This window comes from Anser brachyrhynchus, assembly GCF_964034855.1.
Source record: "Anser brachyrhynchus genome assembly, chromosome: 6".
NCBI lineage: Eukaryota > Metazoa > Chordata > Aves > Anseriformes > Anatidae > Anser > Anser brachyrhynchus.
The window spans coordinates 24,383,468-24,665,094 of NC_137700.1; the positions used below are offsets into that span (position 1 = coordinate 24,383,468).

Below are 281,627 nucleotides of genomic sequence, written 5' to 3' on the forward strand. Positions count from 1 at the left end.
CCCCAAAAGAAACAAAACACAAATCCATCAAGCCAAGCGGCTCTTAAATCTGTCACAAACACACTCAGGATTTTTCTAGCTAATACAGTGCATATTTAACAGTCATCTTAGAAAGACTTAACTTTATTTGCCCATTTATTTCAGTCTGTGCTTACCCCCTTTTTTCTCAGTACACTAGCTGGATCACAAAACATATTTCTCCACAAAGAATTCAGCCAAGAAGAATCTTTTTGGGCTGGTCATCCACTTTGGAGCTGTATTGTACAATACAGTTGCAAGCAAATTCTGAATTCAAAGTGTGGGACTTGGATATTTGAAAACCATAATAATATCATATGCAGAAATTGGCATTCAGCGGTATTGCCTTTTCAAACACTTTCAACTGCAAACTCATCTGTTTCCACAATCAAAATATTTTTGTCTGAAAAGTTTATTTTAGTTTTCTGAACACTCTAAAGCATCTGTGCTTTTGATGTTACAAGTGTCCAGATAGGATTAACAAAAATTAAAATGTTCTAAATTACAAATTTAAGTCCTGTAAGAGCTTCAGAAAGGAAAAGGAACAGAAAAGCATGACATACACACATTGTGAAGAAACCCCAACTTTTCATGCAATGGCAGGCAAGATGTAAAAAGCCACCCAAATTCACACATTTTTTACACCGAATCATCAGAAAAGTACTCTGTAGTAAATCTGTACATCCAAATACATTTGGGATCTACACCTAAGTTACATTATTTAATGTTATATACACTTATTACCCCTTGTATGTCTAAAGGAAAATTCTCATTCAAACCCAAACCAAAAAAAAATATGCAAGACTAACTTGGAAAGAAAAGGAGAATCACTTTAGACATTCAGTTAAAATGTTGGTTTTGTTTTAATCTAGACCTCAGAGTGTTTATTAAAAAACAAACAATCCTCTTCATTTAACATTTTGCTTTCTAACTGTACAGTAAATTGCATTGCAGAGAACATACCCCGTCTTCAAACTGTATTTTCTTTGGATGGATTTAAGATGTTGCTGGATATTACTTTAAAGATAAATAAAGGGAAGTTGGTCCAACTAGAACAATAGCTGATATATTACATGCAGGTGGGTTTTTTATATATTTTTAAATTATTTTTTAAACAAATGTGTAGGGTATAGTTGATACTGCAAATAACCCAAAAGCACCTGGATTCAAAATATAAAACATACCTCCTATCCTGGCAATGGCAGTAAAAATCAGAAAAGTAATCTTTCTGGAACAGCATTTTTACATAATTTAGAAATGTTAAGTACCAGGAAGACTACTAATCAAGTAGTTTTAGCAGCCAAGTTTCCCTCTTTTTATTGAATGGAACAAATGCTTTAAATAAACTGTTTGTCCTCTTCACTGAAGAGAGCTAGTCTATTCATCTTTAACGAGCTAGGTTTTTTTTCCTTATTTTTTTTTTTGGGAAGATTAGCCACGTACTGTAGTAATGCCTACTGCATATAATCCAAGCATTTGCTGTGAACAGTTGGAGAAAGCAGTCAGTAAGAACCTAGGATCAATGAAATAGATGTTACTTTAAGCCATCCACAAAATGGAGACCCATATAGTGCCCAGTGTTAAAACCCAAATCTCTTCTCGCGCTTTTTGTTGTGCAAGTTCATCCCCCTGAAAACAGGAACTGATCCATAGTTCAATTTTCTTATTTCCTTAGTCAATTTTCACATTAGTGTAGATTTTACGAACAAAGGCACTTGTTCCCATGTAACCAATAGCTCCTGCAAAATAAACAGAAGATGTCGAATACATTAGAGCTGATCAAAATAAATCAGAAATAACACACACACACTTCAACAGAGTCACATAAAACCATGCACTCTGCACACAGAAAATTATTTACTTGCAATATTTTTCTCAAATTCCAATTATCCATGCTCCCAGTGAACGTCTGGCAAGAACTCCCCTAGCCTAGCAAACTAAATCTATTAAGCCATCTTACCAAGAGGCCATGCTCACTTGGCCTCGATAAATATAGCGGCTCCCCCACTGCTGCCAATAAGCAGGTCCCTTTTTCTGAACAGAGGGTAAAAAACATACAATCACCCACTCTGCAGGGAAGGTGGATGGGAGGGCGGGTTTTTATTAGAAGTTGCATGCCTTCTGGATGAGTGTTTTATTGGCAGATGGCTTTTTCCTTCCTACAAGGCACGAACAATAATAGATCCCCATCCCAGGAGTCTTAAACTCCAAGGAGGTCTGTACAAAGAGATTAAACTAGTAGCAGTTAGTAGTTAAAGGAAATTGCAACCTGTGGTTTTCAAATTAGTAAGAGTCATGAGCAGATTATGCATTGTCACAGACGTAGTAAAAGAACAGGTCACTGCGTTTTTGATAGGGGCAACAGTTTATGCTAAATCCAAAATACTGCAGGAGTAAGGATACCTGGAAAATTTAAAAAAAAAGTGCACAGGACCAGGACCTCTTCTCAGAAAGAGATTCAGCAGCCTACTGGTGAAACCCAGAACCTGTTTTGCCAGGCTGATTAAGCATCATTGTCATACAATATCTGCAGTGAACTGTCCAGTGCTTTTCTTTCAGCTACCTTTGCTGACCACAGATTTATTTAGAATTGGGACAATTCTTTAAATCCTGGGGACTGCTCAAGTAGTTCATGAGTCCAGCCATTAAACCTGCACAGAATTCTGGTTTTCAGACCCCCAAAGCCCAACATTCATATGAAATCAGGAGATCTGCACAAAGCAAACCTGATGAATGATTCCAGTGCCACTGGAATAATAAAGAGCCTGTAGAGTCAGTCTGTGTTGTTGCATGGCATTTCAAGCAGTGTAAAATATCATGACAATCATTCCACTAGTCAGCAAATGAAGTACTTGTATTACAAACTTGGACAAAGTAGAGTCCAATTAAAATTAATACAGTGCATACAAGATCAGGTTGCTGCTCACAAGCAAGCGTGCTGAGGATGCAGCAGAGGAAGCCTGGCAATGACGTGCAGAGGTGACATAAGCTTGGAGTCAAACAGAAGCACACAGACTGTTCTGTAGACTGTGGAGGAACTCATCTTCTGTTGCAGGCAGCAAACGGACAAAATAAGGGCGCTGGACCCCTGTTTTAAGACATCACTTTTTGCCTATTAAAGCAGCTACTGTGAATGGATCCAAGGTTCATTTCAGATCCTAAACTCAGGTGCATCACAGAACTTGTTCTTTGAGGGTTTCTCTAGTAATGTGATGCCAGATACTACAGACATTTAGGAGAGCAAAGCACTAATTGTGGTTCATTTGGGATCTGTAGAATGTGTGCATGAGATGGAAGTGAGGGGGAAGAGTAGACAGCAGCAGTCACAGGAGACCACAACTCTAAATTCCATAAACAAGTCACAACCCATCCCGAACCACAGCAGCCTTATCCATGAAGTACTAGTCATGGCCACGTCCAAGCCAGCAAATTAATCCTCAAGGCTACTTCACAGGAGTTGAATAAAAGCAGGGGGAGGGTGAGGAACACCAGACAATGATGACAAACAATTAAGGAATGCCCTCCTGAGACAAATGCAGGCTTGTTTAAATAAAAAAGCAATCGCATTAATTCTTTTTTAATCACCTGATAAGGTGTTTAATTTGGTTCTAGCCTACATAGGTTTAGCAGAAATAGACTGTAAGCGTATTTCAGCAGAACAAGCCTTTTAAATGAACAGAACCCAAAATAAGCCAAATAGCAAGGAAGAGCAGCTGCAAAGAAATCATAGATTATTTCCCATCTATTACTTCAAGCCAATTAGCACTTACTACAGCTGTGTCTTTGTAAGCACGTAAGCTTTTCAAACATCCTTCAATCACACTTACAGTATTATCTGGATGCCAAAGCGTGGTATTGCAAAAGACCATTCTATACTACTTAATTCCTAAGCCATACACTGAGTTCATGAATCAATTTTGTTCTCTGGCACTAAGAGGCAAGTATGAGGAGCTCAAAAGATTTGGAAGTTCTCATGGCTCCCTACTGTCCAGTCCCTGGGCTTAGATGCTCTGTAGAGGGCAAAAAACTTTGTATCAAAGCATCCTACTACATGTGGGATTTGAGTTCAGTAAACATAATCAGAAGCGCTGAAAACAAGAGTTGGAAGATACTAGCTTACTGCCTTGGTCCAAACTAGTTTGTTTTATATCCGGCTGTGTGATGCTGAACATGCTAATTTACATGAGCATCCAAAGCACAGCTCTACACGCTTTCACCAGAGATGTAGTCACTATGGCATTGTGCAGCTTGTGTGCTGACATGTTGTTAGATCTCAATGACAGCAAGTTCCCTGGACAAATGCTTTTGATAGGGATTTTTTTTTCTTCCCCCAGCATGCTGAAAATAGGAGTTCTCAGTAAAAAGGAATCTCACAGCTTCTCTTCCAACAAAGTTAAAAATTAAAAAGGAAAAAAAATCTCAATACGGTTGTGGAAATAAGAAAATACTTGTGTGTATGAAATCTGATTCTGAATAGATTTAGAATTTGTTCCAATATTCTATCGGGTAGCGTCCTACCATGACAGGAAAGCATTTTACAATCTTCCTTTTCCATGTTAAAAAGGACACAAAACATTTTAATTACTGGAACTAGTGGGCAAGCTTGGCTTCTGCATCATAGACATTTTAATCAATACCAGCCTGAGCACTTTATAAAGAAAAGATTAGAGCTGAAAAGTATAAGCCTATTAAAGAAAAAAAATGGCTGCAAGACTACCAGAACAGCAGGGAAGTCTTGTAATGTGCCAAGAACCCAATGAGGCAAGATTAGATTTCACAAGAGAAATGGGTAACAGGTACTCGGCGGCTAAGAGCTGATTCCTTCCCTCCCCCCTTCAAAAAGCATAGTAAAATTACCCTTTGGGGATGGGCCTCAAATATCTAACTGAGAGAAAGCCTTCCACTAGAGGCTATAGGACTATTCACTGGTAGGAAGGAAAGTATTAAATAAGAATCATACTTGAAAAGCAGGTAATGTAAAGTGCAAAAGAACAAAGTAGCACTTTCTGAAAGTCATAAAGCAAAGAGTAAAAATAAAGCTAACAGTTAAATAAGCATACATGGCTTCATCAGATGACTTCCATGCCAAGAGATGTTTTCCTCTAAACACCTCTCAAAACAGTATCTTAAAAAGCAATGAAACCCAGCTGCACACAGGAGCACTTTGCATTCTCTTCACCTGTGAGTATTCCAATACTCATTTTTCAAATGCTGTCTTGAGGTTTCATTCTTTTCTGGACTGTCACCCTCACATAAACACGTCACAGGATGCAGAAGGTAGTGCCATCAGCATTGCACCACCGATAGCTAAATGTGTGTACCTAGCTCCTCGTCCCAGAGCAACAGTAAAAACTCAAAACCAAAAAAATTAACATGGATTCAACTTAAATTGGAACTTACTTTGAAGAATTTAGACTGCATTAAAAATGTAACCTATTACTGTATTCTTGCCCAATACGGAGTCTTTCAACCTTGCATGGAGGCTGAAATTCTCTGCACAATACATAAATGCTCTTCCTTAAAATTTAAAACAAATTATCAGAAGACACAATCTATGGGAACCTCCTATATTATGTAGGAACAAAGTATAAACAGAGAACTGTAAGATTAATTAAGGATTGTACACTTTTTTGAGCAGATCTTGCACCACATACATACTCCACCAAAACACAAAGCTAAAACCAGAAACATGACAGTCTGAAAAATTCTGATAGTAAATTTTCAATATATTTGAAACTTACCACACATTATTCCCAAAGCTGTGCTAAATACTGCCATATAACCAAAGTAAAATGATGTTTGAAACAAGCCATACATCCTGAAAAAGAGAGAAGAAATTATGCTAGTTATTTTTCCTCATCTTTCTCAACACATTTTTCTTTGACAATATGGCAATCTGATATTCAAGAAAGAAAACTACCACTTACTTTGTCTTGAAAAAGTAGTAGTAAAAGGAGTACATGTAAACATATATCGCAGTTGATGCAGCAGAAAGAAAGCTTGTCCATTGCCTGAAAGTAAACATGAATGCCCATCATACATCTAAACCAAAAATCTTCCCAAGAAAACGCACAATGCACTAAAAACTTGCCCTAAAAAGGAAGCATCTTTGTTCTACAGATTTAACAAAATCTACATGTTGTCTGCTACAAGTGCTAAAAGCTTCCATTGCAACATCTGTCACTAATACCAGCGATGACCCTTCTTTATATTCCTTCATGCTTCAGCATATTTTTTGTGCATATATACATGCATGGACAGATGTGCACTCACTGAGAAAGCTCCTGGATAGAAAGGGTCCGAGAACTGCTTTTATTCCCTAGAGCTAAAATCTGTTTGTGGGATACTTTGAAAAGACCTGTCTACACTGATGAGACATAGCTTTTCCATAAAACTTCCACAGTCTGTTCAACTAAGCAAGTAACAGAATACTTACCACCTATAATCCTCTGCATTTAGCAGGAAATAGGTACAAACGATAGTCACACAAACTGTCACAATGCAGAGGATAACCAGAACCAACATCATAAAGCCATAAACATAATAGATCTTGTAAGCCCAGAATGAAGTAAAAATGAAATACCTGTAGAGAGCAAACAAAATATGCAGATGATATTGTAATTGTACTTAGATTATTTTTAAATCAAATGGAGAAATCTCTGACAAACTCACATTTCAATAAAAATTGATCCAAAAGGGAGAATTCCACCTAGGCAAACAATAACAGCCGGTTCCATGAACCTGAAAGACATTAAAACTAGTTTAGGGACAACTTTAATCTTTTATTTATAAACATATATTAAGACGTATAACCAGGAAAATAATATGGATTAATTAATAGGATGTCATGTATGGGTAGGAGGAGTCCTTCTTGGGGGAAGTAAGAAACAAACATAAGGCTCACACTTATCCACAGGCCTACGGTCAGGAATCTAACCAGTCTTACCAGCTACAAAAAGGATCTCTTTTGCCTGAAAAGGGCCTAAACAATCAAACCCCATAACATCCACTAGCCTTCAATGAAGACAGTAAAAACTCAGTGCTGTCGATGACCACAGATACTGCAAATACTGCAATGAAAATTTCAGAGTAATGCTTATATAATTAAGAACCAGTGTTCATTTTAATGCTATACTGAGTCATAAGCACATGGCTAAAAATTGATACTCAGCTACCCACAGATGGTCCTGTCACTTACTAAAGGTGATCTCTGCCCAGTACTTGCAATGATGCTGAATCTAGCCAGCAATCTGTGACTTCATTTGCAGCTTCCTTTATCATTTACTTGAAGACTTGTCTAAATTGATGGTGTGCACTTTCATTGTCTTCATGGAAAGCATCTTAGTTCTTTTAATCTGTCATCCTAATCCTGCAAAATCCATCAGATTCCCAAGATACATGCCACAATATAAATCAAATATAAACCAAATCCTAGCATGTGAGCTGCACAACCTGCCACTAACAAGAGACTAAGTGTGCTGCACTTCCTGGTTACTGTGGGTGTACACATTTCAGTGCCCCCTTAACACCGTTCCATTCCTCTTAACAGGAAAAGCAAGAAAAATATATTAAAAAAATCCTCTGAGGATACTTTCATTTCCATAGCTTGCTGCTTCCATCACCGAAATAAATTAGTAGGAAAAAATGACTGCATTCAAATTTGCCAAAAAATGAAGACTACTTTTTGAGAACCGGCACTCCTTTACATAGACTTCAAAAAATAATTAATTCACAATTCAAACTGTATAGTTCAAGTATTTTAGGCTCTGTGCCATCAACAAAAGTGCAGAAGAGCATTGCAAGCTTCTCCCTACCTTCACCCTGCAAATATGTCTCAGCTTGAACATAGAAACCATTAAACAGAACAGGTCTGCCTCTAAGGCACATTCAATCCTAAATCTGTAAGAGGCATTAACGAAAGAGGTGAGGTTTAGTTTCAAGATACCCATATCGGAACTGGCTTGGAATCATCACTTTTATATAAGAGACTGAAGAAAGAGTACTTAAGGCCAAATGTAAACCAGTGATCCAGAACCGCTACAACTATTAACCATTACCCGCTCATGGTGCTTTTATCCAACAGAAGAAAAAATACTAAGAAAATCTCAGTACGGGTGTTCTTCTAGATACAGCTCAAAGCAAATAAAAAAAGTTACTTTAGAAAGGCTTTTAATGATCACACCTGAAAAGTCATTTTAAATGTACTGAAGTGAATACATCTAGTTACGATGCACAGTTGTCTTTACCATTTTTTCTCTGGTATGGGACGAGGCACTGCATTAACACGACATGGAAAATTAGGCTGTCCCGACAGATTTCTGCCAAGAATCGTACCAACGAGGTTCAGTGGAAGAATGACAAAGAAACAAATGCAGCATACTGCCACCTGTAAATGAAAAATAAAATAATAATTAAAAAAAGGTATAAAAAGATGAAAGAAGATAACCAACATATCCTGTATATATTAGTCCTTAGTAGTTATTGCTGTAGAATCATACTCCTGGTTATGAAGAATTAGTCAATATACATCTACTTAATTAAAGTATTTATTTCCTAAGAAACTTTGTAGTAGATGTTATTAAAAAGTTTTAAGGATATTTCTTACATCAATTCAGAGAACAAAACTATTATAGATTTTTTTTTTTTTTTAACTGTTTTTCCTCTAATCATTATATTCAATACATCACAAAGCATCACAAAGGAATGCAACTGAAATTTTCATGGTGCTTTGTCAGTTGGAGCTTTGTCAGCTTCTCTTAACTTTTTGCAGATTTATCCCTCGGACTTAACATCTAGCAGTTAGGCAGTCACATGCATAATTAAGACAAATATGGGTATGAGATTTTTAATCCAAACCAAAAAAAGGAACCCAAACAAGAATAGTGAAGCCATGTCAGAATGCTACCAATCAAAATTTTGGGTTTGATTTTTTTCAACCAACCAGGTAAATAAGAGCTGCCAAAAACACAAATGACCTCTGGTATGCAAAAATACTCAGTTCAGAAGCACAATGGCCCTACTTACATACAAAGATTAGGTTTACACACAACGCAGCAAAGTCAAGCCAATGTTCCTGTGCTATGCAATTGAACATCCTCCTTAGAAGTTTATCATGAGCCTTTTTTTTTTTCCCCTCAACATAAGTATGTAGTTCTGCTATTCCTGGAAGGCAATATATTTTTATCTTCCAAAACAGGATAATTTTAAATTTTTAGCAAGATATAAAATACTCTCAAATCTTTAGCACAAAATGAATTAGCATCAAATATTTTGTTAACTTTTTGAGATGAGGAGTTGTACTACATTAGCTCAACACAAACTCAACATTAAGTCAATCACATGAGTTTAAGGTAACATCTGACAAAATCGAGTGAGTTATCCCTCTGTTACTGATTTGCATACTGTCACTAGCCTGGGCCAGATGTGAATGGAAAACATTGCCTGTGGTCGGATGGAGCAAGATTTTATGCTTCTCAGAAGGGGTACACTAAACAGGTGGTCAATGAGCAGGAACACTCTCCAGACTGCTTTGTACTTCTTTGAGATGTTACTAAAGCATTATATCATCAGCCACTAAAACCTGAAGCCTCAGCAGTAAATAAGGAGAAACTAAGTAGCATTTATACTTGGCAATAATAAAGTAGATTCTATACATTTAATACACATTTAATATCTCCCATTTATCATCTTCCATAACTGGAAAAACACAAGCAAAACAAGCACAATTTATTAGGCAGGACACTGAGGTCACCTAAGAATGAATTACAGAAGCATATAAATCACTTAATGGATGCAGACCCTGCACTTGAAAGCTACTCAATCTAAAAGAATGAGTAGATGAGAATTTTCAGAGAAAAACACCAAAAAAACTACGAAATAAAGAACAACATATTGAGTGCCACATTTACTAAAATCCTTTAAAAGCCCTTCAACATAACAGGAGAAGAGAAGCACTACCACAAAAATAAATAACATTCTGATATCACTACTAAATAAACTTGAACGGATCTTGACTAAAAAATCTCAGCTTGTCTGAGCCGTAGGGGGAAGACAAACATTCAAGAATTAAGGCATGGTCAGGATCCAAAGAATTTTCAAGCTGACCATATTGAAACCATTTCCATTGCAAGAAGAGGTTGCTCTGCGTCCTGCGTGCACAGGGCGTGGTGGGCTGGCTCTGTCCATGGTGCTCCCCACACGTGCTGGCACATAGGCTTCAGGCCTGGCTCAAACACAAAGCTCGGCAGAAGCGGGGCTGGGCATCCATATTACTCATCCAGTTGGAACCGTCTTTTACAGTGCCGTTATCAAGGTGTTCGTAGCTTCATTTCTTGATCTTAGAAATAACCTTTGGCTGGGGATACTGGTAGAGAGCAAATCCACTACTTTAGTGTAGAAAGAAACTATCCAGCAACAGCCTTGAATTCCAAGCTCACCTGGAACAAAACCTACAAGCCTGTAATTGCTTGTCTTGCAAAACTCATCGACCACAGACAATCTGCATGGAAATAATATAACCTCAGGGAAGGAATCATCCAGGTTTAATTGCTTATTTGGCGAACTCAGAGAGGAGGAAAAGCAGTCAGCAGCATCTCACTCCATTGACACTAACTACAGAGCTGAGTGCAATCAAATCAGGTGAGCAAGGAGTAGGCCCAACTTCCTCCTGCTGGGCATGGTGGTTGTGTTGTCTGGGAGACTGACTCACCAGCAGCACTGAAACCTAAAAATGTTTACCTACATAGAACAAGCCAAGACAGACCAATGTTCCTTGAATAACGGCTTCAGTAAGTACTGCCAACCTGTCCCCAGTACATCTGCAGTTGGCATACATCAGAAAAATTGAGTGCTTGTGGTTTCACTATCAGATCAGCCAAGCCATGACTGATAATGTTGTACTATCTTCCATTCTACTTGGTTGAAAAATGAACAGATTTCAGATAGAACAGCTAGAACCTTTGGTGAAATCTAGTAAGAACTAAGATAAACCAGTGCTTTGTTAAACAATGCACCGTCTGTCTTAATGCAATGTTACGTTCTGTTGGATTTGGAATGCATTTTTTACCTAGAGTGACTAAGGAGTTTAGAAATCATCTGAGATGATTTTGCAGTGCAAAGGAAGGCAAACTAAATGAGCAAGGGGAGACCATAGCGTAGGCTCAGCAATGTCTCCCACTTCTACCTGCATCTGACAACCTGTCCAAGCTGATATTCTGTCTTCTGAAATAACCCTGCCCTGGTGAAAGCAACCTGCTAATCTTAGAAGACTGGCCAAAGCAACCGGTGTTGTTTAGTCAACACACGCTGCTGATGTGTGCCTTCTTTCTTGCTTTCAACTCACCGTCTGACCCCCAAGGTAGCCTACCTTCTCAGACTGACGCTTGCTGAAAATTACTTTCTTCATTCTTGGCAGTAACAGTCTTCTCTGGATGTGAGAGATGACTGGAGAAAGACAGCTTTTTTTGCTTCTGCCATTTCAGCCATATTCCTTTAAATTTCAGATCTGAGGTGAACACACTACTCCCTCCTAAATTAAACAAGTATTGCCTGTTGCCACAGATTGCTAGGGCAGTGTGGATGCAGACTGGCAATGCCTAAGCCTAGAGAGTTTAAAGCCAATCTGAAGCAAACACAGGGTAGTGGGGTAAATAAGTATCTGATCTGAAAGAAAAAAAAAAGAAAAAAGAGAGAAAGCTGAAAAAGAGCGATTTCTGCCTCACAGCTTTCAAAGAATGAGATTACAATGGCAAGAGCAGCTCAACTGGCCTCTGGTTCACCATCACAAACGCTAAGAGGAAATGAAGGAAGGATCAACACAGAAGCATGCTCTGCCTTCCCACAGAAACACCTCCCAGCAGAGGGAGGCTAAAGTTTCTTTTTTTTTTTAATTTTTGAAAAGAATCAATAATAGCAGGCAGAGGTGTGAGAATTAGGTCTTAATGAGCCTTTTAAGAGAAGTATTATTGTAACATCATCCAAGAGAAATTCAGAGAATGCTGTTAACTACCACTTCAGAAAACACAAATTATGTGAATAGACAGATCTACTACATCTGAAATCCCAGTTTTTCAGTGAAAAAGCAAGCACACATTCTCCATAATCCATGCAAATGAAGGCAAATTACATGAGTTTTTCTACCAAGTCTGTACATTAAAACGTACTTATTTCATCCACTGCATTTTTTGTTATATAAAATATCTTATTCATAGATCAGTACGTGACTTAGGTTGCACATTTTAGTTGTCATAGGAGAGATCATCAACCTCACTGAGCTTACATTCTTTCTAGTCCCTCTCCCTTTTTTTTTATTTTGAGGGGGAAGAATATTTACTGCCCTTGACTGAATGTGTAGAATTCAGTTTTCCTTATATGAAAGGAAACATTGTTGAGAAGAATATAATTTATGTTTGAGTGCCATGTGTTTCATATTTTCTGACAACTGTAGATTAAACTTCATTCAAAGGTGATAATTAAAATTTTTATGAGCATATCTAATATTAAACAGCTACTGGCAGGCTGCGGTGCCTTGACTGCTTAATGCACAAAGGAGAAAAGCAATAAAAATTAACTGTCAAAGCAGCAGCTTGATCTTTCCTGTCACCTACCAAAAATGCACCCTCAGACAGCATGAAACTCTCCTGCAGTACAGAGGTACAAAATCTGTACAGTGAAACAGTTTTCTACACAGAATCTGCCAAGACAAACGCACAAGAAAAGAAGGCTTCAAAACAGTGTTATTAATTTTATTACAACTATATTGCTAATCTAGGGTGCTACTTTGAGTAAAGAACAGAACTGTAAAAAATGTAGCCAGAAGCATTAAGCTGTATCTATTTCAGCATAAGTGAGGTTTTTGACAAAGATTCCACAGTCATTTTCAAGCAATCTGAAGAATCAGTCCACTAAATGTATATTTTTTTTTCTTTTTTTTTCCTTCTATTTTTAGCCAGGAGTATTTCAGCCAGATCATTTTCTGATCTGGCTCAATGCACTAAAATCTGTGGTGAATATCAGGTCGACCATTTTCAGTGGCAGCCAACACTAAACTTAAAGCTGTCAGAAATGGCTGCAGCCTGGATTAAGCTGTCGGAGGAAACCTTTCTAGTTTAGACGAGGTATAAATGATGCGTACACTAGGGTACTGATCCCAAGAGAAATTCCATGTGAATAACCTTATTTAATTAAATCATTAAGAATGCATACCGGAAATGGTAGCCATACAGGAACCTACTGCTCAAACAAAACAAAAATGGTACAATCTAAATAGTTTAACATAAGCTGTTCGGATTCTGCAATCAGAATATTAGTCATACTAGCCATAATGAGAATCTTGAAATTATGTGTTACACAGAACAACGTACCTAGACACAACTTGTGAAATGCCTGCATTAAGGTGGCCTCTAAATTCTATCGTGGTGTACTCTACAGAAATTCTGCATTACTTAATAAGTAATTTTGAATGAATTTTTACTCAATGAATAATTTTGCCCAGGGAGGTGGTGGAGTCACCATCACTGGGGGGTCTTTAAGAAGAGGCTGGACGTGGTACTGAGGGACATGGTTTAGTGGGCAATATTAGATGGTTGGACCAGACGATCTTGGAAGTCTTTCCCAGCCTTAATGATTCCATGATTCTTTCCTAAGTATTTTCATGTAGGACTACCATCACATTCCTTGTAAAAGTAAAGAGAGCTCACTTCACTTGCCACTATTTAAAATTATTTCAATTGTCCCGTGATCCATTTTCTGTTTACAATTCAAACACAACAAAATAGAAAAATGATCATTACACTGAAAACACTCGCAAAGAATCAACAGAAGGTAAGCCAAGGTGTACAACACCTTCAGAAGTACCTGATGTTCAGCAGTAATGTGATATTTTAAACAAAAAACAATTCCAAAATAACAAATTTGGGCTCCAAAGAATTGAACTGCACTCACTCTATCTATAAGGATGAAGAGATGAAAGAAAACACAGGTTTTCATATCAACTTCATATGCTTAGGGATTTAGAAGCGTTAAACCATTAGGTTTTAAAAAGCTCTCATATTTGAATAAAATCTGTCACATTGTTTACTGTATTTTGAAGAAAAAGGCAACAAAGATATCCCAGGGAAGAAATTAAAGCCTTTGTTCCTGCTCACAGTATATTTCCCAGCATAATGTTTGTAACAGTGCAGCTTGCACGAATATCCAAAGGGGCTACATGCAGAGACAAGACTGACAAATGACTGCACAAACAAACTCTGGATCTTCCCAGTACCTACTACATCTTTCAGTAGATTCCAGACATCAGGAGTAAGATACTCCAGGTGGACAAAGCTCTGATGTACAAAACAGACTGAAATGACAGTGACGTGTATGAAGGTCCTGAAAGGCCCAATCAATTTGAGCATTTAAATACAAAATGCAGAAGAGCATATACCAGGCAGATCGAAGACGTAGCCACTGCATATTAGCTTGGATACCTTGGTTTGACAGCAGTATCAGCTGCTCTTGCCTACCTTCAACAGAAAAATCTGTCTCGAGGGAGGGATTAAGTCACAGAGAAGAGACTGGTCCTGGAGGTTCACTGGCAAATAGCAATACGAAACGGGCAAAGCACAGGATGCCATATTTAAGCATAGACTTTTAGCAACCTTTTAGCTCAGTGATTCTTTTCAAACTCAGTATCTGCTTTTTCCAGTTTCACAGTACCAAAGAAAAAATGGTTAATTCTTGCCAGCAACTAAATCAAGAAGGGTGGCTTCAAGACATCCCAGGGCAAATGAAGTCATTTCTGAGTTTAGTATATTTAGCTGACAGAGATTTTACTTCCCGAAAACAAGAAATCAGCAGCAAGTTTACAGTAGAGAATTGTGGAAGATTCACTACATTAAAAACAAAAGCAGAAAGATACAAAGGTATCTTATCCACGTAGCTAGAAAGCCTCCCGGGGACTTCAGACTGAAGCATAACATGGTAATTTCATACAATTTTCATTGCCTTCTACAAACCAGCTTCATTAGTTAATTCAAAATTATTAGAGCATTATTTATTCTGATGAAGTTTCCAATCCATAACCCACTCCTACTAAAAGTTTGCTAACTCCACTGAAGTTTTATGACCAGTTATAATGATTCAAACGTTCATAAAACCTCGAGATCATTAAAATCACTATGTATAAAGAGTCCTAACATCCCAATTAAGTGACCCTTGAAGATTTATATTCCCATTTGCTTTTACACATACATGTTTCCATGATCTTAAAATACAAGTCAGTTGAACAGATTTACAAGACAAATTTCAACCCAGGTGGAATTCCCTTCCCTCAGCATTTCTGAGCTCCAAATGGGAATACAAGTGAGAAATCTGATATCACAAATGCTTGCTCAGCAGTAAAACAGAGCCTCTTTACACATGTCAGAGATGACTGTTGTAAACCTTTCTGACAGTACTGTACATGGCTGCAAGCTCAGGAAAGATAAACCAATACAATATTCCTTTGGGGCACAGACCAATTAATAAAAACAGACAAAGATAAAATTTTAACTTAACTCCTTGAAGAAAAAAAAACACACAAAAAAACAAACAGTTTATACACATTTAACTTGATTTTGTACTTAATAGTTTTATAACAACTAATTCGATAAATGTATAAATTTTGTATTTAGGCAGGCATTAAAAATACTATTTATAAGGAAGTAACTATAACCAGCACAAACATGAAAAGTAATGACTACTCCATTAAAAAAAAAAAGTTATTTTGTATTTTTTGTATTGCATTTTAGCTTATAGCCAGTTTGCATTGGTCATCCAGAAGAAAAAAAAAATCAAACTACTAACTTTACATGCTGTACTTAAGATTGTTACAGAATGAAGATGGAACAGAAAGCAGAAGTGCCATTTTATGCAGAGGACTGTTGTTGGCACCCAATAGCTGTAGTGATTAAAAGAAATTATACTTGAAGAACTTAAAACCCTCTCAGAATAAATTTCTAACTAGAAAGCTAAAGCTATGACTCACAATTGTATTTTGATTAAAAGGTAGTTTTCTTGTGTCTACAGTGGTGTTTAAATTCTCCACTAAAATGACTCACCATGGTTCCAAATGGTATAGCTCTTGAAGCATGATAATAGATGGCAATGAAGTTAATGAAGAAGGCAGTTCCACACACCATTGCCGGAATAAGGAAAGCTCCAATGAACATCTGTTTTATCCATCGCCTTCCTGTAAGAAGGAACATTCCAATGGAATTGATAACTTCTTCAACAAAATACCAGCAAGCTCTCCAAAATTTAGGTGTTTAGTTCCTTTCCCGCAAAAGATAAATAAGTAACAACATACTACAAGGATACAAGAGCCAAGTCTCAGCTAACAGTTTTATTTGGCTCTTGGAAACTTGCAAGATGCAGCACATTAATCAATTTACTAAGCCAGGTGAAAAGACGAGAGAAAGAGATACAGTGTGATCACTTTCTGGCTGGCAGCATATGCTGACTAAGTTGGCCAAAGAAACTAGGGTATGAAACATAAGAGTGTATTCAGGCTACAGATTAGCAGTGACAGAGACAGCAGAGCTGGCCCTGTTGCAGAGCCTGTTCACACCCCAGTATTACAGCAGCACTGAAGGAGAGCTCTGCACTGCTCTGGGGACAGCTCACTAGTACAGCTGCTTTCAGGTAACACCTGCTCCAGGTTGACTTGACCCAACTATGCTGACTCCATGCATTCAGGATGCATTAAAGAACTGCCTATCCTTGGTATAAAGCAAAATGCCACAGCGCTTAACATACAGCAAAACTGAACTGTGGCATCTTCAATAGTAGAAAAGTTAGAAGGAAAATTATTTCTAAGCCCCAAACATAAAGGAAACAGCAACACTTGTCAGTAGTTATTACCATATCTAGAGCTCCCCGAGGAGCTCAAAACCAAAGCACCTCTTGGGCAATACCTTAAGAATTTTCACTATCTGTATTCCCTTCACCTTCTAAGCTCTTAAATACCATATATATATTTTAATTATGAAGAACATAGATGCACTGAAAACAGCCAGAAAAAACAGCACGCACTTTTCAAGACCATCATATACATTTTCACCACGAGCCAACATAATAGCGTTTCACAGTTTATTACATTTGATCTGGAGACAAAATGCAAATCTGGCTCAACTGTAGAGCAGAGTACAACATTTTAGATCAGTAACTGATTTACTTACAAATCATTAGGTTGATACATACAACACATGAATATAGACATCTAACCTCCAAACTCAGAATAGATTTCAGTACAGTTGACACTGAATACTAACACGACATTTATTAAGGAGGTAAACATCTTTTGCAAACTGACCAGAATTATTTTCCCTAAAGCACCGTAGAAGATAATAGATATTGATTAGTCTCTCATTGCTGCATAGGGAATGGATGAAGCTAGTGGAACTACAAGGATGCCATTAGTCATAACTCAGAGAGGTATGGTAGGAAGCACTTGAATACACACTGTCCAAATCTGTTATGTCAGCTTTGTTGGGTTTCTGTTCTCTACTGATACTCATTTTCAATTTGCTATGTATAAAGCAAAGCACATACTGAAAAGGAGAAGAATCTCCTTCAGAAAGTTGCTATAAACACTTTTCCCTGCCCATAATTCATGTCCTAGTAGGTACTGTACACTCATCCTTTCAGTGTTAGAAAACAAACCCAACAGTACCCACTGAGGAGGGCTATGTAGGAGTCATCTGGAGATGACGTGAGCTGCTTAACAGCATACGTTACAGAAGAGGGAAAGACTGCACTACTCTCGATGTCATGACGCAAGCAGTTATGCTTGAGTCTGAAAAGTTGAGTATGAAAGAGTATAACAAGCAATTCATAAAAGATACAACTGCTAATAGCTCTTATTATCTTTAATATTTCTTATTACCTTTAAATTAACCAAATAGTTCAGCTATCTTTAGTTAGAATACACAGCCAATATGGAATAGAAAGTAACATGAAAGTTATATATTCAAAATATTTTCTGTCTTAATGGATTCCATCTGAATGGCCTAACTCCATGAAGATACTTCTATACCAGTGTAAGTCAGAAAATAACATTTCCATTTAGCAATGTACCAAAAATGCTGAAACATGAAAACAATTTACCTCCTTGTCTAGCATAAAGACTTCCTCCAAAATATCCATTCACTGGGGATGTTGCAGCATAAACAAATATAGCTGTACTAAGCATTGATCCTCTCCTGCAAGAAGTGATTTAATAAATGAAACAGAAAAGCAAACAGTACTAGAGCAAAATGTAAAGTGTGCAAGTTTAGTTTATTATAAGTTAATAAACAAAAAACTAATAGTTTCATGTAATATGAAAATTAAAAGCAAGCGTGTAAGTTGTAGAACCTACTTAAAAATGAGAACTGTTTGTATTCAAAGCTTCTGGACAAATCTAATTCAATCTGGAAAACAGTAGTGCAACATACAACATTCTTTCCTAATCTGCATTTAATTTTCAGTGGAATTAAGTACAAAATCTCAACTCAGACCAAAATACACTTGCATTTTGATTTGTATTAAGAACTATTTAATATTAAGCGTAAGATTCAACTACTGCAGATAGAAGTTACTCTTTGCTTAATATCAAGGCCAATGCTAACAAAAATAGACTGGTTCTGAATGATGTTTCTGCCATCCCTCAGAAATTAACTTGTAAGATTGGAAGTGTTCATCTTACAGAAAATTAGAAAACCTGATTTAGAAACTATAATGAAGCCACAAATCAGCATGGAGTAGTCAAATCAGAAGAGTTTAGATATTTTGAAATTATCACCTCATTAAATGTTGAAGCACTCATTTTGGCATATCTTCTGAAACTTTACAGGCAAAAGCTAATAATTTTAAATTATAAAAACCATCCCAAAACACATTTTTAAAATGACATCTAAGAATAGCTAGACATGTTATTCATGAATAGAGCTACTTCCCCACGTCCCTCTGCTATCCTTTGGTAGCAAAAAGCAGCAAAAGAATTTCAATTTGCTGTATTATCTCCCCATTAGTTGCTCTGAGAGATTCCAGACTATTGGTATCTCGGCTTCTGATGAAAAATTACTGGATGCCTGCCTTACTCAAAGAAGCAATCTTTAGTCAGCTTTCATGACTAGAATAAGCAAACTAAGTAAATATACTGCTGGTCACACACTCTAAAGGGACAGTACAGTAATATTCGTTTGTTAAAAAAAATAAACAATATTTTCATTTAAGAAAAGTGATATTTTTTTGTATTGAAAATGTTTTTTCTGTTTTAAAAAGTTAGACAGAGACCAGCTTTAACAGCTCTCCTGATTTAAGCCACTTTGGAAACATACAGAAAAACCCAGAAGATCAAGCACAGTCTGAAGTGACATGCGGAAACACAGACTACCTGTAATGTGACCAGCAGATGCTCATCTAAAATTATCTCAAAATTTCTTATTCTCAAAGGTTACTCACTTATGTTTTAAATATTCTAATGGCAAAGTTGCTGAAAACACAATCCAGTATTAATAAATTAGTAGCTGACATGATCAAGTTCCATTGAGAAGCTTTTAGCTGGTATCAGGTGCCTGACTTCTAAGAGTTTTAACAGACCCAAAGAACATCGATAGGCAATCATTCTGTAGTTCTGGTTTACAGCATTTTCCAACTTGCACTGCTATTTTCCTCAACATACAAATTCTTTGTACAAGGTTTGGTCAACTGCTCAGTTATACACACAGAATTAAATTCACTAGGAAAATAATAAAAAGACCTATTGCAATAAAAGATTACGTACACATAATTTTTAAAATTGTTGTTCTGATGCCTTTTACAATTGCTATTGCTAACGTACAGCTTCACTACAGTGCACAAACATTCTAAAATGGTTTCAATCCCTCTCTTAAAGGGCCAATATGCTGTACAATTAAAAGTGTGTATATAAGCCTATCCAGAAATATGACAAATGGGACCAAAAAAGGGAGTAACACCCTATGAAAAATGAAAATATGCCAAGATACTGACTACAGAGTAGATCTGTAAACATGCTATTAAAAGGTAGGTAAATTCAAAAACAAGAGTTCTCTCTAGTGGTATATCAGAAGTATTGCAACTTGTTAAACCAACGGTTACAGGTGATATGCAAGGGAAAGGGAAAAAGAACACATACACAAAAAAACCACACAACTTTTCTCCAGTTTCCAAAATCAAAAGCAAGGTAGAGACTGAGGCGAACCACAATTGGTGTGTTAAATGGAAACTGGAGTACAGCTTGTTTTAAGAAAGTTGTCTCCAGTCAGGAACAAAGACCACCTGTTGCTGGAGGCTTTGCATGCAACACTGGTTGAGAAGCATCTGATTCAAAAAATGTAAGAGATTAAATCTCCCATCCTGAGAGCTGTGAATAAAATTGACTTAATGCATTGTCACAGCATGGTAAGCTCATACAACAATCTTTACAGAACGGGAAAAAAAAAAGGTTAAGACAGGAAAATGCTGTCACTCCAGATGAAAACTGGAGTGAAACCATGTACCTTCTAACACTTATTTCCCAAATAATCTACCAGCAATGCTGCAGAGAAATAAACTACAGTTTAATAATGTCATTTCAAAAAGCTTAATGAAGTTAAAGGAGATCAAGTCATGTGACAACAGTACAACAAAATGTCACTAAAAGTTAAAAGAACTCTCCTAAATAATACTACTGATAATTTGCTACAAACTCTTGAACACTTTTTTTTTGAGACCAATTAAGACATTAATTTTTGTAATTATTTTGTCCATTTAATCATTTATATGTGGGAGGCACAGCATAATTACACTTACTCTGTGTATAAATCCTCTATCATTGCAACAACAATGACTATAAGAGACACAGCAAAAATCTGACAACCAGAACCAATAAGCGATGAAAATATTAGAGGATGACTGGATGGTCTAAAAACGTCTCCGTGGACCTGCTTCCACCCATACTCATCACCTAGATCTCTGTCCTAGGAACAACAACAAGAAAAAATTAAGTTTGTCATTGATTATGATGACTAAACACACAAGCTAATTATATATTACAGGTTTGATTTAGTAAAGCAACTTCAAGTGTAAGTATGACTTTTCTCCTAGATTCGATGCATTCAAGTGAGATGTTTACTCTTCAGATGCTTATTAAGATGCTAAAAATTACCATCTAAATGCAGGATGCAATAAATTCTATCAGATTCCCTCCCTGCCTCCAAAATTCCCTGAAGCACTTAGAAGAAAAAGCAGGCTTCTGTTACACACTCAGAATGGACCTCATTTAATCTAAGTTTGAGTATGAACATTAACAGAGTGACTACAGACAGAATTCTGGGTTGCAACCTAGGAGTGTGTTACAAAGAAAACCATTAACACTTCCAAGACACACATCGGGAGTTTTCTGTCTACCCGAAGAAAGCCATTCAATCGCAGCTAACACAACGAACATATGAAGAGAAATCAGTAAGCCTGAAATAAAAATATTAATGCAGATCTTACCATATCATCCATTTCTTCTTCCTTACTGTATCTTGCATAATCTTTTCTCAAAGTTCTCATTAATATCATAGACACTAGGCCAACCAGAAAGATCACCATCATGAAAGAATTGAAAATTGAAAACCAGTGAATCTACAAAAAGAAAACACATCCTGAAGGTTCAGATTCATAAATGTGTTTCAAATTTGTTCCAATACAGATATACCATTGATAACAGAACAGCTTATCAGTACTAGCTAAGTAAGCAACACTAATGTAAGCAACACTAGATTTGCACAGTCTGCTAACGCCCCACTAAAACTGGCCTGTGAAACACCACACAAAGCTTTTCAACAGCCAAACTTCCTCATGACCAAGGTACCACAGTTTAGTTAAGCACCAGCAAAGTCTGAACAACTCCATGCATGCTCCCTTGGGCAAAGTAAAGGCAACACAATGTACTGCTGCCTTCCTAAAGAGGTTTCCGATAGTAAGAGGTATGTTCACGATCAGAAAACCAACAGAACACTTCCTTTGCAGAGGACCAAAGTATGGCCTCTGACAAGTATGCTTTCTATTTTTTTTTTACCAGGCTCCAAACAGAATGTAAAACTTCTAATTTTAGAAAGTGTAGCTCAGTATACAACCCTTAAGAAGATTGTAATAACAGGTTTAAACCATCACAACTGTTACCACCAATTGGTTTACGCTAATCCTTTTTGCTTTGCATTTACTTCAATCAGAATTGTACATACTGTAGTTATTCAACTGACAAGCAGTGGAGTTGTACAGTTGTATCCCTGAAGTTCCACCACTTCTGAGCGTGTGACTGTATCTACTTGAATTGCCTAGTATCTGCTGCACACCTGAAGTTTGCATGCAGACATTTACTGAAGAAGCACTAAAGAAAACTGGAGCCACCCTATTTAAGCAACAGAACTACCACTTAAAACATACAGTCTTAGACCTGCCTGTCTTGTTGTCCCAAAACACCTTACCATTAATACAGCAGTCCAGTAGGCTCCAGTCTGCATCAATATATCAGACTAACAAGAATTAAATTTCTCAACATCAAGTAAATAGAGGAAAATTTCTTTGCCAGCTGCTAAATGGGATGAAAACCTCAAATTTACAGGCCAGAAAGACATGAGGAACAATAAAGAGGGGAAATAACTAACCTGAAGATTTTTTATTTTATTTTATTAAATAACCCTCTATTGCCTAGTAGCTCTATGCCATATCAACTGAGGTTCTTCAGGTCTGTCCAAAAAAGTTGTTGTTGCAGTCCTAGATTCTACATAGAAAGCTTCTACACTGCTTACTGTACTTCAGTTGAAGTACCGGAGTGCTACTTCAATTAAGTTAATTTTGTAATTCTCAAGCAGTTTACAACACAGCAATATTGAGTTTAAGGAGCCTAGCACAATTAAGCTTTTTGTATAACAGAAAAGCACGTTGGATGGCCAATGTTTCAATCAAAGAATTACATTCAAAATGTTTGTGAAAGATTATATTCAGAGAGAGTTCCAACATTCACTTTATGATTAGGTGTGATTGTTTGAACTTATGTTTTTATATAAAAAAGTAGTTTCCCACCTCTGTGCCACCCAAACGCCATTTCACAAATTTGCAAAGGGAAAAGGAGGCAGAAGCCAGCTTGCCAGAGCATACAACAGGCAAGCAATTTAAAGAAAAAGTAACCCCAAACCCAAAAATGCTCCTTTCTAAAAATTGCAAACCACCTTTTGGCCTGAAATTCACAACAGCAACGGGATGGGTGATTTCAGTAAGTTTAACAATACAGTGCATGATGATACCTATCTGCTTCAGTGCAGAAGACAATTCACAAACATAAAATAAGAATAAAAACAAACAAAAAAAAAAACACAACCAAGACACTGAGGGAATAAATGTAAGGTCCAGAAATAAATTCATCACTGGTTGCTTCAAACTGGTCACCCTGACTCATTTTCTCCTTAGAAGAACAGTAATGGGAACAGACAAAAAAATCCATGACATCTTCCGAACTAACACACCCATTTTAGAGCGTTATTTTAGAAGGTTGTCTTAGAACAGTACATACTCTGTGCTGAAAGAAAGATGGGTCAAGGTACTTGTCAAATCTGTCTTCAAATTTCACATCTGACTTCTTCCATTTCACCTACAAAGAGAAAAATTTACACTTGAGAAGCTTGTTATAACATTCAGTTATACCCACATGCAGAAACCCAAAACAAAATTTTTAAATCATCCACTTTAGATGCTTTTCTGAAGATTGCTTTCTGACTGCAGGCTTCCTTTCTCAACATTTCCATGTACTGACTCGTACAGAAAGAGGCTTGTGGAGAACGTTACCAGTGTTGCAATGAGTGATGAAAACTTCCTCTACTTCTGCTCCCCTCATAGCAGCTGAAATCCGTCTTGCTGCCATGCATTGAAACTGGTATTCAATGACATCAGCATCTTGTACTCAAATTCTCTGAGTACAGTGCCAAAGGAAAAAAGAAGCAGTCCAGCAGAAGTGAGGGAGATGAGAAAATATAAGAGATTTAAAACATGCCAAGAAGAAATAAAAGGGCATAAACTGAGACACAAGGAGCCTGGAAGGAAACTGGATAAAAGGGTTCAAGGTAGACCTAAAAAGACAGGCACTAAAATTTTGAAAGCTACAAGCAAAAAGCTGCCACCTAAAATCTTTAAGGCCACATCATTCTGCAACGTAAACACTTCAATCAGCAATAAACAATGCTGAAAACAATTGGAAAAGTATACATTTATGGCCATACTGTCACAGAGTAGCAGCATGTATTACTGCTGTCAACTCCCTAAGCTCTACAGAGCACTGCTTTGGATTTGGAAGTGTTAACTGTACTGATGAAGTTGCTAATATGGTACAAAAAGTATTTGTCAGAATCCTTCACAATATTGTTTTTATTCAAAATTTTAAATGCAATTCCAGAAATTAAATACAAATCTATGCTAATATTTTTTCAAAAGCATGCTGAGATTAAGAAACATCATGATTTTTATTGTTCATGAAACTAATGCAACTCTGTTTTGCATGTTTTAAAATACAAGACAAGCATCTATCTTTTCCAGAAGATGCTTTCTTACTCACTATAGAAGAAAGCTTACAAACATAACTGAATACCCCTATCACTCACCACAGTCCTGTGACATACTAAAACTTAAAGACTTAAAGATTACACTCACTCTTAGGTACGATACTAACGTTATCACTTCAAATTACAGCATGGTTCAAGATGAACAGCTCAAAACTTTGAACACTGTTCAGCACTGCTTTAAGCAGATACATTTCTCATTACAGCACCTGCAATTAAGAACCGTTGTTTAGAGTAAGTCCACCTGATACAATTCAGGAATTAAACACCACACGCCTGCCAGCCCAGCAACTGTCCAGTGGTGCCAAAAGACATGGTAAGATAAGCCTTTAGCTCTGTACACCAAAAGTATTTAAAAGAAACATCTAATGTTACTTTAATTACTGACAGCTACTCAGCACTGTCCAGCTCCAAATTAAGAGAGCACATGGACTTCATAATGCTGGTGGTATTTGAAATAGAAAATTGCAAAAATTCTACTGTCAATTTTGCATCAGGAACTTAACTGGAGAAAGCACAGATAAAAACAATTACCTGCACTTCAAACAGTACAGCTTATTCAAAATAAGGCAAATATAATAGCGGCAAGAATATTCTCTGAAATAAAATCTTATGCTGACACCTACTGCTATCATTCTGTAGAAAAATGATGCATTAAGAACTAGTTTCTGTATCTGTGTGGTGAACATGAGAGAAGTGATCCATTAGAGATTTAAGTAATGTCAAATAATCAAGGAAGGGAAAACAACAAAAAAAATCATTATCACAGATCAGCAAACACAATTGATTCATTACCTTTTATCATAACAATTCAATACAAAAGCAGAAGGCTTCAAAGAAAACTTTATAAATAAGGCTATGAATTTCTACTGCAACTGCAAAAACAAAGTAAGCATTAATACTAACTGCCAGCAAAATACAAAGGTTTATAGTGGGTTTTGCTCCTAACTCAGAATCCAGCTCAAATTTATATTGCAGATGTTCCATACATTAAGGAATTGTGTCGCTTCTTTAGGGTCCTCTACAGTTCTAGACTCCATATCTTTTTGGACATCTTCCTTTCCTACCAAACCACTTTTCTGCAGATTATAGAAGCTTTGGTAGATTTGAAGTATTTCAAAAATACTCATTTTACATTTACTCTTAATAAACCTACCGAGATTCTTCAGTAATGAAAAAAATATTTGAAATAGTGAAGATGCATCTTCCTCTAATATAACTTTACATCCATACATAGCTGTAGGTACACAAGTAACTATTTTAAACCTCTTTTATCATGTAGAGTTTCTTATTACACAAGCATCACCAGATTACTTACTGAATACGACATCTGGATTTTTGTGTTTGGCACCAGTTTCACCTTTCCTTCACTGGTCAGATTGACATCCACAATTCTATTGCCATTGTAACCAATTTCAAGTTTTTTGTAAGTCCAAAGGTAATAATCTTCCCCATTTTCATCTGCTTCTCCAACAATACCTGTACAGGAAACAAGTTTAAGCATCTATTACAGGTATGCTTTTCAAAAATTATGTAATTATGCTTAGAAATATAGATTACAAAAGTTTTGGCAGCTATAAAATAATATTACTGCAGTAAAAAGAGAACACAGAGACCTTATGTTCCTTCTATGAACTGTGATTGAAGGTGTGGTCCATGTATTAAAGTCACCTGCAAGAAGCATTTTGCAGTGGCATTAAAACACCAAAACATTCAGCTACAAACACTGCACAAGCAACAAAAGAATTAGCAACAATTCCTCTAATTTTATAGACTTCTTTATGGACTTCTCACCTGATGAAGAACTAACTGAACACAGATCTAAATTCTGTGAATATAAGTTAGCCCCAGACTTCTATATTTTCTCATCTCCTTGTTCAGCCTATCCCTTCACTCACTCCCCTTCCTTTTCAGAACTCTGCTTTCATTCTCTGCTCCTTAGTTGATCTCCCAGAACACACTTTTTGCTCTCATTTGCACACAAGTTTCTGCTAGTTCCCCAAAAAACACAGTTCCTGACTACTCTGTTACTTTCACTTAAAAAATTTTAAAAATCATTTACTTGAAGATTTTTGGTCACCTCCAATGTTGACCACTGCTCAGAAGCTCCTGAAGCAGAGCTCCCTCATTGTTAGCTGTGATTAAGTTATTTTTCAATAATCTACTGCAAAATGAATAATCTACTACAGAAAAATTCCAGAGAATGAAGTACACTGAAAGAAAACAAGCAGTCATTATCTTTAAATGTCAAGATCATCATAGAGAAGATGACATACAAGACGGAAACCCACAATAAAAGCACCCAAGACATACAAAGACCAGGAGGGAGGGAGAGAGTAAGTAGGTGAAGGACATGAAACAGGTTACAACAAAGAAGCAAGTGTGAAGGAATGGCACTTACATGTTACATGTGCTTTTAATTTTCAAGGAGGTATTTTCTGTTGTATTTTTTACTTATGCTCATCTGATCTGTCAGAATTGCCTCGTATATGCCACATACGTGAAGCAGTTTGCGCCTTTGCCATACAGCCTAACACCTGGCACACCATCTGTTCCCATGGCATTATCCAAAACAGTGACAATACAGATCTCTAAACCACTTGAAGGACATTCTGATCAATTGCTGCACCTGAAGGAATGAACTAATACTCTGCTCCATATACTTCGGGAGATGTCCTGAAACAGGCAAGCCTAGCTACTCCACTGGGGGATAGCAGCACAGGAGAAAATAGAAAATTGAACAGTTTTATCTGAATGCACTTAAAAAGAGTTAGTTGCCCTTTTCAGGTCAAAACATAAAGTGCAATCCTTCCAAAGCCTTCAAACAGCAGTTTGAAGTCATTACTTTCAGTCTCCAACAGTTAAGAAAGGTATTTCACACCTGGACTTTATTGAAAGCAGAGTACTCCTTACTGGATGTTCTGAGGACTTTCTAAGGATAATGTCAAACGTTAATGGTTGTGCATATGTCACACTGACTTTGACATTGGTAAGCCTTACTAAGGTGGAAGACAATGAAGAACATACAAAATGAATTTAACTCAAGTTTTCAGGAGACAGAAGAGCACTACAAAACTACCTGAATGAGCCCAGAAAAGATGATACCCAGAGCCCACATGTTTGTAAGCTGTAGCATTAGGAATGACTTCTAGTGCATAGGGAGCACGCTACTGAAGAACATTAAGAACACCAGATTCACGTTAAAATGGATTTTTCAGTTCAGAACATAAAATTGTCAGTGTATAGAAAGTTTTGTAAGTATCTTTGTTCTTCAGTATTTGAGCTGACAAAAAAAATCCAAAGACAAAACAAGAAATATTAGTCAAAAAAAGTTTTTGAGACTAGCCACACATGGTTCCGGCCTAGCATCTATCACCCTTGGGCAGTCTAAAGCTGCCACCAATCTAGGCAAATCTGTTGCCTTTTTTTCCCCCCTCCCTCTTCTGAAAGGTCAAAACCAAAAAAAAAAAAAATATTGTAGCAACGACTGTGATTCATGCATACTTTTTAAAAAGCCTCCCGGAAGCTGTACAAGAAGCACAGTAAAGGCTACCAATTAATTAGGACCTACTCCAAGCCTTATCACAGAGCTGTTACACACCCTAGGCAAACCAGCTGAAAAGAACTAAGATGGTATTAGTCCTTCTGTCAGACACTCCAATGTATCTCTTAAAAAGAGATAAAAATAAAAGAGGAAGAGACTTCCTGACTAACAGATAAATAAAGCTCTAGCATATCTGGCTGGGACTCAAGAGTCAGTCACTTTCTAAAAACAACTAAAATTGTAAGTAAGAGCTAAAAAAAGAAAACCAGCTTCTGTCAGAATGGAGAAATGACGGGTAGCATCATTCAGCATACTACCAATCGAAGGACTTCTACCATTAGGTTTAAATTGTATTTTTGTAGGTGTTGTGGGGTTTTGTATCTTTCTCATAACACAGGCAACAAAAACCTTAATGTAACAGTGTTTTGTGGTGCTTTTCCTTTCCCTTCTGTTTACATCAACAACAGAGAGGTTAGAGTTTGGGATGTTTGGTTGATCATTATTACTGTAAAGTACGAAGTGTAATGTGCAGAGCTTTCTTTACTAGGATTGTGACTAGGTACAGGGGAGTGACAAAAACAGAGAGTTTATGAGACAACAGCAGTGACACCACATAAAATTGATGTAACACACAAGCACTTCTAGACCAGAAGCACTGGTCTTAATAGCACTCAGCAAGAACAATTTTAAGAACTGTACAGGAACATATGAAATAAAACTATTCCATATAACCACAGACTGCACATGCAAAGCTGTTACAAGCCACAAAATTACCATAAAAGTAAATCAAACAGACCTTGTGTTATTAACACACTGAGGAACTACCAAAATAACACTGAGACAATGTTTTACGGAAGTTGCGATTCCTGAACACACTAACATGGACCTTATCTTTGACCTATCTAATTACCACTTACTTGAACTTTTAGAAGAATTTAACCCTAAGAATTTAGTATTATTAAATCAGTAGCTGAGAAACAAACCTGGCTTTCGCTGCTTGTGCACTTCGTTAGTACTAGTCACCTATTTCTTCCTTCAAAGCAATAACCCTTTAACTCATTTGTATTACTTGATTACATAAATTATACATACTTGAGAGTTTCTTGTAATGAAGCTTATTCATTGATGACTTCACAAAACCCACTAGCACAGTGGGTTGTAATCCTGTAGCTGCAATCAAGTTGTTAGTGCACATCACTCACCCCATATCGGCAAGTCATCAATATACATCTGGTACCAATAGTGATTTTTGATAGCATACACAAAGGCATCTCTTCTTCCTTTGTCCAAGTCAATTTCACAGTAAGTAGTCTGCATTACATCCTCTGAAAAAAAAATAAATAAAGCACTGTTAATGATTTATTAATGAGCTGGCTCAAAACAAACACAAACCAAGCAGATGGAAGAATGGGCACTGCTGGAGTCTTTTACTCCTCTTGCCTATGTTCAAGTAGGTAACAGAAAAGGACATTTAGAACAGAACCATTAAAGCAATTACATGACTGTTCTTGTAATTCTACCTTTCCATATGAAGAAGCTTCCCACTGACTGGATAAGGAAAGGTTTCAGAGTATCCTTGTGCTATTTTACCTGCACAGGATGAAGATCCATTTGCTGATGGTAGCTTTACCTGGACATATAGATCGTGAGAGCACTTTTACTTCAACAAAAGCTATGAAATTATTAACAAATAGATAAAACTATAGACAATATTCACTCTCCATTTTAGTATTTCCAGGCTCATTGACTGTCCCCATGGGGGCTAGGAATACTGTTCATTATAAAGTGAAAGTATTTTAAAGTTCTGAGCTATTTCAAGAAGATAGCATACAGGAAGAAACAAAGCAATCAGGGTAAAGATAGAAGAAAAAAAAAATACAGAAAACAGAAGTAGGAACAATGCAAAGAATGCACAAGAGGCTGCATTTGGAAATAAAAAAACCCACCCCTTCAAGCCAGAAAGTTATTTTTCAGCATCTACAAATCAGAAGTAGCACAGTTAACAGCCACGTTTTCACACCTCAATTTCCTTTTCAAGAGAAACACAACAAAAGGGCTCATATTTACAAGAACTCAGGCAGCGATGGATTTAGAGATTAAAAAATAACAGCTGTTTCTATGTGAATGTTTTCTCTCTCTAAATAGTAAAAAAATAAAGTGAATGTAAACAAATCCCAGCTTCCTGCTCCCTCCTTTGTTATCACTGAGAACTGGGACCCACTTCTAGTAGACAGTATTAATTTGAGCCCTAAATAAAGCTCTATTTTGTATCAAAATTCAGCTTACTCAAGCTCTCCTACACACTACTACTACAAAGTTTAACAAGAAAACAATCACCTATACAGAAGAAAAAACACTGATAAGCAGAATATTTCCAACGCAAAATACTATCTCTGATAACAATAATTTGTGAAAACAAAAGTACGGACAGTAACTCTGGTCAAGCAAATCTGATATAGAGCTTGGAGAAGCAAGACAGTAAGAAATTAACCAACAGCAGTCCCGCACAGTCGGAGTAATTTCCTGTAGCCCTGGAGAAAATAGTGCCACTGGCACTGGAGTGGATGCAACTCCTTCTCCTATTTCCTATGGAAACATTAACATTTTCCATTTTTAGTTCTTCCAAGATGTAAGGAGTACATTCTAAGCCTCATATGTACACTGAAGAAAAAATCGTTTTTCCAAATTGACATATTAGACAAACATTTTACTGCTCCGAAGTCATTTAGAAGGCTGGGAACAAAGAGAAAAACAAAATCATTCAAGCCAGCATTCTGAAGCATCTGTGGGTTATGCCTTCAAGATCCATACAGGTACGTTCAGGAGAGAAAAGCCACTAAAGCTGGCACTACAATGGGAAAAGACTTAGAAATCCAGGCCTCAATTTGCATTTATGCCTCTGTTGAGCTGCATCCTATACTTTTTGGATGACGTTAACAAAAAAAACCACAACACACAACCAAGCCTGTCTTTGGCATTTTTTCACTTTAACAGGTTTTTGAGTCACCTTGACATTAGTTAAAGAACAAAAAAGGATAATGCCTACTTTCTGGATCTGTTGCTAAGTAGGGATTAATTCTTTCCATAATAGTTGGCATTTTATTTTCCCTCTCTAGCAGTTTCATGCAATATCAAGTAACACATAGCCCCTTTCTAATGTTAGATTTTAATTCTCATAGGATTCTTCAACACAGAGAGGTTCAACACACACGAATTAAAATAGGGGTGAAGTTACTTCAAAAAGATCAACTGGTAGAGCCTGTTAAATGAAGCACTGCAGAGCGCCAGAGCCTGATCTGGGGGAAGTGGTATGGGCCAGGTTATTTTTAAGCAGCTCTCTCTCCTGCCTGTATGTTCACCAAAAAGCCACACAAACAGCTGAACCCGCACACAGGAATGGGAGCAAGTGCTACTACTAAAATAAAATCATATGAACTACACATACATACTCTGTTGAGAGACCTTTCCCATGTTAGCCTGAATACAGCAGCCTTTGTTTGCAGTTATTAACTAAAACAAATCTGGCAGTAGATTATAAGACAATGCCAAGTTCCTCCATGGGCTTTCAGACCCTAGGAATTTGGTTTTTTTGCTAACTGAAATAAGCCATTCGGTGTCTAATCCTGGGGGATGTAAATACTGGCTTTTGCTGCTGTAAAAAAAAGACTTTGAAATATCATTTGAAGGGAAATGATGGCACTGATGCCCGACTTAGGCTGCAGATAGCAGCATGTCACGAAAAAGCTGCCTTCCTCCATTTTTGTGGATTTTTCCTTCCAGCATCCAGAACACCAAGAAGCCCTCACAGTGATAAAACAGTCAGCTGTAGATCAACCATGTTACAAGTTAATCCAGTGCACACATGAAAAGCCAGCAGAATTATTCAAAACAACCTCATTTAATTCTTGCAAAAGACATGCATGATTTTAGCAGCAGACATTTCACTCTCAGCCACACTATGCAGTCCAGTTCCTCCCACCTCCCCCTAAAACAACTCCTCCAGGAAGGCCAGGCAAAGGGAGTGAAGACAACCGCTCCAGCCAGCAGGAACACTGAGCTGTGATTTACAGGATCGCAGAATCACTTCAGTTGGAAAAGATGTCCATGATCATCAAGTCCAACCGTTCACACCTAGCACTGCCTGGTCTACCACTAAACCATGTCCCTAAGCACCACAGACACACCTTCTGAATACCTCCAGGGACAGTGACTAAACTATTTCCCTGCATTTGCCTGCTCCAATGCCTCACAACCCTTTCAATGAAGACATTTTTCCTAATATCCAACCTAAACTTCCCCTGGCACAACTTAAGGGTGTTTCCTTTTATCCCATCACTTGTTGCTCGGGAGAAACCTTTTTATTTTTAATTACAGGACAGAATTAGACAGCTACACTTAAGGCCACGATTAAATAAAAGTAGCTTAGAAGGGCATTCAGTGGCTGTGGAAGCTGGAGACTACTTCATTACAGCTTTACCAGATCTAAAGTTTTGCCTTTGTTAGATACTTTTTAATCTAAGTTATGGTTGTAAGAGGAATGTGAAGTTTGAGACAGGTATTGCATAGTGCCTACCTCATGGATGCCAAAGAGGTAACATTTGCAGGTTCACTAACATCAGTAGCACAATAACAAAGTTTTACAAGAGAATGAAAGCAAAATGTGTTACAAAAGGAGGTACACTTATGCCCGATCTCAAATTTCCCATAAAATCTGATCAATTAGGTTTCATTCAGACCTATGAACTACAGACATATAAACCACATAAAGCCTTCTATGCGACCGTCTCTTAGTACACTGAACATCACCCTGCACACCTGTCACATTCTCTAGAGGTGATATAGAAGAGAAGCTTTGGGAAAGCAGTTCTTATTCAGAAGTACAGTAATTTAATAACATTTCTAAGTAAGTGCAAAATTTCAGTATGTTAAAAAAATCCTTTCCCCTTTAAATTCATCTTCTCTAATTGGGAATGTACTAATGGCAATGTCAAAAATTAATTTTCTAATTGAAGCTGCTATGAAGGCAATGTTCAGTATGTTTAATAATTCACTAGGTCTCAGGTGTAATGTGTAGAACATGTCAATTGAAATGCTTGAATAAAGAACTTGACATATTACATAAAAACATCATTACTCTAGATTTAGCTTGACAAGAGAATTAAGCTGACTAAAACCCTAAAGGTTTATTACAAGGTAAGCGTATGTTAATGATTGACTTTCTTCACAAAAATATTTATACAGATTTGGGACTTAAAAAGACCAACATTGTCCATATTTGTAACAAAAGGGAAATCCAGCTATCCTATATGGCCACAGGTGTCCTTTCACATGACATTTGTAAATGCAACAAGGAACACTACTTCATGGATGCCTGGTTACTCTGTAGATCTGTCCCACCAGTCACCACTGTGAGCATCCAAGTGCAAACCTCCCTTTCTGGCAGGATATATTTCTGCAGAGCCTTGATTTTGCAGCTTCCTATTCTATTTCAGAAATATTGACAAGCTCCACTGATTCAACTGACAGTTTTATTTATCCAGTGTGTAGTACTTCACTTACTGACAGCTGCATCCTAAATAATTCTTTGAATATGATGAACAAGATGCAGTTTCACATTTACCTGTTACTGCAGTCAAGTCAAACTCTGATGACAAGAAAGGAACTCATTTTTATTTGTTTTTAATTTAAAGTTCAGTCACCTTAGTTCAACTTATTTTTGTGTAAGAAAACAGGGGTTATGTACCTTTCTTCCAAGTGTTAAATGAAAACTACTGAAACAAGCACGTTAATTTCTTAATTTTTTTACAGAAGTATTTGAGAGTTATTCACAGAAGAATGGACTTGCCTAATGCTTTCCTTCTGCATATTTCCCTCAGAAATGGCAGAAAACATTCTGGAAAGATAAACTCCATAAAATTTCAGGTTATAAGGTGGTTACAAGAAGAGGCAAAAGATAAACTGAAAATTTCATCTATTGCATCTCTTCTCTCAGGAAGAGCAAGAAGATTGTGCTTTGCAAGCCTAACCCAGCCTCACTGCTGCACGTACTCATGATACAGCAGAGGCTCTACCTTTTTTGCACCTCTGGAGAAGAAACTTCTCCAAGCATTTCAGCCAGCTCCTGCTGTTGAACCAGTCCTTCCCTCAATATCATCTCAGCACTTCCACTATAAAAACAGACTACTAATTACTACTTCCAGATCCATAAGGAAAGAGGCAGGCCCAGGACAGACTTGCCAAGCAGTGAGGAGCAGCACAATCTGCTGCAGTACTCCTCCCAGCCTTGCCCTGGCAAAAAGATAATAATGACAGAGGAATAAATTAGTCGTGGGTAATGATCAGAAAATAAATTGGGGGATAAAACGGTGAAATAAACCTTACTTTGCTTTAGGAATAGGATGGAGAAAGTGCCACCACTCCTAACAGTATTTGTCTTTTCAGTGTGGTGCTGAATCTAGAAAGTACACTTGTCCCTGAAATAACAACCTCTTAGCAGAGATGTAGCAATTAGAGGCAGCAAAAAATTAGACATAACCAGCTGTAAAAATAAATATTTATCGTATTCTGTCAACAGAAGTTTTGCTTAATTTTCACAGACATGTTGAACTGCTGCCAGTTGCCCTCTCTGTTCTTTCCAATTTGTTTCTGAACGTAATCTATGAGCTCTGACATGAAAGCTCTTTCCCTCACATTGATTAAAGTTTTCAGCAGGCTACAAATCTTGCAGATCAGCAACAGGAATATTTTTTGCTGTTTGTGCAGGCACAGTTCAATTCTTAAAGGAAAGATTCAACTCTGAATTCCTTTAATACAGAGATGCAATCACTTATATAACTTAAAACTTTTTGAAGTGTTCATGATTTTAACCAACTTTTACTTTTTTATTTAATTTATCTACCTAATAACACAAGTATAATCAAGTCTCTTATTTTGGAGATGCCAAGTTTTGGATAAAACTTTTGCAACCTACAAAAATTAAGTCCCATCTGACAACAAATGGTCAGACTTGAGACATTATGCTTACATTCCCCATCCAGTTAAGCACTGTTGATGCAATGAAGCATAGCCTTCAAGGTTAAAAAAAAAAAAAGTATCTAACATGCATAGACTCCCAAATTGGATTAAATATATAAATGTTACATTCAATATAAGCAAAGCGAATCTATTGTTACTTATAGCACTACAACTGCCAGTTACAGTATTTGGAAAGACTCTGAGTACCAAAGAACACAGTCCAGAGAAATTCTGCAGTAGAAGTCTCATTCCATAACACCAACAAATATATCTGCAAGAAGTTGGAGCCAATGTGGTACCACAGAAGTATTTGCCAAAGGTATTTTAAACAAGACAGTAAACAGACGGACATAATAATTAACTTATTAGAGAAGAACTTTGAATTCTTGAGTACTTGCTCCTCCTTTCCAATTGCTGAGGGTTTAGAAGTATTCAACATAACAGAAAAAAGTGTTGTCAGAACTGATAATTACAGAATATTAATTCCAGTAAATATGCTTTTAATCGTTCATATGCAGAAAGCTTAATTTTACTCTATAAAATATAATCAGTTATTTCAGAAGCATGCGTCTGCTCTAAGCACCTTCCTTAAGGGGTGTTGTAAACTTTGTAAATTGAAAAGCAAACAGGAGCAGGCAACCTTGCAGGGCATTAGAAGCAACAATGAGAAAGCCACTCAGTTGCTGGCGACAGCAGACTTTCAGTTCTTCTAACTCAAAAATCAAGTTTTACAGGCTCATGTTTTTTTTAAAAGCAACTAAACGCGCTTTCAATTGCTTACCTTTAAATTTGATGTCAAGACCACTAAATTCCAATTCAACTCCTTGAAGTGCTTCTCCTAGGGTTTCATGGTAATGGCTGATGCTTTTTTTTGATCCCACACAGAAAGGAAGAGAGAAGTACTTGTATGTTTCTTGGCGATTGTGGTAGGGTCCTACTGTATTCATCCATAGAACAACTTCCTCTTTATCTTGATACTGAAAAATAAAGTTATTGAGTTAGATGAGAAGCCCAGCAGCATAAAGATATTCTAGAATCTCTCTCATTCATATAACTATCAAGGCGGGACACTTGATCACAAGCAATGGTTTCATTTAAAGACAGCTTGGTGTTTTTATCTTTTGGGTGACAGCAGTTATAGAACAAGATTTTCAGCCTGCTTTCCTTTAAAAGATTTAGCTGAGAGACTATCCCTTAAGTATCAGAAGAGGGGAATTCGTCACACAAATTTGAAAGAGAAGCAGAAGAGTCAGAGAGATGAAGTGGAGAAAAGCAGAAGTCTCAAACATAAATAAACTTTTTACAAGTTTTGGGGCAACATTTATCAGTTAAATGCAAAACTCTACGCATTTCCAGTGAGACAAAGGAAGTATCAAATGATTTGTTAAACAAAATATTAGCAAGCAGATCAGGCAGTCTACCCACAGTGACAAGTATACTTTATTTTCCTAAAATGCAACTCCTTTTCGTTTCTGTACTGGTAGGAATTACATTCAAAACTCCCAGAAGCGCGCGACGCCTTACAGGAAGCTCTAAAACTCAACGGTGGCATACCTACAGGAGCCAAGAGACAAAACGGTCAGACAGAGGGACTGTATCTGGATACATTTCCAGCACACTCACAGTGAAAAACCAGACCAGCAAGGCATCTGGTGGTTGCCATGAAATTCTTTGTGGGAACAACCACCCTTAACTTTCCACAGCTTCTGTCAGCCAGTAAAACATTCCTTGGCTAGGAGCCAGTTTTTTTTTTTTTTTTCCAATTTAAGACCTTAAAAAAAGTCCTTAAATCCATTCATCTATCAGTATTCCAATACTGCCTGTATCCAAGAGAACGAAGTGATTTGCAATCGTTCCTTGCAGTACATCTGACTGCATATGAACGAGGTGCCAGGTTTGCCAAATATTACAAAGCCTCTCAGCCAACACAACTCCTTCACCTACTGTAAATTCAACAGATGAGGAGGCAGTGACCTAACTCCTCAGGCAGAAAGGAAATACTTGTAGCTGTACACACCTCCAAACACATTCACCATACAGATCCCGATTTTTTTTTTTTTAAGTACAGAAGAATAAAGTACTATTTTAAGACCAATTCACAAATGCCAAACACACTGGAAAAGAAAAGAAAGTCAACTGTTAACTAGCCTTAACTATTTCATAGATCACAATTGAAACACTCAAGGCAGTTCTCCATTTCCTTCCAACAAATGAGCGAGGGTTCTTCAACTCCACTTATTCAGAATAACCACTGTCATACCAACAGGTTAACCCAGAAATAATTAGCTGCACTTGGGATGCAATAAATTCTTCAGATGAAGTGTTGAAAGCTACAGTCAAAGATTTATACAAGCATATTTTGTGGAATAATTTTATTCTTTTAAACAGATGTCTCCTCAATTACAAGCCTCATCTTTCTTCACAAAGATGCACTGTCTCATGTGAGTGATCAAGAAGAAATTTTCAAGACCTTCCTAATTTCATTCTGAACAGCAGCCGAGGTAAAGCACTCATCAAACCCAGCCGTGAAAGGCACGCACACGCTGTGGAACAATTCTGAAGGGTAAAGAACATCAGTAAGGAAGAAGAGAAAAAGAGCACAGCAAGAGAAAGTAGACATTCCTCCTCTTTGCCAGCAACCAGAAGGGTTATACTAGTGCAGCGCATTTGTCCAACTTCCAACAGAGGTTGGGAGAGAAGAAAAAAGGAAATTTAGTTCCAGCCCCTCAGCAGCAGATAGTGGAATTGACACCACGGTACTGCCTTTAGCTCTTGTCAGTGCAGCAAGGGACAAGTTGGTCCATACCTCTTTCCTGTTGTTCTGCCTAGACATCTTTTGTTTCTCCCTCTGACAGCTGCAGAACAGATTTACAGCCCTTTCTCAAAATAGTCCTAGCTTGTCAAGCCCCCAGTTTAGCATTATTCCTTGTAATGCAACAGCTTACGTGTAAACTGAACTACGTCTCTGCACATCCCTCAGTAAAGGAATATGACAGCATTCATAGCTCTGTGAGTTCATCTGTGACAGTGCCTGGAAGAAGACAACGCTGACCACTGTTTCACTTGGCTGCTTGCTTCTGGCTTGCTTCAGAGTGAGTTGGGAACCCTCCATCCCAGCACGGCCCAAGAGAAAGTCATGCAGGATGGCTACACCGAAGAACAAGGCATGTCAGCCTTCCCAGGCTGTACCTCACTGATATCAGCTACAGCAATTTGCAGTCCCTCACGTGCCCCAGCGCCCTTCCAAACTAAAAGGGTTCCAGTAAGAAAAACAAGCTTAAGTGACTTCAGTCTGAATTTGGGGGATGGTGGCTAGCAGAAAAATCGAATGCATTTTCTTTTCTCTGTATTTGCTGGATTATGCTCAATTATAATAATGAGCTTTCAGGTTTAAATGCACCTTCCTGTTAGCCATCTGTGACCTCATTTAAACAAAATATGCAAAGGACAGCTAGCAGTGTCTAGTACGGCACGCCTTCCACCCCGGCAGCTGAAGCACCCAGTTGTAGGCAGTGAACTTCCCTCTGAAGAAAAATATAGAGGTGATCAGAGAGACACGAAAGGAAACATCTCTACCATTTTAAGGAAGTCCACAACATCCCACCTTAAAATGCCTAATTAAGCCTAACTTCATCCTGGAGCCCGAAGAACAGAGAAAATAATGACAGACTGCTGAACTATCTTCTGGAGCTCGGTTGCTTTCCCACATCAGGGAGTTGTCCATCCATTTTTCTCTGCAATGTATATTGCCAACCTTCCTCAACCAAGTTCTTCTTTTACTTTATGACTTCCTTTTGTATAAAACACATCTTCCCTTGGCCGCAGAAGCCCTGGCAGTTAAGACACAGGCAGTCACAAAGTCCCAGTGAAGCCTATTATCACTTTCTCACTCTTTAAACATCAGAAGATGCAAGAGGATGTATCCGTGACTAGTTCTACAAAGCTTTTTTTTTTTTTAAAGTGGTAATGTAATTTGCTGGCAAGAAACTCAGGCCTCCCAGAGTTCAAGTATTTTTTTTTTGCGTGTTGCCTTTACAATGTCAAAGTATCTACAACAAGTAATAGTGGCAAAGCACTCACAAGAAAGCAAGTCTTATTTGGATGAGACAAAGAACTAGAGAATCTTCTAGGACTGTTCTGTCACCTCTATATGAGGACTCCTCGGTTTGGAGAAGTACCATCTTTCATCTTGGCAGAAAATACATACTGAAATAACTATTCTCGTTTCACCAGAAACCTACCAGCCAGACACACTAGACAAAATGATCAAACAGAACCCTGAATTTTTCCTTTTTCTATTCTGATATTGACCAATAAACAACTGTTCAGCTGTTCCCTCTGAGCTTTGAGCACACCAGAGCAAATCAAAATCCTATAACCTTTTGTTAAGCTTAACAGGCAAGTCAGCAATAGCACATAGTCCATACTAATATAGAGTAAGATAGGATGAAGAGTCTAATGATATTTTCTTAACAATTGTTACACAGCAATATAAAACCTGTGTAACCAACTGCAAGTGTGATAGATGCCTTCTCTTCTACTACACAAGGAAATACTTCGATTCACTGAGATTCCTCCAGACTCCATAAGGCAAGAAAGCAGCATCAAGAACTCCCTATCAAGACAGGCACAGAACGAACAAAAGAGGAAGTCAACCACAATGTGCGAGAACATCCACATCAAGCATCCACCAAGTTAAATTCACCAAGACTAGACATCTTCTTAGGAGACTTAAATGAAAACTTCTTGCCCCCGTTACACATACAGTAAGTGCTTTTGAGTCACCGCTTGACCCGTCATTGCTACAGGCCTTTTAGAAAAGAAGCAAACATTTTAACAGCCAGGTGGTGGAGGACCAACCTGCGCCTCAAGCACAACCGTGTACCAGCTATAACCATCATCACAGCTGGGGACACCTCTTCCAGGGCAGCATGGGATGGTTATACTGCCTGCGCAGAGATCTTGTACCTGTGCAAGCCAGAAGTGCCCTGAGCCCATCCCACCTGCAACAAGGCAGCACATTCCAGTCCCCTGCTGAATAGTCAACAGGCGTGAAGCTGGCACGCTTTGCACTGCCCGAGCACCAACTTCCATTAGGTGAGAGTACTACTACTGAACGCTCAGGTCTGCATGCCACCTCGAAGCGTACTGCAAAGACTATATCCATACAACTGTACGGTTTCACAACCATTCAAACATGGCAATGCTGAGACCACCTTCAGCACAGGACACATTTCTTTCTCGTTACCCAGCAGGGCACTCGCGATCTGGAACACAATTTAATGTTCTCTTTGCACAACTGTAGAAATGAGCAGAGAAACTCTAGAAATAAACAATTTAGCCCATAAAACAATTAAGGCTAGTTTAAGTCAGTAAATGAAAGGCTGCAGAAAACAGTGTAAGACTGGTAGGTTATAGATGTTTTTAAACCATTAGAAACACCTTATAAAAAATGCTGGAGGCACAGAGAGGATTACAATTACCAAAACTTACGTGATGATTCAGCAAAATGATTCCAAATCAAGACAGTTCCCTTCAGACACACTACAATTTTACCCCTTTTCTCAGATTGAAGTTTGCAGTGAGGCTTCCCAGAAAGCAGTGCCTGAAATACTAGCACTTATTTCAGGGAAAAAAGGACCAACGTTATCTGTTACTGGCAGAGCAAAACTGCGGAGCAAAAAGCAGGGCACGAAATAATAGAGGCAGCAAGTAAGACTCAATCAGCGACTAATATCCTGGGCTTCTAGCACCCGGTACCTTGGATATTCTGTCAGGCATTGTCATAATGTGCAACTGCAGCTCATATCCACAGTCAATTAAGCTGTACATTTCAGCCTCGTGCTCTCCTTCAGATGGAACAATTTATTTCTAGCAACATCTTCATGTTTCTCTCTGAATTTTAGGGCTCACCAAAGCATGGCTACAACGGTAGAGCAGCACAGTCCGAGCTACTGTACAAGCAGTCTTTTCACTGCTACCCTTCCTAGACACACGGGGCTGCTCAGGCACACCTCGTCCTGCTTCTGTGACACTCCTTCCACCTCTTCAAAATGGAACCACAAGAGCTTCAAAAAGGAACCAGGCTGCCTTGCCCGTCTGCATGCAGCTTTGTTTGCAAAGATGTATTTTACCTGCACGGAAGTGTTTCCTACAGTGTTTCTCCAACGGACGGTTTACAGATACTATACAAATTTCGTAACTTTGTGTGTTAATTTTAAGCAAGATTTACAGTCTCAGGGTTTTAATGTAACTCCATCAGGTTGAAAGTTCAAGAGAAATACTTTTCTCAGTTATTACAAATCAACTCTTTTGCTATTCAGTATAGGCTATCTTGTGTTTATTTTTCACTATTTGTCATTTATTTCTGTGCTTACAAAGCATTAGAAACTAAACTGAAGCAATATTAAAATGCTACCTACTCCCTAGACCCTTCCACCAAAAGCCTTAAGGTATTTCAGAGTATTCTTATAGTTTATCATCAGCTCCGCCAGGTCTGGTAACAGAAGCCGTGAAAGCAAAGAGCAAGCAGAAGCCAACAATCCTAAACCAACAACCCTGCTCCTGCAGGATCAGATGGCATTGTGATAAGGCCACTGATAGCTCATCTATACTCTTGCTTCCACAAGTACACGCACAACAGTCAACAAATGGAACAATTATCAGGATACAGGCAAAAAGCAGGAACATAGGCAAAAAGCAGTTCTCCTCAATGTCTTCAAAAATGACTTGGATGTAGGCCTAGAAGGTGTTTTGTTTGCAGATGATACTAAATTGCGAGGAGCTGTTGACTCCCCTGAGGGCAGAGAGGCCTTGCAGAGAAATCCTGACAGACCAGAGGGCTGGGATATCACCAGCTGTATGAAGCTCAACAAGAGCAAGTGCTGGATTCTGCACCTGGGACGGACGAGACAACCCTGGCTGTACGTACAGCCTGGGGGATGAGAGGCTGGAGAGCAGCCCCACAGAGAGGGATCTGGGGGTTCTCACCGACAGCAAGTTGAACAGGAGTCACCAGCGTGCCCCGGCAGCCGAAAGGGCCAGCTCTACCCTGGGGTGCTTCAGGCACAGCGTGGCTAGCCAGCCGCGGGGAGGGATTGTCCTGCTCTGCTTTGAGCTGGTGCAGCCGCACCTCAAGTACAGCATACAGTTTTGAGCACCACAACGTAAGGACATAAAACTATTAGAAAGCGTCCAAAGGAGGGCTACAAAGATGGTGAAGGGTCCAGAGGGCAAGATGTACGAGGAGCAGCTGAGGGCCCTTGGTTTGTTCAGCCCCGAGCAGAGCAGGCCGAGGGGAGGCCTCATGGCGGCCGGCAGCTCCCTCACGGGGAGCAGAGGGGCAGGCGCTGAGCTCTGCTCTCTGGGGACAGCGACAGGACCCGAGGGAACGGCATGGAGCTGGGACGGGGAGGGTCAGGCTGGGTGTTAGGGAAAGGTTCTGCACCCAGAGGTGGTCGGGCACTGGGACAGGCTCCTCAAGGAAGTGGTTATGGCACCGAGCCAAGCAGTGTTTGGACAACGCTCTCAGATAGTTTGGTTTTGGGGTGGTGCTGTGTGGAGACAGGAGTTGGACTCTGTGATCCTTGTGGGTCCCTCCCAGCTCAGGATATTCTCTGACATGACACGCTCCGAAGCATGAATACAAGTTGAAGAATCAGCAGCCAAGTTTTCAGTTTCTGATAAATTGTTCTGTGATGGTCTGAAGTTAAGCTGATGTCTTTTGATAACCAAGATTTTAAATGCTGTGTCAGATTCCGATTTCCTCTTTACTTACTATGGATTTTAAGCAGTTAAGTCTGTATCATATAATTGTATTTACACTATTCTTTCTCTAAAGAAATACATACATCACTTTTAAAGACAGATATATAAGATAAAGCACGCTTTTTCATAGTTTTAGTTATTGATCTAATATAGCTGTGCGCACCCAGTATCTCCAGAAACATCACCACTTATTTGTAAGCAGTAATAGGACACTAAGTCCTAGAGCTTAATGTGGGGTCCTCTATTGCACAACCACCTTTTATAATATTTACTTCTACAGTCCTACAGTTATAAAATAAAGGACGCAGATAAAATATTAATAGCCAATTTGAGTATTATATACAGAAACACATTATAGATATATTATTATAGGAGCAGTAAAAAGAAAAAAATTAACCTGCTAACGCAGAGCATCAAACACTTAAGGTAGTACTTCCAATTAAGCATGCTGCAGATAGGTAAGACACTGCACATCTGCAGGGAAAATTAAAAACTGTGTCAAGATACAATGACACCTCGTGACCCCGACACAGCCAGGTGCTCGGGAGCGCAGAGCCGCACACTGCAGGATTAACAAGGAAGCAGCAGCCTGTAACACTGCGCACTGCGGGCAGGTGGACTGGATCTTTAAGTCAGTGAAAGTTACTCTTTCAAGTTACTAAGTCTGAATCAGCGCGCTACTATTTCCCCTCCACTTCCCAAAGAGCAAGCAGAGCCTCCAAAACATAACCAAGCACTTCAATTACACAAAGACACATCTTCCAAGCACAGTCATTTTCAAACCTGAAAATTCACGGACGTGCAGTATTCAAAGAACGCTTCCTTTAGTTTCTTAATCTAAAAACGCATGTGCTAATAAAACACCACTCTGTGCTTCATTTATGCTATTTATACTTCCACCCCAATCTCCCGTAGAGTATTAAAGTTTCAAAATGACTACCCAACAAGACACTTCCAAAAAAAGATAACTGTCCTCTTCCATCAACTATTTCTGACCTCTCATGTGATGTTACTAAACTGGACATCATGCAAACAAGAACACTAAACTGAAAGACAGAGTTATAGTCTTGGAGATTTAAGTAATTTAGATGAAAAATTGACCGATTTTAAAAGGGAATTTGTAACGTCCATTATTAAATCGTTTAGGTAGTTATTCAGAAAAATAAAACTGTTAAAAGAATTCACTTTTGAAAAGACAGCTCTAAAAATTAAAAAAAAAAAGATGAATTTAATGATGGTTTTGTGAAGCACTTTTCCCCCTGTAAGACTACCAGTATTAAACGAGTTACGAGGAAAGTCCCGAACCGAACAGCCTTTAAGATAAACGCAGTGCCCTGCCGAGAGCTACCCGAGCAAACCCTGCCCCCAGAAGCCAGGTTCAGCCAGAACAGCCGCAGGGCCCTCAGCCCGCTTCAGGCACACCTGCTCCTTGGAAGCGCCCAACGCTGCCTTAACTTTCACGTCGCTTAACGCGGCGCCAGCAAACCCCAACAACTTTCCTAAGACAGAGCCAACCCCGAACAATCCTCCGGCGGCAGAGCGGCACGGACCGGCGTCGCGCTGCCCCGCTCCGGGGAGGAGGCCGCACGGCCCCTGCCCTGCCCTGCCCTGCCCTGCCGCCCCCGCCCGCCCCTCACCGTGTGCTCGTGCTCGTCGGCGCGTGCGCGCGGCGGGCAGAGCAGCAGCAGCAGCAGCGCGGCGGCCGCGCGGAGCAGCAGCAGCGGGCGCGGGAGCGGGCGCGGCCCGGCCGCCGCCATCTCGGGCCTCGGCGTCCCCGCCAGGAAGCAAGGCCCCGCCGCCCGGCCGGCCCCAGCGCCCCGCCGCCAACGCCACTTCCGCTCCGCCCGGCCACGTCATCCGGGCCGCTCGGCGGAAGGAGCGCGGCGCCGACGGGGGGCGGCGGGGGCCAAGCGAGGCGCGGAGGGGCGGGGCGGGGCGGGGCCGCCCTGCGCTGTCATGGCGGAGCTGCGCCGCGCCCGGCGCCCGGCGTCCCAAGCGCGCCTGACGGGGGCTGCGCCGTCTCGGCGCACTGATGGACAAGCGCTGCACCTCGCGTAAACACACGGGCGGCGAGGGGGGCGCTCCCCGGGCTTCGCGGGGTGACCCCAAAGCAATTCCCCTCTCATCCCTACCTCCGTAACCAGAGTGAAGCCTTCCCCCTGTGGTCCTGCACATCCAGCCTATAGCTCAGCACGCTAAACTCACAGGCGCATTTGCAGTCCTGTGTTTCGCTAGAAGCAAGGTCCTCTTAGAAGAAATATTCCTCAAACCCTATTGAAAACCCTTGTTTACATTAAAAAATAAATAAATAGGAGAACCTAGGCGGCTTTGCTAACGCCGTATGTTTCTCTCCAGTCATTGCATCTCAGCCCAAAACTGAGTAGGCCCCCCTTGGGAGGCAGAGAGGGGGCTTCAGCATCTCTGTTTATTCGCCACTTAAGCCTCTCGGTCAACAGCGGGGCCAGCCAGAGCCATCTGCTGCGAGGGCTGCGAGGGACGCTGTGAAGAGCAAACACTCGTCCTGGGCCAGCCAGCTGCCACCTGAGCTCCGTCAATTGCTCGGTGCCCAGACAGGCGGAAAGGCCATTTACTTTTTACCAGCAATTTTATTATCTGCTCGGTCCTTGAGCTCCAATCCTAGATGAAACACTCTTTGTTTCCTCTCCCCAAGCATATTCATGCATAATCAACAATTTGGTCACATGCAGTTTTCTTCTCTGGTCTCTTCTGAGCTTTAATTTCAGTGCATTTCTCACCCTAGGTGGTGGTGATATACACCACACGCTCCTCCAGCACAACTAGAGTCTACAGCTACAAGGACTCTACACACAGAGCCGTAAGAGGGGAAAGCAATTAAATGAAATGAAACCAACTTGGAGACACATTTGGGCAGCTCAGAAGGTGCGTCTTTGCTGATCTGCGAAAGTCATGCTTATATCCCAATCATTTAAGTGCATTTTACAGTGAAGCCATTTGATTGCTGTTCCTTTTCTCCTTGACAGGGTGACAGTTCTGCTGTGACTGCCGGGCAGCGGTTTGCCTAACTAATCCAGGCAGACTTACAGACAGACAGTGAGAAAGTAATGCTCGAGACTACAGCTACATCTCAGATCTTTCCCCTTCCACAGTGCAAAAGGGATGTGAACAGAGCACTGTTTTAAGACTTCTCGGCCTCACTGATCCCAGCTCACCTCTCCTCCAAGCCAGAGCTTGCATTTGTTTTTGTAGCATTTGTTTTTGTATAACAGCTCAGGTCAGACTGAGGAAGGATCTAAGCTGCAACTGGGAGACGGACCAAAAGACTACTTATGAGACACATTTCGGCTATTTGGATGTAAGCTGTCTTGCTGCAGTACTAGAAATACAAATCCAGTTCACGGCCAAGTTAGCAGGATTATGCAAAGGCAAATGCTCAGATACAGTTCAGATAAATCCTTCTCAGAGAAGACATTCGTCTATCGCATGCAGGGGGTGCAGAATTAAAAGTCAGGCAGGGGAAGACAGCCCTGGACTGCTTCCGTCCAACAGCTCTGAAAGGAAATCTTCTGTATGACATTCGTATTTTGCTCTTCACCTCCTGCCTTCTTGCAGTTTTCCCCGCATGCTACATTTCTGTCTTAAGTTGTGCCTGGCAAACGTGGAAGCAAAGTCCTGTCACATCGCAGTTCCCATCTCTGGAGCACAGCTGCAGCCAGAACTACTAAGATGGGGGACCTTTGAACAAAACCGGGGAGCTATGTGCAAACCAAGTACACACGACAGCTGAAGAAAATCAAACTGTTAACTTTCCTCCTTTAATTTATTTCTTATATCCCTGCTTCTTTCACTTATCTGTGGTACCATCTTCCTCATTTCAGCACCAAAACCTCCTTCCCTGCATCCAATTTGACTGAATAGTGCTAGGAATTGTGTTCTGTTTCTAGAAGGGCACAGGAAGGCAGCTCCCACCTCACCGTTCCCCTGGCTACGGTGACCAAAGAGCAAACTGTCAGTAAGAGCTTGAACTGTCAGTGAAGAAGGCACTGAGGTCCTGAAGAAAAAAAAATAAATCCTCTTCATCAACAGGCCTGCAGTACCCAGCCTGCATCCTCACAAAAAGAGAGGCTATGTGAAATGTACTTGGAACACAGCCTGTGGGTTTTAACATGTGGATGACATTTAGCTTACACTTATGCCCATGGGAGCTTCCACCTTCCCTCAGTGGTGCCTGAGTCATGGCTGGCCTCTGTCACTCTCCTGCAGCTCCCCGTGCTGGCTTCACCCCACTGCAAGAGAGCTATGGACCGCATGGAGCTACAACTTTCGTGCCTGCTCTGCTACAGAGCAAGAGAAGCTTACATGACCAGATGGAAACTATGCGTCTCTCAGGGGAAACTGCTTGAAAACCAAGTAGGCAATGTGGCTTAATGCTCTACCCTGAATGCTGTCTTGCAGAATTCCCATTTATGTCACTCATGGACAACCAGAGCCCCAGACTTGTCCCCCAAGGGTCAGGATATGCACAGAAGATTGCAAAGCCTTAAAAAAGCCTACTTTAATGATCCCAGCCTCTTTGGATGAGGAATCAAAATTAATTTCTGCTTTATGTGCTTTCTACACTTGGCACACAGAGCCCAACCAGGAAACTCTCCTTAAGTGTCCAAGTCCTCAGGCAGAAGAGACTGGACACAGCTGTTGCTGATTCACATTGCCAGAGCAGAGCAAGCAAAGCCCAGCCCCAGGCAGGATGCCTGCTTCCACACGAGTATTTGTGAGGTGTGCACATCTATAACTGGAGAGCAGCTATACTATTCCAGGACATGAAGTGAAAGGTCTTCATAATGCTACAATGAACGTGTGCAAGAGATACAGAACAAAGCAGTGCTGCCTCTTCCTTCCCCCTAATTTGAGAGGTCAGTCAGATGATTTCAAGGAACAATAACCCCCACCATGGTCTAAGTACAGCTGTTTTGACACAGCAAATCCCTTACCACCTGCCTTGGGAATTTTCATGGCAAATGTGTCACACGCTGCACCTTGTTAATGTCTGTCCTCTTCAGGGAGGGATAGGGAAAGACATTTTCAAGAGTGTATGAAAAACACATTCTTAAATAAAGATACTTCTCATCCTCCTATGGTTTAATGAATACTGGAAGGAGATTCTAAATTTTCTGGAATTTCACTGTGTCTCCACCCAAAACGTTACACCAAACAGCAATGCATTCATCTGTTCCTGCTGTAACGAGTGTTCTTCAAACAAAGTCTTTAAAATGATTGTCTTTACTTTTTGAAGCATGTTTTCCAGTAAAGCCCTTGCACGTTGTATCGAAGGCTTTGTTGACAATGCTTATCAGGATTTAGTTTCTAAAAGGACAAGCTCTTTCTTGATCAAAAGGAAACTCCATGTTGCTGCAGGGCTGCCAAGACACACAGCAGTGTTCTCTTTTCCAACCGTGACTTTTCCTTGAAGTCTCAAAGCATGAAAATTCTTCTAAATAAAAAGTTGTAGAAGGCCAAAAAGTCTCAATGAAAATCATGGGTAAAGTCACCAGAGCTTTAGAGCGGAAGAAAGGGAAGAAAACATTTGGCTCCCACTTATAAATAATTTAAGACAACCCCAAAAATATCTGTACAAATACACACATACAAACAGAAAAATCTCATATTCCACAGATGTTGAGAGATTCAGCGACCTCTTGGGGGCACAGGTGGAGGATAAAGGCCTTCAGAGCTTATAGGCCTATAAAAAGACAGAAGACAGATACATTAAAAAAGTAACAAAGAACAGGGTTCTGGAACAAACTGCATGCAAGAACATCGTATCTAATAATGCTGTACAAACAAGAATCATACAAGAAGAAAAGCAGGCTATCAGTGACTCAGCAATAGAACTGATGCCAAGGTGCTAGAGCCCTGTTCCTGACCAAGTTACTTCTGCTCCTACTTTGCAATAATTCTACCATTACTTGGAGGAGATGGCATAATGCTTGTTTGGAATAAAACTTCGATATTATAGTAGCTTTTTTTCCCCTGAAGACTAGACAAAGAGCAATAGGAAAAGAGCAAAAGGTTCAAAATAAAAATATGTTTACTCAAACTAAATATAAATTCCAGCTGTATTCTTGAGAAAAACCAAGCCGAAACACAGAACTTACTGTTTCCACACATCATTAATCACTATTTTAACAGTTGAAGCATTTTATTAACATCTACTCTTATATAATCCTCTTGCTTCTGGACTTCATAGACTTGCAGTGGTTGGGCTAAAGGAATGTTTGCAAGTTACTTAAATTTGCGGTGGCCTGACCAAATCAATGCAACACTCCCACCCCTTCCCCAACACTTCTATCAAACCGGTGCGGTTCTTTGAGGCCAATCGTACAGTATGCTTTGGAGAGCTCTGAAATTTAGAAAAATAACAAACCTCCTAAGGAATGGCAAAAGGGAATTCCCCCTGGACCACGTTTAGTATATTGTGAGAGGATCTTCTCAAGAGGATCAGGGACTCAACCTCTGGCACACACAGGATACTACTTGAGATGGGTCAGCCTTACTATGGCACGCGTTGTGTGTGCCTCAGCAGTGTTGCCCACTACTGGGGGTGTGAGAGCCACAGCAGTCGCGCTGCAATAGGCAGGTTACCAACAGGAAACCAATTTCACCAGGTATTACACACGAGAAGGAAGGACCTTACTATTACTTAGCACTGTTTGCTTACACTTAATAGTCTGTCAGACCTTGTTGAGGAGACATTTGCTTCCTGCCTTAATTTCTACCCACTGCTTCCATACTGATTCTCTGAAAGCTTATGTTTGAGCTGCATTTTAGCTTTACCTGCTTGCACCTCGAGGAGGCACTCTAGGAGGCCTTTCAGGCAGTGGGAGAGGCAGCCGCTCTGCTTGGTGGGCAACAGGGCTGCGGCTTCTACTTGCTTCTGTGACTTCATTGTCCTAAAAAAAATAAATAATAAAAATTTTAAAAAGTACATCAGGATCCAAGTGATTCTGAAACACACTTCTTTGTCCCTAAAGCACACATTTTCCTCAGTGTCCAAGTTGGCACGTAGCTTCTGGACTGGATTATTTAGTATATGCAGATACGGGAACAATGCAATGGAGAATAAAGACACGTTATTAGTAACATGTCTGTGTGCTGTACTTTGTGAAGTAAGATAAACTAGGCCTGGCTACAGCTTGTGAGTCACCTTTGGTAGCAAAATTTCGAAGTGCTTGGCACTAATGACATAGAGTGCAGTTCAGAAACATCTGAACTACGAGGACAGAAGCAGCAGAAGAGGACTTTTAGAATAGGTTATAGACCACCAGCAGAATTTGGTTTTTGTTAGCCTCACAACAGAAGTGGCTACATTTAGCCATGTCTCCAAATGCACTGGCATTCCTGAGCTTTTTCTTCTGTATAAAGACAAAACCATGTACTTAAGATCAGCAGGTGTATATAGCTGAGGTGAAAGCTTACCTCACTGTCCCCTTCCATCCCACTGCTGACGCTCAGTATGCTCCGAGTGCTGGAGCGGTTACTTGCACTACCTAGGGTTAGTAAGTGAGAGAAAAAAAGTTTATTAAATCCTGGTGATCTTACTGCAAATCACTAACTCAACTCTTTATAACCTCATGCATATCTCTTGCACACATTATTTAATGCTCGTTTAGATTAAACAGTTTCCACTGATATTTTTCACGTGTTCAGGATCCAAATAACTGCACTTCATACAACACAGCTTTGCTTTCTTTCTAGCAGATTTCTCCCCTGCTTAAGTCCAGGCTTCTGGTAAATACTCAACCATAATCTAACTGAAAGGGTCCAGTGCCAATATCAGGTTGCAAGTCAGGTAAATATTTTCACAAGTGTTACACACTCAACTCATATATATTTAAATTATCAGTCCCCATGTCCCTTAACTTCATGGAGGTGGATGGCTAAGGGCACTGTCACACATGGATTTCTGGAATAACTGACTTCTTTGAGAGGCTCTTTCCCAATAGCTGTTCACCACCTCCTCTCTAAGGATTTCTACTCACCACAGGAATATTTGTTAGTCTATTTCAGAGCTAAAACTGACAAGTTTGATCAAACTACCTTCAGCAAGCATTTATGCCAACCCATTTAACTTGCATAGACTCAAAGCAGGGAATATTTTTGCAGTCAGTCATGCTACTTCTGAAGGGGACAGCAACTCACAAATATATCTAACACTGCTATGGCTGGTTCCAGTCATAAATACGTAATGTTCTATAGGGTTTTACAATACTGAGACATCAATGTTCAGAAACCTACTCACTAAAATCGAGGCTAGAGAGGGTTTCTCATAATATACAGTCCTTCCTCATCCTTGCTGAGGTAACTGTCATTATCAGCTGGTCCAAACAGCATTTAGTGCACTAAATACTGTGTTAGAGTCTGTTCTCACAATCATACCACGGAAAACAGAGCCAAGCTGCACACTGAACTCTGCAGGGTCTTTAACAATTCTCACACAACCACTTTTAGGCGAGGCTCAGCTGCCTCTGGCACCTACTTCAGATGTGTGCCAGCTATATCTTGCCAAGAGCCATAAAGGTGAGTAACCTCACTGGGACTCAGTGTTCCGTTCAGAGGACCAAAATGATCTTAATGATTTCTGTGAAAATTGCTCAGTCTGAAGACACAGTGAGAATGCAAGGATTTAATTTGCACAGATTAAACTTAATAAAAAACAAATAATAAAAATGTCCAGAGCATCCAACTCACTCAAGAGTTCAGGTCCCAAAGCAACCAATGAAAAATGCAGTCCTTTATCTACAACAATTGAGGAAATGACACGTAGAGACACGCAGGTTCCCAGCCTGCAATATGGCTACACCCTTCAGGCCAGAATAGCACACTGCCTGCTGGGAGTCACAGCAAGGGATCATACTTTTTTTCTATGAAAGCAGCTGCCATCTACTTTTAATAACAGGAGATGGGGGATACACTTTGCTTGGGAAGACTCAAGGGAACCTTTTGCCCAGCTTTCACGTTTTCCTCCCGTAGAAATGCAGACAAGTGTCTGCATCCAAACATCCAAACCCCTTGATGAAACTGGAGTTGCTTTTACAGCTTTGAGAATAGTTGGCGTGCAGGGTTCAGGGTGGCGGCGTCAGCACTGAGATTCAGCAACAAAAGTCCTGACCCTGAGGGGTGACAATCAAGGTTTGCTTACTTGTTGTGCTGGATGTGCTTTCTGTTTTCCAGTCTCCTCGCTTTATCTCCTTTTTTGGTGGGAAAACATTTTTCCTAGGGGTGTATTCATATATACCACATTCTGGTTTCCCCAGAGTGTTATGAGAATGTCGAATGGGTACTGTAATTTCCAAATCTGGAAGGGAAAATGAGAATGAACAGCTCAAAATGATCTACGTGAGTCTAACCTCTGTGAGACAGCTTCACATCCCAAAACACACTCAGTTGTATAAGGATGATCATAACTGTACATATACAAATCCAGATTCACTCCACAGATGTGGACTCAGTCTGGGAAACCGAATAAAGCAGCTTCTTAATGTTTTACTCAACAGGCACACAAATGTATTAACATATCACATAATTACAATACAGAGACATTTCTGCCTTAAGAACCTATTAATATTGGTCGCTGCTTCACTACCAGAGAATGTCAGAATCAGAGGCTGTTACCTGTACTTTTGCCTGATTTTTGCTTCTCCATTTGCCTCCTGGTTATGCTGTCTCGTAGCCGTTTCAGATTTTCCTAAAAATTATCACAAGACATTCTTTTCAGACTTTGGATAAAGGAGGATGAACAGCTTTCTGACAATACCAGTAACATATATCAGCTAACTTTGCAACCAAGCTGCAACAAAGGCTGCTAGACCAGGCTGAAGTCCAAACCATGTGAAACTGTCTATTCCCTTCAGAAATCCGTATGTGCCTTTCACAAGGCAAGTTTTTTCAGATGTTTATTGTGTATGTTCAGGTCAAGTTCACAGAATCACTGGTAGTTGCAGATAAGCAGCATATTTGGTTTAGATCTCCCTCTATTTTCTGTCTCCACTGTTACACTGGCACAGAAACAGGACACATGTTCAAGTAACTGCAGTCCTTTCTGTACTAATGAACAGGTAATAATGACTGTGGGACAGAGGAGGCTGCTGCACATCAGAGCATGACAGACAATGACAGAACTGAGGATGCTCCCACTGAAGCAACAGCGGACTCCTGAAAATGTAACTGGAAACAAAATGTGGTAGCATACTGCATCTTACAGTAAGGAAAGGTGGGGAGGTGGAAGGGAAGGGAGACAGCTTGTAAAACGTAAAAATGAAGAAGTCCTTGAATAGGTGGAGAAGCAGAAGGAACAATAGCTGTACCACAAGGCAGGATCTGTAGCAGACCTTGAAAGCTGCTCATGGGATAGGGCTCGGAGCATACAACTTCCTCTCTGCTACAGAGATGTACTAGAGCCTTCCTTATTGAAGAAGGGATTTCCCATGACTGTTTCTGTTTAGAGAGGACCCTTCCAGGTGAAAAGGATTAAAGTCTTGGCTTTGTCCTGACAGCTATGAGAACAGTATCACACACTGGAGACCAGCACCTCGAGCGCTGGGGCAGACTTTGCCACAGCATGAACAAAAGGCTCCAAAAGAAGCAGGCAGTGTTTTTGAAGAGGGAGCTCCAAACTAATGTGAGAATGGAAACTTTAAAATGTGACTGATAGTTCCCAGTCATTATGCTGCTGCTGCCAACGCAATGATGTCCTCATTCAGCTGAGCACCCGAACAGTGCACTTTCACCCATGACTTTTACTTTGCCCAGCTGCAAAGAACAGGCAGTCCTGGAAGGTTTAGGAATGAAAGCAATCAAACATTCTGCCTTTTAAAGAACCTGAAGAAGCATCAGACTATTTACAAGACAGGAGTTTAACAGCAATACATCATCTGGGACACACAGTCTTCACTGAACTGAAATAGATGCAAACTGACAACCCGGATGTTCATTCACAGAAGTCCCTGCCACCAGGTAGGTGCTAGGTGAAAAGAAAGGTAATTTAGCCAACTTGATTTGGGCCTAATTGCTAGTATACAGATCTGCATGTTAGAAAGACTAAAAATATTACTGCAAGATAAACAGACCTGTAAAACAGCTATCTGCTTGCTGCTGCATAGGAACAGAGCTTCCTATGTCAGGAGAGAACTCTACTGGCTGCAGGACTGTGTTAGGAGTCTTCCTGCTCCAACCAGAAAAGAAAGCTGCTCCCACCAAACTGAACTGCTTCGGATACATACGTAAGGAGTGTTGTATTTCTTAAACAGTGGAATAAGTCTGTACCTGCTGGAATCGAAATGATTCTGATCTCTTTTTCTGGTTCAGTTGCCACTCCTTAAAGTGAAGTACAGCTTCATCAACATTGAGTATGCCCATTTTCACTTGTTCCTGTAACGTAATCAGCTGCCGTTGACCTGGGGTTTTCATTCCAGCAAATGGATCGTATATACTTGATTGAGACAGGTCCCTTACAGGCCTGACTATTGTCTCTGAAAAGAGAACAGCAAAAATATCACTGAATTTGTGGCATCTGCCCTTTTCACCGAATACAAAGCAATTCAAGCAGCCTTGATATAGCAGAGATGCCGAAATGTTAATATTAGAGACTGAATGTTTCCCTAATTAGAAGAGTATTTTGTCCATATGCCATCCTGCTGTTTGTCAGGACTAAGAAATCTGAGAGGTAGCATTGTGTGCAAATACATCTTAGTGATAATCTCTGTTCTTAAAAACATAATTTAAGTGAACGGTACCAAAGGTCCTCCTCAAAGTACTCTGCTTCCTCACCTCAAAAGTCTCTCTTCTGCACCCTCTGCAATCCATAAAACAGTACTTCACCTTTGCAATTAGAAAGCCAGACTTCCTAGATAGCATGTAGCATAATTCCAGAAACAGCTGAAAACTCATCCTACTGATGCTGGCTCTTTGCAACTTATTTACAACATAAGGAGTACCCAACTCAGGAGATAAAAGCACAGGTGCGATTCCTAGCACTCTGATAGTGCACAGGGTAAGAAACTAAAAGATAAGGTCACAGTTTTGAAAGTGCAGAGATCCATGGGAAGCAGTTCAATACAGGTTAAATCTCAGGAAATAATGATCAACAGGCAGTGACTCTATTCAGAAGAGGAACATCAACTTCACGAGGCAATGTGGATCAAAACATAAAAAAGGGACTTCAATGATCATTAAAATCCTGACTGAGGATAAACTCTGAGACAGCAGATATGTATCGTATGAGATAAAAGAGTACCCATCATACTCTGCAGATATAAAAAGTTTCCAATGTCACATAAGGTCAGGTCATTCATATGCGACTATTATCCCCAGAGTCTTACAAAACAGCCTATTCTGTCACATACACATCTCACATAAAGCTACCTCAGATTTGGATTATTTGAAAGATTTTCAGGATAAACCTCCAACTTACCTTTCTTCACCTTTCCTCTAGAGACATAGAGATTCTCAGGTCTTTGAGCTTTCTGTGCAAAAACTGGAAAACAAACACTCTTTAGACACTGAACACATCTCAGGAAGACAAATAGCGTGAATGAATATGGGAAGCATATTATCATATTCAATTCTGCACCACATTACAGCTTCTGTTAAGACCTATTGGACCCCATTAAGTCCATAGGAGAACAGGATAATGAGCTGAACAGTAAAACTCCCTTTCTGTTGTCCTCAAAGAATATAGCTCAGCCATCTCTAAGAGAAATCTGGAAATACTTTCCCATAGTAAAGTAATTGGAGGAAGGGGGAGTCACTGAAATTACTTTCCCATACTTGACTGGAGTTCTTGTTAGCGAGATTGTGAAATATGACCAAATTTTCACAAAGTGCCTAGGAAACTAAGAGGCAGTTCTCTTTAAATCCAATTAAACCCTATCTCAGAATGAGGTATTGTCCTACACAAATGCTCCAAATCAGTAATATCGTTACAGAGCAGCAATTTCTCAATTTATTAGCTTGATCATGTCCTTACAATATCAGAATCTTTCCTATTTAGTCAGATTTGTTTATAGTGGCTGGGGGCAATCTGTTATCTTATTGCTTTCATTATGAACTATCACAGGCCAAGACCTCAGGATAAAAAATACAGCATAAACATTTTCAGCATAAACAGAAAATGAAAAGCAGACCTGAAACTAGATCACAAAGGTAATCCAGCTTTTATGGGCTCAGAAAGACTCCAGAGCCAAATAATCAAAGGGTCATGGAAGCCACAAGTAGACTTTCTTGGTGTTTATTTGGCAACTGAAGCCTACATCAGGGCCATTCTACAGTTGACTGTTCTACAGTTCAGGTCATGGTACCCAACTCACTTTTGGAGATGTACAGCTCATTATCTGGCTGTGGAGAGCTGGATTCTGGTCTTGGAACAGGAACTGGAGGTCTGCTGGCCATTTCCTGAGGAAAAGTATCTTGTTCCACTGAATAATAAAGGTCTTCACCACACCGCTGGTAAACTCCTTCCTCTGAATCTGGCACATCCATGCTACCACCTAAAACAGAATGGACTTTGTAAGCAAAACACCTGGCCACTTCACTGAACACCAGATCCCTCCAGATGTACCATGTACCACATTCTTACCAAGCTGACCATTTCTTAGGCAAACATACCCAGTTTTGCAGTGAGTTAACGTGCCAAAGGTCTTCAAAACAGGACTTGATAAAGTCATTAATATCTCGTAGCATTTAAGTGTTTGCTACTAAGCCACTTTACTACTAAGCCAGTTTAAATAAAAAAAAAAAAAGGCAAAAAAACAGTAGAAAGTCTCGTAAGTGTTTTTAAGCACTAACACCAGTAGCTTTCTAAGTTCCAGTTAACTAACATGTCACAGTAGTTAACAAATCAAATAGAGCACTGGCTTCCAAAAGCTACCTGGGTCATCTACAGAGTACAACAGGGACTTCTTCTTTTGTTTGAAACAAGCAATTGCTATCAGCTGACGGTATATTTGATCTCAGAACAATGTCTCAGAAGGAGCTGGATGCATGTATTTGCACTTAACAAGTCCCAGCTACCATTATACCACCTCATCATCTCCATTCTATTCTCACTTCTAAATTCACTGCAAATTCATCAAGTGCTGCCATACCCAATTTAACTGCTAGTTTTCCCTCTGTTTGTATGTTGGCAAATTACTGACTCAAGATCATAGAAAGAATTAAGAGCCCCTGGACTAACTGCCTCCTCTGTTATCAAGTCAGAAGTAAATAACCTAGCCATTGGACTTAGTGTCCTTCAGTAGTTGATGCTGGTACACCTAACTGAGTCAATGCAAAGGAACTGACAGAGCACCAGTGTTGGCACAGGAAACAGAACAAAATGTTAAAGGACAGACTTAATCTTGCTCTGAGTCCAGCTGGGTCACCCATGAGAAGTGAGTCTGGATCCTATGGAACCTGGTGAGTCAGGAAAAGGCTTGGATGACCCAATCATGCACAGTGGGAGTAGCCCAAAGCAGGTCTGGGAGCCAGAAGTTCTTTTCCTCTTTCCAGGCTGCTGTATTCAAGTAGATAGACTTGTGAATAAAGCATCTGCATTAAAATTCATCTCTAGCTTGTGCTGCTCTACTTTATACTTTGCCCTTGTTTATGAGGGGAACCTGCACCAGCATCAGGACACCAGAACTAATTCCCTTCACAAAGATAGGTACCAAAGACAGCCATTCCTGAATAGATATCAACCATGTTTGCACCCATAGGTAAGCAGACACTGGAACAAGAAGTCACTCTTATTTCTTGTTAAGAAATTCACCGCATTTCTGAAGTCACCTCACAAGCTTCACAGGCTGCTTTTACTGTTGTGCCTCATTTGTACCCACTAAAGCAAGGCTGTCCATATCATATGGTGACGATTAGCTCCTATGCTTTTAACAGATCAAGGAGAAACCTCAAGTTCAACTGTGCTGTTCCCCTCCCTTTCCAAATAGGTCTCACCTTCTAAAAACTTGCGGAGCATCGAGTCTTTTGTATTTAGAGAAATTTCATCTCTGGCAGTTGCAGTGTCTGGCTTGGACTGAAGCATCTCTACATCTGAAAAAAAATCAGAAAGGTGAACTTGTTGATTATGCCCTTAAACATGTGGAACAATATCATATGACATATTTCTGACTGCATTTTCATTTTATGGTGAAAATCAAAGACTAAACCAGACAACTGACAAGACAGTTGCCTCAAAAAAGGCTGATAAATTGCTATGTTCAGTTCACCCTGCACAAATCTTTGCCAGCTGCCTGACACTTATGCTTGAGGAAGACAGATGTGACTAACATTACTTGGTGAGAACTTCTGACAAGGCTCCAAGCAGACACTCCTGGGAGGCCAAAATTGATGCAAACTTCATGACTTTCCAAAACCAGACATTATAGACCATCTGTCCATAACACACAAGATACCTTTTGTTTGGTTACTCAATAAAAGTCAAAACAGCTGATGAGTTAACCAGCTGGACTGGAAGGTGTTTCGAGGGTCAAGTGATAACTTAGTACTGAGAAAGTAGTGACAGCAAACAAGATACTTTGTGAGGTCCTCATTTTGCAATGAAGGATTCTGATTTATTTATTTAAAAAAAAATGATCAACCTAACTGCAACTCTAAACCTAATCCTGAAACCCCATGATGATAAGAAGTTAGGTACACATGCTCCTAATGATATTAAAAACAAGACTGATATAAAAGAATTGTTGAGGCATATTGCAAAATATCTATTACCATATAAATTGGACGGTTTGGATTAACTGAGAATAGAAAATAGCATTTTGGATTACATGATAATTCCTGTAAAGCTGAGGAGATCTAAGTAAATGCTAACAATACACTACCAAGATTTTGCTTTGCTAGTATGTTTTGGTTTTCATTTTTTTGTTTGGTTGTGGGTTTCTTGTTTTTGCTTGGTTGTGGTTTTTTTGATTGTTTGGTTTTCCGACTAAAGAACCATTGTCGAAAGACCCTGTTGTGGCTGCATGAACGCGCCCAACCTAGCTTTAACCTCTCAGGTATACCTTCTGTACAGTCACAGCAATACTGCATGCTGTGTGGATTAACCACATCAGCAGTTTCTCAGAGCTCTTCAGTTCATGCCAAATTTCATGCTGCTGAAGTTAATCTGCTCACCACCAACCTAATTTAAAGTTCACTTAATATCGCTACACTACACAAGCCCAGATTTGGCCTTTGAACATGGTAAAGAATCAGCATTACAAACCTGTATTTTTCCTGTAATTTTTCTACCTTGCAGCCAAACATGATTGTTATTTTTAACATAGCTTTTAGAAACAAACCTGGAGCAAATATAGGCCCTGAGCAAAGCCAATACTTGATGGATTTGGGGGCAGAACAGAATCTGACAGATGTGCAAAGTTCCTTTGATTCTCTATGGAATGAGCAGTATCCTCCCAGTTTTGGCTGTGCTCAACATAATTACTAAACCAACAGAGCAACAGGATACTGCAGGTTTTGTTTTCTATTACTGTATTGAACACAGTTAAATTTATGAACCAGTTAGTTTCACTTAATAGATATGATTGCCACCTTTATACTCTCTGGCACATGGGGCTGTCTTGCATACAGATAAGCTCTAACATCTCACTTGTGTACCAAAAATGAAAAGAAATTCTGAACTTCTCCAATGACACCTTCTGTTCCACTTGCTGCAAAACCAGGACAGTGGGACAGAAGCGATAAGAAAGCACGCACAAAACCTGGGTATCACAGCCAGGAAAGATCCCCAGATCTTCCTGAGGCTATTGGGTAACGCTGTTCTGAAGGGCTAGTGGGAAGAGAGGAAAGTTGAGAGTTCCTAGATGTCAGTCTTCAGAATTTAGTAACTAAAATATATTTTTTCAACGAGACTTTTAGTTTCCCTTTGCTGGGTTTAAGACTTCAGAAGGGATCTCAACCAATGTGCAGCAAGACATACAGAAGACATGTTATGGCCTACTGACCCTTCACTAGAGCTAAAATAGGTGTATATGGGCACCCTTTAGAAAGCAATCATATCCTTTCCCCTTTTAAACGTTTGTAAACAATAGAAATTAAGTATTCCGGCACATGAAGAAAATTTACTCTTTACAGAGACCAGTCCTTTATTAACTAAGACAAAGAATTCAATGTGTTGGTATAAATCACACCCCAGATGTTTTTAAGAAGTTATATTTTGCTGTACAATTCCCACAGTTTGTTCAAGGAAAATGAGGCTGCTGTTTCTTGCATTAAGTGAGGAAAAAATGAAAGTCAATGAGGACAGTGTTAAAAACCTGGCCTCAAGAGAATAAAAATATTCGTGTTAGCGTTGGGGAAAACCAAATGGATGTTTTAATGTTTCTTAGGTGATGGGTCATAAAATATAGATAAGCGTTATCAAATGTATTTACATTATCAAATTTATCTATGTATACTGAGATATTTGTTATAGGGAGTATACCGAACAGTCAAACGAATCCTTGAAAGGGACCCCTGAGAGAGAACAGGTACAACCTGACCTTTGATAAGAACCTGAAAATGCTGAAGCAAGTTGAACCAGAACCAAGGAGGGGAGAGAGCATGCGTCGAGTGGGAAAGGTGAAAAGTTTAACAGAGAGGAAGGCTCCTTACTTCATCTGGACGACCACCTGGACGGCACCATGCATGTGCAAATGAGAGGCGAGCTAATTAGAATGGAATGCGAGGCTGATGTTGCAACCTGTAATGAATATGTATACCTTACGTAATGTTGAATGTATAAATAACAATCGGGATGTAACGGGACTTGAAGCCAGATTTAGGCACCTGCCCCGGCTTCCAGCGCTGAATAAAGCACCTTCATATAATCACTTGGTGGTTATGTGGTTGCTACGCTAACACTGGGGGAAGGAGTAGAATAAGGGCATCACAACTACTATGTACTATTTAGGTTTTGAAGATCTGCAAATTATGGGACAATAGGTTTTATTCAGCTGAAACTCTCAAGGATAAAGGATGAAAATCACACTCTCTAGATCTGAATGTCCACACAGTTCATAGCTATGGAAACAGCGCTAGGAGTCAGGACTTGTTTCCACCAGCCCTTTGCCACTGCCAGCGACTGACCTTGGATAGAGGAAATACAACCTGTTTCCCCAGATAAAATGTCAAAACAAACTTCAGCCTTACAGTTGGAAAGTCAGCTTGGAAGGTAAGGCAGTACATGAGAGATACTAGAGAAGGTTATAAGGGGCGGTAACACTCCATACTCTAGAGGATTCCTTTTGTTCAAACTAATCAGGTACTTCAAGCACTTCTGAACACACACAGAAATCTGGCAGTTTAATTTTCACATAAATCAAACAGGTTTTCAGCATTTTCAAGAGTCCTTGCTCCCAGAGCCTTGCCCCTATGCTGAGCTCTAGCATACTCAAAAATACTGTTTTGTAAAATTCAGCAGGTGCTGGTGAGGGGAAAGCAGAAAAAGCGAAGCTCTTCATCTGATGCTGTAGTTCTACCAGATCAATATGATGGAGATAACTTCCCATTCTTGCTATTCAACTGCTGTTTGTTACAGTGTGTGAGTGACCCACCTAAATATTTACTTGCAACCCACACCAACCTAGAACAAATTCCACTCGTACTCAAGAAAATCATGTTTGACATTACAGGTATTTGAAAAGGTAATAAAAGGGAAGTGCTCTTCTGAAGCAGGAATGATTACAGTTGATAATAAGAAATTAAATAAGACAATTCAATCTCACTTAAAAAAAAAAAAGCAAACAAGGTAATAGCAAAACTAGCAAGTTTCCAGTGATTTAGTTAGGAGTACTTTATGATCTGCACTGCTCAGGGCATTAAGACCTATCTGGTAAAGAATACTCCTCTCCAGCAGAAGGGAAGGCAGTATATTACTATAGATGAAGAAAATCTTTTCCATTTTTTTTAAACCCATTATTTATCTCAAAGCTAACAGGGACAATTAGCAACTCAAAACAGCTGCGTGCAACCCTCATACAGCACCACTTTAAGCAAAGTTAGTCCTTGTACAGCTTCTTCACTCTGTGTTTCCCCAGGATCAAAAGCAGATAGGAAAATAAATGCATTAAACAAAGTGGGATGAAGAATACAAGAACTGGCAGAACATTCCAGCATCTAAATATTTGCTACTACTTTTAACTCATTACAATGGCTCCAGTCCTGCACTACCTTGTTTTCAAATCAGTTTCTGCTAGGCTAAATGACTCAGTGGTACCAACCTTCCTTTGATCAGTCTCCAAAAAACTGGTGGAAGCACATTCTGATCACAATAAATGGGCATGCTGCCACAGTATGTCTACATTTAAAAAAAGCCCAGGTATTGTCCTCTAGACCACAACTGTAAGCACTTACACAAGGGCTATTCTGACCTGCAGAAAGTACCTCAGTAAGAGTTGTTTACTATTTCCTAGGAAGCTTTTGTCCTCAGAAAACAGTACAAAAGATTGAAGTTTTTATTTGTGATGTCAGTCCTAAGCCAGCCAGCCCTCCCACTAATTTCAGTGGGAGTTTATTTACAATACCAGCACAGAGGTAATGTTGAAACTCCTTCAGTTTGAGAGAACAAGACCAACTGTGGAACATGGCGCCAGTTTAACCTTTACCTATTATGACACAGGCACCTGTTATGGCATTTTAAGCACCGTTCAGACAAGCTGTAAATATTCATCAGGCAAAGACTAAGAGACTACATAAGAAATACAGATATTTTCTGTAAAAGAGTCCTGAGTGGAAGGTGACAAAGTGTGCACAGGAGCAATAAATTGGGAGATCTTCAGAAAAAGCAGGGAACACTCATTGCCCTTGCTAAGGTGTTACAAATAAGCCATATAGCACATCTATCCAACATTTTAAAACAGACTTATCCAGCCATGCTTTCTAGTACAGAAATCATAAATATCTATCTTCAGAGTCAAGCCTGGGTTTTTACCTCTCCAGTCCTACTAGCCCTGCAGAGCCCGCAACACGTGCATACACCAGAAAAAGTTTCTGGTGTTGACCCTAAAGACCTCTACCACACTACTGATATAGCTTCAGCTGCAGAAGGGTCCCCAAAAGGGCAGTGGCCTGCTGGGCTTTCACTGCTAAGGAAGCCTAAGAAGAGCAGCCTGACTTAGGCTTTGAATGCACAACTTTCCCATCCCTAGGCAGCCAATTCATTAGCTCTCCATTTCCATGCCTGTGAGCGAAGCAGGCTGTTTTCTGTATTCCATCAGCAGCCAAGTTCCTTCCGAAGATCTGCCAGAGTAAGTCGGAGCAGGAAAACGTGTATAGTTAAACCATTAAACTTAGTGTAGTTTGACAGAAACAGGCAAGAATGCACATACATAAGCAATTCAGGTGGCACACAGGTGGTGATCTTCAGCTGGGAAGAAGCAAGTGTCATAAAACAATTAGCTCTCCCACCAACAGTCTACAGAATTAGCAAATAGTTTTCTTAACAGCAAGCAATTCTGATCTAAATCTGAACCAATATGAGGATATTTCAGAGAGGCGTTTCAGAGTCCAGTTGAAAAAGTGGTAAAGTACAGAGAGTTTGACTTGCATTCATGGAAGAGAGGAATATCCCCCTTCATAGAGTCTGGGATTTCTAAATGTTTGAGGAGTGGAAGACAACAGGTTGGTCTCAGTGGTTTTAAACATGTTTTTCCCCCTCTCCAGAATTAGTCTATCAACCCCATTCAGAGATGCACTGACTGCAGGCAGAGCTTCTGAATACCTAGAAACTCGCAACCCCCTTACTGTGGACAACAGCGGCTTTGTTCCATAGGAGTACAACTGCCCTTACTGCTTATTCCCCACCTGAAGGCACAATAATCCTGGTTTTGACAGCAACACAACTAACCCCACAGTAGCCGAACAAAATTTAGCAGAGAAGTATATATGATTTCAGGCAGAGAACTGAGACTTTTCTGGACTCCACAACCAATAAAAGTGTGTTTTATAGCATTGTTTAATCTAAAAGAGAAGAAAAATAACCCAGGACAGATATAGTCTATAAACAAAAGTGTTTCAGCAGGAAAAGCTTTTCTCCCAAGGCAATATACTTAAAGCTGCAGAAACATTGGAAGTCCTTATGTGGGTACTTAAACTATAATAAGCTACACTTTCTGCTTATCATGGGAACCATAAAATGTACCAGCAGGATGAAGCAAGACTAAGAAGGAAGATAAGAACAGCAAATTTACAATTGCTTAACGTAAGTACTTAACTTTATATTTGCAATCAGTCTCACTGAACGTTAAAAAAAAAGTGAAAAAGTTAAACAGCTGCATATTTACCAGAATTAGCTCTACGTTTTCATCAGTAAACAAGGTGGATTAGAATCATGACTTTTCAATTTCTATCGTTTTGGAACACATTTCTAGATGTTCACTTTCTTTTGTTCCTAAGCTGCTGAGGTAGAAACTCAACTCATGTTTGAAATCTTTCAGTGTTTCACAGTTGTAAGTAAAATTACATCTTGCACTTTGTGGTCTTCCACTAAGTCAGTGTCTCTACATCCCTGGATCTCAGGAGGGAGAAATGGGAAACAAAAGAAACTTTCTCTTCCAAATGCTACATCAGTTGCTCAGGATTCAGAGAATCCTCAAAACACTGAGGAAATGGCTCTTGACCATGTACCCTGGCAATCACAGAAATCCTTAGGGCAATTTTATCAGCCAGCCAATGTCAAAACCAGAGCATGGCTTCCTTATGGTGACATCAGAAAAGCTGTAACCAGCCCTCACTCTGAAACTCAACCAGGGCATTATTATTGTATAAGAGAGACAGAGCAGCTGAGGCTTCTAAGCCCAGAAAATCGCAGCGATTATACATACAAAGGTCTTCTGGGGCACCCGGGACAAATCCAGCCATGGATTCATAAAGCTCTTCATCGGAGCCAGGATTCAAGGAACATTTCATTAACAGGTCAGTGGAAAGGTGAGCCATGGACTCATAAACAGACTCATCCTCTTCGCCTTGCATCAGCTCTTCCTTAATGTGACTCTTCAGCATATCTGCTGTTTCCTGGAGAGAAAGGAGTCCAAGAAGAACAAAAAAATAAGCTCATTTAAATAAAGAATCTGGAGAATCAATGCAAAGCAAAACATCTTTCTCCCACCACTGATGGAAAGAAACCTTCCAAGAGTAGCCCCTTCCCAAAGACTAAGGCTTCTTAAAGGAATTTAATCTCCATTACAGCTTTTTGGGGCCAGCCTTCATGATCTATGCTGTAACACTAGGTAACAAAGGTGAAGCAAGGAGATGCTGAAACATTCAGAATAGCCAGTATTGTCTTTCTATCCCTCAATTTCATTTTCTACCTGATGTCTTCAAGTTCCTGGAACATGAGCAAAGTTCATTCTAAAATTACAACAGTTTGTCAAAGGCTATTTTGGTGTAAGCGTAGCTTACATGACCATAAGGGGGAAAACTTGCCGCATGTGGAGCACTTTCAAGAAAGCAAAGTTTTAGCTTCACTGTAGATTCAGTTTCAATTTCTTGGCACTAGCAGCAGCACGTAACACACAGAATGGGAGTCCACAGACCACCTTTTTTGGTGAGACTAACAGGAAACCTCACAGCAGGCAGCTGCTCATGCAATATGGGCAACTTTCGATTCACAGGACAGCAGAACTCTCTCATACATTTGCCACATGAGGGGAGAAAAGAGATGGTGTGGAGGGCAGTGCTGACCTTTACCAAACACCACAAGAGAGCAAAATTAAAATCTTCATCCCAGCTTCCTCACCAAGCTCCTACTAAGTCACAAGCTCAGACATCTTAACTGGTTGCAATACAAGACATTCTTCTATCCACAACCGTCACCTCATTGGCCTTCATCCACAGGGCATGTGTCAACACTGTCTACACATGCTTCTGTTCGCAGCCAAAATGGGTCAGTAGCTCATGTAATGCTTTAGGGAGGTGAAGAGGAACTTTTGCCAGACATAAAATGAGGTGAGTAAAGGGGGTTACTAGGATTTTCAGATATCCGTATTAGTACTCCTCCTAAACCCACAGTGCTCCTAGTCACTACCCTGCTGTGGACACACTGGTGCAGATTATTTCTGTGCTTTGGTGCTAAATTGCACAGATAGTTTGGTGGCTACTAAGCAGGATCTACTCTTAACATAGCTCTGTCACTGTGCTGGTAAAGAAAACATGGGAGGAACACAGTACAGCAATAAAGTTGAAAGGACTTCCTGAGCATCTCTCTTACCCCAATGCAAAGATTTTAATCATAGTTAACAGTTTCTGCAGCCTTCCTGATCTCAGGACAGGATATGACCTTTATTTAGCTCTGATATATAACCCTAAATTTATCCTCTTATCACGAAGCAAGTCCCTAGTCTAAGAACTACCCATGCCACCAAAATAGGGCTTAAATACTGCCATAATAGACTGGCATACTTATCTCCCACTATTCAGGCAACTGCTAGGGACAACTACACACACCATTTCAACAAAAAGCAAAGGCAGATAAAATCTGCTCAATAATTTGGGGTTCTGGACAACCTGATCTAGTGGGTGGCATCCCTGCCTATGGTGGGGAGGAGAGGGGGTGTCCACATCATAATCTGGAAGAAGTCAGGGTGCCGTTTTCTGGGGGTTGCTCAAAGGAGAGCTGAATTGTGAATCGGGCTCCCACAGCAAGAAAAGTGGAGAATGGACAGATATCCCAACAAAAGAAAAAATGCATTTCACGTAGAATAAAGATCAGCTGTGAATGAGCTAATAATCAGACTGTACTATAACTAACCAGAGTATCTCAGACTGTATCTTCCCAAACATATTCAGTTCCCATACTATCCCCTAAAGTAAGTAAGTGGGATGAAGGGGCTGTAGTTTTTCCAAGATCAGAGATTAGAATAATACATCAGACATCATGTGGCTGCAGAAACATCATTAGATGGTTGAACAATAAGGAAACCCAGCGTGGCAGGCTCTGCTTCCATCTTATTTGTTCTGTTGAAAAGCCTTAAGAACTTTCTTGGCTCCAGAGATGAAATCAACCCCCCCACATGGAAGCTTTCATGGTGGCTGGACATCTACTCCCTACCACCACTTTGTACCTCAGCACTCCTGGTCCCACAACACTTTCAATGCCGAGTTTGGTGCCACTGCCCAAACCTGCTGAAAGGACAAAGGACTGCTGCTCCCTCTTACCACATATTCATCAATGAATTGTCGGAGGTCCTTAAAGCCATGCTTTTCTGCGATTGTGTTTGGATAGTGGCCATATTTGTTGGCCACACTATATGCCTGCAGTGCTCCAGGGCATGTCAGCAGCAAAGCGGTGAGGTTTTTCAGCCCGTATCTTGCAGAAAAGTGAAGCAGCGTTGGCAACTCCTCATCCCTCTGATCTGTGAGAAGAGAAGTCTGTTAGAATCTAAACTTCTTTCTATCAGCAACAGAGACAGCAGATGAGAAACAGACTTCCTAGCAAACACACCAACCAAAGCAGGTTTGAAAACCCTGAAAAGTACATACACCATTTCAAAATGGAGCTAGTTCTGCACAAGTGAACCACCTGAGGTATCTAGCCCATCTCCACATTTGATTCCTGTAGTCTTTAATGGGGAATCTGGCACTGTACTAGCCACATGTATGTAGGATCACAGGTTCAGAAGGACCTCTTAAATCATCGTTGCAGTAAGTTCCAGCTGCTGTAAGGAACCCAATCATGGTACCACAACAATCCAACTGCCAAGTGCCCACTGTGCACCTTAGAACAGACTCATGGGGTAGGTGGGGAAAGGACTGTGCTGGGGAAAAATACCACACAGGACTGGGAGAACAAGCGAGAAAATAAGGCAAACATTTCTGGGGGCATCATCTTTTCACTTTGTGGTTGAAGCTGTCTACATAGCTGTATCTGCCACACTACAGTAAAGTGAGACAGACGTACTAAAAAGGGTCACACAACCAAACTACGATCCCCCTTCTACAGACATCATCTGAAATTTAGCTTCCTGGCTGAGATTCAAAACTTGAGACGGCCTGTGCAGGTACCACACACTGCAGTGTTAAGGTGCTCCAAGGAAAAACTACTGATACAGATGAAGTTTCAAAATAAAACAAAAATATTTCAACTTGCTTGTCATCATATCGTTTTCCTCCAGCTGGTTGATTCCAAATAGGTGTAAGCCACTGGCAGGAATGTTCTTCTTCAGTGACTCTGTCAACAATTTGTCCAGTGCTTCTATGCTGTATGGCACAATTTTAAAGGCCTAGAGATAGATGGAAAGTGATTTTGCTTGGTTAAGTCTAGACAGTTATTTAAGATGAGACTTAGAGGATGATGTAGTAAGTTTTATTTATTTAGAATATATCAGGAAAAAGTATGCATAGACACTGATGGTGGCAATGTTTAGATCAAACAAGGAATATGAAGAACTTCTTGGTCCAGAAACAAAGTATGATTAATCTAAACAGATAAGAACTACAAACTCCACAACAAGACAGAGTGCAAGGTGAAAGTCACTCATGTAACTAGAAGCACGGAAGACTTACTTCCTACTTCCTTGACGGGTATAATCTCACTTTTGAAGCTGCTCCAGTGAAGTGTCGCTCATGCTTTAAGTATGAATAGGTCAATTTTGAATTGCCCTGGTGTACACCCTGGCTTTTGGACTGGTGCTTAGCCAAAGACCGTGAAGCACGCCTATACCCCAAGAAGGAGCACAGCCCAGTACCAGCTGCTCCTTAATTTGAATTAAAAAGGAAGTGAAAGACAGTCTCCTCTGCCCCAGGCATGCTGGTGATTAACACTGCTCTCTGTAGGCTTCTGCTACACAGCTAATCAGGGATATGGAGGCAGAAAGCACAGACAACAGATCTGGATAACTTGCTTGTGCATGCTTTACCTCTGTAACAGGGTTCAGGTACCCTAACTGGGCAAAATATGATACGAGAACTGAGGACTGGCTTTAAAGAAATAAATGTATTTGTTTATTCTTAGCACCTATTTTACCCTCCTTCAGTCAGATAGTTTGAATCTGTTACATTTTCACATCTTTTCCAAAAACCCTTTGGTACAAATTTCCAAACATTTTATGTGGTACTTTCTACTGTATCAAGTTCTGTCACCCTAATCTTTTCAAATCAAGGTCTAAACATGGGTGTTGACTGATAGTATTTTCTTTGTTAGTTGGATAGCCTGAATTGCCTTAGCTAACTATTTGCTCCAGATACGGAAAAAGTACCTGTGCTTTTGCTCTAAGGGGATTTTTAGGGACCTTCTCATAGCCCTAACAACTTTGCATTCTGCATTTCAGAAAAGCAAGACCGCTTGCCACAAGATAGCTCATGTCCACCTATCTACTCTTTGAGAAGAGCTGGTTTCCAAAGCAGCTGTTTGCTAGAGTTGTTACCTGGCACATGAACTGTACTGGGTTGGCTGCATTTGCCAGCAGACTGCTGATTTCCTCCATGTCGGTATGATAGGTGACGCTCGTTTCTCCCACCATCAAGTCCCCTGAGTATATCTTCAGAGGCACTGTCCCAGAGGTTAAATCTTTGAAAGAAAAGAGAATAAATCACCTTTAAGAACAAACAATGGGAACAAGTCTTCATCAAATGTTCCGAGAATAGAAGGAATTTTGAGATACTGTCAGCTGGATACCAAAATAGTTTCTGTTGTATAGAGTTCATGAAAAGTCACAAAAAAGAAAAGTGATGATACTGGTCTGAATACCAGGTAGGAAAGTACTTTGGAACTGCCTCCTTCATAGGCATGTCAAAGCATAACACCTGTGACCTTCTAGGTCATCTGCTAACCCTAGTCTGGACCACTAATGATAACGGTACTCCACCTCAAATTACAGAACTTCACTCCTCTCCACATCTGGCTCGGGGTTTTCGCATCCCCTCTCAGTCTCACTACTCTCTGAATGAAATCAGCTTAGAAGAATTTCAGCTTTGCAAGTTTACACAGGCACAGGATTTCTCTCTTATATGCAACTTGGGAGCTTCCTAATATTTTACCCAGTGTGTACTCACAGGTCTGAGCTCTGAAGCACACGTATTTTGAATCCCACTGAAATTAATCTTTCCCTGTCTATATGCCTGGCTGTAACAACTAAACAAACAATGAAATGGTTACTGTCACACCTGAAAGGAACTCAAAATGTATTTGTTAGAAACTGCAGAGCTAAAATATATGTACACTATATCAATGCGAAAGTCAGGCTTATAATCCAAAGTGCATGTTAGTTTCCAGGTTAGTGTTTAAATCAGAAGCCTTGATTTAGGACAGAATAAACTGAACATTTGTATGTGGTTGAGGTAGTCCTCCTTAAACCCGTCCACTTGATTGACTTCTTCAGAGTTGCTATAATGGCTGTTAGCATCTATTCCTAGACCTAATACATTGACTCTTCAAGAACACAGACCACAGTAGGTTAAATAAAATAATCCTGGGAAACTACTATCACTAAAAAGATCAGAAATCTTGCCCCTAAAGTTTACTGAACGAAAAGTTTAGACAACTTAAGCTTTTTTAAGTGTAAATATCTAGAATGACAGAACACATCTGAATTAAAAGACAAGCTAGGATAAACAGCTTCAACTCTAATCACACAGAGATCATCACCCATTAAACATGTACTGTTATAATCATGCAGTTATTTACCAGCACTTATCTTCTCTTCATGCCTGCCAATACTAACATACTGGTAATACTAACATATAATTAAGTTCAAAGTGCTTTACAAGCTGTAATCTTTCCTCAGAACTAAGTTTTTTCCACTTTGCAACCCCACCACCGCTGCAGGGAAAAGAGATCCTGAGCAGCAGTCTCCTCATTTCTACACCACCAAAGTATCACAGATGAGAATGCAAATTCAAGATTTCCTGGTCTCAGTGTTTCCCACATTGCACCCTTCACCCTTACACCCCTGACACTTTTCAGGACAGGTAGGGTGGGATAGAAAGGAAACAATGAGAGGTGGGGAGGTGGGAATTCAAATCTCAGCCCAGCTTACTTGGAGCTTCCACGGAGATTGTGTACTCATTCTCCATCTCAGCCAGCACACACACAGACGATGCATTCTCTGGAGAGAATTCCACTTCAGTTTTCACTTTGCCATCTAGTCTACACTTCATGATAATATAAACAGTGGTCTGCACCTAAGAGAGAAAGGCATTAGAATATATTGTGAAACTACATAAGAACACTTATTTTAAGCCCCTTTTCCAGGGATTTTGTTGTTACTGCGACTAACAAGTTAACATCTGTCATTTCCACAGTCTTGAATGATTTTCAGTAACATCTTCCAGTCACTAAGTTACTAGGTAGGTGGCTTCTGTTACAGCTTGCACCAGCACAAATACAGACATTAAGCTGATAAAAACTCTGTGATGTTATATTTATAATCTGATTTAGTTTCAACCACAGCAGCCTCTTCCCTCAAGCAGCACAGCCCCATTTTGAACAGACACAAACGAAGAAACTTAAAAGTAACATACTCTGGAGATGCAACAACCTTATCCAATTATTTTTTGTTTTATCTACCTGTGTAGCATGGGTCTTTAGCCAGAGCTTTGCTTAAAAGGCAAGAATTTCAGGTCTGCAAAATTTTCACCGGCCCTGCGTTTAACAGTTTAGTTATTACATTACATGTAATGAAATGTATGAGATAGCTGAAGTCTTTCATTTGGCCTAAGACTTGTCTAGCATCTACTTTTGTGAATTATGAAAGTGAATTTCTGGACCAGATTCTCAGTTCTGAAAACTAGGAGATCTCCTGGGTCATACTTTGTGGCAGCCCTTCATACTGCAAATGTCGTACTGCTCAGCTGTCATCCAGTCAGGTTTTCAAAGACCACCAAAGGCCTGACTTGTGGCCACTTACATGGCTATGCTAGATGCTACAATAACTAACCTGAGAGAAACCTGAAGAGACTTTCTTGTCCACAAACTTATGCTGAACATAACGATCCCTACCTGGGCCAATGCAAGCAGCCCAGCAGCAACAGAAAACTTAAATGATTCAAGATGGAGTAAAGTCACCTTCCGCAACTCTCATATAATAAGTTCTTGACTTCGTTCCTAGCTGCTCCTTACCATGATGCAGTTAAGGTATTTATCTTCAACTCAAAACACAGACAAGCCACAGCAAAGGAGTTTTACCTACCTCAACATCATTGCAAAGTAGATTTTATTAATATCATAGAATAATTCGTGTTGGAAAGATCATCTTAAAGATCATTTAGTTCCACACACACACACGCAGACCCCTGCCATGGGCAGGGACACCTCCCACTAGATCAGGTTGCCCAAAGCCCCATCCAACCCAGCCTTGAACAATTCCAGGGATGGGGCATGTCTGTTGCTACCACTGCCACCAGTCACCCGCACTAGAGAAATTCACAGAATCACAAAATCATCTAGGTTGGAAGAGACCTCCAAGATCCCCTAGTCCAACCTCTGACCTAACACTAACAAGTCCTCCACTAAATTCCTCCATCAAGGAAGCAAAAATATTCAGCCAAGTCTTGGAAGTCAAGTCACAGCAGCCAAGTCACATGCAGTGAATTCACTAATAGATGCCCAGTAAATACAAGGGGACAGCACTATTCCCGTGAACAAGCAAGTAAAGCTGATACCAAAAATTCCAGATACAGTTTTCTCTGTGTTAAGTCAACAACTGTGTAAAAGTTTAAAGCATTCCAACAGCCTGCTGACTTCCCAAACCACCCTTGCTGTGAACAAGTCACAAGCCACACACACCACAGAGGGAACAAACTGTTTCACTAAGGATACTTCCTAAAATGACCATTCCTTCCTTTCAGCCTTCCCTCTCCCCCAAGAGAATGCTATTCCAGGTCAAGAGCAGATTATGCCTAAAGTCCGAGGCACATATTCATAGACTACTGAATAATCCAGCACTGAACATCCACGACTCTCGCTGCAGGCTCAGATGTACCTCAAACGCAGCACACTGCAAGGTACACACACTACAAAATCAATCCATCTACCTGAGTACAGGACGTGCTGTTTCACTTTCACACACTGAGCTCCTGCCAAGGCAGAAATGAGGTTCTAATAGCCATTTGCAAACTTGTTACTCCCCCTCCTCTTTCCCTGCCTGTTTACTTCTGCTCTCACTTCAAGGTGTGGTCAACAGCATTTGAGTTCCTTTCCAAACACAGGAGACAGACTGTTTCTACCAAATTTGAGCTATTATGTTTAATTTTTTCATGTTTCTCTGTACAGCACGAAGGTCAGGTTCTAAGTAAAAGCAGAGGATCCCCAAATTACATTGCCTTAACTGGTGCTTTTAGAAAAAGCACAAAGCTCCCAAGAGTTGGCAAAACTGATATGGACAAAAGAAAAAAATAAAACAGTGCTTCATTTCAGTGCACTGAAGCATGAGTCCGCCCCTGGTATGGGGGCAGAGGAGGAAATAATGTAAAGCAGCAGTCACGCTGCAGCAAAGTTTTTCTAAACTGTTAGATGAAGTTTCCTCTGACAACCAGACCCTCCTACACTAGTGCCTCACATCTCAAAACTATGCAATGAAAGCCCAGCCACACTGACTGAAAAGTACATTGCAGAGGAGGTAGAGACAGTGGTGCCATACACTTCTCTCCTGGTGCATGGTATTAGTTTTTTTCCACCTGACAGAACGCTAGGCTAAGAAATGCAATTTTTCAGACAGGAAGCCATGATCCCAGTGCTTTGGAGTCACTTGCAAGACGTGCACCAGAACTGCCATACTAGATTGCATCTGGGCTCTGAAGTTGTCTCATTACCATCACCTTACTCCACTTGGCACCCCTAAATCTCACCAGAATGGAAAATGGGGAGTCAAGAGTGTGAACTTGCCTCATAACACACAAGACAAGCAGCTATATTAGTGAGACTGTCCATCAGTAAGGGACATTGCAGCCTAGATCATAGCAGACACTGCGTATTACCAACCTATTTCTGGGCCTAGGGAACTGAGCTCTTAAAACTGAGACACTGAGGACAGGAGCCTGAGCAGGAAGGGGACAGAAAAAGAATTATGGACTACTTTCCAGGCCTGTAAAGCCGCCCATTACAGAGTAGCGTAATGTGTTGCACGAGCACACAACAAGAACACAGCCCACAGAGTGGCCATACAGTACCCCACAGCGTATGCGGTCAGGCTGCACCACCAGATGGTCCGCAGTGCTCTTGGATGATCCATGCTCCTCATTCATGGCAAGTCTGCAGGAGTAAACTGGGTTCTTCTCGTCTTCTGTTTCTGTGTCAGTCACAGAGTCACAACCCGAGTCTAAAATAAAGCATATGGAGTCCTATTACATCGTTTCCATTTGCTGAACATGCACGGACATGGATACATCAATCCTATGAAAGAACCAAAGAGGTCGGTGGAACTTGCTACACTTCTCAAATTAATGTTTAGAAATGGGGACCTAGTTGAAGAAAGGGGAAACTACAGAGTTTCCTCATTTATTCCCTTAAGGGGACTGCTGGGGAACATTCAGAAAGACACAAAAGTGCTGGAGTAGCACTAAACATGCTTACAAAACAAACAACAAAGCCACCCCCTGCTGAGATGGGTACTCCCTTTCTCACATTACATAGGAAAATAAGTATCTTAATGTCTGGTGTAAATGGACTCATCTGATTCCAGCTGCACTGAGTGCAGTGCAGAATGGGCAACAACCTTTAAAGTCCTCCTATTTCAGCAGTATCTTTAGTTTTCTGGACCCTGCTTGTGCTGCTTACTCCGGCTCTTAAGTTTACTATTACGCTGATAAAATACTACACGAGGCAATAGTCTGAAGGGATCCTACTACGCAAGCAAGAAGTATAAGCTCCTGTAACTATACAAAAGTCGACTTGAAACATACCAGAGCCTTTGTGTGAAAGAATCACAGTATTCTACCCAAACAGGCCCAAGAGAAGTAAACACATGTAACCCTACAATCTGCACGTACAAAACAATGCTCCCCTTCCTGATTCACAGTAACACCATAAATGTTTTATTGATGGAAGAGCAAACACTTGCACACAAAAAGGATAGCAAAAAGTAACATAGATGAGAGTTATCCTACCCTGCCAGGAAATACTTTCCCCAGCTGCAGAAAGGAAATAGACACATTTGCATTTAGTTAGTAGAAAGTTTTTTTTAATCTGGTTTCTACCTCAATTCACACCTTTTCTTCCTCATTTTCCAAAACATAGGGTGAAAGTCACTGACTTACTTCTGTCAGAAGACTAGCATGAATTCTTAAGACTATCTCCAATAGACAAAAATTTCCATTCAAATTTTGGAAAACTGAGGAGCAATGAAATATTTAAGACAGTATTTTGGAAATTTTTATTTTATTTACTACTTACCATAAAACACATCTGTAAAGAGCAATACAAATTATTTACTAGACAACTTCTCAGATTTAGACTGGCCGTTTTTACGTTATTAAGACATTTCTATTTAAAATGCTCAGTCCTGATGAGAAACACTTGAGAGCATCTGCAATGTCTATCCTGTGGCATCTCACAGAAGTTGCCAGCAGTCCAGGTTTTACCCCACTCCCACCGTCCCCGCCCCCAAACCTCCAAGCACATATTTTCCAAAAATGAAGACCGCCAAAAATTTATTAAAGCAGGCTTCTGTTAGGATGTCAGGTCCTGCTAGTCTCAAACAGTGAACAAGAGTCAGTCAGAAATTTAAGTCTTGACTTCTTCCTTATTATAGTAACTAAAGATTGAAACTTAGGATATTTGAAATTGTCACACTTTTTTTTAGTTTTTAAAGTATTTTCTATGTGTTTGAACAAGATTTTATGAATTACACAGATGTGACTGTGCTTTCAATTGACTAGTTTCAAGTCACAAAAGTTTAGCAAATTATTCAGCTGAAGGTTTGGTCACGGAGTCACACACACACTTAACTTTAAGCTTGTGAATCATTCTACATAGCAAGTATAACCACAATGCTGCTTTAATATTTGCTGTAGAAAGAGCAGAGCCAAAAATCTGCAGCTCTAAAGTTCAAGTAAGGCATCACTACCAATATCAGTATTTCTTAAACCTAGAACGGTATATGTCAATAAGGCACGTAGGTTTTAAAACAGCACCAACGCAAGTTTGCAGATTTGACCAAGAAGAAACTACTTCGACAAACTGCTATGTACTGAAGGTCTTATGGAATTTCGGGCTGTATCAATAAGTATTACAGAAAATGGTCTGAGGTTTTAAATTCCTTAACTTGATATATTAATTGACACCGTCCAAAGTTACCAGCTTCAAAAGCCAGACTTCAGTTTTAGGAACCCTTGTCCTGGGAAAAGGTGGGCTGCTCCCATCTGGGAGAGCCAGGCTGCCCAGTTGCACAGGAGGAAATTAAAGCAGTAGTCCCACATCCTTCCCCTGCATGACTGCGATCACTCAAGCTGTTTGGCATATGCAGAGCAAGGCAGCATATTCCTTTAGGAGGAGAAGAGGCAACCATTACTAGAATTGAGTCTCTAATCTCTTGGTTATTTCCAATATGACTAAATCAGAAAGACTAAGCTCATCACAGATAATAGAACCAGCAGTGACCAGACTATAGGAACATGTTAATATTTCTGAACCATAAGCACAAGCTGACACTTGCCAGGATCCTTACCCTACGCGCGTCATCCCCCACTCCTTAATATGGAGCCATCGGTTCCTTGCTAGCCCAACATATGGTCCGTTTCAGAGGAAAGAAAACCTACAGCTGTGGATCTCAGCTGCAACATCTAAAGTAAGCATGCATAAGAGAGAGCAAGCCTCCAGGTCTCTGCTTTACTGACATTATTTAACACTGGTAAATAATTAGCAGGACAACTACAGGAGTCTGCACTTCAGCTGTTAAAGAAGTTCCGGCATTGCTAGATCCCATCTTGCACTTCTGCTTTCCTGTAACAGAGTCGAGTGCCTGGAGGTCATACGTAATAACAGAGCTATTAGGTAATATGGGAAAAAGCACTGTTAATCAGTAATTGGATTAACAGCTGACGGAAGAGGCTCTGGGGTTTCGGGTATGAATTATTCATCTGTTTTCTTCATTCAGAAAATTCTGAAATTGTAAGTCACCAACTTCCCCAATAAGCAGTGAAGTGATTCTATGGTCATCTTGCAAGTTCCATTCACACCCCATCTTATGAACATGCAAGAAAACTGTCCCATTACATTCAGTAATATCTGTGCTCTGAAGCGACATGCTGTTAGATCAGGCCTCCTACTCACTAAGATATTTGGCTAACGACAATCCATTTGCATATAAAGATTCAGCAATTATACCACTGTAACTGCAGCCAGGTTAGACAGGCCATCACTGAGATCAGACACATTAGAAAGTTATGAGAATACCTGAATTGAGCTTCTCCATGAGCAGCTGCTGTAGGTCAACAGCTCGTGGTTATAAAAGGCTCTGCCTTCACTGGAAGCCCTTTCTATTCCCCTTTAAAAGAAGGCTACCTCAGGCCACGCCTGACAGTCTCTGTAATACTCATGAGAATAGCAGCTAGAGGAGGAAATGCGGTCCAAGAAACCCAACCACATTTCCCTTCGAAGAGTGTGCTCCCCACCAGGAAACATCAGTGGCTCAGCTGCAGAGCACAGCCCACGCAGCCCCTTCTGTCCATCCTGCCCAGCTCCTCAAAGAGCTTCCCTGCTGGAACTCACCCCTGGGAAACACAGACATGGCCACATGCTTCACGAGCCTTTTAGCAGCTCTAGAAACCAGTATGAAGCAGCCAGTTATTTTGATATCTTGCTGTACAGAGCACGGAGCTTGCTCTGCCATCCACTTCCTCCTGGCCAAACTGCGCCTGCCTGCGTGGAGCTGACAGCTGTGGTTTCTCAGAAGTCAGCCCTGACACCGCAGGACATGTGAGCGCTTGGATGCAGTCAGCAGTCTGCCCTAGCCGCTTTGCCATCCAGATACGAAGGCAAATGGCATGACCGAGCAACTACTTGCCCTTACAGGTTCTGCATGTGTAGACTACCCCCTCGCCAGCACCTGCCTGTCAACCAGCTCTCCAGCAGAGGAGACTAGTTTTCACAAGACCTCAGACTTTCACCTTGGTATACCTAGAGCAAGATGGAGGACCTTCAGAGAGCTTCTGCTGTCATCCAAGACTTACAGCTGGTCAGCTTCCTCTTCCAAACATGAAGAAGGACATTAAGACTCCAAGTAACGCCAGCTGCATTTGCAAGAAGCAGGCAAAGTCCTGATAAACAAGTTGGAGGAGCAGGGAAAGTTATCTTGCATCATGCTATCCTCAAGGTCCCTGCTTTCCTCAAAAGAAACACATTCAGGCAATATTTTGTGATAATCCCCCACACTGGGTTATACTGTAGCAACATTTCCCTTCTCAACAGAGTGAAGGGAAGCATGTGGAAAAGCAGCAGGCAAGGACAAAAAATCAACACAGGAAATAAGACTTTGTAAAACTGCCTCTACATAATAAATTACGTATGGAACATCTCCCCCTTTTCTCCAAACACCACCCCAAGCAGCTTGTTGTTTAAATCTACAAGCACAGCAACTGAAACCAGATTCTCAGTTCTACAAAGGAAGCGGTCACATTTTATTTGGGATTATAGTTCCAACCCCCCCCATCAAGGAAACAAAGCGTATTTTACTATGCCAAGATTTGCTTAAGCAACTGTGCATACCCACACATGCCCATCTCTTAGGAAAGTTGGTTTCGTACTAAGAACATGACCAGGTTTATCAGAGCCCTGCTGACAGGACCGGTGCTTTAGCAAACTGAGAAGCCAGTAAGTACAGTTGTGTTTACCCTTGTAACCTCCTAAGACAATATACACCCTTAACACTTGAGAACACACATTACTCCACAGTTCCTCTATGAATCACATCTCATTCTAACTTCAAGGAGCACTTTTCCTTTATTATATTTTAAAACTACAAAACATGAAACTGAAAGAGCAAATCTCTTTGCAACAGAGTGCAAGAGCCTTTCATGACCTTCATTAATGTTTAACCCAAGTGAATTAATCTGTTCACTTTTCCTGTCTCGGTCTTCCCAAATGCTGCTCCCAGGTTACTTTTAAAAATTTCTTCTTTGAAATGAACAAGTATTTGGAGAAAGTTGAGTCACCAAAAGAATGCCAAGGGCAATTCCATGTCACTCCAGTAAATGCTGGAAGGTAGGGATGAGAAAGCGACCAGTAAATGCCATACCACGGTTGCATTGTTCTGAGAACAGTAAGGTTAAGAATGGAAAGTCTGAAAAGCCAGGTAAGTGGAAAGGACACAAAAGAGAGCAAGAGAAAAAATACCAGACTAGAAAAGAGTAATAAAATAAAAACCTCAAGCACACTGAGAATCAGCAGAGAACAGGAAGATAACCCACAGGATCAAAGGCATCTTCTGTGGGATTATTCCAGTTTAGGGACAAATGTCAGCAGTAACTTCCAGTTGGCTGTTTGGAGTAGGTTCAGTTTTTAATTATTCACCAACATACAACACTAATTAGAAAATTGTGTGTTTACATTATGGTCCTGACTTTGATCCCATTGTACTGCAGACACAAAGCCCATTGCTTCTCCTTTCCAAACATTACAATCAAATCCCAAGTCCAGATGGACAAGGGCATGAGTATGTCAGACACTGGGACTGACGAAGCACTGTCAGCAACAAAGCAACCGTGACCAGACACGTACATAACCACTGCACCTCACTTGGCATTCCCTGACCTGCAGAGGCACAGACCAGAACCCCTGGTGGGAAGTCCTTCCTGCACTAGTGAAAGATGGAAATGGGAACCGTATTAACAAGCTGCTGGAATTCTTGTCATGGATCCAGTGTCTCAGAAGCAACAGCTGGAAAACTGCTTACCACACGTCATCTGCTCCAGCAATGCTCCTCTGCTCGTTCACTGGATGGACCTGAGATAACAATGGCTCCTACACTGTAACATGCAAGGCCTCAGGGAATGCAGAGCCTGAATCCAGCAAGGGTCTCCCTCCAACCCCACTAACAGAAAAACACTGCCCCAGCATAGACCCCTCAAAATATTGTTTGGAGACAGTGTGCAAAATTCTGCTCTTAGAAACATCAGGTGACCTTTCAGAGTCGTGGAAAGGAACTGTCATCTTCTATTGCCTAATAAAGCATGAGCAAAAACACTGCCCCTGTTACTTGACCAGAAAAGATTGTTTTGGCTCAAATGTATACCTCACTTCAGAGAGTGATCAGTAAACTTGGCTTGGAAAATTTGCCAAACTGCAAAAATAAACTGTGCACTTGTCTGGAGGACAGATGTTCACAACAGAAAAAGCTATAGCAGCTTAAAATACAATTGCACCCATCATGGCCCTCCTCCCCACTCCTGCTTCCCCTTCTTGTCTTTACTTTCACCAGAGGCTGGGGCCCACGCAGCGGAGCCAGTGGAAAAGAACGTGTTTGGCTGCGTCACTGAAACACAAGACCAGGATCTTTGCTTGAGCAGCTGACAACTGGGAGGTTAAGCGAAGTTGCCAGCCCCTGAACTTCAAGACGAGGAGGAACTTTTATACATTTCATTCATACCTCCTGCAAAGATAGTAACCTGTCAGCTCATGGTGAAATGCACATTCATTATTACAACACACAAGATATATCTGCTATAGCTTATCTGACCACGTCTGCCTTGAGCTAAAAGTGTGCCTGGCTATGACAGTTCAGAAATTGCAAGCCAACTCATTGTAATTCTTTGAGCTCTTAGTTAGCCTGAGGGTCTCATAAGCCTAGCGTTCAATTTGTTACAGGATTAAGTACATAAACCTAAAGACCTAACTGGGGTGCAGGGGAACAGGACAGAGACATCTTCTGAAGAAGATGCAGAGTTCTGACCGCCCAGACAACAGGCTCTATGTACCTGACAAAATCTCAAGAAAGAAGGGCTGGGATGGTTCGCTTCAAACACCTGTGCCAGGAGGAGGCCACATGTACTGAAGAAATGTACACATGGAGGAGAATTTTTGAGGACACTGAAATCACATTACATCAGTCACAGACTCAAGTCAGTGTTCCTGAGCTACCACATGTGAGAAACATGAAAATCCAACTTGCTGATTAATTATCCTTGCTTCAATTTAAGCACAATGCATAACACACAACAGAAAAGACTGTCTACGTAGAAGTCCAACAAGGTGACATTCCACCTAAGAGCTGGGTAGCTGCTTTGGAAACATCCCACCAAGAGAACATCGCTTGGCTGGGTTTAGATCTACTGAAGCCACTTGGAGAACCACTCCATCACACTACTACTGACAGAGCAGTCCTGCCCCCTCTCTTTTCTACATACAGTCTCTTGGAATACCACCCGCGCAGCCCACACCAGATCACCCAGCTAGTTAGCCAGATCAAAGGTGGGGAATGGGGCAGACCATGCTGAGGTCATCCTGTAACACTGATGAAACCTCCCCATGAGAAACTCAAGACCCACTGGTATTCTCAAGTCACTTTTGAAAAATGTGTCCAAAGTTTTCTGTGGTAATGATGAATCCATCAAAATCCTACCAAATGCAAACCTAGGAACAAGACAACTGTTCAAGTGCGCAACAAAGGTCTCTGAAACAACCCGAAGTCTGCTCCACACATCTCTTCAGACCTGCTCTGTAAAGCAGGTTTGTTTTGACCACAAACTTCTGCAAAGATTTTGCAGAAATAACTTCAGCTGTTTCAAACTTGGAAGAAGCCATTAGCAATGGTCACCGAGCTCTTATTTTAAGCACATTTTAAAGCCACACAGCTCAAGTTGGCGGATTTTTAAAATTAGCCTTAGTTACCACCTTGAAGCAACCTGTGGGGAGATCATTAAAAATACAGGCTACAGAGAAATAAGGTTTGGCACATTTGTGGTGTGTATGAAGTTTATTACATCCTGATGCTTCCTAACCGTGCCATTTTCTGTACTTGACAAGTTCTGGGCTATTATTTCTTCGCTTCCATCTAGAAAGCCAGTATGCACCTACACTAGCACTGTTTGAACCTCATTCTGTCATGGAAGGCAGGACATGAAGTATTGCTTTTAATGTGCATAAACTGAGAGTTTATGAAGCACCTTGATGACAAACAACACATCCATCCTGTAACTCGGAAGGCTCTTTCGACTGCCTGATCCTGTTTTGTACAGATGGATAAGAACATCTATGCATTTCTCTCAGTATCTCTTGGGGGCTTAGTTGAGGTTTCTGTTTGCTTTAACCAGCTCTCTGATGTGTGTTTCCAGCATCAGTCATTTATAGCTACACTAGCATCTGCAAGGAAGGGTACAAAAACAGTGTGCTCTCTCAACCTTAACTCCTGTGCAAGTGTCACAGTTTCCCCTCCCTGACAGGCGCTGAGAACCAGCCAGGCTGCAGAGCTCCCATATAATGAAGCAGACTCTCATTATGCTCAGTGGGCTGACTAATACATCACCTGTTCCTCTTCAATGAGCAGGGTTAGAGAAGCGTATCTTCTTTTTCAACACAATATAACAGAGGAAAATACAGTTTTAAGTATTCTCTTAATTTTGCCCCTTCGAAGGGAAAAAAAAAAATTCAAGGGAGGGGGTGAGGGCCGCAGTACAACAATCGTGTTACCTTCTGTCTCCAAGGCCACTCTTACAGGCTGACAGAAATAAATGTTGGATGCAATCCTCTGTGTGAGGACTACTCAGAACATGTTCCTCCACAGAGCACCTACAGCCAGAAGTGAACAGCAAGTGGTCCCCAGCTTCACATCTCTGTCCCTTTAGGGTACGTACATTGACTGCTGGCCCTTCCTCACTCCAGCTTGTTTCCTTTAGAGCACTTCAGACATCCAAACAGCCTCTGAAGATGCAAGCAGAGATCACAAAATTGGCACGCACATCCATGTCCAATCTGCAGTTGCTAGAACTTCCCAAGTGCCAAAATGGATCTTGCACAGAACAGCTACTGCATGCTTTGGACTGGAAATTCCTCAGGCACCCTGTGAGGACGTGGGAATCAGCTGCTGAAGACTATACAATGCTAGGATCTTGTACAGACAAGCAATGAGCCTCCAGCAGAGTTTTAAAAGAACACTGCAGTTAAATCTGCAGAAACCGGGGTCTGCTCACAAGTTGGAGCCTCAGAGATAGAGTATTAGATCAAGGGTGTCAAATTAACTCACAGCTCTCTTTTTGGCTGCTTTATATCTAGGATTTGTCCTTTAAGGCGGTCACAAAACTTCTTCATGAAGTACTTGACCTTACCATGCCTCCTCCTACCAGGATTCCCCTCTGCAGTCAGCATTCCTAGGCACGAGGCTCAATGGCCATGTCTTACGAAACACATCAAGCAGCACAGGAAAGAGTTGCTACACAAACTAGGTCTTGCACTGCCTCCACATAAAGCAAGCTACATAAGCAGTGGAAATCACAGGACACAACTTCTTGTAGAAGTATGTTTCCATACAATGGGAACGGGCCTATGAAGAGGGAGTGAGGTTGTATTTCCTAGTTTACAGCATCCCCTTGCCTACTGCCCTACTTGCAAGTCTCAGCGTGAGGCTGACAGAGGGGTCCTGAGTGAAGCACTACTGGCCAGAAGCAGACATGGCACAACAGGTACAATAGTTGCCATAGTCAGAGAAATAATTTACCAACTCCACTGTACAATAGAGAGCACCCCCAATTCAGTGAACTGTTGTAATAGGCACCTGAGAGGAGATCAACGGTGCCCAATGCTAAAGCATGCAGTTCTGTTACTGGCTAGTGGCATTTGTGGTTTCTAGTGAAGAGTTGCCCTTAAAAGTATTCGATGTGAGGTAATATTCTGAAGGGATACACCTTATATAAAAGAGGAGGGAGAAAAAAGGGAAAGGGTGTTCAAATTTACCCACAAAAGCCACAGACTGTTCCTCTAGGTTACGGTATCTGCTTTGTCATTCCTCAGGACATCTGAAGTATAAGGGTAACATATCAGCTAACACTGGATTTCACTGTGCTTGCCATGAAATAAATACAAGGCAAAGCAGGCCACAAGTGCATCCAGGTCTAACATGAAGCTTGTCAGAGCAATCAAAGGAATGAGCCCTGACACTCTTCCACAGAGAGACTACTGGTCAACGAGCTACTCCAGAAAAAGCTGCCTTTGGACAGAAATCAAGACAGGTAACGAGTAGGAATATGTGTCACCACTAGACAGATCACTTGGCGTGACCACCAGAAGTAGTGGGAAGGCAGAACAGTTCCTGCCATGACTCAAAAATTTATTGTGAATGTAAGGCTCTAGCCCTAAACGGTAGCAACGAGCAAAAGCTAACAATCCAGCAATCACAGAAGTGTTGGGCTGAAAGCAGTCTCCCCTGCACAACTACTTCAACCCCGTGGGTTGGGAGGCACTTGACAATATTTAATGCATCTGCCCAACCAGACCTCAAACCCTGAGTATCCTATTCCAAGGTTACTTTATAGCTTGTGTCCAGCACAGGACTACAAAGATGATTAGCGGGCTGGAGCATCTTTCACACATGAAGAAGCTACAAGAACTAGGACTCCCCAGACTGGAGAAAAGGGTTGGAGGGATCTTATCAGTGAACGGGAGGGAATGAAAAAGAAGGAGACAGACTCTGAGGGACTAAACCACATGAAATACTACCTGAACACATGAAAACACTTTCCCCACACACACACACTGTAAAGGTGGTCAAACATCAGAACAGGTTGCCCAGAGAGATTGTAGTCTCCTGCAGCAGCAACATTCAAAACCTGACTGACTGCACACGGTCCTGGGCAACTGCTCTGACTACGCTTGAACATGGAGGTTGGACTAGAAGATCTCAAGAGGTCCCTTCCAACCTCAACAATTCTGTTATATGATCTTAAGTTTCATTCATGGTTTCACCAGTGCAAGAAAAGAAAGCTAGGAAGTTAATTCAATTCCTTGTCATGTACAGGACTGAGAGTGATAACAGCTTGTGTGGTTTCTGTTATGCCATTTCCCTCCCAACAGATAAATTAGGCCATTTATAGCATCTCTTTCTCTTCCCTGCAATGCCAAGCCACACGCCCTTTGGCAGGCAAATAGTTTCTCTGAATTAGGCTTTTCATAGCCCTAATGAAGGGGCAACAAGCCCTCATCGGAAAAAGCTCCTGTTACATGACCACAGGTTGAAAGTATCACAAGCTCCTTCACCCCACTTTTCTGACTGACACAGATGGGGTTCCAGCCCTGAGACTCTCTTCTTTGCATCTCCTTCCAGCTGTATCACGCATTCCTTGTGGTGTTACCAAAGCCTACTGCCTTGGTCCCTGGCATCTCCCAATGAGCCTCTTACTAGGTGGAGCAACATTCCAGCTCTTCTGGATCTAAGGGGCCTCAACAAAAGTTTTCACCTTCCTTCTAGCCTCCCACTGTCCTTCACATTCACCACACACTTCCTAACAGCCACTTCTGATCCTCCTGTTTTGCAATGAGTTTGCTAGTACTGATCTCTCCTTCTCATCCATCTCATTGCACCAGAATTCAGCTCTGCCAAGGCTGTACCTGTCCATTAACAGCATGGTTCACAACTGCTGTTAACACCCAGATATCACCTTAATATTCTCAGGCAGCTGTTAACTTCCCTAGGGTTTTACCTGCAAGAGTTTGCTTAGGCATAGAAAGTTCAAAGCCACTGATTAATTAGTAAACATTTTGGAAACATGGACTTAGAAAGCAGGACATTTCAAAAATTTTAAGACAAAGGCAGGGGTTGAAATAAACTAGATAAATCTAAATGCGTGTAATAAAAAACAGATGTCAGTTGAGTTATCTGAACACACAGGAGGAAGAGAAAGACTCCAACTATGAGGCACAGATTCCCATCTGGTGCTCAATGCACGTGCATTGTACAGCATGGTGTGGTTATCACAAGCCAGACAAAACGGTTTAAGTAGCAGGCGGGTCACTGCACCTTGGCTGGTGATTACACCCTGCCAGAATGAAGCTAGCTTGTGCAGTGCCATCCTGAGCATTTTCACGTCCTTAGCACAGTTAGTGTAGTGCACAGCCTGAAAAACTTCCCCACAAACAATAGGACTTGCAAACAGAAACCTTAGGGCCTCTGTAGTTTGCCACAACTGAGAAACTGAAGTAACAACTGCTCTGTCTACAAGGCAGCAAGAATCAGCATCAGCACACGGTTTGTTCTCAACACGGCTAGATGAATGCTTCCTCATTTCTGACTTTGTACTGAACTAATAAAAATTAAAACAGCTTTCAGCGTGTGATGTCTGCGGGTGGCATGTTCCCATGATGCACTAAATAAGCCACAGCCTCACAGCTGTGCTAGAGGCAATAGCATAGCCTGAACAGGGCCAACGCAGAGGCTATGGAGAAGTATTTGTCCCCGCTGTGTCCTGTGTCATACAGTCCACTTACTCAGGACTGAGCTATCAGGAAGCTGAACTCAGTCCTTTTTGCATTAGTCTTGGTTTTTCACTGTGTGCTGACATTGCCGTTAGAAGCACTGGTGAATGCCTGTGGAAAGAATCACTTTGAGAGGAAGACACAGAGACACGTTATTTCAAACATGGTCATAAACTTTCTTTGCTAAATGCTGTAGGAAGGAAGAGATGTCTTTCTTGGGAAACGTTCAGCCTGCTGTAGAGAATGGACTTAACTGACCTCCTATAAAGCCTTCATCTAAAATCTCAACAGTGAAGCACTGAGAGCAGAGCACAGGCCGTGTTTCTCTATGGGAGAGGGCAGCTACCACAAACACCCGTACTTCATGTCTCTCATGCTGGAGTTGGCTACAGCCAAACTATAATGCAGATGCTAATTTTATTGTACCAGCCAAGAAGAAAGTTTTCACAGTTTCACCCAAAAAGGGATCTATGTACACCTGGGGTTGTCTTCTCTGCAGAGGAAGCATCAGAGCATTTGCATTTGAGGCCATTCACAAAACTTGGTCTGCAGGATCACAGGAGGGGGGAGGTCACCCAGTTCCTTTTTCCTCACCATGGCAGAACTGCATAAATTTATCCAAATGCTTTTGCCATAAAACCAGCCTATCTTAAGTAGGTTTTCCCTTTACAAGAGTCAGTGAGAGGGAACTGCTTGCCTTGGCAATTGCTCTGACGTGCATGATGAAACTGCTTGACATTGCCCAACTTGTGTGCAGCTGACAGCTCGTATCAGGGAGACCTTCTGTAACAGTATGAGAAGTCCAGAAATTCTGACTCTGTGTATACATCTTCCAGATATACTAAAGCCAGTGTAAGATCTTTGTATGTTCCTTCCTTTCTGCACATACAGAAAATAAGCTGAATTATTTGTTATGTAGAAACAACAACAAAAATCCAAATCTCCCTTTAAAAACACTATTTACATGTAGCTAAAGCACTTTTTTTCAGCACATGCTAACTTTCAACAGAGATCACCTCCGCAGAAGGACTCTTCAAACTGAAAAGTCAGACTTTAGTGCTTTACCCCAAAGAAGTTGTACCATAGATGTATGGCAGCCAGACCCACAACACAGTACTTCCTTGGCTGCTCAGACAGGGCAGTGCTGCCAGCAGGACCCACCTCCGCTCCCCTTCCAGGGTAGTCTCTCTAGTGCTGGGAGCTCCAGCACCCAGGTCCCTTGGGTGCAGCTCCCCCATGCCAAGGGGCAGCCAGCTATACAGAGCAAGAGCTAGCTTACCTGTAGAGAGCCACATGTTAAAGTGGAGGAAGACAGCAGGTCAGCTTAATACAATTCATTGACTGCATCAGACGTCAAAAAGAGTGGAGGCTGCTCTCTAGGTGACAAGGCTCTGCATTCAGTGTACCACCACAGACAAATATACGTTCTGGGCACAGAAGTCAGATCATGCATGCTTCCCTTTGACAAACACAGCTTCTCCGTATAGAGTGGTTGCTGATCCAGAGCAGTTTATAGATGATCCATTCCAATGCCTGTCCCCTTCCTTCCACCTCAAGTTCTTTTTGAATTTTAACGCATCCCAAACTAGCAAGAAGGGTGAAAACCTCTCACTAACAGGGATCCAGCTGGCTATGTGAGATCTCCCACTCCAGCCAATCTATCTCATGAAGGACACAGACACTCGTGCTTCCCAGTCCACCTACATCCCAGGAAGCAGGAGGCTGTCTTCGGCCCCCGTGCTGTGCTTTGTGCACTCAGAATGCCATAACCCAGAAAGGAAGAGGCTGGTGAGAGCTGGCTCTGGGAATAGATTTCAGGATCTACATCCCTTTGCGCTCACACATCCTTCAGCTATTAGAATTTACTCTTGCTCTGACTGTACTGTTAATAGTTAGTCCCTAGTAATTACGAGTGATTAACACTCAGTCTAGGAAGATACCGTTTAAACCTCCCTAACTCTGAAAGGCACATATATATATATAAAAATAAAATAAAAAAATAAAATGCTCATGTTGTGTTCTAGGCCAAAGTTTGGAGGAAAACAGCAGAAAACTTTGGCTTTTGCCAGAAAGTGTCAAAAAAGTGATTTTAATCTCTGGTCAGCTTTACTTATTTATAAAGTACAAATCTTCAGGCACTATTTTCTGTCTTCTTTCAGTCCAAAAGGAAGAGAGACAGCCTGCTTGAGGCCTAGGTTATCCATCAGGAAACAAAGGCAGTTGAGGGTTATTTGGAAAGGGGACGCAGACTTTAGTTTACACAGGTTGTTAAATGGTACTAGGAAACATCTGTTGTGGCCTGGTCACCTTATAGTGTCATCTCCCGCACAAACCCTAAGTCGTGTTTTTTCAGGGGGACTGTTTTGGCCAAGATCATGACTTTCAAAATTTATTTTTATTGTGATAATTTTGTCATCACTATCATTCCTCTCATTATCCCAGCATAAAGCCCCTTTGTATGCACAACACCAGATGTACCAAAAGACTGCACTATTTCATTTATGCCACTAACTGCAGATAAATCCTAATCCAAGATGCAGTCACAGGACTTCAATCTTGCTAAGACTGACAAGGAACACTGTAACCCTAAACATGGCAGTATCAGAAAAACATCTTAACCAGCATTAGACTCCCTGGAGCTGTCTGCCTTCATTTCTACACAAGCTATGAGAAAGGAGCAACACACACCCCTCTGGAGTTTACAAAATTTCAGACTCAATTAAAATTCAGTGCATTGGCATCTCTAGTCTCGACTTGTTAATATTTCTGCGCTAGTAACTCCTCCGTGCATATTATGAGGTGATCAGTTTCAGACTGGTTGGGTTATTTTTAAAGCCATCAGTGCAATGCTTCAACTTATCTCTGGCATTTCATCATAGGTAACAAACTCAGCTTTTGCCACAATGGTGCTGTCTCTGACTTCAAACTGAGTGCTGGAGAATACTTGTTGGATAACCTTATTTTGGTTCCGGTATGGCATTTAAGTTTGAAGGAAAAGCTAGTTTTCCCTTGATTGGAGTCAATAAACTCCCAGGCACAATATTTACAGTCAGAATTTCAAAGACACTCAGTTTAAAATTTTCCATTTACATTCAAAACAAAACAGTTATGATACACAAATTCAGAGGTTCTCTGAGAGTCACTGGTGATCTCTCCTGAATTAGGGACCAATTGGCCACGTACACAAAGAACAGATTGAAGGACTTTCTAGTTTACACTGGCTGTGCAATTTACTTTAGTTTTCTATTTCAGAAAAACACATTGCCAGATTTAAAATAAGGATGAATGGTATCGTATGTACCCCTCTTCCAACCCCAGATCACAAAGCCCCGCTCCACAGTTGCTACCTTACCTTCTGAAATAGCCTTCTTAACAGCTTCTAGGTAAGCATCAGGCTCATCGTCATATGTGAGTTCTTGCCACTGATACCAGTCCTCAAAAAGGGTCAAATAGTCATCGGAGTCTGTAACGCCGCAGAACAGCTTGACTACTTTGTGCGGGGGCCATAAAGCTTCCTGAAGGCTTTGCAGGACAGGAGGGAAATAAAACCTCTGCACCAGCTCCACAGATAGCAACACGATGATGCTCCGACTTTTGGCGAACAGGTCCAGCTCCTGGTGGGAGATGGCAGAGTCGCCTTCCAGCTGGTAGCTCAGAATCCGATGCTTTCGGATGTGCCGAGTACAGAGGAAGAGGTCCTGAAGGTACTGACACCATTCGGTGGCGTCACTTGCATACACAATCAGCACATCATATCCTCCATGGGTTCCTGTACAGGTGCAGACCATCATGGAGAACAGGATTAAATACAAAGCACGAATTGACCCTCAGTTTTACAGCAAAAAGTCTGCAGTACTACCTTTGCAATTCGTGTAAGAAGCTCCAGAAGACTATTTTAGAGCGCAGTAGATGCATCCAAAGCGAGCAGGTGTTCACAGCCACAGAGCAACTCTAAGGGTGTCTGAACTCCTACACACACTTAGCCCACTAAATTTGAAGTAGTTTTTTCATTCTCAAAAACCTTTCTTGAAGAAGGGGATTTCCTGTGTAGTTTCAAGTGAAACAAACCACACGTGGAAATTTTCAGATGTAAAGCATATCAATAGGGAAAAGAATGAAGAGGAAAAAAATTAGCATGAAAAGGAGAGTTCACCTTTGGGTGAGAAGTGGAATCGTTTTAGGCAACTACAGATGCTCTGCAACACAACTGTAGACCATTACACGCTCAAGTGGAGCACACACTGAACGCAGTGCACCTAAAATAAGAAAGGCCTTCATTTAAATGAGGTCTCAATGCTCACAGGAAGTCACGATGGCTTCCATGGTGTTAGACATTTTTTTTCTCATTGCAGCAGAAAGCGAACCGACTGCAAGGTAGATGTGCAGCTGAAGGGTATGCCAGCCCCAGTGCTTGTAGCACAACAATCCTATCGTTCAGGCTTCAGACACTTCGCAAGCTTGAATTGAAACTCCAGAATTGCCAAACAAAAGTTTCCTGACCTGTTTGGCATAAAAAAAAATCTCCTTGGAGGGAAATAATACAATAGCAGTAGCTATAACAGCCTGAAATATTCTCAAAGTTGACTTATTCAATGCCTCTCTAGAGGTATCTGCTAACTACACCCTCCTGCATTTCTGTGCTCTGGATTAAAGGCACTTTTAAAACTTCTTCCCGTTTGCTGCAAAAATCGCATGCAGATTGAACCAATATGACATGATGCAGTGCTATCCCCATAAATCCCAAGAAAATTCTGAAGTCTAAGTTTAATTTTTCCCTTCACCTGTGAAGAAGTTTACTCAGATTTGAGGATTATGGCTCTGGTCCCATGGCAAATTTCAATGCTGAGCATTTCAAATGTCATTAGCAAACTGCCTTCTAATTCCAGTTTGACTGAAAGTGCCAACATTTCCAGCCCATCTCCATCCAGAAGCAAGCAAACAAAGACAGATTTTGCTAATTAAAGTAGAAGGCGATGCCTAAAATTTGGCATGCCAAGAAGAGCATCTGCAAAGAGAGAATTTACCAAAATTGAAGATTACATTTTTGCAGTCACCTTATTAAAATTCAATCAAAATTGAACAGCCTCCAAAGACTCCCTTCTGCACCTTCCCCAGAACCTTCAATACAGTTGTAAGAAAGACTGAAATGACGTCTCGACTATGGCACCACAACTCCAAACCATACAGTTACAAACTTAAAACTGTGGTCAGGCAGAAGCGACGCAGTTGAAAAGTACAGCACAGAGATGGGATCTGTGCTCAGAATACAGTGTTATGGGTACCTGGACAAGGGCAAGGCTTTAGAGTGAAAGACTGATGGCTTAGCTATCGAGAATATACGCACTGCAGTTCAGCAGTATTCAGTGGGATTGCTGCATGTTTCTGAATGAATACAGCTCTCAAACCCCAGATGGAATCTTGTAGGAGAAAGCATTCTCAGTGAAGTGGGTCCAGCAAACTCGTAAAACAGACAAACAGACCCAAAGTCTGGGAACCTTTAGGTTAAGAAAACAGAACCACCGAAAATAAATAAAAAAATAAAATAAATAATAAAAAAAAAGATGGCTTTCATGCCAGCAAGAACACCACTATCATCAAAATATTGCTTTTGGCTAAACAATGCCTCACAAGGACAACAGAAACAGCAAAAAAAAAATAGAATTCAGAGATCGATTGTTTTATTCTAAAAAAGGAGAACCACCAGAGACTTCTGCTTCTACAGCCCTGTGCTGATTACCTGCGGTAGTCGGATGGGGAGACCAGCTCTGCTCCTGGGAGCAGGGAGGGGGAGAAGTGAGGTGCTGAGGCATGGGGTGGGGGAACACTGAACAACCCCCAGTACTAGCACCACACTTTTGGGAGATGCACAGCCGCTCTCTGAGGTGTGCCCAGGCCTCCTAAAGTCCTGCCCTCAAGCTCTCTGGAAGGCACCTACCTCCAGGCTCTGGGTGAAGCAGCAGCAGCAGCCTCTGGGGCATTTTAACAGTTTGTAAAATAGAACACCTAATCCTACCCTGCATGTTTAAAAAGAGCACAGCTTTAGCAATTACACTTGTTAGCAAACAGCCCCCTCAGCAGTCTTTCAACAAAAGGAAGCAGCCATGCTGAGGGTGGGTGTGCTCGGGAAGCCAGTCATTTTACACCCTGATTGCACTGCCAGGCACTGCAAGAAGCCTCCCTTCTCCAGCAGGTATGCAGACGATGCAGATCTGACAGACTCCCTGCAAGCTCCCTGCCAGCATTTATATCCCAAGATAACATCACCCAGAGCATGCAGCCTCTACACCCAGGAGCAACAAACTTCACCCAGCGTGTAGGAAAGGTAGCGATCCCCTGGGTAGCGCTGCTCTGGGCACACCGTTCCCCGCAGAGCTGTGCCAGATCTCCTCAAGCTCTCTTGCCTGAAGTCCTACAGCCTTTTGCTCACGCCTCAGATAAACTGAGGAACAACGGTCTTTAAAAGGGGAACTGCAAAACAAAATTACTGACTCCGCTAGTAGAGCCAAGGAAATTATCTTGGTTCATAAGCAAAAACACTGGGTCGTGAAGAGCCAAGTAAGCTTAAGTCAGCAGATGGGACCATTTCAAAGAAAACAAAAATGTTGACTTACTTTCAATTGCAACATACCCCTTAAAAAAAATAATAATAAAAAAAAATTACGTGAGATTCACTTTTCTGGATCATGCTATTTTTTGTCTAATCAAATATCTCCCTTTGCAGCACCAACTAGTGTCTAGTCCTCAGGGAATAGTGTAACAAATGGAGAATGCAGAATGTCTGGGGGAGTCCCCCCAGCTCTTGACACTTCAGTTACAGTAAGAACTTGCAGAGCACACTTCAAAGCATGAAAAATAAAGCACAAATAAACTCTGCCAATTGTACACACAAGGAAATCCCTATGTGAACACCAAGCATATCCTTAACCCTGAACTCAGGTGCTTTGATGATGCACTCAGCAGGCTGATTTTGGAAAAACAAGCACGAGGAAGCCTTCCATTCAAGAACAGCATATGAATTAGCACGACAAAGAAAGATCTGTGCCAGCCAACTGTTTCAAAAATCTTTCACACACAAGTGTTATCTTGTTTGAATATTAGCAATACCTTGTTTCTGCATTCCCAAGCTTAGGGTATGAAAGTGATTTTTGCTTCTGCTTACAAAACGTCAGCAATATTAACAATATTGCAGGGCATGTTTAACTATTTATTTCATAGAAAATCATCTAGGTGTGGTTCTGTTGCAGTTTGCAATGATAAAAACAATCTTTGGACTCCTTTCCAGCTGTAACTCCCTTGTTAGTGCTTAGTTGCACACTCAGTTATACAGCACTGGCATAAGACTGATGTGATTATGAACTAGCACCGCAGAAATGCCTAAGATCTCTAACTGAGGCTGACAGACTAAATAGCATGGAGAAAGAGCAAGATACACAGCTTCCCCTACTTTATGAACTGCTACTGAAGTAGAAAGGAATAAATCACTTCAGTCAAAATCTCTGGAGGCTGATGGCAAGAGAAGAAAAGTATCCTAAAGTGACTGACCGTATCACAGCCTCATAGTCCCTCTGAGAAAGAAATTAATCTTTAAACTGTGGTTAGGAGTAGTGAGGTGACAATCTCTGAGCTTAGGATAAGCATGGGATAGCAGTTTATGGCAATATTGAAAGATTCTGATTACCATGTGGAAGATCCTAAATACTGCTGAAAGAGCGAGAGAACACCGCAGGAAGCTGGTGGATCAGCTCTGGGTAAGACTACATCTTGCCCACTTTACACTTCCCAAGTTTGAATCTGATCCCTCCAGTTGTTACCACCCACTACTTCATTGTGCAAGCCAAAATGTTTCAGCTTTTACAGTGTACAGATCATAAGTAGTTTTCCATTGTATTTCTGTGTCTGATAAAGGAAATTCAAGGCCTCTAACATCACACAGCTTTTCTATGTCACTTTGCTCATCCCCTTCCTACACAGACCATGACTTCTCGTGGTCCAATGACCAACCATGGGTAAAAAAAAAATGGCAGATAAATCCTTTAATCCAACTCAGAAGATCTTATCTAGTGCCATGTTAGTCAATTTTCATCTGCTAAATCAAATCTGCCTCAAATTTTGACTAAATGAAGATGTGCTACACAGCCCGTTATCTACATCATCATCAATTTGCTTTGGCACGCATGTGCATGGAAGGTATAAGAATATACAGAGTCCAAACCCTTGACAGAGGGAGAGGCACTTCTTATCAAAACCAATTTCTTATGGTATAAATTAAACTCAACCCAAGGTGTCTTAAAAATCAAATTCTTAAATGAGAGAGACCTTCCCAAGAGGTACCAGGATCCGCTGGTAGGCCACTCAAAGAAGCCTGCTGTACCTTTCCGATAGCGGTGTCTGAAGTGTGTGTATTTAAGTGATGTAGGAGGAAATGAACGCATTCTTCGCCTAGCTGGAATGCATAACAAAGTCACAATGATCACAGGCAGTAATTATTAACATGCAACCGACTGGAATGGAAAACCTTCACTTCAGACTGCTGCACACAAGAGGAAATAGAAAAACCAGATAAGTTTGGTGAAGACAACTTCTGTGATAGGAACGTGAGATTTGCATTACGATACACGAACGTGAAGTCGTTCTACTTTTGAGCCTCTCTGAAATCACCTTCTGTTTTTAGGGAGAAAAGTAGTTTTGCCCACAAGTCTCCCGAGGTCTCCGTTTAGCTTATTTTACATCACCAGGAGACATGCGTCAGTGAAACCCCACCGTTACTTCACACCCTGCGAATGGCACGCTTTTCCTTTTTTAGATAAAACGCACACGCTTCCCCGCAAAGAGGGGAACTTGCAGAGTGGGCACGAGCGAGATTACACAACAAGGGTCAAACCCCTCTCCCTCCGGAGTTTGCTCTTGTCTTTTAACCCCGCGTGTGCAGGTGAAAACCCTTTCCCTGACACCAACCCAGTGCAGTCTGCTTGCCGCCCCGTGCCACAGAGCAGCAAGCCGTACCCCAAAGAGGGAGCACGCAACGGGAGGGCACGAAGCACTATCTGGGAAGAAACGCGAGCTGAGAAACCTCTCTGCGGAGGCTCCCAGCCGGGGCAGGGCCCTGGGGCTTGGCCGAGCCCTGCGGCACCTGCGGAGCTGCAGCCGAGCGGAGCGCGGCGAGGCGGAGCGCAGCCCGGGCACAGCCGCCAGCCCCCTTCCCCTTCCCCTTCCCGTCCCGGCCGCGCCAGGCGGGACCCCCCGGCCCCGCCACCCCCCCGCCGCGACACCTACCGGGGGCCGTCATGGTGCGGGCCGCCGGGGAAGGGGCCGCTCCCGGTGCCCCGGCGCCGCTCCCGGTGCCCTGGCTCCGCCGGCGGGCGGCAGCGCTCGGGGCCGTCCCTGCCGCGGCCGCTTCCTCGGCCCGGCCGGCGGCTGCCTCCTGCCCGCCCCGCCCCGCCGGCGCCGCCCCGGCCCCGGCCCCGGCCAGGGCTTTCAGGGCCAGGTGCCGCCGGGCCCCGGTTTGCAGAGTCCTGCGTGTCTTCTCCGGGATGCGCTCGGAGCGAGCGCTGCTTGCCGCTCCTCTGGCTCTGCGGGGAGAGCGCTGCCGGAGGGCTGGGAGGGGAAAGTGGAAAGAGCAGGTGAAAGGGGAGCGGTACCGGCAAGGGGACGGTCAGGGAGAGTGGAAAACACGAGGAGAAAGCACAGAAGACAAGCGGTGAGCACAGCTTGGTGCCCGAACTCAGATTTACTCCATTCCACGTGGCTACGCTCATGTCTCAGCACAGAGAAAATCAGCTGCAGAAAGGCTCTGCTGGAGTTCAGAGCACAGGGCTCAGCGCAGTTTGTGCCCCATGACAAACCAACAGGGTCTGCCCCAATGATTATTTCAGACTACTCCCTTGCAAACTCAGAAAAAAAGCCACCTGCACAGCTTGGCATCCAGAAACACTTCTTTGCTGAGAACCGGTGAAGTCTCTCATCATTGCACGTTAGTGAGCAAAACCAGATTCCCTTGCGATCTGGTTTCCCAGGGAAGAAAGTCACATCCAGGCAGGGCACGCGCTGCGTGTAGCTGAATGTCACGAACACTAACGCTACAGCACACCAGTCAGCTACCTGCACACGGTAAGGAACCAAGCCTCTTTCCTACTAATCAACTCAATATTTAAAGTTAGATTAAACTCTCCTGCTACCTCCAAATCCTTCTTCAACCAAAGCCTAATATAAGCTTACACATAACTACATGCCACAGCCTGTCTTCCAAAAACTGGCAGTTTGCTCCTACAGTAAGTACAAGGATAAAATCCCTGATGATACAGCCTTATGAGAAACTTAGGCACACAGAGAAAAAAAAAACACAGGACTTTCCCAAACAAATCCCAAAAATGTACAACAGAATAAAGAACAGCTGGGTGCTGTAGAAATGTGCAACTACAGAATCTACTTCAGATTTACGTAAAGGACAAAAACTTATCAGTTGGAAACTAGATTCTCTATCCGAATTCTTTGAATATTATGGAATAATACTCTATACTAGAAAATAGGTAAAAGTAAAATAGATGGATAAGCATGTATACCCATAATGATTGTTCCATGATATTTCCCTTGTAAAGCTGTGCATCTTTTAACTCCCACCATAAAACATTAAAAGATTATCTCAAAATCATCTCTCTGATATTAGATTAGGATTTCAATATACTCCTTGGTATCAACTTTTAAATTCTTTCTCCCTTTGCTAGCCCTTCGTATGACACTGCCAGGCTTTAGAATCAGCTTCTTGCTCAATGAGAACCCATGGGACTTCTCCATATGGACCAGTGTCGCTTGGGGTGCTGAGTATTTTATTTAATCAATGCAAAGCTCACAGTAAACCTCTTTAGCCACTAAAGTAAAATTAATATGCCTCCCCAAAGGACTTTAGGTGAAGTAACTGTCAGTGCATTGTTTCAGCAACCTTTACAACAGCCTCCACCTGAAAAAAAATCTGATGACAACTAGATGCTTTATACATTAAGAATCCAAAAATGCAGGTCTCACTTCAAGGCATGGATGAATTTGTGGGTTGGGAAAAAGCAACAGAAATGCCTTATTGCTCTACTGATGAAGAGCCTGGTTATCTCTCTGCATTCTCTGGGTCTCAGCCCTCATGCACTGACGGCAGCTCCATGCACAGTAGCATGCTATATCAAATTTCTCCTCCTCTATAAAGAAAAACAAATCAACTTTAATTCAGAGAAAACCTGAGCCCTGCTGAACTACTTTTTTTAGTTAGGAACCTGCATGATCTGCTTCTCCCACGCTGGAACAGCACTACCTCTTAACCCACCCTGCAACGTAAGAGCTGAGATGTCACCCTGGACTTACAGAGCACATCCGACAATTCACCACAGGATGTATGTTATTACCTCCAGTTCCCCTGTGGGTGACAAACCCCTGATCTCGATGCTTCTAATTCTGTGATTTCTGTCTTACCTACCACCACATTTCCACTACAGCACCGACTAAAGCTAGACTTGACAGGAAGATATCTATCACTTGCTTTGTCTTTCCTAAAAGTCTGTCCCACAAAATCCACCATATGGAGGTCAAATCTTGTAGTTGATTGAATTGCTGGAGCTGTTGCTCAAACCCACAGTGCACTGATGTTAGAGGCAATTTCATTTGTGTGCTTGGTAGGGAAACAGGACAGGCTCAGCTGATGATTCTCATGGCAGACAGGTACACATCACTCCCTAACACCTGTAGAATGGGAAAGCTCTTCTCTTGCCTCCCTTGTGTAGTGGGAGATCTGATCTAATCCATCTGCTCTGAGATCCCATAAAGGCAATAGAAAGAAATTTTTGTCTATAAAAAGTTACACCTTATCTTTCAGTGCTGTCCAAATTCTTAATTTTTCAGCCTCACTTTACCATATTAATGGCTTCATGCAAAGTAGAATTCAAACTCATGGACATCCTGGAGCCTTGACCAATAAGAGGCAAAAGCCCCTTCACACTCTAGTATATTAGGCTGGCCTAAGTGAAAAACTTACACAGCTTGTAATTTATTAAGAAGTAAGGAAAGAGAGGTAGCCTCTCATGTTCCCTTGCCCATAGCTGACTGTACAAATCGTAACTTTTTTTCCTTCAGTTTTGAGCAGCATTTGAACACAGTTACATTTGCAGCATTTTTCTCAGCAGCCCTGTGCAAAGAAGAGGACTAGATTGCTCTTTTCAGAGTCATTACTTCTGCAAACCTACACAAATAGCACAGCAACTTTACTATATACTTTTGAAAAATAAGGAGGAAAGGATTCACTAAGTGTTTGAAGACCCATGCCATCTCTCTTCACTGTTTCTTTGCCACAAAAAAAAAATGGGAATAGCAGACACCTCTCACAGGAACGTTCTCTTCTGAGTTGATGGAACGCTCTCTCTGCAATCTAATGAAAGATACACCAGCCAACAGGAAGGTCTGACAAAAGCTATGAGAAATAGGAGAGGGAAACCAAGGAATTTGCATGCAGTTACATAAATCAGTTGAATTTGTTTGCTTTTAAGATCCCAGAACCTCTCACTACTATCTTGGGGAATACAGAACAAGATAGAAGCTTTCCTTGCAGGGCAGTGCCATACCAGGTCACGTGGAAAGTTGCAGGCACCACACAGGGGAACACCTCCAAAGAAAGGAAAAAAAAGCAGTCACAGCACACCTGTAAACAGACCTAACTGTCAAAGGTCTGGCAGGACAGGGTGATGCTTACTAACCACATGAGAAGCAATGGAAGTACACCAATGAAACAAGCATATAATAAATACAGCCAGGACTTTCCCTGACTCCTCACAGCAAAATTGCTGAAGATAACAAAACTTAAACTAAGGACACTTTACTAGCAATGGCTGTGCCTCTTCCTTTCTAACACAAACAAGCACAAAACTTGTGCTGAGTTTCACATGTGAAGCTTCTGGCTGCATCTTACAGTCCCAAATAAGCAGGAACTGCAAAAACTGAGAGGAAAAAGTGGATCCTGGAAAGTTTCCTTTCTGCAACATAAATCTGAGCAACCCATAGAAGGGCATACCATAATGGGAGTGACTGAAAACAAAGTGCACTTACTGAAAAAGCCCTCAGCTGAATAGCATTCCTCTATGCTATGCATAATAGCACCTTAACAGGATGGGAGAGGCTTATAGCACAGCCCACCACTACATAAGGTGTTTTTTCCTCCCTAACGCTACAAGAATAGCGACTTCCAGAGCCACTAATTTAAAGCCACAGCACTATACAGCAGCTGAATTAAATTTCTTCTTTATCAGGGCCCCGAACACGCAAGCGGGCCACCGTTGTCCTGACCAGCCTCACCTGTGACATCCACCCCGCCCCTTTCCCATAAGCCCAGGAGCTCCACTTAAGCTCTCCCCTGGCCCTTTGGTACTTGCTGAGGCTGTTTCTGTGGGTGTATCTGCTGTGAGCTTTATCCCCAACTTTATCTCTTGGTTATCGCTCAAACCTCTGCTGCAGGTTTCCCTAGCGTTACAGTCCTCTTAGACACACAGCGTTACTTTTACTCTCCTGCCTGGGGGCTGCCCCCTGCCGGCGGGCGAGCGTGCGAGGCCGGCCCCCTTCCCCCCTTTCCCCCCCCCCCCATCCCCACACGCACACACAAGATGGCGGCGGGGCTCCTTCCCTCCCCGCCCCGCCCCGCCGCCCTCCTTCCTGCCGCTACGCGGTGACGGCGCTGCGCGCGCAGGCGGCACGTGGCGGCGCAGCATGGCGGCGCGGCGCGCGGTGCCCAGCGACCTGTTCCCGCTGGTGCTCGGCTTCCTGCGCGAGCACCGCTTCGAGGCGGCCGCGCGCGCCTTCGCCAGGGAGGTGGAGGCGGTGAGTGAGGGGCGGGGGGCGGGGGGGGGGGAGGATGAAAAGGGGGGGGGCTGGCGGCCCCGTGAGCGGGGTTGAGCCCTCTCCGTGTGTGTGTGTCCCCGCAGAAGGAGCAGGACCCCAACCACGCCTCGCTGCTGGACATCTTCAGCTACTGGCTGCAGTGAGTGGGGCGCGGTGAGGGGTGGGGGGGCGCCGCCCGGTCCTGTGAGGGATGGGGGCTGCTGGGCGGGGGGGGGGGGGGGGGGCTCGGGGCCGCTGGGAGCGCTGCCTTTCGCCTTCCCGCAGGTCCCCCGCGGCCAAGAAAAGGAAACTCGTCCCCAACGGAGCCCAGGCGAAGGGGAGGCCTTCCTCCAGCAGCGAGGAGAGCTCCAGCGAGGAGGATGAGGCGCCCCCAGCCAAGAAGCCAGGTGAGGTTTGTGGAAGGCGCTGGGGCCGGCCGTGGGTCTGTCTGAAACCTGCTCTTGGCCTGCACGTACCCCTCAGTTCTGTGCCTCACGAAGTCGTTCAGGGTCCTTACCAAGGACTGGGTTTGCATCCTGATCTCGTTTCTGGCAAATTTCTTGCATGTGTTTCCCACTTACATTTGTGGTATATGTTCATCCTAGGTAAGTGTGAGCTCCTTATCCACGTGTAAGTCAATTAGAACCTTAATATGTCATCACACTGGTTCTTTTTGTTTGTCTGTGCTTCTTATATATATATGCGGAAATTGTACAGGGCCAATTAATGTTCCCCCAGTTTGTGGGGATCCATTTTACATGGGGTGTTCTTTTTCTGATAGATGTCTGTATTTAAATGTGTGACTAAGACTGAATGAATCTAGAACTGCTTTTATCTTCTTGCCTACCTGTTTTGGAGTCTCTTGCTGTACGCTGCTTGACAAACAAAAATTGAAGATCAGTGTTACGGAGTTCAGGCATCATCTACTGAACTCAGTATATTCTTTTGACCTGATGTGCAGGATGTGTGTGTGTGAAAGTTGTGAATTAGCTTACCAGTTGGTGTGCTGTCCTTTATTTTCAGCTAATGCAACAGCTGTAACCAAGGCAAAAGCAGTTCCTCCAGCCAAGAAGGCAGAAAGCAGCAGCGAGGACTCCAGTGATGATTCAGACTCAGAGGAGGAGGAGAAGCCAGCAAAGGTCAGCTTCTAGCAGCTTTAATGTGTACTTGATAATGATCAATAATAGAAAACTTGACCAGCAAAATTTTCTCTGAAATGGAGCTCACTTTTCCTGTTCTGTGAAGGGCCTAGACTGCTGCAGATGCAACATAGTAAGATGTTTTTATTTTTCCAGAGGAAGGTTTTTAAAATCGTGAGAACGAGTTAGACTTCTTTGTGTACATTTATAAAAAGAGAATCTTCCTTTTTCTTGCTGCAGTTATGGTTTTGAGAAGTGGGGGCAGGAAAAACGGTGTCATACTTCAGGAGACAAAACAGGGTTACTTAGTCAGTGTTTTCAGTCTTCAAACTAATCATATCCCCAGAGGGGAAGAACACAGCGCCAACCTCAGATCTCCCTCATTTTGAGGAGGCAGAACTAGAGACTGGAGAGCAAAGGAAGCCTCCCATGGACTTCTGGGAGGCTTCCCAGAGCAAAGCCATTATCCAGAGACTTTTTTCAAACACTAACCATTAGGCAGTGAGATTTCCAGCTGTTTGAACTTCCTATACATGTCCCATTTATTAGCCGGTTATTCTTTGCTTTGCTACAAAGGTTAATCAGTTTTCTTCCTTTTCTTTAGAAAGGTGCAAAACCTGCAGCAAAACCTGCAGCAAAACCTGCAGCAAAACCAACTGTAACCAAAACCCAGCCTCAGAAGAAAGCAGAGAGCTCCAGCTCTGACTCGAGCAGCTCAGAAGAAGAAGCAGCAGCACCAAAAAAAGAGCCACTAAAAAAAGAGCCACCAAAACCAGCAACACCTAAAGCAGGTACCTCCTTAGTTACGTATAGTGAGTCTGAGCGCACAAAAAAAGCACGGGAAGGAGCGATGGAGGTTATACCTACATGCTAAGACATGTGTTAACATAGTCTGAAAATCTATTGTCCTAGCCATTTGCACTCCAGCACAGTCTGCTTCCAACGTGGGTCAGGTGTAGAGCTGATTGCAAATAAAACATCAGGTCACAAATGCTGTATTTTTTGCCATAAGTAGCTGCAATCAGCAACCCTAACTGCTAATGCTGTGCTTTTATCTCAGTGTCTTCACATAAAGAGCAGAGCTGAAGAAAGTTTAAAGCGGTATTTAGTCTGTGTTCCTGGAACTTCTAATCGTCTAAAATGGATGTGTTTCTGTAAACTATCTCTAAGCTTACAGAAGGGTAAAGCAAAAGCTTCACAGTACAGCCTTAATTGTTCCTTATTGACTTTTCTTGTGTTTTTCTATCTACGATACTTTATACTGAATGCAATTACTCCTCATCTCCCAGAACTTTTTCTAGTATCCCTTTTTATTTTTCTCAAAAGGAAGTAAAGCTGCTCAGGCAACCACCAAGGTGGTCAATGGAAAAGCACCAAGCAGCAGCAGTAGCAGCAGTAGTGAAGATTCTGATGAGGAAAAAGCTGCACCGAAGAAGGTAAATTAGACTGTCAAAGACTTAATGAAGACTGTAGAAATGTAGTAATACTGGGTATATCTTTGTTTTTCTGGAACTGAAATGAATAGAGTAGGGCAGAGAGTGCATAGATGCTGAGTGCAGCATTTATGGCTGTTACACAGCTTTTTTTTCTTTCTGCAGTGGAATTGTGTTCTCTCTATGCCCTGGCTTTCCTCTGCTACTTTCTACAGGAAGACATCTCCTTATATCTTAACCATATCGTAGTCTCCATTATATGTTCACTTTTGCATGAATCCTTTGTGCTTAGCTACCTGTAACTTTGGGTTTTCTACTAGAGAATGTTCTAAAATATTTTCTGCAACTCTATGTCCAAGATTTTCTGTAATACGATTTTTTAATGTATATTTCTTTTCTTCTTGTGATAAGGCTGTTCCCAAGAAACCTCAGCCCAAACCTGTAGCCACTCAGGCATGTCCAGGAAAAACCAAACCTGCCCCTGCCAAGGAAAGTTCCAGTAGTGAAGACTCTTCTGACAGCTCAGATGGTGAAAAGCCACCTGCAAAAAAAAAGCCGAAGTCTGGTAAGCGCTTAACACCATTACTGCTACGTGGGAGGATACTTCCCGCAGGACAGCAGGACTACCAGCTGCCAGCCACAGGCAAATCTTGCTGCCCACAAGCCTCTAAGCAGTGGTAGTATCATAAAGCAGAAAGAGTAGGTTTTTCATGCGTGCTGTTTAAAACTCAGACCCATCCTCTGTAAGGGACAGGGAATGGGAGAGATTCTGATGCTTCTTGCTTTACTGCATATTTTCGGTCTGGATAGTCTTGGACCATCTTGCAGGTTTCCTATCTGCAAGGATTTGGGAGGTAATTTGTCTGTGGTTTGGTTATTCTGTAACAGCAGCACTTGAAGCCATTTTTATTTTTCCCTGAAGTATCCAGGGCTGTTAGGTTGTAGTCCAGCTGATGGCCTAAATGGGCTTATGTCCAATCTAATACAGCCCTCTTAGGATTTCAGTAGAGAGCTGATTGGAGTGAAGGGTCAAGCACTGAAACTCAAGTCTGGTGCTCTAACCAGAGGACTTGAGAAAGTAGTAAATGAAAACTAGCAACAATTGAAATCTGTATTTTTTCTGAAAGGTTGGTAATGCAAGCTCTCTTTCTTCCAGAAGAGAAGAAAACTTCTCAGAGAAAGTAGGGTCAGCTGCAACCCTAAGAGGGGAATTAACAGTACTTTTAATGTACTAACAGTACATTAACACTTCTACTTCACAGTAGAAGTGGTGTGCAGCATTGGAGAGGGTGTAACCTTTCAAATTATAAGCTAATATCTATAATCAAAGATACGGAAGAGGAGTAGATGGAACCAAATAGCAGAAGTGCTTTATTCTAACTATAACAACTGAACGTGCTGCTTGCATTACCATACAGGCATCTGAATGCTATCTCTCTCTAGGTCAGTACAGTGCTGTACCACCTCCTCAAGCTGCGCAGACAAAGAAAGGCCTTGCCAAGGCTCCAGTGAAGAAGGCTGACAGCAGTGACTCCTCAGACAGTAGCGATGAGGCAGAGCAGGTGCCCCCAAAGGGAGGAACAGGTATGCTGTGAGGAGCGGAGACTGCAAAGGAAGTATTGCGTGATGCAGTCAGTGCTCTTTCAGTCTCTTGGCTTCCTTGAAAAAGCCATATGATGGATCTATGTTGCTATTTGTTTCTCTGAAAGATTGGGTAATTTGAAGCTGTCCCACACACAACTGTGTGAGCTCTGGATATGAGCTGTGCGGATTGGGTTATTTACACACGTTGGTTTGAAAAGTCATTGGGGTCTGGTTTAGCCAGAATGAGCCAGGTCCATTACTGCAGCTGGCCAGGTCCTTGCTTGGCTTCTGATATGCTGTCTGAATGACTGGTGTACTGAATAGGGAGCTTTCTGGAAAGGTTTGGACTTTGGGTCAAAGGTTTGGTGTGGATGTGGCCTATTAATATTAGACTTGCTCTTGCAGGCAAAGCAGCAGTGGCTAAAACAACCCCTGGCCCCCAAAACAAAGCTGTGACTACCAAGAAGGAGGAATCCAGTTCAGACAGTGATTCAGGTAATTCAACAAATAGTTTTGCTTTCTGCTAATGTTTGCATTGGCCAAGTTGGTGTGCAGTGGTGTATCTGGAAAGATCTGTAGCATGTGAGCTTGAAAGCTTTGCAGTCCCCATAGCTAACAAGGTCTGAAATTGAAAAACAGCCTGCATCACAGAGTGGAGCTTGACTGTGAGGCACCAGCTAAGACCACCTTGTTAGCTTGAGAAGGTGGGAACATTGTGTTTAATAAGTTTATCCAGAAAGGTTTGTGGTTACTTTTTGAGGATCCATATCTTAAGCTTTTTCACTTTGTTATCCCATTATGGACTTTGGGGGAAGTTTTGGAAGTTAAAAAATACTATCACAATACCAACTTCAAAACAGACTCAAAAGATTCCTTCTAGTGTTGCCCTAGAAATAAGGGACAGCATGCTTTGTGTTTTCTGTTGATCAGGTTTAGGGTTTGCAACACTGTATTTCACACATGGGCTCCCTATGCAATACACTTTTCCCCCCATGTTTAGGGGTCTCCTGATTCTTGTATCTCAAAATCTGTAATGCCGCAGCAGGGGCTGTGGTTGATAGCAGCCTGTCTATCTGCTGGCAGTAGACTGTATGGCCTTTTAACAAGTAGCAGGAATTCTGTGTGTTCTCTGGTTTTGTTGTCTAGTTTTTTCAGAAGTTAACAGTGATTTGTTTACTGTTGTGAAGAAGGTGTTCAGAAATGTTGGAATAGATCAGGTGTAGTGTTCCAGATTGCTGTGAAAAAAGTATTTGTATGCAGAAATTTCCAGTCCCTTGGAATACTAAGCACATCTGACATAGGAGATAAAAAGCTGAGAAGAGATACTGATCTGTTGCCTCCTCACTGTATCCTCCCTTTTGACAATTGTATCTTCTGATTTCTTGCCTGTTCTCTGATCTTTAGCACTTTTCTCTGTTTCTTCTCCCTGAGCTGGTTTTTGGTGATACCTGTACTTTTCCAGTTCCTAATTCCATACCTGTTCTCTTATGTTATTCTCCAAATATTTGCTGCTTACTGCGTGCATTAATGAAGAACTTAAACTTCTCCTTATTTCCACTTCTCCCAACAAAGAAAGGCAAATGCTTTTCCCAGCCCATTCATCAAATACTGCTTATTGCCAGTTATCTAGTGGCTACAACCAGTTTTGCTTTTTATTTTCCCATGAGTTATGCACATCATTGCTCAAATAACTTGCACCATAAGATTATTAACTGGAGGAATGTCCTTTTGTTTAGATTCTAGCTCTGAAGATGAGAAGAAGGTAGTGAGTAAGCCCCCAGCTAAACAACCTCTGGTAAAGAATGCTTCCAAACCAGCAAAAGCAGCTGTCAAGCCTGGACAGGCAAAGAAGGACTCCAGCTCCTCCTCAGAGAGCTCAGGTATTGGGATAGGAGGAAAAGAATTACTGCCTGCATGTTGTACTTTCCTAAATCTCTGTTTCTATCCTGTATATGAGGCTGCAGTTGGACAGGGAATACCCATTGCGGTGTTGTTTTGAGCAGCTAGAGAAGAGCAGTGTATTGGCATTGAATTTGTTACCTTCATGTTGAATAGGGCTGAGTCTTGAATTTTGATTCCCGTTCTAGATTCCGATAGCTCTCACAAGAAGACCCCTGTGAAGCCCGCAACTAAAGCAGCGACACCTGCGGCAAAGAAGCCACAACCTACTGCAAAGAAAGCGCAAAGTAGCTCTGATTCAGATAGCAGCTCCAGCAGCTCTGAGGATGAGAAAAAGAAGAAAGCCCCTCCAGCTAAATCTGCTGTCAAAGCGAGTAAGCCAGTGTCCAAACCTACCCCAGCACCCAAAGCAAGCAGTTCTGACTCTGAGAGCTCAAGCAGTGAGGAGGAGAAGAAGCCAGCAGTGAAACCAGCCAGCAAATCTCCAGGGGCAGCAAAAGCAACTGTAGGAAAGAAGACGGCTGCTTCTAGCAGTAGTAGCAGCTCATCTGATAGTTCCAGTGAAGAGGATGAGAAACCCAAAAAGGCAGGGAAAGGGGCACCGAACAGTTCTCAGACCACTGCCTCCACAGAAAAAGCAAAAGGATCCACATCAACAGCAAACAACGCGAAGTCTAAGCCAGCAGATGACAGCAGTAGCAGCAGTGAAAGCAGCTCTGAAGAGGAGAAAGGAAAAGCAAATGGAGGTATTATAGTCTGGGAACTGGGTCTGTTGGTCAGTGTGTTACTGAGCTAAACATCAATGGGAGCCATTCTTAAACAGTGTTGTCTGCTTTGTGTATCCTATTATAACTGCCAGTGCAGTACAGAGGGGGAAGGACCAGTTTTTATGTTGTTCCTTGTTGTCTGTATCTCGTATCTGCTGACGATGGAACTTGTGCTAACATGGAGCACGCTTCTGGACAGTTGTTGCTGGTTGCCATCTGTGCATGCAGAGGATTGTTAGTGACAGCAAGGCAGACTACTGGAGGGCCCTTGTCTGTGCTGTGAATGGGGCACCACAGGTGTCCCAGTGCACAATCTTTATCCATTCAGGAGGGAAACCACTTTGAATGCAGTAGAGGTGTGCTTGAGTATATATATGACGACTCCAAGAACTGGCAAATTTTAACTGACAACTTTCTTGAGTTCACTAAGTCATTAATATAAAGGTAATTATTCATTAGGATAAGATGGCAAAATCCTTGCTGCCCCAGGATAGCTGTTGGTGTTTGTTTTCTTGGTGGGATACTGCAGGGACTGACTCACATGTCTCAGCACTGCATTTTGGGGGAGTGATGCTATTACCTTTCCCAACGCTGCAGTTACTCCCTTTTGAAGTTTTACTGCTCTACATCTAACAGGCATGATCAGGAAGAAACAGAAGAGGGAAGATGTTCAGGAGTCAGAGACACCAGACAGTAAAAAGGCAAAGATCAAAACCAAAACACCACACACGGTTCCTAAGGTGAAACGGGTGAGTGAGGGCAGACTGCTGACTGGTAGGAGAGGCGTCTTTGCCTACTGAACCAATAGTGTGTTTTTTTTTTGTGGGATTTTTTCTTTTGGGTGGAGCCCACAGAAATTATTTATATTTTTGTCCCTTCCTCAAGCACTTGAATCTTGTCTGGAGAAGCCTAGGTTAATGCACATATGTGCATAATGTTATTCTGGCAAAGGTTGATTGGATGTGCTTGTCCCTGTGCTGCTTGATCTGAAGAACAGAAAGGATTATGAACCTGAGAAATGGTTAAGGATTGAGGTGACCTGTACAGGGCTCCATATTTGCAGGGCAAGGAGGGAAGGAGGCTGTCACCAAGGGAATAGCACATGCACTTATGCACTTACTGTATCTCATTTTCTTTAACAGCCAGCTTCTCCTTTTCGACGTGTAAGAGAAGAAGAAATTGAGGTGGATGTCCGCGTTGCTGATAACTCATTTGATGCAAAGGTATGGCTGGGTAGTTCTCAGAGTGCTAACACTTGACCTCTGCAAATATAGGTCACCAGAGTAGCCTTGGTGTGCTTGTGGGCAGTCCTCTGGTGGGAACTTTTTCCACCAGGAGGTGCTGTTAGGAAGTGCATGAGCACTGTCAGGAGGTGCATAGGAGTGGTGTCAGCTCTAGTGATCCTGTACTGGCACTTTCTGGGCAGGATGACATGCAAAGCATTGCCTTTACTGTCATGAGTATTGACACGAATTTCTTCTTCTCCCCCTTCATCTCACAGAAAGGAGCAGCTGGTGACTGGGGAGAAAAGGCTAACAATATCCTGAAATTCACTAAGGGCAAATCTTTTCGTCATGAGAAGACTAAGAAAAAACGAGGCAGCTACTGTGGAGGCACTATATCGACCCAAGTCAATTCAGTCAAGTTTGAAAGTGACTGAGAACGTTTGGGTATTTGTAAACCGTTGGCTCACCAGAATCACTTGGATGGGCATGTGGATATTACGGACATCAACGAGCCGTCCTGGAATGCCACCTTCCACAGCCCCTTGCGGAGCAGGAAGTTCCAGTATGGGGATATGGGAGAGTGGTCGGACGTTTCCCCCCTTTATTTCTAATTCTGTTTTAGGCCCCTAATATGGAACCATCATTGAGCTGGTGTTATTGGATGCCACTAGGGTGACTTCCAAGTTTTAATTTTTTTATAGTCTAATTTTATAAGGCTGACAGTGATTTTTTTTTTTCCTTCCAATTTCCTGTCCATCTAAGTAAAGAAAGAATTTATTTCCCTGTAACTTAACCTGTTTCTTTTTTGGGTAGTTTTAATCAGATGTGAAATTGCAAGCACTGGAAAACTTGTTACAGTAAGAATAACTCATTTGAACACTCTGGCTGTAATCCCCATTCCCATCTGACATTTCAAATTTATAGATGCAGTGTGGCAGGATTTCGCTTCTGTTTCCTTCTCCTACAGTTTCACACTGCAACAAATTCTTACCTTCCTCTTCCCTCCATTCCTATTGAGGCTACTAACTAGAGCAGTTAAAGGAGCAGAGTATAGACACACCTGAGTAGCTGAGGAATCACATGGCTTGGAGTTACAAGTTGGGTGCTATTGTCAAAAAGGCCAAGGTCTTTAGTACTGCCTTTGGTACTGCTTATGCTGGGAATGTAGCTGGGGGTTGAAGACAGCAAAAGGTAGGTTATATTTGAAGAAGTATTTTGGTTTAGTGGGAGTTCTTAAGGAGACAGAAGAAACAAGGTCCTTCTTTTTTTAAACCCAGCTCTGCTTATTGCTGTGAGTTTCTTTTCTCTTGGAAGCTTTGACTGCGGTGTGGCACTACTCCGTGTTCTCTCTGAGCATATAATGTGCCAGCTTATGGTTACTCAGCAATGTGCTATACAGCTTGTTAGTGGATGAGATGAATGTAACTGATGCCTTAAATTTCTTTACTGGGTTGGATCACTTACTCTCTGAACTGTTTTTACCTGTTAAGTCCCTTTGAGGAATTAAAATGTCAGTTTCCTATAGCACTGTGGCAAATAAAGTTTATTGTCTTGAAGTGTTAGCTTCAAGCACTAATTCTGTATGGCAAATGAGATCTCAAGTTCAGTAACTTGCAGCCTAAACTGAGATTTCATGTGCAACTGTGATAATTTAAAGGCTTGCTGCTATTGAGAGGTCTTGCTTTCCCTCCAGTTTTATGACTGCCCTCTTTACTATTTCTAGTAAACTCACAGTTGGTTAAAAAAGTATATATATCCCCCAACTATGTTATTTTCGTAAAGTGAGTTAATTTAATTTTAGCTTATGGAGCAGTATGCTGAGCGCATAGCCAGGATAAGTTGAACAGTGGTAAAGCATGTTTGGGAAAAGGGGTAGTGGGATGTGAGATCTCACCCCCATCTTGTGAAATTGCCAGCCACTAAGAGGTTATGTTGGGCCTTATTTCCGTGTTTCCATTCACTCCCAGAAGGGTGCCAGTAAGAAGAGCCCTGTTGTTAGAGGAAGACACATTTGTGTGCAAAGCAGTGGCTCATAATTGAGGGTTGGCTGAGAGTGATGAGACAACCCCATATGCAAACACCGCAACATGTTTCGATGAGCATTTTTCAGGACTTCCCCTCAAGCTTGCACAATCAGTTGGGTTGTTGGATTCTGGGCAGCAATGCAGAGGGACCCAGGAGACCCCGGTTATTACAGAGAGCTCAAAGTTAGAGGCCAAAGGAAGGTGGGAAGAGTACTCTTCTGCCTGTGCTGGGGTTTTGAACAAAATACAGTTTGTAATTTGTCATTTGTCCTCTTTTCTTTTCCAATCTTTTCCTTTGACAGTTACAAAGTTAACTTTTAAACAAAACTTATGTTTTGGGGGTATTTTATGTGTGAGCACAGAAGTGTCTCAAAAAATAAAGATTGCTGCCTTTGTAATCTGTGTGGATCTGACAGTTAAAGGTGTGGAATAGTGGGTGGGAAGAGGGGAGGGATGAATGCTGAGCTGCGTAGCTATGCTCTGTCTCAAAGCTGAATTGGTAAGTCTGACTACATCTGTCTACAACCAGTTCTTGTCTCCTAAGTTTTACACTCACATGGATGTAACAAAAATGAAAGATGGCCTGTGCAAGTAGCTGTCAAGTTGCTGCAAGAAATTTAGAGAAAACAGGAGTAGAAGGATATTTACTTATACCAAGACAAGCTCAGGCTTCTTGAGTCACTTCACACCAGCATAACCAGTCAGCTCTTCTGCAATATTGCTGCCAAAGTAGCGTTATGGTATCTGGCAATACAACATGGGTAGCAACAACCTGTGGGAGTAAGAAACAATAGGCACAACTCAAACTCTATATGTACCTGGTTAAAGATGCAATGTTCCCTTTGATCCTTTCCTGCTCTGTGACTATGTGTGCAGGGTAAGGAAACAACCCTAATAAGATCAGTGGAGGTCTTGAGCACTACAATGCTTGTTTTTCCATTGTGCTATACCTCTAGGGAAAAGCTGGGATGGACAGAAGTGCCAGGTTGATAGGGTGTCAGTCCATAATTAATGGCATCCATCAGTTAATCCCTCTGCCTTAGTGGAGCCGCAGCTCGCCACCTCGCCTGTGCTGTAGGAGAAGGCGTAACGCTGCTGCCTGAGGTCTCAGCAGCACATGCAGAAAGTGTCACTGGTCATGCTGAAAATAAGCACCAGCCTGACCGGGTGCTGGGAGGGGAAATGTGTTGTGAGACGTTCAAAGCTACGTGGTCTGTGACATGTCTGACGCTCCTAAGGAAGGACCGTGCCCTTCACAAGCTTTTCGCAGCTGCTAGGCAGGCTTAACCTACATCTCCCGTGAAGGAAATGCCTCTCGGGGTGCTTAGGGCCAGTTTCCATGTGCCTCACCGGTGCAGTTTCAGCTTGGGCCGAGCTGCGGTTACTGCTGGAACTGGCCGACCAGGACGGCCCCTTCTGGTCGGCGCGGGTGCCCCGGCGCCCTGCCCTCGGCCCCCTCGTTCCTCGGCCCCTCCTGCCGCCCTGGCGGGGGGCTGCTGCTGCTGCTGCGGCCGCCTCGCCCCTCGTCCACCCGCAGGCCCGGGGGCAGCCTCCGCCGGGCGGGCCCGGCCCTGCTCCGCCCCGCTGGGCCTCGCGGGCCTGGCCGGGGCGGGGCGGCCCCGGGGCCGGGGCTGGGGCTGGGGCCGGGGCCGGGTTTGGGGCCGCCCCGCCCGCGCCCGCCGCCGGCCGGCGTGAAAGGGGAAGGGCTCTGCGGCGCCGCTCGGGCCGCGCTGCCGCCGGCTCTCGGTGCAGGTGGGTGCCGGGCCGGGACCGGGCCGGTATCGCTCCGGCTGTGCCCGATCGGGGCTGGCGAGGGGCGCGGGTCTGGGGCCTGCTGGGCTGGGCGGGATCAGCCCTTGGTGCCCGAGCGGAGGTTTTGGGTGCTTCTGCGTTAACTTGCTTCTAGGAGGTTGCGTCCCAGGTGAGCCTTCCCTCCCCTCCTGCCTCCTCTTCCTCTGCATCCCTCCTCGGTTGTGCTCGTGGCAGCTCAGCCGGGTTTCGTTCCTGCTGCCCGCTCGGAGCCCAGCAGGCTCGTGTACGTGAGGGCGTCAGTTCTTGTACAGAAGATGAGCCTTATCTCCTGCTTCTCCGCTCCTGTAACGCTGTTAAATGTGATCAGACTTGTCTGGCAGGGCTTTATCAATCCCTAGTGCTTCCTACACAGGTTTCACAACCTTCTGCGGTGTTTAATGCCATCTTTCTTTTAATGTGGTGCTTCCCTGCAGAAAGAAGCTGAGATGACAGGGCAGTAAGTGGAAGGCTCTCTCCCCCACCCCTCTCGACCGCTTCTCTAAAGTTTGTTTGCTGCTCTTGTATCTCTCTGGTTTTCTCTGCAGTCTCGAGAACTTGTTAAACTTGACTGTCGTATGGACGTAACCCGCTCTTAAGACCGAAATGCATGCTGAGCTGTTGTGTGCGCTCACTTCAAGGTCTGTGGCCCTCATGAATGTTTGGAAATGGCCTCTGGCTTGTCTGTCTCTAGCACCCAGGGATTACAAATAATGCTCATGAATGCTTCCACGCTGCAGACCTGAGACAGTTTGTGAAGAGCACAGCTGCACATCAGCTGCTTCTGTGTCTTGCAACCGTGTTGCAAGCAGGAGGAAAGCCTTCTGGAAGAGCCCGGTGGTGTTGCAAACCATCTCTGACCTTTCCTCGAGACAATCGGGAAGCCTGGGGGTGTGGAGCGGGGGGAATCTGTCTTACCACCCAGCCAGACTCAGTGCACGATGAAAGGTCAGGTGGGGAAGCAGGTATGTGATGTTAGACACCACCCGCCAGCTCGAGTTCTTGAAGGTGTTTGTAGTTTCAAATGCCTGACGAGCTGACATACAGATTTTATTTTCTCAGTTGTTATGGATCAGCTGTTTTCTTTAGTACTATGGCTCCCTGGCTGTGACCAATGGACTGCCAACCTGCTGCTGGCCCACGTATTCCTACCTTGCCTGCAGAGCTTCCTCTATAAAGTTCTGATCATCCAGAAAGGATGTTGAAGGTTGCCCAAGGTCCTACAAATTTCACACTGACTCAGGACTACGTAACTCTCTGTCCGGAATGGACAAGGATAAGCAGAGCACTGCTGATGTGTGGAAGCGGTAGGACTGAGTGTGGTGCAAACACTTCATTTTTTATTTTTTTTTTTCTGGCATTGACCTGATTGCTCGAGTGGTTGCCTCTTCTGGTCTTTTTGGGACCTGGGCTTTGTTCATTCTTCTTGTTTCTTGTGGGCTGCCACGAAGGTATCAAATGAAAAATGCTAGAAAGGAATGCCGTTTTGAGCAGACAAGATGTGCACTGTTCACTATATATATATGCATATGAATGGTAATTTAAAAAAAATCAGGGCTATAAGCTCTGTGGGAAAGCTTATACTTGAAGGGATTTTTTCTCCTTGCTTACTGTTTTAATACTAAAACACTAGTATTAGTATTTCAGTGTTATTTACCCTGCTGACCATGGTGAAGTAGAAGGTTGTGATAACCCCAAAACAGAGCTCAGAGCCCACTAAGCACTGGGTTGTGTTAGATGGTTCGACTTCCCTGCTTCAACATACATTTTTATTGAGTTTGCTTTACATAGCACTGTATCTTCTAGGTTTGTACTAGAGATCCCCCCGAGCAGCTCCTGCTGGTAGTGCGACATCGTCCTGCAGTGGCAGTGTTACTCTCAGAGCTGCATACCTGCCTGCCTGCACAAAGTTTTCATTTCCATAAATTAGCCACAACTGGGTTGGCTGTCATCAACTTGACGGTAGCAGATGGTGCTGTTTTCTCTGGATCACACCCAGCAGAGGAGGCAAACTTTGGTTTCTTGTTCCAGGAAGAGTATTGAGCGTCCTGGTGAAGATGTCTTTTCCTTTTGGCTTGAAATGAATTGTGCTGCTTTGTTAGCTCTTGAGAAGCTTACAGGGAAAACAATTCTTCTTACTGTGTGCAAAAGCTAGATGGAGACTACAAGGCAGGTAAGGAAATAATTTGGCCCCGTGAATATGGGTTTCCAAGTAGTAGGCAGGAACTCGGCAATACAAAATGCTGGAGGAGGAGAGATGTAAAAGGCAGTTTCCTTGCTATGGGGTCTCAGTTTACTGCTTTTTCTTCATTGGCATCTCTGACTAGAATGCTTGTTGTCAGAGATTTTAGTACTTCATCCTAAAAAAAGGCACCTGAGTTCAAGAAACTTAAATCTTTAGAGCTGTGGACGTTCAGTTACTTCACTTTGGTTAAACTGATATAATCATCCATTAATATCAGACACCTTCCTTGTCAAACATGTTAAACAGGGCAAAGCCAAGGGGCAAATTTCTGCCCAGTTAAAAGTTTCTTGGACGGGTCCAGAGGGTTTTCTTCTCTCTTCTCACTAATGCTCCCTTTCCACTGCCTCCCATCTCAGCTTCAGTTCTTTCCGATGGCTTTGAATGCAAGCTCCCAGCAGCTGCTGGGGGCCGTATGTGCTGTGCAGGCAGGGCACTGCTGCTTGCCGTGGCAGTCATGAGAGGGCTTTCTCCCGCAGCAGTCCTGGCTCTTACCGAGATGCTGCCCTGAGCTGCCTGCTGCACCTGGAAACCTAAAGCATCTGTGGCACAGCCACCTTATCAGTGTTCTTGAACCACCTGTGCACAGCCCAAAATGTGTGTAGGCAGCTGTGCCCCCAGCTGGAGGGCTGGGCTGCAGCCAGTACTGCCCTGGCTATGGTACCTGCCGGTGCCTTTCTGGGCACAGGCAGCGCAGGGAGATGCTCTGGTGGTTTTGAGCTGGGGCAGGAAAAAAAGGTCCCTTCCCACAGCCTGACATCCTCCCACCACTTGGGAAGACTTACAGCCTTCTTGTTGTCTGGGCAGGGAGAAGGGATTGCTCTGGGCAGGTCCTCACTTTTCTCGTGGAGCTTCTGTTCCCTTCTCTCCAGGCTCTCACCTGTGCCTCCATCCTCCTGGAGCTCTTGCTCTGTTGGTCCGTATACACCCTTAGCATCTGCTTGCATTTTTGGTGTTTCTCTTCACTCCTGCAGGCACAGCTGCCCAGCTGGCCCTGGATAGTTGTCCAAGCACTGGCAGTAGCTGTCTTTGGGACACGGTAGGGTCCCAGTTAGCAGCTGCTCTGTGTTTCTTTGATGTGGGACTGGAAAGCAGTGAGATATCCAGCTGCTGAAGGGAGTCTGGAGGCAGAATTTTGCAGGATCTTATTTGTGACTTTCTTTCTTGCCTCTTAATTGATCAAGCTATAGTGGAGAAGCTGGCAGAAAATCTTGGTCCACATTCCCGCAGCCCTTTTGGGGCTTAGCATGTGAGGCCATCCAAAATCCACTTATAATTGTTCCCATTATAACTTCTTCCCCGCACCCTTCCCAGCAAGTCTGAACTGGGTCCTCAGGACACAGCTCTGCTTCTGACTGTTCCCAAATAATTATCAAGTAATTCTTCTCCCAAAATAATGTGAGGTGTGGGTGAGGCGAGTTCGCTTCCAGTGATGTAGCAACAGCCCTTACACAACAGAAATGCTGGGTGTTTCACCAAGCTGGGATGGGGTGACAGCTGTAGGAGTGTGACTAAGGGGCGTCGCTGTGCTGCTGGTGTTGCACATTGTCTCCGGGGCTGCTTTCTGGGTTTGCTCTCTTCCACCCCATCAGTCCTAGCACCTTTTCCATCCCTTTCCGCTGATCCTCCCTGCCCTCCCACGGCTGATGTGTCAGCGGTGCAGTGACTGTGGTGGGGCAGCTCTCCATCCAGACCCTTCCTGCGCTCTCTGGGGCTGAGGTTTCTCTCTGAGAGCCCTGCTGTGGTACGGGCTTTCTCCTGCCCTGTCTGCACTGAGCAAAGTGGCTCTCAAGGGCTAAAAGCAGAGGGTGCCTCTCTGCATCCCCTCTGGGCTCTGCAGGCCTCCTGGGGAGCTTGCACAGACAGCAGGGGCTGGGAGGCAGTCAGTCAGCTGTTCTGGGGAGGCAGAAACAGTGATAAAATCCAGCTGTGCTGGTTCTGTAGTGGTACGTGGGGATGGAGCACAGGGGTCCCAGCTGGTGCTCTGACCCAGCAGGGCTCCGCCAGTTGCTCTCCCTCTCTGATTCTCTGCAAGTCAGTCTGCCTGTTTTTGAGCCTTAGAAGTGGATTGACACAGAGAATTGGCTTTGAATTTATGGAAAATGCACCTGACACGCTCTGGTATCTGAGTTGTGTGTGTGTGTGTGGCTTCTTTCTTTTCTTTTTTTCTTTTCTCCCTATGGTGAACTCCATACTGCTCTCCTCTCCCACCTCATAAGCGTCTAGCTTGCTGCTACATTCCCAGTTGCTAGTTGCCCAAGTACGTGACTGAGCCTTTTATATTATATTAATGACATGTTTCTCTCCTTGCAGTGATGAAGATGAAGGTGCTACTGTGCCCTGCTGCTCTTCTCTTTGTGGTGGCTGCCTTGGGTCTGGAGCCATGTCACTGTGCCAAGGTGCTGATTATGCCCACCATAGTCTTTGACAGCCACTTGCGAGTCTTCATGCGGGTGGCAGAGGCACTGGCTGACCGGGGCCACGACCCCGTGCTGCTCCTCCACGAGGGTCGGGACGTGGAAACCTACCTGCCCGCCTTCCGCATCCAGAGGTACTGGGGCATCTTCAGCACGGAGAGCGCAGACGCATGGGTGCAGGAGAAGATAAAGCGTGTCTTCCAAGGGAAGATGACCTCTCTGGAGATGTTCTCCTTTTTGGAAAAGTACCTGGAAAACTGTGACCTGGTGCTGGGAAACAATACCCTCCTGCAGAAACTCCAGCATGAGCACTTTGACCTCCTGTTGGTGGACCCCAATGAGATGTGTGGCTTTATCCTGGCTCACATCCTCCATGTCAAATATGCTGTGATCTCCACTGGTTTCTGGTTCCCAGCGGAGATTGGTGCCACATCCCCCATTGCCTATGTTCCTGAGTTCAACTCCCTGATGACTGACAGGATGGGCTTCTTCGGCAGGACTTGGAACCTCCTGGTCTACGTGATCACTCGCGTGGCCACAAAGCTGGTCATCCTGCCAAAGTTTGAACGTCTCATGGAAAAGCACAGGGTGGAGCCCAAGACATCCATGCTGGACCTTGTCCATGGAACTAGCCTCTTCTTCCTCTGCAATGATGTGGTGCTGGACTTTCCCCGGCCAACGCTCCCCCATGTCATTTTCACAGGGGGGATCCTTGCTGAGCCTGCAAAGCCTCTTCCAGTGGTAAGTGCAGGAAAGCTTTGAGCCATGATCGCATATTAACCTGGGAAGATACTTGGCGCAAATCTTCTTTTGAAGAGCCTTATAAATGCCATGTGAAGCTGCGTTTTGGTGCCTGTGTGTAGCGAGGAGATGGGGAGCACTGAGGACTTGGGGGGGTTGCAGGGAGAATGTAGTTAATTTGTCCACCCTGAAGTAGGAGTCAGCTGCACTGTCTGTGTAAAATGGTGTGGGAAGTCCTGTGATGGCAGTGTTGCCCCTGGGACTTGAACGTGAGTAGATTGTTTGTTTCTACATTTGAAGAGGAAATAGGAAGAACAATTAGTCTTTATTTCTTCATCACTGGTTTAAGTCAATCCAGAATTTCTTCCTTAGTTCAATTTCTTGCAGGGTATTTCTGCCCTCAAGTTTGTAGTCTTAAGGACCCATAGAGGAGAGCTGTGTTTCTTCTCATTGAATTCAGCGTGGAGTGCCAAAGTGTACAAAACTGAAGTGTATTGTCCTCTCTTCCTTAAGTGGCAGCCCTGAGGAAAGCTCTTCAGGCATCCAAGAGGCTTTCTCTGGTCTGTATCTCACTATCCTCAGAAAAGATGAAGAAGGATGAGCCCTTAAAGCCTCCAAATGAAGACAGTGTTGGAATGGAGCAGGACGTGTCTACTATTCCTCCCATTGCTTTAGCACTTTTACAAACGCTGTGGGAAAATAGACTTGGATAATAACCCTGAGGCAGTTGGGTAGTCCTGATGCCCCAACTAAAGGGCTGAAATAGAGATAAGATCCAAGTTTCAAATGATATGGGATCTGTCTAGATCTCCGATGGCAGCTTTAGTCAAGACTGTGGATGCAATTTTTTTGCAGTTAAAAGGAAGAAGGGAGTTTAGGTGCTTTGGAGCAGAAGTTCTCCAGATGCGTATGGCTGCACATTACCCTTTCCCGTGTGGCACAGCATGCAGGTAATGTAACGCATGTAGGGTGCCCCAAAAGCTGTGTCAGAGAGTGTCTGCCTCACAGGTCTTGCAAAACACCAGCTTGGTCCAACCTGGCTGCATACACGCCTGCCTTATAAAGAAGGGAGTTGCTTGCTGTGGCATTACTCATGTGCTTCATGGCTTCAAGGACAGAGCCGAAGGCGCCTAGGGGAAGAACGATGGAGATAAGTCCAGAGCCCTGCAGTAGGCGGTGGCTGTTGTACTAGCAGGCAGGCATGCCTGTGCCCAGGGTACAGGATGCTGACAGAAGAGAGGGCCTTGGTAGGTCTAGGTGTAGCGTAAGGCATCTCCCATCTCCACAGAAGCTGGGTTATATAATTAAGGTATTTATTTCCTCATATTTGAAACGTCGTGGCTGAGAGTTCGTTTAATTAGGGCATGGTGGAATATAGATATGTATTTGAGAGGTGGTGAGAATCTCTGGTGGTCAACCACGCTTCCCTTAGCAACTCTGAAGTTGTTTCTGAAAGCCTGATTATAATGTAATCATCTGCTATATGAGTCATTATAGCTTTATCAAGCAAAGCCAAATGAGTACTTTCTCTTCTTTTTTAAGTTCTAGCAGTTGTATTGCTCGAAAGAAAATCAGAGATTCAAGAGCATGGGGAAACCAAAACCCCTTAGATGAAATCATCTTGATCGTTTTGTTGTTGTGTTGATTTTTGGGCTTCTTAAGCTCTTCTGCAAAGAAAGGCTTGAGTCCCTGAAGCATCTAACAGAGGACAAACATAAAGCACATTTCATTTTTACTCTCTGGGGATACCTCCTCTGTACTGATACTCAACGTTGTAGACGACTACTAATAAAATATTCTAGATTAATCATCTTATTTTTGTCCTTTAAAAACAGAATTAATTTGTTGGTTTTGTTTGGGGATTTTTTTGCCCTTCAAAATCTTCTACAGTGTTCAAAGACATTTTAAGAAACTTCCCTAAAATGCTACTGACTGTGAGCTGATGCATGGGAAGCTTGAAGCAGGACAGAATGCATGGCAAGAGAGGCTCAGCCCAGCCTGGCATAGAAGGGAATACTCTGTGTTTTCTACTCAGCAGGTGTGCTGGCTGATTTCTTCTCCTCCAGCCTCCTCGCTTCCTGCCAGTCAAAAAGAGTGAGGACTTCCTCCTAGATACCCACCTGCTTATGTAGCATCTCAGGAAGCCTCTAGCCTACACTTGGAGATCCTGGCAGGCCTTCTGCCTTAGCATGCTGATGGAAAACAGCCTTAATATTTTCACTCCAGCTCCCTTAGCTGCTCTGGCTGCACCTATGTGGGCCCTGTGTTTTCAGAGGCCTCCTTACCAAGGAGTAACTGTGTCACCTCCAAAGCTGTATTATGAAATGCAACTTCTAGACACCTCTGTGTGGAGGTCAAGCCAAGCTCATCTTGAGTGCTCGAGTAACTCCTGCCTGTCTGGCTGCAGAAATCACATCAGTTTTAGCATCTCCCTGGTCAGAAATGCTTAGCTTTGTGCTCTGTATAGATTTGGCTTCATCCTCTTCGTAGACAGCTTTCTGCTGGCAGAGGCTACGGGGGAAGGGCCTTTCTCCAGCAAGACTTCAAGGCATCTGTGTGTGTTTTGCCCGCAGGGTCTGCGTCTCTGGGTGGAAGCAGCAGATGCAGGTGTTGTTGTTGTCTCCTTTGGCATTGGGATCCGAGCTCTTCCAAACGACCTGGTGGAGAAGATGGCTGGCGCATTTGCCCGCCTCCCGCAGAGGGTGGTGTGGAGGTGAGGAGGGAATGGGATTCCTCTTAACTCCAGTTGGATGAAAATCAGACAGTTTGCTTTCCATCTCTTCATCTGATTGAATTTATAATTGTTATAAATTGTTATAATTACGTTGTATGTGTTTTTCTTTTCCTGTTTTTTTATCTTTATCTCCTCCCACAGATACTTCGGACAGAAGCCAAGAAACCTGGGCGAGAATACACTGATGATGGGGTGGCTGCCCCAGAACGACCTGCTAGGTAAGGCAGGGCTGTGTGTGTGTGTGTGTACCACTAGCAACATCTCTGGAGTTCAGTCCAAACCACAGCAAGATCATACAAGGAAAACAGCACCTGTGTGGGTCTAAGTCTCTTGCTTGTTGTGAGTCTGATCTGTAAATAGTATGGTCCTCACCTAAGGCCTGTTTGAAGTTGTATCTTGGCCCTTACCTCCCTTGTTCTCCAGGTTCTGCCCAGTGAGTTTTGGGCTGCTGTGTTCCTGAAGGATAATGTGAATATTCATCCTCTGTGTTCAGCATGTTTGGTTTTCCCTAAGCATGCATCCACACTGTGTCTTGAAGAAGCCACCAGTAGCCCTGTTTCAGCATGGAAAGCACTGACCTGCTGCTGTTTCTTTGCCTGCAGGCCATCCCAACGTGAAAGCCTTCGTCAGCCACTGCGGGATGAATGGCATATTTGAGGCAATTTATCACGGTGTGCCAGTGGTGGGATTCCCTTTCTATGGGGACCAATTTGACATCATGACCAGAGTGCAGGCGAAGGGCATGGGTATCCTCATGGACTGGAGCAGCGTGAGAGAAGAGGATCTTTACCAGGCTGTCGTCACAGTTATCTCTGACCCCAGGTAAGCCACGCAGGTGCATCAAGCAATTCCTTGGTACAGGTTGCACCTAGAGACTGATGCCTTTGTGTCATCCCCTACACAGCCTCTGGACCAAGCAGAGTTGCAAGTATTGCTCAGCTGGACAGACATGTTAATGCCTTGTAATCCTGAGATGTTTGCAGGAAGATATACTCCAGCATTTGCTGCGAGAGAGCGTGATCTAGCCCTATTTGGCTCTGACTGTAATTTTCTTAGAAAGCTTTCTGAGATGCAGAGGCACAAACCTCTTTCATTTTAATGTCAGCCTTTTATCAGGTAAAATGAGATTGTATCCTTACCTTGTGATTTCCTTGGTCTTTTCCAAAAAGCTTTCTGTAGAAACAGTTAGTGCAGACCATGGGCTGCAGATAATGCTCCGTCCATTGCTTCTCAAAACAAGGCTTTTCCCCTTTCCTAGATTTTGCTGCAGCACAGTAACACAGGGCTCCCACTGTCTAATACAACACATGCAACTGTTAGTGTAGTCCAAGAGCTTGATTTTTTTTATTTTTATTTTTAATCAACTGTTAGGAGCATTCATCTGTTGACCTCAGAGTAAGTTGTTGAGGTGTTCCACTCAGTAGCAAAGTATTTGGCTAGTTACCAAACAAGTGACTGCTGCTTGATGCTGGGTGAGACCTTCTGATGCAAACTCCCCTCAAAAAGCCTTTATCCGTCAGAAGCCACTGAGCAGTCATCTTACCAAGGAACTTGGGAACTGAACTGCCAGCCTTGTTAACAAAACAGTAAAATGTACTCTGGCTTGTGCTGCCATGGCTAATAATTGCCATCAGAGTGGCCTTTAGAGGCAGATGTGAAATGAATCTTGGAGTAAATGTGCCACACTCCTAAGGTATCACCTGGTACTTGAAGGCACTGCGGAATCAGGCCACTTCTTAGCTATGAGGCCCCTGTCAGATTGACAATTTCTTGTCTTCTTTGCAGTTACAGAAAAGCAGCTAAGCTCATCTCGGCTCTGCACCTGGACAAACCGATGCATGCTCTCAACAGGACAGTGTACTGGCTGGAGTACATCCTCCGTCACGATGGGGCACCGTACCTTCGCCCCGCTGTCTACGACCTCTCCTTGTATGAGTACTTCTGCTTGGATATCTTGGCTCTTCTCTTGCTCTGCCTGGCCAGTGTTGGATTTGTGCTCTACAAGTCTGTGGTGTGGTACAGAAGGAAGAGGGCCAGCCCTGTCTATCAGAATGGCAATTGCATGAAAGGCCACTTCACAGAAGAGAAGAAGTTGCAGTAGTGGCTCAGCATGTTCCAGGGCACATCCCTTCACTGTGAAACGAACTACTGCCGTGCCAAGAAATGTACGGCACGCAGGCACAGAGAGAGGCGAAAGATCAGCAGGTCTGGATGAGAAGAGCCGGGGGGAGGGAGGTGTATTGCAAAGGCCTGTGTGCACACCTCTGTGTACAGCACCTGTGGGCGGGGACGCGAATTCAGGCATGGGTGGAAGTACTTGGCCAGGATGCTGGGAATGGGGCATGGGTAGGTAGACTTCCAGGGAGGAGTGCGAGTTGTTCCCTTTTTATTGCACGTTGGTTTAGATGCTGGTGTTGCTCTTCTGGCTTTTTGGATCTCTGGGGAGGCTCTGGAGGTAGGAATAGCGTTTTGTGCGTGGCAGACATTGTTTCTCCTCTGGCTTGTCACCAAGACCCCCGAGAGTCAGGATTCCTTTATGTGCAGGTGAGGACTGGAGGTAGAGCTGTGGACAGGGAAGGTTAATGAAAGTATTGATTGAAAGAAAATGGTCTGTTTAAAGTTCTGTGGGTAAATGTTGTTCTTCCTGCTTCCATCGACCCTCTGCAATCTTGTTTGTGTTTGAGCTAAATTATTATTTTTTTTTTAAATAAAGTTATATTCTTTCCCCTGGGTGGCAGTGCTCTAGTCTCAGTTTAATGTTAACCTCTGGTCCTTCTAACAGGAGGTCGTTCAAGCAGACTCAAGTGGTTTTCCCTTCATGTCACTGCTGCTACAGTCTCCACGTACCTCTAGACCCCTACAAACCTCTGTCAGCAACTCCTCTTGGCCTTCTCCCAGGGTTTCATGCAGTGCCATCCCTCCTCTGCCTGTACATAACACATCCATGCCCATGGAGTCTCCAAACCTGTGATAAAAGAAGAATTTGAAACAGATGTAAGTGCTAGGACCACAGGAATAGCAGCCAGCAGCTTGGAGAGCTGGTCACAGGCAATGGGCCATACAGCCTGTTTATAGAAGCAACAAGCTTTGCTCTTTCTGAAGAAAACATTCCCCGTTTCAACATGTGCGGGCATGCTCTTGTCCCCCTCAGGGTCATGGTGTGGAGTGATACCCACATGTTTTTACTCACCCTGGGCTCTAAGACAAACCCACGCCTGGGTGCAGTTGCACAACCTACCTGCAGCACTGGCTGATGGTCTGACTGGTGATGCCCCACGCCGAGGGTTGATGGCTGTGCTCTTGGCTGTGGCTCACTTCCAGGCTCTGCTCCTGCTTTTGCATGTGCTTCTCATTCCAAAGGAGGTGCAGTGCTGTGTATAACCTCTCAAACAGCAGTTTGGCTGGGCTCCTGGGATGCCCTGGGTTGGGACAGTGCCCAGCCCTGACTCAGTGGCTTCTCTGATGCCTGGCAATGCAACTTTCCCTCCCCAGCCCTCAGCTTGCAGTGGTGCTGTAGCAAATAAAACATTTTGGACAAGATTCCTGTTTGCTGTCTAGGATGGATGAGAACAGCCCATAGACCTAAGCTGCTGCTGTTTTTCCTAGAATTTCTTGCTGCTTCCTGGGATGCCCATGCCTGGCTGTAGTCAGCGGTGAGCTTGGTGACCTGTTGCTCTAGCTTTGTAGCAGCCCTAGGTGGCTTCATGCCTCAGAGCTGAGGGCATGGACACTGGTTGCTTCCAGTGTGGGAGGTCAGAGCCAAGTGAGCAGCAAACAAACATGGAAGAGGGGAAAGCAGGGGTTGTAAGTATGTGGCAGAAACAGGGGCTACATGGCACCTTTCTGCCTTTGAGTTAAAATTTAAAGGTTCATAGTTTTTTGGAGAGAAATATGTATTGGTGCAAGTTCTGCAGCATGGCTGCCAGTTGCCCTGTGGTGGCTTTGTTGTCATCTACTAGCAGGTAAGTGTGGAGAAGGGGTAGGGCGTTTTGCTCAGTTCCTTCTTTCTGGGGAGGAAAAGGGAGACTTACTTCAGCCTACATGAGGGTCTGGCTATTTGGATCAGTCTGAATATAGCAAATGATTTGGGAAGTTTGTGGCTTGGTGAGCTTAAAGAGAAAAAACAAGGGCACCGTGGCCTGAGGGGGCCAGAGACCTATACCTTGTTTTGCTTTCAAGTGAAAGAGCAGGGAGATGTTTGTGGCCCAAGGAACCTGTGCAGGGTTACAAAAACCTGAGTCTGTTTTCTAGCTTACTGGGAATGCTGCTGCCTTGCTGTTTACAAATTCACAAAGAAGTTCATGCCAGCAAAAAGGAAAATATAGCACCATTAACATGTTGCCTCCTACCAGCTATATCCTTAAGTTCTTAAGCTTTTCATGACTATGCTCATTTCCAAACATACAGCAGAGTTAGGAGGCATGTCTAGCCAGGGAGTTAAAATATATATGCTTATTAAAAGATGGTTCAAAAACTTGCTGAGAAAGCTACTTTTAGTGAAGTAAAGCAAAAACCCATACAAGGATCTCATGACTAGGAAGTGGTCATTCAAAAGGCACCCCAAAAGGAAGAGTCTTCTCCAGGGAGAGTTGCGTTTGGGTTTTGAAATGGCTAGGAGATGTTCTTAGAGTTATAGGGTGGTTCTCTGGAAGTATTTGTATACATCTATACAGTTTTTTCAGATTTGTTTTATTCCTATCCTCCTTAACTCTTCTGTGTTCCTGCTAAAAGCACAGCTTTCTCTCTCTGGTTTTCTCCATGTTATTCTTTCAGTGTTGAATACAGAAGGAAAGTATAACACAGCCTTGAGCTGATTATTAAGTTCAATTATTAATAATGAGCAGCCTGTCACACACACGTCTGGTCAAAACTCGTGTTGGAGGGGAGAAGGATGGGGGTGCTCTCTGCCCCTCGGCAGCCCTGGTACCTCTCTCTGGGCAATATGTGCAACCCTAGGTTACATGTGTGCCACGTCTGGTAATTTAGCATTAAAACCATGGTTTGTGAGGCACCAAGCAGGCAATGAGCCCCTCCTCCCCCACTTTTTTCATCCTCAAGGAGAAGTAGGATATGACTCAACACTTTCCCCACGGCTGCCGAGGCCTCACCCAGGAGCTGCAACCCCAGCTGAGCCCCGTACAGCACAAAGCTGTCTTCTGCCTCTGCTTCTGTCTCTTGGCAAGGCATGGGGAGCCCGAGCACCAGCAGCCTCCCCATGCCCACAAAACCCCCACAAGGGCCCTGTGTGGCTGTGCGGGCAGGGAGGCACGGGGAGCGAGCCAGCCGGCTTTTCAGGTTGGCCCGGCCCTGTGGGCTGGTGGGGAACATGGCGGCCTTGCGAGCAGAGCTGTCCCAGCGCCGGAGACACCCTGGGGATGCAGACGGGCATGTTTTCCAGGGATCAGCAGCAGGCTGGTGTGATAGAGGGCCTCAGCTGCTGATCTCCTGCAGGACTCTGTGAGCAGCTGATGAGGTGCCGCTGCTTCAGCCCCAGCGTGTTCGTGTGCGGGAGGGTCCCTGTGTGCCCTCCGTCAGCATCCCTGCAGGACAGCCTGTCCCCGGGCCTGCAGCCGGCCACGTCAGCTCCACGGCTGGTTTTTCCAGCCTGGGAAGGTGGAGGCTCCAAAGTAGGTCAACAAAATTTAGCTAATCAAGGGGAGCCGTCTCCCTCTGCAGGCGAGTGTGAAGTCACCCTGGCCGTGGGAGGAACACGTCAAGGACAGCTCCTTGAAGGCTCCGGGATTTTGACTCATTCCATTATTAAATGGCAGTGAGCAAAGAGCATCGGGTGAAGGAGCTTCCTTGCACCTCTGTGCCAGCAGATTTTTCTGGCTGGTGCAGGAGCCTGAGCATGGCTCAGCCCCAGCCATTTGCCCACTATGGGCTGGCTCTGCCCATGGACCTCTCCCCAGTGGTCCCCATACCCTTCTTTGATCCTCCTGAGGGTGTGGGCCATGCCTTCCTTGTTAAGAAAGCAGCTAGTACTGAAAGCTACTGGTATCCATAACCAAACAACCAGTTCTGCCATTGTGGACTCTCTTGGACAAAGTGTATCCTGTTGACATATGTTTGTTTGCTTTAATCAAAGGTAGAAAGGAAGGGATGTGATGGTAAGAAAAGCCACACACGTTAGAAAGCTTGGGAATCTCTGCCCTTTGCTCTCAGTGCTCAAGCACACTTCATTTTTGCAGTGTTACGGGACTCACCGGGTATGTTTCTTTGATTCCCATGAATTTGTGCCAATGTTCTTTGGCAGCTCGTTTTGATATCTAATACTCTCATGTACCAAACCATAGTAAGGGTTTTTTGGCTATATGCAGTGTTCTGGTCATTTCTTAAGGGCAAAACTAGAAAACCTCTCCTTGCCTGTGTTCAGTGCATTTAACGTTACCTCTGAATCTTGTTTATTCAACCTTTGTCTCCTGATCTGATAGTGAGGTAGTGATGGTAGTGTCTGTGAGGGATTTCCTGAGTGGGTTATATGCTGGTTTCTGTTGTCTGACTGCTTTGTCAGTGACCTCTGCCTTCCCATCCGAAGGGGCATTTAGGAACGGGTTTTATCGGTAGCATTCGGTATCGGTAGCATGCTTCTCCTTGTTCTTTCCAACTTCATCCTTTCTAACCCTTCATCCATTCCCACTCATCTTCCTCTCAATAGCCTCTTCAAACCAATTGCTGGGTTTGGCTGGGCTAAACTAAATTTCTGGAAAGCCTCTTATTATGTATGGCTGCTCAGTCACAGGCACAAGCATTACTAAGGCTGTGGTTTTAACTCTTTAGCTATCTGGGTATTTAGTCTCAGAGTAATAAAGGAAAGCAATTATACACTTTATTGCTCCTAGGCCATTAGCAAAAACTTGTTCTCATGCTCCCCACCTTCCAGCTGAGCCTGCTTACCCCCAGCAAGGCCCCTCTACCTGCTGTTACTAAAGACCATGTGGGATGCATCTGGGGCTGATTCCTTCTGGGCTTCTTGCAGGTAGCCTTGGTGCTAACACTAGCAGTTAGGCCTGTATGGTGATCCTCCTAAGGAGAACTTTTGAATTATTATTTAACAGGAGGGCTTTGTATCAGTGTTATGATAGTGCTGCCATTGGCTAACCTAATCCCTGTCTTAATTGATAGGTGCTCCTGTAAGGCAAGGTCTTCTGAAATGGGTTCTCATGTAAAACTTGTTGATTTCAGTATGAAGCTTTGCAGCAAAGAGATTTCATCTCTTATTGGTAATTCTGGAAGACTAGAATGAGCCTGCTTTATTGTAAAGAGGTAAGCATGTTCAAAGTGATACATAGAACCAGTTAACAACAGTTTAAAGGAAACAATGATTTTTTGTATATATCAAATCTGAGAGAATGAAGAAGCTTGGAGGACATAGAGGAACCAGAATGTTAATGGGTACGGGCAGCCCTGTATATCTAATGTCTGTTGTTAGAAAAGTGAATCAAGAATTGAAAAACAATAGCTAAGCTGTTCTTGGAAGCACCATAGGTTAACCTGCATATCTTGAAAAAAATATATATTATTATAATTCAAATGACATGAGTTCAACAGAGGCTTCAGCTGGAGTTAAGCTTCAGTGCCCTTTGTGCTAAGCCTTGGGTGAGGTGGTCTCTCAGTAATGCTGGATTTGGGACTCTAGACAGGGAAACTTCTTAATGACTATGCACTGAACCCACCAATCACATGTGGGGTTTTCTTTTAAGGCCAGTCTTTATAAAATCTAAACTAATAGCAAAGAAATGTTGAGTAGTCAATTTTCATTAAAAACAAAGTGGCAAGAAGCTGAGTGTCTCAGTGAAAATAGAAGATGGGCCAGCCAAAGTTATTGCTAAAAATAAATTGCTTTGCTTTTTTCTTTCTTGCTTTTGCCCCCTGGATTGGCAGAGTGAGGGGTGGTACTGAAGATGTGTGTGTTGGCAGGAGATGCATTAACAAAGCTGAGTAACAACAGATAGTAAAACAATTAGCAGAGTCAGGATCAGGGCTAGGGTAACACTTTTTTCTCATTCAGCCTTAATTCCTCTGATTTAAATTGGTAGCATTTTAGTCCCATTTCTGTTGCCAGCACTTTGCTTTCTAGAACTTGCTGAACCTTCATTTTGTGCTCTTTGCTCTGCCTGGGACTCTATAGTCTTGATGGACTTCAGTTGGAGAAAAGAAGTTATTTTGTCTGTGTCTGGTGTCAGTGTAACTTCTGCTAACTGTGAGCCCAGACCCCTTACATGAGCAGAAGAACAGTGAAGTGAAGAAAGGCTGACAGAGCCATCAGCAAGGTCTGGCTGTGTGAATACCAGGGGATACTCTGGCTCTGCAAAACAGGAGGTTTTGTATTTAGGGTCCGAGAATGCAAGGTGAAAAGCTTTTATGTACGATAACCAATGTAGATGACCGCTCATGATGGCAATTTGGTTAATGAGCCTCTTGTTACTGTGCTGTGGTTTGTTTTACTCTCTTTCAAAGCACTGAGTGTGTTCTGGCTGAAAAAATCTGAATGTCGTGTACAAAGTCTCTCTCTAATGAGTAGTTCAGAAAATACAAATAGGTGCATATATGAATCCCTGTAGATGTTCTTAACTCATCCTGGGTTTTGAGATTTCTCTGATGAAGATGTAGATGATCAGGTTGTTTAAAGGACACCTTCAATCTTGATCAGAAGTCCTTCAATAGGATTTTTGGTTTAAGAAGCTGGCCCATTTGTTAGGTAGTCAGATGTGCCTGGTCTCCTTCAGCCTCTGTTAATTTCCAGCTCTGAAAACAGTGGCAAATTAAACTGACAAACTGGTCGGGTTCACCAGACTCTGAAAATGCATTCAACTGCTGTTTTAGACCGGAGTTTGAAAACATAGCAACTCTATGCAAAACCTCAGCCACTCGCTCTATTCACTCACCTTAATCACTGTTTACAAATACCACTGAGCTTACAAACAGGCTTCAAAGAACAGGAGGCTGTGTAAATGGCACACTACTACACCGCCACTGAGAGCTCCTTAGAGGTGATTTTTGTCATCAGTGTTTCACATGGGATTTGCAACTCTTGATTTAGAGTAAAGAAGCTGCTGTGATAGTATTCATCCCAAGAGCAATCACTGATTGTGACATCTTTAGGTTAATAGCTCCTGATGTCATCATCACTTTTGTGTAACCCCTAGGACATTTGCTATCCCTTATATTATTATCTCTTTGGAGCGTTTTGCAGTGGTAAGAGCAAGTAGGTCAAAATTAAACTGGAGCACTAGTAAGGACTCCAGACTGTGCCTTCTGAGAAGCCTCCTCCTTCCATTCAGTCGATCTGCTTTGGTTTTGTCCTGTTTGGGAAACAGTCCTGAATGGCAGTGTGTTCACCAGAAGCAGTCTTTTGGAGTACATATGCATCAAAGAGGAAATACTTTGGCTGGCTTTCTGTAAAACTCTTCTCAGATCTCCAACTTTCTTGATTATCATACACAACCTTCAGAACGTCTGTACAAAACGCTGTGCAGGGAGGCTCTGATACAGATATGGGGGCTTCTTGTTGTGGCTGTGTCTTGCCAGGGCAAAGAGACCTTGTGGCTGAGCTGCGTCTTTTACTGACTGCCAGCCAACACCATCCGGGGAGCTGCAAGGCAGGACTATTTAGTACTGGGCAAAAGTTGTATAAACTTTAAAATGCATCAGCCTGAGACTAGGGAGAAGCAGAAAGGAGAGAGGGATGGCCTGCTTGCAAGGAGCAGGGGATCCTCTCTCCTCCTTGGGCCTGAACCCCCTGTTTCTCCCAGAGGAAAAGGGCTCAGGGAGGAGCGCAGTCGGTCTCCTGCCTGCCTTTGTTTCCGAGGAGTGAAGAGCTCCGCGCACTGGGCGATGCCTCCCTGCACATCCACGGGCTTCTGCTCCCCTCTAATGGCCAAGGAGGCGAGAGGCCCTTGCTGGAGACCGTGCTCTCAGGGCTCTGGTGCCAGAGGGTGCCCATGTGTCACCCAGCTCTGCTGGGCATCTCTGAATCCTCCGAGTCAGCGATTCCTCCTGCGTACACCAGTGGATGAAGCCCTCTGACTCTGATATTTACTGGGTAGCTCTTCCCTCGGGTTGGAACAAGTGATGTCCAGCGCCTGCATTTCAACCAAACAGCTGTAAGAAGTCTCCTGCAGACTGGTGCTTACGAGGCCTCCATGTACCTGATAATGTGTGTTTGTATGCTCAGAGCTTTGGTGTTAAGAGAGCTCCTCTGTTTATTGTGTTGTATGATCTGCTGTTGCCTTTTTTGTATTAAAAAAAAAAGCTGTTCATTGCTGCCTACATTCTGTTTTGAATATCATTTTGAAGTGCTGAAAATGTAAGTAATATCTCATTTTACATCAGCATCTAAGGATTATGTGGGCATAAGCTTTGCATTAGCTGAATGCTAGCATAATACTCAGGGTAATTCCTCTAGCATCTTCTGTCAAGCTCTTTGCTGCAACGTGTTTTAAATGCATTTTTTAAAAAGGTTCCTTTTCAAAGTTAGGGAGTCCGCCAGGAGTAGCCATTTGTTTCCTTATCCTCACCATTCCACCCCTTAAATCTAATTAAACTGTATAGGTGTAACAAAGTCATGGTTTGCCTGCCATGCTCTCTCTCTTGGGGTAAAAAGGCATTTTGACCATTTTTGATCATGAAGGTTGTTCTTTGCTTTCATCGTGTGGTGGAGAAGCTGCCCTGGGATGGCTCAGTGGTACAAGGCAGTTAGCTCACTTCAGTCAAGACTGTGTCCAGCTAATGATCAATAATACCTTGCCACTCTTATGCAAGTAATTTTATCTGTGATTTTAATAATAATAGAAGTCCCTGGCAGAAAGCAGGTGAGATGATTGTCTGGAGATCTGTATTTCTTAACTGAAATAGTGCTACTCTGTAGTAAGTTAATAAACACCCCAAGACTTCACATCCAGACCGTTATAGAAAATATTCAACAGGACTGGATCTGGGGGTGTTCCCTCTTTGGCTCAGAGGTGAGCTGCTATAGAAACGTGCCACTGTGTCACCCACACACCCATTAGGGACAACTCAGGTCACTGCTGCCCGAGGGAAAGGACGGCAGTACCTGCCCACGGGCACCTTCTTGGAGTGGCTGACGTGGAGTGAAGGAGTCTAACAGGAGGAGTGGCTCGGACATAGGCAGCATTTTCTCCACGTCCTTCCATGCCACATGCAAGCAAAAGCTTTTCCTATGGAAAGTGTAGCATCGTCCTCTTCAACAAACAAACAAAAATTAGTGGCATTTGGACATGGCAGCTGAAGAGTGGAGTGCAGGAAAACTCAGCAGAGTATTATTACATAATTCTTGTAAAGAGGGAGATAAATAAGTATAAGGGCTATGTTCCTGGAAAGATGATGCTCCAATTGCAAGTTCAGGTACAACTGGCTGAGTTCAGCAAGCCCTCTCATCACATGGATGCAGCCCAATTTTATACGTACTGAGCAAAGGAGCAGTCTTGGCAAGGTTTCAAAAGATGTTTCAGTTTTCAGGCTATGGACTAGGAAACCACTAGGGTTTCAAGCGCCCAGCACAGAGATAACTGGGCTTGGGTTGCCCGCAGGCTGCGTGTCCGTGTGTGATTTGGGTGCCAATGCCACCAGAGGAGCCCGCACCACGGCAGGGGGTTACGTACCCGGTGGCTGCACCGGTGCCTTGGTTTTGGTTGCGGTGACATTTGCGGGGCGGCCAAACCTCCCCAGCTCTGGGGGCCGTGTAGGGATTTCCTGGGGGGCACGTGTGAAATGCTGGGAGCTGCGGGACCGCCGGGTGCCCGAGGGGGCCGGCTGCAGCTCCGCCTCGGTCCCCGAGGGCACCCGGCCGGGCGGAGCCGGGGCCGCCCCGGGGCGGTGCCGGTGCCCGGGGGGACGCGGGGCTCGGCGCGGCTCGGCACGGCTCGGCACGGCTGGGGACAGGCGGCATGGCGCTGGGCTTCAACCTGTCGGCGCTGCCGCCGCTGCGGGAGTACGAGCTGGAGCGGAGCTTCGACGAGCGGGAGGCGCTGGGCTGGATGCGGGACAACTGGTGGGTGAGCGCCCGCACCGGGGCTGCTCGGCGGCCGCAACGGCGCGGCTTGTCCTGCGGGACAGCCGCTCGGCTCCCCGCCTGCCCTCAATGTGCGATTGTTCCCTCCGCCTCAAAGGAGACGGCGGAGAGCGGCCTCCTCGCCGTCACCGCTGGGCTCTCGTTTGAGCTATTTCTTCGCTGGTTTCTTTGGAGATTTCTTGCTTTACCCCTTCGTGCGCGGCCGTACGGAAGCGAGCTGAGGATGAAAGAAATGCACCAGGTTTAGCTATGTCTCCTCCTTAAGCTTTCTCCGCCTTTCGAAGTGCCAGGGACACCTCTCATTTGCTTTTCTTGTTGCTCACCGTAAGTTTTCTTTCCCTCGTAACACCTTTAACAAACACACCTCCGCAGCCTGTCCCTTTCCTTGCAGGGGAACCCGCAGCAAGCCACCTCGCTTCTCACAATGCCTTGCTTGTTTTCTGGGCTTGCTTCATAGCCCGTCCACGTGACGCTCTTGACTTGCTGCTGTTTTTCTGTTCCTAGAGCTCAGGGTTAATTCTCTTACCCTAAGTAAATTTATCTGGGGGGAGAAGAGGGCTTTCCGTTTAGGCAAGACGTTCTCAGCACTTGCATTTACTCACAGCTATATTGATCGCTGTCCTGCTTCCAGCAGTGTTTGGTACCTGCGCAGTTCTGTATTTTGGGGTGCACAGCCTGTTTGGTGCTTGAGCACCAGGAGAAAGGGCAGTTTTCCCTTTCTTGGCCTTCCCTTCAGCTGGAGGAAGCCTGTCTGTCTGCATTTTTTCCCTTTTACATGTGATATTTATGATTGTGTTAGGCAGAAAAACTCGGTGAACGAAATCTGAAAGGAATAGAGCCCAGCCCCGGCTGAAACATCGTTATACCCTGGGCTTCAGGGGCGAGAAGCAAAATTTGGGTGCAGGAGTGGCGATCGTAACGGGACAGAGGGACATGGTGGCTCAGAGGTGGGGCTGCAGTGGAAGAGTCTGGGATCTGCAGCTTTAACAGCCTGTGGGGTGGAGGATGGAGGCCGGGTCAGAGGGCTGCTCAGGCAGAGCTTTGTGCCTCTGCGCGGGGCTCACAGCTGCTGGCGCAGCAGAGAGGCCTGGAGGAGGGCAGGCTCTCCCCGAAGGGATCTCGCTGGTGGCCAGCCTGGGCTTCCAGAGGGCAGCAGCCCCGCTCCCTGTGCAGCTTCACCCCGCTGGTGTGCAGCCCACGAGCAGGGGAGGGGAAGGGGCAAGGTACAAAGGTGGGAGTGCAGTGCCCAGTCTGCCACTAGCTGCTTATTTTGGAGCTGCCTAACTGCTGGAGAGCAGGGTTAAAAAAACATCTCTCACCTGACCTAGAGTGTCCTTCATGTCACTGCCCTGAGTGCCCCTTACGGCCAGCATATGTCATGGGATGAGGGCAGCTGGAGCGCTTCAAGAGCCCGCTTGGATGTTTGCACAGCGCTCCTGTGGCTCTTGAACGTGGGGTACCTGGTGCAGCTGTGGGTTGGGCAGGAGACCCGGATGGTGCTGGGAACCCCGTCCCTCCCTCCTTGCAACCTGTTACGATGGCACGTGTCCCTGGGGAAAGCCACACAGAGTGCTGGAGAAGATAGGCTGGTGCGTAGTGAACACAGGCTGTAAGGGGCCAAACCCAGGCACTTACCAGCCACGAGCTGTTGTGAGGAGGGCTGGGGATCTCACAGCAGATTGCTGGCCTGATTTCCCACACTGTCGTGTGGAGGATGGCACACTGAGGGGTTTGCTGGTTGGAGCTGGGCTCCTGAGTCCATGGGGTGGGGTTTCTTAGGATAAATATCCATCAGAGCGGGTGCCTTCCTCCAAGGAGGAAAGGACTGGAAGTGCAGGGCAGGTCTCTGGAGACCCTTTACCAGAACCCCACAGTAGTGAACTGTGGTTGCCAGTGCTGACTTGAGGTTGCTCTGTAGCTTACTCAAGCTGTGGCTCATGCTCCAGGAATGTCTGAGCCTAAACCAGCTGGTGCTTTCCTCCTTTCCCTAATGTACCAACAGGAAGATTAGCTCCTGCAGCCATGCCTCGCTTCTTTGGGCAAGTTTTGTAGGAGGCTCGACCACTTTCCTGGAGTACGTGGAAACTTCCTTGCCCTTTTGCTTTTCCCAGTGGCAGTGGCTGGGGGGGGGCAGAGCTTGCTGCAGTGCTCGGGGTCACCCGCTCGTTGAACCTGTGCCGCTCTGTCAGACACACTGCGATCAACTCTTGTCACTGGGCTCCGGGCTGCCAAACCTGTGCAGCCAAGGTCTCATCTGTGTACCTGCTCCTCTGGGACTCTGCTGCTTGCCCCGTGTACAATAGTCGGGCTGTCAGGGCCAGGCTGCAGCTCTGGGTCCACGTCTCTGCTTCCTTCTCTTCCCACTCGTTTCCCCCCACCGCACAATGCAGCAATGCCGCAGCTGGGGGGGACAGCCTGCAGCTCAGCCCGTGCCCCGCAACGGGCCCTTGGCACCACCCAAGGTGTGTAAAGGGACAAAACGCACCCACGCGTCTGCTCGGGGTCCTGCCCACAGTTTGCCATATCCTCGTTCTGCCGGGTCCTGCGGGGGCCTCCCGGGTGCGACAGCTCCCTTTCTCCTCTGCCATCCCCAGGGATTTCCTCGCTCGCTGGCAGGACATGTTTCATTTCTTGGGGAGAGCTCTGCCGGGGCTGTCGAAGTCCTGCTGCAAACAGGCGCTTTCCCTGACTGCTCCCTCTGCTTTCCTTGCAGGCAGAAGTCCTTCTTCTTCGCTGCGGCTTATGTGATGCTGATCTTCGGAACCCGGCACTTCATGAAGGAGCGGAGGGGCTACAAGCTGCGCGCACCGCTGACCCTGTGGTCCCTCGGGCTGGCCTTGTTCAGGTAAGAGCCTGGCACTACCTGCCAAGTTCTAGCTCTCATTTCTTTAAAAAAGTAAAAATAATTTAAAAAATCCCCCATGCAAGAGAGGAACACCGGTCTAAAATAGTCTTTTGGTGCTGCCTCCCTCCCTGCAGTGACGGTGAGAACGCTGCAGCCCATACTGTGTAATTAAGCAGGCGGACTCCACGTCTCCACACCTCTTCAGGCTGGGGGGAGAGAACAAAACAAGACGAGTACCTTGCTGCACGCTAACTCCGGAGCAGGCTCTCTGCCCACGTGCACAAGTTGGCTGTGGTCAAGTCTAAAGGTCACTGGTTGCCCTCATGGCAGTGGTCTGTAAAATCACAACTTGTGTGGAGAGAGGGGTCAGGGAATGACCGACCACTCGTGGCCTGTTTCGAGATGATCTTACGCAAATGAAATGTTTGCTGATAGCAAAGAAAAGGTGTTTCTTTTTTTATTATAATTTTTTCCCTTGTAATCTGCTAAATTGTAGGAACTCCCCACCACAGGAGGTTGTAAATGGTACAAGCATACTTGGATTCAAAAGAGAAGTAAATAAGTACCTCTTGATAGATTTTTTTTTTCTTGTGAAACATGAAAGCCCCATCTGAGGTCTGGGGACCACGAACCACAGATTGGTGGAAACTGTGAGAGGAAATGGGGACACAAAGGACGTGTTTGCCCCGTTTGTGTTCTCCCTGGGCATGCACCGTTGGCCTCTGTTAGGAGATGGAGTACCAGAACAGCTGCCCCCCTCTTAGATCAAACGCAGCAGTTGTTACCCTTGCATGCCTTCTCAAGCAGTTGTAGCAGAGGGTGTACGAGAGGGAGTGTTCTTTGCTGCTCGGCCCTCCGGCTGCTGTTGTGGGATGCAACAGTTTGTTTAGACATCCCTGAGGCTGCCCTGAGCTTCAGGATGGAGTTAGCCAAATGTTCCTGGGTGCAGTGCTGCCCGAGGGTCCTGTGGTGGGTTGGGCACAGCCTTCAGATCTCTGGTTTTCTTGCAGTGCCATAGGGACCCATCGGTCCTGGAAGTACATGGCCTCCATCACGTCTTCCATGGGATTCAAGCAGTCGGTGTGTGATCAGTCCTTCTACGTCCACCACATTTCCAAGCTTTGGGCCTACTTATTTGCCCTGAGCAAAGTCCTGGAACTAGGTGAGTCTGAAACCTCTCCCTGTGCAATGTGTTCAGAACTCCTTTGCTTTTATAAGTAGTTTTTTTTTTTTTTCACAGGTGTCTGTCCAAATGTTACTCAGAGAACGGGGCTGTCTGACCTTGCACGCGTTGCTCGTTTCCTTGCTTCCCATTGCTCAACCCTATACATCTTCATGTCCTCTCTCTGCAGGGATGCAGCCTGAGGTTATTGCTCTGGTTTCATCCCCACAGGCCAACAGGCAATTCTGAAGTGGGAAGCCTGAGGCCAGGGGCAGCCCCTAGGGATTTCTCACATCGACCCTGCAAGAGCTGGCTTTGCTGGAGCAGGAATTGCTGGAAAGTCTGTGGCAATGTTTTGGTTGGCAGGTGCCAAGTCTGTTAGACGGAAAAGCGCTTGCAGCAATGCACAGAGGGTTGAATGTGTCAGTGGGAAGTTTCTTCCCTACAAACCACAGGTGCCTATGTGGGCTTTATTGGTACAGACAAATCCAACGTGAAGCTAGGTTTTGGTGGGCTCAAGCCAGGTGATGGCTTTAGCATTGCAGCTCAGTCATTCTGCCTCGCCTGAAAATGTGCACGACTGCTGCAATTTGCCTGACTAACGATGCACCTCTCCCCCGTCCCAAGGTGACACTGTGTTCATCGTTCTCCGGAAGCAGAAGCTCATCTTCCTCCACTGGTACCACCACATCGCCACTCTCATCTACGCCTGGTACGCCTACAAGGAGATGGTGCCTGGTGGCGGCTGGTTCGCCGTCATGAACTTCAGTGTCCACACGTTCATGTACTCCTACTACTCCGTGCGAGCTGCGGGCTTTCGGGTGCCCCGCTACATCGCCATGGCCATCACCTTTTCACAGATCCTGCAGATGCTGATAGCCATAATAGTGAACGTCTTGCTGATCTTTTGGATGGAGGATAAGGTCTGCCCTGTCACCTGGTCAAACGTTTCTTTTTCATCCCTAATGTACCTCAGTTACTTGGTGCTCTTCTGCAACTTCTTCTTCAAGGCTTACCTGACGAGCACCCAGAAATCAAAGGGGGAATAAAACTGGGGAGGGAGGAATTGGCTGGGGGGGAGGGAGGGAGAGGGAAGGAGGAACTTTTAATTCCTGGCTGGAGCTCAAGAACCTGACGGGGCTGGGGTGATGAGGGTCACTGCGGATGAGAGCCTTCAGATTAACTTGAGCAGTGGCCTCTGGCCTGTCCTTCTTGCAGCAGTGACTCCCCAGAGGGGGGCTTGGGTTGTCGCAGGCTGGCAGTGCCAGGAGAGGGATGCACTCAGGGGCTGGAGACCCCTTTGCCCATGGCTCACCGTGCCCTGGGCAGGCAGCAGAGCCTGAGTGGCTACTCTTCACCCCAGCTGCTCACAGAGTACAGAATTTGTCACTGAAAAGCAACACCAACCTCTGAGCTGAGCCCTGGTAATGCCTGAGTTAATGCCATATGTGATCAGCTGTAAATGCTAAATGCACCGACACAGGTTGAAACACCACCTCCTGTATGGCTGCACCCAAAAGCACACAAATGTTAGCGGCTGTCACCCCAAGGGTTGCCCTTGCACAGCACCAAGCGGTGCGACCTGGCTGGCTGCTGCCTGGGAGCTGAGCAGAGCCAGCCCTGGCTGGCCTGCGGAGTGAGGCACTGCCCGTGGTCCCACTGAGGGACAGCCCCGGGGCTGGGAGGCAGAAAGGTCCAAAAACTCCTCTCAGGGTGCATCAAGAACTGTTGCTGTAATATGTAAAAATGACTAATAAATGCTGTTGCGTATGGGTTTATTATTTGATACCTTTTTTGTGCCTAACCCTTGTTCTGGGCTGTGGGAGAAGCATTGCTTTCCCCGTCTGCATCCTGCTGGTTTGGCCACAGCAAGGTACGGACAGGCTCTGTCCCTTCGTGCTCCCCCTTCAGCAGTCACCGACAGCCTGACCTGCCTCGGTCCCTTTGCTCATCACGTGCAACTGAGAACGAGAGGGAAATAATGACAAAAACAAAAATTAGGCTTCTGTGTTACCAGTAGGCCCGACCATGTGGCTGTTTGAGGGTGCCGTGCTGTGTCAGGTGAGCCTTGAAGCCTGAGCCCGTCCAGGAGCAGCCCCAGATGATGGCACGTCCCAATCTGAGGCATTTCTGTGCCTGGTGTGGTCCCTGCTGGGCCGTGCCGGCTCTCTCCTCCCCGAGCCTCTGGCTGCCCCAGCAGTGCTCAGCCCAGCCGGGCATCCCCGTGGGCACATGGACGTCTTTGTGGAGATGACTCCTCCCGGCACTCCGTGAAGAAAAGCCCAGCTTGCATAGTGCTGGCGAGCTGCAAGAGCAAGCAGCCCTGTTGGAGGGGATGCACTTGATATAGATTTTTTTGTCTTTGATGGCAGCAATTGATGGCAGCTCCTGTGGGGTAGACGAGCAGCTGAGGCCACCTGGGGGGCCCCGTGCAGTTGCGAGGAAGACTACCGTGTCCCCCAGCTTCATCCCCTGCTCAGCCCGGGTGGCAGCAGGACGCCCTGTGGGGCCAGCCCCCCCCGGGCTGTCCTGGGTGCCAGCAGCCGCTAGGTGACACCACCTCACCTGCTTTTAGAGGGGGCCTCCGGAGAGGTGGGGCTGTGCTGCTGTCCCCACGGACAGCCCGGCAGTGGCATTTGCTGCTGGAGGGCCCCTCTGGCAGGGACAGCTCGCCTTAGCTGGCCCCGGGCAGCACCACGCTGCTGCTGACCCCAGGTAGCCAGCAAAGGCTTTGGGCTGCAAGGAATCCTCTTCAGTTTTAATGTTATTTAGGTGCCCGTGCAGAAATTTGGTCTTTGGCTGGGGTGTTGCTGGCCAGAGGTGGTAAGGGAACGTACCCAGCCCAAGCCTTTTCCCATGCCTGGATGCAGCCAGGTGCCCCAAGGCAATTATCGGCAGGAATTGTCGACAGGAATTGGCTCCATCTCTTGCAGGTAGCTCGCTACCTGAGCCCAGTATTGAACAACTCCAGCAGGAGCTTGGACGTTCACACCCAGCCTGCAGTTCGGAGCTGTGATACCAGACCACGGTAAAAGCTGGCATGCACCAAGCAAGATGTCAGAAAACAATTCCCCACTGCACTAACAATAAGAGAATAACCAAGGATGGTGTTGCGTGGCTTTTCGGCAGGGAGGGAAAGCGCTGCTGGCAGCCACTGAGAAGACCCAACTGTTCTGCACACTTTACATTAGCCTTTGGAAAAGAACAGCTATGAGGAAGTGGGCAGCACAAGCCATGCCAGTGGTGGGGGCTACAAGCCTGGCCTTGAATAGGGAAAGCCCAAGAAAGGGAGCATTTAGATTAACAGGAATTTTTCAGACCATGTGGGCGTGATGAACTTCCTGCTAAGCAAGCCCAGAAACGTTTGCTGTTATCTATGAGAACTGCTGAGGGACAGTGAGGCATAAAGAGACTGGAAAATGCAAGCTTTTTACCCTTTCAGAAGGGACTGGGGCCAAAAGCCGGGACCTGCTGACAGCTAAATCCCCTCACCCACCAAAAACCGCTGGAACAGATAATCTCACTGCTTGTAAGCAGTGGAGATGAGCAGGAGCCATGGGGACTTGCCAAGGACAGAACCTGGTCAAAGCAATCTGATTTGCTCCTGTGACAGGTAAGGGCATGGTGAAGAAGAGCCCTGGCTGCCATTTCGGTGGATTTTTAAGGCTTCTGACCCGTGTCATGCTCTAGGCTCTTAAGCAACCTTTAAAACATGATGTGGATGGGATGTTGGGTAGGGACAAAACCCATTGGATAATTATACCCAGAGAGTTATCTAGGGTTCACTGTTGAAAAAGAAGAGTTACGCTGAGTGAAGTTCAGGGACATCTGTTCCGGGTCTGGTTTTGTTCAACATTTTCATTAATGATCTGGATGATGGAGGAGAATGTGTGCTTGCTATATTTGCAGATTGGGAAGTATCCAGTGACAAAGCTTCTTGCCTAACCGGCCTTTAGAATAAGCAGGAGCCTGCTAAACCCCACCTAACTGGGTTGCAGCATCAGGGAGACACAGCTAGGGATGTCCTGGGGACCTGGGGGGAGAGAGAGGTCCTGGGGAAGGTCTGCAGGGTACCTGATGTATTTGTGCTGGACCAGTGAGCATCTCATCCACGTCCTGGGACCCTGGGGAAGGAGCTGAGTGCGGGAGGCTGCGCTGGCTCAGCTGCATCGGGAGGGCAGGTGGCATTTGGAAAGCAGGAGACCTCTCCCAGGGCTCTCTGCTGCCAATTTGCTCGCACCGTTATTTGCTTTTGGCCATCTCTGGTGTCTGCAGATTTTAAGGTTTTTCCCCAAGTTCTGTTAGTCATTTGGTGCCATTGTACAAAGTGCTCTCAGCTCAGAGCTGGTGTGTGGTTGCCGCCTGGTCTGGATGCTGCATGGTGCAGTACCTCTGACTGCAGAGACAGACCCCGCCGTCTTCTCCATACAGGACTGGGGAGGAGAATCTTGTTCCCAGTAGCCCACCTGCAGAGCCACTGGCCGTGCACTTGCACGCAGCAGTGGCCTGGTGCAGGTACTGACTGAGTCTGTCCTGCTCAGAAATCAGACTGGTCTGGCCTAAAGGTAATCAAAATGACTGCGTGGAAAATCTCAGTCTGAAAAATCAGTAACTGAACTGGGTTTTGGCTTTCCCCCAAAGGCTTTTCTCCAAAAGGAGATCAGGAGAGCCATGTGCTGGGGTTGGCCTCTCACTCCATGCATGTGGGCTGCCTGTCGTAGGCTGAATCCTGCAACGCTCAGCAGCTGCTGGCCCCATCCGATCAGCGTGTCCCCTCTGCTCCCTGCTCCACCTGTCCCGGGCTCCCCTGCTGCACCCCATCCCACCCCATCTCACCCCAACTCCATCCTCGCTGCGGGACGAGAGCTGGATCACCACAAGTTCATCTCAACATGGAGCTGCTGAAGGCAACACGCAGCTACCAGAGCAGGTTGAAAGGAAGAAGGAGCTCGTGTTGCTCTCAGCTCCAGTTGGGCTTTCCCTCTTTAGATACATCACCCAAGGGAAGGGGAAGCTGGGCCTCCCTTTGATTTCTTCTCCAGGCAAAGCTGCGATTTCATGAGAGATGTTTCTTCTGGCTTTGCCGTGTTCCCACCTGCACTCAAGGTCAGCGTGGGGTGGAGGGCAGGGTGCGTGGAGATGCTGGGGGAGCAGCAGCTGCCTGAAGGGCTCAGCAGCTTGTTGTAGGAGCAGGAGAGGGCTGTGGCACCAGCTGGCTCAGGGGATCAGGCAGAGAATGGGACCCAGCTGTGGGAGAGCCAGAGGGGGAGAGGAAATGAGAGGTGCTGGGGCCTTGCTCCTTCCCCTGGGGAGGAGAGCTGGGGCAGACAGGGAGTCAGCGGGAGGGCACCGAGGTGAGGCCTTGGTGGGGAGACCATGGAGCAGAGGCCACCGTCACTGAAGCCACCACAGCAGCACTGGTACCCAGCAACAAGGTAAGATCTGGGTCTTGTCTTGGATGTGTGTTTTCAGTGTTTGTGCTTGAGCTCTGCATGTGTGTTGCAGATGGAGCAGTAGCTGTTCCAGCACAGGGGTACTTGGCTCCCTCATCTTGGTCAGAGCAAAGCGTAGTTTTGCTACAGTGTGTTTGGCCTGACATCTGTGACTGCTCTGTGTCTGCTCACCAATACCTTCAGCAGCGGCTGCTGTCTGTGGAACAAGCGATGGCAAAGACTGAGTGATTTGCACGCTTTGCATGTGGGCGACCTCTCTGTGTCTCCTAGTGAGAATCCCTTCTCAGCAGTTTGCTTCCTCTGTGCATGCTAGCAGTGTTGCAGAAATCTTTGCACCAGCTTTGCCTGCCCCACTCACTCAAGCAGGTTGGTTTGTCTTGGTAATATGTTTTACTTTTTTCTCTAAGAGAAAAGTAAAATATCAGGGTTGTGCTTGCCCCTGAGGTACGTGCCCCATGGAGGAAAAGGAGTCTGCACTGAGTGGGGACTGACTGAGTGATGTCCCGCAACTCCATGGTCTGTGTAGCTTCCTTGTGCCCTTGGAGAAACCCACCGTGTCCCTCTGCATCAGTTGAAGCAGCAGGTCCTGCTGGTGTGAGTACATCTCAGGAGATCCAGCTCTCTTTTACACCATTCTCAAAAGACATAGCATGGGGACAGGCTAGCTGGTCAGGTTCCTGCAGCTGACCTCTCCAGGAGGTGCTGTTTGGAGCCAGGAGGGCTGCGAGGAGCCTAGAGGCACTGGTCCCATCCAGTGAGCTGGGGAAACCTCAGCAAGGAGAGGTTTCCTCCTGCTCCCACCCGCGCTGCCCTGCCTGAGGATGCTTGCTCTCACCCAGGCTATTCGTGCTCCATTTCTGAATCTTTAGGTGCAAGGTTGTGCTCTCAATAACCAGACAGGTGGAAGCCTTAGAGGGATTGTGCCAACTTTTATTTTACTTCCTTTTTTGAAATGGGATTTGAGGAAGGGAAGGAGATGTGCAAGGGGGAGTTGATTGTTGCAAAAGGGATGCTTTGGATGTACACTGGCAAAGGTATTCCTGTCTGACTGGAAATGACTGAAGCAGTAAAGCAAGACAGGCAGAACACCGCCTCGGTGGACATGCTTGCTTTATGCAGGTTTTTGGTTTTAAGGTCTACTTCATGGGTTATTTCATGTACAAAACAAAAAGGCATATTTTAATATATATGTCTACATATGTATTTGTATATATACATGATATATATATACATACACATATTTTATATCTGTCCAACTCCCAGTTCCTAAAGGTTTCAAGTCTGAAGGGCCATGCCTATAAATGCACTACAAAGAGATGCCAATCAACTGAAATGCTTTCTCACCATCTGCCAGATAAATTGGCGGGCAAGATGTCTTCCACCAAAATCTCACAGGCGTGCAGGGAGAAGGGGTCGGCCAAGCACTGAAGAGCAGCCCCACGTCGCCTCGTCCCTGTTTCCCATTACTGGCTGTCCCAGGAAAGGGAGGGTTTGGGGTCAGACTGAAACACGCTGAGCTTGGCTGCCCACGGGCCAGGCGCCCTGCCCGCCGGGGCTCCTGCTTCCCAATGGGGCTTCCAGTAGACTGTTTTGGTTTCCTTACCAAGAGGGAGGGTAAGGGGGTTGGTGGGCAGGGAGGGAAGGGGTTTGGGAGGGGAAAGACAGTCAAAATTCACCATACGATAGTTAGACAAATCTTCATAGAGGTCCGTCTGCCCGCTCGCTGCGCACTCTTTCTCTCGCACTCTCTTGCTCTCTCTTGCTTTCACTCTCACTCTCTGCAGGACGTACGCTGTTGTAGGGCTAAAGGTCTCCTTTTGTCAGGCTAAGGTCAAGTCCCCGGGTGGTGGCGGGCAGCCCTTCATACAGGCCTGTCCACGGCATATTGGCAAGGGCTCAGGTTGGAAGCAGCCGTCTGCACAGCCGGGTAGGTGAAGTTGGCGTGCTGCTTGGCCTTCAGCCTCAGGCTGGCCAGGCTGGAGTTGCACGTGTCCCTGTACATGTAGGGGCTGGCTGTGGAGGCATACGGACAGGCACTGGATGAGACAGCGGAGTTGAGGCTCGGGCTGTTCAGGTTGTTGATGTTTCCCAGGTTGTTGAGGCTGGAGGCCGGGACCCCAGTCACCGCGGAAGGGACCATGGAAGAAGGCATGGTCATCGAGGCGATGGAGCTGGGCGGGGAGAACATGGGCTGGGAGGAGAGGGGACTGACGTTCATGGAGTTGAAGAACGGGAAGCTCTTGGCTGAGAGCGGGCTGGTGGCGAGCCCCTTGGTGGCCCAGTTGTTGTAGGAGTAGCTGGAATACATGTCGTCGTAAGGCTGCATCAGTCCGTTGAACTGGGCTCCGAAGCTGTTCTTGCAGAGCTCGGCCTGCTGGTTCCTCTCCCGTTTCCTCCACTTGGCCCGGCGGTTTTTGAACCAGACCTGCAAGAGGGAGAGAAAGGAGGGGATGGATTCACTCCGGGCTGTCCCCTGCAGGGGACCTTGCCCCAGCCTCTTTCTCCAGTGAGACATGAGTGGGTGAAGGGCTGGGGTTGTTCCCAGGGAGCTGGAGGCCGAGCACCAGGGAGGGGTGCTGTCCTACAGTCAGTAGTCCTACATCAGTCCTACACCAGTCCCACCCAGTCCTACATTGCTGTGGGGATGTTGATGCCAGACAGTGGTGCTGGTCCTACACAGGTGGCACATCCACAAACCACCTCTGGAAGTCTTTCTGGTCTCTAATGTAGCTTTGACTCGTGGGCCCTGGATGCTGCAGTGAGTTTGTTTGGCATAAACTAGTGGAGGAGATCAAGGAGTGACTAAGGATGTGGCCCGTGCTTGGTTCTTGTTGGCTTTAAAGGGCAGGCCTGCATCTGTGTCCTGGCATGGGCTAACAGAGAGAGCCCCTGCTGCCCGCCTTCTGTGTGCTGCCTCACCCACCACACTGAACAAACAAATGCCCTTTGCGTGGAGAAAAGGGAGGAAAACAGCTTCTGTGTTACCAAGCGTGCACAGCCTGGGAGCAGGGGTTGGGGTTGTGTGACTTGGGAGCAAAGCATTTGGGGGATGCAGCTGGAGAGCTGCTCAGCTGAGGAAATAACCTTTCTTGCTTTGCCTTCACCTCAGCATCAGCTGGGCGGGTGCTAGAAGTCTGTCTTCTAACAGGAAAATCTGTTAGCGCTGGAGGGACTCAAACAATATAACTTCCTGGAGCGTGGAAGCTGCTGGAAGGCTATTCATGGTGCTGCTAACTCATATTTCTAGTAGCGGAGAGAAGACCTCGTTCCAGCTGGAGCCCTGCCACGCCGTGCCTGTGACTGCACAGCGGTTTGGGAACTCCAAAGGGAGCCCTCCAGCGAGGCTGGGGATGACGGTACAACAAGGAAGGGGTTTGCTGGGTCAGGGAGCTGGCTGGTGGGGCAGAGCTTGGCCACTGGACTTCCCTGTGCTACTGCTGTAAGCTTGTGCTGGGTGAGGAAGGCATGGCCAGCACGGGCTGTGTGTGAGGCTGGATGTACCGGATCTCGGGTGGAGACCATCGTGAGCTGCTCTCTAGAGGGGGAATTGTTCTAGCATTCCTCATTCCTTCCTGGGTTCGGGGACAGCTTGGTGGCTTGCAACACAGGCGTTTTTCTGCCCCACAAGCTTGTGCATGGGAGGGTGAGAGGGCTGCAGTCCTACCCGCACTCGTGCCTCCGTCAGGTTGGTCCAGACTGCGATCTCCTCCCTGGTGCTCATGTCCGGGTAGCGGTTCCTCTGGAAGGTGGCCTCCAGCTCCTGCAGCTGCTGGCTGGTGAAGTGAGTCCTCTGCCTCCGCTGCTTCTTCTTCAGCGAGCCGTCCTCAGGGTTGGAGTCGTCCGTCTGGTTTTGTTGGGACTTTTCAGTGTCTGCGGGGGAAACAGAGAGGAGAGTTAGTTTGGGGGCTTGGATGTGTTGGGGAGCCTCTCCTTGGGGTGTTGGATGCACGCCCCTCTGCTGTGGTCACCAGCAGTTCCAGCAGCACCCACCAGAGGAGCAGTCCCACCTCCCTCCCTCGCCCTGCTGACCAAGTGTCTGCCTCGCACCGCACCCACGGCTCCCTTTATAAAAACCAAAAGGAAATTGTCATTTATGGCAGAGCAAAAGATCAAATGGTGTTTTTGCAGAGAAGTGAGTGGGGAAAGGCAGGCTGCTAGTGATGGCAAGTTGAGGCTCTTAAATTAACTAAGCCAAAGAAACACAAACTTTTATCCTTCCAGTGCTTTCATGGTTAGGTGCGCATATTTTCATTTTAAAAAAGTAGGAAAGAGCCTCTCTTAGACCTTACCACAGATTATTTGAGCATCTCCCTTTCTTTCTCATTCAGAGCTCCCTCTCTGAGAGGCTGTGTCTTTTGTTTCATCACCCTCTTCGGTGAACATCCTGAAACTCTGGTGGCTGCACCAATATCTAACCACATAGTGCTGCTCAGCCTGCTGCCAGTCGCTAAATCCAGACCTTAGCGTGCCTGCCTGCTCTGAGCTCGGGCTGGAGGTGGGCAGCTCGGCCAAGCCAGGTGCCTCCCTCTGCCACAACCCTCGCCCTGCGAGTAAAGATTTCTTCCTCTTCAGTAGAGGACATTGAAGCTGAGTCACTCAGTGAGTGGACAACAGTGAGAGGGGAGAGAAAATGCAGCTTTTTTTTTTTTTTTTTTGAAAAAAAAAAAGGGGGGAATTCCCTGCCAGGAAACAAGACAAGTCACCATGGAGTAAAATTACTCCAGATAAAATGAATCACTGCTGATGTTCACCACCACCTTCTGCTGCTCTAGGAGCTTCTTATACACTTCCAACCAAAAATCGGGATTTCAGCAGGAAGGGGAGGTGTTCTTTTCCAGTGTTAAATACTCCACAAAACCAAGTAGAAATGGTTGCAAACAATGGCCAAACTGTTGCATTCAGGAGAAGAATCTTTTTTAAAAAAGCCTGGCATCATTCCACTGAGTTTCAGATGAAAAGGGTTTTTTGTTTGGTTGTGGTTTTTTAAGTGGAAGCTAGCTTAAAAGGCTTCAAAGTCCAGAAAAATATCCTAACATGGAAGCTGTCCTGGGCAGCCCATTAAGACACAAGGAAGCAGGGGACCCTGGAATACAGCTGGGTGAGGAGAGAAGGTTCTTCAAGGCCAATGGACGTGCCCTTCAAAAAGTAAGACCCACGAAATCCAAATGGCAGAGAGAGGCCCTAAGAGAGACTGAAAGGCACCCAGACACACGGATGGTCAATTCTTAAACCCCTCCCTGCCATTCCCAGGAAAACCCTGCTTTCCCCAGCACCTGTCTTCCCCTGAGGGGAGCAATGCTGGGGTCCTGGGGAGTGTTTGCAGGGGAGGTGACCACCCTTCACGGAGGACAGCCTGAGCACGAGCCAGAAGAATTTTTTCTACGGATATATGATGCAAGGACTGCAGCAGTGCAGAGTTCCTGTATGCTCCCCACTATCCACCTCCTGTTCTGTGGCATGTTTAATGCTGCTGTTGGATATAAGGGAGACCGAGGTCATTGTAATGCAAGTAAAACTTAAGGTGGGACGGGCAGAAATTTTGTTAACTATGCTCATGGCAAGAAAGCATCCACACAGCATCTCCTCTGCTCCCGTGGTCTCTGCTAAGTGATTACAGAGACCTCACCTCCATACTGTTTCCAAAAAGGAGACGTGAGGAAAAAGCTGTTCCAGTGTTAACAAGGCCAGGTGCCCACCCTAGGACTCATCAAGTAGCTTGCTTGTAGTCTGCAGAGGTGGCACACCCAGCCTCAGCAGTGAGGGCTGGAAACCATCACAAGCTGCTGGCTTTTGGTTGAAAGGAATGGTAGTGCAAACTTCTTAGCCAGACCTCTGAAACCTTCAATATAACTTTATATATATATATATATCAATAACTTTACCACTTCTTTATGTACCAACAGATGGCAGAGAAACTAATGCAAGGAGAGCGAGCTGGCTGTGTAGAGCAGCCCTGAGACCGCTGGAGAAAGCTCTGCCACGTGTTGGTTCCCACCAGCAGGGCACAAGCTGCTCGTGCTGGGCAGGAAGGCACCATCTCCTGCTCCCAGAGCCAGCATAAGGCAGTGTTTCCAGACAGGCTGGACCAGCAAGAGAACTTTCAAAGTGCACTCTTGAAATGGAAGAAGCCGTAAGACCTGAAAATAGGACCTGTAGGAGCTCTCCTTGCTGCCACGAGCATCCTCATGCAGGGATCCCAACAGAACTGTTGGAAGCATGTTCTTGATTATTTATTTATTTTTTCAGTAGCAGTTATTGCCAAGGGGATAAATCTGATTTCTCTAGCTGAGTGCTCTGAGCCAGTGTTGGAAGAGGGAGATTCCTGCATCACCCATCTCTAAAACAGATTAAAAAGGGAGTGATGGCACCACGTCTGAGCTAGTTATTAGGAATGGCTCAGTACAGATGAAGGGACAACATTTGGTTTGTTTGCTCATCTGCTAAGTCTGGGTTAATTAAGAGCCTGATGCATACATGGGATATGTTCCCACAGGAGCCCCTGACACGTGGATTTCAAAAGGGGCTGCTGCCAAACAGGAGGCTGTGCCCAAACCAGGAGTTCCCGCTGACAGCTGCCGTTCTTCACGCAGGAAGAAATTACAGCAAAAGGGTATGACAACGGAGCAAAACCCACTGGCTAATGGGCTGCATCTTGGTGGAAGAGCTAACCAAGTATTTTGCTTTGGTATTCACCTTCTGCATGCCCTCTGGGGTAGGACTTTCCCTAAATCTTGTGAAGTCGAAGTGGATGTGGGAATCCTGTCTCTGAGTCTGGAAAAACCTGCAGCTGTACCTTCCTCTTAGTGTCCTCTCTGTTTCCACACCTGCTGCCTTTGGCTCTTCCTGAACATTGCTTACAAGGAACATCGTCTTCATTTCTGCTTCTTCTCCAGACAGGGGAATGTGCTCTCTGTAAAGGCACTGTGGTGGGGACCAGAAGTGTGGCAGTCTGGGGGAACCCAGGAAAAGGAAGAGCCCCTTGGGCTGCCCTGAATCCACACTGAGGAGCTGGCTGTAGAAAATATCCTCCTCTCCCTTGCTCTCCTCCTGCCTGATGAGAGCTAACAGAAGGGGGTGTTGCAAACGCTCAGCACCATTGGAGGGTGCTGAGGATCTCAGAAAGCCCGGACAGAGGAGGTTTCTGCTCTGTTCCCTACCATCTCTTGCTCTGCAGATGGAGCAAAGGAAAAGTGGGGCTGTGTTTTTTGGGTGGAAGGCAGGAATCTGCAGAAGTGACGTACCATGGTGCTGTGCCATGCCCTTCCCTGCCTGTGCTGGGGACACGTGCCTGGTGCAGCTGCCGTCAGCCTCCCTGGTGTGAGCGCAGGAGCTGGCAGCCCCCGTGCGCAGGTAACGCTGGCACACGGCCACCTCACAGAGTGACTTTATTTCTAGACTATGTAAGACAGCAGGGAGTGACGTCGCCAGGCACCAAGCATTTATTATCGCCCTAAAATAGGCTGTGGGATGCATCCCATGCATGTTCGCCCACTCAATGAAACTCCTGCAGTCATAGCTGGAATTAGCTGCTCACGCCTAATGGAAAAAAAGAGAAGTCCGCTCCTAAATTGGCAGTTCTGTGGAGGGACTGGGGGGCTCCATCGGGAAGGCCACTTGGATAGAGACACACGCCGTGCATCCCCAGCAGCTGACGAGGAGCCACTGAGCTTGGGGATGTGCCCAACTAAGGTACGCACGCAGCAAGGAATTCGGCGGGTGGATTCTCTGACCATAGCTACGATGCTCCCCCTGTGATGCTTGCTCCAGAGAATTTTAATCTGCATCATTATGCTGATTAGCTTCTGCACGTGGGTGAGCCCGGAGGCTTTACACAGGGAGCAGCAGGCTGTCCCCAGCCCTCGCCTCCCCTTGCGCAGGTGCTCTTAGGGGGAGCTTTGCATCATCTCTTCCTTTGAACCCAGGAAGTTGAGCCCAAGGCCAACCTAATCCATAGCAAGGAAAGCTTCAACTCGAGCACTTAGGCACAGGCAATGCTCGCCCCACGCCTCCCCCGGCTCGCTTTCTGCCCACCAGGTCCCACTCCCCCACTAGGGAGGATTGCGGGGCCTCGCACTCACCGCTGTGGTCCTGCCCCTTGCAGCTGTGCTCGTGCTGGGGGGTGCCGGAGTCCGAGAGCGACAGGGCTGGGCTGCGAGCCTCCGCGTCCGCCAGCAGGTTGAAATCCATGGGGCAGGAATGGGCAGCAGAGGAGGAGGAATCTGAAAAAGCAGGCACGGGGTGGTTAGGGAGACGGACCTGTGTTCCTGACCTCTCCCCACCCGCTCGGGGAGGGACCTGCCAACCCTTGAGGGGAGGCCTAGGGAGAGCAAAGGATCCTTGTGTGATCCTCGGACCCCCTCCGAGTTTCCTGGCTGGAAAATGGAGATGCCAGGCTTTCTGCTGAGCTCCCCTATAAATCAAAGATCATCTAGCGGCACTTCTATTTGCAGCCTTCAGAGAAAGAGCCTCCAATTTATAGGTGACATTCAGACTGAAATAGCAACGCCGGAGCATGCTGTGTAACAGAGATCTGAGGAAGTGGTTCTGGGCCAGCCAAGGGCTGTTAGCACCTTCCCCAGACATCCCGCCTCTCCCCGGCCTCCTGCCGCAGCTTCCCTGCGCTCTCCTTCGCTTCCCAGCAAGCTGGCCGGGCACAAGCAATGCTCGGAGACCGTGAACGTGGACAAACACATGTGCACACCCAGCAGAAAGCCGCCCCTGCGTGTGGCACTAGGATGAAGGCACATTGGCCTTCTCGGAGGCTGCCACGAGCTGGGTCAGTGCAAGTGGACTCCTGTTGGTTACAAGAGGACCTCTGCAGCCTGAATTAACATGGGAATCGCATTACACGCCCTTGAGTGCTGGGGGGATGAGTAAGCCTGGCTGGAGCAGCAGCTTGCTTCCAGCTTTGGGTCATCTTGACCAAAGGCTCCCCAGCTCCTCTTCTGCGGCTGTGGGCTACCTCCCTCACTGAAAGCATCCCAGCTGGGGAGCTGCTCCCCACAGTGTGGCCAGGACCAGGACTCCCCAACCTTCCTTTTCCATGCTTTTCTGTCCCAGGGTCAATTATTCCAGTCCCACTCCTCTGGGCCTCCATGCCCTCCACCTGTGACTACGTTGCCTGGAAGGGTTCGGTTGAGAGCTGCTCTATCCAGGACTCCGTTGGAGTCTCACGAAGAGGCAGGAGTGAAGCAGTAGGTGTTACCAGCCCAGCCACGTCACCTCAGCAAGGTGAGCAGGCCCCATCTTAGGCCCTAAGTCCAAGTTTCAGCTCACAATGCTGCCACACACAGTATGATGTGTGGTTGCCAGCGCGCACTGGTTTAATGGTTTCTGAAGGCTTCAAGGAGAGTGGCTGGGCCCAGCAGTTTCTAAAGCTCCGGTCACCCCAGCCAGGCAGCCTGTCACTCAGTGGCTGTAAACACGTGCCAGGACCAGGGACCTCCAGGTACAGGGCTGTGGGACCAGGTGTTTGGGATTTCCGAGCTACAGGTTGTGGTCAGTTGGGAAGGTTGGTGGAGGATTGCACGACCCCTCTAATCCACGCGTGTTGGGGCAGGGCTGACTGGAGGCAGCATTTCATCTGGTCTGCGCTAGCCTTTAAACATGTAAACAAGAGATTAATAACATAGCTTTTGCACCTCCTTTGGAGGTGGATGACAGTGACTAAGAATGTATTTTCAGAGCTGTCTAAAGCCTCCTGTCAATTTGAGCAGGGCTGCTGCTGGGGCCCTTGGCAAAGGCAGCCCCTGTACCTGCAGAATGCCTCCAAGGCCGCGGCGAGAGAAGCCATTCCTAGTGCCTGTCCTGCTGGTTTCTGCAGCCAGCCATGGTCACGACTCCCCCAGAAGTTCTCCTCCCTGGTGCCCCTCCATCCCCAGCCCCTGCTGAGCCTCAGTGCTGGCCCCAGCCCCGTTCTGAGAGCAGCATCCCTTGCTGGTTTCCCAGACCTTTGCCTCCTCCGGGCTTTTTGTCTCCTGTCGGACAGAAGTGGCTCCGTGTTTGCCGTGGGACTGGTTTCCATTTCCCACCCATGGCTGTCTGACCTTTGGTGTCTGCAGGCCACGTGAGCTCCCGGCGGCAGCGGGGCACAGCCCTGTTGCTTTCTGCCATGTGTACGCGCACAACGCAGTGTGACGGGGGCTGTGTTTTCTTTAATACCTTTGCATGGAGTAAGGAGAGTCCATCTGCTGCTGATATTGCCATGGCTTTTAGCATGGCTCTTGGAATTATGCAGAAACGCGCAGTGAATTAATTCGCTGGATTAAGTCTTGATTAAGATGTGTGTCACTTTGCTGTCTCAGAATTTATTAAGAGCCCTTCTTGAGGCGGCGGCAGATGGAATTTCTGCCCAATGTTTGTAGATGATAATTTCCCCTCTTCTACAGCCATTTGCATATGATTGCATCTGTCAAGCACAATTTCCTCTCTTTGAGGGCTTGACTCCGCACTGGACCAGATTTAAGGAGGAATTCAGACTCCTGCCTCATTGTAACTGCAGGACAGCATCCTCCTGTGCATGGTCCTGTTTGCCTCAAGACTCTTGCTCGTCTTGCATCGGTTTCATCTGTGCAAACTGGGGTGGAGATACAGAAACCGTGAGGGGAGCAGTTTTACAGCCGCCTTTATAGGTGTAAATGACAACATAAGGCATAAGGCTTGGGGGAAGCCAGCCCCAGTATTTAGGACTCACATCCCATCCCGCACTGCACCCATGCAGTGGCTGTGTGCTTGATATGAGCTGCTGGGCACTGTAGTCCGCTTGGCCTGCCTCAGGGATGTGCCAGGGACCTGGGCTGAAACTGGTTGTAAAGCGTGGCCCATGTCCAAGTTGAAACCAGGACTTCTGACTCAGGAGCAAGTTTGATTTTTTGAACCAAATGTAACACTATGAGGATTTCAGAGAGGAAATTTTGTGTGTGTGTGATTACGTACCTACTACAAGTGCCCTATGCAGTGGCATCAAGCAAGGCCCTTTCAGCTTGCCATGGGCAGAACAAACAAAAGCAAGAGGAGACCTGCTCCGCACAGCCATGGAGGGCTGCTGGGGCGAGCGTCCGAGCTCTGCACTGGTGTACGTAGCTGGGGACACCCCCTGCTGCCGACATAAAGGGCTGTAGGTATTACTCTAGATTATACAGCCCTTTCGGATTTAATTAAAGGAGCTTTCCTCCACACTGGCTAGATCTCGCTGTAGGCAGAGACATTAAGAAAGTCGATGATAAACCTTTGTGGTGTTCTTACCAAGTCGTTTGTTCTCAGGGAGTTACTGGAATTGGCACCTCAGAAGTGTCTTTAGATAGCATCAGATTTATTGTTGCCATCTGAGCCTTCATCTCATTTTCTCTTAATGTAAAAGGACCATTTCTTTCGGGGCAGCTTCTGTACTTGTAACGTGGAGCCAGACTCGCTCAGTTTTCAGTTTTGTAAAATCACCCCTGGCCCCCAGCCTGCTCTGGCGCGTGTAGCTCCTTCCATCTACGTACTTCACTGTGCCCGTGATAAAAGGTTCCCAAATCCGTAACAAACAGATCTTTTCTTCAGGCCACCACCCATGCACATCCTTTCTGCTGGCAGGGAGCAGCAACTGCTGCTGCCTGGGTGCTGTGAAAGGCAGTGGGCATGAGGTGCAGCATCTCCAGCCACCCAGGGGGGACACCTCGCTTACCCAAAAAGAGCAAGCGAGGGTCCCCGTGACCTTCCTCCTGGATCTCGGTAACATGCTGCTCCATCGCCTGGGAGCAGAGATTCCTCCGCTTGTTTTTTTTGGAGGGGTGGGAAGGAAACATAAAGGCTGACTGCAAGCCAAGCAGGGCTAATTATAGCAGTGGCTTTGGTGCTGTGGGTGCTGCCCACGGCGAGCTACCCCGAGACTGACAAGCGCGCCTTGCCGAGCTCCCTGTGCTGCCACTGGGGAGTGGGCCACAACCGTGTGCCCGCTGAGCTGAGGCACCAGCAGGTCTGTCTGGGGGGAGAGGCCGTCCGTCCGGTCGTTTGATGCTGTTTGCCTTCCCCAAGAGGATATGCAGGGAGCTGGCATTTGGGATCCCGAGGGCTGCCCGTATCCCCTTCTGCCCTTCGAGTTTATCTAACCATGTATACAGGAAGAGGATCTGTCCACATGTACTTTGGTCCTCATGGGGGTTGAGCTAAGGTGGAGCTGCCCCTGCCTCTGTCCCACATCAGAGGGGAGTGGGCTGGGGCTGCCCTGTCCCATCCTGCAAGAGATTTTTGCTTTCCCGATCCATGTGTTTGTGCAGGACGGTGCCACGCGAGTGTCCACGGGCTGGGGTCTCCAGTGGCACAGCGTGCGTGGCACACGAATTGCACACCAAGCTAAGGGCTGACACACGTGCTGCCTGTGAGGGCTCCTTCCCTGCAGCAAGAGAGCAAGAAGGGTGGGATATGAGACAATAATCTTCTCTTCCTCAAGACTACAGAAATACAGCCACAGGGAGACCAGGGTCATCCGCTGCTAAACTTCTCGGTGTAACTTTAAGTCTCTAATCTTAATGGAATTGCAGCAGGAACCAAGCAAGACCATTAATCACTGGAAGATAAACAGCAGCAGCAAACCGGTTACCCAGAGCGCAGCCCCGTTGCGGGCAGGAGAGCTGCCTGCCTGCCTCCAAAACCCCGGGGCTGTGTGCAGCCCCCGGCTGGCCGAGCGGCGCTTCCAGGCGTGCGCTCACCAGAGGATCACGAACCGCCAGCGAGGGCTGAGTCACAGTTTATTATAAACTTTATTTCTCGATTTAGTCCTTGCAGTGCGTTGCTAACCCCTGAGCTCTGGCACGGGGTGTCTTTGTAGCAGTGTGTGCTGCTTTAAAGCCTGGAACATTTTTTTCTGCTCTCCCATCGGTAGGAATTGCCAAAGCTCCCCGGGGTGCTTGGTATCTGATTGCTGTTGGAGCAAGCTGTTTTGAGCTGCAAGAGCATCGCAGGCAGCGTGGTGCCACGCTGCAGGGCTTCCCGCTTGGGCTGGCTGCAAGGGGCAGCCTCTCTGTTTCTATCTGCTCTCTTCATTATCGGAGAAGCTCCTGATAATGTGGGCTAGGGTGGGGAGAGGATGGGGAGATAAGCACTGTCGCTGACTTGGCTTGTGATGTAGGTAAAATCACTTGGCTGCTCTGAGACTCCATTCCTCATCTCAGAAATGATGTTAATGAGCCCCTTTGAGCTGTGAGAGGCAATGAAGCAAAATTCCTTTAAGTGCTTCCAGATCCTCAGATAAGAGGTGGTAGGGAAATGCACAGCATCGCTGGACCCTGCCGAACACATTCTCCAGGGGCTGGGGGCAGCCCACAAAGTGCGAGCGAGCCGCTGGCTTCCCGGGCCTCCACTCAAGCCTCTGGCTGTGGAGGAGGGTGACGGCCAAAATGCCTGCTCTGGGCAGGCATTAAAGCATTGGTATCACGCAGGATTATCACAGTGGATATGTCCCAAGGATTGACAGGTCTGTACCTATGTCCGCAGGGAAAAAGGTCTGTATCACGGCCCTGCCGCAGGGAAGAGCTGTGGCATACTATGACCCACACGTTGCAGATCGCCCTCCCCAACACTTCCACCCAGAGGGGGTCCTCTGCAGCCCCCAGACTGTGGCAGCCCCCACTGAGCTCAGCTGCAGGGGACAGAGAGATCCGTGGAGCCAGGGCAGCGCTCCTTCACTCGGCTTATGCCAAAGCAAGCTTGGGACCCCACCGGAGCTGCCGTTAGCCTACCTGGATAGCTTCTGAAATGGTGCCCGAAGCTTGGAAATGAAGAGCTAATCATAATACAGAAGGGAAGCCCCGCCACACTTTCTGCAAAGTTGTTTTTTTGTTTTTTGTTTTTTTTTTTCCTAAATGAAATGTTCATGCTGTGTTCATCCTTGTAGGAATTGCAGCGTGGGTCTGGCTGTGTCCAGCTGCCTTCCCTGCGTGCCTTGCACGCTGCGCCTCGCCGGGGCGCGCAGCACCTTGGCTCCATCAGCCGGGGCTGCGATTTTCTTTCTGACAGACTATGCAGCTACATTAATAAAGCTGCACTTTGTTATGGCTTATTTTGTTTGTTAGGCATCTGGAACAAAATAAATCAGCAAAGGCTTAGTTTTGCCAGAACGAATCGCAGTTGCACAAAGTTGCTGGCAGTGTCAGGCTCTGTAGCACAGGAGTGCTGGGAGCGACGTGTGCTTTGCGGGCGCAGGGAAGTCCTTCAGAGAAACTGATCACTTTGGTCAGGGAGAAAAGAGGCTGACTTGGGGGACAAATTCTGCCTGAGAGCATCTCACGACCGAAATAAAGCAGAGAGAGGGGGCTCAGCTCTGCCGATCCCTGTGCGCCCTGGCAGGCTGCGCTCGCAGCACATCTGCCTGCATCTGTACGGCAGCGAGCAGCACAGCTGCGGCGGCTGAGGGACTCCTGTTTCCCCTTGCACGCACAAAGCACTCGTGTTTGCACGTCCAGAAGCTGGGCAGAAGCGGAGATGGGAGCGAGGCAGCGGTGGAGCAGCGTCGCTGGTGGAAGCACGCGCCAGGATCTGCTGCTTGCGCAAAGGGCAGCGGGCCTGGCATGGGCGCACCGGTACGCCGTGCTGCGTTTGTTTGGGTGGCTGTATGAGTTTGAGCGATTATTCCAGCAGTAAAAGGGAACTGGCCCAATGCCCGCGGCGGATGCGTTCACGGCAGAGCTTCGGCGTCCTTTTGGTATCTCTGTGGCTGCAAAGTTGACCCGTTTGAGGGAGGCTGGGGCTGAGAGGCGGCGCTGGAGCTATGCGGCTCCAGCTGCCGTCGGGAGCTTTGTATGCAGATGGAGGGCAGCAGATGACTCAGATGCTACCAGGGATGTAAATGATTCTCACAATTAGTAAACAAGCTCAAGAAAGCCCCTAATCAGGCGGGTGATGCATAGGGCTGAAGGTCGGGAAGGCTCCGCCGTGCAGCCGGCACGTCACACCCTTTATGCGTCTCCGACCTTGGCGCGCTGCGAAGCCGCCCGCGTTCGCCGTCAGTCAGCGTTTCTGCAATAAATCCTCGCCGCAGAAGTTTGACTCGGTCATAAACATTTGCTCCGTGACAAAACTTGGCAAAAAATGGTGGCTGGAAAGAATCATTTTTTGGGGGGAAGTGCCGCCGGGTTGCTGTTTTAAAACCCGGCAGGGCTGTGAAGGGGAGAGGAGTTTGGCTGGGGGTGCCGCGGTGGCCGAGGGGCAGCGCTGCTGGGGACGCCAACCGGAGCCCCGATGTGGGCAGCCGGCTGCCAGGGCTGCGTCATCCCAACATGCAGAGCCGGCGGAGCCGATGTCTGGGCTGTAAGGTTTCCCTGATAATTACTTTTTTTCTCCTAAGCAATTTATATTTAATATATTTTTTTAAGTGCTCTGGCAGGAACGCCCTTGCAGGACGCGGGCTGCCATGAATAAAGCAAGCAATGAGCTCAGACCGCAGCATCCCGAGCAGGAGAGGAGAGGACGTGCGGCAGCTGCCAGCACCCCTCTGGGGGGGGTCGCTGGGGCAGATGCTGGAGCTCGCCACACACATACACACACCCCCCACCTTTATGGACCTTGCAACATGCCCCGAAGGTCAGCCTGTTTACCCAGACATTGTGCAGAGGGGGACGAGGAGGGGATCGGCCCTCCCCACTGCAAACACGGCTGGATCCAGCCCTGCACCCTTGTGCAAGTGGCCCACGCTTGCAGGATTGGGCCCAGGGTGCCGAGGGAACCTCTCGCCCTGCAGCAAACCGTGCCATAAATGTCGGGGCACGAAGACGTGGGAAGCAGCGGAACCCGGCTTTGAATGTCAGGGTCCTGAAATGCACTGCACTGCTTAAGGACTGTGTGCAAAGTCTGGGCTTTTTAAATTTTTTTTTTTGTTTAATCCTTAGTTTTTTCCATCTGTTCCACGCTGCATCCCATACAGAGCCCTGGGAGGTAGGCATTTTGGGTGGGTAATGAAGAAAGCTGCAGATCCATAATTACTCATTCAGCCTGGCCCTCGGGCAATCCCATCAAAGTGGTTCAGAGAAAAAAGGGCCGGGGCAGAGGGAAGCGAGCGCTCTGGAAGCAGCTCGGGTCGCAGCCCCTCGGCCCGACCGCTGCGGGGACACGGAGAGACGGCTCGGCAGCCCCAGCCCCAAACCCGACCGAGGACAGCCCAGCTCCGGCCGCGGTGTGCCAAACACCCCGGCAGCCCCTCTCCCCCAGCTGCAGACAAGCTCCAGCACTGGCTTCTCTGCACCCATTTTAAAATTGTGCTGAAAACCCCTTCTGAGCAGGACATACAAGTACGCACCGCTCAACGCTTTGCCCATGAAATTTCTCCCTGGTTAAGTACAGCGCCGCACACAGCGTGACTTTTATGGCTCAACATATATCTCTTACATCCAAGATTTTTATTTATCTATTTTTTAAAATCATCACTCTCCATCCAACTCTCTAAACAATTTTCCTCTTTTTTTTTTTTTGGTGGAAAAAAATCCATGAATTTACTTTAAAAAATAACCCTGCAATAAATGCGCATCTCAAAAAAAAAAAAAGCCTGTAGAACTGGAAGTTTTGGATATTGTGGCACCAAAAATAAAACTGATGGAACAAAAAGGGAATTTCATGTGGTTTTCATTGTCAAGTCTAAGCTCAGAAACAAACAGGAAATAAAAATGGCTAAAACAAAAGAGATTTCTTTTAAAGTATGTTCAAATCTAAGTGGGGAGCTGGTTTATTTGGGAGGCATTCTCTGTTTATTTGTTTTTCAGAAAGACGAGTAAATAAAAACGTCCACACGCAGACAGGTCAACTTGATTCATGGTTAAGCTCTCATGCTTCTCTCTGGTCAGTTATTATAAGCACTTCTTACAAATTAGCCTTGCAGAAACGGCACCCTGAGAAGGGGCAGGAAGGGAGACGAGGCTGGGGCTGCTGCTGCTGGACGGGAGCTGGGAGGCAGGACGGAGGGGGAGGCAGGCAGGCCAGAGTCACCGCGCACTCGCCGACGATGCCTTTCGCTTCATCTGCGCGCTCTTTGCATTTCTGCAGGCAGCTCTGCTGGGGCTGAGCCTCCCGGCCCACGCCGTCCCCCCGAAGCCCTGCTAGCAGCAGATAAAGGCGTTGATTTAATAAAAGTGGTCTGTGGGACCGGGGCTGGGAGAAACAGCCAAGCATGTGCCGCAACCCAGAGACACAAGTGTTTCTTGGGCTCGCAGGTTTTGGGACGGTGGAAGTAGTTTGCTGGGGAAATCGGGGTCTGCAGACAGGTGTCTCATTCACGGGAGCTCTGACTGTAATTTAGGAGTTTAATTGGATGAATGCAGGACCCCAGGTCTGCTTCAGCTGAGATCACGAGTAGCTACAGAACCGTCAATGCATTCCTGAATGCTCTGAATCGTTGAAAAATCAGATGTGCGAAATGAATAGCAGCTTCGGCACTTCTAGCTCTGGTTTCCCTACTCTTGTGCGTGGAGAAAAAGGGTGTAAATGTTTACTTTCTGGTGGAGCCGTGCTTTGGGAGACAGAGAGCATCGCATCAAGGGTCAGGGGACAGAGGCAGCATTTCTGGCTCTGTGCTGGGCTGCTTCCCCTCTGCGAGATGGGTAACGTTCCCTCCTGCTAAATCATTCAGCAACCCGCCTACGGGAAGGCTCACGAGGAGAGATCAGAAGGTGCAGTTTGTCAAAAACGGGCACTCTGAGCTTGAACTTGTTCCCATCAAATCAGCAGGAGATTTCCTGTTCAGCATGCGGGGGACCAGCCTCTTCCCAGATCTGCTGGGCAATACCCTGAAACTGGTGGGGACTGCAGAGGAGGGGGCTTCCCTCCCCAGCTCCATATCTCTATTTAGAGCCTAATATTAACGGAAACGCTTCTCAGCCTCCATCCAGCTAGATCTCCTGGTTCCTTCCCCAGAAGGACTCAGGATTTAGTTGTTGCCCATGCTGAAAGCCAGCAGGGCTGTCTCCAGCAACCCCACAGCAGCACCAGTCCTGGGCCGGGGGGGCCGAGCAAAGCCCTGCCGGCAGAAGCGACCCACTCTGCACTCCGTCCCGCTGCGCCTCCAGCAGCAGCCTGCAGGCTGCCTTAAATGCCCCACGGAAGCCAAGAGCTAATAACCAGCTTCATTCAATTCCCAGTCACATTATTATCCAATCTGCCAGAGGCATTAATATTCAGAGGTGAGCCAGGCGGGAGGGCAGGGGTGCGGGCGCGGGGAGCGGCACACAAAGGGGAGGCGCAGCGAGGCTGGCCTCGCAAATCCTCTTTCTCTGGCCGCCTGAAGCCCCCGGCCCTGATTCAGCCCCGTGCTGGCCAGAGAGGGTTTTTCCCCCAGCCTCGAGGCTAACTGTGATGCTGGTCAGTGGAGGCAGAGGGCAAGCTGGGGGTAGCCCAGCGCTGTGCCCCCTGCGCCCCAGCCAAAAGCCAGGTCCCAGCTCTGGCTCAGCTCGATGTCCTCGGACCCCAGCATCCCGTGACAAGTGGGGACCACCCCCCTGCAGCCAGGCCCTGAGCAAATAGCAAGGTCCCGTGTTCAAATGGCCGGATAACCACCGAGCCCGCGCAGAGATGCCGCAGCCTCCTGCTCCCGACCCCACAGCCTCATCCCGCTGCCTTCCTGAAGCAGGGCGCGTGGTGTGAGGCCACCAGTGATCCCCACGGGGGACTTCGTTCCCAGCCCAGGACCTCCCCTGTCCCCAGAGCCAGGGCACATGTGCCAGGTCACGAGACAGAACTCATGTCCCCGGCTCATCTCATCTTCCTTTTGGAGCTGTCTCCTAGATCGGGTTTCTGGCTTTTTCTTTTTGGCAGTCTCCAAAGTCAGCCTCACCTCTCAATCTCAAGGTTTTGGGTAGCATCTGACGATAGAAAAGATGCCGCTCTTTTTGCCGACTCCCCACAGGGTACACAAACCAATACTTGGCAATTCAAAGTTTTCAGCTCTGTTAACTGCCCGAATTAAGCCCTTTTAGAAATGCAACAGATAACACACTTTTAAACCAGTGCCTTGTACAGGAGAGCCCGGTTACTGGGACATAGGTGGGTTTCACGGGGAGAGCCCAGCCTGCAGGTCTTGTGCAATCCCGGTAACATCAGGAAAAACACTGCCCTTGCCCAGAGCCCCCTCCGGGTCGCCAGGGACAGCCATCTCCTGCGAGGGCTCCCGGTAGGGAGTACCGGGCATGCTGCGGCCATTTGCTAACGAAAACCAAACCCTGCCCCGTTTCTGCAAACATTTGTGGAGCCTGAGAGCAGCTCCCGTGCCCTGCTGGTCCCTCTGGAGCCAGCAGGCAGCTCTTTGTCCCTCACAGCAAGGCACGACCGAAGCCTGTGCAAACACCCATCCCTCCGGCTCACCGGCACGTCACGGGAGCGGGGGGCTCACGGAGACCCTGGCCCCATCGCCAAGAACGCCGTCCTTTTCCTTCCTTTGGAAGCTGGGACAGGAACACGGGGACGCTCCTGAGAGCCCCCTTCCAAAACTTGCTTTCAGCATCTCTCCAACTCGCGGAGGGCACGAAGCCACCCCACACGGCCACCCCGCAGGGCACACAGCGGGCTGGGACCCCCCGAGCCCTGCTGGGGAACACCGAGGTGGGAGCATCCCCGGGGCGCTGCGGCCGGGGGCTCGCTCCCGCACCCCCCGCAGCCTCCCCCGCAGAGCCCAGCCGGCTGGGAGCGGTGTGCGGAGCCCGGGGGGGGCTGCCCGTCCCAGCCCGTCCCGCTCAGCTGTCCGGCGGCGGCGGGGGCTCCGGGCGAGGGGCTGACAGGTGTGCCCCCCTCGGCGGCACCGGGCCGGGGCCCCGCCGCCCCCCCGAGCCGGCTCCAACAGCTGCAGCGCAGCCCCCGGGGCTCTCCCCCCGCCCCGGGCTCCCCGCGGCCACCGGCACCCCCGCCGCGAGGAAGAGGACTTCGGGGCGCCGCTCTGCCTCCTGCCCCCGGGCCGGGCTCGCCGCCGGAGCCCGACAGCCGGCTCTGCCCGGAGCCTCCCCCCGGGGGCCGGCCGGGGCTGACGCTCCCGGTCGGGGCCCCGGCGACGACGGCCCCCGGGAGCCCCCCAGCAGCCCGGGGCAGGTTCGCCCCGTCGGCGGGGGCCGGGCTCGCCCTCTCCCCGGAGCTGCAGGGAGGTCGGCCGCGCTGTAAACAGGCGGCAGCCCGTTACATAAATATCATTTATCCAGCTGTCCAGAAGCCGTCGGGCTGCCTTCCTTTTCCCAGGCGATGTCTCCCCGCCTCTGCTCCCCGCTCCCCCGGACCCTGCAGACAGCCGATCCGGCAGCCCGTTATTTACAGCGAGCCCCGGCTAATTTAAACAGCCCCTGCCCCGCTCGCCCGAGTGGAAAATGCCTAAGTTTAGCAACCGCCAGGCGCTCCGGGAGGGGCCCGCGGCGGCCCCGAGGGGGCGGCCGGGGCTGCGGCGCTCCGGCGGCGGGCGGCCCGGGGTAGCAGCCGGGGAGCGCACGGCCCCCGGGGCCGCTGCTGGAGCGCGGGGCAGCTCCCGGTGCGCCCGCTGTCCCCCTGCCCCGGGGGTACCGGGACGGGGGGTGCCGGGACGGCGGAGCCGGGCGGAGCGCCCCGAGCCGCCCCGCCGGGGATGCTCTCGCCCCGCCGCCGGTTTCGGCGAGGCTGCGGCGGGGAGGTGGGGGGGGGGGGGATAGAAGCGGGGCCCGGAGGGGCACTTACGGCGGCTCCAGGCGCGGGCTCGGCTGCTGGGCGGCCTCAGTCCTGCGAGCGGGGCGAAGCTGCTGCCCCCCGCCCCGCCGCCCGGGCTGCTCCGCCGCCGTCGGCGAGTAAATCCCGGGGCTCGGCGGGCACTCGGCGCCTCGCTGCCGGCCCGCGGCTCACGGGGAGGGCGCCGGCCGACTGCCTCCCATTCACCCCGGCCATTCACTTTATGGCGGCCGGCCGGCGCCCCCCGCCAGCTGCACCGGGCGCCCCGCTCCCGCCCGCCCCATTCCAGCTGCGCGCCCGCCGCCGCCCGCCCCGTCCAGCGCCGCCCGCCCCGCCCCCGCCCCGAGCCCCGCCCCTCGGCCCGGCGCGACCAATCGCAACGCGGCTCATTTGCATCCCGGCGCGCCCCGGCGCGCGGATTGGCTGAGGCGCGCGGCGGGCCTCGCCCGTACCGCCTCGGCCACGCCCCGTCCCGGCAGCGCGGGTGCTGCTGCCGCCGGCGCCGCGCCAGGGCTGGGGGAGCGGCGGGGCCGTCGGGGGCAGCGGCACCGGTACGGGCACGGGCACGGCCCCGGCCCCGGCCCCGGCCCCGGCCCCGGGCACTGCTCCTGGCCATGCCCCGCCTGCTCCGCTTCACAGCTTGCCGGCCCTGTGCCTCCCGTCTGCCCCACCGGCGTGCACCGACGGCTCCGGCCCCCGGCGCGGCGAGCCCCGGGGTGCCCGCCCCGGGGTGCCCGCCCCGAGGTGCCCGCCCCGCCGTCGGGGCTCGGGCTCGGTGCAGGCGGCTCCCCTCTGTGCCGAGCCCTGGGGAGCTGCAGGAGCGGGCTCGGCCCCGCTGTCGGGCCCCGGGTCGCCGCGGGCGGCTTTCCTCGGGGTCATTTCCACGGCACCGTGCCGCCCGTTTATGGTGCCAAAGGTCCCCCCCGCGAGCTCTTCCCCTGACGTGTTTTGGAGATTAGGGGATAACGCCGTGAGAGCGGGAGTGAATGTTAGCCCCGGTGATTTACGAGCCCTGCAATCGGGGAGCCTGCCTGGTGCGCACCGCGGCGTACAGATGTGATGTATGGAGGGCAAATGCGGGCGAAGCAGCACAGGGTGCAAGGAGGGGTTAAGCAGACACGGGCGTTACGGATTACGGTTCAAAACCATGCACAAACACATTAATTCAGTAGAAGCGTGGAGAGTTTGAGAGGAGTTGGCAATGCTGACACGCTCGTGAGAAATTTCCGTGGTTTCATAAGGGTGGCACTCTGAGGTTCGTGTCTGCCCCGCTGCTTTTGGCCTGCCAGAAATGACAGCAAACAGGACCACAGCTTCTCCCATCCCTGACTTTAACCTGTCCCGGCACAGGCTCTTCTCCGTCAGGAGAAGCAGGCACAGCACGGCAGCATTAGCGCTTTCCCGGGACAGTCCATCCCTATCACCGCGTGCCTCAGGGAAGCTGAAAACCCAGCTCCGGGGCTGCAGCAACGGAGGGTGGTGCTTTGAATTGCCTGCCTTCCCCTCCAGACCTTTCCCCGTGCGTAGCCTGCAGCAAATACAATTAGTGCTTATGCTTTAAAGTAGTAATGAAGCAAAGGTATTTTTAGCTATTTCCTTCAGGCAACTGGAAATAAGAACCGGCACCACGTCACAAGCTTGCTCCCTGTGAAGTGCAGCACGAAGACTGCTGGATTAGAGGATCTGGGGAGCTGAAGTGGGAGGCTTTTGCTAGGACAACCTCCTTGCAACCGCCCTGTTGCATGAATGGTCTCTTTGGGAGGGAGGGCTCTAGCATTTGCTGTTGAAATGTAGTAGCAGCTCTTGTGCTTGGTGCCAAGACTTAGCGGTAGTTCATCTTGTCTTGCCAGCTGGAGGATTCGCTGCTGGAGAAGAGACCAAGAACTTCACCTGGGTTCGGGAGACAGATGTTACTACTTTGCATTAATTAGAAAATAGAAGGAAGAAGAAAAAAAGCAAAAGCAAACAAAACCCAGAGCAAACCTGACTCACATCTTGGCGGAGAGATGGGACATGCAAAAGGAGGGAATTACTCAGCACGTTAGACATACTTTACTTTTTACCAGCCGGGAGGAGTTTGTTCTCCGAGAAAGCCCTGTCTCTGCCACAGCCAAATTCGGCCGTTCTGCTGCTCCTGGAGGGTGGTGGAGTTGTTGATTGTTGATCGTGGTTTCCACCTTTGTGTCTTAACTAATCTTTTAGCCACGCTGGTTCCATGCCCTCAGATGCCTTGAATATCAGGAGCAAGGCTTGCATGTGGCTTGGCCTCCCGGGATAGGTGGCACGGGGAGCAGAGGGTGGGTTTGATGTGTTTGCAGTGGCCAGGGCTCCCACTGCTGCATGCTCTTCTAGCTGCTATTTGCCAGTGTTGTGGGCTTTGTGCCCAGGTGTATCACGTAGCCGTAGCCCAGCCAAGAGGTGACGAAGATAGGACTGACTGAGGTCAGGCTGCTCCTGCCAAAAAGGCATGGCTTCTCGTGGCCAAGTAGAGACAATGGGAAACATTGCATCGGGATGTTTGTCTGGAGAGTTTCACGTCACGGGGAAATGCAGGAGAGCTCCTGAGATATGGGTTAGGTAGAACAGCCAGGAGGCTGTTTCAGCCCAATGGGACTGCTCTGCAATTTCAGTGTTGTGCTCTGTAGAGTTTCCAGAGAAGGATTTTAGTATTTTTGAGTGTCTCAGTTTAGCTCTGTTGCTTCAGTTGTAGGTCCTGGCCTGAGTGCAGATTGCACCAGATGCAGAACATCAGTTTCCATTTGGAGAGCCTTCAGCTGGCTGTGGGCTAGCCTCTACCTGAGCTTGCTCGGGAAAGGAGCAGCTGCTGAGAACAACTGCGTTCAGTGTTTAATGGCTTTTTTTTTTTTTCTTTTGGATTCTCAGCTCTGGGGAGGATGACTGCAAGTAGTTCCTAGCCACGGCAACTGCTTCTACCTTCTGAGCCAAATCCCTCTCTTTGCCTTTTTTCTGGAGACCTCACTAGGCCTTAGAGAAATAGCAAAAGCCTCCACGAGAAGGGGGTGGAAGTTCAACCTCTCCCAGACTATTTAACCTGGTGGAAAATTTCCGTGTTGCATGTGCCTGCGTGTCTGAAATCTGGCCTCTGTGGATGACCGCAAACTGGCAGGAGCTGAGCAAGAGTAATGGACCGTGCAAAGCTGGTCCCGTCCATCAGTGCAGATTGCAGAGGCTGAGGTGGTTGGCAGCAAGGATTTGTTATATTCTCATCAAAGCTTGTGGGGAGCAGGCTATTGCGCTGGCAATCTGGTTCCAAACGAAGGCTGCCACAAGCAATTGCTGTGCCCCATGGAAACTGCTCTGCACAACCAGCTGGCTGCTCGTGTGCCTCTTGTGGAAGGAGGTGAACTGGAGAAGCAGCTGGGCAAGGGCTGTGTGGAGGATTGTCACTGCAGCCCCTCTGTATGCTCCCTGTGGGCTGAGGAGAAACATTCAAGACAAAAACTCAGCTGAAAGGCTGCATCTTTGCAGCGAGAGTAAAGCCCAGCTTTCCTGATCACACAGCGCGAACCTGGGGGATTTGCCCAGATTGTGCTGTTCTGATCCTGGGTTTCGCTGTCCCATGCTGTGTGTAAGAACTGGTGCGTTATCATGGGAATAAAGCAGCAAGGGACTTCTCCATCTTGGTCCTGCACCAGCATCCTTTGGTGCCCACAGAAGGCTCCAATTTGCTCATGTGGTCTGTACACAGCTGTGCATGCCTGTGCTGCCGGATCAGGCAATCCAGGACCCTGAAGTTCCCTGATGCTGCTGGGCTGGGGCTGTCGGTGCTGCACTATCGCATCCGCAGGATTTTCTGTCAGGCCAGGGTGGTGCTGGGGTGCCTGAAGGCTGAATAATGCAGCGCACAGTGCGTGCGGGTGAACTTGCTTCTCCCCAGACAGCACGGGGCCGTGCTGTATTATTTTCCTCTCCAGACAATGCAGTGCTGGAAGGTAAGTAAAAATGCAAAGCACATTGCAATGTTTGCTCTTTATTAATGCACTAAGATGCATTCGGGTGAAGCAGAAGGCTCCTGGCTGGCTCGGTTTCAAGCTCCGTGACAGGCTTCCATAAATAACACCTCAGCAGCTCTCCCGATCGGGCCGCGTGTGAGCCTGAGCTGCACAGCTGGCACAGGCAGGGGCAAGAAGGCACAGCGGGGCTGCAGCCCCTTCCCTGGGAGGGGAGGCAAGCTCCGCTGACCGGCACCGTGTGAGGGGGTCGAGCCCACGCCACAGAAAGCCCCTTCCATTATAAGGGAGCGGGTGGACAGAGAGCAAACAGCCAGCTCCAGGGAGAAAGTGCCACGGGGGCTGTAGGTGCTGCTGCAGCAGGGCAGAAGGGAAGGAGGAAGCACCAGCCAGGAGCCTTCTTGTTCTGCCAGCCTTCGCCTGCTGCTTAGGCGGCTTTTGCAGCCTCTCTGCGCTAGGTGGGTATTTGAGCACCTGTTCTGTAGCTGAGGGCTCAAGCTAAAATCTGCCAGCGGTACCGCTGAAGGAGAGACTGGGGCGAGATATTTTGGCTTCTGAGCCGCTGGCGAGGCCACCAGCACACGCTGCTTCGCTTTTGGGGATTTCTTGTGGCTGCTTTCCGCAACTGCAGCTCAAACTTCCAGCCCCGAGCCCTCGCGCTGGGGTTGGGCTGCCCAGGGGCGGCTGCGCGCTGCCTTGCCCTGTGCCTAACGCAACGTGTGTTTCAGCCCAGCTGCGGCAGGGGAAGCTGTGATGAGGGCAGCGAACACTTTTATGTTTTAGGGCAGTGACCAGTTCCATGCTGTAGGGCAGCGGCCGGCCCCGGCTCGCTCTGCCCCCTCACACCCCGAGGGCCGCTGCCCTTTGCCCCCCCCCGCCTCCCCCCCCACAATGCTTTGCGCGGGCGGCCCTGCCTCCCGGCTTCCCCTCAACCGCCCTTGCTGCCCCCCATCGGCGTAGCCCCGCCCCCCGGCGGCACGACTCCCCCCTGCGATTGGCCAGACGCCCCGCAAGTTCTACCCTCTCCCCTCTCACTGGCTCCCTCCGGCCTGTCACCGCAGGGCCCGCCCCCTCCGCTCGCAGCCCGTGCTCCCATTGGGCGGCTCCGCCGGCCGGCCGCCGCACCGCGCGCGGGTTGGCTGCGCGGGCTGCCCGTCAGCGCAGTAACCAGGCAGCGGGTTAGGGTGCGCCCGTTTCCACGTCAGAGCGGAGCGGAGCGGGGCCGGTTTCGCTGCCGGTGCCTGGAGGACCCCGCTCGGGGCCGCGTCGCCCGCCGCCGGCAGGAGGGAGGGGGCAGGGCCGGGCAGGGGGCGGGCAGCCGCGGGGCCGGGCCCCCCCGTCGCGACCGATGTGCGGAGCGGCCGCCGCGGGGAGCAGGCGCCGCCATCTTGGATGCGGGGGTCAGTGCCGGGCGGCCGGCGCCTGTCGCGATAGTGTCGCGACGCGAGGGCCGGGGCGGGAGGGAGGGCGCGGCGGGGGAGGGGGGCGGGGCCGAGGCAGCCCCGGGCCGGCGGGGGGGGGGAGGGGGAGGTGAGAAGGGACACGGTGACTGCCACCCCCCGGCCCCAGCGGTGTCGCGACAGGCGCGACTCGCCCGCGACAGGGGCCGCAGGTACCCGCCGTGCCCACCAACCCCTGCTTTTTGGCTCTTCTCTTGCAGGCGTTAGCAGCCGGCCTTCGGGGCAGCGACTCCAGGCCCCCGGCCTGGCCTCGTCGGGGTCCCCTTAAAAGTGAAATATCGCGACAGGGCCCCGCGGGCCCCGCATGGGTGCCCTAAAGAGAAGAGGAGGCTTGTAGGTTGTCAGGTGGCTTTGTGTTGGCCAGGAGTTGTCTTGGGGTTTGTGGAGCAAAGAGGGCTGCGCGTTGTGCTTTGGTGGCCGCACGTCGGTAAGTTACATTACACGCCGTGTCGTGTGAGGGCTGGAGCGGCCAGGTCCAGGTCAGGCACCGCGTATCTGGGCGCTGCCATAAGCAGCGCAAATTCCGGTCAGCAGAAACTTGCTTTCAGGTGCCACCTTTCCTTCATATGTAGTGAGCATGTCATTGCTCACTGCTGCCCTTTGCTACAGCAGTTTCAGTACATTTGGGTCCTTTAGCATGGCTGAAGGGTAAAGTTAGCGATGGGAAGAAATGACTTGATGGAAGCCGGCCAGACTTTCACTTCTGATGCTAACTCTTGCCTGTTTTCCAGAAGAGTTGCAGATGTTGCCCTGCAGGGAAAGGAGCGTTTCCTAAACATGTACCTGTGGCTTTCTGTGGTAACACCCACAAAAAAAAATTGTGTTCCTGTGCGCTGGGACAGTGTGTTTCAGGGTTGAGCAGTGGAGTGTTCAGCGCACGTGTGAGAGAACGTTTGCAGATGTAGATGTTGTCATTGTTTTTACATGAAAGTTTTGCATCTAATGCTATTTCAAGTCTCAGAAGAGCGATCGTTCCTGTCCGCAGAGCATTGGTGAAGGTTTTGACAAGCGTGAGTGTTAGCCTTTGTTGTTTTATGAAATGCTCAGGTGTTTATCTTCTTCCACTCTTCTAACCTTGTTAGCAGTGAGGCCATGAATGATGACAGCTTCCCTGTTTCTCGAGGTGGGCTGGGCAGCTGTGTTGGTTTGGAGCTGCCTGTTGAAGCTCTGAGCGGGAGCAAAATCTGAAGACTGGTCTGTAGGCTTCAGCAGATGCATAAACCCATCATGAGAGAGAAATAAGATTTTGTGCAGGATTAACTGAGGAAGTAGGAAAATAAAATGCTTCTGAAATGTAGTAGGTACTTTTCCTGATTTTTCTGTGTAACTAAGACCACAGAAGTTCATCCATTTGTTCCTATGCTAAGTCCGCTGTCTTGTGTGTGGTTAAAAATTCCTTTTGAGAAAGGTATCCCATCTTGATCTGAAGGCATCAGGAGCTGGAGGAACCATGGCTTTACTTGGGAGTTTGTTTCAACGTTTATTGATCTTAGCAGTTCCGGCAGCCTGTCCAACAGTTAGAGGATACCCCACTCTTTAGAGCATACTCTTGTAACACGAAGCCTGTTTAGCATTTTTTTGTAGTTGAGCATTTAATGGTTTTGTTTAACTACCCCCAGGCTCTCCTAAACCCAGTGCATCATTCAGTGCTGGTCTAGTAAATCTTAACTTTCTCGGTGCAGCTTCAGAGCACTGCTTTCAATCTTAAAACTTTTTTTCAATATAGAACATCTACACTAAGCTCTGAAGTGAGAGCAGTTGTTGCTCAAATGCTGAAATTGTCTTGACAGTTTAAAAAGGGTAAGCTTCAGGAAGTACAGAGTTTGGAGAAGCTATTTCCATTCCTTGAAATAAACTTTTAAACTGTTTTACAGGGTGGACGATGCTTTTGCTGAGTCCAACATGCAAGGTGAATCTCTCTGAAAATAGTTCTCTGGCCTTTTTCGCCCCCCTGTAATTATTTTCTGTTTCCTTCTCCAGCACACAGCTGCAAAGATCTCTTCCATGAACAAAGATAGTTGGCTGTGGTTTGCTTTGGAATGTGTTAGTACAATTTCTTGGTTGGCTGCAAGCTTAAATGTGGAGCAAGAGTTTCTCTCATCTTTACCCTGTGTTCGTGGTAGATTGGGCTCAATTTTGTTCTTGATTTTTTTTTTAGCTTAAAGGCAGAAGAAATAGGAGTACCATGGGCAAATTCTACAGCGTGCAGAGTAGTATTTAAGCTTTGGTGTTGTTTTCAATGGAACTATATCTGTTGAGTATCAGTGCGTGTGCAGGGCATGTGATACATGTGTTTGCTATTTCTTTACGTGCTTTTCCAAATCAGGTTAGGGGAGCTTTTGCTTCTAGAAGTCAGTTTGCTGAATGCATCGAATGGCACTGCGAGGTTTACGTGCTCCGCATTAGCTTGTAACAGTGAAGGCAGTGAAACTTGGGTTTTGACAAATTTGAATGTGCAACATTTCCTTAAAAGTGCCTTTGTGGAGCGGTGTTCTGTTCTCTGAGATTTTCCATGTAGAGGTATGGAAAATACTGGAATTGCTGAAAGAAGAGATAAGGGAGGGATTTTACAAGGGAGATAAAATCTCCCATAAACGTGTTGTACTGAAACAAAGATGATGTGCTGAGGTAGGAAAAAAAAAAGCATAAAATTATGGATCATATTTTAAAGCAGTCATATAACTAATACATGAAATAAGTTACTGTTGAGGAAGGGGACATCTCTCAAGCGTTGGACAGATGAATAGGAAAATACCTGGGGTTCTGTTACCTACAAATGTGGAGGGAGGTTGTAAACTGTTGTTCTTCAGGGCACAAGCACACTGCTTGGCACAACTGTTTGTTTATTTTTCTGAATCATCTAGCAGTGAATGAAAAACTATTGATCTGGTCTCTTACACCAGTTCCTGTATTATAAAGTATTTTTGTCTTTGCCCCTAATTTGTTGTGTAACTCTCAGGAATACCGTTATTTCTAACTAACTGAATGAAGTAAGAAGCAGTGTTGCTGTAAAATTGTTCATCCTGTTGCAAACGTACAAAATCGAAACAACAAATCGGATGCTCTCCCCTGATAAGGCATCGTTTTATATTTTTCTTTCTTGTTTACAGAGTCCTGAAGCAAATTAATCTCTTTTGCTCAGAGGATATTTGTATATTTGAAGTGTTGTTGATAATTCAAACATGTTAATTACAGCGAAGCCTGGCAGATCCAGGATGTCTGTTCTGAGATTTGTGTAGCGGTGTTTCCAAAGCTTGGGGTGATGGACCAAAATTGCATCCTCCCAGCTTTGCTTTTGCTACACGGGCAAAAATCCTTATATTCTTTCTTCTCCTCCACCCCAATGGAGTCCTTTAAATGTGCCTCTCTGATTTGAAGTGCTGTGATTGGCGTTTCATCTGTTTTCAGTCCTTTGCTTTCTTATGGATGTCCTGATGGGATTTAAAACTGGATTCCTCATGTTCCTTTCATATCTTCTGAAAAAGTCTCATTATCATCTACCATTTCACTAAATACTTCTTGCTTGCAGACATGGTGTCGTCTGACTCTGGACTCTTTATAAGTCCTGTTTATTCTCTATAAACAGTGATGTCTGTTCATTCCTCTCCATCGTTACTTGTTTATGCTCCACTATATCTGGGCTATAGCTAGTGGAGAGAGAACAATCTCTCAGTAGACTACTCTTGGTTTCTTTTTCTCAGGCTGTTGAAAATATTTCTCTTCTTGTACAATTCTTCTCTTCTGGCTTTCTCTTTGGGTACATTAGATTTAAGCTTTTCCCTCAGGCTCTGTGAGTGTAAATGTCTGCTTTTTGCTTTCACACTTTCTCCCCATGTTCCATCTGGTTTTGCCCATTTTGTGGGATCTTGCTCTTTCCTTTCTGTACGTGTCCTCTTTCTTAAGAAGTCTTCTTCATGAAGCAGGTGTGAAATCAACGTGTTTTGTAAATGATGTTATTTTGTCGAAGTTTCAAGTCCCAAAGAGTTTTGTTCTAGGCAGCTTATTCAAGCCTCTGATGCTTATTTAACAGAGTACAAGATTAGCTTTGTGTTCTGTTTAGAGCTGCAGGACTTTGCATAAGTGCAGGAGATGAGTGTGTTGTGGCATTGTCATGGGGGTGCCTGCTGGTACCCTGACACTGTATCTTTCTCTGAACTTACTTATGCTGGAAAAAAGAGGAATGCACCTTGATGAAGTTGTCTTGCTTTGCAGATGTCCCGTTCTAACTAACGGTCTATTCTCATGTTCTTGAAAACCTGCTTTGTGGAAAAGTACCTTCCTTTTGTCTTCTTTTTGGGGGGAAAAAAAAAAGTGTTCGCCTGCATGCACAAAACAAAGATCTAGAAGTGGTGTTTTTGTTTTGTTTTTTGTTTTTATCTCTGTAGACCTCCTGCTTGACTAGGGCCAACTCGATACTTTGTCTGAGGAAGGGAATGATTCTGAGGGGCTGAAAATTAATTGAATTATCTTTATTTTCAGGGTCGTCAGGATGGTGGATAAAAACATCTACATTGTACAAGGTGAAATCAACGCGGTGGTGGGAGCCATAAAGCGTAATGCCCGATGGAGCACTCACACACATCTGGTAAGTTACCTTAGGTTGTTGCTACCTGTTTGTGCTATGGCAGAAACCGTCTGGTTTTAGAAAACTTCCTCCATCTTTTTGGCGCTCTGAAGAGTACTTTCGAGCTAGAGTTGGAATGCTTTTCTGCATTGTTTCATGCTAAGCTGTTTGGGCTTCTTGAGTGTCAGTGACTGTCAGAGGTACGAAGCTGGAAATCTCCTACCTGTGTACCCTGAAAACAAATAAAAAAACCCCTGATTGTATTCCACATGAGAATCATCTCATTTAGACTTTTTATCTTCTATCATATCAGGAATTTTAAAGGTATTGTTTTTATTTATTTATTTATTTATTTATTTAGGGGAATGTCTGTATATATGTTTTGTACCCCATTACAGATGAAGGTCCTGATCATGAGGCCTTGAAATAACAATTGGGGAAGTCATTATATATGGGGGTAGTTTTACATTTTTCACGTGGCAAAGTATATTTGTTTTAGCTCTGTTTTGTGAGTGCTAGTTGCACTCTTGAATGGAACCCATTAATAGTTTCATACCTGTGCTATTAAAAGCACACCATTTCTAAGTAATGGTGCCTTGGTCAGTTTATGGTTTCCACAACGTAGATGTGTGCCTGTGGTGCACTTCAGAATGCCATGTGAATAGCAGGTGGCTGTCACCCAGCCCAAGTGCTTTCGGTTTGTCAGAGGGCAGGGTTCCTTCTAACGGGCATTTCTTCATTAGTGCTCACTGCCACCCCGTAGGAGGTGTGGCTGCAGATGTACATAGCTTGGAGAAACTGCTGTTCCTCCTTATTTTAATATCCTAAAGATAAACTAAGGCTAAAGGATGCAGCTTTTCATATAAATTTCATACCGTGATTCTTTCTTCAAGTTATTTTAATGGCACCAAATGTCATTGTATTTCTGTTCCCATTACGATCTGCATAGATTAACATTATAGCAAATCCAGATGAGCCATTTCAATATGGTGTGAGGTAGATCTGCTCTGAAATTTGTTGAACAGTGGAAGGCTAATCAGAAATACTTCTAAGGACAGTAAAACCAAAGTAGAATGCTCCGTCTTGAACTTACTCTTTGACATTTAAGCTGTACAGCATTGGGTAGCACAAGAAGGAAAATAAAAATGCTGCTCTTGATTGTGATGGAGTAAACAGGCTGACAGTGATAAACTCAACCCACAGTACTGCTTTGAATATGAAGGTGAGATCTTTACATACCCATCATTAAGATTTGTCTTCTTGCTTTATTAATGACTTCCTTCCTATATATAACCTATAGGATGAAGAAAGGGATCCCCTGCTGCATAGCTTTAGCGTCTTAAAAGAAGTGCTGAATAATATAACAGGTAAGCTTATGCAGAAATCAGCAGGTACGTGTACCTTCTAGGGTACATGCAAATAAATGTTATATTGTGTTCTGTGTGCAGGTGTACTTTTTTATTCTATTTACTACCTAGAGATCATATACTGAATAATGAGAAAAGAGTTAATAAGTATATGCTTTTCCAGATGAATAATACGAGTACTAAACTAGCATACAAATACTACTGTTGCCACTATCTGGACATATCTATCCCTCCGTGTGTGTGTGTGTATTGTGTGTGTATGTATATATTTGTGTGTGTTTACGTATGTGTGTTTTTTTCATTATACTGAAGCTTGTAGTAATCTGGGAAATCTGCTATATTATTATGTATAATCTTTTTGTGCTTTGTTTATGCTTTCTGATCTGTGAGTGACTAGAAAAATCTGCTTGGAAAGGTGGCTCCCATTATTGGGTTTCTCTTCAAATTCTTTGGTTTGTTGGGTTTCATCATTTGTTATCAGTAAGAAGTGAAGATGAGACTTCACTTTCCATTTGCACCTCTTGAATCTTGAGGTGAATGACTCAAGGTCTGAGTGTTTTACTTTGTGACCAGTTGCACCGAAAGGAGCTGGGATTCTGTATTAATTACAGAAGTAGAGCATATGGCTGTGATGTGGATTATAACTAGGTTTTTGCTCCCAGACAGTTTTTCCCCTGTTTCCACCCACGTTTTCTCTGTTTATAGTTTCAGGAGTAGCTATTTCACCCCAGTATATATTGAGAGTCTGGAAGTGAGGCTCATGCTGAGCTGCATGTGGCATTCTGCTGGCTCTTCCCAAAATTTCTTATTGATTGCAATATTCTAAAGAAAGCCTTATTTCTGATCCCCTTATCACAGTGAGCGTTCAGAACTACAGCTGAAGTTTGAGATGGTCTTTTCGCGTTTCTGATTGCAGAGTGTGCCTGTTCTCGTGTCAGTGCTGAGCCTGGAATCCCTTCAAAACTATGTTCACTAGAACTACAGTAGTGCCCCTTCCAGGTGCTGAGGACCTGTGCCAGCTCTAAGCCCTTATTCCTTCCTTGTTTGTGGCTGCCTGCAAGTGTAGTGCTTTATTTTTCTTTGCCTGGTGAACATTCCCTGACTGTGAGCAGGACTCTTCTGTGAGGTCGTGACATCACAGGCAACTCCTGCAGTTTGTATTTTTGGATAATATCTTTGTTGTGGGTGTTACACTTTTCCCCAGAGTAAATGAGTGGATTTGTGTATTTCTGTAAGCTCACTCATCTTCTGTAAGATATGCATACAGTCATCAAAATTGTTTCAGGAGGACGATTTCCTGGCACTAATCTGTCCTTCTATGAGATAAAATTTTGAAGATGAGACTCCTGAAGTTCTTTGCCATTATTGCAAATGGCACTTCTTATCAACAAGGTGGGGAGATGTCAGGATGCTTGAACAAATGCAATATGAGTAAATGTCAGGGGCTGGCCATTTATCTGTAGTTCCTGGATGCAATATGCTGTTGACTTGTTGGGAAAAAATGCAAGCCGAGTATCTGCTCACGTTAGAGAAAGCCAAATTCCGCGTACTGAGAGACTCTCTGTGAGTATTAGTCATCATGTAAGTAGGTTTACGCTGAGCTAGTAATTGCTTATATATGATGATGATAGCATATTGGTTTGATTACATGGGGTTCTTTTGAGCAGGTAATTTCAGCTTCAATGACTGTTATTTATAGACTAGTGTCTTGAGATAGGACATCGTTGCTATGTTCTTTTTTTTCATTTTAGACAGACTGGTTTTCAAGCAGTACTTTGATACAGAGTCTACTGCCTCATCTTCCAGGCAATGAAAAGTCCAAGCTTATTATTATTATTTTTAATTATTATTATTTGGGGGTGGGGGCAGAGTTTTTTTAATTTTTTTGCCTAGACCTTCCTTTCATGTCTCTTTCATTAGCTCATGGAAACACATTGCTTTTATATTTAAATTTATTCAAGCTGTAATCTTTGACATTTGAGTTAGCTTTTAGTACAATTTTGCATTTATAGTAATATATATTATGTATTTTCTCAATCCCCCAAGAACCCATTTTAATCTGTTCCGGATGCAAATTTCAGGCTGCCTTGTCCCATCTCCCCTCTTGCTCTCGCCCCCCCTTCCCCTCCCCCATGGAGCATGTTTGATCAGGTGTGGCAGGAATATCCACTGTCAAGCTGCGCCCTTTATATTAGTCAATATTATCCTTCCTTCCCTCCCACTCCCTTCATTCTCCTCTGGGCTTTACCAGTTGATTTATAATTTTGGAATTCTCATCGGAGTCTGTAATACAGTTTGTTCATTATTTAACCAAAACCTGTTTAATGAGCAAAGAGAGGCAATGTAAATGTTAGGCATGTTGCAGTGGAGTACCTTTTGTTCTCCTCTGAGCTAGTGGGTATTAACTCTGTCGTGACTGTGATGCTGAAATACCCTGGTCAAGGGTATAAAGATGCACTGTATACCTCCCGCAGCTAAAGATCCCCATTTCAAAGCGTTGCTCCTCAAGAGTATGTAAACTACATAATGTTTTTTATTTGATTACCAAAAATAGTAAATCCTTGCCTGCAACTATCTAGTGGTATCCCATCCCATTGTAATGTCTAAGTGGGCTCCTGAAGGAAACATCTAGAGAAGATGCTGTTGCTCAGCACAAACAAACCCATGCCTATGGTAAGAGTAGCTTCATTTCTGCAATTCAGCATACCTAGCGAAAGGCCTTGGACCTGATTTACAGGGAATGATGTTACTCTCTAAAATTCTAGCAGTGAAATTTAATTTTATGTAGATTTATAGGAGCTGATTAATAATTTGAAAATGAACAGCGTGTCTTCTCTGATCCCCTCTCACTGGTTCTATTTTATGCCATTTTTACACTTTCGCATGCTGGATATGTTTTAATGTTGATAGTTGCTGCGTGAAAAACAGAAAAATAGATGTTGTCTCGTCTTGGGTGGTGCGTATGTTACTCCAAGATAAACTTAATAGTTGAATCTTGAACTAAGATGAGCAGCGTAAGCCTGTCTGATATGATGTCTCATGTTTCCAATGCTCAGAAAAAAAATACAAATTACTGTCCTGAGTTATGACCGCATGCAAACAACGACTATTAAGCTTTGTCTAGGCTTGCAAAATTGAAATTGAGGTCTTCAAAGGTTATTTTAAAACTGATGGAAGCCTCAGTACTGGTACAGATTCCCATCTAGGGTAATTGCACCACAACTTTCATTTGACTGCTTTTTAAAGTACATTGAGTATCTAGAAAACATCTGGATGTTTAAGTCTGTTCACTTTGTCAGTTTTGTTATGGATTTAGGTCAACAAAAGGAAACTTCTTTTTGACATCCAATGGTAACGGAGCATCTTTTCTTTCCTGAGTGTTTCTAAGTTAGGATGCTCTTGAGCTCAGCTGGGAGAGGTTTTGTAACCAAAAATGACTGTAAATACAAACTCATTATAAGCTGCTTTTTCCAAGATCTGGTGAGGATTGGGTTTTCTTAAATCTTGCTGTTGGAGTCTTTAGACGATTCCAGCTTGATGCGTAGGTGAAAGCAGGTACTTCTGTAGTCCTTCTCCTCAAGGCAGAATTTGTGCTTTGCTCTGACTGGGAGGATGAGTCAGTAACCAGGATTTTTGTGACTGAATTCCTGCTTACTGGTGTGTAGGATGGTTTTAGGACAGAAAATAACTGAATGCAACTGCCTTGTACAAGTCAGCAGTGCAGTGGGAGAAGCAGGTGTTTGTGGAAAGTGTGTGCATCAAGAGTCTATTTAAATAAGGTTTAAACTAGGTAAACACACCTGTGAAGAGGTGCTTGTGTATATTTTAGGGCCATGAGTGCCAGACTGGAAGGTTTGAGTCCTTTTATCCTCTTGTGGTTCAGAGTCAGTGCATTTAAACAGAAGCTGCAAAGTAAGCTGTTAGAAGCACTCAGATTTCATGCACATTCATGACATTTTAAATGAATGCTTGTACAGTGGGTTCAGAAGAATCTTTTCATGGCTTATTTCAGACAAGAAGCTGCTGCAAATCTCCATCTTTAGAGGGTTGGCTGGGGCATTAAGAGCTGGCTAAAGGTCAAATGACTGTAACCATAGGAGAACCTTTGCCCAGTGTACCGATTTAATATACTTGTTACTGTAGCCATCAGTTTTCTGGTATGTAGATTTGATTGCGCACTCATTTTCTCATGTCTGATCTCTGGAAACTCAGTTTTTAAGGCAAATCTGACATTCAGATGAAACAATACAGAACTTTTATCCTGATTTGGGATTAATGCCTGAACTTTTCCTCTAAGATCTCATTTTAAGAAGTGGTAAATGAGTAGTAAAAATAAATGTAGGGCCTTTTCTCAGACCAAGCAACTCTGGCTAACATGTAGCTTTTGTCGTGTTCTCTCTCTATTTTTTTTAAGAAGAGCGGAAAGGGTGTAAGAATGCTTAAAAATTGAGAAAGTAAGGTTTCTTCCATAACTTTAATTCAGCCTTGCTAATTAGCAGGTGGCAATGCAATTTTAATCCATGTCAGATGATCTAACACAGTGTACAGAAGTGGTAATTCATTTCTTTTAATATTTTTTATCATCTTTTTACTATAAGAAATAGGAAGATTATGGTGACAACCTTAATCTGGTGCTTTGCTTGCAGGCTGAATCCAGACTACTTGATTCGTGTGTAGTGTATTCAGACTTTGCAGTAAATTTGTCATTTGTAAAGCAAGTTCCTAGGCTTCAAAAGGGCATACATCCTTCCAAGTGCAGAGAGAATGTAAATCAAGACACTATTTTTGCTTTAAAGCTGCAGGTAGTTCTAGATACTGTCTTTGAGAGAGGTGCATCTTTGTTCTAATTTCATTGTAGCATCAAATGAAGCAAAGGGCTGTTTTATGGCTAAGGTCTTTGACTTTCCCTCTGATAACAGGTTTCTTTTGACGTTTTTGGCGTAGATTTTCTTGGTGTTACTGGAGAAATCGTAAGCCAGACTCTTTCCAGGTGGTTGCTAGTATTTTTCCTTTACTTTCTAAGTGAGTTTCCTGGAGTGACGCTATTGTGTCCTGTGAACAATGACTGCACTGGGAGATTTCTGGGATGTAAACTTCTCAAGCCTGAAACTAACATGAAAATTGTGTTAGTTCAATATAAAGCAAGAAAGAAGAGGAATGTGCTTGATGAATAACTTACTATTTTTGAAGCTTAGACATGCACTAAGGCAAGCATTGTAACCTTTTTGCAAGGCTTTTCTATTGTTGTCTGTGGGGCAGCATTTCTGCAAAGTGTGAGGAGTCAGGTGCAGGGTCACTGGTCTCACTGGTCGCTGAGTTGTTCAGTGAGGCTTTGAACACAGGGCACTGGGTGGAATGGGACTCCTGGGAAGGGGAAGCTTGTAACAGAGAATGTGTAATCGAGACTGAACAGGCAGAAAGGGCTAGAGTGAGGCTGTGTAGCAACCTTAGTTTGAGAACATTTTAGCTTTTATGTTTGAATTCTGTATTGTGTTTCTGAGTTTTAAGAAACTTGCTGAATAAATTTAAAAGAAATGGAGTGACTATGGGAATGTCTAGAGAAAAAAAATCCACAACCAAAACCATTAAGATGGTCTTCACACAAGGTATTTCTGCATTTCTCTTCAAGCCAGAGCATCTGAACTGTCCCTTCTGCTGCCCACCATCCTTGCAATGCCACTTTAGGATCCTTTTAATGCGGTTCTTTGTGTGTAGTGTAAGACAAGAGCTCAGAGCTGGTCTCCTGACTGTGCATGGCTAATGACTGGCAGGTACAGGCAGGAGGTGGTGCTGTTGGAAGGAATTGTTTCCTGACCCCTAATCCTTAAGGACCCTAGGATTTAGATGGACAAGCGCTCCTGGCTGTTGCTTGGCAGAGTTCCTGCAGTGTACTTGTTCTCTAACACCAGCCTTCTGTTACCACTGCAGGGCTGGGCTCTGAAGAGCTGCCACATGTGCACGGTGCGCAACTGACTCTCTCTTGTTCCACGCTTGTTGAGCAATTACTTTCCCACTTGTTGGGCACTCCATTATTTCCTTCAGTTACTGCTTCTGTGTGAAGTGGAGCCATAAAGGAAATGGCCTAATGTACATACATTAGAGGGCTATAAATTGCAGTTTGATTTGGTAGAAGGGCAATGCCAGATGCTCCGCTGAAATTAAGGTTCCTCTTAAGTTATCCATGGAGGTTTTGTTCCAGGTGTTTTTGACCCTGCTGTCTTTGTGGTTGTTTGAGACCAGTTAAGAGTGATTGTGGCCAATTAAGAGACAGTAAGGCTATTTGCATGGTAGTAAAAACCTTCTGGAAGAAGAAGTGTATGTGAAAGTGTTGAATTCTAGTAGGAGTTCATTAAATATGTAGCCCTTCTTCTGTTCTCGCAGCTTTCCTTCTCTTTGCTGTCCTCTTTCTTCACTAAATCACTGCCATCTAACTAGTTAAAAACAACGGCTCACAGGTGGTCAACTTCAAGGAAGCAATACCTGTGTCAGAAAGTGCAGGTGCATATTTATATAGTTATGTAATAGAAATGCCACGTCTTGGTCACATATACGCAGCGTGCATACAGAAACATTCCTCGTCTCAAAAAATTTGTAGCTTTAGAGTAGAGAGGTCATTAAGTATATAAAGTTGTTAAACACTTGAAGGTTTTTCTTAATGATTACTTCCATTTGTCCTTCAAACAGGCCATTGTTGGCTGATCCCTAATAAGGTTTATAGCAAGATGTGAGTTTGAAGAAGAGGTTTGAAAGAGGATTCAATGAGGCAAAATGTCCTGTTCTCAGGGGTAGTGCAGGGATGTGTGATAAAGTGCAGCTTCTCACAATAATTGTTGCAGAAGACAAAAGCCAGCAAGAAGACAAGTAGAATGGGAGGTATGCAAGGTAAGTACAGAAGTAGCAGAACGATGGATAAAATTGTTATTAAAATACCAAATTGATTGGTATGGGGACATTAATAGTGAGTGATGTACACTTGTGGGGCTTGCTTGTTTGTTGCTGAACTTGCATGAGTTTTTTTTCTTTAAGGTAACTGTACCTAGCTTGTCTGCTGAGTGTTGTACAGTATATATTTCCTGAAGTTTTTGTGTGTTTTTTTTTTTTTTAATTTACAGTCAGGAAAAAAACATTTTCTTCGCACTTGTTTTGGACCTCCTTATTGTAAGCTTTTTTAAAAAAAAGACAGGTCAAGATAATGCTTTTGAAATTTGTCTTTAGAAAATGATACACGAAAGCCACTTTGTCCTGGAAGTAGATATTAAAATTTCCAGCTGCACCAGTCCTTTAATAACTCCTGTCATCTTTTAGATAGCACGACTTGAACTTGTTTTATGGCACCTCTAAACACAACAAAGAATGGAAAATTTGTTATATGTTGTCTGTAATATAGCGGATTAAAGGTTGGGTCTTGGGTCTTGTGATATGATAGATACTGAGGTGAAAGAGATAGAAATGATATGTCATGGATGAGTTTGAAGAGCGTTCAATCAAGTGTTTGTGTTGCCAACAGATACTTTTTGGGAAAAAAAGTTTGAGAGTGAAATGAAATCTATAAATTTATTAATACAGTGAGGAAGGATAAACTGTGATTGATTTACTGTATACAAGTAAATTTTCTAGGGACGGTGAGTGAGTACAGGTCATCACAAAATTGTAGAAAATAAATGTTCCTTTTCAAGATGTTTTATCAAATAGTCTCAGTTATTATGGGAAGTTGATGATAAATCAGCATTTGTATTGCATCATATACCGTATCCATGTGACCTGGAAATGCCATTTTAAGTGTTAAAACAACCTGCTCTTCCTTTAAACTCCTGATTATATTGGGACGTTCCTCAGTTAGTTTAGGGGGTGTGGATAGACACACTCTTCATCAGTTGAACTTCTGAACTGAATGTGCCTGTGCTCTTCGCATGGTGCAATCATGAAGTTAAAACTTGTCAGTTCAAGCTACTATTATTTGCCAGCGCATTGTGGAAGAAAGGTGTGCAGTTACATGACAGTTGAGGAACAGGGCACGACATTATGACAACAAAATAAAAACCCAACATGTCAGATGAGAGCTTGCACATACATGCAATGCAACTGAAGTTCAAAGTGATGTTGGCTTTAGCTATCCTGTTAAAATCCATGTTTTAGTTTAAGATAGTTTAACTTAGGTAATTTGTTTCTGTGATAGTTTACACGGATGTATTTTGCAATTACACAATTGTCATGCTCAAGGGGCGCACTTGATTAATGCCTGTTAGCTGAATATGATAAATTGTTTGGTGATGGTGGTGGTACTTTGATTGTCTGTATGTATATAAGCACTTCAGAAGTTCTGATTTCCAGTCTTGTCCTTGGTCTACTAATTTACTGTTTAAACGTGGCTAGGAATAAGTGAAAAACAGAGGCAGTCTTTATCTGAACATGTATGCCTTCTTTCCATGGTGCAGGAGTGTGAATTTCTTGCATGACTGTTAGTAGTTCTTGACGTATGTGCGCTCTATCCTGTTACTTAAGTGAGGTGAGAGATTTCAGAACAATGCTGCTTGCTTTTGGTTGAGTTTAACTTAATTCTAGGGGGAAGCTTATTATTAAAATGTGTCTCTGTGCCCCTGTTACTTTTCAATAAATTGTCCTTTTTCTTGATACAGTGAAGAAGTCTCCCAAGTGGCTGTCAAATTAGATTCCGTTTACCTCTTGATTAACTACTTAAATAATTTAGGTGGCAAATTATAAATGTGAGGTATTGTTGATGTAAATCAAGGTGAGGTGGTCATCTTGATCATTGTGTACTGAAGGAGAATAGTCTATGTGGTCTAGGGGAGGGGCTTTATAGAAATAAAACGTGGCGATGGTAGAATATGGTTGCTTATGTAAGCATCTTTACTAACTGCACTTAGGAACTTGGACGTTCTTCAAAGCTGGATTAGACAGTTTATAGTGGCCTGTAATAGTTCTGTAATAACTAAGATGGCTGTCACAGCAGCATGGGAGGAGAGAGACGTCATTAGCTGGTTTTCATATCTGTCTGAGGTTTACCCATTTGTTGTTCAGAAATGCTTTGTTTTGCTTTGTGTGCATGGCTCTTTGTTAAAACATTTGGGTTTTCAGAATCTGAAATGCAAATACATTCAGTCAGCCTGAAGATCTAACAAGCACCATAAAATATTGTCTGTGCTTCTCCTTTCTTAAGTACATCGTGCCTCAGTGTGAAATCACCTCAGACGTGAAGCAATCACACTGATACAGGGCGTGGGGAGAATACAGTCCTGGGAATATTTACCTAAGTGGTGGTGCTCATGGTGAACACAAAGGTGTAGGAAGTATGTTTGCCCAATATGTTTGCCAAATATTTACTGGTCTGTTAAAATATGTTACGGTCAACAGGAAAAGGCTATTTCAGTTGAAACAGGAGTGCTGTGATATTGTGGGAAAATTAGCTTTTGATTTGGTGGAGAGGTACAGCAATGGTTTAATGAAGGTAAAATAAAGCTGAATTGTGGACCGTTTTTCCAGAGTTGAGTGTGTTTCTGTTGACCTAATCAACACTCGCTGTGTGAATGGAAGGAACTGACACATCTAACCTTTTGTGTTGGCACTGCTAGCAGTCCTGAACAACAATCTTTTATATAGCATGTAACTTCTTTGCTTGATGCAGGAGTATGAACACTTGCATCATGGAGGCTTCTGTTTCCTTAAGAACATAAGGGAAGAAATGTCCATGCTTTGTACATTTGGGAAAAAAAAAGTCATGTTTTATTAGGGTAATGGTTTTCTCTTTTTCAGAGTGTTGGATGCAGGAGGGGAATAAAAAGATTCAGACATTTTAAAAAACAACAGAACAACTGACAGCTATTGTTTTCTTTAAAGAAAAATAAATTGCTGAAGAGATGTAGAAAGAAGTAATGGGGGGAGACCACAGTAGGCATCCCGGAATGCTTGCTTTAATGGCTGTTTGCTAACTGACTACTAAAGCTTGTGTCAGAGGCAACAACTTAAACTTTGCGAGCTGTTTTATGCCTTTCTCTTTTACTAACAATGCATTAAAAACCTCAAGGTGAAGTTCATTTTCATTCAGCCACCTTTAAACTGTACGGTGTCGTTTTGGATGGCGGTTCTTAATGCTATTGGGTTTCGCAACCCATACTGGTACTTGTTCACTTGCACCGGGCTCGTGTGCTGCAGCGGAAGGTCACACACTCGCTTTCACTCTGCAGGAACAGCAGGTGATGGTACCAGCTGTTCACATCCCCGTATTAGATGCCTGAATTTGAGCAGCTGTACGAGGCTGCTAATATACTCTAAAATGTAATGCAGTTCATATTTTGCCCACATTTCACTTCATCCTACTCAGCACTGGCCATTAATTTTTAACATCTTTCAATACCACCCATAAGATGCTTATTTTCTTTCTTGTCATGCTGGTCTCCACTCCTCTTGTATGGTGTGCCAGTTAGATCCTTGACAAGTATTCCAGTGTTACAGATTTGAAAAACAAAGTGTACAAAAGCATGGTGGTGTGTGGGATTTAAGGAAAAAAGAACGGTGTCTCAACTAAAAACATTTTACAATTTTCAGGTTTTAATGTAGCGAGAATAATTTAAACTGTTCTAAAGGATGTACTTGTCTTTAAACAATACTAGCACTTTTTTCACTTGTTTGTTTTAGAAGAATGGGTCAAAACTGCCTTTTTTTCTGAGGAACCTCTGCTTGTGTTCGACTAGCTGAAGAGGTTTTACGTGAATCTGCTGTTAAAAGAGGGCTGCAAATATTTTTAATTCCACTTTGAGCAATAAAATTGGCTTGGCCATCAGTTTTGATATATCCACAGTTGATTTCAACTTGTGCTTTTTATTTAAAAAGCTTATTTGTGACCTGTTAGGACCCTCTGTTAAGCCAGTTAAATAAACCCTGGAAAGGTTGAAACTGCCTGTCTGTGCTTTCCAGAAGAGGGGAGGAGGGAGCCAAAGGAAGGATATTTACAGTTTAAAACCTTTTCAGCTCCTCTGTTCACCTCTTCTTGCTGCATCACTGATTTAGCTCCCATCCTCTTCTCTGGAATGCTCGTAGTACCTACAGCTGAGAAGTATCTTGGCTCCACTGACTGACCAGCAATGTTAACAACAAAGTTTTCCTGCTAGTAAGATCCTTAAGGGTGACTTTTTTTTTTTTTACTCCATTGCCATAGTCTCAAAAAATGCACTTTGGAGCTGAAGTCATACTGAGGGAGGCAGGAGCTGTGAAGAGGATTTTTTAAAAACACAGAGGTGGAGAAAAGTTTGCTTGGTCCTTTGTTCAAAAGAAACTTGGGGAACTTAATTCAGCAATTCAGAGAGAGACAAGATTGCATAAGAAGTAGACTATAAAACGGAAAATGTAAGAAGCTAGCGGTACAGTTAGGGTTGGAAGGAGATGGGATGAGATCAGAAGTGTATCATAGAATATAGGAAGAATATAGCTGTTAAAATAGTGAAGGGGCTTAGCTCAGAAGAAACAAAGCTAGCTTTTAAGTTGAACCTAGTTTTATTACTTCACAATTCAGCTAATTTAGATGGTCAGCATTTTTAAATTGAACTGTCTTTAGGTCTAGAACTGATCTTCCTTGCTTGATCTGTGTTGCTTTCCTCCAACAAAGATTGCAATTTTTTTTCCCCTGGATGATGAGCCAGTTCTCCCATGGCAGGTTAGAGCCGTAAGCTCCTTGTTTAGAATCTAGCCTTTTCTCAGACAGCCTTACAATGCTTTCTAGACAACCGGTATTAATTGGTTGAAAAAGCCAGTTATTTTTAACTGCATGCTTCAGATTTTTTTGATTTTTTTTCTACTGTTCAGGTGTCTCTGTCAGCCATAAAGAAAGCAGTTGAAGTAAATAGCTGTATCAAATGAAGTACCTCTTGTCCCCACAACTGCTTCCAAAATAAACCGAGAATAATGCTTTACACATTTTGTCTCCTTTAACTCTAAAGGCGAGCAGCAGAGGAAGCATGGATTAACATGTAGTGATTTCTAGGAGCTGCTCTCCGCTCAGATTCCACTGTGCTTGGGCTGACTGACAGCGACATGTGGCTCAAGTGCATCTGGAAATATATCGCTGGCAAAATCTGCTTGGGTAAATATAGCAGGAACGGGTTGTCAGGGCAGGAGACAGATTGTTCTGGGAAAGGAAGTGTTGTCTGCCTTTCGTCTGAATAACAATTTCCTATATTTCTTAGACCTATCTCTTTCAGTATAGCAAAGGTACAAGCAGGATCTGACACATTTGCTGGGTTCTGTGGTTATATGTTCATGTGGTGGGAATATTCCCCGAAATGGTATGATCGATACGAGTAGCTATAGAGAATTGATGCCAATATATCCTGAGGTGTTTAAATAGCAGTGGCACACGCTTTGTTCAGGTTTAAGCTCTTATTGAAAATAGGGCAGAGGAGAACTCACTGCATGGACATCAAATGTGGGGAAAAAAAATCTAAAAAAAATTCAGGACATGATCATACAGAAGAATTCTGACTTTTGCTTAGAAGCACAATTGGTTTTAGCCCACCTGGTTCCAGGAAAAAAAAAAAAAGAAAGAAAGCCCGTTTTAAAATTTCTTTCTTTTGTTGGCAGTTGCTATTTAGAAAACGAGCAGGGGTAGAAAATGCCAATTACAAGGCTTTCCTCTAGCAAAAGCTGACTGGCAAAGGGATAAAGGCTCTCGAACCACCGTGGTACTGACCTAAGTCTCAAGGCAAATTGAATTGTTTGTGAAGAAACTTGAGAAAAACAACAGTGTTTAAAACCAGCAACAAAACCCACCCTACAGAGACATCAGCAGTAGCTGATACTGCTTTTTCCCTCTCCATAAAGCATGGAATAACTTCGTGTGTACCGCTTGAAGGGTATTTTTTTTATACAGTGGGCAGTTTTTTCCATCTGCTTGCTCAAGAAGGTGTGAAAGCCAGACCCCCTGCCCAGTTTGTGCGCCGTAGCTGCCCGAGGTCCGCCGCTTGCTCTGCTGCCTGTGCCGAGAGGTTGCATGCTGCTCCCGGTCTGCTGCCCCGTGATGCAGCTCTGCCTGGGGTGGGGTTAGCAGCCGACAGGTGCACAGCATACCACGCAAATGTGGAGGCAGAGAATTCGCGTCCAAGGGCACTGGGGGTAAATAACTGCACTTACAAAAAGTGTTAGATGAATGCCAGCATTTTCCCTGAGCAGATGAGTCTGTTCTAAATTCTGTCCCGCAAACCTCCATGTAATAAGCTTAGTGTTTTTTTTCCTCAGAAGTGCTAAACCGATGGCGGAATCTTCTTTGGCATATAGGAAAAAATTATTAATTTGCTGGAGGATGCAATTGAATTAGCCTAGAGGCTATCCAAAACTTTCTCTAGTTAAAAGCAGTAGGGTAGAATATGAAATTATTTGCTTTAAACTTTTTGGATAAACCCTGTGTGCCTAAATAAAAAACTGTTCTGTCCATGTATGGAGTTCTTCAAAAATATTTGCAAGCCATCAGGATTGTTTTATTATTTCTCCTGATTGTACCAGGCACAAACATTGTGCTCTTTGCCATGAATTCAGCAGGGATGAAAATCTCACCATTTCTCAGTCACAGAGGAGACCTGGGACTTGTTATTTCATTTACTAGCTGTGTTACATAGCACACCTGACTTGGGTGTAGGCCATTTGCAGTGTAAACCTCAGCAGAAGGAATAGTATATCTGAATGGTGCATTTAAAAAGAAAAGAAGTCTGTGCTGACATTCCCCCCCACACACCTTGCCTGGCTCACCCTGGAATAAAACTGAAAGGGCTGAACTTGATGTGGTTGCAAGGTGAAATTTTATGTCAAAAGATACCTGTGTTGACTGCTCATCTGGTACTAGTAAACAGTCGTTTGCTTTTCTGTGCATCAGCTGTTAGTATGTCCTACAATTAACTACTTTTTAATCATGCACCTAGTACAACAGAAATTAAACATCAGATAGTCAAAAGATTATATTTGCTCATGTGTTCACTAGCATTTAGTAAAAGGATGTTCCTTTCCCCAACGTTTGTATTTTATTTTAAAATGGTGAGTTCTGTGAACTAAAGGCAAAAAGCTGAGATTGTCTGCAGCATGTTAAATGAATCACACACAGTGATACTAAAAAGAATTGCAGTTACCAAGATATTAAAGAAATCTAGAAGGATGAAAGCAAAAGATTATTTGTTAATGGCTTTGAAATTGTGAAGTATTACGTGTAATGAAATGTGGAGTAGTATTGGGAGGCATATGGGAATGATGCTAAGTTGAATAAGCATGAGGAATGGGATATCTTATTTTAAACTTCTTATAAACTATGTTTCTGAGTGTGAAGAGGTGTGAAAGAAAAGCCTAACTATTTGTAGTCTGGGAAAGGTAGTCCGTTTTCTTTATCTTGTTAATGAGCAAGCTGACTGGAAGTCTTTAAAGCAGTAGAAAATGTGCAAATATTCTCTTGCTTATTTTTAATCATTACGTATCTCTTGCGTGGAGTGCTCTGCAACATTAAGTGAACCAGATGTGGGTTAGAAATTGAAGCTGAAAGAACAGCAGTAGAGAATTTGTAGTAGAAGAAATTGAAAGGAAAGGATAGATATATATTCAGTAAAAAAAATAAAAACAGGAAAAAAAAATCTCAGTCGACAATTCTGGAACAATTACAGAAGTCTTTGAACCTGCTGCTGTGAGGAAAGAAAATGACTTGGAATAGTTATAACTGTTCTGGAGGAACTATTTTTCCTGCAGGGATTTCTTCCAGGACCACTGTTCCACAGTAAAAATGGCTTTGCTCTGGATGTGTCCACATGATGATTTATTCAGGCTGGCTGTAGAAGTACATGTAACTCTGATCTAGCTGTGTTGATGGGTGTTGTCACGTAAATAGGAAGCATTTAATCTCTGTAAGTATAACTATTTTGCATTCTTCAACAGTCAGTTGCAACTGTCTAGGTAATACTGAAAGCTTATATGGTATTTGAACCTCATTTACTGTCAGTAAATGCTGAATTATTGACCTGTTCTGATAATAGCAGTTGTTTAATTTTATGAAAGACAGAGATTTCATTTTAAATCTTTAGAATGCTTTGCTGTTTTAGTTGCTAATTCTGGGACAAGAATGCAGGTAAGCTTATGAATGGAGCAAACAGGGGTATGTAGGTAAATAGAATCTAAGTGGGAACATAGATACTTTTTTTTTTTTTAACCTTTTCCTTCCTCCTGAACACCTTCTGGGTGCTGAGCTGCAGGTGAATAGGGGTGATGCTTGCCTGTGTGAGATACTTCAGTGTCTGTTATTTTCTGAGCTGATACTCCGCTTCATGAAAATCACCCGAAGCATTAATTTATCTTAGTTTTTGTGCCCACAAATTCAAATTACACATGCTGTTATTGGCTATGACAATGTATTGTAAAATATTTATGCTGCAGCTTTATTCTTGGTTTTGAGAGAAGAATTGCTTTTGCTAAGCGATAGAAAAAGTGGTGAAAGCAAGGCAAAACTTGTGGCACGGACATAGACATCTGGAGCATACCCAGTGCGTGCATAGCTTAAGTTCTATACTGCAAAAGCTGCCTGAGTTTCTTGTAGTCTACAAACAGTACTTAGGGGCAAATGCCCTAAATGCCACAGAAACTTCTTGCAAAAAGAGCATACTTTTTTGAAGGAAAAAAAAAAAAGCTTTGTTTTCCATGACTTGTGTTCCTTTTTTCTCTCTTGCCGTTACTTTCTGTAATGCATTTTTGTCTGTTCCCATGTAAGCCCATTAAGACCATAACGTTTCTGTGTCAAATTTACAAGTAGTATAACTTCAATAGGAAAACCCCTGTGTTTTTGTCTGACAGTTCTTCTCACTTCTTGTTCTTTATGTTCCTTTGCACAGTCAGCACCGAGTTTTGTTGGGCTTAATATAAAGGGGCTTAGAAAGGCAGGTGCTTCTGGATTTGAATTTATGACTTCCAGACATGGAGTGTCATGTGTGCCTTTTTTTCCCTCTGTCCTCTTCTGTAATGCTCTCTAGTCTGTAATAGGTTGAGTTGTAACATTCATTTAACCATTCCTCACATTCCCTGCTTTGAAAGCTTATCAGGACTGCTTTTGATTTAGTTATCTGGAACAAAAAAAGCCGTTTATGAAGGTTGGAATGGAGCTCTGGAGCAATAATATATTGGAGATCAGATTCAGGTCCCAGTTGTATTATTCCTAGGGATTTATTTGCCTGTGTACACACAGGAGCAGAGTGGTGTATGGAAGGCTTGCAGGAATGCAAATTGGACACATTTTGTTGGGACCTGTAGGGGATTTTCACTGCTTCATAATTTTTCAAAGGTTTGTTATACATCAGGCAGCCACTGCCTCTTCTTTAAACCTTTAAATCCCCCCTCTTTTTCCTGTTATAAAGGTCAGATTTTTTGACAACTGTGTGCAGGAACAAGATTTGTTAAATCCCTTCATTTTTATTCATACAAATATCGGCGTTTAGTGAGCAAGAGTCACCCCAGGATTCAGAGGCAGATAAAGCTCGGTATAGTCTTCTGAACCTAAATTCAATTCAGCAATGCATGTCTTCACGACTAAACCTGCCATCTGAATATTAACCCCTGACTGTATTGGCTGGGGACAGCACTGCCCAGCGCTGCACACCAAATGCACGCATGGTTGAACTTTTATCTTTGTGTCATTGATCAGGCTGCCTGCACAGGGCAGCTGCGGAGCTGCCTTCTCTGTCTTGCCTGGCTGCTTCCTGGGTGTGAGGCTCGAGCTGTGATGTATCTGGACATACGAGATACTCATCTAGCACTAGTCCGTAATGGTGAGGCAGCAAAATACTTCATTCTGAGCCTCTCCTGTTCTGATCAAGTCATTGAAGTAAAGGAGTCCCCATTGTTAAATCTTCATGAAGCTCTTTTTAGTTTGCTTTTATATGGTTTTATGCAGCTCAGCTTTGAAAAATCTATGTGATGTGCTGCTGATCTTTGGGATGCGACTAAAGACTTGACTGAAACGGGTAGCCCCTTTTTTCAGGGCTGACTGGCAGTGATTTGGTCTCCTGACAACCAAGACTTAGTCCCAGGCATCATTCAGTTCAGAGCTAGCTGTGAAGTCCCCATCCTTGCCTGCCTTTCAGTGTGGGTGAAGGAAGAAGGTTGATGAGAGGGAAGTTCCTTTCTTTGCTCAGGATACCTTCTGTTAAGTACGGAAGTTGAGAGATGAGATCTGGCAAGTCGTGCTGTGGTCTTTAATACTGTAAGCCGTTTTGTTGAGCTGTGCTGGCAGGGTGAAGTTTTTGTTGTGTAACTATCCATAGCAAAATTGTGTGTCTGCACAGGGGTAGTGGTCGAGGTCATGCCTTTTTATAAGCTGCTGGACTTCGTGATGAGGTGGCTATGGAGTGGCTGTACGTATCCTACGTTTAAGTCTGCTGTAGGGGTTGATAATTTTAGAGGGAGATGGAGTAGGCAGCTGCAGGGGCTGGGCCAAGCAGAAACTGAGTGCTTGTTTTATCACAGCAGGTTTCTCCTAAGGTAGACTGTTGGCTACTCAAGCTTACCTCTACTGCTATGTCTATACATAACCATGCTAGTTACGAAGAAGAACTGTGTTCCCTAACAATTGTCACTGCATTTATATAGACCTATGATACAGATTGTTAGATGTATTGAAGTCATTCTACTTGAGTAGCATATTTTGAGTAGTTCTATGTACAGAACAGTTTTGTTAACTTCTAGCATGCTAGGTTTTGCCAGTACAATCTACATGCTCAGAGTGCAGATACGCAGTACGTTCAGAACCTTGGAAAGAATTACAAGTTCCCTTCCATCACAGCTGGCAGTACAGTGTGGATGTACATCAGCTGGGTAGGTACAGGCTTAGCTAGTTGCCTCCTGCAGAGTTCCTAGCCGCACGGTGAGAGTGGCAGACAGTTGTTTTGGAGCCCCAGGGTCTGATGTCTGAGGCTGTGCTTGCTTGCTTCTGCTTAGAAAATGTCTTGATTTGGACTGGCCTTAAAGCCAGAATACAATTTAATTCTTGAGTGTGGTGTTCTGAAACAGAAAGGTGATGTCCAAAGCTGAAGGTAGTTTTAGTATGCCGTCTGCTAGCCAAGTGATGTCCTCTCAAAAGCTGGCTAATGAAGAACTATTGTGGCAACCGCTTGCATTAAAGTGCTACTCATCTCCTCTCTGTGCAAACAGCTTTTTGCTACGAAGTGCAAAAAGTGGTGGGCAAGGATGTATTAAGCTTAACAGCAGCAAAAGGAAGTTTGTCACCATGTTTAGTAACTGTGCTGCAGTGTTTATACTCCTCATTCTTGGGGTGGGGAAAGCCTGGGATGGGTTCCATACCCTCCACGATGAGGAGGGGTGGGTATGGGAGCTGAAGAAAAGGACATAGTCTGCTTTCTCAAAATAACAAGACAGCTAACACCACCTTGGAAAAAGACCTGCACTGTGGAGGAAGCGTGTTCAAACAGCATTGCTAGAATAGCTGAATGGGCTGTAATGGAATCTGTTGAAGATTAACCTTGGTGCTTTATAGGCGAGCCAGGCCTTCTGAAGGGTTTGACCCGAGTAGCAATTTTAAGCGTAAGGTCGTGGTTAATCAGTCAGAACGAGTGGGAAGGGAAGTCAAATGTATAAAGTTGGTCCTTCTTGGTGGTTGCATTAAAAGACTTTGGTATCTCAGAGCCTTTCCTTTTGTCTTTTCCACGATAAATGTAAATGTGTTCCACCCAACTTTCTGGAGCCTTAGGAAACTGGTGAGGAAGGGCATTTGGCGGGCATTAAGGTAACAGCTACCTAAAAAGGCATGGATAAAATTAAACTAAAATGAGAAGTAATTGCTTTTTGTGTAGATAACCTGGCCTGCAGAGTCTTGATTGCGCTGATAATAAAGGCCAGATGTGACTGGAGATAAGCCATGTAAGAGAAAAAAACTTTACATGGTTAATGAGCTGTCTGGAAGCATAAAGGATTAATTTGTTAGAAAGTGGGATGCAGTTTATTTTGATGAGATGCATACATTTATCTCTTTTGAGTAACTTTTGTCTCTTGTCTTTCTTGGAAAACACTTGGAATGATGCCCCCACCCATAGCCCCTTGAAACGGTGGGGGACCACTTCCTTGGTACTTGAGTAGGAGTGGAGGCCGATGGCACCTGCTTGACCTGAGTCATCTCCAGCTTCATCCTGGTTGCTTCTCTTACCTTTTTGGAGAGGGCATAGCAAAGGACATGCTGTCATTTTCTCTTCCCTTTTGAGATTTCAATCAAATTGGTACATCCCTTCTATTGTTAATACTACATGTCTATAAAGTAGGATGTATCGTGCAGTCAGTGTGTAAATTGCTGCTCAAAGGATGATGTTCCAGAATTCACAGACTGGTAAGTGACCAGATGTAGAAGGGATAACAGTGAATTTTCTTTTAAGCCACCCATGTAATGCTGAAGGCCATGTTTTTAAAGTATTTTTTTTTTTCTTTCCTTTCTTTCAGTTTGGGCTCTTTAATGACTGAAAATTTTATTTCTAGACATAAATCAAGTGGTTGGAATGATACTAGAATTCCTGCTGCTGCTCATGTTACCAGAAACAGCGACAAATGTACAATTCTTCTGCCTGTGTGAGCTTTGAAACAGCTTGTGGATGAGAGCAGAGAGGTAGTCTTTGGGGATGAGATGTTGTTATCTGTGTAACCCAGAATAGAAGGAGCAAGAGTCTGCAAGTTTCCATGTGACTTGAGGTAAATTGTAGTGATTAATAGAAGTCCTTACAATGAGCTGCCTTGGAGTAGCTGGTTAGGAGCTGTAAATCTGGCCAGTTAATGGCACTTTAAACAGGGAATGACAGGTTTGGCTTACGCCTGGTGTGAAGGAGGGTGCAACTGTTGTCCTGCTTCAACAGCTTTCAACAATATGCTGGGTGCATGGAGGGTCCCAGACAAATGTCATTAATCAGGTTGGGGTCTCCGAAGTGCTGACAGAAGCATTGTGTAGGATACAAAACCAGCTTTTGAGCTGCAGCCGACGTATTGCTGGATTAACTTTGACCAGTAGGGTTTGCAAGCAGCGAACTGGCAGTTGCTTGACAATTGGTCTGCCTATGTGTTTTTGGTGGTCACATAAATCAGAATGGTGGTAATCCTTGTTGTTGTTGATGAGACACTGGTGGAACAGGGTCTGTCTTCTTCTGGAGCACGTTAGCTTTAGCATGCATATTGTTGGCTACTCCTCTGTAATAGGAAGGAGATGTGTGCTGTGTTGTGTTAGCAGGGCAGTGCAACCCCAGTGCTGGACGGCACTTGCATTTCATCCGCTGTTATTTATAGCGAACAGGAATTGCGGCGTTTGGGGAGGCTAATGATTTATAGGGTAACCAAATCTGACTTCATCTTTTTGTCTTTGCTCACGTTGAGGGCCTTCTCTCACAACTTTTAGTTTAGTCCTTTAGTCCTAGCATGGTTGGTGGTATGGCTGAGCAGTCGGTATTGTGAATAGTCAGCATGGAGTCTCTTGGGCAGATTATTTGGTGACAGGATTGTTTTTTTGCCTTGATATGATGGAGTTAGACTTGGTGGTAAGGAGAAGCACTGAACACGCTACCTGGAGAATTGCTATTTTTACAGAAGAGGAACAGCTTACTCTTTAAAATTCAGCATTTAAACTTTGGAAGTTTATATGTGAGCCAACTTAGGGGGGGCAAGGGAGGGACTTGCTTTTCTTTACAGGAAAATCTAGTTTAGATCTTGAAGTGCGAGAGCAGTTTGTGACAGAAAAGTGCGTATTTTATATTTTTTCCATTGCAAATAAAAATTGTCTGATCTACCAGTGCTGTCGTCTCCTTCAACCAGAAATAATTACAGCATTTCAGCTTTATCTGGGCAAATACTAGCTCTGGTTCCCTACTTAAGAATAGGTTTTTAAAAACAAGGGTTTAGGATTTAGTTTCTTGTGTGACAAGAAATTCAGTATGTCCTCTGTGAATGTGTAAGATACCGAGTATGGGATGGATTTCTGAGAATTTCTCAGTAAGCTTCTTTACACTGAAATAAATTAAAAATGGAGATGTCGGGGTCCTGTCTTGAGCTGAGTGTGTTTTAATAGAAGATGACTTTTTTTTTTCCAAACTTGGGTGCAGGGAATCTAGGTAGCCTAGGAAAAAATGGCAAAAATAAGTTCTAATAAAGAAGTTGTCCTGTATAAGTGACCAGAAGCTTCTGCAGCCCAGCGTGAACACTGTTAGAACAGCGGAGGTAATCTTTGCTCTTTCAGTGCAGCTAGCATCTGTGCAGAAATTTCAGGTTGCTCTAAAGGACCTTGGATATATCCACTAACAAGATATTTAGGTGAATTGACCTAACTGTCCTTACTAGCTCTTGTTTGTTTATATTTCCATTGCAGAATACTTCTTCATGCATCAGTGTTAGAAGAGAATGCAGTAGAGCTGTTCTCCCCTCTGTTCCTGTTAATGGTCAAATCGGCTCAGTGCACAAGTTTATACTGTTGTGATGTGATTGCTATATGTGACGCTGATGTATTGGATTAGGTGTCGTGTCAAGTCGTGTCCTAAGCATTTACGTAATAGAAAAGTTAAGTCGTGCTTTTTTAATCTTTCTGGATTTTTTGTTTGTTTTTGAAGTACACTGATGGCTTTGGTGTTCCATGTGCTATCCAGTAATTCCATACCTTAATCACGACTATGTTAGCATTTGTGCATTTAGATTTAAAGAAAATCCTGAAAAAAAAAAAACAAAACACTGTAATGTTTTTCTGCAATGTTGAAGACAGAATTATAGAAATCTTTAGGATATACTTTTTGCCCTTCTGTTTATGGTACTTGCTTTCAGCTACAAATTAGGCTTACAATGTCTCAGCATATTATTAATATTTGAGAAAGTGGTTAAAGAAGCACAATCAACGCCTTCCATTTTATTTAATGAAAGGTTTTATTAAGGTTTTTGGTAATCAAACAGAACAGTCCCTCGCACGTTGAAATAAATGCTCACACTGGAGCCTACCCTGCTTTAACTAAAGATATATCTTTTTTTTTTTTTTAAACTCAGCTTTCACAAAGATGAACTATAAGTGATCTTTTATTGTGTCTTAGATTTCACATGTGAAAAACGCAGGCAAAAGACACCAAAGTTTGTAATGCATTGACAGATACAGGGTTGAAAAATACAGTAACGTGTAACTGGTTGAAGCTCATAGTTCTTAGATTTCCGTTCACAGAAATCTAAAAAATTTTGTAACGTTGCAGTATAGCAGATTGCTCTGCTATTAGCTCTGTCTCTAATTAACCTTTTCTAACCCGGGAAACTATAGTTTAATCGACTTTGTATACTCTTAGCCTTCAGGAACAGCCAATAGCTCAGTCATGTGATGTGGTGAATGGAATGTGGCAAATAGCTGATGGGTCGCTCCGAGGGGCATTGGGTATGGGCCCCGTGCCTCCGAAAATTAGACAGCCCTATTAAAACAGTCATGCGTTAAATAACACATCACCAGGTCCCTTTGTGTTTCTTTATTCTCATCAGGTGTCGGAAACCATTAGGATCAAAGTTTTCCTTTTCAGTTAGATAATAGGCATTATGAAGTGGAGGAGAGGGAGGAGAGGCTGAGGCCAGCAGTCCTGCTGCTGATTAAGGGTGCCTTCCTAATTTCATTTTTTGCTAGGCAGGACCTGGTGATTTGCTGATGTGCAGCCTGCAGACACTAGTATTAAGTTTTCATTCTAGACTCGCAAATGTCAATGAGTTGTTTTCTAGCGCTGGACATGTCTTGGTAGGCAGACTAAGTAACTGAAGGGTAAAGTGTGAGTTGAAGGACAGTGTGTAAGAGTAAAGATGAGTAGGTACTTTTGTTCCCAAATTAGAATTCTACAGGTGTTGTTTTTTCCATTCTTCCTTGAGTTTTTAAAGATTATTGGTAAATTAGGTGTTCAAATGCAAGTCATGCAGAGGGTACTACAATAATGTGTTTGTTTATGCATGAAAATACCCAATTTTCTGTTATCTTTGCACTATTGTTGTATTGTGGGCAAGTAATTCCCCCCACTCCAAACCCCTTCTGTAAGCAATCACTTCACTCCCAGCTAAAAATTTGTCTATACTTTAAATGGTAATTTGTTTTAAGGGAGGAGGTGAATTTAAAGCACAGCAGCTTTTCTGCATAATACCACGTATAGATTACCTTTCTCCTGTTTATCATAGTCCATTTTGAAAGTTTGTATTGAATAATAATGTGTAAACAAACCTCTAATGAACATCTCATTCTTATTCATTAGGCTGTATCCCTTCTTCTTTCCCTTAGAGGAGAGATGATGGAGGAGGTATTGGGGGGGTAGTCAAGTTTCTACGTTAATGCTTTCTTTTGATGTCCATTTTGTTTGTGAGGAGGGCTGAATGTCTCCTTCCTGAATACATGGAGGAATTTAACCAGCATTAGGAAATGGATATTCTTATATTTCTTTTCTATACATATAAGCAGTTCTGTTTCTGAATCCTTACGTATTATTGTTCAGACATTTAGGCATAGCTGTTGCTCGTACTATGGTTCATCATTGCAGATTTTCCTAGCCTGATGGAGCAGAGTAATTGGGGAGCAGTTTGACTGTTTTCTGTTATTTGGGGATATATGTGGATTAAAGTAATGCACGTGGACCGGGTGGGGGAATTACCCCCGAGTTGTCACTGAATATGTCCAACAGTGATTGCAATGAAAAGAGTTTGCGGGAATCTGGTGACTAATTAAGCCTGACTGATTAAATTAAAGGCTGATCTACTGAGTTAATGTATTTATTTTATAATACTATTAGTACTTTGGTAGTTCTCAGAGACTCCAACTATGACTAGGCCAGTTGCCTTTAAGTGCAGAGCATGCATAAATGTTTCGGTTAAAATAAAAGTGCTATACAGCAAGATAAAGGAAGTAGCACTGCCACTTTACAGATGGGGAATAGACTTACATGTATAACCTTCTCCCGGCTCCTTAGGAAGTCTTGTACACACTCCAAGGAATCTTACCCGTGTTTCTTATGGATCTAATTCAGTGTCAAACTGCAATGGTAACTTTTCGTGTGTAGCATGTTGAAGTAAACTGATATGAAAAGGGATTTCTGTACTGACAGTTTTTGTTTTTCTATTCCACTATACGTTTTCACTTTGCCAGCAAGAGCTAAGAATAAGTGATGAAAACAAAATTCAGATGGAGGTCCTTCTCCACTCTGTCTTTTTACTAAGATTGGGATTTATTTATTTATTTAGAGAAAGAAACTGGAAGACAGTTGTGGGCCGGGGACTTTAGTGACTTTTTTTTTTAATATTGGCTAGAAAGCATTTAATAGTCTTCTTCCTCCCAGTGGCATCAAGTCTTTATGGCAGCATGGATTTGCAGTCAGTCACTTCTGTCCCAAAATTTTTCTGCCATAAAGAACAATAGTTATTCTGTGTTATACTGTGATGGACTGTACTGTACTGATTTTTTGTGAGCCTTTTGGACTGTTGAACACGATTTGTTGGTACAACCCTGTGAATGTGTGTGCTACAGAAGTAAGCGTCAAAGGAGTTGAACTCTCAGCAGGTGGATAGGGAAGTAATGGTTCTGTCATAGACTTTCTCTGTCTTTTGAAGTGGAGATGTGAATGGTGGAAATTTGTTTGTTACTAGCAGGTTTGCGGCATCATCCCTTTTTAGTGGTTAGTTTAGTGCACGTTGATCAAAGAAAGAAATGAAGTAGTTCTCAGGGCTGGAAGATGCAGACTGGACTCTGCAACAGCTGTGGCTTCTGGAGTCATTTCCTGCTGCCAGGCTCATGCTCTGGATTAGAAGATGACAGCAGTGGGCAAACTTGACTCATGAGCTAAAAAAAATCTAAGGTCATCCTGGCATAGGCTTTTTGCACTTGTGGTGGGAAGAAAAGTTTTGTGGAGCTTTGACATTATTACTGATAAACTTAATACTGGCTGGACCCATTTTATTGAGGCCACGTTGCTTGTTTTGAAGTGATTGGTGCGAGCTGGAAATAGCACGGTGTAGTACTTTCTGGTCTCAGTGCTGCCTTGGGGCTAGGGACTCGCTAAGGGGACAGTGTCTTGACAAGACGTCTGTCTGTGTCTTCCTCCTGCTAGCTGGGCGTGCTAGGTGGCTTGGGTGGAGCCCTACCTGACACAGACACAAGATGCTGGCAGCATTAGAATTCTAAATGTAAATTCTAAATGACATTTCATTCATTCATATGCGGGTCAGGGAAGAGGTCGCTTAAAAAAATGTTGCATGTGGAAGATTAAAGTTTCAGGACTGGCCTCTGAACCTCTAAAAATGCAGGCATGAATGAAAACTCTCAGCTGCTCAGTAGCCTCCATAAGGTGAATGATACCATTTTGTTTCTGCTAACATTTTTCTGTTGGTATGTTGCACTTTTTGTAAAAAATAAAGTACATTTGGAGAGAGACTAGTTTAGCTCCAAGAATGACTACTTTCTTCATCGTTGTATTGAGGCTTCGTAGTGGGAATTCAGGCTCAAGATGCTCATTATGTCTCCTTATGTTTCTTTACTTCCTCCCTGATTACACAGAGGTCTTCTCATCCTCAGACTTGTTGTTAAACATTTTCAGCATTAAATCACTTGCGCACAGAAAAGGAGGAGGAGTTTATTGCAGCTACTGCTGTTCTCACTGGCCTGTTTTTCCCAAGTGTTTGCAAAGACGATAGCAGCTTTATCATAAACAGCAAAGCTGCCTTCTGCTAACGTGGGCACGCATTTGTTAGGCTTCGGAGGCTGATGCATAGCTTGGACTCTAATCAAGTCTGGTTGTCAAGAGAAGGCTCTATCTGATTTCTGCGCCTGATCAGTCACTGACTGATATGACAGTCCATGTGCCCAAAGTGTTGAGCAGCAGGTAAGTGCTGACACTTTGATTGGACAGGCCACGGTTTGGGGATTGACAGCAATGTCTGCAATGACGTTGGAAGAGCAGCCAAGAATTTACTTTCAGTGGACAAATGGGATTAGTTGCTATGTTTAGCTGACATTAAGCTATAAATTATCTGAAAGGTGGAAAGAGATTCCGCTCAGAGTTCATGTTGAATTTCCATTTACCAATCTAGTTGTGCTGGATCTGAATGTTTACAAGGGTCCTCCTGTACCACGTTGTGTGTATTTTGGTGGATGTTCTTGCTTTGTTATTCCATCCAATGAACCCAGCTCATAATGAGGCCTGGTCATCCCAGGTCCTGGGTAAAGTCACAGACTCAAGCACTGAAAAACTTGCTTTCAGAATAAGGGTTATGCAATGTAGTCAGGTATTTGCTTAAAACTAGGCTGAGTATTTGTGGCAGTGGGATTTTCTTTTAATGATACTTTTTATGTGTACGGTTTGTTACGTTTAATTCTTCTGTCATTGGGGTACTTGCATCCACACACTTGTTCCGGTAATTCTTAAATTCTTTTCGGAAGGGGAAAACGGTCTGCCCTGTTCAACCGTCTGGTGAGATCAGTGGGCATGGGCACTGTGTAGGCCTCTCTGTTGTTACATACCTGCTTGTAAGAAACTCTCAGTACTGAGCCACTCTTCGTCTGTTAGTCCAACTACCAACCTCAGTGCTACTGGGCTTGAGCTTTAAATTTTTTTGTATCTAATGTTCAGCCTCCTTCATTAGTGAAAATAAGTAGTTATCTACTTTTTTAAGATAATGAAAGCAAGCATAACAGAGCTAACATCTTGTACTTGTCAGAGTTGATCTTCAGGGAGATGTTTATTTGTTTAATTTTGTGTGTGTACATTTTGAAGGATGCCCCCTTGGTTTGAATGAGGATCCTTGAGGATCCTCGTGGAGCAACTGAATAGGAGGGAAAGGAGAAGAGGCTGTTCGTACTTACAGTACACAGGTGGCACTACCTTGCCGTATGCTTTTTAATGGATGTGTATTCATGGTGCTGATGAAAGTATGTCAAAGGGAAATTTATTTCAGAAAGGATCCATTAATAAACACATTTAAAATTGGTATGTTATAATTCTGGGGTTGGCATACCAAACTTTGTAGAGGTTTTGATATGTTTGGCTAATGTGGTATTCTAGTGATTCCATCTTACTGAGAAAAACTGGAATTTTTCATTCAATCCTTTTCATTTATTGGCTTCTTAAACTACCCTTAGTTATCCAGAGAGGCTCGAAGTTAGAAATGACTGTCATGTGAAGTTAGAAATGACTGTCTAAAATGAAGAAAAATCTTAATTTTCTTAAGCTCTAGCACTCGAACGTTACTGCATAAGAATAATCGTTTACGCAAATGCAGTTATTTCGTGCATGACTATTCAAAAGGACTCTGAAATTTAGACAATTGCAGGTGTAAGAGGCATGTGGTTTCACTGAGGCAGATTTTCTCTGCAAATGGTTTTCACTTAGACTGAAGGTCTAGTGGATATCAGCTTGAGGCAGTATATGAGACAGTGTAAGCGATAAATTAATGTTCCCTTTTGTCCCTGTCCTTAGGGATCACTTGATTTAAAAAAAAAAAAAAAAAAGTGGATGAAGGCTTCCCCTGCACTTCCAGCTTTACCCACTACCTTGCACAGGCAGTAAATAGCCTGCAAAAATGTCATTCGCTGGGGGTTTGTTTTTCTGTTTATTGGAGGTGACATGAGCAGTGGGGCAGCGGCAAAGAGGCCGTGTTGCCATTGCTAAATATACATCCCTGACAGTCTGATAATAGGTTCCAGGAAGTTCAGTGGAAAATTAAAACAAAGCAACATTTATAGCTGATTGAACTTGAAAAGCAGTTTTCATGTTGAATGGCAAATATGTGGACTTCAGCATTCCAGGAGACTGATGCAGCTCCACTGGATGGGCCTGACCTTGTGTGCAGAATGGACTGTGGACACAGCAGCAGGCAGAACGGTTTCATCTATAGAGGACTTCATGGGGAGGAAAAATTTGCTATCGTGCACAGAAATAGTTTTCACATACGCCTATATTTATACAGTGTCCACAGGTCTGAATAGCATCTTTCGTATGAGGGTTTTGCAGCCTGTTAGCACTACAAGAATGTCTGGTACTAGAACTGTCTTTGTCCTTGCCAAAGTGCTAAAAATACCCTGCCATCTACCCCTTCTGAGGCTGTAAGCAGTTTGCTTTTATTGGTTTTGTAAAATCAGGTGAAAGTTGTAAGTTGTTTTTCTCAGCAGCCTTAAGGGGGGGGTTCAAAGTGTAGAAGGCTCTAATTTACACGTCTTCTTTTCCTCATTTAAAAGAATAGCTACCCCCCTTGAACTCCACAAAACTAACAACTTAGAAGGTATTTGATATGTAAAAGCATTCTATTATTTTTGTTTTTAAAGACCAAACACTTCTAGAAATGAAACTTAGTGCTTAGAAGAAAGCTAATTTCTTACTCATACTTTTTTGTCAGCCAAGTTACAGGATCTGCAGATTTCACTGCTCAAAAAGCAAGTTACAAGGCTGGATGACTATCTTTCATTGAAACCTGTTTTTTAAAAGTACACTTGACAAAGACTGCTCCGTTTAAGAGAACACATTCACTTTTTTTTAAGTGAGGTAGTACAGTTTTCTGAGTATTTCAAATTGGGCAAGAGTAAATGAGGAAAGAAGATTAATGACTGATGGTTCCCATTTGATCACAAGAGTATAGGGTATACTACTTCATTTCTTTTGACCAGTACTCTGCCTGAGTGTGTATCACAATATTAGGGTGTACATAGGTGAAAACATGTAAATGGGCTTCACGTAGCACATAGCACTAGAAGTTTGGGGGATGTTTCTTTGGTGTTGGACTAAACTTAATGGTGCTTGAGAATAGCTTAATATGAGCTTAAAACCTTCAAACATGGGGACAGGTATTTTCTCTTATATTTCTCAGAGTTTTTGTTTTATAATCATTTTGAATCATGACAGATTCTAGATTTGTAGGGTTTTGAATATCAAACTCAGTGTGTGTCAGTTTTTAAGTTAACTATTCTGGTGTTAAAAACTGTTAGCCAATACATCTGTGTGTTTATCTGGTTGCCTATCCTGAAAAATACATTCAAGAGCCTGCCTATATGTCAGAGTGCCTTTGGGATGTATGTTCCATTCATTTCTAAATAGCATGGCCCACTAAACAAAATCCTTCCTCAAGCATCTGAAATAGTTTGAGCTGCACAGCCCTTAGCACACCTTTTAAAAGATGCACTGGGACTTGAGTTCTCTGATTCCTCGGAGCTGGTGGAGTATAAAAATTGTGTGCATTGCATCTAGTTGGAATCTGGATTTTCCTCCTTTGTGCTTTTTGTTTTTTTTTTAAAAAAAAAAAGGTCTGAGATTGTGAGCTATGCCCTTCCTTGCTGCCAGATATTTCTTACATGAAAGAACAGCAGATTGTTTACAAATAGAGAAAATGTCAACTCCATCTCTGCGCCGTTCTGCCCCGGAACAGCCAGGCAGTGCACTGAGCGGATCCCTTCTCATCCGCATGTGATGCAATCCCACTTGAAGTCTGTTTGCTGGCATTTAGTTCATAAACCTGAACAGATTGGCACCAGCCCCTTATATCCCTTACATTTTGGTGTAACAAAAATTGAAGACTTTTTTTTCTGTCATGTTTAATGCAGTGACACTTTCATGTTACCTTAGTTGTGAGCCCTTGCTTCCAAGCAGAGGTACCGTGTTCAGCTCTGCACTGTATCCACGCTCAGGTTTTGAGGCCGCTGTTGTGCGTGGAGGACCTGCTGAGGTGGTAATAGCTTGGGACAGGCCTAGGCTCCAGTTCAACCTGATCTCTGAATATTTTTTGAGGGTCTAGAGTGTTTCAGTTAAGGCAGGGAATATTGCCAACTCAACTCCTCCTTTTCCCTCTTAATTTTTTTCCCATCTAGTCTCCAGGATGCAGCTGCTGGTCTTGTGCAGCTTATATGGTGGGTTGAATTAACAGTAAGCTATAAAAGGTTTTTCCTTTTCATCACTCAGCTACGTCTAAATCTGCAGTAGACCGAGATTTACTTCTGGAATTTTTGTGCTAGTGGTTATGGCTGATAATATCAATGAAAGTGAGGTGGCATGATGAAATGCAGCACTGTGTCAGAGAATCGGATTGTTTAGTTGTATCCAGTCCATTCTTATGCATTAATTTAATGCAAACACTATAGAAGGGGCTTTCTCTCAGTTCTTAAGAACTTCTTTGGTTTAGTAATGGTCATTCTTGCCAGGAATAAAGCAGGTCAAATCTGTTGAAACCGCGTCTGACATCCGTTTTAACCTCAGTGCAGCGAGTTACCCTCTCATTCCCCTCCTGCTATTCTCCTGCTCTCTGAACACAGGCAGCTCGTTTCAGCTTTTCGTTCCACAAACTCATTTAAAATGAGTAATTTATTATGAGTAATGAGGTGCGTGCTTTTATGTGAAAGAAAACAAATCAGCTGCTGTGCAAGCCTTTCAAATTCCTGAGTGTGCTTGGAGGTGTGGGTTACGGGAGAGGCAGATAGTGAGTGAAAACAAGTCTACGCTGGGCTCAGCTGCTCCAAGTATTTGTGGTGGTGTGTGTTTATTTATGAGCCTGTCTTTGCTGGGGATTCACTGCACTGTGTCCTGGTAGAGAAGACTCACAGGCAGAATGAGGAAGCCCTCATTAATCTTCGTGCTCTTGTTTAGAATTTCTTGTGTTGCCTGCTGCGGCTTCTGTTGGAGCAGGGACTGGCCTCTCACAGTGAATTGAAATGGCTAAGATTAATATTAATCCCTTTAATACTGCAGCTCATGATATAGTCATTAGGTGACTTGGAACTAATCCTGCCCACCTAACTAGTGTGATTTATTAAATACACATGGAGGATTTAGTGTGAATACAGCTTGGTGGACTAGGCATCAAATAAATACCGCTGTGTATCTGTGTTAATGCTGGCAGATTGGGACACAATTGCAGGACAGGCCAGGAAGAAACAGGAGTGCAAGGGGTGCTTACCATACAGTTCAGTGCCATTTCCCTATTTTGGATCGGGAGTAATGATTTTCCTAGCTGGACACAGCATGTGCTAAGAGGTGACCTCAACCTAAATGAGGCTTAAAAAATAAAATTAAGAGATCGGGTGAGGCATGGATACATTTATGCGCTGCACTAAACAGCAGAAATCGCTCAGGTTCCTTGCTGTACCGTGAGGAGATAGCAGATCCTTTCACTTCTCTGCTCTGATCCTCCCGGTGCGGTGTGCCAATTAACATCTCTTCTGCAAACATTCAAGCTACAGAGTAGGAAGACAGCTAATTAGTACTAAGCTGATGAGCATTAACCTGCTATTTCAAAATAACCAAGGCCTCAGTTCCAAAGCTTTGGAAAAATAGCTCTCTTCTTTTCTCCCCTTATGTGCATTATGGATGTCTCTGGAATTGTTTTTGATGTGTTATTTATTGGTTTATATTAAGGAAGAATAGGTTAAAGAAACAGAGCAGAAAACAATGGTGTGGGCAAGGAGTGCCTGCTATAAAGCTCTGAAGAGATGACTTTCCCACCTAATCTCTGACATGCCCATTTCAACGTGGTTGGGAAGAGATCAAAGGTAAAACTCACCAACTGCTAGCTGGTGGACCTGGACAATGGTGGGAGTTCAGGGAATGACCTCTCTGATCAGTGTCTGTTAAAGCTGACAGGCTGCAAATACTGCATTGTGAGCAGTGCAGGCTGCTTCTCTCATCCCAGAAGACCCCTTAGTACGAACTGAAGAGGCCGTGCAAAAGCTGGCAAGTAAAGGTTAAGATCTGTATGTAAAGATTTTAAGCTCTTTATGCCTATCATTTGCTTTTTGCACTTTCAGTCTGAAATGTAAAGCTTAGTGAGATTGAAAGCAACTTGAAAGAAGCAGTAACTTACTCCCCATGTGTCAGAGAGGATGAGAATAAGGATCCAACAAGGCTGGGCCACCAGTGTTTAACGTGGTGGGAAGTAAACTGGGTTGTGGCTCAATTAATCCTTCCCTGAATGTGGTGCAAAGGCTCAGACTTACTAAACCAGACCTGTGGGCTGGAAAAGCAGAGCCAGTGTGAGGGACAGGGTGTGCTGAGCTGTATTCAACATAAAGTCAGAAGCAATTTCTCAGTAGTCTTTATTTTTCACTTAAATTTTCAGAAGTAAGTCCTATATCTAAGGAGTACTTGCACTGAATAGGGATTATCTTTGTGGAAGGCAGACTTGCAGTTTGCCCTGCTGACTTTGTTAATATTCATACAAATGGCAAGTTACAGTACAAGTTGAAATGCTTACCTAGGCAGAGATTTGGGAGATGTCTGTTTAGTGCCATGTTGGTGTTTAACAGGGTAGTCTTTCTGTAAAATGGGGAAAAATAATAATATTGACCACTTGCTAACTCTGTGCCAGCCTGTTACTCAGAATATCAGTCTGCTTGTTATGTTAACCGTAAATCCTTCCAACAAGATATTTTCCTTCCTTGTGCTCCTGAGCTTTCTTAAAATACTTTTTCTAACCAGCTGTTCTGCTTCCACAACACTTTAATCTTTTTTTTAAATTTATTTTTAGATTTTAGTTTTTGGACCTGGCTTTTTTTTCTTTCCAAATTCAAAGACTTCTGGTTTTGGAGTGAATCTTCTTTGAGACGTCACCCAATTCTGACCATACTAAGATCTGTGGTGCCAGGATGTCAGCCTTTAAAAAGGGATGTAAAAGCCCTCACCATATTGTTCTTACCTCTTGTCACTTGGATCAGAGTCTGAAGTTGTCTGGCACTTCGTTTTTTTTGTTTTCTGTTGTTTTGAACTGTGTCATAGAAACCCAGAAGTGTTTAATTATGATGGCAGCAAATCGTTTTTCAGTGAGATGAGTTAAAATGTCTGGCCTGTTTTGAAGAGGGGATGGGACTCTGCTTGCCTGTTCACTTGTCTTTATCAGTCAATGTCGGAATACAGCTGTGACTTCTCATAAGAGATGCAAGGTCATGCACTAGTTCTTCAGAGACCATATACAATTTCTGATAGAATAAATCTGGTTGTAAAGAAAATTCAAAGTATGCTAAATATGAAGCTTGCTGAAATGTATGTTTTGGTCTTAAATGTTTGGTCTTTTTTGTCCTATATTGACATTGGTTCTGAAAAAGGATTGCACTATACAGAATTCTAAGGTTGTTGAATTAATTACTGTCCATTTAGTGTTTTATCAAATTATTTTAATGATTTGTTTTATCTAGATTTTCAGTTTCAACATGTAGTAGTAATAGACCACTGACATTCTTGCGTTTTCTACTCTTGACTTTTGAGGTACCTTCTCCCCAGCCTCACTCAGTGCTGCTACATCTCTTCAGTGGCTAATGGGATAGTGCATAATATTTGTTTGGAAGACACTGAATTTCCAGTTTGTATAGGAGGATTCTTGTATCTTCTGTATTCTGGCTTGCTGAGTTGATTGTTATTTTGACAATGTACTAGAAAGCACAAGAACTGATAGGACTTATTCCAGAAGATTAAAATTTTCAAGTACAGCAGAACAAGATACTTAGTCCTGGCTAGTAGAAAACTTCCGTGCCTCCTCATTATTAGGCTTTTTTGTTCATACATTAGTTGAATAATTTCTGAGACAGTTGCTTAACTCAGAAGAATGTATTTTTAATAGGCAGCAGTTGTGATTTCTGTTAGTCTTTGAAAAGTGCTTTATTTTGTCCTAGGTTTGTGTGTACAAATAACGCACTTTTGCATATGCTGAGGTTTGTTCAGTGGTTGCAGGAATTATTTAGTATACAGTTAAGCAAAAAAAAAAATATTTTTTAAGATGCAGCATTAACTATACAGCAGATAGCAGCATAGCTTATTGACCAATGATCACCCGTTAGTACAGTGAGGTCTGATGCAAGTCCCAGCTGAATTCTATCAATGTCATCATATACTAATTTGTGTATTACCAAGTAAAATAAGGATCTGATATTTCTTAAACGCTCCCTACCAAAGACTTCCTAAAGTAAATAAATGCCTATAAGTTCAGTTACTAAACAATTTATAGCATTTTGAACAAAATGGATGTAGAATTGAGTGAAGTTTAAAAACATTTTTTTTGGTTTTGTTTTGCTTTAATACAGTCTGAACAACTTGGCTTCTCTCTAGGCAAGGCAGCTGCTTATGGTTTCAAGGAGAACTGGAAAATGTAAGGGACTGCTTCCCATGAGATAATGGTTATTGAAAGAGAAAAACGTGAAGGGGGTACAAGAGCGAGTTTCAAAGTTACGATGACTTCCCTCTTCTCCTTTCTAAGAGTTACCTTTAGTGCCCGAAATACTGGAAATTAAAAACAAACAAACAAACCAAAAAGCCACACACCCCAAATCAAACATATTTGTGGAACTTTCCTGGATGACATAATAAATATTGATGTGTCGAATTATAGATTGGTTTCTAATCTCTTCTCAGATTTGTTTTGCCAGGCAGCCACACTCATCTGATCATCATGCATGCATATAAGTGCCAGAGTAAGGACTGCAGTGATATGTTATGAAGTAATTTACCTCCTCCCCTTGTGAATCATAGCATGAGATACCTAAAAAGAACAGCTGAATAAGCTGGTGTTTCTATACATTGATGAGATCCCCCCGACCTTTCTTTTCTCTAGGCTGAGCAGTCCCATCCCTCTCAGCCTCTCCTCACAGGAAAGATGCTCCAGTCCCTTGATCGTCTTTGTGGTCTTTCATTGGACTCTCTCCAGTAGCTTTGCATCGCTTTTGTACTGGGGAGCCCAGAACTGGACCGAGCACTCCAGATGTGGCTTCAGTGCTGAATGAGGGGAAGGAACACCTCCCTTGACCTGCTGACAGCACTTTGCCTAATGCAGCCGAAGATACTGTTAGCCTTCTTTGTGGCAGGGGTGCATTGCTGGGTCATGTTCAACTTGGTGTGTTTGTTTTTGTTTGTTTTTTTTTAAAAAGAAAAGATTTGTGTTTCCATTAATGAAAAAAATTTGGAGTGTGAAAGTAGGTATTTAATGTCAGCAGGAATGTCTTTTATGTAACCTTGGTGAGAGCAAGTGATTAGTATGTTGCTTTGAGTGTTCTTTGAAACCTTTAAAGTTAGTTTATGTGAGGAAATACATAGTGAAGACTGGAGCAGTGATCGACTCTAATCTGACCACCCTGCGTATACTAGCTCCTGTCAAAGAGACATGGCTAGAAAACGATCCGGAAAATGAGCAGAATTTTGTGGGCATTCAGAAAATAGGGGCAACAAAATAATGAATGGTGTAGTAGAAATTTTCTGTCCATTCCTGGCAATGTTGGGCAACCTGGAGATGAAAGTAATCATTTGTATATGTCTATTTTAGATATTTCGTCTGTAACCTTTCTGCTTTTCCCTGTGTAGTAGGTAAAAAACGTTTTGATGAGACGAATGTGTTACTGTATATTTAATCTGTACTTATTTACTAATAGATAATTATTTACTGTTAAAGATAACAGTAAAAGCTAGCCTCTCTATGCCTGTCTTCTGGCATTGATAGCTCCTCTTGAGATCTCCCCTGTCAGTAAAGATGCTTCAGTGTTTTTCTACCTTTTCCTTTTTAAACCCTTTCCTGCTTCTCTGTAGCATAAGTCTTTTATTAGAATAAAAATCTACATTACAAACATTGTTGGTTTAATCTGTACAGTCTCCTAGACTTTCTCTAGACATGGAAGTATTCACTAAAGCACTGATCTGGCTCTCCAATAGAAAAGTTCTCAAATTCCTGTAGTCTCCATACTAATGTGGAAGAAAACCATGTGCCGTTGTGCCCCTACCATCTTTCTTTGTGAAGAGACTGAACAGATAGTAACCTATCAGTACTGATCCTTACGAAGCAGTCTTCTGCAGCATGCTTAACCAGTTAAAACTTCTGAGGGAATCATCCACACCATGAAATACCATGTTCCTTTCAGTATTGACTCCAGAGGATCACAGTTTGCTTTGCTTGTTCCTGTTGCAGTACACTGCTTTCAAACTCTTTTTTTTTTCTTTTTCTTTTTTTGCACAGACCCATAGCTATAGTCTTAATATGAAGGTTTCTTTAGTCTGGAAAAGGCTGAGAGGGCCCTAATTGCAGTCTTCACTACCCAAAGGAGGATCACTGAAAAGACACAACTACATTCTTCTCAGAGGGGCTGAGAGATCCACAGTGATAAATTTTTAACAAGAAAAATTCTAGTTGGGCATAAGGGTAAATTCTTCCTACAGTGACTTAAATATTTAGAGCATGGGAAGAGAGACACCGTGGAATCTCCACCCATGGGGACTTGGTGTGTGACTGAACAAGGCCTTGAGCAATGTGATAAAACTCCGGAGCCGTCCTTTTTCCATGGGCAGGAGGCTGGCATAGGGGACCTCCAGAGATCTCTTCCACCCTGAACCTTTCTGTGATTCAGTGCTGGTCGATCTCGGTAATTCTTAATCCCCACAATGCGGTTATCTCTGACCAGCTAAGTGCTACATGTTGATTTAAAACTTGTGGTTGATCTTTAAAATCCACACACACACACACACAGATGTGTGCACACACACTTGCCTAGTCGCTTCGTGTAATTTCTCTTTTTATGTACTTGGGGAGAATGGATGTGTCTTAAATCTCAGCTGAGGTGACTTCTGTGTTGACATGCCTAGTCTTAAACAGTGGAATCAGCTCTTCGAGACCCTAGACATGACTTTCTAGTATGTTCAAAAAATGTGGGAGCAAGGAAGGGAAGGACTGCTTCCTTCAGTTTAATATATTCCCCAGCCTGGCCTCAGCTCTGCTTGAAATGTGAAGTGAATCTGAAGGATTCTGCTGTTCCCTAGAGCATGTCATTATCCATTTGAAGGAACCTAGCAGGTGAAGCTAATATATAAGGAACATTTCTTTTTCTCTGACTCTCTCAAATGCACACAGTTGTGGATGTTTGTACTCAACAGAACCAGTGTGAAATTTAGTCACAGCCACAGCATGTGTTCCAATTTTCCAGGGAAACTTTCCCCCAGCTGTGGATTAACCCCTTTATCCACTCTGCTTTCTGGCTCCAACATTTTGTGAAATTACAGTGAGCAATTTCTGTAGCCGAGGAAGCCTTGAGAGCTGCAAGAATTAGATCTCACTGGTCATACAGGGGAAGGTGATAAAATAAATAAGGTTGGGTATTGATGAGTTGTGTGTAGGACTGGTGTGTTTTTTTTTTTTTAGTTTCCTTAAAACAGTTGAGACACTTGCATTTCTGCATGCTTGCTAAAATTCCAGTACCTCTCCATTTTGCTCAGTGCTAGTGGCAAATATAAGCTGAAATTCAACTGCTCACAGTAGCCTGCAAGTGAAGCCTGCTTGCTGTGAGCACTGCCATACTTCTGCAAAAGTTCATAACCCAGTAAAGCTGCAATTCATGTTGGGAGTTTTGGCATTATAACTCTCAAGCTTTAATCATACTCTTAAGGGAGGTGGTAGAGATGCTCTGCATTGACCAGGGCTAAAGATAAAGCTTTGTTTTTTTGGGGTGGTGGGGAATCTGGAAGCAGAAAGTTGTGCTAAGCGTGTGGGTTTCTTTCCTGTTTGGAAGGAATCTACCCGTAGGTATATTCTTGTTTCAGTTTTGCAATCCCTTGTTAGAATATCCCTTATAATGAGGAATGTGTCTGACTTCTTTGTTTCTCTGGATGAGGAAAGCATGCCTTGAATTATATTTGTGCGTTACCAGTGTGTCCTTATGTATACTAAAAAAAAAAAAAAAGAAAAGCTTCCCATTAGTGTGCTGATACAACACGAATGTGCTGTCTCTGTTGACTGATTTCTCTCTTAAAAGGGAATGTATCTTATACTTCCAGATTTTAAATTCTCGCATTACTGAAGTAAACAACCCTAGTCTGTAATGTCCTAGTAATGAGGTGATTCCAGAGCACACGACGACGTGGGGTCATGGGTTAGACCGTTCTTTGAAAGAGTGGTGTCACAAATGTGAAAAGATTCGGCACTGCCCATAGCAGTCAGCTTTAGGCAGAGGGTGAATTAGATGCTTAGTTGTAGAGGAGACTTAGTACTTTGCAGAACGCTGTCTTCAGCCGCTTTTTCTCTTGGGCCATGTTAAATTAAGCAGTGCCATCCTTTGTCCGCTGCTGCTTCTCCATTTGGACTCTTTTAGCACTGCGATTCAGCCCTCACAGAGCAGGAAAATGACATCTTCAGCCTGCCTGCTGCCAGATCACAGCGCTTTCAGTTGGACACTTAAATGCTGAAGCAGGTGCTGGAAACTCTATTCTCCCTTTGGTCTGATTCATGGAGTGCCAGCCTTCAGCAGAGGAATGGGGAGGGGAGGAGAGCTGGGTTTTGTGACTGAAATCACGGGCTGATTAATATTTGCAGTGCTTCAAACACGAGTGTAAAGGCTCCCTGAATTAACCCTGAGCTTAGTGGAGCTGGAAGTGGTTGCAGTGTGTCGAGGGGAAATCTTCTAGACCTGAAGTTGTGACTGTGGACCAAGGTGCTTTGTGCTTGATCTTAACACTTGCAGCAACCACCATGTATTTTTAAGAGAAGGGAGGAGTGATGTGATCCATTTCTGATCGTTTTCTGGAAGCCCCCACATTTGGTAAACTGTGTGGGGTTTTTTGTTTTGTTTTGTTTGTTTTCCAGTTCAGTCCCAGCCTGAGTCTGCAGCTTCTATTTAGAAGACTGGGTTAGAAAATCATGAATGTTTTCTATGGATAGTTCTGGAATGAGCTCCTGTTCTGGATTTCCTTATTGCCAATACTGACCAGTAGGAGGTCTGGGAAGGGAACCTCTTCATTCGGTGAATGTTAGAATGGCTACAGTTGTAGTGTAAAATATTAGAAAACTTTTTTGTTTTGTTTATTTTGGAGTAAGCACAAGTCAGAACTGGAATAATACAAGTAAGAGGAGACCTCTGGAGGTCATCGGCTCCAAACCCCTGTTGAGGGCAGGACCAGTCTAGAAGTCAGATTGTTTTCAGGGATACAGCCAGCTGGACTCTGAGTATCTCTAGGGATGGAGCTCCCACAATCTCTCTGGGCAAACTCTTCAGGTGTTTGACCACAGTTCTGTAGAAAATGTTTTTCATAATATCTAGTTGGCATTTCCCTTTTTGCAGCTTGTGTCTCCTGCATCTCAGACTTATCTGTATTTTCCATTGCTTTGTTGTTATTAAGAGAGACTCTTTTCCTAAAAGCAAAAGGTAATATGAGAATGAAAAGGCATTCTGCCATGTTTGGATTGGATTAGAAACTTTTTCATATGCTAGTTTTGAGAAAAGCACAATGAGGACTTCTGCTGTGGTGGGCTTTTGCCAGGGCTTTCAAAGGCTGGTGTTGATTCCAGTGTGTTCCTGTGAGCTATGGGGCTTCTTGTCCTGCAGCATGTAGCAGCAGTAACAGTCGGGTAATACCAAGCACTGAGTCTTGAACAAGGTAATCAGTTGAATTTGGGGGTTTGCTTGCCAACCTTAATGTAGAAATTGCAGTAGTCTTTGAGTGCAGGGCATTTACTTCCCTGGCTTCTCACTCACCGTTGACAGGTGGGAGCAGTGCTAGGAGGATTAATAGCTGATTAAGGGTTGTCTGAGGAATGATTTTGGTAATGCTGGTAAGAAGGCATGAGAGAAAAGGATTTTGAAAGGTTTATCTTTAGACAGTGCATAGTTTATAGCCGTACCTTTGTGGAAACCTAATTGAGACATTACAGACCAAACCCTTCTTGTAGAAGCCTTATATACGCACGCCTCAGTGGTCTAGCCCAGGACTCTCATGGTGGTGTTTTCAGAGCAAATACTGGCTCGTGCATCATTTCCACGTGCTGCTGGAGAGCAGTGAAAGAGTTAAGTGAAACATCACTTGGATTTTTTTTTTCCTTAGCAGGAATAACTTTTGCTTCTGCTCATCACCGATCCTCTTGTCTGATGCTTTCTGTTGTTGTTGTTAAAAACATTCTTTTTAATTCAGTGTGATAAAACATCCGTTATTTGTAAGTTGACTGAGCATAAAGTATTTCATTATAAAATGGTCATCCATCACCGAAGGCTGGGGGCTGCAAAAAACATTAACTGTGCACTCTTGGCTGGAATGCAGCTTCTCCAGAATAATACAGCTTCTGTGTAAAGTATGCAGCATAAAAAAATTGACCATTCAGGAAAACAGGTGCTCGCCTTGCTCTCCCAGAGCTTTGGGATTTCATCCCAAGTTTTTGGAAGGGCCCTCGAAGTCCTTCTGTACCTAGGGTCACTTTCTGGCTTTAAGCACTGGCCTCAGAGCTGAACAAGATACTGCTCTATATCAAGTGGTTTCGTTCTGACAAGACTAGCTGTTTAACTGCTGGTTTTGAAAAAGGGATCTACATTTCGTCCCGTAAAAGTTAGGGGTTTTTAGTAGAGTTCCTTAACATAGGCACCCCAAAAGTGAGTGACCAGATAATGCCAAGTTGTTTCTAGACATGACACCAGCACGTCCCTGTTAATTTCCCTGGTACTTCACAGACTGAACTCTGAGCTACTGGTTCTCTGTGTGATGAATCATAAAAGTTATTTTCAACTTGCGTTATACAGTGCTTGTTGAATTTCCCTAACTTACATGTGGACTTGAAAAATAGTTTCCTTCACCAAGAGTCATAGCTAACTTTTGGTTTGAGGGGGAAAAGTGGGATGATAGGACTGGGAGGACTTGAGAACTCCACATATCTTCCCTTTCATATGAGGAACTGTAGCAGGGGTGAAGTGACTTGCCCAAAGGTGGGAAGAGGAGGTGAGCAGCAGAGTCTGAGAGCAGAACTGCTTTACCTACCTGCGATCAAGAACCTTGCTACGATCTAATGCTGGTTATTTCTATATGTGCTTATGTCCTTTCAGAGCAAATTCTATCAGGTTTAGGCTTAAAAATCTACAGGAAATTATTCTGTCTCTGCCTTTTAACCAGCTCTTGGGAATAGACGCTGTTGAAGTATAATGACTCTGTCCCGAAGGTCATGGCAGCAGAAGTGCTAGGGGTGGCAGGTGAAAGCAGAGTAGTGTCTGCTGACCCGTTCTGTGTGTGCTGTGTTCCACTTGGAGAGCTGGGCTGCTTTGTGCCCAAAGGGGAGGAGAGAAGGATTGAAGAAACCTATGTAAGTGTGTGAACTGGAGGTGGCTTGCCCAAAGTCATATTTATCTGTGTGAATTAAAGTTCTGTGGTGTGCCATCATTTTTAGATCACATGCTGGACAACATGCAGTCAGTGACGGTCTTTAGAAAGTTAGGACAGGATCACTCAGCTGAGCTTCTGAGGCACTCTAGTGCTTTCTTCTGTCATGGGTATATAGTATATCAGAAATACTGGGAGTAGTCTGGAATAGATCTATTTGGCAATTTTGTAGAGATGGGAACCAGTGTTGTCTTTCTAAGGTAGAGCTAGTGGCCTGTATACCACAGTTACTCAAGTTCCTTAAAGGAGTCTGCTGCTCAGTATACTGGTTATTTGTTATCTGTTAATTTAATACCACAAAGAAGCTGTTGCACTAAGGAGCAGGATGACGAGGTTGTTTATGTCAGGCCATGTACCTGAGTCTTTATTTGGTGTTTGGAACTTTACCAGGAGAGAAATGAGTTGTCAGTATATGCACGGACGCTCTCTGTCCTGAGAAACTCTCAGGCTAAACTGGGAATGCGAACAGAAAAAAATTGTCCCAGATTGCAACTGATCGTTGGCGAAGGTGTTGCAGTGGGAACTTTGACTCAGTCTGATGTTTCAGAGTAGTCTGGTGTTGCCTCATGGAAATAGTTGCATTCGTAGGCTACCCGTATTCGTGTGCGTTCTGAAACAGTAGCTTAAGTAGGATTTTAGTGTTGGTAAGGCCTCCTGATGGAAATCACATCAAAATGTTGGGTAAGCTTGTTCTTTCATCAGTAATAGCAGAACAAAATCAACTGTATTTAACTTTACAGGTTAAAATGTTAAACCGGTTGTGGCCCTTACCAACAAAGATCATCTCTTGCCTGGAGAAGAGCTGGGTCAGGCTGAACCCTGAAAAACACCAGAGTCCTGCTGCTTGGAAGGGGTACATTTGGAACTGTCTGTGCCTTTTTTCTGCTGAAGGCATATAGCTTCTATTCAACAAAGTATATAGATCCTCAGAGTCTAGAGGAACAGACAGAATAGGAATCTAAAAATACGTTTCCACCTCTTACTGTTAGGAAACTTTGCCTTTTTGGGATGGTGTGGTGACCCTAGCAATTAATATGTTTTGTTAATGCAGGCGAAGTTACTGTCTTCAGGTAAGGGAAAATAAAATGCTTAGGCTCCAGCTGGTATAGAGTGTGACTGCTTGTGTATTCCTCTGTCCAAGCTGCAACAAGGGCATCGTACCTTTTATGAATGTGTGGAATCCCTTCGTTTCTTCACAAAGGTTTTGAGGTCATTTTTGTTCCTTGCAGACTTTTTTTGAATTGTTTTACAGCTGTCTTCTGATGCTTCATTACAGTATGTGGGAAAAATCCTATTAGATGGGGTTGGGGACAGATTGTGTCTATAATTAAGATACATCCTAGCTGGTGGTGACTGTTACTGAATTGTATTCATGGATCTCTTCAGTTTCAAAAACTAAATAAAAAAAGCAAAAGGCCAAGATTTGACACTCATGTTTTGTACATCAGCACCTTGTATTAGTAGATCAGTCCAGCATTCAGCAATATGGATAAATTTGTTTATCCGCAGTCCATTCTCAAGGACGTAATGCTCACCTGTTTTCATCGTTACAGGAATTGAGCTGTTTCAGTAGTGGCAGTACAGATTTTTACTTTTGTGTGCATACCCTCACTGCTTGCTTCAGCGTCGCTGCAGGAAAAAAACAACAAAAAAGTTGCTTAATGTTTTTATTGTTAAGATGTCTTAAGGCAACAGCAGGATTGACTGCCACCAGCCCATTTTTTCTCCCTTTTGCTTATGTTCTATAGTGTCTCTTTTCCATCTCTGTAGGATTGCAACTAATACTTCCAAGATGTCTGGCAGCCTGCTCCCCTGAGGCTTCTATTTTGCTTCTGTGGTAACTCAGGGTATTGGTACTTGAGCTCTGGGCAACTGTGTTTTAGCATTAGCACTTGTAAATTTTACTTTCTGGCAATATTGGGTTGTAGCACAATGACTCTGAGATTGGTTGAGGTCAAACAGAAGAATTTGTGTAAATCATAACAGCAGGGTGTACTAAACCTTGGAGAGGTTTTTCTTATTAAAAGATTCTCTTTCCTCTTGGGCCATCAGACCTTTCTTCATTTCGCTCCTTTGGATGTTGTCTGTCTCACTGATCCTTTTTAGGTTCTCTGGCAACACAAGAAATGTCTTAGCTTTTTCGGGATTTGTTCTTTGATTTCCTTTTAATTTTTCCCCTTGGCACTCATTGGCTTCCCTCGAGAAAGAGGTAAACAGAACAGGGTAACGTCCAGACAGCTAATTGATGATAACACTGTAATTCTTTTTGCCAGCCTTCCAGAAATAGTGAAGCTTTCCTTTGCACAACAGGGTGAATTTGCAATGAGAAAGCTATTCATTGCTTGGTAGACACACAAGGCTGTGGAGAATTACTGTGCTTTAAAATACCAGGGAAGAAAGTTTTAATTTCTCCTGGGCTTTTAAATTGCCTGCTTAGTTTGGGCCTGGTACCGTGCAAGACGTGTAAAATAATATGGCGGAGCAAGTACAGCGCCTGAGCAGGGTTCTGCAGAGTGTCACAACCTAATTGCTCTTCCTTCGACATGTGCCAATTTCTTTTAGAGAGGAAAAAGAGTGCTTAAACTTGACACACATCAAACTTGTGCTGTCAGGAAGATGGACGGATCAGTCCATCCTCTGGACTTGGTTGTGTGCGATGCAATTCCCCGTAGGTTTCATTTAGCCTAGTCGGCCTTGTTAGAGTGGCCGTGCTGCCTGTCTCGTATTAGGAGGGAACCTTGGGAAACCTGGCCCTAATTCACAATGGCAGCAAGATCAATAACTATCAGTGTTTGGTCAAGGGCAGATGAGTTTGTCATGGGATGACTGCTTTTTGCTTTGGTTTAGTTTGATTTAGTAATTTCATTTAGCCGAGTGTCTCTGCATTTGAGGACTGCCCGTGGGTTCTGAAGCTCAGAGCCCGTGCAGGTTCATCACGAGAACTGGTTTGTGTCATGTGTGTGTTGATTTTTTGTAAGAAATCTTTTTAAGCAATTTGAGCCGATTCTAAACAGAGATTAAAGGTGAAGATCACCTGCATTTTGTTGATGTACCTTTGTCAGGATATGCAGATGTTTCATTACAGATTTTTTTAAAGTTCAGTTTATAAAACAGTACTTTTTCTCCCAGTGCAGTAATGGGAGCTGCGTACTTACTGCTGAATACTGACTGTTCTTCGGAAGGAGTAGGAAGTTCTTTGTCTGGGATTTACATAAGCAGCTGCTGGGAAGCTACTGTGGGCTAGGTGCGGTAACTTTGATCCTAGAGCAGTACTAAAGATGGTTGTTTCCTATGCTGGAAGACAGTGTATCTTATGCAGTGCAGTGAACTTTTATGAATCCTTGACTGCTGTTTATCAATAGAAAAACGGTTTGCTTATTTTCATGCTTTAAAAAAAAAAAAGATAAGCAGTGGTGGAGTCTTAAGAAAACAAACCTTAAATTTGGTATTTCACGGTGTATTTCATTGTAAAATATTTGAGCTAAGTGCAAGTCCAGAAACACGGTTGCTTTCCATGTTAGCGATGTGGAAGGACACCAGGTATCAGCAACGATTTAAATGAATGATAAATAAGTGGGCAGTGCTGATTTTCTACATCTTTGCTGATCCTACCAAATTGTGGAGGAATGCTTTTCTTGCATCCGCACTTGTATTGTCTTGTTCCTTTTAGCTGCAGTGTAATCTGCTTGTAAAAATAGCTTCCCTTCAAACCTGCTGCCAGGACACCAAAGTGCACAGACCCAGAGGTGAAGCTGGAAGAGTGTGTAGGTGTTGGTGATTTCCAGCTGTGGTGCTGTTCTTCCACAGGGGAAGCTTTTCCTTCAGGGGAAGAACTTGGCATGCAACTGACACTGCCTTCAGCTACCAGCTGAAGAGCTTTGCTGTGTACCAGCAACCAGAGCTATGCTGAGCCTAGTAAAAGAAATGAGGAACTTTGTGTAGGGATTAGTATATTTTTCAGATCGCAAAAGCTGCTGTAAGCACCGTGGTGTTCCTTCAAAGAGATCTGGCAAGTTGTTCGTGCTGCAGTACTGTCTTCTACCAAAAATATTACACTGAAAACTGCTGCAATGAGTGTAAGTCCTTTTAAAAAAATACTGGTTTTGTTGCTTCTTGGCCTTCTCATTCCATTGCTATGAGAGTTTTCTTTTGTTTAAAAAGAAAAGAAAAAGTTAAACTTCCAGCCACCTGTGAAATTAATTGAGATTTAGCTTACTGAAGGACTTTTTCCTTAGAGGTTTATGTGAAAGTTGATTTTTCTTCTCTGGAAGTTGTTCAGGGCTTTGTATTGAATAACTTCCACCTATGGGAGAAAACCCTTCAGAAACTTGTAGGATCTCAAATCAGTTTTTGTAGAGCTATTGAGCCATTCAGTTTTCTGGAGTAGGATTAAATGCCTTTAAAATTGGCCCTACGAATTTAGAGCTTGCATCTGTCTTTGAAAAAAAGACAAAAGTCATGGTGTATTCCTTTATACCTGTGGTGTATTCCTGTGTACCTTTCAGAGGGTCAACTCAGCTGCGTCCACTCATCTCCTTTCCCAGAGAGCAATCAGTCTCTCTACAACTGAGATCAAAGTTTAAGTACTTCTGAATTTGTATATGTGGCTTTACAAACCATGTGTCTAATCTTTCTTTGGAATGTGCTCATGTAATCAGGTGTTGCTCTAGCACTTATCTTCTGCCATGATGTAGGAGGAAGACTTTCTGAAAAACAAGTGTGGATGAGCATTGAAATCCCACTAAGGTACGAGGGCTCTAAACACCCTTAGGAAGACCAATATGGAAACAATAGGCTTGTACTATATAGTACAGTATAATTGATTTGTTTGCTTTCATCAGAATAATCATTGTTCTTCCAGAGGTATTCAGGTCAGAGAGTGAGAGGAAGCATTCTAAGATTCATAGCAAGGCCTTCTCCCAGTGACCTTCAACCTCACTACGCCAAATTACCCCTCAGTTCATGCCTGTAATATGTGTCAACTACAGCTCAGAAAAAAGTTTGTCAAGTACAATTATTCTAATCTCTGCGCTCTCTTCAGTGGTAGGAAATCAGATGAGAATTAAACAAATTCTTCCAACTTTAACTTTTGAAATAAACTTCTTCTCCAACAACTTAATTTCTGCGCTCAGCAATCTGATGACTGCTGATAAAAACTCAGGAAATCTGAACAGTTGTGTTGGGCTCAGAATTCATCCCGAATCTTTTTTTCTTCTGTACTTTAAGTCTATCTGGATAGAAATCACAAAAGCTTGTGCTTTGTGATGCTTCCTGTTGATGGCATTTGTTTTCCTTGTGAATGAAGTGAGCATCTTCTACTTCTCGTAATATCACTGAAGCATATCTCCCTCTGGAGTAGAACACAATGGCTGGGTGAAAAGCACTTGAAATAACAGCAGAGACACAGCTGGAATTTTCAGTGTAATTTTGGCTGAGGATACTAGAGCAAGTACCTGCTTATGAAAAAAAATGTCCAGGGATTTTTAATGGGCAGTCAGAACAGCTGAATTTGAAGCGTGGCATTGGATGAAAACCCTGATAACTAATGGCTAACGCTGGTGGGACTGTCAGGGTTCCTGCTTTGCTGGTAGATGTAAATAATTCCTATAGGAGACAACATTTCAGTTGAATTTATGCCACCCTGACCAGAGGATATCAAGACTGCCAAATGCTCAGTATGCATTCTGTCATCCTTCCCCCAAATAAAATCTCAATTCTGAGGGGCTCTTGAGATCTTGGCACTATGGAACAATCATTTGTTAAAGTCATGTTTAATGAAAGGGAGATAAACACATGAAGCTGGAGTGTGACAAATGAAAGCATTTGTGCCATTGTAATGAAATTAGGCAAACAGAACAGACTTGACAGCTCTGGGTTCCCCCTGTCAAACTGCATTTGTAATCCTAGTCTTGCATTCATGTGTGCCTGTGAATGGCACCGTTTCCCTCTTGGTATGGTGGGCCTGGGCCCCCGAGTGACCATTTTAATTCACAGAGAATTAGGTTTGAAGAGTGTATTTTACAGACACACTGAAAAGGACTGGAATTTATTCTCACTACTGTTTCATTGGCTTGAATATCCTTAATTTTGGATCTATATTTACGTCTATCATAAATACAATTTTTGGTAGCGCTTACTGTGGTGAAGAATTGATTCCAGAGATGCACAAAGCTTGCTTCCACACATCTCCATGGTGAGCTTGTATGCTGCGGTGGACAATCCCCGCAGTCTTTTAAAATAGACTAGTATTTATGTGGTCTGGAAATGGGGATGTAAGCTCACAGCCCCTCAGCTTCTCCTCAGCTGTCAGCCTGGGCAGGTGTAGAATGCAGTTATCTCCTGTATTCAGGGCTTAGACTGGGATGTTACAGTGAGGTTTGGGGGGACCTGTGGGAAATGTCAGGTGTCTGGTCTTTTTGATGACCCCCTTCTGATGCATTGAGTGAAGTAGATATTGTCATTGTTATATTCAGAAAGTGGGGTTATATATTTCTATGATTATATTAGCTGCTAGGTCAGATTGTATAAGTAGCGATCCATTCTTCTCTCACATGAGAAATTATTCTGAGAAGTGCTTCATCCTAATTTACACACCGTGTTGCAATGGCTGGTCTAGACCTTGCAAGAAAAAAAAGACCAAAACAACAACAGCAGCCCCCCTGCCCTTGTTGGAAGACAGGACAGAGGTGTCTTTCCACTGAAACCCTGACTATATACCAGGCCTGTGAAGAGGGAAACGTAAGTCCAGGCACCAATTAACGTGGATCATCTAGTTTAGCTTTTTTTACACGTGCTAACTATCTGCCAATTAATGAAGGGTAACTGGAGTTAAATGTTGGGCTAAACTTCCTAGCTGGTAGAAGTCAGGGCATGTCTTTCATTGCAGGTGCAGAATGGCATGTGTGACCAGTCAGTGGGCAGAATTTGTTTTCAGAGTGGTGAAACGTGTGCCTCCTCCATTCATCAGCTGTGGAGCTGATGAAATTGTAGTTTTGCCAAGGGACCTAGAACCAATATGCATATATCGTTCTGGGGCTGCTGCCTCATTTATTCTGTGTGGAACAAATTCAAGCAATGCAGATTTTTAGAGAGAGAAAAGTTACTATAGTTCTGTTTGCTAGATTTGTTAATCTCTAAATTAACTAATTGTCCTTGCCATGTGGTCCTGCATTTGGATCTGAGTGAGAATGAGCCGCTACTTATTCCAGCAGTCAGACTTTGGAAATGTTTTTTTTTTTTAATCTGAAAAGTATGGCTGCTGAATGCTTTCAGATGGTTTTAAAGGGCAAGTCCAATTCTGTCCTTTTTCCTTGTAACTTTACTTCCCTCTCCAACTTAGAGACTGCAGGAATTTCTCATCTTTGGGTGAAAAGGCAAAAAGGTTTGGTGTTTCTTGTGGGTGAATCAAGAATAAGGCTCATGTAGTGTTGCATAGACCAGAAGGGCAATGTTTGCAGGAAGTGTTTTTGATGGTGAGCCAGGAAGTGCTTGCTGCTGCCTCTGTTTTCCGTGGCATAATTCATAGAGCTCGTAGGCAGGAGTCCTAAAGAGCTGGACTTCTTTGTTATGGTGGTTTTTTTTGTCTTTTTCTCATCTTAAGAAGAGAGTGCCTGTTTTTTGAACAATTCAGTGCATAAGCAGGGAAGGTAATAGCACATACTCAAGCATCATTCTTGTCTGAGCTCGCCTGCTTTGGAGGGTGCGTGGGATAAAATTCAAACAGCCTTTCTGAAGGCTGAGCGTCAAAGGCCAACAGCTGCTGCATAAGAGGAGTCCAGGTCATGTGGTTTGGGTTGCAGTTGCCTGTCCTGGGGACAAATGATGTTGAAATAACTTGTCATAAACAATTTTTTCTCGTTCATTTACTCTGATTCGGAACGCATAGCCGATCCTGATAAGAGTCATTCAGGAGTGAAGAGTTGAACTGCCAGAGAAAGCAGCTTATGTGAGCGTTTTACATCAGGAATGTGCCAACAGTGTGCTAACAATAAGAAACCGCTTCTGAGAGGGACCTGCTCCTGTACTTCAGGAGAGAGGGGACACCAGGGGTCTGCTAACGCTTGTTTGCTGAAGTGCCAGAACGGCTGGATGGGATTGCTGAAATGGGAGCTAGGTGCTTAAACATGAATTAGTTGTTTAAATATCTTTATAGACATGTGTGTCTAAGCGCAAATAATCCATAGGATGAGTGAAGGAGAGCTCTGTGGTCTCAGCAGAATTCCGTTCTCATATTAAAATCGCCAGCCCTGGAGTTGGCTTTCTGCTACTTAAGATATTCTTTCCCTACTTTTCAATCTCCGTGTACTGCTTTGGGCTAGCTGAACTTTTTTGGGAGCACTTTTCTTGCTGGTCGCTGGCTTCCCTTCAATTTAATTGAAGGGGCCCATGGATCATGGGTGAAAAGAATGGGAAGGGGCTTTCCTGCCAGTCCCTAACGCAGCTGAGGCTCTTCATGTAAGACTAGATCTTGTTTTAATGTATTTTTTCATAGATTGAATAGATTTTAAAGGAAGGCTGCATGTAGGAATCCCTACTGAAGTTTTGATCTCCTTGTGGACCCTTTTTCCTTTTTTTCTCTTGTAATATCTTAGGCTGAGATCAAGCTTAGAGGTTTTATTTTCAAGTTGCAAGTAGCCTAAGCTGAGAAACGTCCCACGTCTTGTAATTCAGATACTGAGAAATGTCTCTTGCTGGGAAGAAACAACTCCAGCAGCAGTTCCCAAATTTCTCACTGGTTATGGTTTCCTCACTTGTAATGCCTGAATCTGAATCTGGCAGAGCAAGATCCAAAGAAATGAAAAATCAGAGCTGCTTTTTTGGAAAAACTTTTGCAAGGCTTCAAGTATGCACTTCCAAGCATTCAATATTTACTTTATATCGGCTTTGCTTTGGGAAAGGAATTGTTAAAATTGTAATTGATTTTACTGCCATTTCTGAGGTTCTCTACATTTTTTTATTATTCTTTCAGGAGAGCATGGCATTGCTTTCAGTTAGGTAGCCAAGAAAGATCCAGACTTTATGTAACCTAACAGATTGTTTTTAGGTGCCTTTAAGTATCTCTTGTATGAAGTCTTAACTTATGGGCAGAACAGTTTATTTTTAAGAACATGGTTCTACGTTACCAAAGTGTTATGAAAAGAGTCTTATTCATTCCTTCTGCTCTGTGCTCCAGATTAAACTTGAGCCCCAGTAGGAAAAGCAAGGAGCACCCCGTGCAGTTGCAGTAATTGACCTGAAGGTGGTGGCAGGTTGGTTCTGGACGCTGCCATGTTCAGCATCAGGCTATAAAAGCCTTTCAGGGAGATTTTCAGTGATCTTCTTTGGCTTACTGACTTGTTTGCGACATTTTTATTTGGTTAAAAACTTTGGTTTTTAATAATTTTCGGTTATTTGGTTAAAACCAAGTAGCTTTACTGCCACTTTCAGATGCTGAATTTGGTATTTTAGGCAGTGAGAGTAATCTGCTTAAAGACAACGTACAGCAAGAATAGCCACAGCATGATTTTTCAGTCCTCTTATTGAAGCAAGCACTGCTCCTGAGGTTGAGTTCTCTTTTTGAAAGGAGAGCCCGTGATCACCTTAAGTCCTAAATGTCTGCAAATGCTGGTAAGAAGGGCTCGTTGTAGTAATCAAGTGAGTAATCCTCAGATGTGAAAAAACTTAGCAGCGTGGTTGGTATTTCACTGACATTTAGATCTCTCTCAGAAAGTAGTTGTTCAGTGGGTAAATCTTGCACTAAAAATATTCCCTTCTTCCTTAGTGTTTTTTTTTTTTTTTTGATGACACAGCAACAACTAACCGGTCTGAAACAGTTTTACAGCATACACAATGAGTTTCAGAGAGCTTAATGTAAAATGCTGTGTTACCATAAAAGCTGGCGTCTCTGAATATCAGGGAAGCTGGCCAGAGCTGCTGTGTAATCAGCAGCATGTGCCTAAGTTAAACCCTAATTATTGCAAGCCGTTTTGTGATCTTCATGTGAGCGGGGACGTTCAGTTAAATTGCAGGGGAATCGAACCTTCAGCCAGTTTACATGAAGTTTTGTGTCTGCCTTGTTTTCAGTAGGACTGAAAAGAAAAAAACAACCGATCCTCTCCAGCTTGTGAAGTTAAGGTCTGTTTATTGACCAGAAATGGGATTAATGGAGAGTAAGATATCCTGTGCGTCCTTTGGTAGCAAATTTGGCTGCTTCCTCTCATTCCACCTGTGCAGCTATGTGCATACGTAATGCCATGAGACAAGCTGTGGTGCATGCAGAATGCTACCTGGCGTGCTTTCCCTTTTGCCTTGGTGCACTTGTGTTACACTTAACAGCTTAAGAGAAGTACTGTTAAGACATTTGTGGATTAGGGGAAGAAACATCAGGGGCTCATGCAAGGTCTCTTCATGGGCAGGATGCGTACGGTTATTGTTCATCTCCTTGGGTGGGGTTTAATGTTTGCTTCCAAGTCCTAGATCCTGAGGATGTGGTGCCTGTGCTTTCTTTGCTTACCACAGTGTCAGTGAAACAGGAACCGAATGATCATCTTCTGGTGTGAAGGGAAAACGGTTCAGTTCTGTTGGCTTGCTCTGCGTGGAATACCTGGAGTTGGGAATGTTAATCCAGGTGTCTCTGAAATTCCATTTTCTTACTGGCCAAGGTGCAGCCTTTCCATCCTGGGGCTCTTTGAGTTGAAGGAGGCTGAAGGAATTGACAGCATTGTGATGGATTGATTAGGTGGTGACTGTTCTATGGAAAGGATCAGCTTTGGGGAAGATGAGCTTGAGTGTTGATCCCTAGTAGTCTTATTATATTTAATGTTGTCCAGATGCTTGTAACCACAGACAAGTGCTCTATAAAGCACACTTAAATAAACATTGATGAAAGCATGTCTTATGATCCTCTGCATTTCCATGAGCTATTGAGAGGTGACACAATTGTAATGCCACACCAGAATATTATCTGACGAGTTGGGGGAGTTGTTCTTAAGCCAAAAAGATTGAATCATCACGTTCCTTTTAACCTCTCACAAGTTAATGGTGTTGGCCTGATTTGAACTGGTAGTTGGAAGGTAGCTGAGGCTGCAGAATGATTCCCAAGGTTCCTTTTTTCACTTACAGTTTTTCTTTAGTTAACCACAAAACTATTGCAGTTGGATACTGTTCCCCATGGTCTTAATGTAAAACAAACAAACAAAAAGCAACCAAAACCTATTATTCTTCCTCTTTTGCTGCCTGACAATGTCATGTCATCTCACAATGGTTTTTCACAAGTATATGTTAAGATGCTTTGTTTGCTTTCTGCTTTACTTGGAATTTCACTTGTCTTAGTATAGGAGGTTTTATATTATTTTATTTTTATCTTACTTTTTAAGTAAAATAATTGTGTTGGCAGGTACAAAACCAGTAGCTTATTTCAGGATCCAGGAATCGCAGGCTTTTTCTCCCCTATGCCAAAGAAGCTCATATGACAGCTAAGTGAAATATTGTGTCATCAGGAATGTAAATGCCAGCGTTCCTGTGACACTATTAGCCGTTAGACTTGTTAACTTTGATTAGGAATAAAATGTAGGTTTCAGCAAGTTGAGCCAACTGTTTCTACTTAAAGAGACCTGTATTGCAGAATTTCTTTTCTCAGGATTGCCCAGGTTACTTCTAACACACTTATTTGCCTCTGTACTGGCCGTATTGTGGCTGACTTCATCTCCTGCTTACTGCTTTTTCTCCTAAATCCTCAAGACTCCTCCTGTCTAGATCCCTTGTGTTGTTGTTGTTATTGTTTTTTCCACTTTGCCTAGTTCTGAGCAATCCTTTCTGTATTTCTTTTTCATTCTTGAAGTTTCTGTTGATCATCTTAAAAAGCTTAGGAAGCTCGTTGGTTGTTGTTTCCCCAGCTCAACAGCTCAGTGCATCAGCTTTTCTATTGCAGCTTTAGAGAGGATACTTGCTGTCCAAAGCAGCAAGTAGAAAGAGTGCCCTTCTTTCTTCTTTGGTTCAGAGGCTTATATAGCTGTTCTGAGAACAAGATTAGAATTGTTTTCAAGTTTGTTTCATCTTTTTTTTTTTGTCTTTTGCAAGAAAACATGTAGTGTTACAGAAATTCGATTTGTATTCAGGCAAATTGCTGCGAGAGATCCATCTAACATCATACATTTTGCATGTGATTATTATGGGGCTATATGTGTAGTAGGATGTTTAAAAAAAAGGCAGAAGGTGGGGCAGATTTTTCATACTTCATGTGATCACAATTCTAGAGATACTAGGAAAATGCAGCCATATCTGCTAATTAACTAAAGCATGAATTTAGGTAGTGCTGGGTCTGTCATATTTAGTATTCTTACAATAGGATTTGTTCTGTAAGTCTCCAGAAGGCTGTTTTGAAGATGATTATATTTGCATAAGAAATAGCAAGCCCTACAAACCATTGCTTTTAAAAATATATACATATTCCTATATATATAAATGTAATGTAAGTATATATGTATATATGTAAAAGCAACCCTGACCTTCCTACCAGTCCTCTGAAACGAAGCTTTTGCAGGCTTCTTTCCTAGATTAATTAATAATTTCCTAGATTAATTAATTAATAGATTAATTTTGCTGTAGATTCTTAAAAATAAAGCAAAATTAAACCTAATGAATTAAGTCTAACTTCATGTCTGTCTTTTTTTCTTTTTTTTTAACAGAGCTATCTGAAATAGAACCCAATGTCTTTCTTCGACCTTTCCTGGAAGTAATCCGTTCTGAAGACACTACAGGCCCCATAACTGGATTGGCCCTCACCTCTGTGAATAAGTTCCTCTCATATGCACTAATAGGTATGTAACATGTCTTCCTGGGATTTACCAAAATGCCAGCCAAATACATCTCCTTGCAACATGTCTTTGGCCAGGAGACATGTTTGCAGTCTTAATGAGGAGATTGGAGAAAGAGGAAAATTATCATTAATGCTGAGGAAATAGGCATCTGCAGTTTCTCAGCATTATTCCTGCTGGTCTTTCATGGCACTCAAGTAATAATGGCTGGAAATGGAGCCACAGCTTCTGGTTTGCCCAGACTGCTGTGTGTGCTTATGGCCCACTGATGAACTTTGGTATTCACCAAATGCAGTTCAGACTTTTCAATATAATCTGAGTAAAAGGTTCAGGGAAGGGAAAACACCAGTGGGGATTATAGTGTTCTAATATACGTAAATACAGTAGTTTAGTTTTGTGGACTAACATTTCTGTTCTAGAGTGAGGATGTTTTTTACCCAGTTCTGGCACACACTGGACAGGGTCCTGTAGTCCTAACTTGCCAGAATTGCCGTGAAACAGTTTTGTCCTTGCCCTCAGCCAGACTTAATTGCATTAGTTGAATCCTTCTAGTTTTCTTAGGCATGCTCTTCATCCTGATGTGAGGTAAAATAGTTGCTTGATATTTCAATGGACTTTGAAATATATGGATCTTCCTTGATGTTTGTAAAAGGCTAATAATGTGCGTGTGGTCAGTTGCTGTGGCTCAGCTGGCTCATAGTAATTCATTAGCTTGCTTTCTGTCTGCCTTTAGTGTGTCATCCTGCTACTACTGCTGCTTGAGTTTTCTCTGTAAATTCTGTTAATACTTTCTGATCATACCTGTATGAATTACAGAATTTATAATCTTCGGTATTTGTTGATGCGTAGTCTCATTTAGAGGAACCTCTTTTATCACTGTCCCCTCACCTCCAAAGTCCAGTTTTCCTAGTTCTTTTCCTCCATTATACTAAAAGAACACTTGATTTTATTTTTTTTCTCTGCTCTTTTAAAGATTTTGTCCTCTGGAGTAAGCGTGAGTTAAGTTAGAGAAAGAAAGAGGAATTTATTATATATATATAATGGCATCAAAACATCAGTGGGGAGTATTGGGTATAATTAAGTGGCAAGAAATAACTAAAATGATAAGATATTAATATCACTTGATAGGACAATAAAGGAATCTTAATAAATAAGCCTGTGAAATGTCCCTCTGAAGGACTAGGCAACAACGCAAGTATGTTAGTTTCAAAGTGGAATGGGAGATGGGTTCTCCTGTGCTTTTGTGTTCTGATCCCACCCAGACCATCAGACTGATACCACGTGTTGAGGCAAATGTCTGCATGGGCAACTGGCTACAAATACTTGATCTGAGGCAGAAACAAGAAAATGATTAAAAATTCGTAGCCTTTCTTTAGGTACTTGTTATTTAGAACGTTTGTTAGGTCGCTCCAGCAAGGATGCCACCCTGTAGCTGTGCGCGAGCGTGTCTGTAGTACACAGCAGAAAAGCCCCTCTACCTGGCTTTTGTTGTCGAGCTGAGCCTGTAGAGGAGGAGAGCTCAGTCCCTGCTGGAGGTGACATTCACAGCGGCCTTGTCCTTTGTGCTGCTCCAGATACCGGCGAAGCTGGGATTAGTGGTTGCTGACTGAACATCTGGCTAGGGTGGTGTTGTTAAATTAAAGCTTTTTGGTCTTGTGTTTCTCTTTGTAATACAAGACTAAAGGTAGTCGAAGTTTGTTTGCCTAAAGAAAGGAAAAGCTTAAAGTTGTCCTTAACATACAAACCTGTTTCAAACTGTACAGAACAAGGAAGGAACGACTCGAGCAAACCACAATGAGTGAAAATTCAATGTGGCTGATATTTATGGCGCATTTTGATGCTGCATAAATTGATGGGTGATACCAGAACACTTTCCATGAGCATCATTAGCTGTGTCTGTTTTGTGAGTGGATGGCTTTTGCTCTACCCACAGGGTCTAAAACCAGTGGCCAGTGAAAAGGCCAAACTCCTTTGATAGGTTATATTTTGTTTAAAGCTTCTTTCTTTTCCTATCCTTGTGCTGTTTCACTGTTCTTATTCTGTCATATGCCACTAGATGGTTATCTGTTGTCTTTTCAGACCAGCGTTGCTGTCGGGGTATATTTTAGAACTAGTTTAAAAGGCTACTAAAAATTATTCTTTTTTGACTTTGGATCCCTTGTAGTCTGAAGTGCAAAGATCTGTTCTGAATTTGTTGGGTGCAGCAGTTCACTGATGGTATAGTGTGCAATCAGCAGCTCAGTTAGACAAAATGACTTTGTATCCACTATGCATGTATTTTGATAGGAATAGTTATAATTAAAGAGATTATCCTCTAGTCTGAAATAAGTTCTGCTGTTTCAAGAATTATGTTCAATAAATGGCACAGTAACTTTTAAAGCACAAGAAAACTTTGCAACAATACTAAACTCTATTGATTTTATCCCTCGGATTAGTTATTTCCTTACTCAGCAGTTCTCTACAGCTAGCTGGCAGCCTTTTTGATGAGCTCAAACCTGACCTATAGGAAGACTAGTGGCTGAATTTCTGAATTGTATTTGTTTTATTTTCCTCAGAAAAGGTATGTGCTCATGTTGTTATCACAGTGTGTCCAGAGCAGCTTCAGGCTCCACTTCTAAAGTTAACTTTTCCTGGCATACCTGAGAACTACGTATCTGTGAGTGAGCAGCTGTTGCTCAGCTTCCAGCAATAGGACTTGTGTGGGGAGTTTAAAGCTTGTTCTCCCCTCTATCTTCTGTGTCTCCTTGGTGATTTATTTTAGTTGCATTAAAGGTCTTACTGAGCAGGCTGCTGGAATTCCCTCATGGTTAAGAGCCTGGATTTTCTGCTTTTTGTTTTGCTTGTTGTGGGAGTACACCCCATATGAAATGTGTAAGTCTAGATGGGGTCTCCAGATCCTTGTATTGTAGGTGGCAGTTTTTGAACTGGTGTTTTACTTCACACAAACCTCTTTTATTAGTGATTCTGAGCAGGCATTGACACATCTTTTCATACTGTTTTTCACCAGGGAACAAAGAAGCATGTTGAGCTTTTCTCTATCTTGTTTCTGCAAAGTAGAAGTATCTGTGCTTTTAATTGAACTCAAGAGGCTTTATAAATTGACCTGAATTTGTAGAGCTGTTCCAGGGAACCAGGACTGAAGTAGTCAAGCGTGATACGTGTTGGGAGAGAGGTGTGTTTATTAGTGTTAAAGGTAGGGGCTAGGACTGCCAAGTGGTAGTCATAGATCTGTTAAAGAAGCATATGTCCCACTTGATTACATTAACTTTTCACACAGATTATTTATCCATAACTATGATAAAATATATCACTAAGCCTAGAGGAACTCAGACCTACTGGAAGAGCTGATAGTGACGGGAATCTGCATGTTCTGCATATGGAAGCCTTTCCTGCTGCAGATGTTTTTTGTTTTTGTTTTTCCTCTTAATGCCCACTTACCTTCTTTCCACTGTAGTGCTGAGGTTTGGTTAATAGTAATGCTACTACTATAGGTGCTGGCATTGAAACGCCACTGGTCTCTGCCTGATTTAATTGATGAAGCAGGTAAAAATGACCAATTGGTCCTAGAACAGAATACCTGTTGGTTCATTGATGCTTGACTTGCGAACCAGGAGAAAACTCACTCTGAACTATGCAAAATTTGTGCGTGTCTCACAAATATTTCAAAAGTAGGCAAGCTCTGCTCTCAATCAGGGGTGTGTAAGAGAGGGGAAAGAAGTGGTGTTGCTGTGCAGGCAGATGAAATTCTCAGGAGCACAGACAAGATTTCAGTTTTCTGTGACAAGAAGTTGTTTATCCTGCAGCCCTTCAGAATCTGCTCATCATAGTGGAGGCTGCTCTCTTTGGACCACAGTAAGAGCAGTTTTCTGTAACACCTAAGGTTTAGCCCCTAGGTATGAACACATCTGGAGTCAGAGTGAGTCTGCAAAACTTGTCTACAAAGCATGCAAGATCTTGCCTGGTTCCTCTGTCAGCTTCGTTCTTGCTGGAGCTCAAGAGGCCCCATTGCCAATTAATGAGGTATTAACTAGTGTTTAGGTTGTCGACTTTCTATCCTAATGACTGTTTAGGTAGGAAGGTAACAAGATTCTTGCCCAGTGCCGTATTGTTTAAGCAAGAATGAAATCAAAGCCGGAGGCTGCTTTTCTGAAGCCCCTGTAATGTGGCACAAGATACGGTTACTAGCAACAATCTCGTCCTAAACATTCTCGCAACTGCCCCATTGTTTGTAGCTACAAAAGACTGAAATAGAGAGAAGGAGCCTTGATGAATGATTGAAGTGGGAGGCCTGCAACTCTGATATCTAAACTGTGATCATGTCTGTCTGCTGTTTTCTCTGGGGAGAACCACTGGCCCATTCCTTCCTCAGCTCATGTTCCTTGGGAGGGATGTAGAACAAGAGACAATTTTTCCTTCTCAATCTAGTGGAACCTCTTTGGCATTTTCTCCTCGTGGGAGTAAACTTGAGGTTCCATGTGTTTAAAATCTGTTTTCTGTTAATTCCCAAGGAGGAACTGAATGTATTTAACAGCTGATTGTTCTGTATTGTAGGGAATAGGACATAATCTAAACAGTTAGCATCTAAAAAAATGAATTGTAATACTTTATTAGGTTGTATCTTTTTGCAAATGTAAATAGACTCCTGATAAAGTCTTGCTGAAAGCTCCCATTAAAAAGTCTTTCTGTTACTAGGGGATGAGTTTTTTCTTGTATGGGCAACTCACTCTGAGCCACACAAATTAAAGAACCAGATGAAAGCAAAGTATCTCTGTGTAGATGTCTCCCCACAGAGGTGGTAGGCTGTAGGTGGCCGTTTCCTGTCATGTATTTTTATTCTGTTACTCAGATCCCAGCCATGAGGGCACAGCTGAGGGAATGGAGAACATGGCAGATGCTGTCACTCACGCCCGATTTGTGGGAACAGATCATGCAAGCGATGAGGTTGTCTTGATGAAAATCCTACAGGTAAGTGGAGAGAAATGGTAATTACCATAATGGTTGCTGCCCATTGCGGAGCATATCCTGTTACATGGAGATGAAGAGAAGACAGCAATGTTTTGACTCTGTAGGAGCTTAGGAACAGACTTTATTTTTAAACAGATGGCTCATATACCTGTGGTAAAAGCTTTTTCAAATGAAAATAATTAAAAGCTTAAATGATTTTAAAATCAAGTGCTTGATAATGTACTAGTGTTGATAATCCTACCTTGTGCACGGCCTCTGTTAGTGAGGGATAAATTAAACATATGGAGCTCTGAAACGTAGGTTTGAGAACAATTATTTGTGGAGACGAACCTATGAACCATACAGCTTTTTGATCTATTTACTTGTGAGTGGATAGCTAGTTACTGAGTTTAAACTTCAGGTTACATGCAGCATATCTTTTAGATTTGGGTTGGGAGATCAGTTTTGTTTCCTAATCTGTCTGTTTTGAGGACAGCATTCAGTTGGAAATGACTCCTGGGAAACCCTTAGGTTTTCTGCTCATGGCAGAAATTCCAGCGAGTCCTTGAGGAAGCCAACCTTCTCTTGGAAATGCATGCAAGTGTCGTTGGTACCATCTGACATGCATGTGCTGTTCTTTGCAGGTTTTGAGAACCTTGCTGCTGACTCCCGTGGGAGCCCACCTCACCAATGAATCTGTGTGTGAGATCATGCAGTCCTGCTTCCGCATATGCTTTGAAATGAGACTCAGCGGTAGGTTTATTTGTATTTCCACTGTGGTTACTCCTAAGAAATGATCTGGTTTCTTCAGCTAGTTCTATTACAGAACATGCAGACTTGGAAAGCTGTCGAGCTTTATATTAGTGTGTCTTCTACAACTTCATGGAAAATTTGCTAGGAGTTGACTGTACAACTTTTGACTCCTTTTTTTCCCAGCTTTGTGGCGCCACCTTGTGATTATATTCCCATTTGCAGTAATGCAGTGTTGGAGCTGGTTTTAATAAATTTGCCGTAATCTCTGTAAACAAGACTTGGAGGGGAGTCTGCTTGAAGAAGCCTCTTGATAATATCACACTGAGTAATGACACCTGTGTTATTTGTTTTTGTCTTCGCAGAGTTATTGAGAAAATCTGCAGAGCACACTCTGGTCGACATGGTGCAGCTGCTCTTCACAAGGTAAACCTGCTTGTGTTTGCCTCAGCATTGCCGAGATGGCCCTCTAAGGACAGAAAGATTCCACGCTTCCACTTAAGAGCCCTCAGAAAAATCATCCAGAATGGTCATTATTTAGAGGTGGAAGGGGATGAAAGATTTGGCACTTTTCTCTTGGGCTGACCCTTTCAGACTGCAGGGAGAGTGAGGTGGAGAAGGTTGCATGGTTTAAGGTATTCTTTGAGGAGAGATGGACAGCTCAGTAATGAAGAGCTTTAGGATATGGAACCAGTTCTTTGAAGACAGAGAATGCAAACCTCACTCAAAAAAAAAAAAAAGTACTCTTAAAAATACAGTTCTCTTCAGGAGAGAGAGTAGTCATCAGGAGAGAGAATAGAAATGGTATTGAATAGTCCACATGTTGAATTCAAGCTGAGAGCTTTGATCTGATGTATCAAATAATTATAAATTCTTGAGGTCATATGTCTTCTGGACAAATGTTCTGCCTTTTTCAGCACCCTTCAGGTAATTATTAAGGTTACTTTTAAACTCGAGCAAGTTATTTAACCTCAAAACTGTTTTTCTGTCTAGTCAAGCAAACAGACTTTCTCTGAGTATCCTAAAAAGAAAATGTGCAGGTACAGAAATAGGAAAGGATTATAGTCAAACTGCTCCTGAGACACTCTTACAATCAGTTGTTTCCATTGCCACACAGTTTCATTGAATTTTCAGGTTTTGTTTCCTTTTTGCACTCTGTGTCATGCAAAGCAAGGGATGCATGTGGGGCAGAATCAAGTATTGTCAAAGAGGAGAGACCACATCACTTTTTCTCCAAATGTCTCTGTGATTTTCATGTAGTGCGTATTCCTTACTTGTTGTGTATCATCTCCTCTGTCCTTCGTGATAAGGCATCACCACCACCTGTGCCTATGGATATCAGGGTATAGAAGCAAGACAAAGGCACCAACTGCAGGGGTGGCTTGGATCCCAGTTTACTTTTTGCATATTGCCATCTTCTTTTCCAGAAAGAGAAACAGCCAAATAACATGTAAAGCAACCTCTCAACTAGCCCTGTTTTGTTTTTTTTTCCATCAGCAGTTTTTTTGGCAGGACAAGAGAGTCTCTCATTGAGGAGAAAACCTGATTTTGGTTTTCTAGTAATCTGCAGCATGACCAGAAAGACTACTGTCTTTCCTTCTTTTTAATCCTAGAAAGCTTACGTATTTTGACTTGTTTTTTGTCTTTCAGGTTGCCTCAGTTTAAAGAAGAGCCTAAAAGCTACATGGGAGCTAATATGAAGAAGGTAAGACTCACCACTGTGCTGGCTGTTCCACTCTTGTCTCAGACTTGTGTTCATCTCTATATTGTTTGTTTTCACACGTGTGTTTCTTCATTCTCGCAAGTCCCTAGTTCACTGAAAGAGCATGTTTAACTTCATAAATGGACATAACTTCATTTAATTCTGTGGGATTGTGCACCCACTGTTCAGTAGTGAATCTTAACTATGCTGCTGCCTAGGTAAGTCAGTCTGAATTCTGGGAACAGCCATCAGCTGCTGTGGGCTAGAAAAAAAAAAAAGCTGCTGTGGGTTTGTTCATCAATACTATCTCCATCTATGCAGTGTGTTTTTAGCATCTGGATTCAGTACGGTAGATACCATAAATGTGACCTCACATACTTGTAAGTGTAATAGTTTCTCAGGTGGAGGGCGGTCCAATTGAGGAACTCCACATATACTAGTATACACATATATGCTTTATGTTCCATATATAGAATGTCAATACAGGTACAGGATTGTACTGTTAAGAGTAACAGGGTGGGGAAGAAGAGTGGTAGAGAAGAAATAGCCATCACCTTTGAGCTTAGCTTTATGTACTATTTATAGCATTGTAACTTTCACTTCTTTTTTTACGACTTACAAAAAGTGGCAGTGTTTTGTGACTGTACATTTCAGAGCAATTATGGCAGTATTTTGAGAGAGACTGAATGTTTACTTTTAGGAATCTGAAACTAGCTTGGAGCTCTAGTTCCTGTGTAGTAACCTAATGACATGATTGTTTGTTTCCCTTGCTGTGGGAGAAAAGTGACAAGATCTGTGCTGATGGTAGATTGGCCTAAGGAACGCTGACAGAGATCAGGTTAATGTACTGTGGGTATCAGAATTTGTCACAGTCTGTGTACAGAAGGTGTGTAATGTGAATTTATATTTAGAAAGGCTTCCCTTGTCAAGTGATGGCTGCTCCCAGCTCAGTAAAGTGATGTTCTTCCTTGTCTGGTCTGTGCAGTTAACTTGTACTGTCTATTTGCTGTGCATGCCAGGGGTCTTCCCAGCAGCCTAGCACTCTGCCAGGTTATTCGTCTCTTTTGAGTTTTTATTTTATTTTGTTTTGTTTAAACCATGCATTTGCCTATCTTTCACAGATCTCTTCATGTCTCCTCAACAAACTGGAACTAAGTAGTGGGGAACAGCCCAAAGCCCTGAACCAATTAGAGAGGGTATTGCTCTTTAAGAACCTGAAGGTCTCTCTCTCCCTTCTCCCTTCTTACCTTATTCCCTTCTTCCTTCTCTTGTAAACACCACGTGAGAGATAGTTATGTTGTGTGTAGCAAATCCCTCCACTCATTTGACACAGCATGGCTTTTGGGGAGAATGCATGCAGTGGTTGCTTTGCAGTGTTGTGGCTGCAGCTGGGGCAGGCTTGGGAGGGAGAGACCCTTGTTTTCTGCAGCACTCGATGTCTTGGTGAGTGCCATCTAAAACACTGCCATGGCTTCTTCTGAAGGAAGAGAGTGGGATGGGGTGGGCAAGATTTGAGACAGTGAAAACCTGAAGAAAAGAAACATACTAAACTGCAGATTGCTCTCTGAAGACTCAAATGTTGTGTGTCCTAGCTGTTGATCTTGATCATAGACGTAAGGGCATACCTGAAGAGTCTCTTGGCTCAGCATGCTTTAGACAGCTTTACTCGAGGTGAATCTCTGAGCGTTGTTACTTGACACAGGGCCACAAGCTTCAATGCTCTCTAAAGTTTTTTGGTTTGGTTTGTTTTTGAGGAAACTGCTATAAATTTTCCATGTCTTCTGGCCATGTTTTTACTGACTTTAGAGGGATTCTCAGCAGAGTGTTTGCTAGTGGGGGATGAGTGGGGCCAGACTGAACTATGATATGCAGTAGACTCTGTCAGCTCCCCTATAAAACTCTTCTAAAGAAATACTGTAGGCCTGCAGATGTTTTTAGACTGATCACAGAAGCCCCAGGAAACTAGCTTAGATGGGACGTTTCTCAGTTTTCCACATAAACCTAATGTAGCTCTAGTTCTTGTCTGCCCTAAATGCTATTCAATTCGTAAGGAACCAAGCTGAATATTTAGAGGTATCTTTGCCACTTATTTGTCCTGTGTCTATACTCCAAGATAGTTTGTAAAGACAGTGTCTGGAGACTTGCAGATTTATGCAGTTACACAGAAGAAAAGACTAAGAAATGTTTCCCTTTGTAGTAGGCAGTATTGTAGCTAAACACTGTATTTTGAGGAACAGATCTTTGGGAGCAGATTGTGTTCAAGTTACCTCGTATAACATTAGTTGGTGCAGTACAGGCAGGTAGGTAAGTGAGATGACGAGTGCATCAGTGTGTCCAGGACTTGGATCATGGACTGCGTTCTCTCTGCATGCTTTTGTGTCTTGAACGCTACTTGATGTGCTGACCAGTTCCATGCTGCATCTAGAATGAGCTCATGTTTTAGTATAATCACTTTAGTTACTAATCATTGGCCCCTGCCCTTTTCTCTTGAGGCTTACAGTATCTTATGGAAAAACAAACGAGTGCAGGTAAGGTGGCTTGCAGAAAAATGGGATCTCATGGACCCTTTAAAAAAGAACCTTGTAGAGTTACATTTTTCACCTTCCTAGCTTTGAGATGGAGCTTTATTGTTGAAACCTCATCTACTAAAGGAAGCATTAGGAGTCTTGTAGCTTTTTTTTTTCTTCTTCTACCATTTTGTGTACACGTTTCTTTATGCAAAGGTAACTGAGATAAATGTAGTGGAATATATACTGAGTTTCAAGATGAACGAGCAATAGCTCTGAGCTCACTCTACTTTGATTTCTAAGGAATGCATTTTAAATACAAACTTCAATTATATATACTGTGAAGTACAAGCTTAATCTAATCTGAAGGACTCTGATAATTGTAAAATTAATGCAACTAAGATATGACTGAGCATTAGAGAGGGAAGGACATTTTTAGATTATATTTAAAATTCATTTTACTAATGATCTAGTAAATTCTTTTAGTTGCAACCTTTAGTCAAGAACAAAATCTAAGGTTTAAAATCTCAGCCTGTTAACATGCAACTAAGCTTTCTAGCAAAATCAGTAAATGCCTTGGTATTGAAGGTAAAACAAGCATTAGAAATAATTCCTTTGGTCAAGGAGAAAGTGTAGAAGTTTTTTCACATGTTTATACTAACATAAAAAGCAAGAAATGGTGGCATTGTTATATTTTAATTTTAATACAAAGTATAGAATGAAAGATAGTACTTTTGTTGTCCTTTGATACGTGTATTGTTTTAGAATTCCCAAACGTGGAGTTGGTTAAAGAAACAGCCAATTGAAACTGGTATAACATTTCTATGAAGCTGTGCTTCTGAAAATTGTTCTAAGCTATGCAGCTGTCATTGTAGTTTGCTATCTCTTACTGACAGGAAATAGCAAAGGAAAAAAAAAAAGAGGGGGCTGAAGATATGGGAGGTAGCCCTAGGTAATCATAATAAAACAATACCAATTTGTGTAGGACGTGAAATACTTGATAGTTCAAGATGGAAAAAACCTACTTGGTAATCTCACCTGTCTATTAATTTGTCAATAAATAAATAATTTTACATACTTGTCTGAATGTTTTATAATTTGTTTAAATGTTTGGGATGGGGAAGAAAAAGTCTTTTTGCTTCCCTGAGTAAATAGTTTCCTGTCCATTTGAGGCTGTTGCGACTCCATCTCTAAAAAATAGCACAGCTTCATCAAAATGATGGCAGATGGGCATATGGCCTTTATAACAAATCTCAAGAGGAAAAATCTTGGAGTTAGTACAAAGCATAGGACAGTCACTGAAAATGAGTATTGTGCCTGAGGACAAGCACTTTGTCAAGAAGGCTAATGTTGATCTGAGATTGTAGTTGGTGTTGTGTGAAAGGGGAGATCAGAAATGGGGGTCGGATTGTCAGACTGGACTTTCCAGTAGTGTGGTTCAAAAGTTATTTGTTTCTCAGGAGCAATGTCTGAGGGTAAAGGGAGTGGTACCAAGATGGTTAGCTCTGAGCAGTATCTTAGCTCTACTTTGATTCAAGTTTTTTTTTTTTTCTTCCCCCCCATTTTTATTAGCAAGTTGCTTTCTAGCTGGCAAATCATGACAACAGGATATAGTAGCTGCAAGCAAAGTCTGTTTTGAAATCATGTGGAACAGGCTTGGGTTTAACGTATAATGCTTCTAGGTTTCCTACGTACTGGAAGCAGTTTGGTACAATAAACTATGAACGTCTTCAGATTCCCTTTTATACTAAGAAGGGAGAAAATTAAATATGGCTATTTTTAGCATAGTTAGTAAGTAAAATAAAACTACCTTGTCTAATTGATAGCCTTTAATGAATAAAGATGTTGATAATATTTAAGGCTCGGAAAGATTTTAAAACGGAAAGTGAAACTAAGATGAAATATTGGGAATTGGAAGAATAAAAGACAGCAAGTATTTTACATAGCTCTATGAGCTAGTGGATAGGAAAGATAAGATAACAGACAATTTTTCCGTGAAAGGATTGTGATCTATAAACCTTTTAAAGCATTTAAAATCTACAAAACTTCAGTTTTGACTGTGTGCTTGTCATGTAAGTGTTTGTTAGAAGCTGTCATTTAGAAGGAGATTCTTGCTGTAAAATTTGGAAGAAAGGCAAAGTGGTTCTGAATCTATTGTTAATTAACAAGCTCAAAGAAACTGTAACATTGCTAAAACTTAGGGATTAGTTGTCAAGCAAATAGAATTTGTGGTGCAAAGAAGTTACACAAACGGTTTACTGTACAGGGACATAACATTTTCAAAAGCCTTGTTTAAATGAGAAAAATGATAGGCCTTGTGCAGAGAGAGAATTCTAGATGGAAGAAGGAAAGAAACAGAAAAACATGAGCAGAATCTAGAAGGCTTATTGCTATTTAAGAGTAGTAGTAGCTGGAAGGAGTGAGGTTGCAGATAAAGGAGGAGGAGACTAAAGAATGCAGCTGTCTTCTAGAGAATAATAACCCAATAATAGGGATATAAGAAATAGATAAATTATATGTTAGGTTATAATATTCTTAGAGATGATTTTACAAAGAAGAATACCAAGTAGAGACCGGTACTGAGACTTAGAAATGGATTCCATTGTATGCAAGGAACCTCCTCAGTGTTTAAATTTTTCACCCCCAAATTGAAGAGATCTGATAGCATCAGAAAAGTTGGCTGCAGCTACTAAACCCAGGAGTAAGAAGCAGGCATTCCTGCGCTTAGAGCAGATTATTTTAGAAGGAAGCTGTTTTCAAACCCGCAGTTGCCATTGTCGATGTGACTAAATATTGTAATGGTGTTAGGAAGTTCTGGAAAGTCTGTACGTGCCTGCAATAACAGTGCACTGCAACAAGTGCCATACAGTCTGCGTTGCTCTTACTGTGGTTCTCATTTGCTCAGTTGAAGGTCTGCATGAGAACTAGTGGCAGTATTCTGGTCAACAGGGAAGCTGAGGGTTAAGATAGATTTAGAACTGAAGAGGACAGATGACAAGAGATGAAAGCAGAACATGGTTTGTTTTTAAGCCGTTAAGATGGTATTTGCAATGTGTCATGCACCAGGAGTGAGTGAAATGCTGGCAAAACACTTCTTAATAGTGACAGAGATTACTGGAGGAAGGGAAACATGGCATTACTGTAAAGATGAAGAGTAAATTGAGACAAGTGACAGAGGTAGTATAGTAGCTACAGTAAATTTTCCCTTGATTCAGACATGGAGTGTTGGCTAATATGTGGGTAGTAGGAAGTCAGGGGCTGGTTTGCATGATTTCGAGGTGCTGATAAATTTGTGCGATACATTTGAGTGCTGTTGCCTGACTTTGAGAGTTTTGAGACAGCCTTTGTGGGTTGGCTTGTGTACTCCATTGTGCTATGTGGTTTTGCTATACTGATATTCTTAATGGTTTATGGTTTTCAGTTGAAAATGAGAGCTGGAGGAATGAGTGAATCATCAAAATGGAAAAAGCAGAAGAGATCACCAAGACCTCCTCGACATGTAGCTAAGGTCTCACCTGCGACAGAACAACCAGCAGCCAATGCTAGTGCCATCACAGGTAGGCTGAAATCTGTTTTCAGAGACGAGACAGCACCTGTTCCAGGGCTGTTTTGGAAATATCTTTATTTAATTTCTCTTAACAAGTTGTTCTGCGTTTGATTTTTTTAATTTTTTTTTTATTATTATTTTAGTTCTCAGTGACTGTCGCAATAAATATGTCTTAGCTTTTTAGGTCAAGGAGGAAAAGTTTGAAGGAGATGGATTACATATTGATGGAAGAAAGCACAGTCATGTGGCTAACATGACAGCATTTCTCTGCCTTCATTGTGCCTTACAGGAGTATTTTATAGGGAAGGGGAATGGGAACCTAGAGAGGTAGCTGAGGTTATGTGCAGGAGGAGGTTGTGTGGAGGAGATGGAGGGTGGAGAAGGTATGTGGAAGAGGCTGAGAACAAGAACACTGGAAAGAGGAGAGCTAAGAGAGTTGGAGCTGGGAAGAAAGTAGTGGCAAAAGTATTGTATAATAATGCAGTTGCCTGTAGTAGGAGATAGTTGATCTAAGTGACATATTCTTTCATGTATTCCTAAAGGGGGTGAGGGTGGAGGTGATGAAGGATGAGCAAAGTGTGACAGGGGAAGAGATACATGTGGAACTGTGGGATGTGCAGAGATCTAGGTATCAAGAATGGGTGAGTGACCAGATCTCTCGCTACAGGTGTAAGGATTGAAAGTATGCGCCCATAGTCCATGAAATTTGAATAAAAAGCATGGGACTATGCACATTAAGGGACAGAGAAATATGGGATATTTACAACTATTATGGGAAGAACAGAGGTTGTGATATGGTAAGAAGAAACTGAGAGTTACGTAGAAAAAAGTAGAGAGAGCAGCAGAAGTACCTGAAAAAGGTTTGTTTGCAGGAAACTGATGGGCATGCACACAAGTCCTTTTGCATGTGTTTCCATTCAGCCTGCAGAAGTGGTGCAGTATATGACTAGTGCTGTGAGCTTGAGAATATAATGTTGGGGGACTTCCATATCCTATTGTTGTATAGAAGTAGACTAAATAGTTACAACCATTTTTAACCTCTCCTCTGGATAAATGAGTCCCTCTGACTGCAAAGTACTCTGTCTCTTATGCACTCTACGTTTTGATGGATCAGACATAAACATTAACGGTGAAAGGAAGCAGACGGGAAGCTTGAAACAATAGTTGTGTAAAATACGTATTTCTGACTCTTATTCCAACGTAGAACACTATTCAATATATTGTGAATGATTCCAAGTGCATTTCTACACAACAGCATGATTGCTGAAAACTAAGGAAGTAATGAGATAAAATTGCATCCAACTTAGACATCCAAATGAGAGCTTATCCCTACATAAATCATTATATATATGCTTTCACATAGGTGTTAAATTCCATTATAACTCCTATAACATTTTGGAGAGAAAGGTGAATAATGTTATAGAGCACATAATTAATGCTGATCTTGTAGAGCTAGGTAATGTATTAATTGTGCTTTTTATGTCAGAATTCTGTCTTAGCACGTGAAGAAGAGAAGATTACAAAATTGATTATGTATGCCATTTCATTTCTCAAAAATCAAGTAACATTCTGCTATTTAAGATATTTCCAAAAATCAAGTCATGAATAAAACATCCGACTGTGCAAAACTACACATTTTACGTGTAAATTTATAACATACCTCTGGTTTGTGCATTTACTTTGTTACCATGCCCTTCGTTATATCATCACCTTTTGAACATTTGGTTTATGTTTTAAGTTTTCCTGAAAACCAGAAGAGATGCAAATACGTGGGTTTTCCTCAAAAGAAAACTTATATTCTGGAAGAATTGTCTCACATGTAGAAATAATAAAAATACTCAGTGCATTGTTTCGGACTTGTTCGAATTCTATTGCAATTTCATTTCTTTAATGTGAATTAAAGAGATAGGTCTTGCCTTCCAATCAAAGTGTAAAAAGTAGTTTAAAAAAATCACTGAAGGATTGACTGATGCTTGATGCAAATATTAAAGTGCTTGTGCCATTGCATCAAAGTATAAAGTACACCTTTGGGGCTATTTTCTGATTTCTTCTCAGTTAGAGAAACCCTCTGCACCATTTGTTTAACTACATGAATTATCTTATTCTCTGAATCCGTTGGATTCCAAGTGATATGTTTTAATTTGGAGAACTGATAGTATCTCACCTATTCATCTATTTGATGCTTTAATCCCTAGCCAGAAAGGGCTTTGTCTAATTTCTTTATGTTAATACCTTATTATCTGAGATCATTTGTAGCACGTTGCTGTGATCAAAGTAAACCTTAGTTGTATTCAGTGTATGAACTGGGGGCTGAGGGAGAAAATTCTGCTGATCTTTTTGCTTCTGTTTCTCATCAGCAAGCGGAGTTACTTTCATAGATGCTCCTTCTCCCAGCTCCTCTGGAAGCTCAGAAAATGTTTCATCTGCAGTCAGCCCTTCTACAGACAGTGGTTTGGAAACATCCTCACAGACCACCTCCAAAGAAGACCTGACAGACTTGGATCAGGTCACTGCTTTGGGACTTCATGCAGGAATGCCTCCAAATGAGGCCAAAGTCACTGATAATCAAAACCAGCCAGAACTCCAGGTATGTGGTTGCTTATAAGAAGAGTTCCAACTCCCCACATAGTTAGTTGTGGGTTTAGTACAGTTACTCTATCAGAATAAACATCCTTTTGTATAAGTGATTTGTAACTTCACAAACATTCATATTTTTTTTCTTGAGACAATCCCCACTGACACAGAAATGATAACTGTGCAGCCCAGCAATGCACCTATGTATCTATGTATCTAATGCAACTAGTCGTATTTTTGTCAATATCATCAACCTTAATTAAGGAGAAAGTATTAGAGGGAAGTATAGATGAAATCTTCAGGAGAATTCTTTTAGTTATCTTTGATGAAAAAAATTTCTTGTGTTTGTGGAAATTTAGTCTCATAACACAGAATTAAGTAAAATAGTTAAGAGCAAGATGGAAATAAAAGTTTTGGAAAGAGGGTGCTGCAGATTATCTAGATGTGCTCTTTTAAATTTTGCTTTCCTGCTTCTCTTCCACGAGTGACCTGTATAGTTTTAATAGCTCTGAATGAGCAGTGAGCAAATAAGCCTTTCTTTTAGCATACCTAGTGCCTTGACTTGTTTTGCTTTTTTTCTTTCCTTCTCAAATGACTGATACCAATGAAGAATGAAAGTCTGAGGGAGGAGAAGATCCAGTCAGCCTCTGTCGAGTCTATTCCTGAGGTTCTAGAGGAGTGCACGTCTGTAGCAGAACATTCTGACTCTGCCTCAGTTCATGACATGGACTATGTAAATCCCCGAGGAGTACGTTTTACTCAGTCTTCCCAAAAAGAAGGTGAGAGGTGGGCAACGTTGCTGAAGTCCTTTCTCCTTTCCACTATTCTGTGTCACTTTCTGCCATGAGGGTGATAAATTCTTGTTCCTTAGTTGGTCTGTAATGATGTAATCTGTAACACTTGTTAGACATCAGCAAAAGCCGAGTTGTTAAGAGTACCAATGTGTCTCGCTTTCCTTTAGGAGCCGCGCTGGTCCCCTATGGACTGCCATGTATTAGAGAACTGTTCCGCTTTCTCATCTCGCTCACCAACCCTCTTGATCGCCACAACTCTGAGGTGATGATCCACATGGGGCTGCAGCTGCTAACTGTTGCCCTGGAGTCAGCTCCCATTGCAAACTGCCAGTCCCTCCTGGGGCTTGTGAAGGAAGAGTTATGCCGACACCTATTTCAAGTAAGTCTGGCTTGTGCTAACATGGGATATGGCACAGGGGAATTAGACACTAATTTGGATCAAGCAGTCTATTGGAATTCACTATTCAGAGGTTTGACAGATCTCAGTCTTCAAAGCTCTCTGCTGTATTGCCATGAGAGTTCTGAATTGCACCAGGGAAATGGTGATGTTGCAAAAATAAAGATGTTGTCACATGCCATTTTCTTTAGGCCAGGGCTGAGGAGGATGAAGCTGGTTGGAATGAACTGTAACTGGGGGATAACATCGTGTTTTGATGTAATTGATTTTGAGGTAATTATGGGTGCAAGTTGCTAGCTTAGTAAGTAGGCAGAACTTTTCTAGCTATTAATTGCACAAGAGCTGTCTTGGAGGCAGTTCTTCTCCCAGGTTACTTCTCCACAAAGAGAATCTGTGGAGTTAGCAAAAGAACAAAATCACAGTAGGAAAACAACGTTACCACAAGCAGAAAGGAATCAAGTATAACCATCCGCACTTACAAGGGGTGAGACCAGGAGGCTGAATAAGGGATTGATTTTGGTTTTTTGCAACACCTTTGCTATGGGAAACAACGTGTGGATGTCAAGACAGTCATGGGTACTGTTAATCATGACACATAATGATTAGCCTTTGTAATTCATAAGAATTTTTTTGTTTCTTTAGCTACTGAGCGTTGAACGGCTCAATCTGTATGCAGCCTCCCTCAGGGTGTGCTTTCTTCTCTTTGAGAGCATGAGAGAGCATCTGAAATTCCAGCTGGAGGTGAGTTTTGAGTATCACTGGGTGCATAGTAATAGTGCCTTGGGCTCATTAACTGCGTATAGCTAGGCAGTCAGATGCAGTCTGAATATCAATTTACCTTTATATAAATGACTCAGTGGGTTATGGGTAGGCTATTTAGGACGTTTTTTGTTGTATAATAATGTCTTTGAGACTGGTACACTGCAGTCGCCCACCTTCATACCAGTTTTTCAGAATGGTAGATCCAGGTGCATTAAATGATAAAAATGTTTGAAACCTTTTTACAGACACCTTCAGAATGAGTCACCATTAGATATGGGATATGTCAGATCATGTGCGAAGACGAAGTTTGCATCTGTTTCTGTAGTCCTCAAAGCTATTCACTGTCCTGCTTTCCTTTTTCTTTCCTTAAACTGAGCTGCCCTGTGTTTCTGCCAGATGTACATCAAGAAACTGATGGAAATAATCACAGTGGAAAACCCAAAGATGCCGTATGAAATGAAGGAGATGGCTTTGGAATCCATTGTTCAGCTGTGGAGGATTCCCAGTTTCGTGACTGAGCTCTACATCAACTACGACTGTGACTACTACTGCGCCAACCTCTTCGAGGAGCTCACCAAGCTGCTCTCCAAGGTGCTGAACCCGCAGGGCTTGTCCTGCCGCCTCGCTGGGGCTGCTGGCCTCTGCATGGGCTGGGGGGACCTGGAGGGGACAGAGCAGGGGTAGGCAGAAGGGGAAGTCTGTAAGTCAGAGCATGTGAAGCGCAGAAGCAGAACTTGAGAATGGGAGTGGTTTAAAGATTTGGGGTGAGTAGTTTGTAGAGATGAAGAATGCTATTTAACATCTGGAAGCAGAGCAACAAAGAATAACCACTAGACTAATAATAACACAGCAAATAAGCCATTAAGTATATGCTAGAAAGCTTTGTGTGGAAATTTTAGGGTGTTTTGTTATATGCTTTAGGGTTCATGAAACTGAAAGGGGAACATCTTCCCCCCATTATGGGGAGAGAGGCATGAAAGTTGTCTGATGCTTACATGTTTTGTTTCCCAGAATGCCTTTCCGGTTTCTGGACAGCTGTATACAGTCCATCTGCTGTCTATGGAAGCATTGCTGACGGTGATAGATAGCACAGAGGCACATTGCCAGGCCAAAGTGCTGAGTAACATACATCAACAAGAGAAGGAAGTTGCCAAATGCAGCCCAGAAACCATGAACAGCACCAAAGAAACAAACAATAGTAAGATTCCATTTCTTGATATTTTGATACTAAGCTTAATCTCGTGCAAAACCTGTGGATCTCATTTTGGTAATTCATGTATTAAGCTCCATAAATGTGTTGTCAGTCTTCCTGTTGCATGTTTTATAACTGCATACTGGTGTTTATAACCTTGCTATCAGAACAGGGCCTCGGATCTCATTTCTGTTCTGAATATCAAGGAGAGAGAGTCCACTGTTCAAGAATGACATTACGCTTCTTCCCTTTCCAGATCTTACCTGTTAGAGGATTTAGAAACCTCTTAACAATGGAACTCTTAACAATCTTAAGAAAAAAAAAATCCCTTTTTTTGTTAATTTCAGAAAACAAAACATGTAATTTAAATCTTGTGTTGGTTATTGTCCAAAACAGCACATGCTTTATCTTTCCTCTGAGGCAACGAAATTGCTAAGCTTGTCTTTGCTTCATATGTACTTGTGAATAAGAATAGTGTTTTTTTCTTTGGCCAGCAGCTTCTGTGACCTAGATTTATTTGTATCTATTTGAGCATTAGTGAGCAGAGCAGCTCTTGTACTTACTTTGTTCTTACTGTGGAGATGAGATGGATGTCTGCCATATTTGCTACTTCGCTGTTTATAACAATAGTGATAGTGATGAAACTAATTTGTCTTTCATCTATTGAGTGGAGAAGTGAAGTATCAAGTTCCTGAGTTAGCACCTACAATCCCCATCCCCCGGCACCTGTTCCATGTCTGCTTGTTTGAGTGAACAATGTGGCAGAAATAAAATTCAGAGAGATTAAAACGTGCACCTCATGGAGCTTTATATAAAGGCCGTGTTAAGACTGGCAGTCACAGCAGAAGGAGGGCATGCTGTGGAATTAATGTAGACAAAATATTGAGGATACTGAGGAATCACAGTTACTGCAGGGAACTCCCTTGAATAAACACATATTCAATTTAGACTGGTCAGTTTCTTATTTCTTCATTGGAAGATTTTTCTTTGGCTTATGTATTTGTGTGGCTTTTTGTGTTTTTTTTTTAACTTCTACAGATAATGAGAGAGTGCTCAGTGAGGGAAAATCCTCCAGTGCGGTCTCAGAGCCAGGTGGGGCATGTCCTCCCACCAGTGGGTGCCTTATGGCTGACCAGATGAAGCAAGGCTGCATGGAACTGGAAGGAGGAAGCGAGACAGGTAATAGTCTCTGGGGGACCTTGATTCTCTGAGTGTATGTATTGAGAACAGTCCTGACATTTGCCTACTGGTTCTGCTATACCATAGACTGCTGTAGCTATTATGTGTTCGTAATTAGAAAGAAGTATGTGGTGAATATTTGCTTTATATTTGTGCTTTATAGGCCTACTAACAGTTTTCTTCTGGGAGGGGGTTAGATCTGTTGGGTCACTTTGGGGCAAAGTGTGTGAAATTCATTGCAGTACTGATGCTTTAAGGTAGTCAAGGGCTCTTTCTGAGTAATATAAGTAACCACAACATCCAGAAAATTAAATCTTGTGGATGTATGAAATTGTCCAGAACAAGAAGCTGCTGTGCAATTATGCTGCAGAAAATGTGGGTGGGAGATGCGTAGTAGCTGAATAGCAGGAGTGTGATTGTCATTTGTAGGGCAGCATATTTCAACAAGACTCCATGACTGAAACTTGTGATGGGACACAATAGTGGGCTGAGTGGTACTCTGGGGATAGGCTTGACTGTAATGACAATTTGTCCTTCTAGCTGAGAAGAGTGTCCCCAAGAAGCCTACTCGATTTTCTTGCATCCTTCCAAGCCCTCAGGAACTTATGCAGATTAAGAACAAAAAGAAGGTATGATTGAGAACATACTGCAAATGGATCGAGTGTTCTCCTTGTTTTCCATCTCATGGGGGCTTTGCATGACTGGTCATATCTCAGAAATCTTGAGTTCCAGTCTCTGCCGATAAGAATTAAACAGTCAATTACTGAAAATCCTGCTATACTTCAGGGACAGCATTGATTATTATCTGTTCTGGTTACTGAGATGCAAGAAGTGTTGGGGAAATTTTATGGCACAATTTGTAAGCTATGTGCATCTGACTTCAGGGTGGGAAAGTTGCTGGGTCTAGTTTTAATTTATGGGGATAATCAGCAAATTACATCAAAAAGGTCAGGTTGCCTACTCTTATCAAACCTGTCAATGGGGACCATATCAAGAGGCCAGTAATAGAAGTGACATTCTAGCTTGCTGATTCGTTTACTCCTGCGTTTGCTTTGTTGTGAGAATGACTGAAAAGATTGTCTTGATTAGACAAAGAATGATTTTGCCACAATGTTTGTTTGAGCCTTATTATTCCAAGCTACACTCTTAACTCTGTACATCTCTGACCAGAGATGGTCATGTTTTCTTAACTTATTTAAACAAAAATACTGAAGGAAGCACAACAGATCCCCTGCTGCTGGCATACTAGTTTGCTTTGTGATCCACTCTGACAGCCTCTGGATCTGAATGTAATTTAAGGCATCAATTTCTCTCTAGGAAGTTTACTGCAGTACTGAGGAGCTCGGTTCTTTACCTACAGGGCAGTGCTGCTGTCGGGTAATGCTGAGCCACAAGGCGCGTTAGGGGAAGTGCTTGTCAGCACAGTCTTCAGAGGAACTACTGAGTTTTGGCGTTAGCCAATTTTGAAGAAATTAATATTGATTCAGTTACTATTTCGTTTGTAACCCTTTGTTTTGCATTACATCTAGCTTTCAATGCAGCCTAGCTGTTGGATTTTGTGTGAAAGTCTATTGTTGAGGAAGGAGCTTGTGTAGTGCTTTCATTGTTCTAACCAAAAGCCTCTCTTAAGACTCCAGCTTTATTATATTGGAAAACAAGGTTAGAAGAAATCAAGAACATTGCCAGCGGCTGGTCCCAGCAGTAGCTGGGAGTTCTTTAAAGAAAGTTCCAGGTGCTTCTAGAAAAAGGACAGTGCCTTACGCTACAGCAGAGGGCAGAAGGACACTTGTAAATCTGTTAGTTTGCCCAGATGCTAAATCCTTTCCTGATGCTAAATCTGGTAATGATTTCATCCTGAGCATGTCAACAGAGCACACTAAACATTCAACTTCAGAAATGTTGATGCTGACATGGCACCAGCTTGTTCTGCTTCCTTTAACCTGTGAAGTACTGGAGGAAAAAAAAATCTGCTAAATAAAAGCAGAGAACAAATCATGCATTGAATGGAAAGGTTTCTTGTATGTTTCCAAAAGCAATGACCAGAAGCTCAGAAGCATAGGACTGACATGATTATAAATGCAGTGTAAACTGCCAGCAGTCTAATTTCCTTTCAGACGGTCTTAAGAAATAAAACATGTTCTGTTGTTATGTGCTATGTAACAATAGAATACCCTCGGGGTTGTGTTACAGGATTTATTGCTGTACAAAAATGCTCCTAGTGTCATACAGTCCCCTCAGGCCTGTCATACTGGGGCAGCACATGGGTATTATTTTGTTACGCCCTCACAGGGTCCCTGTGCTCTCTGTGCTGTTTCAGGATCTGTGTGTTTCACTGCAATTTGAGGATGTTCACGCAGGTATGTTTGCAGGGAAGCAGAAAACAGAAGACTGGTTGCTTCTGGGTTACTGAGAACCCAGGGGAGCTAGTAGTCATGATGGTCACGAATTTAGTTCACTAGGTCATCACTAGCAGTTTGATCGTGATAGGAGCTAATGGGGAACTGACATTTATTCTGGCGCTTAGTAAAGTTCATACAGTTGTTTGTGCTTTTGGTTTTTTTGAACACCAACAGAATCTTCGGTTAACCCTTTCTCAGCCAGGTTTTTTATTACACAGACTGTGGTACTATCTAGTGTCTTAAAATAAGAATCAGGCAGGTAAGAGTAGTTGACTTCCCTTCAAAACCAAAAATGCACCTGTTCTTCTCTGCCCACATTTCATCTTCTCTGCCTAGCCATGCTGGAGCACCAGATGTTCTCAGGAGCATGTCTCACTTGCAGGGTGTTGTCTAGTTCTTAGGCTTTTGCAGCACTTCTTTCAGCAGCTGCATAAAAGCTGAGGAATCTTGCTGCATGTCACACAGTGAGGTAGAATACAAGAGCCTGGAGCCAAAGGAGACAGACAAGGACACGGAGTAGTAATGCCATTGTAGCTGGGTAGAGCTGATCTTTTCAACATGCTTGGGGCTCATCAAAGACCTTTCCTCTGCTCTGTTGAGGCATTTGGAGTAGCAGAGCTAATTGCTCAGTGAAACTTAAAGCTTTTCAAAGATGGCAGCTCATGCGTGCTCCATTCAGTATGACTTGATACTGAATTCTTGTGATGAATACAGGTTTTCTGGCCTTGGTTAGCCTTTACTACTCACATGGTACAGTAAACTTTATCATGCTAAGGTTAATCTATTTGCTTTTGATTCAAATGTAAGAACATTTTAAAATAAGAAATAATGCACTTCCAGTTTGTAATTATGAGAATGTTGTCTTCAGCTCCTGATAACTGGCACAGAGCAGTTCAACCAAAAGCCAAAGAAAGGAATACAGTTTCTGCAAGAGAAGAACCTTCTTGCCACCCCCATTGACAACAATGAGGTGGCCAGGTGGCTACGGGAAAACCCTCGCCTGGACAAGAAGATGATTGGGGAATTTGTGAGTGACCGTAAGAACATAGACTTGCTGGAAAGCTTTGTTGGGTGAGTGTCTTTCCATATCCCTCTAATCACAAAGGGGTGAAAGCTGAGAGTTCAATGATAAATTAAAATGCAGTGCAACAGTAGTTGGGATCTGTATCACTTGGCTCTCTGTGCATCAGTATGCCTTAATCATAGAATGATTCTATGCATCTCTTGCAAATGGATAGCACCTTAGATGAATATGATAGCGTGATACCCAAACTTCTTTCAGTAGGGGCCAGTCTCTGTGAAGACTGCAGAGATAATTATGTAATTAATAACTTGTATAATTATCAGTGGTTCTTTGTTGTTTTGCATATTCATGGTCTTTTTCTTTGTTCCTCACCCTTCCCTCTTTACTGTTTGTTCTCTGTGATATCTGGCATTCCAATGCTGAACCAAACAGGACTGTAGTCAGTAAGCTTATCCTACCTTTTCCATCGTGTTTATTTCTCATTGCAATTCATTCTTCTTGCAGGACTTTCAGCTTCCAGGGTTTAAGGCTGGATGAAGCTTTACGACTTTATCTAGAGGCCTTCAGGTTACCAGGAGAGGCACCCGTAATCCAGAGACTGTTGGAAGCATTCACAGAACATTGGAGGGTGTGTACTTGGTGGGCAGAAAGCTCAAACACCGTGTTGGACATGACAGATCAAACTGCCTGTAGAAGCTTACTGTGTCCTGCAGGCAGCAGCTGTTGTTTTGTAGGAGATAGCAGTGGCATGTAGATTTCCAGGGTGCTTTTTGGAAGCTAGAGCCAGAGCCTCGGGTTTTTTGTTTGGTCCGGAGATGATTCAGTACTGTGGGTGGGAAGACGGTTCTCTTGGTCACTGATACATCCTTGTTAATGTAGGACTGATTTGTGTATATATTTGCCTTTCAGAAATCGAATGGGTCCCCATTTGCTAATAGTGATGCCTGCTTTGCCCTGGCCTATGCAGTTATTATGCTGAACACTGACCAGCACAACCATAATGTCCGCAAGCAGAACGTCCCAATGACTCTGGAGGTGGGTATTGGCAGTGTAGGCACCTGACTTCTCTTATTTTGATAGCTATGCAGTATCTGTTTTATCTCAATGGCATTCTCTTTTTTTTTTTTTTCCTGGCATTCATGACTCATATGCTATAAGCTGGTGTGCAGCACTGAGGTTGAGTACAGTTGGAGAGGAAGGCTGGGGGTGAAGGACAGTCTGAAGAAATGCTAAGCTTAGCAGACAACATGCCAATTTAGTCAAGGTGCCTCTTTATTTTAACATACTGTATCCTAAGACATAGGTAAGAATGAGAAGATTGTTGAACTGCTGGGGGCTTTGAGAGAGGTCAAGTCCTTTGAGTGTCAGTGCACTGGTACAGACCTGTCATTCTGATGTCCAGCCTCAGCTAAGCATGTGTTCTGTGTGCTCACACTGAAAGAATAGAGATGGGATGGGCTGGTGCACACTTCAGTGCCACTAAGAATAGCATTTTGTCTTTGAACTTTGAGGCTGCATGTTGAAGAGCACGGCCAAATCTGCTACTGATCCCATGGAAAGCAAGTGGAGAACTGAATGCAGCCAAGCAGTTCAAGGTGGAGATACTAGGAGAGTTATATTGGTGTTACTTTTTTTCACCACAGGAGTTTCGGAAGAACCTGAAAGGTGTGAATGGAGGCAAAGACTTTGAACAGGACATATTGGAAGACATGTACCATGCCATCAAGTAAGAATCAACCTGTCATCTCCTTGTATGCAGAGAGCAAACTAGAGTTGTTTGGTCTGTGAGAACTCCAGAGAGCTCTGAAAGGAGGCTCACTGATGATGTTTGCTTCAAACCACCTTCCAGCTCCATATGGGGCTGGAGTAACAAGCCTGTCATAGTAATTGCAGTGGATTTGTATCTTTGGATTCCTGCCATGGTATTTTAATCCACAGAGCTTTAGCTAATGTTAAAAAAATACATCTTATACCAATATGGAAAAGAATGTCTGAGCACAAGTGAAATGCTTTATCTAAGAAGCCTCTGTCCTCCCGGCCAGGCCTTTAGGATTCTTCAGAACTTTTTATGCAGTGCCAGAGCTAGCAATTCATCCCAAGGACAGTATTGTTGCTATGACATAACATATTCAGGTCTCAGTTTAATATTTCATTTCAAAAGCTTTTGAGGTTTTCATATGAAGTTGCTGTGTGCACCCAATCTCTTCTGCCACCCCAGAAGTTTTTGGCACTCTCCCAGTAATCGGGGAGAACTTTTGGTGGCCGAGGCCCTTTTGGGCGTGGACTAGCTGTGGGTGGGGAGTTTCAGCAGTAGCTCAGAAATCTGCCTTATCAGTAAATCCAGACACTGCCGACTTGAAGCTGAGAGGATTACGTTTCTGAGGAGACAAGATGTGACTCTGAATCTCAGCTGGTTTCAGTCTGCAGTTGTAGGCAGTGGCTCATGCTGGAAGCAGGGCAGTGTGCTTGACTTCCCTTTTGAGCCCACTTCAGGAAGGTGGGAATGCTGCCTGTACTGAATATCTAGATATTCTTCGAGACATGACTCAAGCTTTCAAATAGAGCTCTAGTTTTGATTAGTGTCTCCCCGAGGGTGTTCTTAATGTCTTTTTAGTAGTACCCTGAGAATTTTCTTCTTATCTTTCATTGATGTAGTGCCTCTCTTCCAGTCTATTCCTATCTATCCTCCCTTCACCGGATACTTTAACTTTTTCAGTATGTTTGATGGCTAAAACAATTGATACCTCATTTCAGAATTGCTCCATCTCAAAGAGATTGCCACAGTGTCATAGCTGAGGCTGGGGGACAGTTTGTTTTCTTTGTATTTATTATCAGGGGGCGGGGAACAGGCTGTAATCTGTACATAATAATACATTTGAATATTTGCATTATTCTTATACATAGATACTTGTGCTTATTCTTGACTGCAATGGTATAACAGTTTTTTATCTGATAATAATGAGATGTGCTGAGTGCTCTAAGGGGGTGGGGGTGAAGCTGTGCTAGTGTGCTGTCCAAAGTTTTCCATCATTTAACTCTAGTATATATTGTATTTTCCACCTGTAGTATTAGGTAGCTGCTGGTTCAGTAGTGTCCTTACACAGTAGTTACTAAGTGCTCCTGGGAGACACTGCACTTTATATCAAAGGTATTGGAGAGAGGGGCAAGGGAAGCAGGCAGGTCTCAGAAAATAGAATGTTTCAGGAGCTGGCAAAATCACTTCAGAGTAGGTATCACTTAGCTTTGGGACCATGTAGCAAAAGGCACTGTGTAAATGTTAGGTTTGGCTCAGAATTAAAAATTCAACCTTTCTGCCTGCCTTCCTTGTAGAAATGATGAGATAGTGATGCCAGAAGAACAGACGGGCCTGGTGAAGGAAAACTATATCTGGAATGTCCTGCTACATCGTGGTGCCACTGATGAGGGAATATTTCTCCATGTGCCTCCTGGAAGCTATGATCATGATCTCTTTACCATGACATGGGGGCCAACCATTGCAGCACTTTCTTATGTTTTTGACAAGAGCTTAGAAGAAACAATCATCCAGAAGGCTATCTCTGGTTTCAGGTAACTCTTGCATTCATGAAACCCAGAACAGTTAGTGCGACCATTGCCTCACATCTGCCTGCTAGGCAGGTCACAGTGAATACCATCTGTTACAAGCAATTGAAGAGCTTTTTATTGTGACCTACATTCTTGTAGTTTTCTAGCATTTGTATTGATTCATCCCATCTCTACCTTTCTTGGTGCCACTCACTGTTTGGTTTGACTGCTGTGTTACAATAAATCAAAGTGCTTTGGGGTATGTATTTTTAAATTCCAGTGCTTAGAAGTGAGCAGAAAATATCACTCCTACTTTGCACCGTGATGCTGACAAAATCCTTGTATATTGGTAAAACCTGCGTATGAGGCCATAGCCATGGCTGGATAAGATGGGGAACCTTTTTTTTTTCCTCTTTTCTTCTTTTGTATCTTTTTAATTTCCCAGATGATCAGTATTTTAAAATCTTGCTATCTGTGAGAAACTGTTTTGTAATGATCTGCGATGGTGCTTGCATTCAGACCAAACCATGCCTTAAGTGCAGCTTTAAAGCTCTGTTAATATGCTACTGTAGCCATGATCTCTTGGAAACTAAACCTTCAACACTACTGCAAATGTCAGCAACTTTTTATGTCAAGACATGAAATTAGGTGTATTGGCTCAGCTGCAGCTGGTACGTCTGTTTGGACTTTCTTCTTGAAAGTGATCCTTGCATATCACAGACAAATATCAGGATTCCAGGATCTGAGGATGATTGTGATTATCTGATGGTTAAGAGTAGATTTTATACATGAGTAGACTTTATACATTTATATTATGAGTGTGTGGAGAGGAGGGTCTAAAACATCGACAAAGAGGCTATCTGATTTGCTGTCCTGTAGAGAGACTTCTCTCTGCCAAGCTATTACATTCTCTTCTTTTTTCTTCTTCTTCCTCCAGGAAATGTGCAATGATTTCTGCTCACTATGGCCTTAGTGATGTTTTTGACAATCTCATAATTTCTCTCTGCAAGTTTACAGCCCTCAGCAGCGAGGTAAGTTTGCAAGGAGGGGAAAGAAGTATGGCTTTTAGTATATTGGAGCTCTCTTCCTCAACAGGCTTCAGACTGTTTTTTGATAGATAGTGTGTGGGAACCATGCTTTGTGCTAAGAAGATGACAGCAATTCTTTTCTAAGGTCAGAACTTGCAAAGAAACCCACAGCATTGTTCTGAGAACCTGTGCAAGATCCACAGTGAGCAGAGTAGAACTGCAAAATCACCACCACCACCACCACACACACCACAAAAAAAATAAAAATAAAGGCAGGGTCTGGAAGAAGATCACTCAAGACAGAAAGCATGGGTCTAAAATGACCAAGACAAGTGATCTTTGAAATCCCTTAAAGGGATATCTGAAAAAGAACAGTCCTACAAATTAGTTCAGTTAATGGAATTAGGCTGTTCTAAAATCATACATTCTTTTTATTGGGAAATTGTGTTGTCTGGCCTGGCTGTTTTATATCCCTTGCATCTTGGCGTTGGTAGCAGTGAGAGTACTAGACTGACGATTAGAAGACAAAAAAAAAAAAGCCTGAGCAATGGGGTTGCTTTAGATCCCCCCTTCCTCTGCAGCTCACAACAGTAGAGATGCAATACTTAATCCTCTCCAAGCATACCAAACCTTGAGACTACCAACAGATAACACAAGCAGAGGAATGTCTGCCATTAAACAACTGTTTGACGCAGATTCGTACAGTAGAAGCAACTACACCAGGCCTTCAGAGGCACCAGCTATTGCCAGCTGCATCCCATCTAGTTGGGAGACTGGAATCTAGAGCAGTCCTGGGTCTGTGTAAATTAAGAAAGTATGTCTTTTGGTGATGTTGTAGAATCAGGGAATTCTGGATTTGAAGAGAGCTGGGAGTTCTTATCTTTGGCTAGATTCCAACTACACCAATTACTTTCTGCTGCCCTAAATTCCTGTAGGGCTTGGAGACAGTAGTGGAATATGACAACTGAACAAATATTTGAGAGTCTGGTGGAAGGGGAAAAGGAGGGGCCGTCTTCAGGGGTTGAGGAGACAAAACAAAAAGCAACCATTAGAAAGCAAGAGAAGAACAGCAAAGTGTCACTTAGCTGCTAGTCCTTCCTGGGACAGATCGCCCTGGTGATCAGGTATCCTCTCTGAGCACCGCAATTACTATGCATGTTTGGTTGAAAGAAGAGGAATAGAAAGGAATATGGAGGGGATTAACTTGGCAGTAACTAGTGGTAAGAGTAACTTTGTAAGTCAGTAGCAGTTTTGGCCATAGTTTGCACCTCTAATGATAACGATTGCCTCCAGGGGAGTGATGATAATTTTTGTAGAAGGCTTTGATCCTGGAATGAGCTCCTATAGCCCAATAAATTAAAGTTAGTGAGTTTTCAGCAAGCGCTTTCAAAATGCTCAGTATCATTGCTGTTCTTGAAGAGCTTGTGTCTGGGTGCCCCTGTGATTCAGCTTGTGTCAGGTAAGCCACCTTGTCTTTGTTTTTGTGCAAAGCAAATGTAAGCTGAGGAGTTAGTTATCCACAGCCCTGTACAAAGAATTGTTGTCTTTTCTGTAGCCAAATCTGAACAGTCTGCCCTAATTTCTGTTGAAAAAGAAACATCTCTTGCCGACTACCACCCCCTCTTCTTTCCTGCAGTCTATTGAGAACCTGCCGACTGTTTTTGGAAGTAATCCCAAGGCCCATATTGCAGCAAAGACTGTGTTTCATTTGGCCCATCGCCACGGTGACATTCTGCGGGAGGGCTGGAAAAACATCATGGAGGCCATGCTTCAGCTTTTCCGAGCAGAACTGCTGCCCAAGGCCATGGTGGAGGTAATAATAGCCAGCTCGTGGGTAATTGAAGACCCAGGGAGTGGGAAGCTGGCTTTTCATAGAACCAGTTCAGAGAGGAGGAAATCTCTCTTGCAAAGGCCTGGGTTTGGTAAAGCGTGTGCTGAGCCTTCAAATCGTGTAATGTTCAAGTTACATGCAGGCTCCAGCTTGTTTCACAGTGTTTCATTTTTTCTAATTTTATCTTTTGTGGTATTTGAGAAATTCCAGTATTTGTTTTACTTGACCAAATTTTGAATGTTGTATGGAAGAGGGGACGCACTGTAGGCATGAAGTATTCAAGTACAGCATTTGCGTTGCCAGATGGGGGAGACAAGTCATTGTACAGGTAGGGGTTGAAGAGCTGAGGCTGTTTGAGTGTGGTGAGTTGGCTGAGGATGGTGAGTGTGGTGTTACGTCATCAAGTGAAACATTACAGGGGTAACAAAAACAGGCTACAAAGAAGTAGACGACTGAATGTATACATCTTTTGGCCTGTCTTCCAGGTCGAAGATTTTGTGGATCCCAATGGCAAAATCTATCTGCAACGTGAGGAGACACCATCTAACCGGTGAGTGGTGCAGGTAGCTCAGGCAGTCGTCTTTTTGTTTTCTCCCTCAATGCTGGAGGAATAATACTGCATGATTTTTTGTTTTGTTTTCTCACTGATGCTGGTGTCTTCCAATTTGCAGTGGTGAATCTACAGTGCTGAGTTTTGTTAGTTGGCTCACCCTTAGTGGGACAGAGCAATCTGGTATGAGAGGGCCATCAACGGAGACACAGGAGGCAAAACGAGCAGCTCTTGAATGCATAAAGGTAATGTACAGGCTATAAAAGAACGAGCTTTTGTTTGTGGTGACAATGCTGTGTGGATAACAGGCAACAGAAACATTAAATATGCATGCTTCTGGGCAATATGGCAGGTTCCAGAGGACTTGGAAATTACAAGAAACTACAGAGGAGTGTAATTGTATTGCCAGCTAAAGGGTCTTATGTGCTGTGCTGTACAAACGTGCTAGCATGAAAATAGGAACAGTTTCACACAAGGAACTGGGATCTGCCCTTGGCGTCTTAATCTGATAATTAAGTACAAATGTATAAACTCTCAAATAACTAATCTTTTCCAAGACAGTCTGAAAGCACATGTTGCCAACAAAATCTGAGTTGGGGGGTTGATCAATCTGTAGGCAGAGGCTTCTTTTTAAGAGGCAAAGAGTTATGTGTTAAAATATGTCTAGCACAGATCAGGTCTGTTAGGGTAATTGCTGTTCAAGTAGTGAGCTAGCTGGCAGCAGTTTTCCTTCAGGTAATTGTGTTGAAGTCACTCTCAATACCTATTGTGGGAGCAAGTTGTGGTTTTGGAGGATCTGTTTGTATGTCTTCCACGTTGTCTAGACTTACCATCCTCTTTTCTATCTTTTGCAGCAATGTGATCCTGAGAAGTTGATCACAGAAAGCAAATTCCTCCAACTTGAATCCCTCCAGGAGCTGATGAAGGTGAGAAAGATACTGGGCAAAGGACTGGACTGGTGGTGGAGCAAGTATGCTGTGAGCGATCATGGATGTGTGCTCTGTACTCACGTAGCTCCTCTGTCCTCAGAGGATGTCTTGAGCCTATTTTGGATATGAAACCAGCCATTAGTTTGGTTTTTACGTGTAACTTCTGTGCAGGCAGACACAATTTCTTTAGCAGCAGAGGGAGACATTAAATTGTGGAATGCATTTTGAAAGCCTTTAGAAGATTACGGGAAGTGTTTGAAAGTATTTGTAGCTCTATGTAGGAACTGAAACTGTAGACTGTGCTTTTTCACACCTTTTCTGGTGTGCCGTGTGCTTAATGAGAACATTGTAAAATTCCAGTTTAGAGACAAGAGTTGATCAGAAATACTTGACTGTGTGCCCTTAGGTAGAGTGAAACCTGGCTGTGGTGGGAGATGTAACAAGGCTGGGCTCACTAGCCTTTGGGCTGGACAAGCTCATCTCCCTGGGCGAGGATGGTAGTAACTGGTAGTAACTCCTCAGGTTGTTGTGGAGTTTGAGACCACTCCAGGGTGTGGAACAAATGTGCCAGCTGCTCACTGGAAGCCTTTTGATGTGTAGCAGAGAAACCACTTCCAACAGCAAATAGCACAGTGCAAGCCCTGCAGCGGTGCTGTGCAGGCTAGCAGTGTGTGCTCCCTGATTCTATGGCTCCTTAATGTGCAAGTGTCTTCTGCAGGCTGCTGTGATGGCAGTTCACTAGCTTCATCAATAGGATCCATGACACTACTGGGACTGGTCCTAAAACAGAGGAAAGATTTATTTATCAAGGCTTTCTTCAGAGGTTCAGAGAATAGGTATTGAGTTTCAAAATAAAAATGACAAACAAGTAAAACCCAAAGAACGGTACTTAAAACAGCTTAAGTGGAACTTCTTGCTTGGATTGCACAAAGACCAGTATGTTGCTGGCCCACGTGGGGAAGTAGTGGCTGAGTTTTCATGTGCCATCTCAGAACATTTTGTTCTTACTTTTATTATGTCAGGAATTCTCCCTTTGTAGGCAAGTTGGTGGCTTGAGAGGAACACCTCCAGTATTTGTAGTCATTCCTGCATATGTCTACCTTTTCTGTGCTTCACATACACTTAGCAAGAAGCTGCTGGCTTTCAGAATTCTTCCCCATCTGGGAGACTTTGTCAGAATTTAACATTCTTTAAATTCATATTACATCTTGCCTAATAAAATAGGATTTCCCATATACTTAGCTTGACCCCTGACCTCCAATGCATTTTTGATGGGCTGTGCATGACCTCCCCAGATACTGGAGTGCTGTTTTGTCCAGACTTGAAGCATTCTGTTAGTCCTCACTGGTCCTCCTGTTTTGAGGAGCTGCGAGTCACAAATGTTTCTTGGCTTTTCTAGGCTCTAATCTCTGTGACTCCTGATGAGGAGACATACGACGAAGAGGATGCTGCCTTCTGCTTGGAGATGCTTCTGAGAATTGTGCTAGAGAATAGGTATGACCTTGAAATACATTCAGATTCACTGTAAATGTCCCTGCTTTACTGCAGCTGCTGCCTGGGTCTAGGGAATGAGTTCCTTATGTGCTTGATTTGCCAACTGAAGCAGCATGTGGCTGTAATTTCAGGGCTTAGCAATTCTATCCTAGCATATGCAAACGTAGGTACTATTCACCCATGAATTACTGCTTGATATCCTGAGATATGGAGAACATAAACTGAACTCTGGAGGGAGAATTCTCCCACCTGATTGCTTTGAGAGTAATGAAGTAAATAAGAAACTTCACAGCTTTGTTGTTTCTCTGTGCTTGTTCTTATATCTCTCTGCTGGAGCTTTTCATTAAAGTGATGAAGTAGCAGGTTGTGAGGAGTTCTGGGGGAAGAAATAGCTGGATCCTGCTTGTCTCATCTCCTTTCACCCTACCCTTTTCCTCTTCCTTGTTGTGGCTAGGGACCGTGTGACGTGTGTCTGGCAAACTGTCCGAGACCACCTCTATCATCTCTGTGTCCATGCGATGGAGTTCTGCTTCTTGGTGGAGAGGGCAGTGGTGGGGCTGCTGAGGCTGGCAATTCGGCTCCTTCGTCGGGAAGAAATCAGTGCACAGGTAAGGGATTTTTTGAAGGTCAGTTGCTGGGTTTTTTTTTGTGGCTACACCTGGCAAAACAGGAAACCAGTCACTGTTGGATGGACACATATTTAGGCTGTCCGTGCTGCAGGTAACAACAAACAGCACTTGCAAGTAGCCCTAAATAAGTGAGGTGGACTTAGCTGGAGAAGGGAGTGTAAACAATAGGGTCTGTTGTTCTTTGTCTCCTTCTGTGGCTAGGTTCTCCTCTCATTACGTATCCTGCTCATGATGAAGCCAAATGTGTTGTGCAGAGTTAGCCATGAGGTTGCCTACGGCCTCCATGAACTGCTGAAAACCAACGCTGCCAACATTCACTCTGGGGATGACTGGTACACGCTCTTCACCCTCCTGGAGTGTATTGGGTCTGGGGTGAAGCCACCTGCAGCCCTGCAGGTTACAGCAAGGGCAGATAACGACACAGGTAAGACAGGCCAGCTTTTGCTAGGAAATCTGATGCCTGCCTGCCAGATAAGCAGCTGCTTCCTCAGGCTTTTCAATTAGCAAAGGGGACTGCAAGAAAACAAAGCTGATATTAAACTACATTAGGAAGATTAAAGACCAGCACCTGCTGTTCACTCCTACCCATGGTCTGTCCCTGTCTATACTCTGCCATCTCTTCATGCTCTGAGCAGCAGTCCAGGTGCTAGTCCCTGGGGGAGCAGTGGGAGGAAAACTGATAGTGGTTGTAGCAGCCCTAGAAGGTCTTTGCTCTGCCCCAAGGAACGTTTGCTGGTGCTTGTGGTCTGGTGCCATGGCTAATACAGACTTAATCTCTCATCTGGGTGTGTAATGTATACCCAGCTGTTGTTCCTGTTTTGTGGGACTGATTCCATTCTGTCCCTTCTTTTAAGGATCTCGTAAACGGAATTGTTATTTAAACTTCTATTTCCAAATCCATTTGTGTTCATAGTGCCTGAGTCATGCCCGCAAGACCAACCCAGTGTTCCCCTCTTCTCTCGACTGTGCTAGAAGACTGTCTTTTCAGCAAACTGTTCCCGTTCCACTTCAGCCAGCTGGCAGTGTATTTCAGGCTGACAGCTTCAGACTTTTAAAGCAAACATCAAAAAAAGGACTTTCCTAGAAGACTTTGTTTTCCTCACTGCTTTTTCTAGAACTTCATTGCTAAGTCCTGATGCATTATGCTAAACCGCTTGGGAAAAACTGATCTTACAAAATCCCTGTGGCCTTTGCCTTCTGGGGCTAATACTAGGTTGTTTTCTCCCACCTCTTTTTTACTGCTTCTGTCTTTGCTGCTTGAGCAAACTACTTGACTGTGACACCTTGCAAATCAAAGCATTTACCTCCTGAAAGTGTCTGGTATGTTGTGTTCACAGCAAGTCTTTCTCTGTGCTGGTAGGTTTCTAGATAATGTTGAATGATCAAGAACATATTTTTTTTTCTTAAAATAACGTTTATGTCAATGCCTTAAATTTGGCCCTTGCAAGGATTTCTGTGCTTTGGACACGTGAAATTTAAAGTTATCCTGAAGTTCAGAGCAGTTATATCTGACAGGTGTGGAACATGCTTAAGAGGATTGTTGTCTGTAAGAAATACTTCACCCATATTAGCGTGGAGCTGTCTGACTGACCTCAGAGGCCCCATGTGAGTCGTGTCATTCTGCGTTGCACTTTTGGAGTTGCTTTGGCTGAACCTAGCACCTCCAGTAGTTCTTAAAACGTGTGGCACATCTGATTCTCCTCCCAGGCCCAAAGCATCAGACTCTGCCCTTTTAAATCCAGGGTCAAGTTGATAAGCAACTTAGTGGAGGATGGGGAGTCCCCTTCCTCTGAAGGGGAAAGCCAGGTGTACCTGCAGGGAGGAAACATTGCCCAAGATCTGTTTCCTGTTGTCTCCTGTGCATGTTCCTGTCACAGTTGTTCTTTCCCAGGAGAAGAGCCCTGGCCCAGATTCTTCCAGGGCCCACGGGTGGTTGTAGGCTGATGGTGATCTGGATTGCTTCTCCCTTACCCGCAGCTGCTCTTCCAAGTTCATTCTCTTAAAACCCATACCTTTTGTCTTCAAGGTGCACAGTCGGACAGTGAGGTCTCCTCCTCCTATCATCCAAACGACATGAGCCTGGATCGTGGCTACACTTCTGACTCAGAGGTGTACACAGACCATGGGAAGCCAGGGAAGATGCATCGCTCAGTGACAGATGTGGATATGATGAACAGTGGCTGGCTAGTGGTGAGTAACCAAGGGGCTTCTGGTGCCTTAAGAAGACTGATTTTGGCGTGGTTTTGAGAAGAGCGTGTGGTAGAGAGAGAAGGAGTAAGACAGTAGAAAGTACAAATAAGGGGAGTGGAGTGTAAAGGGAGGATGGGGAGGAGATGCAGCCACAGCAGAAAGCTAGCAGGCAAATGTGGATGAAAGGGAAAAGGGTGCTACAGAAATGACATTACCTGTTCATTTCAGAAGAAAGGCCCTTTTGGCAAGTGTGCTTATTACACTAACCTTTCCTACTACCCTCTTGCTGTACCCTGCAGGTGGGGAAAGATGACATTGACACCTCCAAACCCAGTGCTGGGCTCAACAGGCTGGGGCCGTCTCCTCTTGTCAACCAGTACAGCCTGACTGTGGGGCTGGATCTGGGCCCGCATGACACAAAATCTCTCATGAAGTGCGTGGAGTCTCTGTCTTTCATCGTGCGAGATGCTGCCCATGTGACACCCGAGAACTTCGAGCTCTGTGTCAAAACCATCCGCATCTTTGTGGAGGCGAGCTTGAATGGGGGTAAGGTGGCCTTTGATTTGATTTGAGGTGGCCAGGCAGCGTGAAGGGAAGTGTGAAGTACTTTTGGGGAGTGAGTCCTCAGCCCCCAGAATATGTTCCGCTGTGAGAAAAGTTTCCTGGCTCCTGCTGACAGCAGGGAGCATATTCTTATCCGTCACTGGGGTATAGGGGAGACCTGCGGCTAATGTGAAGGTAGCAGTATCAGCAGGAGTCGTGACTTCCTGTTGTTGCGGAATGCTGTTCCTGAAGGGCACTGGGAACCTCTTGAAGTGGGTAGCTGTCATTTCATAGGACAGAACCCTCCACTGGGGATATCAAAAGGTGGCTTCTGCATGCACTGAACAGCAGAACCTTTTGTGGTGGAGTGTGTATATGGTATGTTGCCACCTTTCACTTTTTAGGCTACAAGTCCCAGGAGAAGAGGGGAAAGAGCCACAGGCACGATAGTAAATCCAGTCGGTTAAAAAAAAAGCCAAAGGAGAGCTCCACACGACGATCACGGGCCTTGAGCCAGCACCAGGCCCACACACACAGTGATGAGGACGAGGATGAGAGCATCCCTGCCAGCTACCACACTGTGTCTTTACAGGTTAGTCAGGACGTAAGTATAGCAAGGATTTCCTCCTCTCCTTTCCCATACTCAGGGCCTTGTTAAGGAGTCACTGGGATGCTTCAGGAGGGGAAGGGAGGCTGCATCCTGGGTTAGTGGACACTGAATAGCAAAAGGTAGGTCCGGTGGCAGTGTGTAGTTCTGCAGTGAGAGGGGAAGACTGCAGTTTGGACAGGCAAAAGCAGAAGAGCAATGGAAAGCCAGGAGGGTGGGTGCCTGGAACTGAGTCACTATAGAAGGTACGATAAATGTGGATCAAGGGCATTTGGAGACGTGAGGTTTATGTGGGAGATAGTGTGGAGTCTGACAGGGCACGTGAGCTTGTGGAGAGAGGAGAGCCCACGAAAAGGAGATCCTCTTAGCATTGGTTCAGGGAAGAGTAGAGACCAGGTTTGATTGAAGAATTTAAGTACCGTGTGTTATTTAATGTGATGCTTGACTTGCAGCTCCTGGACCTCATGCACACCTTGCACACGCGAGCGGCTACCATCTACAGCTCCTGGGCAGAGGAGCAACGCCATCTAGAGACTGCAGGGAGGAAAATCGAAGCAGATTCCCGAACACTGTGGTCCAACTGCTGGTGTCCTTTGCTACAGGGTAAAGTCATCCCCTTGTGATGAGAGTGAGCAGAGAGACTTCCAATATAAGGCAGCACTCAGGACATTTGAGGAGCCAGGAGTTAACTGCAGAAAGCAGGCAGAGGCTGTTTTTAGGGTCTGCTGTAATTGGATTAAGAACTTGGGTCAGATTCAGGAAGGTATCTTTAGCATGAGTTAGCTGCCAGCTTACTTCTAGACCTGACGGTAGATTCCAAGTCTGTGACCTGGAACAAGTATAATCCCTCCCCCTGCCCCAGAGTGTTTGGTCTTCATTAACCTTTTCACCTTAGGCTGGGGGAGTGGGAATGAGACGCTTTCTCTGTGGGCTCTACACTGGATCCTTCTCTTGCAGGTATTGCCTGGCTGTGCTGTGATGCCCGACGTCAGGTACGGATGCAGGCACTCACTTATTTGCAGCGGGCCCTCCTGGTACATGACCTGCAGGCCTTGGATGCCCTGGAGTGGGAGTCCTGCTTCAACAAGGTAACCTCCTGGCTGGGTTGGGCATGCAGGCAGGACAGTGCTGTCATGAAGAGCAGAGCTCTGTAGGATTGGCAGAATGGTGTCGTACTTCAACACCGTCTTGTTGAGCAGTCTGTTCACTGTAATAGACAAGTCTTTCCCTACTTTGCTCCTGTGAAAAGTTCCTCTTGGCTTAGGCTTCTGATAGAGCCTCTTGGAAATCAGTCCACACACTTCATAGAATCACAGAATTATAGAATAGTTGGGGTTGGAAGGAATCCTAAAGATCATCTAAATGCACCCCCCTCTGCCATGGATGGGGACACCTTCCACTAGATCGTGTTGCTCAAAGCCCTGTTCAACCTGACCGTGAACACCTCCAGGGATGGGGCATCCACAGCTTCTTTGGGCAACCTGTTCCAGTTCCTCACCATCTTCATAGTAAAGAATTTCTTCCTTATACCAAATCTAAATCTACCCTCTTTTAGTTTAAAGCCATTATTCGTCCTATCACTACAGTCCCTGATAAAGAGCCCCCCCCCTCCAGCTTTCCTGTGGGCCCCCTTTAGGCATTAGAAAGATGTTATAAGGTCTCCCTGGAGCCTTCTCTTCTCCAGGCTGAAGTTTCTGTCTCTCACTGCTTCTCCCACGCTCTTTGTCTATAAACCAGTCCCAAAAGTCAGCTCCTTCTTTGAGGTTGCTTGTGAAAATCTCATCAGTCGTTTTTCAACTAAAAAATGTCAATGTCTGTCCAACAGGTGCTGTTTCCTCTGCTAACCAAGCTCCTCGAGAACATCAGCCCGGCTGATGTTGGTGGGATGGAAGAGACTAGGATGAGAGCCTCAACGCTGCTCTCCAAGGTGAGCTTGCTTCTACTGTCTGAAAGCTCAGGGGAGACCATGTGCATCAAGAGGACCAAATTGTTTGCTTCTCAGCATCTCTGACCTGGATGGGTGGTGTTTTGCTAGTCTGACAGTCTTTAGTGCTGAGTTTCTCCACCACCTTCTCCTGTTGGGACTTGCCTTCTTTCCAGAACAGTCTCCATGACTCTGGAAAAGCTGTCAGGAAGGAGTTTGTGACTTTATGAACAATGAAGTATTTCAGCTCAACATTAGTTGAAGGCAGTCTGTTCCAGTGGTGGAATGATGCATGTCAAAAGTGTAAGCCAGAAGGGCTGGAAGAGGTGGTGATTTAGACTTGAGCAGTGGTCTCAGGCATCACAGTCAAGACCTACTCCTCTGCTTATGCAGCTCAGAAAGGAGGCCCCTGGTATCCATGGGCTTGGCCTGTGCGTGCTCCTGGCCTACAACAAGGAGAGGGAGTTCTGGATTTGCACAATAAGCTTGTCAAGCCCTGAGCAGCAGCCATGATACTGCTTGGTGACAGTAGTTGTGTTCTTTTCTAGGTGTTCCTACAGCATCTTTCCCCGTTGCTCTCACTGACCACTTTTGCTGCCCTGTGGCTGACAATCCTGGACTTCATGGACAAATACATGCATGCTGGCTCCAGCGACTTACTGGTAAGGTGCTGAAAGTGATGCTGCAGTGCTTTGAGCAACCATTCATGGTCTTTAACCTTTTAAGGCTTTTTTAGCCTTTTAACCCTTCCAAAACCATTTTGTTCCATGGTGTTTCCCTTTGGCCTGTTTCCAGCGTGGCCCATCAGCTGTTTTGGGCCTTTGTTCATTGCTGTATGTCCCACCTCTGTGTCCTGACGAGTGTCTCTGATTACAGCTGGAGGCCATCCCAGAATCTCTGAAGAATATGCTGCTTGTAATGGATACGGCTGGGATATTCCACAGTGCTGACTCACGGACGGGCTACTCGGATCTCTGGGAGATCACCTGGGAGAGGATTGACTGCTTCTTACCGAGGCTTCGAGATGAGCTCTTCAAACAGACCGTCATCCAAGGTACAAGGGGATGAGAAACGTTAAAAGACAGGTCTTGGGCCCAGCGCTTGCACCTTGTTGAACCTAGCTGCCCTAGTGCCTGGACGGTGCTGAGATGATAGGGGCAGAGCTTGGCATGAGGAGGGCAAACGGAGGGTAGGCAAAAGGAAGGAGCAGACTGGCGTGTGGTCTCACTCTGTGTTTGTTTTCCTAGATCCTGTCCCCAGCATGCCAATGGAGCAACACCCTCAGAAATCAATAGCATCTGCCCTGCCCCCTTCTCCTGTGGGGGATGTGAGGTCAGCCACCCACGCAGGACCTTTGGAGAAGCCCTGTGAAATGGGTGCCACTGGTGAGTCCATGCATTTGTTTTTCCTTGCTTTGGCGTGAACTAGAGTAGCCAGTTGTCTTGTGCTGCTGATCCTGCTTCTAAATGGATTGGTTGTGGCCTTCTTGCTGAGGTTACTGGGGGCAGAGGCTGGGGCAGAATGCCTGTGATTGGCACCTGCTTCTCAAGGGCCCTTTATGAAGGCACGTGGATGGGGAAAGTCCGAAAAGGTCCTTGAGCTGACCCTTAGCCTGGCTTGGCTTTGTCAAGGCCCCCCGTGTAAGGCTATATTTTTGTCTCTTCCTTTTTCCAGAGTCTGAGAGAGCCACTGCACCTGCATCACCCACCATCAGCACCTCTGCCTCTCCTTCTTTCACAGCATCAGCTCCAGCCAAGGCAAGCCCCGTTGCAGACGTACCTCCTACAACAGCACAGCCACCACTCATCCTGCAGCCCCTTGCCTCCCCCCTGCAGGTTGGGGTGCCACCTATGACTCTGCCAATCATTCTCAATCCAGCCCTAATAGAAGCCACCTCTCCTGTTCCTCTCTTAGCTACTCCACGGCCCACTGACCCCATGACAACCTCTGAAGTCAATTAGCTTGAGGGTGTGCAAGAACTGTCCGCTGAGGAAGCTCTGGGTAGAGGATGCTGGCCAAACGTTCTCTGGTAGCGAGCATGTTTGTTTTAGAAGATGATGCTAACCTGAGCAGAAGGGCAGCTGCTGCAGTCCCCGGAGCACATCACATTTGTTCCCTTCTTGTGGCAACTGCCCCAAAACCCCTGACTGCAGCCTTCTTGGTGTCCAGTTCCACTGACCAGTTCCTTCCTGCCTTCACAATCTCAGGGACCAGGCAACACCCCCACCCAGCAGCCTGGGACCAAGCTGCCACCACGTCATCTGGCGAAGAGGGAAAAATCCTTGATGTAACACCAGAGAGGGGCAGCGCTATGAGACCGCCTCTCAGATGGTTCAGTCCAGTCCCTGGACAGTTCCCCAGCTGTTCCCTACCTTTCCTGCCCACGCTTCTGGTCGCACTGCTTTATTTGGGCTCTGGGCATGCCTGGGCTCAGCAGGTTGAGAATTTTGCCTAGATGATTGCTTGCAGCATAGTTCCCAGCTTGCGATGTAGGGCTTCTTGTCTGCTGTAGCCACATGCTTTCCTTCTGCAGCGTGGATCACAGCAATCCCCTAACCAGGTAGGGAGCAGGGCAGCCTGGTAGGCACAGCACTGTCTTCCCCACCTCGTCCTGCAAACATAATCAGGCTTTCTGGATGGAGGGAGCAAATTCAGAGGGCCCTGCCTAGTTAAGCAGATGAGAGGGAAGGGCAGAGCCCTGTGAGCTGAGAGCAGAGCACTGTGGCCATCTCTCAAACAGCGTTTGGGGAGCTTCTCCCCTTGGGGTGCACAGCAGTGCTGTGTTTTCTACCACTTGCTGCGTTGGCCTCTTAGTGTCCAGCCCCAGGGCTGTCCCCTCCTCTTCAGCTGGAGAAGGCGCTGGGATCTGTGGCACCTGCTGGTAGAGGAACAGCTTTCTCTTGGAAGCTCCTGCCAAGATTGTACCCTCCTGCATCTTCTGGTTGTTGGGTGCCCGCCTCCTTCTCCACCTAGGGTGTTCCTGCAACTGAAGTCAACACACAGTCCCTGGTAGTCATTCCTGTGCTTCTGCCGTGCCGCAGGGGTGTCCTGCTCTTCCGTCGCCTCGTGCCCAATGCAGAGCTGGCTGCCTGGCAAGCACTGCATCTCAGTTCTTCCTCCTCTAAATTGGTTGGCTAAATTCTCAGTAATACCAGCTTCAGAAATCCCACTGGTGACTGGGAGGGGCGTGGGCGCTGACTCCAACCCAGCGTGTGCTGTACTGAGAGGAACCTAAGGTTGGGGTGGCAGTACAGCCAGTGTACATATGGAGTAAATGGCTTACGAATCCAATGGACTTTTTACAGTGTAATAAATACATCCTGTAAATGAACGTTCCAGTGTTACGCTCCTTTCCTGTTGCGGTTCTGTGGCCCAGAGCTCTGGGAAGAGTGGAGAGTTTAATTTTTACGGTGCTGTGCCCTTCTGCCCTGGTTCAATGCACCAACGCTTCCAGCAGCGTGCTCCGTCCATGGGACTTGCTCTGACCGCTGGGCGGCTCAGCCGGGAGGCTGCGGTGGAGGCTGGGGCCGCCCAGAGTGGGGCAGGAATGGTTCCACCAAGGTCAAGGCAGAGCTGTAACAACTAAGGCTGCTTTTGCTTTCGTGGCAGCACACTGGTGTCAGCTGTAAGATCTCCGGTGTAATGGTGCGTGCTCATGCACAGCCAGGACTGAGGACAGAAATGAGGGCTGAAGAGCAGATGCCCTGCGGCATCTCGGCACGCAGCCAGAACACAGACCTCGGTGGCAGTGTGGCTCACTTCAAGGAAAGAAGCCTTTTCCCTCTGATGAGGAAGAAATCCTTATTTCCACTGACAGGACTCTGACTTGGTGAGGGCATGAGATCCTGGAGCCTTCCAGGGCTATTCCTTGTCATGGATGTGGGCAGCCACAGGTACTTCCATCCTGATGTTTTCTGCTCTGTTGTGGCAAGATCCACACAGCGTCTTCAGAGCTGTGCGAGGCACTGATGCCTTCCCTATCGGAAGGATTCCAGAGGATTCCTGTGGGCTTAATAAGGAGTTTAAAAACTTCTGAGTTTGTTTGAATTTCGTGGTCAAAGGTCTAAATATTGCGTAATGGAAATGTGATGCGCATGCTAGGAAAGCCCCGTTAATAAATCCTGGTTATCTTTCCCTGTTTCTACCATTCCTTGAATACTTTTATTCCTGTAACCTTCTCTTCCTCGCCCTCCAGTACCAAAGCCATGGTGTCTCTGCTGCTCTTAGACACTTCCTTTCATGCTTTTGAGCCCTTGCCCTGCCTGCCCATGGTGCTTCTACGTCCAGCCCACCTCTCTGTCCTGTATTTTCAAGGCTTGACTTCTATTTACAGCTCTGTTTTTCTAAGCCGTCTCCAAACCGCTTGCTGAAGCCTTTAGATGATTAACTCTTCATAAGCCATTGCTCAACTCTAAAGCGCTTTTATGTCAGCACTGCTGCCCTCTGATCCCTGGACAGTCTTTTGACTTCTTGGACTGCTGTCATTTACCGGCAAAGCCCAGTTTTTCCTGTTGCCTTAAGATAGTTGTTTTGAGGATGCTGCATTTTAAACTGTTTGCAAACCCAATTTGTACCTAGATCCCTGTATCTTAACTCAGACAATCGTGGTGCAAAGCAAAAACTACCAGAGGAAACTGCAGGAAATGGGACTGGAATGTAAAGAATGTAGGATGGAAAGACAAAATTGCACTTTAAACGGTTTTCACTAAAGTGCAAATAGGAATGGGCTGAAAAATAGATAAATTTATTTCAGCATTGTTTGGATTTTGCAATAAAGAGGCTTCAAGTGTTATGGAAAAAAAAAACATAAATTGTTTTAGTGTGAGCTCAGAGGAGATCAAGGATCAGCTGACAGGTAGCACTTGCTGTGTGATAAATACAGTTTTATTGATCAAGTCTCTTGACTTTTCCTTGTAACTTGAATTACACAACAGCCGTGCTGCCAGCGGCTGTTGGTGAGCAGGGGTGGTCACAGCCCTAGCGTTCAAGCCTGTCCCAGCATCCACTTCTGCTAGACTTGGACTTCTTTCTCATTTTTACGGGTCTGACTCACTGTTGTTCCAGAGGATGCTGGACAGACATCACAGTAGTTTGGGTTTGCTTGCCTCTTGCTGTTCCAATGTACATCAAGAACAGCTTCCGCAGCTGAAAGAGAGCAGGAATAAATGTCAGTAATCAGCATATGTCAATAGAAGGGCTTACTGTGGAGCTGGTGTTGTCCTCAGTATGAAGCCTTCTAACACAAGAAAGCCCTATTTAAAAGATAAGCTCTGGCTGAAAAATGTAAATTTGACGCTGAAACTTGTAAGTGCAGAATCTGAAGCAATGCTGCTTTTACTCAGATTCAGTATTAACAGGAAAAAAGGCCGTGTGCTAAAGCGTACTCAGCAGACCCAGTGATTTCAGAGAGGCGCCATCCAAAAGTGACCTGGCTTTTCCCTAACTACCAAGCTCCTTCCTGGAAACGCCACCTGTTGAGCTCCATCGGGAAACCTGCTCGTGTTAGAGCCTGAAGCATCCTGAAAACGCATCCCCCTCTGCTCCGCACCACCTGCGCATGCAAAGCAGCCTGCTTGGGTTTGCACTGCCCGTCCCATTGTCCAGGAACAATCCCAGCACCACAAAGGCTGCTGGAGGCGGCAGCAGCTGCAGCACTGGCCCGGCGCCCGCCACACTGGGCAGCATTGTTCCTGCCGCTGCCGTGCGACTGCAGGGCTGCCGGGAGCGAGGGTCGTGCCCGCTGTCCTCCGGCCGGCGGCAAGGCAAAGGCAGGTGGGGGAGCACGGAACGAAGTTGTGGGGCACAGCGTCCTGCAGCGAGAGGTGGGGCAATGCCATGCTACAGAGCAGGGAAAGACGCTGGGCCTTCGAGGAGCCAGCTTGGCTTCAGTTTTTCAGGAAGATCTCCAGGGACTACAAGTCCCAGTGTGCAATACTGTGCCCGGGGTTGTATAACCTGAGCTGGGGGCAGCAGGGGGCCAACGGCATGGCCTGTGAGCGTTGCCCTTCCTCTTCCCGGGGCCCAGGCAGGCGTGATGGTCCCTGCCGGCTGCAGGAGGAGTGCAGGCAGCCGCAGGGCCCGAGGGCCATCTGCACCCTTGGGCTGTGCTGGAAGTGTTGGGACCTGCAGCCACATGCCCCTGGCTGCCACAGGGCAGGAGGGTGTGTTAGTGCCGGGCTGCGGGCAGGAAAACGCGGCTGATGGTCCCTCGCCGCTGCCAGGGGAAGTCACGCTTCCTCTTCTAACTTTTCCATTTAAGACAAATAGAAAGCTCCCGGGGCAGCGGGGCTGGTGGGCGGCAGCTGGACTGGATGCCCGGCTGGGCAGCGCCTGGTGAAGGAGAGGTCGCCCTGACGGGGTCAGGACCGTGTGCGCGGGCAGGTGCCCATTACGCAGCCCGCTGGCAATGGGGCAAGATCCGTCCGTGCTGTGGCACGAACTGCACCACGGCCTCGGGACCCGTCCGAGCCGCCCTAACCCCGTTCCCTCACACGCCGCAGCAGGGAGGGAAGGGAGTGGGGTGCTCCTCGCGGGCCGTGCCCGCCGCACCGGGCGGCCGGGGCTGGGCTCCTGCTACCCGGGGCTGGGCTCCAGCTACCCGGGGCTGGGCTCCTGCTACCCGGGGCTGGGCTCCTGCTACCCGGGGCGCAGCTTGAGGCACGCGGGGTGTCCGGCCGGGGGCCCCCAGCCGCTGCCCGTCCCGGTGCCCCGCAGGGCCGCCGCCACGTGGCGCCCGGGGCCGGGCCGTGCCGGGCCAGCCGCGCTCCCCGCCGGGCGGGGCGGGCCCTGCGCCGAGCGGGACCCCGCGCCTGCCCCGGGGCGGAGCCGTCCCGTCCCGTCCCGTCCCTCCCGTCCCGTCCCGTCCCGTCCCGGTCCCGGCCCGGCCCGGCCCCGGCCCCGGCCCCGGCCCCGCGGCGGGCGCTGCCCATGGGGAGCGCGGCCCGGCGGCGGCCCGGCAGCAGGAGGCAGCGGGGAGGCTCCCCCGGCGGCCCCGCCGCCCGCCGCTAGCCCGGCGGGGCATGCCCGGCCCCGCCATGCCCGCCTGGGGGATCCTGCCCGTCACGCTGCCCGCCTTCACCATCACCGGCATGTGGATCGTGTGAGTAGCGCCGGGGGGGGCTCCGCGCCCGGGACCCCCTGCCCGGCCGGCCGGCTGGGTGCCGGGGGCTCGGAGCATCGCTGTGCCCGAGGGCAGCCCGGGCAGCACGCGGAGCGGCCCCCAGAGCCCCCAGCTCCCGGTGCTGGGGGGAGGCAGGGCAGGCCCTGCCGGTGGGCTGCTGGTGTGGGAGGTGGGTGCAGGTGGGGGACACGTCCCAGCGGGGACAGCCGGCCCTGCGCCTTACTTTCGGCTCCCGGTGAGCTCCTCTGCAGAGGTGAAGCGATGTGGGCAGCCCGGGATGTGCCCCCCATCCCGCAGGGCACCGCGTAACCCCCGCTGTCATCTCCCCCAGGTACGCCATGGCGCTCTCCAACAACCACATCTGCCCCGTCCACAACTGGTAAGGTCCTGGGGGTGGGCAGGGTGGTGGGGCCCCCTGGTTAAACACCCTGCTGACGGCAGGTCCTGCTCCGTTCCTCACCTGCTCTGACCCGCGGGTGGTTTTGGGGGAGCAAAGCCCTGTAGGGGCTAGCTGCCAGCAGGATTGGGCCCCGTGTTTGCAGAGCCTTGGGGATGGTGGAGCTGAGCAGAGCTACATCCAGCCCTCCCCCCCGTCCCGGCACACTTGTGTGTGGTCACGGCCGCTCCGGTGAGCAGTCCGGCCCTGCGCATGGCACCCGGGGAGAAGGAGGCCATTGAGTAAACGCTAAGCACGGAAAAAGCCTGAAAATAAGTGGTCAGGGAATTACAGAGGGCCGTGTGTCTCCATGGAGAAGGCCGGGACTCACTAGCTGGAGACTTGGACCCTGGGCCCTGGCAGTGCCAGCAGGGCTGTGCTGCGGCACCCATCTGTGCCCCAGGCTGGGAGGGAAGAGCTGTCCGCGCTCTCAGGAATTTCTTCTGCATGACTCTTGGCTTGTTGCGTCTCCTAAAAAATCTGCCCAGAAAATCCATGTTAGCTCAATTCTTGCTGGAGTGTTTGAAGGAGGGTAAAAAAAAAAAACCAACCCGCTGCCATTTCCTGTCTGATGGATTATTCTGTCCTGGGAAGAATGTGTTTGTCGGCGTTGTCTCTGTGGCATAAACAGACGTTAATGATGAATAATGCTTCCAAACTTTGGGCTGATTGCTTTAAAAAAAATAGAAAAATCCCAAACCAAACAACACCACAAGAGCAGCCCTTGAGGAGGCCGTGGGGCTCCACGCCTTGCTCGGGTTTCGCGGTTGGAAAACAAAGCCACCAGTAAACGAGGAGACTGAAAAAACAGCAGAGACCAGCCCAGCCCTTTCCGAAAAGTCCTGCTTAACTGTGCGATTGCTGAGCCACTTCAGCTGGAGGCGGCCGGCGGCTCGGCTCCGACGGGCACCTTTGGCTCTGTGGCTGCAGGGTGGAGGCCCCCTGGGCTGTGCCAGCTAGGAGTGCCCGGGCGATGCTGCAGTAACAGGTGATGGGCTCTTGCAGGACACCCAAAAACCCTTCTGTGATCAGGTGCCAGCTCCTGGGAGAGCCCAGGCGGCTTCCCTGGGTGTCACGGCTCTGACCGTCCTGTCACCTTCCTCCCACCATGTCCTCGGCCTTGCCCCTGCTGTGCCCCACCATCAGGTGTTGGGGACAACAGTACCACTCCCTCGTGATGGTCCCGCAGGCTGATGCTGTGTGGTGGTGCCCCAGAGGCAGTCACTCTGCTGCCAGGGCCACCCAGGTGCCCCAGGCCACTTGGGAGGGCTGGGGGACGCCGGCCAGCAGCTGCGCTGGGAGAAGCTGCAGCCAGACCACGGGAGAGGGGATTTCCTCCCTTCCTTCCCGCTTGTGCTCAGGGCAGCCCTGCCTCCCCTGGGATGGCCATGGGCAGCGGAGCCCCCTTTCCAATACAGGGGGTGTCGCTGTGTGGCCAGGCCCCCCTATCCCCCAAAAGAGGAGCCATGCCTCCCCATGCCAGCAGCCTGCTCTAGGGCTTTGCCCACAGCCTGGTAGTGGCATGGAGGCGACAAGAGGCATGTACCCCTGAGGGGGCAGCTCGGTCAAAAAGCTGCTGAAGAGGCCCCGGGGCCAGCCGGGGTGGGCACTGCGGGGTGCCCGTGCCCCTGGGATCCGTTTCCCGCCCGGGCGCCACGTTCCCTGCAAGCCCGGAGCTGCCGGTGGCTGCGCGCCCGGCTCCACCCGCGCTGCCAGCCCGGGGCTGTGTGTGCCAGGGCTGGGAGCTGCGTGTTCCTGCTCCTGCCCCGGGGCTCCCAGTGGGCATCCAGGGCGTGATGCCCCCCGGGGGTGGTGCTCCCTGGCTGCAGGCCCCCCCAGCCCGTCCCTTTGCTCCCCGCAGGAATTACAACCAGTCGTGCGGCGTGGATGGCCCCGGCTCCTGCTGCACGCTGGATCACATCCCCCTTGTGAGGTGAGGAGCTGGTGGGTGGGCTGGGGGCCGGGCCGAACCCAGCCCCTCTCCTCCCTGGGGGCACGGAGCGGCAGAGGGAAGCCCCTGGGAGAGATGGGGACGAGCAGCGGGTGCTCGGGGCGCCCAGGAGCGGGCCCTGGGGAGGGTCCTGCACCCTGGTGCCCCCTGCTGAGGGCTGCCCGTGCCGTGCCTTGTCCCCACAGCAAGTGTGGCACCCTGCCTCCCGAGAGCTGCTTCTTCAGCCTCATCTGCAGCCTGGGCTCCTTCATGGGTAAGTGCGCGGTGCTGAGGGAGCGGGACGCTCGGCCTAGTGCCGGGCTGGGAGCGGGGCGCTGCGTAGAGCCGGCCCTGGGGTGCTAGCCAGCAGAATGGTGGGCCCGGGATGGGCCCGGGATTGGGGGGTCTCCAGCCAGCCGTGTGTGATGGGCGCTGTGTCTCCGTCCCGCAGTCATCCTGGTGGGGCTGCTGAGGTACGCCCACGTCCTGGAGCGCGTCGGGCCGTCACTCCTCAACACCCTGGGGCTGGCCACCGGCTGGCTCTGCGCCGCCGGCCTCACCATGGTCGGCAACTTCCAGGTAAGGCTTCTCCCTGGGGGCTGGGGCTGGTGCGGGGCAATGTGGGGCTGATGTGGAGGTTGGAGGAGTGCGGGTGGTGGCAGGATTTGGGGGTGTTTTGTTGTTTCGTGCACACCTCCACCCCCCAGGCACCGCACTTCCCCAGCACGTTTTATTTGCACGCTCATCATTTCGGGCCCGGATTACGCAGCCGGTTTGGGTTTAGCCCTTATCTCAGAAAGCAAACATTTCAGCACCTGCCTGCTGCTTTCCGCAGTGCAGGGCAGGGCCGGGGCGGCGCTGGCTGTCCCCTTCGTGGCCCCTCGGAGCCGCGAGCTGACGGCCTGTGCCCGCAGGTGGATCACGCCAAGGTGCTGCACTACATCGGAGCGGGGGTGGCCTTCCCCACCAGCATGCTGTTCGTCTTCCTGCAGTCCGTCCTCACCTACCGCATGGCCAAAACCCGCGGGCATTACTGGACCGGCCACCTGCGTAGCATCCTCACCGCCGTGGCCTTCATCACCCTCGTCTTCAGTATCCTTTTCCTGGCCCTGCCGTCTGTGGGGAGGTCGCTGGGGTGGGCAGGTGACGGCGGCCCCGGCCTGGCTGCCATCACCCTTGGGGTGTTGGGGTGGGCTGCGGGAGCATGATGGCCCTTCATGGCCTCAGCCCACACCTGGCAGAGCAGAAGGGCCACCTTATTTTGTTTAATGGGTATTTTGAGCCCTCGGCAATGCAAAACCTGTCTGATTTACCTATAGCCTATGACACATAACCTATGGTCCTCCTTGGGGTGGCTGGGGGCTGGCCGTGCTTTCCTTGACCGGGATGTCCTCAGGCGGTGTGTTCTTCATCCAGGAGAGCTTCGTGCTGCAGCACGTGGCCGCGCTGTGTGAGTGGATGTTCATCATCGACGTCCTGGTCTTCTACGGCACCTTCACCTTCGAGTTCGGGGCCATCTCCACGGACACCTTCCTGGTGCTGCTGAAAGCCAGCCGGGCCCCCAAAAGTTACAAAGGCGAGAGCAGCCTGCCCGGCACGGCCTGCATCCACGGCACGGAGGGGCTGGCCATGGTGTGACCCCGATGGGAGGCAGGCTGACGGTGGGGACCAGCAAGTGGGGCTCTGCCAGCGGCTCCCCACCTCGAATGTCTCCCAGACCCCGCGTGCCTCGGGGTGCACGTGTGTGTGCGTGCACACGTGGTGCTTGGTACGTGCCCCCCGACCAGGAGCTGCAGCCGGGCTCCTCCAGCAGCTGAGGCCCTGCAGCCCCCGGGGAGCAGGAGCTGCCCCCCAAGGGCTGCTAGGGGACGGGGGTCAGGGTTGTCCCCTCTGTGTCCTTGGCTGTCGGAGACAATCATGTGGGGGGAGCACCCCACTGGTGTGAGCCTGTCCTGGAGGCTGGTGGGAGCGGGGAGGGCGATGAATGAGTGTGTGCGTGTGTACATAGAGCTACGTATATATACAGATCGATGTATATACACATCTATATAGTTTTTCCCTTGTCCCTCGTGAGGGGCATTGCTGCTGCTGTGCGCGTGGGCCAGGTTGCGCCCCCCGAGTTGCCCACCTGTACGAACCTGGCCGACGCCTCCCCCGGTGCGTGTAGTTGGAAGAGGAGTGTTCTGACTTTTATATATAATATATGTTAAAAAACCCACAAAACCAGCAGCCACGCCACGAGCAGGGCGCGGGGACTTCACAGCCACAGACGGGCCGCTGCGGGGCCGCCCCCGGCCGCCCCCTCCCCGCGGCCCGGCCCGGCCCCGCCGCCCCCCGGTGCCCCCGGTGTGCGGGGCCGGGCGGGGCGGGGCGGCGGCCGGGAAGCCCCGGGAGGCGGGGCCGGGCCGGGACTTTCCCGGGGCAGCGGCGGGAGCGCGGCGCCGAGCGGGGCTGGGGCCGGAGGTGAGCGGCGGGGGGCGTCGGGGGTAGGGGTAGGGAAGGGGGAGGCGGGCCGGGAGGCCCCCCGGGGAGCGGGCAGGGTTAGGGTTAGGGGTGGGTTAGGGTTAGGGGGAGGAGGGAGAGGTTGGAGGTGCCGGGGAGGGTGAACGAGATGCTGGGGAGCTGCAGGCTGGGGAGGGGACAGCCAGGGCTGGTTTTCCTCTTTCCGTGCCCCTGTGGCCCCAATCCCTGCCTGCAGTGCCAGGAGGGTGCTGGTGCGTGGGGCTGCCCCGCGCCTCTGCCCCACAGCCGGAGCACCAGCGGTGCCATGGGCAGCGTGGGAGCACAGGGACAGGGGCAGCACAGGCCCCGCCGGCACCCAGAGGGGGTTTTGGAGGATGTGCAGGCACACGAGTGGAGCAGATGGTTCATAACACAACAAAGCAGCTGATTTATGGGCCCCTAGAGGAGAAACACAGAAGATCAGTGGGTGGCTGGGGTTTGCCAGAACGAACTTGATAGCCGTGATGGGAGGAAAGGCATTTCGTGCACAGAGATACGAGTGGTTTGGTGTGCCAGGGCGGGCTGCTGGAAGGCTGGGACGGCTGCAGGGAGAGGGGATTTGTCCCCGCTACTTCTATGGGTCAGGGGATGGATTTCCAGGGCAGGTCTCTGAACCAGGTCCCTGCAGGAAAGACCCTGCAGCCTTGTCAGCCACACAGTTGCTAACAAGTAGCTGCGATGGAGCAGGGCCCAGGAATTGAGCAGAAACCAGGCTTGGGAATTTAAGGCCGTAATTTGCAGGCATTAGCAGGCTCCTGGAGAAACAAAATGCGCAGGGAATAGCTTTAAAGAGGAGCAGCCGGGTGGGTGGCTGGGGCTGTTTGTACACAGGGGTAGGTCAGAGTTGTGCCACGCTCCTGCTGCCTCCCATGTTTCTGGAGGGCCCTTTCCCGTGGCTGCTAAACAGTGCTGGTGCGGCCGGATGGACGGACGTTTCTCTGGTGCCTGCAGGGCACCAGCTCTGCAAGTCAGCTGGCTGTCATGGGAGAAAAGAAAACAGCACCAGCATTGCTGGGTCACGTTCGGGGAGCTGCAGGCATGAAGCAGGGCTGTAACCCACTGCGCTTGCCAGCGGCTGGCCCTTTGTGGAGGCAGCCTGGCACCGGGAGCCGGCTCGGCAGCGGGCTGCACCATCCGTCCGGCAAGGGGCCAGTGCTGCTTGGGGCAGCGATGCCTGCAAAATCCGTCCTGAGTCATAGGAACGTGGAGACATGGGGGAATCAGCCCAGCAAGGGGAGCCTGCAGCGTGTGGGTGAGGGTGGATGCGATCCTGGTGTCCAGAGGTGCACCGGGGGGGCAGGACGGGGAGGTGGGTTATCTTGTGGGAGTATCTTGGGGGACAGAAACGCAGTGTGCTGTGCCTCCAGGTGTAAAGCAGCCTCTCCCTGCTGGTCCCGGGGGCCTGAAGGCGCCCTGCCAGGCACAGGAGGCAGCGCTTATCTCAGAGCAGCGCTGCGTTGCCGTGGGCTCTTCCAGGAACAAGGAAGCTGGCGGTGACCCTCCAGCTCTGCTCAGCGAGCAAGGTGTGCTTCCTCCGACACGCCAGCGTGCAGGCACAGGGACAGACAGCTGCCGAGCGAGACCCAGCCACGCAGGCTGGGGACAGGGCAGGCATGGCCCCGTGACGTTCCTGAGTCATGCCGTTTGCTGCAACAAGTGGAAGTGTGCAGGGCAGAGATGAGCGAGCTGCAAAAACCCCTCGAGGGATGGGGCTGAGGGCGCAGGAGAAAGGGGAGCTGCTGTGCGCAGGGGGCACGGTGTGTTCTTCTCGAGGGTTTGCCTTGGGACTCCCCCAAACGGGCTCAGTGGTTAGGGTTAGAGGGGGTCCTCCTGGCTCACCGGTGAAGGACATTTGTCCCCTCTTTCACTTCTTTGTGACATCTGCAGCAACAGATCTGGCAGTGGGCTGAGGGTGCCCGGGTGGGATCCAGGCAGCAGGCAGCGTGTGATGCTTCCCGCTGGCCTGCGCCGGGTCACGTCTGTGCTCCCAGGCCTTGGGAACGGCCCGAGGAAGGTCCCCCCTCGCTTTGCACTGAGGTCTTGGCCCCCCTTGGTCCCCGCACCCCGGGCTGAGCCGCTGCCTCGGCTGCATCCCGTGGGCAGGAGCTGCTGGAGCTCAGCTGTGCTCCTGCAGCCCTGGGGAAAATCTCAGGCCCAGAGCCTCAGGGCAGCCCCTTTGGAGGGCTTGAGCGGCTGGAAAATCTCCTTGAAAAAGCTCTTTTCGGCTTCTGAAGAATATGAGTCACTCACGAGCTGAACAATCCCCTTCCTTCCCCTCTTCTCCCACACACCCAAAATCCCCTGAGCGGGACCTGCGGCAACCACTGCTTCAGAAATTCATGGTACGAGGGCACAGGGGAGTCAGATACGTGTTTTTTTTTTTTTTTTTTTTTTAATTTTCCACTGCTTAGTGAGGAAAAGGAATGCGGAGAACGAGAGCGTGCCCTGCTCCGCTCTGATCCTGCCCCTTTGCTAGAAGCCTCCGGTGCTTTCCCGCTGCCGGGCAGACCCTGACCCCGGCGGGACCCGTGTCTGCGGCTGCTGGCAGTCCCCGCGGCGATGCTGGGGCTGGACGGGCTGCTGAGGCCTGCCTCTTCCTCCGCGGTGAGTGGGAGGCTCGAGGGCTGCGGGCGCTGCTTTACGGGGAGACGCTCCCTCGGGGGGCTGCGGGGCGGCCGCTCCGGCTCCGCGGCGGGAAGGTGGGGATGGGGACGAGGCCGGCGAACGCCCCGCAGCCTCGACGGGAGCGATGCGGGGGCTGCCGTGTGAGTGGGGACGGGGCACGGGGCGCCGGCAGAGCTCACCCTCCTGCCTGCCCCTATCCCCCGGGACCCCTCGGGGCAGCGCTTTGGGAACAGCTCCCGCTCGGGGCCGGGGACTCGCGGGGCGCCCCGTCGAGGCGGGACGGGACGGGGCCGGGCCCGGGCCCCCGGGGGCGTTACGGGACGGGGCCGGCTCACGGCCGCCCCGCCGGGATTTCCAGCCCGGCCGCGGGGCAGGGCCCCAGCCCCCGGCTGCCTCGGGAGGGCGCGGAGCGGCCGCGGCCGCCCCTCGGGGTCCGGGAGCCGCGGGTCGCTCCGGG

The 281,627-nt window shown here is 44.8% G+C and overlaps 9 protein-coding genes and 3 long non-coding RNA genes across 31 annotated transcripts in view; 8 read left to right on the forward strand and 4 right to left on the reverse strand.

Moving 5' to 3' along the window:
* Positions 1–414: 414 nt before the first annotated feature.
* Positions 415–44,817, reverse strand: LOC308196997 (transmembrane 9 superfamily member 3-like). Its single transcript, XM_080596754.1, is given in 16 exon segments — positions 415–1,757; positions 5,760–5,836; positions 5,946–6,029; positions 6,455–6,601; positions 6,691–6,759; positions 8,265–8,404; positions 16,098–16,228; positions 18,145–18,239; positions 20,833–20,999; positions 21,520–21,651; positions 23,582–23,659; positions 25,939–26,099; positions 29,367–29,489; positions 35,960–36,155; positions 44,583–44,760; positions 44,762–44,817. Coding segments are annotated over 16 exon segments (1,887 nt in total). The 5' UTR covers positions 44,803–44,817; the 3' UTR covers positions 415–1,689.
* A 67-nt stretch (positions 44,818–44,884) lies between these two features.
* On the forward strand, positions 44,885–48,478 carry LOC308197009. Of its 2 annotated transcripts, none has more exons than XR_013952528.1 (2): positions 44,885–44,999; positions 45,707–48,478. It is a non-coding gene; the product is annotated as an uncharacterized lncRNA (long non-coding RNA). The 2 variants fall into 2 exon arrangements; XR_013952529.1 differs by having other exon boundaries at positions 44,949–45,187.
* PIK3AP1 (phosphoinositide-3-kinase adaptor protein 1) lies at positions 48,044–99,553 on the reverse strand. Of its 4 annotated transcripts, none has more exons than XM_080596750.1 (18): positions 99,356–99,553; positions 95,552–95,872; positions 89,631–90,047; positions 74,053–74,201; positions 70,923–71,067; positions 69,312–69,454; positions 68,036–68,168; positions 67,105–67,301; positions 64,773–64,962; positions 57,910–58,005; positions 56,289–56,468; positions 55,394–55,456; positions 54,247–54,452; positions 52,597–52,669; positions 52,124–52,279; positions 50,401–50,471; positions 49,759–49,874; positions 48,044–48,664 (listed from the first exon to the last, which is right to left on the reverse strand). In XM_080596750.1, the coding sequence occupies exons 1-18, from the start codon at positions 99,396–99,398 to the stop codon at positions 48,610–48,612; spliced, it is 2,754 nt and encodes a 917-aa protein (XP_080452876.1). In that variant the 5' UTR covers positions 99,399–99,553; the 3' UTR covers positions 48,044–48,609. The 4 variants fall into 4 exon arrangements, with proteins under 4 accessions (XP_080452876.1, XP_080452877.1, XP_080452879.1 ...); XM_080596751.1 differs by lacking the exon at positions 99,356–99,553 and adding an exon at positions 96,184–96,214; XM_080596753.1 differs by lacking the exon at positions 95,552–95,872 and having other exon boundaries at positions 99,356–99,538.
* Positions 99,554–99,900: 347 nt separating this feature from the next.
* NOLC1 (nucleolar and coiled-body phosphoprotein 1) lies at positions 99,901–110,590 on the forward strand. Of its 2 annotated transcripts, XM_080596755.1 has the most exons (14): positions 99,901–100,120; positions 100,225–100,280; positions 100,406–100,527; positions 101,144–101,259; positions 101,864–102,050; positions 102,586–102,695; positions 103,104–103,257; positions 104,136–104,276; positions 104,682–104,771; positions 106,013–106,156; positions 106,364–106,921; positions 107,579–107,691; positions 108,085–108,165; positions 108,444–110,590. In XM_080596755.1, exons 1-14 carry the CDS (start codon positions 100,010–100,012, stop codon positions 108,600–108,602), a joined length of 2,142 nt encoding a protein of 713 aa, XP_080452881.1. In that variant the 5' UTR covers positions 99,901–100,009; the 3' UTR covers positions 108,603–110,590. The 2 variants fall into 2 exon arrangements, with proteins under 2 accessions (XP_080452881.1, XP_080452882.1); XM_080596756.1 differs by lacking the exon at positions 107,579–107,691.
* On the reverse strand, positions 109,936–111,766 carry LOC308197010. Its single transcript, XR_013952530.1, has 2 exons — positions 111,543–111,766; positions 109,936–110,964 (listed from the first exon to the last, which is right to left on the reverse strand). It is a non-coding gene; the product is annotated as an uncharacterized lncRNA (long non-coding RNA).
* A 38-nt stretch (positions 111,767–111,804) lies between these two features.
* LOC308197001 (2-hydroxyacylsphingosine 1-beta-galactosyltransferase-like) lies at positions 111,805–122,846 on the forward strand. Of its 5 annotated transcripts, none has more exons than XM_080596783.1 (6): positions 111,805–111,944; positions 116,536–117,380; positions 119,954–120,093; positions 120,256–120,332; positions 120,717–120,936; positions 121,900–122,846. In XM_080596783.1, the coding sequence occupies exons 2-6, from the start codon at positions 116,538–116,540 to the stop codon at positions 122,213–122,215; spliced, it is 1,596 nt and encodes a 531-aa protein (XP_080452909.1). In that variant the 5' UTR covers positions 111,805–111,944; positions 116,536–116,537; the 3' UTR covers positions 122,216–122,846. The 5 variants fall into 5 exon arrangements, with proteins under 5 accessions (XP_080452909.1, XP_080452910.1, XP_080452908.1 ...); XM_080596784.1 differs by lacking the exon at positions 111,805–111,944 and adding an exon at positions 111,951–112,113; XM_080596782.1 differs by lacking the exon at positions 111,805–111,944 and adding an exon at positions 112,576–112,621.
* A 4,392-nt stretch (positions 122,847–127,238) lies between these two features.
* Positions 127,239–137,933, forward strand: ELOVL3 (ELOVL fatty acid elongase 3). Of its 2 annotated transcripts, none has more exons than XM_080596792.1 (4): positions 127,239–127,380; positions 134,862–134,993; positions 136,004–136,155; positions 136,783–137,933. In XM_080596792.1, exons 2-4 carry the CDS (start codon positions 134,896–134,898, stop codon positions 137,202–137,204), a joined length of 672 nt encoding a protein of 223 aa, XP_080452918.1. In that variant the 5' UTR covers positions 127,239–127,380; positions 134,862–134,895; the 3' UTR covers positions 137,205–137,933. The 2 variants fall into 2 exon arrangements, with proteins under 2 accessions (XP_080452918.1, XP_080452917.1); XM_080596791.1 differs by lacking the exon at positions 127,239–127,380 and adding an exon at positions 131,931–132,127.
* Positions 137,934–139,168: 1,235 nt separating this feature from the next.
* LOC308197008 lies at positions 139,169–149,709 on the forward strand. Its single transcript, XR_013952527.1, has 2 exons — positions 139,169–141,590; positions 148,102–149,709. It is a non-coding gene; the product is annotated as an uncharacterized lncRNA (long non-coding RNA).
* On the reverse strand, positions 142,518–162,526 carry PITX3 (paired like homeodomain 3). The gene is made up of 4 exons (XM_080596793.1): positions 162,258–162,526; positions 149,687–149,827; positions 145,273–145,478; positions 142,518–144,033 (listed from the first exon to the last, which is right to left on the reverse strand). The coding sequence occupies exons 2-4, from the start codon at positions 149,793–149,795 to the stop codon at positions 143,470–143,472; spliced, it is 879 nt and encodes a 292-aa protein (XP_080452919.1). The 5' UTR covers positions 149,796–149,827; positions 162,258–162,526; the 3' UTR covers positions 142,518–143,469.
* Positions 162,527–167,380: 4,854 nt separating this feature from the next.
* On the forward strand, positions 167,381–269,888 carry GBF1 (golgi brefeldin A resistant guanine nucleotide exchange factor 1). Of its 4 annotated transcripts, XM_080598185.1 has the most exons (41): positions 167,381–167,616; positions 172,156–172,261; positions 173,541–173,607; positions 227,390–227,521; positions 232,365–232,483; positions 233,107–233,215; positions 233,578–233,638; positions 234,863–234,917; positions 236,036–236,134; positions 240,843–240,978; positions 243,326–243,555; positions 244,153–244,321; positions 244,504–244,715; positions 245,376–245,474; positions 245,892–246,086; positions 246,507–246,693; positions 247,726–247,866; positions 248,407–248,495; positions 251,134–251,336; positions 251,794–251,917; positions 252,199–252,324; positions 252,933–253,015; positions 254,620–254,856; positions 255,770–255,863; positions 257,497–257,673; positions 258,177–258,241; positions 258,363–258,486; positions 259,096–259,167; positions 260,570–260,664; positions 261,119–261,272; positions 261,495–261,717; positions 263,320–263,483; positions 263,783–264,029; positions 264,431–264,630; positions 265,086–265,236; positions 265,591–265,721; positions 266,459–266,560; positions 267,106–267,219; positions 267,434–267,611; positions 267,805–267,942; positions 268,232–269,888. In XM_080598185.1, exons 1-41 carry the CDS (start codon positions 167,609–167,611, stop codon positions 268,516–268,518), a joined length of 5,703 nt encoding a protein of 1,900 aa, XP_080454311.1. In that variant the 5' UTR covers positions 167,381–167,608; the 3' UTR covers positions 268,519–269,888. The 4 variants fall into 4 exon arrangements, with proteins under 4 accessions (XP_080454311.1, XP_080454312.1, XP_080454313.1 ...); XM_080598186.1 differs by lacking the exon at positions 236,036–236,134 and having other exon boundaries at positions 167,382–167,616; XM_080598187.1 differs by lacking the exon at positions 236,036–236,134 and having other exon boundaries at positions 167,382–167,616; positions 264,431–264,618.
* A 3,530-nt stretch (positions 269,889–273,418) lies between these two features.
* On the forward strand, positions 273,419–278,087 carry TMEM150A (transmembrane protein 150A). The gene is made up of 7 exons (XM_080596790.1): positions 273,419–273,656; positions 274,009–274,056; positions 275,975–276,046; positions 276,250–276,317; positions 276,495–276,622; positions 276,958–277,135; positions 277,440–278,087. The coding sequence occupies exons 1-7, from the start codon at positions 273,577–273,579 to the stop codon at positions 277,679–277,681; spliced, it is 816 nt and encodes a 271-aa protein (XP_080452916.1). The 5' UTR covers positions 273,419–273,576; the 3' UTR covers positions 277,682–278,087.
* A 333-nt stretch (positions 278,088–278,420) lies between these two features.
* Positions 278,421–281,627, forward strand: part of NFKB2 (nuclear factor kappa B subunit 2) — a 10,063-nt gene continuing 6,856 nt past the window's right edge. For 4 of the 7 annotated variants that reach the window (XM_080596743.1, XM_080596744.1, XM_080596745.1 and 1 more), the window contains exons 1-2: positions 278,421–278,506; positions 280,957–281,149. In XM_080596743.1, coding sequence (XP_080452869.1) covers positions 281,105–281,149 — 45 coding nt within the window. In that variant the 5' untranslated portion in view covers positions 278,421–278,506; positions 280,957–281,104. Of the gene's footprint in view, positions 278,507–280,921; positions 281,150–281,203; positions 281,311–281,627 lie in introns of those variants that run through there. The other 3 variants (XM_080596746.1, XM_080596742.1, XM_080596741.1) reach the window with 3 other exon arrangements.

Bases quoted from the DNA above. Each gene is read 5' to 3' on its own strand.
- ELOVL3 (XM_080596791.1), top strand. From the start codon at position 132,024: ATGGCGCTGGGCTTCAACCTGTCGGCGCTGCCGCCGCTGCGGGAGTAC. The intron at 132,128-134,861 runs GTGGGTGAGCGC...CTTTCCTTGCAG, and splicing joins GGCTGGATGCGGGACAACTG to GCAGAAGTCCTTCTTCTTCG. The intron at 136,156-136,782 runs GTGAGTCTGAAA...CCCCGTCCCAAG, and splicing joins GAGCAAAGTCCTGGAACTAG to GTGACACTGTGTTCATCGTT.
- NOLC1 (XM_080596755.1), top strand. From the start codon at position 100,010: ATGGCGGCGCGGCGCGCGGTGCCCAGCGACCTGTTCCCGCTGGTGCTC. The intron at 103,258-104,135 runs GTAAGCGCTTAA...ATCTCTCTCTAG, and splicing joins AAAAAAAAAGCCGAAGTCTG to GTCAGTACAGTGCTGTACCA. The intron at 107,692-108,084 runs GTGAGTGAGGGC...TTTCTTTAACAG, and splicing joins CGGTTCCTAAGGTGAAACGG to CCAGCTTCTCCTTTTCGACG.
- PITX3 (XM_080596793.1), bottom strand. From the start codon at position 149,795: ATGGATTTCAACCTGCTGGCGGACGCGGAGGCTCGCAGCCCAGCCCTG. The intron at 145,479-149,686 runs GTGAGTGCGAGG...TTTCCCCCGCAG, and splicing joins CAAGGGGCAGGACCACAGCG to ACACTGAAAAGTCCCAACAA. The intron at 144,034-145,272 runs GTAGGACTGCAG...TCCCTCTTGCAG, and splicing joins TGACGGAGGCACGAGTGCGG to GTCTGGTTCAAAAACCGCCG.
- TMEM150A (XM_080596790.1), top strand. From the start codon at position 273,577: ATGCCCGGCCCCGCCATGCCCGCCTGGGGGATCCTGCCCGTCACGCTG. The intron at 276,318-276,494 runs GTAAGTGCGCGG...TCCGTCCCGCAG, and splicing joins CAGCCTGGGCTCCTTCATGG to TCATCCTGGTGGGGCTGCTG. The intron at 276,623-276,957 runs GTAAGGCTTCTC...CTGTGCCCGCAG, and splicing joins CCATGGTCGGCAACTTCCAG to GTGGATCACGCCAAGGTGCT.
- GBF1 (XM_080598185.1), top strand. The intron at 236,135-240,842 runs GTCTCTCTCTCC...TATGGTTTTCAG, and splicing joins TGCTCTTTAAGAACCTGAAG to TTGAAAATGAGAGCTGGAGG. The intron at 240,979-243,325 runs GTAGGCTGAAAT...GTTTCTCATCAG, and splicing joins CAATGCTAGTGCCATCACAG to CAAGCGGAGTTACTTTCATA.
- PIK3AP1 (XM_080596750.1), bottom strand. From the start codon at position 99,398: ATGCATAGCATAGAGGAATGCTATTCAGCTGAGGGCTTTTTCA. The intron at 68,169-69,311 runs GTAACAACTCTA...ATCTATCTCTAG, and splicing joins CAGTACAGTTCATGTGCCAG to GCCTTTAAAATTGTGCCATA. The intron at 67,302-68,035 runs GCAAGTTGAAAT...CTCTTCTCACAG, and splicing joins GGAAAACGATATGATGACAA to ATCAGAGGGATGAGGAGTTG.
- LOC308197001 (XM_080596781.1), top strand. From the start codon at position 113,179: ATGTTGAAGGTTGCCCAAGGTCCTACAAATTTCACACTGACTCAGGAC. The intron at 113,288-116,535 runs GTAGGACTGAGT...CTCTCCTTGCAG, and splicing joins ACTGCTGATGTGTGGAAGCG to TGATGAAGATGAAGGTGCTA. The intron at 120,094-120,255 runs GTGAGGAGGGAA...CTCCTCCCACAG, and splicing joins CCGCAGAGGGTGGTGTGGAG to ATACTTCGGACAGAAGCCAA.